This window comes from Engystomops pustulosus, chromosome 3, assembly GCF_040894005.1.
Source record: "Engystomops pustulosus chromosome 3, aEngPut4.maternal, whole genome shotgun sequence".
Lineage (NCBI taxonomy): Eukaryota > Metazoa > Chordata > Amphibia > Anura > Leptodactylidae > Engystomops > Engystomops pustulosus.
Genome location: NC_092413.1, coordinates 30,544,678 through 30,833,035, shown reverse-complemented (window position 1 = coordinate 30,833,035; position 288,358 = coordinate 30,544,678). Strand labels below are relative to the sequence as shown.

At 39.9% G+C, this 288,358-nt stretch overlaps 1 protein-coding gene across 1 annotated transcript; it reads right to left on the bottom strand.

Moving 5' to 3' along the window:
* Positions 1-71,565: 71,565 nt before the first annotated feature.
* On the bottom strand, positions 71,566-195,655 carry MEIS1 (Meis homeobox 1). The gene is made up of 12 exons (XM_072140408.1): positions 195,054-195,655; positions 192,238-192,464; positions 190,254-190,395; positions 189,734-189,784; positions 189,245-189,295; positions 188,252-188,398; positions 164,341-164,452; positions 124,641-124,786; positions 92,128-92,204; positions 76,229-76,287; positions 75,392-75,481; positions 71,566-72,917 (listed from the first exon to the last, which is right to left on the bottom strand). The coding sequence occupies exons 1-12, from the start codon at positions 195,063-195,065 to the stop codon at positions 72,634-72,636; spliced, it is 1,398 nt and encodes a 465-aa protein (XP_071996509.1). The 5' UTR covers positions 195,066-195,655; the 3' UTR covers positions 71,566-72,633.
* Between the last annotated feature and the right edge of the window lie 92,703 nt (positions 195,656-288,358).

Below are 288,358 nucleotides of genomic sequence, written 5' to 3'. Positions count from 1 at the left end.
TTGTTTGGAGCTGTAAATTGCAAAACCATATGTATGACATGAAGGTCATGTCAAGACCATCTGTTTTTTTTACTCTTAGTATGTGCCGGAGATTTCTTCCACACAGCTTCATACTATGTAAATAGAAAGTGAAGATGTTTTTATGTTTAAGGAAGTGATATACTCAAGAATTAGATATGGAGTGAAGAAGTTTTTTTTTTAATACAGAACGCCAACGATGCGGTATAACCTAGAAATTATTAAAGATACAGGCAGTTACGCACCGTATGGTTTGCATACAAAATAAGTTCTATAGGTTTGTTTTTAAGTTGCATTTATATGTAAGTCGGAACTGGTAAATTTTGTAAGTATAACTCCAGTAAAAAAAAAATTGTCCCTGTTACAATTGAATTTTGGATTGTCTTGCTAACAAAGATTGATAACACCTTTGATAGCTCTTACAGTTGATCATTATCAGCATCCGGTGGTCCGTTTCTAACTAGGAGACAACAGCAAGTCGGGAACAAAAGTTATGAAAAAGTAACAAAACGAGATAGGACATTTCTTATAAATATAAAATCCTTGTGTTTTAGCGTAATAAAGGGGGTTATATACCAATTTCTAGAACAATTAAAGCAACATCAGTACAGACAGAATAGATTCCGACCCAAATAAAATCTTGGCAAATAACAAAAAATTTGGCAACGCGTCATCGAAGCGAATTTTGAATGATTCACTCATCTGACAATTTTAGTTGTTCTAATTTTTTTCTAATGGCAGATAAATGGTTTTAGAAAATAAGAACAGGACTAGTGAGTTTTTATAAGCCCCATTTATATGTTCTCAGGGAAGATAAGCCACAAGAAATGGAAGGGTCTTCTCCCCAATAATGGTTTGTAGAAGAGTCTCCACATCTCCAGTAACATACAGAGAAATTTATGTCATATTTTCATTTTGGAATTAAGCTGTATAAGACAAATCAGAATGAATCCATGTGGTAGTAATTAGTGTTGAGTGCACCCATCAAAATTCGGGTTTGGCCTTGTTCAGCCACGAACTCTGTTTGAACTGGAACCTACACCAGTGACACCTGCAATCGGTGCCTGCACCAATCACCAGTGTTAACTGTTTAAATGTCACTGACAAAGTCAGCATTCAAATTACTCCAACCACCTGTGCACCAGAACAGACATGCCGGCAGTGCTGCATGCCACCGTTTTGGGGGGGGTATCAGCGCTCCCAATTACATCATTGAGGAATGAGGATCCTCCCAAAATGTTGGTGCCTTGTGCTACCGGCAGCCTAGTGCTTTATTGCAGGGAATAGCCATTTAAATGGCACTGGTGACATGGCTATTGGCATTTAAAGAGCTAACAGCCACGATCACTGGCAGCCATGATAGCAGACGTTAACACAAGGCGATCGTAGTTGCACCCACCACTGGTCCATTATCCTTCTAATGAAGTTTGGGATAGTGTCTGGATGTCCGGAACCCATAAAGTTCAGTACAAAACTAAACTTCACTAGTAGTAATTTTACCTGAATTCCATGCATACATAGCGTAATAGCCAATATAAGTTATCACAATCATAAAATTTACATAAAATATAATATTTTAAAAAATCTGCCAATGGGATGTATCTTATACATTTAAAAGACACTGACATTCTTCAGGTAGTAATATTGCACACTTTATGTTACCGGGGACATTACATAGATAGGGTCAGTACATGACCAGGTATGTGGATGTTTGCTGTCAGCACTGTATATTCACCCCTTGCTCTCCAGGATCTCATTACAGATTTTCCTATTTTATGTCACTTCAGCAATTCACCAGTAGTTGTGAACCATTAAAGTCATTTGTTTATTGGTGATTGTGGTTTGATGATGAAAATCTGGACATTTATCAACCATCTTCTCTCCAAAACTGGTCCTTACTTGAGTTGATGTCACAGGGAACTAGGTAATTGGAGGTCATGTATATGGACAACCTACAGGCCGCCATGTATTTTTCCATCTCATCCTTGCACGACCATCTCAGCCAAGCATAAATGTAATTTGAATGTTGATAGGTGCTGTTGCTGTCAGACACCTATGAGGGTGGCTTTTCTCTACTGCAGGGAAAAAGAAAGGGATGTTAAAATTTAACTATTTCTCCCCCAAAACTGGCACTGGAAGAAACTCAGGACCCCACCACATGGGTTAGATGGTCACCCAGCATTGAGAATTAGTTGGTTTCTACAATAATAAACCACGGCCTTGCTCCACCATCTAGTAAAAGTCTTAAATAGTAAACTACCTTATGCTAAAATGGCATTAATGGTCATTTCCACCACTCAGGGCCATCATCAAGATCAAAACTTGGCTTCACATTGGCTTGAAGATGGCCCTGGCCAAACCAATAGTCACCATTATTTTCACACTGGTGCCGTCCATCTGCACTGCTGCCACATGGTGAACACAGTTTTCAAGGCTTAACTTTTTGATAACAGATCCATAAAATAGGTTCTCAGGGTCGAACAAGCAGCACCCATATATGAGGTTGAAAGATTAGGTTGGATTGCATTTATTTGGATAAAGCTCTTATCCTTAGCTGCAGTGTTGTAACTTTACCAACCTCGTATTAGGTCATCAGTAGTGATGAGCAGACCCAGGAGGGTTCAGCGAGTGCAAACACACACCGCTAACACACCGATTATGGTTCTAAACCCTTTAAATGCTGCCGACAACATTTAAAGGACATCTACCACCAATATGAGGTATTGTAAACCAAGCGCACTTACATCTGGCAGAATCCACTCTTCTTGTAGCTTCTTATGACCTTGCTTTTAAGAAATAAAGTTTTTATAAAAGTATGCAAATGGGCCTGAGTGGTTCCCGTTTCTATTGACAACTATGGAGCCGGAGCCCCTCAGGTTAATTTGCATAATGTTTAAAACTTTTTTTCTTAAAAACAAGCTCTTAAGAAGCTAAAAGAAGAGCACAGCACACACCAGTATGTCAGTGTGCTTGGTTTACAATCCTTCATCTTGGTGGTAGATGTCCTATAAATGAAGAAAAGACAGATTTGTCAGTGGCATTTGAAGGGTCAGAAGTTGAACTGATCGTTGGCATTAGCGGTGAGTGTAAAAAGCTGGTTGTTAAGCCCACCAACCCGCATTTCCAGGTGAGCACGAACACCGAGCCCCAACCCAATGTTCTGGCTGAAGTCCGGATTCAGGAAACCAAACCGGTAATGTTTGTCACAAGCCCAAACACTACGGATGGGTTCTGCTCATCACTAGTCATCAGTATGAAACTGAAGTAAGACAGCTCCATTTTCTAACCCCTTTAAGTGATCATCGAAAGGTAAATTTATATACCACGTCCTAGTAGTGTTTGGCAGTGTTCTGAAAGGACTATAACCATTAGGAACACTTAACATGCTCCATGTAATGCCTGTTGACCCAGCTGAGCAGACATACAATGGATTTTTTGTGTTACACACATCACAACTGTAATTTAAAAGAGACATCTGCATCAAAGGAACATATGTCATTAGGTTCGGTGATACGTCTTTTGAAACATCTGGTTCACTTATAATGCACCAGTATCAAACTCCTCTCTGAATGCATCTGAAAAATGCATTCTATGGGAGTCTTCAAGCAGTCATGTAAAATATTGACAAATGGGAAATTCTTTTACCATCTGTAATTGACAACAGCTGTGTTTGTGCATATCGCGAAAAACTCACAAACATGAACTTTTTTCCTTGTGCAGCGCGTTTCGTTCTGATTCATATTTTCTACAAACAAAACCCTTTGATATGCAACAATGCAATAAGTGTTCAGGTTCCTTGCTTATTTTAAGATCTTTTATTTACCCCATGATCTCTCGAGGTCGTTGACATCTAGTTTAACTCTTCTAATCCTGTTTATACAATTGTTGTACAAATTAAAAACGTGTTCTCGTGGATAACATTAGCATTCTTCAGAATAATTCATCAAAAAGACCTGAAACCGCTTACTTGAAGATGTTTGTTTTACTGCTGTTAAGTAGAAAGCAATGTACACAGAATGTGCCAATGTCTGACTGTACACAGTGAGAAAGTAACGTCGAATTCAAAGCAAAATCCCAGAAAGAAAAAGGAAAACAAAAGCTGGAACTATGTCATTGTGTGTTGATGGAAGTTGTGAATTACAGGGACCTGGAAAGTATCCCAACTAATGCTGTCAAGAGGATTCATGGGAACTGGACAATGTCTAGATTTGTAGCTGAAAATGGTGCTGAGAGGGTGAGGAACAGTCTACTCCACAGCTTCATCTTATAAATAGTCCAAATATACACTGATCAAAATACTCTCCAAAGTATGGGAGACTTAAAGGGGATAAAAATGTTGACAACGTATCCAAAGAAATGATCCTCAATACTTGATTGGTGGAAGTCCAACACCTTGCACCCCCCACAGACCATCTCTTCTCAGATATGAAAAGAATGGAATATGAAGCAGACAGATCCATTCTCTGTTTAGTTGTCAGATTAGGTTACTTCTAGATCCATTTCCATTTATTTGAATTAGAGATAAGCTGTGATGACTCAATTATTCCGTGGCTTGATATTTTGAGTGAATTCAGATGTATGATGTCCAAAACTCCTTTCCTACGCAATGGAGACTTAAAAGGGTCTTTACATAGTAATAATATTAATAACATGTACAATATTAAAGTATTGGTTAGCGCCTACCCTGTTCACAAACAGGTTAAGAAGATAGTCAATGGCCAACCTCTATTGCAATTGGGCGTAATAAGTCAACAAAGTTATGTGTTCACCTTTTTTACGCGATGTCATACAGTAGGCCTTGAATCTCCCAACCATGGAGCTTGCATTGTCAGCCTGGATACTACAACGGACATGGTGTCAAACATATAGGGGCAGATTTACTTACCCGGCCCATTTGCGATCCAGCGGCACATTCTCTGCACAGGATTCGGGTCCGGACAGGATTTATGAAGGTAGTTCCTCCACCGTCCACCAGGTGGCGCTGCTGTGCTGAAAATCATCTGAACGCGCCGGAATACACCAAGCTGAACCAGGTGAAGGTAAGCGATTCCCAAGCAACACATTTTCGGTTTTTTAATTGCTGCGGTTTTTCCGAATATGTCGGGTTTTCGTTCGGCCACGCCCCCCGATTTCCGTCGCGCGCATGCCGGCGCCGATGCGCCACAATCCGATCGCGTGCGCCAAAATCCCGGGGCAATTCAGGTACAATCAGCGCAAATCGGAAATATTCGGGTAACACGTCGGGAAAACGCGAATCGGGCCCTTAGTAAATGACCCCCAGTGTGCACCACACTGATGATAGGATAATAGATGAAATGTATTCCAATACAATCACAAGAGATTACAACAAAATACTCTTCATAAAACCATATATGGTTGACCTCATGTTCGCTGTGAAGTTTTACTGCTTACAATTTTAAGAAAAGAGTATTTTCCTTATCCAGGCTGACATTCCAAACCCCATGGTCAGAGATTTAGGAGTCTGTGGTTCATATGAGTGTGAACAAGGAAATTGAGTATTTTTGTGGCAAACATAAAGGGGCTTATTTACTAAGGCTCCGCAGAACACAATTTCGTCGGATTTTTGAAATTTTTCGGGATTTGTGCCGCTGTGACAGGTATCTAACTGGGGGTTGTGTCACACGGGATAGGATTTTGGCGCAACCGCGCCGGCTTTCATGCGACAGAAATCGGGGGTGGGCTGTCGGAAATCCGGTGGATTCAGACTGAGCGCGGGATTTAAATTGTGTCGCAAGACATGCACATACACTGGGAACAAGAAGGTGAACTCCGGCTGACCTGAGCGGTGAAGCAACAGATGCAGGAAATTGGGAGCACGATCTTTGTGAATTGCGGCAAAGTTCATTCTCGTTGGACAACACACAGCAGGGATCACGCAGGACCGGGTAAGTAAATGTGCCCCAAAGCCTTTGTTGACTTACTATCCCCGATGGCAATAGAAGGAGGACATTGCCTATCTTCATTACCTGCTTACAGACATTTTGAAGTACAGAAGGGTCTAACCAGAACTGGCTGTCACGAGTGCCCCTGCAAAACATGTTCAGTGTTGCAGGCGCACATGTGTGCCTCCCTGTGCCCCCGAAACTCGGCAGCTTCACTTACCTCGCCATGCTCCAACAACGGTCTCCTCCCTCCGGCATGCGCTTACCCGCCTCCTAGGGCGCACGCGTGCCAGCTGTCTAAGATTTAAAGGGTCAACGCACCAATAATTGCCGCCTTACCAGTAAAATTCCCAGCCCCTTTCTGTGTCCCCTGCCAGATATTTGCACCTAGTTCCCTAGAAAAAGCTTGTTCCTGATGATATACGCTGATATTGTAAATTCTCGTTGTGAACCCGGTTCCTTCCTGACTTTGCTACTCTGCTGCCTGCCTTGACCTTTTACCTTGCTCCTTACTCCAGTCCCATACTGCCTATCCTGACCTCCTGCCTGTCCCAACTACGAATCTGCTCTACAACTCTGTACTTCGCCTTGGCCGCCACCGCAGACAAAGTTGCACCTGTGGAGCAACCTGGTGGTACCATGCCGCAGCAAGTCCAAACCACTTTGCAGCGTGCTCTGGTAAAAACCTGGTACCACTTAGACTTTGCTCCCAGGTGTCGGCTTACGTCATCATCCGTGGTTGTACAGTGGGTCAACTTCCACTGAGTCCTGACTCTAGCACTAGTAGAAAGAAGCTCCTTTGATTGTTTTAGGCAATATTCACATCATGTTTTATGGATATGTCAAGTGTACATACCAGGAAGGCTTCCAGTGTTTATGCTAAATTTATCTACAGACATATACTGGCAGACAGAAGCATCTTTTTGCCTCTGTCTGTATAGTATATGTGGTAAACACAAGATAGAGAGCAAGCTGTATCTTACCATACTACTGAGCTACATATACACTCAGCGGAGTCCATAAAAGCCAATTGGGGGAAGTTGTATTGCATCTATTCACAGCCCCCACTAAGTGTATGCTCCAAGAGGTTCTCATTGATGTAAAGGCCATATAAGGACAGTTACATAACTGGGGTAACGCACTGAACATTGGAACCTCTACCTGCTTTCAGGGGGAGGGGATGGAACAGGAGGACATATCCCACTGTATCTCCATTCAGTGAGATACATCCTGGCACTTCATTGTAAGGATATTTTAGGAATCTGACATATCCTTACAATGAAGGCCTACATCAAGTTGTGAATGTAGCCTTATTAGTTGAGAGGCATATCTTTTATGTGTTTCTTTTTTTACTGATAACATATCATGGAAAAGGTCTTCAATGTAAGATTTGTGTATGAGAAACATAACCCCCACAAATCAGCTGTTCTGATAAACAGAGAATGGACACGGAGGCAGACAGCTGCTTTCTCCACTAATCAGCTTCTATCTCTTTCAATATGAGTAGTGATCCATCAGTATTTGGGTCAATAGGTATGTCCGACTCTGTTTGTGGAACCAGACCCAAATCCGAACACCTGCGATCAGTCCACCCACCCACCTGTAACACCCATGATTTGATCTGGCACCGATCACGGATGTCATGCCGTGGGCAAAGCGATCCCAGTTGAAAATGATGGCATGTGGGCTTTGTCCATGGCATGTAAAGAATAACAACCATGATCGGTGCCAGAACTGATAATGGGTTTTACCTTTGGGGGAACGAACCAAGAATTCTGACTAAAGTCCAGGTTAGTGTTCTGCAGACCCAAAGTTCAGCTACGCTCATCACTAAATATGAACACTTCTTAGAGAATAGAGCTATCTACTGCCTGTTTCAATCTCTATTTTATACCTGCAAAGGACAGCTAATCAGTAGGGGTTTTGTGTCCTTGTCTCCCACAAATCAGATATTGGCAACGTATCATTAGAATAGTTTTTCACCGTTGCCAGTCCAGAAAATACCCCTAAGCTGACCATACAAAGTCCTTCAGTCAACAGATATTTTTCTTAACGTCCATAAACAACTGGCTTAAGTGTACGTGCTAGGATGATGAAGTCCAACATTTATGGTCCTTCTTTCCCCCAACAGATAGGATTGTCCATAGATTATTAAACAAATTAAATCCATAGATGAGTTGGCAGGTTCGGGAGAACTTTTGTTATTCTATATGGATAGCTACAGGGAAACTTTAAAGCTTAAATGATTTATTCTGGATGTTGTGGTGAAACTTAGAGATGAGTTTAATGTTCATCAAAAGAATTGTTGTTGTGTTGGGCAAGGCTCCATGGTTACTCCTTCGAGGTTGATGATCTACAGCTGCACGAATGAGCTTTGTTAGCTGGAAATATGAATGTTTATGTTATTACTTTATCAGGATTATTCTTTTTTTGCATCAAACACTACAGACTCTATATAATACTACCATGTGCTATCTGCTTTGATTGTTATCTGCTTTGATTGTTACAGTTGCATAGAAAGGTTAGGCAAAGTTATTTTCTATGGACCAATGCTTTAAATTATCACATACACATCGGGAACATTGCACATTAGACACAAACAGCAAATTACTCCACAACTAGTTCAATGAATTTTTAGTAAACTTTGTAGAAGTAGAGAACATTTATATAAATGCTTTGATATATACCTTATCAGAGCAAATGCTTCAGTCTCTATCAAATTTTTCCAGTGCCCCCAACCAAGTCTTCACTTCTGAATCTATAATGTCCTCCTAAACTATTCACTTACTTATGTATGTGGACAAAGAAGGTATATGAGATAGAAGTATTCATAGAAAAGAAAGCAGAGACACAAATGGACATGTTGCAGTAGATGAGCAGGTTTCTATTGCATCCTAAGTACTGTTCAATACTAGTCTACAATGTCCTCTAAGCAGGGTCCGCTCCAGGTTTCGTAGGCCACTGGGTGACAGAGCCTCAGTGAGCTCATATGGTGGCATTAAAAATTCAGAAACTAAATAATTCTCCTGTTCCCTAAAATATTCCCTAGTTTATCATCCCAAACAACCCCCCATGCTTATTTTATACACAGCCCCCTCATGGTTATTTTATATACAGCCCCCTCATGGTTATTTTATATAAAACCCTCCCCCCCCATGGATTCGTTAGACACAGCCCACTCACCTCCATAGATTCCTTGTATACAGCCTTATGTGCCCCCCCCAGCACCTCTGGGCCCCGGTACTTGCCCAGGTATGCCCAGTGCTGGCGCCGGCCCTGCTCCAATTTAGAGAGAGCAATAGGGAATAAAGGCTTCTACTTATAACTTACACATATTCTGGCTCATCATTTCAAACTAATCATTAGATAATTTTGAGAAGAAATTCCTTTCATAAAATACACCCTATGGCTGCCCATTTTATATTTGCTTGTTCAAGATTTTTCTACAAACATCAGTTCCTTGCATCTATACAAGGTAAATAAATACATTTTATCCTTTTTTTTTAAATTTTAGAACCCAATCCATATTTCTAGATTGAGATCTTGATTTGTAAATATCTGCTCAGATCAGAGAAAGTTGTACGGCTACAGCTTGCAAGCACATTCTTGGGTCTCATGTACAGCCAAAAACCTGTCCCGCTGAAAATTTCCATCATGTGATATGATTAAGAATTCTGGATAATAGAATACAAATGAGAGACCTGATGCTCAGTTCTGTTCATTTTGTTTGATGTAATATGTGTTTTAGCATAGTTCTGCAACAAATCATACAGGACTTTAGAGGAAATCTACCATCAAAATACCATGATACACCAGGGCCACTTACCCATAAATCCGGGCACCATGACTGTGGTGATCTTCTTAAATGTGTTATCCATGGGCTCCTTTCTTCTAACATCAACTTTTAAAATGAGTGGTTACACTTGCACTTTGTTATTTGGCTTTACACACTTTTTTCTTTTTTGCACTTCATTTCTCCACTTGCAGTGTGCACCAAAGATTAGTATTAGGGATGAGTGAACTGGTTCAGGTTTCCTTACCGGAACGCTCACCATAATCAGTAACACCCATAATCCGTGTTGGTATTTATGATGTCTCGGGAAGTGACGATCCTAGAGAAAATGGAATCTTCTTCTGCCTGCTTTTCTGGAGACATTAAAAGGGTTAATACCCATGATCAGTACCAGCAGTGGGTTACCGACAGACTTGAGCCTTAATGGGGTATTCCCATCTGGGCATTTAAATTTAATTGAATTCATTTGCCATTTGTAAACATTTCTTCAATCAAATGTTATTAAAAAAAATGTTCCTGTGTGAAGATAATTTCTCATAAATGTAGTCATTCTGTCCCTTAGAAACGAGATGGCTTCCTTGGTTACGACCACCTCACACTCTGGCAGCGGTGGCCAGACATGCACTATTGAGCCCTGCCTGACCACATGGATTCAGCAATCATTACCACAGGACAGTTATAGTATATGCAGTAACTCCCGGACATTTCATATACAATAACCTTTTGTTTCTTTGTGCAATCCCTCCAGCAGAGGTGGCCGTATCTGAGGAAGCTATCTCGTTTCTAAGGGACCATATGACTACATTTATGAGATATTATCTTCACACAGGAACATTTTTTTTAATAACATTCAATTGAAGAAATGTTTACATAAGGCAAATGAATTCAATTAAATGTAAATGCCCAGATGGGAATAGCCCTTTAACATCGATCCCAAACCTTTGCTGAAGTCCGGGTTCACTCATCTGTAACTACTATGCCTGAAGCTATAAAGTTAGGTATAAAACGTGGCTAAAATTTAGAATGTTAAAGGGGTTTTCCACTTTCACTTTATTGGTTGTGTAATAAAAAGTTCTACATTCTTCCAATACACTTTCTGTATCAATTCCGCATGATTTTCTAGATCTCTGCTTGCTGTCCTTCTATAGAAAGCTACTATGTTTACTTCCTGTGGATAGAAATCTGTCCTTGCTCATGTGATGGAGACGTAGATGCAAGAACTGTATCACACGGCTCTGATTACTCTCTGTCATATAGCGCTTCGTGCACCTGTGTGATTTCTATCCACTGGTGGTAAACATAGAAGCTACCATTTGCAGGACAGCAAGCAGAGATCTAGAAAACGACAAAGAACTGATATAGAAAATAATTGGAAAATTGTACAACTTTGCTTTACACAAACCATATCAATTATTTGCTGAAAGTGGACAAGCCCTTTAATGGAATTCATAGAGGCAGATTTATCAAGCGTTCCAGAGAGAGACAGTGCGCAGTTATATAAGTCTTATGCTGGATGCTAAATCTGCTTAAGTAAACTGTTTATTCTAAAAAAAACAGTGCTCCAAAATGCTGGGGCATTTGCACAATTTTTGCTGCACACCCCTTTTCCATTGAAACCCTTACCCTTGAATCTCTGAAATCCAGTATTGGTATAGAGCCAGTGAAGGATATTCTGTTTTTTGGATAGGCCAGTCCAACACTGGTTGGGAACCTGTAGCTTTAACCTTACACAAAATATATGAAAGTATATGATCTAATAAAAATTAAGAAAATATATTGCTTAATGGAAACCTGTCATCAGAAATTGGCTTAATAAACCACTAGCAGTATGTTGTCACGCAGCTGAGCAGTTTCTAGGTCATGTTTGTTTCATGGTCCAGTGTGATGACATCATCCAGAAAATCAACTTTGAAGTGAGATGTAAACTGGTTTTATGAAGTCAAGAGGAGGAGAGTTTAATAATGAAGTCAAACTTTCCCTGCCTTAGAACGTCCCCTTCACTGTAATTATGGTCCTGCATCCAGTGACATTACTGATCAAAGTCCAACGTATGATGTCATGTGGGAGGAGGTGCTCAGAGGCAGGGGGCAAGACTTCAGTGTTAAACTCTCCGCCTCCCTGACTTTATATAACTAATTAATAGAGATGAGCAAGCACTAAAATGCTCGGGTACTACGAACTTTTCCCGATGCTCGAGTGCTCGTCTCGAATAACGACCCCCATTGAAGTCAATGGGAGACTCGAGCATTTTTCAAGGGGACCAAGGATCTGCACAGGGAAGCTTGGCCAAGCACCTGGGAACCTCAGAAAAGGATGGAAACACCACGGAAATGGACAGGAAACAGCAGGGGCAGCATGCATGGATGCCTCTGAGGCTGCTTAATCGCACCATTATGCCAAAAGTATGGGCAACAGCATGGCAATGACAGAGTGACCGAATGAGGCCAGATAGCATCTAAAACATCCAATAATTGACCCTGACACTATAGGGGACTATGCAGAGGCAGCGGCAGCAGCGGCAGGCTAGAGAGTGTCTTGGCAACATACCCCAAATGGACTCAGGCTTAAAACCAATGGGTGGCAGAGAGGAACCAAAGGAGGTGAGCAAGAAGCGCTCAAATAATATCGGTAAATGATAAAAGTTTGCCAGTATATTTTGTGGATTACACAGCTGGGTGGCGACAAAGTTAACAAGTTTGATGTGGAAGCCATGAAAACAACCCAAAATTCTGCCTGACGCAGCTCGTTTGATAAGGGGACCATGTATGGAGGCAGTGAACTAGTAGTAGATTAAAGGTGCTGCAGTTAAAACTATGTTAGTTGGATCTTGGGATGGAGCTGGCGCTCCGCTGCCAGGCGAGCTTTCGCCAATCCAAGCCCCTGTCTCTAGGCTACTCCCCAAACAGCACTTCTAAGAACCTTTTGTATAAGATCAAGTGTAGTAGCGTTCTTATAAGTTTGGGTTCTGGCGGGTGAGGGGAATGTAAACAGATGCGCAAGAAGCGCTGAAATAATATTGGTAAATGATAAAAGTTTGCCTGTATATTTTGTGGATTACACAGCAGGGTGGCGACAAAGTTAACAAGTTTGATGTGGAAGCCATGAAAACAACCCAAAATTCTGCCTGACACAGCTCGTTTGATAAGGGGACCATGTATGGAGGCAGTGAACTAGTAGTAGATTAAAGGTGCTGCAGTTAAAACTATGTTAGTTGGATCTTGGGATGGAGCTGGTGCTCCGCTGCCAGGCGAGCTTTCGCCAATCCAAGCCCCTGTCTCTAGGCTACTCCCCAAACAGCACTTCTAAGAACCTTTTGTATAAGATCAAGTGTAGTAGCGTTCTTATAAGTTTGGGTTCTGACGGGTGAGGGGAATGTAAACAGATGCGCAAGAAGCGCTGAAATAATATTGGTAAATGATAAAAGTTTGCCAGTATATTTTGTGGATTACACAGCAGGGTGGCGACAAAGTTAACATGGAAGCCATGAAAACAATCCAAAATTCTGCCTGACACAGCTCGTTTGATAAGGGGACCATGTATGGAGGCAGCTATATGGACTACTTTTGGAGGCAGCTATGGCGATGACGTGTGGAGGTAGCAATGGAGACAACGTGTGAAGGCAGCTAAAAAGACGACGTGTGGAGGCTGCTATGGAGACAATTTAATTTGGATAGTGCCTGTATGTGGCAGTCCAAAAAAGTTTTCAAACCAGAGGAGCGGGTAGCTGGTCCTCCAGAAAAATTACATAGATTGAGTGCCTGTATGTGGCAGTCCAAAAAAGTTTTCAAACCAGAGGAGCAGGTAGCTGGTCCTCCAGAAAAATTACATAGATTGAGTGCCTGTATGTGGCAGTCCAAAAAAGTTTTCAAACCAGAGGAGCAGGTAGCTGGTCCTCCAAAAAGATTAAATAAATTGAGTGCCTCTATGTGGCAGTCCAAAAAAGTTTTCAAAGCAGAGGAGCAGGTAGCTGGTCCTCCAGAAAAATTACATAGATTGAGTGCCTGTATGTGGCACTCCCAAAAATTGTTTAAAACAGAGGACAGGGTAGTTGGCCCTCCAGAAAAATTAAATACATAGAGTACTATAGCCAGAGCCAGTTGGCCCTGGCAAAAAAATAGCCAGTTTCCTCTGCTTTAGTGTACAAAGAGGAGGAGAAGGAGGACAATGAGGAGGAGGAGTGCATACATTATTCAGGTTCAGCTTCTTTCTCCTGGTGGAGAATGGAAATGCGGAGAAATCCAGGCTTTATTCATCTTGATAAGCGTCAGCCTGTCAGCGCTGTCAGTCGACAGGCGTGTACGCTTATCGGTGATGATGCCACCAGCTGCACTGAAAACCCGCTCGGACAACACGCTAGCGGCAGGGCAGGTAAGAACCTCCAAGGCGTACAGCACCAGTTCGTGCCACATGTCCAGCTTTGAAACCCAGTAGTTGTAGGGAGCTGTGTGATCATTTAGGACGAAGGTATGGTCAGCTACGTACTCCCTCACCATCTTTCTGTAAAGATCAGCCCTACTCTGCCGAGACTGGGGACAGGTGACAGTGTCTTGCTGGGGTGACATAAAACTGGCAAAGGCCTTGTAAAGCGTACCCCTGCCAGTGCTGGACAAGCTGCCTGGTCGCCTACTCTCCCTCGCTACTTGTCCCGCAGAAGTACGCCCTCTGCCGCTAGCGCTGTCAGAAGGGAAATACTGTTTCAGCTTGTGCACCAGGGCCTGCTGGTATTCATGCATTCTCACACTCCTTTCCTCTCCAGGGATGAGAGTGGAAAGATTTTGCTTGTACCGTGGGTCCAGGAGAGTGAATACCCAGTAATCGGTGCTGGAATAAATTCTTTGAACGCGAGGGTCACGGGATAGGCAGCCTAGCATGAAATCTGCCATATGCGCCAGAGTCCCAACGCGCAAGAATTCACTCCCTTCACTGGCCTGACTGTCCATTTCCTCCTCCTCCAACTCCTCCAACTCCTCTTCTTCTGCCCATAGACGCAGAACAGTGAAGGACTGAACAATGGTCCCCTCTTCTGTCTCGCCAACATTCTCCTCCTCTTCCTCCTCATCCTCCTCCACCTCCTCCGATATGCGCTGAGAAACAGACCTAAGGGTGCTTTGGCTATCAACAAGGGAATCTTCTTCCCCCGTCTCTTGTGACGAGTTTAAAGCTTCCGACTTCATGCTGACCAGAGAGTTTTTCAACAGGCCAAGCAGCGGGATGGTGAGGCTGATGATGGCAGCATCACCACTGACCATCTGTGTTGACTCCTCAAAGTTACTCAGCACCTGACAGATATCAGACATCCACGTCCACTCCTCATTGTAGACTTGAGGAAGCTGACTGACCTGACTACCAGTTCTGGTGGAAGTTGACATCTGGCAGTCTACAATCGCTCTGCGCTGCAGGTAAACTCTGGATAACATGGTTAGTGTTGAATTCCACCTCGTGGGCACGTCGCACAACAGTCGGTGAGCGGGCAGTTGGAGGCGGCGCTGCGCTGCCCTGAGAGTGGCAGCATCTGTGCTGGACTTCCTGAAATGCGCACAGATGCGGCGCACCTTCGTGAGCAAATCAGACAGATTGGGGTATGTCTTGAGGAAACGCTGAACTATGAGATTTAACACATGGGCCAGGCATGGCACATGTGTCAGTCTGCCGAGTTGCAGAGCCGCCACCAGGTTACGGCCGTTGTCACACACAACCATGCCTGGCTTCAGGTTCAGCGGTGCCAGCCACAGATCAGTCTGCGCCGTGATGCCCTGTAATAACTCTTGGGCGGTGTGCCTTTTATCGCCTAGGCTCAGCAGTTTGAGCACCGCCTGCTGTCGCTTAGCGATGGCACTGCTGCTGTGCCTAGAGCTACCAACTGATGGCGCCATGCCCACGGATGGTAATTCAGAGGAGGAGGTGGAGGAGGGGTGGAAGGAGGAGGAGGCATAGTAGGCCTTTGAGACCTGGACCGAGGTAGGCCCCGCAATCCTCGGCGTCGGCAGTATATGACCAGCCCCAGGGTCAGACTCGGTCCCAGCCTCCACCAAGTTAACCCAATGTGCCGTCAGCGATATATAGTGGCCCTGCCCGGCAGCACTCGTCCACGTGTCCGTGGTCAGGTGGACCTTGTCAGAAACGGCGTTGGTCAGGGCACGGAGGATGTTCTCTGACACGTGCTTGTGCAGGGCTGGGACGGCACAACGGGAAAAGTAGTGGCGGCTGGGGACCGAATACCGAGGGGCGGCCGCCGCCATGAGGTTTCGAAAGGCCTTGGTCTCTACCAGCCTATAGGGCAGCATCTCCAGGCTAAGCAACTTGGAGATGTGGACGTTGAGGGCTTGGGTGTGTGGGTGGGTTGCGCTATACCTCCTTTTGCGCTCCAGCGTCTGGGGTATGGAGAGCTGAACGCTGGTGGATGCTGTGGAGGATCGTGGAGGCGAAGATGGGGTTTTCGCACAGGAGGTGTTTGGGCCGGGGTCCTGGGCAGGGGGCTGACTAGCAGATGACACAGGGGAAGGAGCAGTGGTGTGCCCGGCCGGAGGTGAACGGGCTTGGTGCCATTGAGTGGGGTGTTTAGCATTCAGATGCCTGCGCATACTGGTGGTAGTTAAGCTAGTAGTGGTGGAACCCCTGCTGATCCTGGTTTGGCAAAGGTTGCACACCACAGTCCGTCGGTCATCCGGTGTTTCTTTAAAGAACCTCCAGACTTCTGAAAATCTAGCCCTCGCCACGGGAGCTTGACTACGGGCAACATTTGGCGCTGATGCACCAGCTCTGGCCCTGCCTCTCCGTCTGGCCCCACCACTGCCTCTTCCAACCTGTTCTGCTATAGGACTCGCCTCCGTCTCAGAAGCACTGTGTTCACCCGGCCTATCAACCCAGCTTGGGTCTGTCACCTCATCCTCCGATCCCTCAGTCTGCTCCCCCCTCGGACTTCCTGCCCTGACAACAACTTCACCACTGTCTGACAACCGTGTCTCCTCATCGTCCGACACCTCTTTACACACTTCTTCCACTACGTGAATAATGTCATCATCACCCACAGACTGCGACTGGTGGAAAACCTGGGCATCGGAAAATAGCTCAGCAGCAGCAGGACAAGTGGTTTGTGACTGTGGGAAGGGTCCAGAAAACAGTTCCTCAGAGTATGCCGGTTCAAATGCCAAATTTTGGTGGGAGGGGGCAGACTGGGGGGAAGGAGGCTGAGGTGGAGGAGCTGGAGGATTGCCGATTTCGGTGACATGGGTGGACTGCGTGGAAGACTGACTGGTGGACAAATGGCTAGAAGCATTGTCCACAATCCACGACATCACCTCTTCGCACTGTTCTGGCCTCAACAGTGCTCTACCACGAGTCCCAGTAACTTGAGACATGATGAACCTAGGGAGTGTACCTCTGCGGCGTTCCCCTGCTCCCCCATCAGCAGGTGGTGTCTCACCCCGCCCAGGACCACGGCCTATGACCCCTGCAGTAGTTGGACGCCCACGTCCACGCCCTCGTCCTCTACCCCTAGCCCTCGGGTTAAACATTTTCCAAATTAAAGTGTAAACTTGAAAAAAAAAAATTTTGTGTTTATTTTTTTTTAGTTTTTTATTTTTTTTAACAAAACGATGCTATCCTATTGCTATGGCTAGTTTCTAACCTACACTGACAGCACACAACTGGATTTTGTGCTTTGCAAGATGAGTTTGAGCTATAAAATGAAATAAAGGTAAAAAAAAAATCAGCAGACTGCCTAATTCTACTCAAACCCCTAATAAATTGTCCCACTTCGGTGTTTGAGGTGGATATGCGTGTCACTAAGAGCTAAACACAACGATCGCAGGTCTCCCAGCAAATTCCTCACAGTATGGTACTAGCTGCACTACTAGTGCCAGCAAGCCCAGCCACAAGCAAACAAAAAAAAGGAAAATATAACGCTATTGTAGGCCTAAGTAAGCCGTTGGGGTTCTCCTATGGCTATTTTGTAGCCCACAATGAGAGCACACTGCTTTGCAAGATGAGTTTGAGCTATAAAATGAAATACAGCTAAAAAAAAAATAAATCAGCAGACTCTGCCTAATTCTACTCAAACCCCTAATAAATTGTCCCACTTCGGTGTTTGAGGTGGATATGTGTGTCACTAAGAGCTAAACACAACGGTAGCAAGTCCCCCTGCAAATTCCTCACAATATGGTACTAGCTGCACTGCTAGTGCCAGCAAGCCCAGCCACAAGCAAATAAAAAAAAAAAAGTATAACGTTATTGTAGGCCTAAGAAGGGCTGTTGGGTTCTTGTAGAATCACTCCTGCCTAACACTATTCTAATATAACAGCATAACGCTATCCCTGACCAGCAGCAGCTCTCTCCCTAGCGGCATCCAGACACAGAATGATCCGAGCAGCGCATGCAGGGGCTAGTCTATTCCAGGGTCACCTGATCTGGCCAGCCAACCACTGCTATCGACGTGTAAGGGTACCACGTCATGCTGGGTGGAGTGCAGAGTCTCCTGGCTTGTGATTGGCTCTGTTTCTGGCCGCCAAAAAGCAAAACGGCGGGAGATGCCATTTTCTCGAGCGGACGAAGTATTCGTCCGAGCAACGAGCAGTTTCGAGTACGCTAATCCTCGAACGAGCATCAAGCTCGGACGAGTATGTTCGCTCATCTCTACTAATTAACATTTCATTCCAAAGTTTATTTTCTGGATGATGCCACCACCCTGGGCCATGAAAAAAACATGATCTGGAAGGTGTTCAGCTGCTTGACAACACACTAGTAGTGATTTATTAGACCAATTTCTGATGACAGGTTCCCTTTAAGAACATTTATCTATCTACCTTTCAATATAGCCTTTTTGATTTTGCATTTCCATTTTTCATTCCCCACCCGCAAAAATCTCTAATCTCGTTTTTATTTTTCCATGTAGAGAACTGTGTGAGGGCTTGTTTTCTGCGTAACAATTTGCACTACATAGTGACTGTATTTAATTGTTAAGTTTTATAGGTTTTATAATGATTTCATACTTATACAGAAATTAAAACTTCCTGAACAAAAGAAAATCCTTACTTTGCCATCTTCTGGTGCTTTTTTCATACTTCAGTGTAAGAAGCTATTATACTTTGTGTCATTTTTGCAAGATCTGATGACGTTTTCAATGCTACGATTTCAAGGACTGTACCACCTTTTGATCACTTTTTATCACAATTTTTGTTGTTGTTATGTGAAAAAGTGTAAGTTTATTTCTTTGGGGGGGGGGGGGGGCTATTTGCCCTTAAGTGGTTTAATGCCAGGAATAACCTTTATTATATTTTGATAGATTGGATATTTTGAGACACAGCAATACCTAACATGTTTGTGACATTTATTTTTTTACATTATTTTTTTACACCCTTTAGGGTACTTTAATCCTAGGTTGTCTGATTGATCCTAACATATACTACAATATGACAGTATATGGGCATTTTCCACAAAATGACACAATGGGGCACACTTACTTACCCGGTCTTGCGCGATCCCTGAGGTGCGTTGCCCAACAAGGATGAAGTCTGTCACGATTCAATAAGATCGTGCACCCGACATCCTGCATGTGTCGCTTCCCCACTGAGGTCCGCCGGAGTTCACCTTCTTCTTGTATGTGAGTGCATGTCTTGCGACACAATTTGAATTTGAAATCCCGCGCTTAGTCCGAATCAGTCAGGTTGTCCGACAGCCACGCCCCCCGATTTGTGTTTTGCATGAAAGTTGAATTCCGCTGAATTATAATTATTATTACTGCTCATAGCATACTACAGGGGGAACAGGAAAGGGTTATCAGTCACAGCTGTGTAACTAACAGGAGAAAGTGAACCATCTTTAATCTTGTAGACAGATTTGCCATAGCAACGTAGAAGTAACTTGTTTCTTTACAAACTAAGCAGAATGTCTTAATTAAGTATAAAGAAACTCACAAAAATCATCTGAAATGATGGTTACTCTTTAAGTACATTAATAAAAATCTAAAAGGGAAATGATACATTACACCCATTTATTGCCCCCATTAATAAAATGCCCAGCAGAGTGCCCCCATTAATGCAATGTCCAGGAGAATGCCCCATTAATGTAATGTCCAGCAGAGTGCCCCATTAATGTAATGTCCAGCCAAGTACCCCCATTAATAGACTGTCCAGCAGAGTGCCCCCTTAAAAAATAAAGTTAGTACTAACCCTCCGGCAATGTCGACCGGCGTCCTCTTCTCCCAACAGCCCCTTTTCGGGTTCCTGGCTAGGCAGATCTGCGGCGCACAAACTATGACTTTAGCAGACAGCAACACTGCCGCGTCATAGATTCTGTGACAGCAGATTACATAGACGCACATCTGCCTGCCTGGGTGGGAACCAGAAGACGTCCTGTACCGGGGGACAGCTCTGGAGGGTAAGTACTTACTTTATTTTTTTGAATTTGAAATCCCGTGCTAAGTCCGAATCAGTCAGGTTGTCCGACAGCCACGCCCCTCGATTTGTGTTTTGCATGAAAGTTGGCGCGATTGCGTCAAAATCTGATTGCGTGCTCCAAAAACTCCTGTTAAATGCGGCGCCAAACTGAAATAGTCGGGAAACCTGGCGGATATGTGGTCTGCGGACCCTGTGCCCCATTGTAATAGATAGAGTAAAAGGACACAGCCTTAGGTCTTTATATGACTCTGGGCTGTCATGGGAACAGACCGCCACTCCCCATTAAGGTCACAGGGAGTGACAATCTAAGCCAATATAGAGGCTCCATCAGCTTTACCGGTGGTGATCCAAAGGTCAACACCTGTGATCGGTGCTAGCGCCGTTCAAGGGTGTTTTTGGTGAGTGTTTAGGCAACCCGTTATCCCGTGAGCCCTCTCTATACACTAATACGCTATTTGGGGTTAATGTCTGTAGATTATACCTCGTATTTCAAATAAGGAAAATTTTACAATATTTAGTTATTGAACAATATGTTAGGACTGCATTATTCACTGTGAAAACTACAAGAAACACGATTTTATCATTCTGTAGTGATACACTGTCACAGCTCCCCCCAGTGTATGCTCAGGACACCCTCATGCCTCAATTACCCCATTAAATATATTTACATAATAAAGCTCTTCCTTCTTTCTTGCTCCTTCACTTTAGTCGTTCCATTCATTCTGCCAGGTATGCCCATAAGGAATAAATTATCAGTTTAGCAGTTGGTTAACTTACAAATATATTTATGTTTTAAGCCTAAGTGGCCCACGGTTCCCCTACTGTTTTAGTTAGCTAGGAAAACAGTTCTATCAAAGTAAGTATTATTTTAAAACCTAACTTCCTGTGCAAAATATTCCCATGTGTTCCATCAGTCTGGTGCTCTGATGAACTACATCGTTTCTTATAAACTGTCCATGGTCCATAAATTTCCAGGCATAAAGACGGTTACTATGCTGAGCCAGTCTGCTGTGCGTTTTATCGGCGCTCGCTCATTTTGCAGTGTTGCAGTAGAGATGTCAAATAATTAATTAATAGAACTAATATTGATATTACCGATGAGTTGGAGGAGAATTGAGACACATGTTTCACGGGAATCTCTTGGCACGGTTTGCTGATGCATAGTTTCTCCACAGATCTGATACAAAGAGAACTGATTTAAAAAGTGTAAGTAAAGATGTAAACAGTATCAAAATATTTAAAGGGTAACCATATTTTAGATCATTTTAATATACTTTAATAACACATTTGCTTAGTTTGTAAATCAAGCTACTCCCTGATATAGAGATGTGTATTCCAGCCTGTACAGTGTGTGTCTAAAGAGGCTGCATGAGCTCACATCTCCCTGTGTTTGGTTAAACAGCTATGAGAAGGGAGGACTAACCCCTTTACTTTCAGCTGGATCTTTGTTCTCTGTGTTTGCGTGGGTTTTTCTACGGGTACTCCGGTTTCTTCCCACACTCCAAAGCATACTGTTAGGTTGTTTAGATTGTGAGCCCCATGGGGACAGGGACCAATTTGACATGCTTTGTGCAGCGCTGCGTAATCTGTGTGCCCTATATAAATAAAGAATTCTTATTATTATTACTGCTCATAGCATACTACAGGGAAAGCAGGAAAGGGTTATCAGTCACAGCTGTGTAACTAACAGGAGAACCTGTGCTAGTTGCTGAAAAAAAGTACCAGCACCAATCATAAATTGTACATTGTGTGCAGGTAGCCTTAGATGTTGGAAAATAAGGACAGTAGCATTTACATATATTCAAATATAAAAAGGATTTCCAGGAAATATTGTTTGTAAAACTTTCAATCCAAAGTTTCAGTTACCAATAATGTAAAGCAATCAAACTTCAAGAAAATACTAAATTCCAGATAGCTTTTGTATGTTTTTTTCTAAAATTCCAATTCTAATTTTTTTTTTACTGTTATCATTTATATAATTTTTTTTCCAAAGGAAAAAGGTAGAATAAGCGAATAATGTTCACATAAAACAGTTACATGAAAAACAGATGGTCAAGGAACAAAAATGTATTGAATCATATGACAATCAAAATGTTTTAAAGCAAACAGACAACTTTAAAGCCAAAGTAGATCATAGAGATAAAGATATAGAGCAAGTAAAAACAGATTTTCTCTTAAGATTATGAAGTCAGTTACAGTATGTGATAAAGGTACAACTTCACTTTGTCGAATAAGGCTTTGATTGGCCTTAGTTTCTCTGTGAAACTTCCTGTTTCCATGTAGAAATGTTTTGTATTATGTTTTAGTTTGTATTCAGTGTCTACAAAAAATAGTCTTCATGTGCCTAATATGCTTCTGCTTCACTACTGGCTTGGGTAGTAAATGTTACAGAGGTCTAACGTGAAGCTCCTATGCGTATAGGTATAATCTGCACATTCAACTATAGTTATGTTGACGATATGGATGAAGATATGAAAGAAGATGGTTCCAGCAACAGAAAAAGTAAAAATAATAATTTCCTTTATGTTACATCTTAAAATAACAGACAAAGGGTACTGCCACCCCAAGATGCTGACACGTTTTGGGCCCCGGATGCCCTTAATCCTATGATAATGATCATAATGCTATGATTAAGGGCAACCCATAAGTTTCCTCCTTGAAATGCGTCAGCCGTTTGGGGTGGCAGTACCCATTGTCTGTTATTTTAAGGTGTAACTAATAAAGATCTGGTGCTGAAACCGTTTTTTTTCCCTATCTTCGTGCAGGTCTTCACGGCTGAAATCCAGGCAGCATTGGCTCCAAGAATTGGAAGTCCATTAATTAGAATCCAGCTGACATGTATAAGTAGTTCATTTGTCAAGTAGTTATTAAGTAGTCATTTGGACATACACAGAATTAGTGGAGTGCTTGAACATGGCCCTCCAATAAAGTGGTTGTACCAAGTTTGAATATTATCCTCTCTCCTCAATCATGGGTGGAGTGCTGACCATTAGGACCACCAGCGTTCACAAGAAAGGACCCCGAACGCAGCGGAAATTGCTGATCTCGGGTATCTTCAACATTCCCAATCACTACCTGTGTGAGTGATGTGCTCTGCAATTTCCAATGCTCCAGTAGTATTGAAATGAGAAGTCCTGACCGGCTGCTCCATTGATTAGTGAGAATGGGATTCCCATTATCATGATTGGTAGGGGTCTGTTCTTACGATCAGTGGGGATTCCAGAACTACATTCAATACAGTGCTCCATTTAATACTATGGGAGTGTTGGAAATGGTCCAACATAGCAATTGGCTACCTTAGGCCCTCTCATGATCAGATTGTTATCCCCAATCCTGTGAACAGGGAATCACAGTTAAATGTCGATCAATCCCGTTATTAAAGCTCCTTTTCCTCACTATATGCGCAGAGGTGAACTGACAACTTTTTATCAGTTAGTAATCTCTGCTTCATAATCATTCTGCCTTTGGTGAGCGCATAGAAGACTTAACTTACAGAACTGGCCAATATTAGAAGGGAAAAGGAACAGGAGGGAGGGAACAGTAGTTTCAGCCAATGATTATACAGGGGGGGTGTCTCAGACTGCAGCTCAAATTCAATGTAAAAACCATAGCTAAACTGACCACAGATCACTACTCTGACCTAATGGAGCTAAGCTGAAAAGCAGCCAAGGAGCTATTAACCTGTATATACAAGTAAAAACTTATATATTATGTTTAAAGCGGTAGTCCACTTTCAGTAAATAACCGATATTGTTTGTTTAGCAAAAAGTTATACATTCATCAGGAAGCTTCATTGTTAACTTCCTGTGGATAAAAACCAGCACCTAGTCATGTGATGTCACACAGGTGCACATCTCAATATATCCCTGGCCATGTGATGTCACACAGGTGCACATCTCAATATATCCTTGGCCATGTGATGTCGCACATGTGCAAGACTCGTTAAATCACAGTGATTACTTTAAGTCATATAACAAGCCATGCACCTGTGTGACTTCACATGACCAGGGATTGTTTTTTTATCCACACAAAGTAAACAATGAGGCTTCCTATAGAATGACAGCAAGTGTAAATCTAGAAAACTGTGAGGAATTGATACAGAAAATATGTAAAAAAAAATTGTAATACTTTCCATGGCAAAAACAATATCAATTATTTTCAGTAGTGTTTTTTCTAAGCCTACGTTTTTCTAAGCCAATATTAACCTGAGCAATTCACATTTTAATAGACAAAACCTTGTTCCTTAGATGGGTCCCCAATGTAAAGCTTTTAAGAGGGCCTCTAACATGTTTAATTTATATTACTGGAGTAATATAAAAAAAATATAAATAATAATTTTCAAAATGACCTGTATTGAGTTTATAATATCACTGAGATCCCGTTTGTGTGAAGGTGATTAAAAAAAAGAAACATTTTATTTGGTGACTCATAGAGCGAAAACATCAAAGAAAAATGAAACAAAGCCTTCATTTAATCCCACAAGCAGGCACGGGTTCTTTTTTTTATTGTTTCTCTTTTGGTTTTTATGTGCGTTTTACTAAATTAAAATTATAGAGAGAAATCTGTAGTTTATGAAGTCATAAAAAATGTCATATCTTAATCTTTCCATTACAGAAAATAAAGACAGCAGAAAAAAAAGAAAAAAAATTTGAAAAAAAAACATATGGTAAAAAAATGATAGTAAAAAGTATATTGCCTTAAAAGTACAGGCTGAACTCTTCATGGGAATAACAACAGAATGTCAACTAGCTATGTAAAGTATTACATCCCAACATCTGTATATGCAGATGTCTTGAGATCTTCTTCCATGGCGGGTAGGTCTGACAAATAAAAAAAATTGTGTTTCATATCGAAACGTTGAAGTTACAAAATACAAGATGTTTGGATTAGTGCGATGAAGAAATTCATATCGTGGTTCGTGTTGTATTTGGCCTCGACGGCTGCACCTTTATGTGAAGTACTTGTATTACAACAAACATTATGCTTACGGTGCATTTGTTCATTATAACATTTTACTACACCGACTTATTACATGGCTGCGATTCAAGTCCCATAAATATTCACATGACATATAATTTCATTGGATTAAACAGAAGATTCATTGCAGTAGCTGAAGACTGGGGTTTGGTGTTCTTCAGTTTTTTCGAGCTCTTGTAAAAGCTTGCACACACCACCTGCTGCTCCAGGAATTTACTATCCTTATTAAATCATGTTTTTGTACAAATGAAATTAGTTCAGTTGTGAAACTATTTGTATCTTGGCTTCCTGAATATCAGGCAAATCCAGGGTGAGCAATTTCTGGGAGAAGTATAAAAGCGCAAAGGATCTCCCGATTGTGATTTCCCATAACCGGTTGAGAGGAGGGATAATTAGAGGACGGTTTGACAGTATTTTGAAAATATCAACTCTTATGGAAATGTGTACAAAAAATTGCTGCTTGAGAAGAAATGTGTCTGTTCTTTATTATTATTAATATTTTTATAATAATAATTCATAATTATACATCCTAACTTTCTAACACGCATTGCATAAACCAATAGAACGAGTGAACGTAAGGAACTTTGTAATTATCTAATCAGAGAAAAGTGTTTCCTTCTCCACTTACTTTGGCTTTTTTATACTCCCTTCTAACCTGCTTTTTATCCCGCTGCTGAATTCCATTTTGCTGACAAGACAGACAGAAGCCTACTGAGATGTCAGATAACTTAGAAGCTCTATGTCCAGTCTCAGTAGCCAGATTATAACGTTCAGTATAGAGAGTTAACCAAATTATAGACACGGAGAGAAGGATAGAATGCTGGCTCGGTTCCCCCTTTGCTCTGGTGCATCATGCGCCTAATATATGATGATACATAGACCCCGTCATGAACTAGGAACGTGGCCTATATAATGAAAAGACAAGGGCTCTGGCTATTCCAATCCCTTAAATCACTAGAGTTGAGCAAGACCCATTGATGTTCGGATTTGGCCAAATTAAGCCAATCTTGAATCTGTTCAGGTTCAGGTACTGGTCTGGTCTGCTCATCATTTCTTGTCAAGTCATGTCTTGGGCGGCAAAGAAACTTTATTTGTGCAAAATGTTTTTGCGCAAATAGAGAAAAAAAAAAAGCCTTTTTTTACTCCAAAGAGCGTGATACGTGGCATAGACTGCGGTGAGAAAAACCGATAGAAAACTGAGATTTAGAATTTCATTTAAGCCACTTAATAACCTGAAATTTTGCTACTCTTCATATATACTTAGTCCTGCAAAGTATTGAAAAGATAGCTACTTTTTTTTTAATAAGAAATTTCTTGGGTAGAGCTCACTTGGTCTTGGGGGTATTTGGGGTTAATCAAATGCCATGGTTGAGGTTTCGCTACTTCCTCTGTACACCCAACTAAATACCAAAATCAAAGCAGTTTTCCGGGGATCGTTGCGGTTAAAAAACAATAAAATACTTGTAACCCCCCCCCCCCCCAAATAAGCCCTGCCTGCTTGCCACTGCATGTTCTAGGCAATATAGGCAACTAAAAGACAGTCCCCCCCCATGCCAAAGCGAAAACATGAAATAAAACAAAACAACAGATAAACAAGGTGGCCAAAAGCTGTGTCACAACAGAGAGGGATGGACAGTACACAATCACCAAACAAAAGAAAACAGCAGAAGTCAAGATACCAAATAGCAAAATGCACATAGCAAACCAAATAAGGAGCTAATAAGAATCTACTTTAATCAGCATTGAGTCAAAGATGGGCATAGCTGATATGTCATCTCAAAGCCCCAGGCTCCAAGATGAGTGGACCAGAGCTCAGAGATCCATACAGCACAAAGAAGTGTGGAACTGTCAATCATCAAGGGTTAACTACTGCTGGAGCAAAATAGGCTGCAGGACAGAAACAGGCGAGGTGCTGAATCAATCAAGTAAACCCATGTTCACAGCACAACAATACTTATACTCACCTCCTCCATCACTCTCGTTCTCCCGCCAAACACTGCTGTCTTCAATTTACAAAAGTTCTGACTATTACCATGCGCCTGCTACAACATGGTCAAAGCGGCAGTGCCGACCTCTGTAAACAAACTGGGGCTTGCAGTGATAGGTGGCACCATGGGAGAATTGGAGTGCAGAGAGAGGTGAGTATAAGTAGTTTAATGTTTCTCAAACATGCACCACCCCCCAACAGCATCACCGCCATATATTAAATTTCATTTTATCCCCGGGCAAGGCAACCCCTTTAATAAATACAAAACATCCAGTAGCTTTAACATGTAATTCATGTGTTTAGAATTTAACAAACAACACAAACAGTCCATTGCATTTACTGTAGCTAAGAAATTAATCAGTTAATGTAATGTAAAAATATTACAACCCCACCCAAAAAAAGATAAAATAAATTAAAAAAAATAATACTAAAAGCAGCAAAAAATTTGAAAAAAATAAATAAATAAATGCTTAAATTGTAAAATAAGTGATTATTTTCTGTATGCATTGTAAGGGTTATCCTCGAACCCTGAATCCCACCCATTCAATACTTTCATTTTTATACATCAGTTGTTAATTATGGGATATTAAATCTAATTCCTCAGTTTTTGGGATAAAAAAGAAAACAGCTTCGGAGTCAATTTATGGAGAAAGATTTTATTTTAAAAATTTTTTAATACAAGTAAAAAAAATCTTTCATTGATGCACATATTTATTTTTGGCCTTCTTTGTGCATAAACTAATAAAATAATACATTCCTTGAAAATATGGTGACCACTATGAAATTTAATAAGTAGCCGCATGGGTAAAAAGGGACAGTGGGTTATTAACTTGTGCACATTACATGATAATAATGATCTTCCCCATTAGCCATCTGCACACTTGCTCCAGGCACAAAGGCCAATTAGCATCTCGCAGACAACAAATTCTTTGAAATATAAAGAGATTCTTCAAATATATCTGCAACATACAAGTGATAAAGAATTAAAAGGGCTTATGAAATAGACACAAAACTTGATTACACGACTTTGAAAACCGGCCAAGTTTACATCTGCGGAGAGTATAATGTGATTCCACAATTATTACATTACATCCATCAGAAGATCTCACAACAATCCGAGTCACAGCGCAAAAGTATAAACTCATTACTTCCCTACAACAAATCTGTATGCAAATCTCAAAAGCTAGATTATTGCCAACATGGCCTCTTACCACAATATTTTGTTGCTGTGAACAAATATTAAAGGGAATCTGTCAGCAGTTTTGACCATATATTGACTACTGCCATTTTAATGGCCCTGAGGGCACTGCAGTGTCATAATGGGACTCATTTACTAAGGGTCCGAATCACGCACTTTCATCAGGTTTCCTGAAGATTTCTGATTTGCGCTGAATTGCCCTGGGATTTTGGTGCACACGACGATTTTGGCGCATCGGCACCAGCTTTCACATGACAGAAATCGGCGGGCGTGGCCGTCAGACAACCCAACGGATTTGGAAAAACCATAGAATTTAAAAAATAATTTTTGTTGCAAGATCAGCACTTACTGATCGGGAAGAAACCGGTGAACTCCGGCGGACCTCGGCGCAGCAGCGACACTTGCTGGATATCGGGCGCACGGACTTTAGGGAATCCTGGCAGAACCCGAAACGGCGTCGGAGAACGTGCCGCTGGATCGCGACTGGACCGGGTAAGTAAATGTGCACCAATGTATTCATGCCACTCAGGGTCGGCTCCAGCTTTCAGTAGGCCCCTGGGCGACAGAGCCTCAGTAGGTCGCTTTGCATTGAACTCTCGTGGCAGCATTCAAAATTCAGAAAACAGTCTCCTGTTCCTTATAATATTCCCTAGTTTATCATCCCAAACAGTCCCCTCATTGGTATTTTATATAAAGCCCCCTTCAAACCCTATGGATTAATTAGATACAGCCCCCTAACCCCTTATGGATTCATTAGATACACCCCTCCGCATCGCAAAGGATTCCTTATGCAGGCCCCCCAAGCAGCTCTGGGCCTCGGCACTTGCCCAGGTATGCCCGATGCTGGCACCGGCCCTGATGCCGCTCCACCAGATCCGTCCTTCTATGTCCCTTATCAGGGGGCCCTGTTGGGGGCTGTGCTCAGCAGCAGGCACATACATGAACGGGCCCGGGAGCATGACGGAGTCATAATGTATTCATGCTGTACGTCAGCTTGTCCCTGTATGTCCCTGATGAGCAGCTTCTGCTGCCTGACCCACCCACCTCGGTTCTCCTCTTATGAAGTCATGTGAAGGGTCATGTCAGGTCACATGATGGGTCCAGATGTGATGACATGGAGGTGCAGGAGGTAAGTAAAATCATACATGTTTGTCTATTTACATGTGTGTGTATATACATGCATACATGCATGTATCTTGTGTGTATGTATATATATATATATATATATATATATACTGTGTGTGTGTTTATGGTGTGTATGTGTGTGTATATGATGTATGATGTGTGTATGTACTGTGTGTATATGCTGTATGGTGGAGTTTTATTACTCCTTCACTGGCGTAGAAATAATTTCGCAGTGCAAGAATTTGCAATTACAATAGCGAGTATGCCCCCTCTATACCATCTGGGCGTGGAGGGGTGCAGCGGCCGGTGGTGTGGGCGGACACTGGGCGTTCCTGACCCTAGCCTGGGTTCTTTTGGAAAAGAAAGTGACCTTCCAGGTCGCAATTGGCATAAACTTGCCTGGCGGCTGTTCCAAGGCCTCTTGATATATGCGGTGTGACAATGGGGGGCTTGGCTGCAATCATACAATACATATGATAAATCTCCCCAACATGTGTATATATGCTGTATGTACCTTATGTTTGTGTGTATTTACTGTATGTGTGTATATGCAGTGTATATTGTATGTATGAGTGCATAATTGAGTATGTGTTTGTAAATGTGTATGTATGAGTGTAGAACTTTATTTGTGTGTGTGGAAGAATAGAAATTTGTATACAAATATGTCTATTATTTTTAAGGGGAATGAGGGGGGCCCTTCCTCTCTTAGTTAAGTCCCTGGCAAGGACTATGTTAAGTGAAGTAATAATCCAGCTCTGCAGCTATTGCAAGGGCTCTGGGCGGGTCTATCCACCTAAAGAGCTTTCTGCTCTCTGTACTGTGCTGCTCCTCAGCCCCTCCTCTCTGCTCAGAGTAAGAGTTGTATCAAGATTTTGGCTGCAATAGATACAGCAGGGGCTGTTGGACAATTCATTAAAAAGAGCAAAAAGCTCTTCAGCTCTTCACGCACTTGATAGAACTGCCAACTTCCATTAAAATTCACTTTTCATAGTTCTGCTGCTACTTACTACACCCACAATGTTATGGTTAGACAGCTTTCCAGGGCCTGTATCTAGCACTGACTGTAGTTTGTTATGGTCAAAACTGATAGTGGATTCCCTTTAAAGAAAATTTCTAGGGATTCAATTTTAAGGACTTCTTCGTCTTCATTGAAAAGAAGGCTTAAAAACTTGGTTTTAAAAACAGTCTAAAAAAGGGTTTGCTCAGCTGCCTCCCAGTCAACTCACTGGCCAGCTATAAAGACTCTTTTGGACATGGATTCTCTGACAGTTATTCGGTTTATGTTTGTTGATTATGTCTGATCCAGATTCTAGTTGCCTACCTTCGGCTTAGTTTTCTGACTACCTCTTGCCTCCTAATTTTGTACAGTGTTGCCCTCCTGGTATGATTTCAGTTCATTTTCTTCATTTGACTTTGATTGTACACTTCTCAATCTATGTGCCGTCATTTAGGCTAGACGTCTAGTAGGCTGGGATAGAGGCAGCCGGGGAATTAGGACTCCCTCTTCCCTTTCTGACCTGACAATGAGTATTTATTATATATATATTCCCAATGTTCTGAGAGAGAATCAGAGGATTGATTTAATAAATATAACACACACAGCATTAACAGGCTGAGAATGCCTGAAATAAAGATATATAGTCAATAAATAACTTTACGGTTTACATTATGCCTCCATTTCTGAATGTAAAGTAAGGTTTCTTAGAATTGCTCTTTGTACGTTAAATATTTTTTGTACAATTAAGTTATAAAACAAACAATTCCAAGGAACAAAGCAAAACATATATTAAAAACACTTAATCAGCAGGACCGTGTAAGTTTGCATTTTCTGCTATTTGCAAAATTATCTCAATATTAACCAATAAGCAAAATTTATAGCTCTGGGAGAATATTGTACAACTGGGAATAAAACTTTGGGCTGAATAATCCAAGCCTTGCTTATTATATAAACATCTTACAGTTTGGTTTTCATAAGTTTATGCCAACACGTTAGCAAGAAATATAGAATGTATTATATGTTTTGACTTGTAATTTATTATATATAACTACATTGAAAAAGCTTTTCATTCACATTTTTACAAATGATGCCATATCTTTTCCCCCAACCCAGGGGGCCAAAATCTTTTACCCACACAGACAACCAAAAAAGTTAAATAAACTTTGATTTTGACACTATGCCAAAATGTACCAGAGCCCAAATTTACACTTACAAGTGTACCATAGAGATACAAGATACAATCTTTCTTGTTTTTCTTGTAGAAATATCAAAATGTCTGTTATGTTTCAATTTAAGATAAGTAGCAAAGAGATTTTCTGGCATATATATGTATATATATTGCAAAAAAATATACCATATATACTTGAGTATAAGCCTAGTTTTTCAGCACAAAAAATGTGCTGAAGCCCCAAACTCGGCTTGTACTCGAGTAAAAAAATAAATATCAAAACTCACCTTTCTTGCTTCCCCCGCTGCTGGCTATATACTGGGGCAGGGGGCTGGCTATATACTGGAGCAGGGGGCTGGCTATATACTGGGGCAGGGGGCTGGCTACATACTGGGGGATATGGGCTGGCAGGCTATATACTGGGTGGCAGGTGCTGGCTATATACTATGGGGCAGGGTCCGGCAGGCTATATACTGGGGAGGCTCTGACCAATGCATTTCCCGCCCTCGGCTTATACTCGAGTCAATAGGTTTTCCCAGGTTTTTGTGGTAAAATTAGGGGGCTCGGCTTATGTATATTGGAAAAAAAATTTCATGCACTGCCCTTATACCATACTTAGCCCCAGCATATATTGAGCCTCCCTTCCTATAGAACACTATGCACAATCTGCTAGACTCCTCCTGCTCTATAACATGCTGCTTGCAGATAGGACTCTATGTACAATCTGCTCAGCTCCTCTTGCTCTATAACATGCTGCTTGCAGATAGGACTCTATGTACAATCTGCTCAGCTCCTCCTGCTCTATAACCTGCTGCCTGCAGATAGGACACTATGTACAATCTGCTCATCTCCTCCTGCTCTATAACATGCGAGCGGTGTACCTTCTATCAACCTCAAGATCATCTGTTATCGGCAGACTTCTGCCCTGTCACTATTAGGACATTGGAATAAATAGTCATGTATATAATGCAGGAATGTACAAGCTGTTATATACTCTCCTCCTGGTTGACCATCAGTCCTATGTAAAACCATACAACAATGTCATGTAATGATCTGTTCCAGCACAGTTTGTAAAAATAAACCTTTTCTATAAGGTTTCTGTTCTGGAATAGATGTGTTATATTACCAACTGGACGTTACGGTCATAATAATTTCCACTTTTGCTCAGCAGGAGGTACAATCCATGTTCTGTAATTCTCTATGAGCTGAATATGTGTCTTCCAAGTAGCTGCCGCCTAAACTTCAGAACGTGGTGTAAAAATCAATCTATTTTTAAGGAACACCCCACTCATTTCTGAAGAGCCTTCATAGAGATATCACACTATGCTTAGGAGACAAATACATGATTTACACCGGATAACTAGCGTTGCGATTTTCAGAATAATCTTTACATAAATGAGGCTTTTAAGGTAAAAAAATTCTAAAAAGTTCCCCAGATACTTCCAGATGGTTTCATCTCTGGAAACCGCTACGTGTTCATTTTCCTTTCAGCATTAATTATATATAATTGCTTTCATTTTAGCAAACTCCTACTTCCACTATATGTCCTCAGCGCTGCCCGGGTTTTTCATTGAAATGCTTTGGATTTTATGAAGAGCGTGAAGGATGAGTACGGAGCTCGTGGTGGTTCCTTTAATATTGTTTAATTACTCCGTTATACGCTGACAGTAATTAGGTTATCCTTTTGTTTTTAATGAGACAGACGCTGTCATGCTGAGAGATAAATGTGTCTTATTATATTGCTCCAAATGTACAAATGTAGGTTGGGAAGTTCTTCTTCATCACTATATGTGCGCCGGATAGATAGACTATAGATAGATAATTGATAGAATATAGATCATCATGTCCTCTCTCTTCTTGAAACTTAAAGAGAACCCGTCAGGCAAATTAACCCCCTAAACTAAATATATTTTCATAAACTGCCATTAGAAAGCATTGCCCCTATCCCTTCATTGTCCCTCTACATGCCTGTAAATCCAAGCAATGAGGTCCTAAAGCTGTATGCAAATGACCTGTGAGTCATTATCATTTTCAAGCTATTTAGCTTATTCATGAGTGGGAGGCACAGCCACACCCCCAGTGCTTGACTGACAGCCTGTATAATGATGTAATGTATAATGCTGTAATGGCTCCTCCATGTGCTTCCCGGTACTGGCGCCCCCTGCATCCTGTGTGTATGAGATACTCCTATACACATGACTGACAGCCTGTATAATGATGTAATGTATAATGGTGTAATGGCTCCTCCATGTGCTTCCCGGTACTGGCGCCCCCTGCATCCTGTGTGTATGAGATACTCCTGTACACATGACTGACAGCCTGTATAATGATGTAATGTATAATGGTGTAATGGCTCCTCCATGTGCTTCCCGGTACTGGCGCCCCCTGCAGCCTGTGTGTATGAGATACTCCTATACACATGACTGACAGCCTGTATAATGATGTGATGTATAATGGTGTAATGGCTCCTCCATGTGCTTCCTGGTGCTGGCGTCCCCTGCAGCCTGTGTGTGTATAGGAGAGATACAACAGCTCCAGGCAGCCATGTGATAGCAGTACATCTCAGGTACTTGTGTAGCTGATGTCTGTGTCTCTCACATGTGTATTAGGAGGGAGAGCATGTCAGAAGATAAAGCACAGACCCTATCAATGCTTTCCTATACATTACACACAGACAATGTATGAATTGACTAGATATAGGCTGTGATGAAATCCTTGTGAGCTGCTCTAACAGGTAGAGGTGGCAGAAATAGTGACAGGTGACAGGTGTCCTTTAAAGAACATCTACTACCAGTTTACTAGTGGTGCAGTGTCCTAATAAGACTACTATTTCAGTCTAGGGGATGGAGGGGGGGTTACTGTTTTTACCATGTTTTCCTGCATCTTTATTAATGAAATATGAACTTTTTAAAACAGCTGACTGGGCCTGAGCTCCTCTCGGTTTCCCCGGCTTTTAACATCCACATTACAAGCCGCCTCCTGCTCCCAGCCTGGGAATTATGATCCGGCCGGTAACATCAGAGCCCAGGTGTGGAGAGAGCGGGGCGTGTGCTCTCTGCTAGTTCCCCGACCCTGTAGCAGGAGGAGGCTTGCAGCGGGGGGTGCATAAATTAAAAGTTGGGGAAGCCGAGAGACACTTAGGAGCCGTCAGCCTGAGCACCTCCACTTTTTTGCAAAATTAATATTTTGTTAATAAAGATCCATCATTACATCACTACTGAGTAGAGATGATGTCACAGCTTATCTCCTCCCCCTCCCTGTATAATGACCTCTATATAGATAACACTGACCCATCATTACATCACTACTGACAATAGATGATGTCACAGCTTATCTCCTCCCCCTCATTGTACAATAACCCCTATATAGATAACACTGACCCATCATTACATCACTACTGACAATAGATGATGTCACAGCTTATCTCCTCCCCCTCCCTGTACAATGACCCCTATATAGATAACACTGACCCATTATTACATCACTACTGACAATAGATGATGTCACAGCTTATCTCCTCCCCCTCCCTGTACAATGTCCTCTATATAGATAACACTGACCTATCATTACATCACTACTGACAATACATGATGTCACAGCTTATCTCCTCCCCCTCCCTGTACAATGACATCTTTATAGATAACACTGACCTATCATTACATCACTACTGATAATAGATGATGTCACAGCTTATCTCCTCCCCCTCCCTGTACAATGACCTCTATATAGATAATACTGACCTATCATTACATCTCTACTGACAATAGATGATGTCACAGCTTATTTCCTCCCTCTCCCTGTACAATGACCTCTGTATAGATAACACTGACCCATCATTACATCACTACTGACAATAGATGATGTCACAGCTTATCTCCTCCCCCTCCCTGTACAATGACCTCTATATAGATAACACTGACCTATCATTACATCCCTACTGACAATAGATGATGTCACATCTTATCTCCTTCCCCTTCCTGTACGTTGTCCTCTGTATAGATAACACTGACCCGTCATTACATCACTACTGCCAATAGATGATGTCACAGCTTATCTCCTCCCCCTCCCTGTACAATGAGCTCTGTATAGATAACACTGACCCGTCATTACATCACTACTGACAATAGATGATGTCACAGCTTATCTCCTCCCCCTCCCTGTACAATGACCTCTGTATAGATAACACTGACCCATCATTACATCACAACTGACAATAGATGATGTCACAGCTTATCTCCTCCCCCTCCCTGTACAATGACCTCTATATAGATAATACTGACCTATCATTACATCTCTACTGACAATAGATGATGTCACAGCTTATTTCCTCCCTCTCCCTGTACAATGACCTCTGTATAGATAACACTGACCCATCATTACATCACTACTGACAATAGATGATGTCACAGCTTATCTCCTCCCCCTCCCTGTACAATGAGCTCTGTATAGATAACACTGACCCGTCATTACATCACTACTGACAATAGATGATGTCACAGCTTATCTCCTCCCCCTCCCTGTACAATGACCTCTGTATAGATAACACTGACCCATCATTACATCACAACTGACAATAGATGATGTCACAGCTTATCTCCTCCCCCTCCCTGTACAATGACCTCTATATAGATAATACTGACCTATCATTACATCTCTACTGACAATAGATGATGTCACAGCTTATTTCCTCCCTCTCCCTGTACAATGACCTCTGTATAGATAACACTGACCCATCATTACATCACTACTGACAATAGATGATGTCACAGCTTATCTCCTCCCCCTCCCTGTACAATGACCTCTATATAGATAACACTGACCTATCATTACATCCCTACTGACAATAGATGATGTCACATCTTATCTCCTTCCCCTTCCTGTACGTTGTCCTCTATATAGATAACACTGACCCGTCATTACATCACTACTGCCAATAGATGATGTCACAGCTTATCTCCTCCCCCTCCCTGTACAATGAGCTCTGTATAGATAACACTGACCCGTCATTACATCACTACTGACAATAGATGATGTCACAGCTTATCTCCTCCCCCTCCCTGTACAATGACCTCTGTATAGATAACACTGACCCATCATTACATCACAACTGACAATAGATGATGTCACAGCTTATCTCCTCCCCCTTTGCTATTCGTATTTTCCCAATAAAACTTTTTATGTATCCTCTGACATTGTATAAAATTATAATAATTTGATGCTTTGTGCTAATATCTCAACCTGACCGAAGCATGTGTTAGGATTAGAGTCAGGTTTATAGTCTTATTCTTGATGTGACAATGTACATTTTCTATTTCTAATCCTCCCTCTGAGTGCTATGGCAGATGGTGTGATTATTCTCCGCTACCTTTCTCCATTCCTATTCTGTCACAGTTGACTGTCAGGTGAGTGTATGGGGATCAAAGACAAGGCTGAGTATAAGTGTGTATTGTCGGGCTGAAACGCAACATTTCTGAACTTAGGGAGTGGGCGCCGGCTGTGTGTTGGCATTCGCCGGGTATGTTGGTATTATTGTGGAGAGCAGGTGGGGACAGAGAGACTCGCACACAGGGCTGCTCATTATAGGCTCACACACTGACTATTATTGGATCAGGTGAGGAAGAACTCAGTGCACTGGGCTTATATTGACACCTGAAGCAGCTTAGGCTGCTCTGACCTTGGCAATCACTTGCCAAGGTCATCCCTAATTCCTTTAGCAGTCTGCAGGAGATCTGTGCTGAGCAGGAGGGAGCTGTGGCAGGAGGGGACAAGTGCTATACACACATCTCATTTCCACATACATCAGGTGTTGACAGAAGTGGCTGAAAATAGATAAAGAGAAAAGTCTAAGACGCATGTTGTGCCTTATTTTTGTTTGTTTTTGTAAATAGGAATAAAAACTATTTGGGAAACTGAACCAAGCTATTAACCAGGAGTTCCCAAAAGTACAAAATTAATATATTTAATGGGAGTCATGTAGTATAGGCGGTCCCCGGGTTACATACAAGATAGGGTCCATAGGTTTGTTCTTAAGTTGAATTTGTGTACAAGTTGAAACTGTATATTTTATAATTGTAACTCCAGACAATTTTTTTTTTGCCCCAGTGACAATTGGAGTTTCAAATTATTTTGCTGTAATGGGACTAAGGATTATCAATTAGGCTTCATTACTCTTTACACTTTACAGCTGATCATTGCAATCTAGGACTATAGTAAAGCATCCGTAGAGCTTCACCAGAGGTCATATGGGGCAGAGCGGTCCGTCTTTAACTAGGGGCCGTCTGTAAGAATTAAGCCATAGCCTGCGCCTAAACGTGCGCTGGTTATAATATAGGCGATGCAAAGGATTCGCCGGGCGTGCCCCCTTTCATGCCACTTCACACCGACACCCTATTTCAGGGCTTGTACATCATATTTCAGGCATACAAACCCTAAAAAATGTAACTGTATATACCATATCTATTTCTTCTATCTCTTCTACCTACCTCTTCTAACTCTCCTATCTATCTATGTATCTATCTCACATTTATCTATAATCTATGGGGCAGAAATGTCTAAGGTAAAACTGTTCTAGTTGCCCATGGAAACCAATCAGAGCTCAGCTTTAGTTTTATAAACAGCTGTGGGAAAATGAAAGCCGAGCTCTGATTGGTCACTATGGATAACAGGTCTGCGCTGAGGCACTTCTGATAAATCTGCCCTATCTTATTATCATCTTTTTACATATAAATATGTATAGATTAACTATCTCTGTCTATCTGAAAAAATGATGTAATAACTTATACAAAAAATTAGACTTTTACTAACTCTCTGTTTACTATTGACTTGGTAATGTAAAAATGACAGCATCTATTATCCAGTTTGTTTGTTTTTTAAATGGAAAAAAAGTACTGCAGCCACTGGGTTTTTTGACTGATGCAACATGGGGAGAGAAAAAGAACTGGACCGCACATCCACACATCACACAATGATCTAATGCCGCTAGGCTACATTATATAACGAACTCGAGGTTCTTAGTTACATTTTGATCAAATTGTATAAGCCCACCAACCACTTCACGGTGACCTCTTTTTGGTGGGTCCCTACGCTATTTTGTGCAGCATCACATGGCGTCCACCCCCGCTGCAGCACAGCGCCGGCAGGGACCAAGACCCGGTTGCCCCCCAGTACCCATACTGGCGGGCATAGCCCCCATGGCTCCGGGCCCAGGCCCCCACCAGCACCGCACCACAGAAGCGGCGGACGCCATGCAACACCGCACCATGAGAACAGGAAAAAGGCTCACCATGTGTGAACAGGTGTTAACTACTCACCGTTCCATGTGGTCTCAGACACTGGCTGAGAGGAAGTAGGCGGCCCCTAAATGCAGTCTCCTGCTAATTTAAAAACACCTGGGTCGAATGGGGCGGAGTGCTGGTACCAGGAAAAACAAAATAAATGAAGGGATAGAGTGTACTAAACCAACATGGGGAGAGAAAAAGAACTGGACCGCACATCCACACATCACACAATGATCTAATGCCGCTAGGCTACATTATATAACGAACTCGAGGTTCTTAGTTACATTTTGATCAAATTGTATAAGCCCACCAACCACTTCACGGTGACCTCTTTTTGGTGGGTCCCTACGCTATTTTGTGCAGCATCACATGGCGTCCACCCCCGCTGCAGCACAACGCCGGCAGGGACCAAGACCCGGTTGCCCCCCAGTACCCATACTGGCGGGCATAGCCCCCATGGCTCCGGGCCCAGGCCCCCACCAGCACCGCACCACAGAAGCGGCGGACGCCATGCAACACCGCACCATGAGAACAGGAAAAAGGCTCACCATGTGTGAACAGGTGTTAACTACTCACCGTTCCATGTGGTCTCAGACACTGGCTGAGAGGAAGTAGGCGGCCCCTAAATGCAGTCTCCTGCTAATTTAAAAACACCTGGGTCGAATGGGGCGGAGTGCTGGTACCAGGAAAAACAAAATAAATGAAGGGATAGAGTGTACTAAACCAACATGGGGAGAGAAAAAGAACTGGACCGCACATCCACACATCACACAATGATCTAATGCCGCTAGGCTACATTATATAACGAACTCGAGGTTCTTAGTTACATTTTGATCAAATTGTATAAGCCCACCAACCACTTCACGGTGACCTCTTTTTTTTTGACTGATGCGTTTAACATTTTTAATGGAGGTAAAGAACAGAGGTTTAAACTGTAGTAAGAACTGGGCCTAATTGCAATTCCATGTGATATATATATATATACACTCACGGGCCACTTTATTAGGTACACCTGTCCAACTGCTCGTTAACACTTAATTTCTAATCAGCCAATCACATGGCGGCAACTCAGTGCATTTAGGCATGTAGACATGGTCAAGACAATCTCCTGCAGTTCAAACTGAGCATCAGTATGGGGAAGAAAGGTGATTTGAGTGCCTTTGAACGTGGCATGGTTGTTGGTGCCAGAAGGGCTGGTCTGCGTATTTCAGAAACTGCTGATCTACTGGGATTTTCACGCACAACCATCTCTAGGGTTTACAGAGAATGGTCCGAAAAAGAAAAAACATCCAGTGAGCGGCAGTTCTGTGGGCGGAAATGCCTTGTTGATGCCAGAGGTCAGAGGAGAATGGGCAGACTGGTTCGAGCTGATAGAAAGGCAACAGTGACTCAAATCACCACCCGTTACAACCAAGGTAGGCAGAAGAGCATCTCTGAACGCACAGTACGTCGAACTTTGAGGCAGATGGGCTACAGCAGCAGAAGACCACACCGGGTGCCACTCCTTTCAGCTAAGAACAGGAAACTGAGGCTACAATTTGCACAAGCTCATCGAAATTGGACAGTAGAAGATTGGAAAAACGTTGCCTGGTCTGATGAGTCTCGGTTTCTGCTGCGACATTCGGATGGTAGGGTCAGAATTTGGCGTCAACAACATGAAAGCATGGATCCATCCTGCCTTGTATCAACGGTTCAGGCTGATGGTGGTGGTGTCATGGTGTGGGGAATATTTTCTTGGCACTCTTTGGGCCCCTTGGTACAATGCCACAGCCTACCTGAGTATTGTTGCTGACCATGTCCATCCCTTAATGACCACAATGTACCCAACATCTGATGGCTACTTTCAGCAGGATAATGCGCCATGTCATAAAGCTGGAATCATATCAGACTGGTTTCTTGAACATGACAATGAGGTCACTGTACTCAAATGGCCTCCACAGTCACCAGATCTCAATCCAATAGAGCATAATTTGGGATGTGGTGGAACGGTAGATTCGCATCATGGATGTGCAGCCGACAAATCTGCGGCAACTGTGTGATGCCATCATGTCAATATGGACCAAAATCTCTGAGGAATGCTTCCAGCAGCTTGTTGTATCTATGCCACGAAGAATTGAGGCAGTTCTGAAGACAAAAGGGGGTCCAACCCGTTACTAGCATGGTGTACCTAATAAAGTGGCCGGTGAGTGTATATATATACACATTTATTTATTTATTTTTTTACTCCTGAAAACCCCTATAGAGCAAACCTGTATGTAAGATATATTGCATGCAAATGTATTGAATATACTATGGCTCCTACTGTAACATGCAATGTACTTACCACTTGCGATTATACATTGCGATCTTATGAAAACGCGTGCTTGACGTCAGTGATATAAAATCTCCAAACTTTGATACTAATTTCTGCCTAATTTGTAAACTAGATCATAGCTTATTAGATTGTCACAATTCATCCTCCGCTCCCCCCAATGTCTTGGTACAAGAGACTCCGGGCTCCGGGTAATTAACCCCTAACCCGCGCTGCAGCCTCATACCTCTTTATAAAGGAGGACTCTGAAATGCATTGGGGCTCATTTACTAAGGGTCCGCAGAGCGCATTTTCGGCGGTATTCCCGACAATTTCCGTTTTGTGCTGGATCGCGCTGGGGATTCTGTCGCACACGATCGGATTTTGGCACATCAGCGCCGGCTTGCACGTGACAGAAATCGGGGGGCGGGCCGTCGGACAACCCAACAGATTCGGACAACGCGCAAGATTTTACGCAAGACACGCACTTAAAAGCACCAGGAAGAAGAAGGTGAACTCCGGCGGACCTTGGCGGGGATGTGACGGATGCAGGAACATGGGTGCACGATCTTCATGAATCGCACCAGACTTCATCCTCGTCGGACCGGCCGAATCAGGGATAGCGACTGGACCAGGTATGTAAATTTGCCCCATTGTGTTTTAGAGATACTAAATCAAATATTCGTTTACCATCCACCTTCCGTGTTTGTGAATACCTGGTCTTCCCTTGTTCGCCTTCCTATTGGTACAAGAGACGTAACTACTTCATGGAGGATTATGATGGCTCTGGGGTGTAGAGGGTGACAAATTATGATGTCACCCATACCGGCTGTGAAGCACCTAATTTACTGTCACCCTCAGCGCTATAAAGTGATGGCCTAAACTACCCCTCGCAGATGCCGGGTGTCTGACTATCTGTACATCATAGAAACGAATGGCATGTGCAGGCATATGATGGCTTAATGATTTTCCAGACCTAATGAAGGAAGAGTTGGGAGGAAGACGACTTCTGGCAGCTGCTGGCTGTTTACTGTACCGGCAGCTTTATTTACTAACCCAAAATAGATCTTATAAACTTACATATGCCGCGCGGTAACAAACCATTTATTTGCACACACTATTTATGGCTTTGGGTAAACTGAGATATTTATTTGCTTATGCGATTTCTGCCTCGTAGCGGCGTTATTTAGATTCATTTGTGTGTACAGCAATAGAATGGCGCAAACTTATTGCGTCATTAAAAGATGCGAGTATTGGCCATATATGACAGAGCAGAAACTTGTTATCCACAAACTGTGGGGGAGATTTATCAGAAGTGTCTGACAGAAGCCAATCAGAGCTCAGCTTTCATTTTATAAACAGCTGTAGGGAAAATTAAAGCTGAGCTCTGATTGGTTGCCATGAGCAACTAGAACTATTTTTCTCTCAGACATTTCTGATGAATCTCCCGTGTTCGTTTATATAAGTCACTCATAGGTAGTGAGTTATAGACTCTCCTGTAGGCCCCAAAGAAAACTCTTATTTCATTTCTAAATCACTGGGTTTTTTTGTTCTTATCCAGGGAACACAATAAGTTTTCCTGTCTAGACATTCCCATTTTCCCTCTCATTTCCTAACTTATTCGTGTCCGACTGTCAGAAGTGAGGAGGGGGACAGGGAAAATAGATTTCTCCTACAGTAGTGAGACAGCCAACATATTTCTAAATGAACTAACCTCCCCATAGTCACTGACAGGTCAGCAAGTCTTCTTCTTGTGATAGGGCAGAGATCCATATAGGACGATTGAGATAGATAGATAGATAGATAGATAGATAGATAGATAGATAGGAGATAGATAGATAGATAGATAGATAGATAGATAGATAAGAGATAGATAGATGGATAGATAGATAGATAGATAGATAGATAGATGGATAGATAGATAAGAGATAGATAGATGGATAGATAGATAGATAGATAGATAGATAGATAGATAGATGGATGGATAGATAGATAAGAGATAGATAGATGGATAGATAGATAGGAATTCATAGCAGCACAGCGTCAAAAATAGAACCCCTAACAAGGGGGGGTGCAAAGACTCAGAAGTCCTGGTAGAAGACTAACAAGCATATAAATCCAAAAAATTGAGGCAGCACTCCAAATAGTGAATGGAAAAACGGAAGGGTTTATTCCAAAACCGGCAGACAGATAGACAGACAGATAGATAGACAAAATTCAAGTCCACACAATGTAGAGACTCCTCAGAAGGAGGGCCGCAGCGCCCCCGCAAGTCCTTGGCTGGGACCTTAGATAGATAGATAGATTGATGGATAGAAAAAGATTATGGAAGAGGTTGGATGACTGGATTTAGAAATAGATAGATATCAGATTAATATTATGATGGCAAGGGGGGATTGATAGATAGATAGATATATTTTTCTCTTTTCTAGATAGATAGATAGATAGATAGATAGATAGATAGATAGATAGATAGATGACAGATAGATATTTCAGGAAAATGCAGCAGACCAATAACAAACTGTTGATGCAATGATGTTTTTGGTGTGCTACCTTTACCTCAAATATTGAGGCGGTCCTGTTGCCCGGCCTATTGTGGCTTTGCACCCCTTGGCCATTCTTGACTGTAAGTTACATCGACTTTACTGCTTTGGATTTCTTTTACTTAGAAAACCAATATTTAAACGTTCCATTTATCCATCTACCTAGTTACACATAGATTAAAGATTGTGATGATAGTAAGAGGTTGAATGATTGTACTTAGGGGTAGATTATAGATAGATTATCGTTATTCAGTGCAATGTTTGGACCTTTAATATGCCTTTTTCTATGGGTAGATAGATAAATACAACTAGAAAATGTAAGCAGCACCAGAAATCCACTTCATAGAGGAAAAAAAAGGAAAAGGAAAAGACAAAATGGTGCACACTATGTAGGGCAGGGCATCAGGTCTTTCATGTAATAATAATAATAATTCCTTTATTTATATAGTGCACACAGATTACACAGCACTGCACAGAGCTTGGCACATTGGTCACGTACACAATCCAATGAATAAGCAGCACACCAATAGTTCAAAGTGCAAAAATACCTGGATGGACTTTATTCCATAGTGAGAGCAATGTTTCGACTTCAAACAGTGAGCATTTTTCAAGCTTGCTGCTTATTTATTGGATTTTTTTTAGATAGATCGAAGTTACCTTTAAAAATTTATGATTGGTAAGATTGATTGAGTGAGGTTGAATGGTTGGATTTAGGGATAGATAGATAGATAGATAGATAGATAGATAGATAGATAGATAGATAGATAGATAGATAGATATCAGATAGATAGATAGATAGATAGATAGATAGATAGATAGATAGATAGATACATAGATAGATAGATAGATAGATAGATACATAGATAGATAGATAGATAGATAGATAGATAGATAGATAGATAGATAGATAGATAGATAGATACATACATACATACATACATACATACATACATAGATAGATAGATAGATAGATATATACATAGATACATAGATAGATAGATAAATACTCCATTAAAAAACAGCACTCCAAGGGACCAAAATAGAAAAAATGTGACTTTAATTAATATTTAGTGCAATGTTTCGGCCTTTAATGATCCTTTTTCTATGGGTAGATAGATACACGTTACCCTAACAAATATATCAATGGACAGATTGTACGATGACGTGACTGAGACAGAGTGAAATATTACATAGATAGATGAGGAGATATGCAATAACTGTTACATAGAAGGATGGTTCGATGAAAGATAGATAGAATGAACATTACATATAGGTATGAGCTACCAAATAGAGAGACAGGTAGATGAATTACAATTATTCATTTATATATACAAACATTTTACACTGATAAATATAATAGATAAAATGATTGGAGTATATATTGATAGGACTGGATCAGATGGATATGAGATAGCTTCCTTAGAGTGAGAGAGGTAGAGAGATAGATAGAGAGAGAGAGAGAGATACCTTAACAAATGTATCATTGGATAGATAGTTGCATGAATGATGTGATAGAGACAGAGTAAAATATGCCATAGACAGATAGAAATAATTAGCTAGTTTCATACACAATGAATAGATACTTTATAACATAATTATGTAAATATTTACACTTTGTAAACAAACAATGGTTTTCCACAGAAGAAATAGCCATTTTCAGCCTAGAAAGGAGTTTTTCTTCTAATGTGTTTCCTCCATGTGCTGTCCTGTGTGTCCTCTCTCTCTGTATCTGTGCCCCAGCTTCCTATACACAGACATGTTTATGTGTCAGAGCAGATGGAAACTGGCTGCGAATTTCCTGTGCAATAATACGATTTGTCCCAGAGTGTGCAGAGCAGTGAGCACCTTCTCCAGTGCTGGGAGCTCCCTGCACTCCTGGATGGGTGACATCCCTGCACTCCTGGATGGGTGACATCCCTTGGAATCCTAAATATTGTGGATCCCTGGAATCTTGAACTCACCCATCCTGGAATCCTGGATGGGTAACTTCCCTATACTCCTAGATTGGAGAGATCCCTGGAATCCTGGATATGCACATTACCTCCCATGAAGCTGCTGGCACTGGAGTATAAGCTGAGGTTGGTGCAGGAATCCATGATGACAAGACTTTGTATTACTGAGAAGGAGGATGATTCTCATCATCATCATCATCCTTGTGTATGAGGACACCGCTGGGCATTGACAGCACACATGTATGGTATGGGGCACCCTGCACAACTTCTATCCACACTGCTGCAATATGCTCTGCTCACTGCTTGCTTTTCCCATCTGTGTGATACACTGAGCATAGTCACAGATCCCTCACCCCAGCTGCAAGTCACTAGGTATCCTACTTCTTCTTCAGCCTTTGATTTTTACCTAGTTCATGCTGTGATATAAGTAATACACATACTGTATACCTATATATGTATATATGAATACATCACATAGCACTCCTTTCTGACAGTGTAACATATAGATATATAGATAGACAGATAGATATGTGTATATTTTATATATATATATTATAGATTGGAATATAATATGTTTAGTAATAATGACAAGGTAAAACATACACACATTTATTTCATACATACATAAATGTGTATACAGTGTGTACATGGATATAAACAGATTTGGTAATATAAATAATAATTTAAGTTTTGATTTTAATCTGTTTTACTAGAACAAGAATACATTTTAATCTTTGTTTCTCCTATCTATTATCTATGTATTATCAAGCTATCATTCTACTGTGTCTATCTTTATCCATCCTCAAATACAATTGAGCATATTTAATGATATTATAGTTTTAATATCAACTGCTTTATAACAAAAATGTTTCTGTAATAATTATATAGAATGAAAATAAGAATTAAAAGGTTTCCACAAATAAATCTAGACTCTGCTTTCTTTTATAGTTCGGTGTATATAGTTCCTAAATACTAGATGCAGAAAAATAAAAAAAAATCTCTCATATACTGCACTTTAGATGTGTATATTATATACATTCACTACATTCAATTTTATTAGTTTTTTTGTTAATTTTATATCATTTGGTTATTTATATAATTTGGCAGATTTCCCAGCAGATTCGTGCAGCACATTTAGTTTTTTAACTATTATTCAAAGGTGACATTTTTTATTAAAAGTATAACTTACTGACCTTATTTTTTTCACATTTACAAATTTTGTCTTACAGGGTATGAGAGTGTACATAGCAGGAGGGGAGACATTGATGGTCGTATGTTCTTACAAAAACAACAATTTTGAAATGAAATGAAAGGAATAAATGTAAAAAAAAAAAAAAATAAGAACATTGAGACAAGTCAGTGACAACTAGATAATGGCACATGTGTACAATGACCCCCTGCACCTTTGATCACTTAGTGAATAGCCTGTGGATGACTTGATCTGGATCTGGCAGGATTACACATATAGAGACTTGTGATCCTGTCCCCTCTGCAAATCCTCCTCCTCACTGAGAATATTCCTCTCCTGCCCCCAGAACAGGCGCAAAATAGCAGCCAGCAATGATTAATGACCCCCATGATTGCTGCTGTCAGGACCCTAAAACACAAGGAAGGGGATGTGTGTCCCTAAATGTGATTTTCTCACCTGTGATAATTAAACGGGTGATTAGACCAAGAAAGTGACATTCACGTCCTATCACCCGCCATTTACATGATAAAAACGTGGAAAAACACAATATTACCCACCGAGATAGATAGAAGGATAGACAGATAGATAGAATAAATAGAAATGAAAAAAAAACAAATAGAAATAGAAAGATAGATGTATACAAAGACAGATGGATAAATAGATAGACAGAATTAAGAGAGATTAAAATAGTCCAAATAAATTAATAGAAATATATAGAAATATGGATGGATGAATAGATGGTTAAAGGGATAGACAGACAGACAAATAGACAAGATGACAGATATAGAATAAGGAGGGGAAAAGAAATAATTATAAAGCATATTAAAATAAATATTATTAAGTATATGTAGATAGATATAGAGAAAGATAAGTGGATAGACAGAAAAATGGATAGATAGATATACAATAAAAAAGAGAAAATGAGTGATTAATATAAAGTTTAATAGATGTAAAGAAAGAAAATTACATGAATAGGAGGATGCATTAATATATGAAAAAGAAAGAAAGAAAAATAATACAATAAACATTTCAATTTAATAATAATTTAGTTCGTAAATATATATATATTATTTCTATGTATTTATTAAATAATGTCTTTTCATTATGATTGTCTTAATATATATATATATTTCAATGAGTTATTTGAATAATTTATTTATCTTATATTATTTATTTGTACAATGTATTTTTCTAGGTATTTCTACATCAGTTTTGCTAAAAATTTATATATATATATATATATATATATATATATATATATATATATACATATTTATAACCATGTTTATTATTACAATATTGGCAAAAGTTTATATATATATATATATATATATATATATATATATATATATACACACACACACAAAATTATCTAATTATCATGAATATTTCTTCACAGATGAAAGCTTTGGCACTGCCATTAACCCTTTGTTTTGAAAGTCTTTAACCCTTTGTTTGGAGAGAAAATGAAAAACAGAATCCCATGGAAAACTTTCCAACCACCCAGTTTTGCATACACAAAAATAAGTGTAGGGAAATTTGGCAGGGTCATCCCCAGATCAGATGCAGCCCCATAGATAATGAGTGGCTGTTGTATTGTAGGGGGGACACACAGTCCTATGCCACCCCCTGACCCCACAATGCATGCCTTGGTTTCATTGATCATCCCCTTTATGAGATAATGCAATTACAAACATCAATAAGGAGCTGGAGTGAAATCATTATGTGCTGACAGTGATAAATGACTGGACAGAAATAGCAGCTTTTCTCTTACAATCCAGGAGCCCCTGAGCACTGTCACCAAGGAAACAGATGACATCCAAACTGGCACCAAAGGGGAAACATTAACAGCCCCTTCTTTAGTTTGGATTTTATTTCATCCCCCTTTTCCAGGCTCCAGCAAGACTTTCCTTTGTGTTTACATTTTTTTATTTGTTTTTTTTTTCCCCAAAAAAATTATTTTACAGGTAAAAAGAAAAATGCAGTTCATGTCCTGCGCAAGTCTTCATTTCATGTTTTTATTAAATCATTGCCTTGTAACAAGGTGGAGGGGGGTGTTTTTATGTTTGGTGTCCCATGATTTATTGGTTACTTACCATTTGCATTCACTGCCCACCACCACCCAGCACACAGCACAGGGGAGAGGGGGAGACAGGGCTCCATTTTCTGTCGGGTTTTCCAAGCATTTTTATTTTTACTGAGCTGAGAGGGACAAGAGGGGAGAAATGTGTTAGGGGCACATTGGGATTTGGGCCATTAATCCTATGATGGAAGCTTTAACCCTTTCTAAGACATGAAGTTATGCTTTTACCTAGTTCGGTGTTGTGTCCCAATTTCATCTACAAGGAGATTCCTCAAGTGAGATCAAATCTATTCATGTACACAGACTATCTATCTATCTATCTATCTATCTATCTATCTATCTATCTATCTATCTATATCGATCTATCTATCTATCTATCTATCTATCTATCTATCTATCTATCTATATCGATCTATCTATCTATCTATCTATCTATCTCATATCTATCTATCTATTATCTATCTCATATATATCTATTTATCTATCTATCTATCTATCTATCTATCTATCTATCTATCTGTCTGTCTGTCTGTCTATCTATCTATCTACAGATAAGTTCCATTCATACATACACAAATGTTTCACATAGATAATAGATAGATTTACACACACATATATGCATATATATATATATATATATATATATATATATATATATATATATATATATAACACGTGTCAGTAATCAAACATGACTTATACACAAGGCACGAAACAAAAATATACCAACAACAAAATAAATATACCACTTCTATTACTATATATATATATATATATATATATATATATATATATATTACACATAACCATTTGTGTACCATGTATGTACTGCGTGTTAAATATTAGACAATTAGACAAATGTATTCATACATACACACATGTTTAACATCTAACCAAACATATACCACATATTAGATCCAACAAGTATTCAGAAGAAGAGTGAAGAAATCAGGCGATACCTGCATATTCATGCATTCATACACATATTTTACCGATTTGACTCAATATTCACACACATTTACATCACATATTGGACATAACATTCATTTATACACACACATATACTAAATACCCGACAAGATATACCTGCATACATGCACCTATACACACTCTTAAGCCACGTTTTAGACACAGGTATAAATCATGTTTGTTTTGCATATTGGACACAACATGCACTTATACACATATACCCTATATTAGACACAACATACCTTCATATATATACATATGGTCGAAATATTAAACACAACATGTACTTATACACCCTCAGATCACATTTTAGGCACAACCTGTATCCATGGATACAAGCATGTGTTACGTATTAGACACAGCATGCCTTCATACATACACATATGTTTGACATATTAAACACAACATGTATTTATACACACACTCGTTTTACATGCATTTTAAATACTAGACACAACATACCTTTATACATACAAATATGTTTTACATATTAGATACAACATACCTTCATACATATACATATGTTTTACGTATTAGACACAATACATACACACGATACATACACATGTTTTACATGTTAAACACCTCATGTATTTATACACACACTTAGAACAAATTTTAGACACAACCTGTACTCACACATACACACATGTCTAACATGAGACACAACATGCCTTCATACATACACACATATCCAACATATGAGACACTACATGCCTTCATACATACACACATGTCTAACATATGAGACACAACATGCCTTCATACATACACACATATCCAACATATGAGACACTACATGCCTTCATACATACACACATGTCTAACATGAGACACAACATGCCTTCATACATACACACATATCCAACATATGAGACACCACATGCCTTCATACATACACACATGTCTAACATATGAGACACTACATGCCTTCATACATACACACATATCCAACATATGAGACACTACATGCCTTCATACATACACACATATCCAACATATGAGACACTACATGCACTCATACATACACACATCGCACTCATACATCCACATATCTACCACACCCGTGCTATATCTGGTAGGTGACCTCCATATTAAGAATCCTTATGTAACTCCTATAGAAAAGCTGTCAATAGCTGAAATCCTACGTAGTAATCGCTTTTAGCTTTCTCTGAACTCCCTGACTTTGGAGTCACTTCTCATCCCTGTTGAATAAACCAGAATCTACTGTTTGCAGGATCTCTGTGTGCAGAAGGAACATGAGTTGTTGATTAACACATACATTAATTTCTGCAGTCCTGTGAAAGCCAGCACATGGTGTTTGAGCTGCCCTAAAGTTCAGGGACAGATTCCCCTGCCCCTCTGGAATGTGCCCCTGGACCCTCCCTGGTGTGTGCCAGGGCACTGGGCACTCTATATGCTTACATGGGCAATGTCCTCAATCTAAAAATACCCTCCATGAAGGTGAGGGAGCAATGCACAGGATCCAGCCTGCCCTGTGCTATCATGTGTGCTGTGCTGTCTCATCCAGCAGGGGATTTAAAGGGATCAGCCCTGCTTTATCTATTGCTGTTTAATTGTGGTAAACCGGATTTAATATGGAGAATTGGATTAAATATTTACTTCTATGCTCAACTGGAAAACAATATTTATGCTTGTGTTTATGGGATTGTCTGCTCTTGTGTAGGAGATCATGATGAAAACAATTATATTGTAATGTTACATAATATTCCATGTCATACAGGGATGTAGGTGTGATGCTCTGCTCAGGGGCTGGGTGATGGATGATAGCTGTATATACTTGTATTCATTTATTATTATTATTTATAGAGCACTATTAATTCATTGCCAAAGCTTAGAAATGGGTGATGATAACTACACGTATTTGTATTCATTTATTATTATTATTATTATTATTATTATTATTATTATTATTATTATTATTATTTATAGAGCACCATTTACCCAATGTCAATGCTTAGGAACTAGGTGATGATAGCTACGTATATTTGTATTAATGTAGAGTCTACTAACCCTATAGTGATCAATCCTGCAGACAACTGAGAGAATAGTCATTGTATTCATAGATCGTAAGCTCTTGTGAGCAGGGGCCCCATTTCTATTGCTCTGTAAAGTCTTATTTTGTGTGTTTATGTCCCCCCGTGTTTTGTACAGCGCTGTGGAATATGTTGGTGCTGTAGAACTAAAAATGTAATATTGTTATTGTATCAATATATTACATTGTATTGTCATTATAGTATCCTTAAATTATGATCCCACAGCCTCACATAAGAGTTTACATTTTCAGTTTTTAATGCAGTTTTTTTTAATCATCTGCCCTTTTATACATTCGCCTCCATTATGATACACACCTGGTTTTGACCTCTAAAACTTTATCATGTGAACACACCTTTAGGGGTTTCCTACTTTTGCAGGCAGATCATAAGGAATTTATTCAGTTCTATCAATTAATGTCATCTATGGTGGCCTTATCTATCTTCATCAGTTGTATGACAATCAGTATACTAGGACATACCTGATACAGGATATGTATGTAATGCGTGTGTGAACACTGCCATAAGGAATAGTTGAATAGTTCAGGTGTATATATATATATATATATATATATATATATATATATATATATTGATATGTATTTATATATCTATACAGTGAAACCTCTCCAAAAGAACACCCCTCTGAGAAGATACCCTGTCTAAAAAAAACTAATTTTTTCCCCCCAAAATACTCAATATGCCCCTTTATGAGCAGACCACCCCTTTAAAAGATCTATATAGGTCTTCTCAAAGAGTTTTCACTAGACCAATACATTTCCATGAGCAGGTAAAACAAAAAGCTCTAATTTTTTCCAATAAGAAGTGTTTTTTTTTTCCCCCAATATGTTGATAACAGCACAATAGACATGGAAATTCAGGGTTATTGTCTGAGGCGTTTCAGACCTAACCAGTCATAGGTGACATAAAATAAATGTGTCTGGGCACCTTTAACATGGTGAATGAGTCTGAAGCTGGGTGTTGTGCCCTGCTATTCCACTCTCCTCCCATAGATGGCAGTGTGCACTGTGTATCCTAGTAGACTTCTATGGAGCATTCAGCTTATGGGTGAGAGAAGAAGAAGAAGAAGAAGCAGCAGCAGCAGCACAGCAGGGAATGGCTACTTCTTCTGTACCAGGTCCCTCTGCTCCACCAAAGGCACTTCCCAACCCTGGACCCTCACTGCTTTATTCACAGCCCTCAGTGGGCGTCTCGGAAACCTTGTCATGGAGATGACTCTTGATATTATACTGTGAACAAGCCAGACACACACTCCCTGCAAACCCAGCAGCTTCTATGAGCATCCGCACAGAGGGGGCTCAAAGGCGAGAGCACCGAGTCTTGTGTTTCCCTTCCATTGGGTTATATAGCAGGGGCAGAATTCAAGTCGCCTCTCGCTGTTCCTCTGCTTCTCCCGGGCAGATAGCAGCGGATAAATCGTAGACTGACTGCCAAAACTTTTCTGTGTCTCTGCTTTGAATGAAGGGGTAGCTAGGAGACAGCAAGCGACCAGGGAAGACGGAATTTCCAACGTGTAAAATGTCCTTAGCGGAGCCATTGAAAGAGTGCAATAAGGCGTGAGGGGGAACTAATCTCCCCATTTAAATGTTTGTGGCAATTTTATCTAAATGAATTTTAATGCTAAACGCGGGATAATTCCCTATTTGTAACCAGTTTACTTGCCCTGATGCCTTCTAACATCTCGCACTGAACAATAGCCCATACTCTCAATATCGAATTCATTTTAAAGGCATTAATAGTTGATTAACAATCACATCAGAGAGGTTGGATGAGGTGTAAGGGACACTGGGAGACTTCCTCAATAATTATATTGTCTTTTGTTTGATTGGAGGTAATATATTCTGTAGTGTTGTAGGGCGAAGCGAAACGGAGAATTATACAACGTTACAAATGTCAGGGAAGAAACAATCACAATATATAAAGAAAATATCGAGAATGGTGATAGATTTAAAAGAGAGGAATAATTCTAAACATAAATAGAGGGAGAGATCCTGAGGTCCCGCCCCTCACAAATACAGAATGGGGCTCATTTACAAAGGGTCCGCAGACCACGATTCCGTCGGGTCTCCCGAATATTTCCATTTTGCGCTGAATTGCCACGGGCTTTTGGCGCACGCGATCGGATTGTGGCGCACCAGCACCGGCTTGCATGTGACAGAAAACAGGGGGGCATGCCGTCGGACGACCAGACGGATTCGGACAAACCGCGGAATTTAAAAACGGAATTGTGTCGCAAGATCAAGCACTTATATGCAACAGGAAGAAGAAGGTGAGCTCCGGCGGATCTCAGCGCGGAAGCAACACATGTAGAAAATTGGATGCACGACCTTAGTGAATTGCGGACAACGCACCGCGGGATCGCGACAGGACCGGGTAAGTAAATATCCCCCAATATGTCCATGTCCACACTGTATAATGGTAGGAAGCTTCTTGTGAGATTGTCTTCTGCTTGACATTTGAGACCTTATATTGTGTGTAAACTGCTCAATTTCTGATGGCCTTGTTTTAGGATTGATGTTTGACCATATTTGGGTAAGAACCTGGGCTTACTTTAGGATCTTATAGGCCTAGATATCCCTGGATACTTGTATAGATGTGTATATACAACTTAGAAGTAATAGAGGAAAGAAACTGGGTTTAAAGTGAACCCTTCAGAACGATTTCCTCTGCCCTATCTGAGAACAAGCTACAATAAAGGGTGAGGAGCTGAGCTCTGTGATATATAGAAAAGGAGCAAATATTGATAGGACTTCTAGGAGAGACAGCAAGAACCCTGTTTATGCCACTCAAACTCATATTTACCCCGCCCACACACTGTGATTGACACTGAGAGTCCTGATTACCCCTCCCACTCATAGTGATTGGCAGTGAATCCTTATTACCCGCCCACCCACAATACTTGCCACTGAGAGTCCTGGTTACCCCTTTACCCGTTCCATACACAATGATTGCCAGTGAGAGTACTGATTACCCCCACCTCTGCCCCCCCCCCCCCGGACACAGTGATTGACAGTGAGACTCCTGATTATCCCTTCCATACACAGTGATTGACAATGAGAGTGCTGATTACCCCGCCCACACACAGTGATTGACAGTAAGAGTCCTAATTACCCCTTCCATACACAGTGATTGACAATGAGAGTCGTGGTTACCCCGTCCACACACAGTGATTTACAGTGAGTCCTTTTTACTCCACCTACCTACAATGATTGTCACTGAGAGGCCTGATTACCCCACCCACACACATTGATTGACAGTAAGAGTCCTGATTACCCCACCCACACACATTGATTGACAGTAAGAGTCCTGATTACCCCACCCACACACATTGATTGACAGTAAGAGTCCTGATTACTCCACCCATACACAGTGATTGACAGTGAGAGGTCTGATCACTTGGCCCACATATAGTGATTGACAATGAGAGTCTTGATTACCCCGCCCACACACAGTGATTGGCATTTATCAAGATTAGCGTTTTAAAATCTAGTCTTAAAATTCCCCTTGCGGCTCTCCTGCGCGCATATCATCTAATAGGCTCCAGCTTCTTAGTAAATACAGATGTAAACTCTGACAATTTGTACCTAAGACAAGGTATGAACTGGTGAGGTTTCTGCTATAGTCTCCGCCAAATTTGTCCTGCCCGCCTCTGCTTGGCCCTGTTTGTCCAACCCTGAGCCGGCTTTAGCTATCACTTAGAGCAGAGGGGAGGGACTGTGAAGCAGAAGACAGCAGAGAGCTCTGCAATTGTCAGCAGTTCTTCATGATAAAAATTGCTGACAGAATCCTTTTAAGGAATAAATATAAGAGGGTAGAAGGAATAAAGATGGCAGACAACCCATATATGGAACATTATGCCCTGCAAATAGCTTATTCTGCATCATGTGGAGTAACTGCTGAATACACTGCAGACAATTCCTGATACTGGAATTTACCCGAAGAATTAAAATAGGAAGTTTCATGAGAGGACTCACCCAATTTCCCTATTAGGACATATAGACACGTGACGGTGTATGAGCTACAATCCAGCGCCGGTCAACTCTTTTTATGGTTACACCTCAGATTCATAAGAAGGTCAGCCATGAGAAGAGGTAAATCTAGGCTGGCTTCTAAAAAATCTGGGATGTTGCAAAGTGGTGGCAGGTAGTATGGACAGTCTAAACGCCCTGCACTTTTGGTGCATCTATGGCTGACACACAGGGGCACATTTACTAAGGATTCGTGGATCACATTTCCATCGGGTTTCCCAACTATTTCCATTTAACAGGGGTTTTTGGTGCACGCAATCGGATTTTGGCACAATCACGCCGACTTTCATGCGACACAAATCGGGGGGCGTGACCGTCGGACAACTCCACTGATTCGGACTGGGCGCGGTATTTAAAATTCTAATTGTGTCGCAAGACATGCACTCACATACACCGGGAAGAAGAAGGTGAACTCCGGCGGACCTGAGCGGGGAAGCGGCACATGCAAGATCTCGGGCGCACGAATCGCGGCAGAGTTTATCCTCATCAGACAACATGCCTCGGGGATCGCGCAGAGACTGAGTAAGTAAATGTGCCCCACAGTGTAAGGCTAGTGGTCCATACCTGCTGCCATGTTATTCCTTCTGGCCAACTGTACATTTTGATCTTCCTCTTTGACCAACTTCTTTGGACTCCCCCAAATACCAGTGTTTACCTGTCTCATGATGTCCATTGTCCACTGACCTCCACCTGCCCTATTTTGCCCTATTTCGCTCTAGAGCGTTGCACTGGCCTTTCCTGACATTTCTAGGCCTCCTTCCACTAGTAACAGGACCAGTCAACTTACACGCAGGTCCTGTTCTCTATACAAAAGTGCAAACTGACTCATAGTGACAAGGAGGCAATTAGGTCCTCTCCCATCCGCTCTCGCCTTCATTTACCTCTGCCATTGATAGAAACAGTCTCTAATATAAATTTTGGCGCCCTTAAGAAGTTCAAATGGATACATCTATGAGGTCTTGGTTGTAATAGCAGTGGACAGCTGTACCAAGTGTCAGGACCTGGAAAAGGAACAGCTGTTGGCACCAACAGGGATGGGATTGTTGAGATTAAACAGAATTGTGTCCCTCTTTGTTCTTCCCTTTTGCAGGAGGGGTGGGGGGGGGGCGCAATGGCAGTTTCTTAAAATCTGCTAAAAACAATTATAAACTGTTAAATACCTTGTCTTGTGATATGACATCAACACTAATAGATGCTCATACTGGATTGCGTTCCACATTGATACCACTGCACAGTGAATTATACAGGGCCTGACTAAGTGCTTGACTTGTATCTGTACAATTGTAGGAACCTCGCCGTAAAATTATATGTAGGAGGAGTTTATTGTCACATATATTTTAATGGTCTATTTCAGGTCACTTTATTCTAGTGGATTAGAAAAATGTCAGGCCCGAGGTGATGGCCACGATGTGTAGAGTATCTGCTATGATATGCCAAGTATAATCATTAGTGAAGGGGAAACATCTGATGGCTCTTGTTTCATAGGAAATATCGGATGTGGCAAGGTGAAAATTATGTATAAATCATGTGCCATAATGTGTAAATAATGAAAGATCTGTGCTACTATTGGCATCTTTTGAACAATACGACAAGTGTACGGCTTTTATCTTTATTTCTGTTCCTGTTTTTTCTTTCTTTTTAGAAACACTTTTTGGTGCATTGCAATTTTTCTGCCTTTTTGGGGGTCATCTTATTTCCCCCTTCTCTACGCTCTTCTTGCACCTGATCTGAGTCCATTTTTTGCACCTCATTTGTCTTTCACTATTAGGCGCAATTTAAAAAAAAAAAAGCGCAACTCATACCATTGCCTTTTCTAAGCATGGTCAGGACTGGCGTCTTATTGCACAATAATTTTCGCCCAAATATGTGCAAGAGTATAATTGGAAACATCTGGTAAGAGGTGCAATGTAATGAGAAATAGGGATCAACAACACATGGCGAATTGAGGCGTAACATGCCAAAAAAAAGCAAAATAGGCGCAAAACAGCCATTACGCAGCAAAAAGGAGCAAAAACACCAACGGAAGGAAAAGATAAATGACCCCCTTTGAAATGCCTGCCGGACATTTGTTTTTTGTCAGTAAGACACATTTATCTTCTATTCCACATGTCCTAAATGTCGCAAATGACATTTATCATTTCAAATTGTCCAATATTTGCATTATTTTTTGGCGCAAAAAACTCCAGACAAAACCGTACTTAAGGAAAACGTAGAAAATGGAAAGAAATGACTTGAGACCTTTGTGCGACATTTGTAACAAATGTCTCAAAAAGAGATCTGAAAAAAAAACATTTAACACAAGGAAAAAGTGAGATTGATAAATTACCAAAGAAGCAGATGGAGAAACAAACAGAGATAAGACAAATGACCCCCAATGTCTTCATAATATTCCTAAATTCTTGGGGTACATTTACTAAGGGCGGTGCGCCAGTTTTCTGTCAGACTTTGCAGGTTCTTTCTAGTGCAAACTGCTTGTGCAGGAATTTAAGAAGTGTCCAAGGCACATATGTGTCCCACGCGACCCTTTTGTGGCGTGGCTGCACTATAACTGATGAGACACAAATTTCTGCACTGACGGGGGCGTTCCAGTGCTCAGTGGGACCCTGTGCCAGATGTTACATGCAAAGTCCGACAGAATTGTATAGCTCGAGCTATGTTATAGGTGCACCAAAAAAAAGTGGTGCACTCTGTTGGGGCAGTGCAGATGGCATCAGATTCATAAAGAACAGGCGGTAGAAATCCTGAATCTGGCGCCCCCTGCACACTACACAGGCAACTGCACATAGTACAGACTGCACTGTTCTTAGTAAATATGAACGTCTGACATTAAAAGTCTGAATTCCCACAAAAGTAGCAGACAGAGATGTCCAATGAATTCCAGGTATAGATGCACAATGGCTTTGGTGGTGGCTTTCGTGTAGTTCCAAAGCCAGAATCCGAGTGACCATGTTCAGTTTCTAAGGCTATGTTCTCCTCTCAATTGGAAGTTCCCATAAACTAGTAGTATATTGGAGCAGATTTATCAGGGTTTATATGCTAGTTTTCTGTCGAACAAGCCCTGAAATAGTCACTGTAGATCTACTCACTTGATGCATGCGCCTTCAAACCTAATGTAACCCAAGTCATCTTGGTGCCCAAGTCTAGGTCGATTCTACACCTAGTTCCAGAAATGATGATTTGATTTAGTCTTAGGACCCCATCATAAGGCACCACAGAATGCAACACTTAGATTTCTTAAAGGAAATCTACAATGGGAAATCTACGTTCTGAGTGATTCCCCATAGTAGATTCCCGGTCCAATTTGTCAATATGCAAATTCATTTCTTAGGCACGGGATGTGAAGACTTCTCCACGCCCCCATTAGCCACTACTGACCCGCCTCTACCCACCTGTATCCAGCAACATCTGAGAGCAGTAGCTCAATTTAAAGAAAAACATTTTTCCCCTAATATAAACATGGTGGGATGTGCAGGTCCTCTTGACAAAGGTAGGTTTTCATATGATATATTTTTTCTGCAGTGGGGTTTAACATGTAAATTTTGTACCTGTGCTTTGGTTTATTTGATCCTTTCTTAAAAAATTCTAGTTCAGAAAAACATCTTCAAAGCTGCATTAAAAACTCAACACAACATACATACATTTTCGAATGGATTTCCGGAGGCAGGATAAAAAATGAAAAAATATATGTGTATCTCCTCTAAAATACTGAATAGGGTGTAGTTGTTTTCACAGTTACCTTTTTAGTTATAAGGGGTTGTCAAACTTAAACCAAAAGCTGTTGGAAGGGGTTGTCCAGGATCTCAACTTTTAAAGGACACCTGTCATCAGGTCTGTGTCACTAGTCCTGTCACCTCTACCTGTTGGAGCAGCTCACAAGGATCCCATCCCAGCCTTTATCTAGTTATTTCATACATTATTCATTGTAAAATCATCTATTTTTTATCATGTAAATGAGGCGGGTCACATGGTCAGAGGCAGTGATGTCACCCCTGTTACCCCTCCCCTCTCCTCCCCCTGCTCATGTCTGTGTGTAATGTATAGTAATGTATAGCTAGTCTGTGTATGTCATCTGCTGACATGCTGCATCCTCCTAATATACAGGTGAGAGACACAGACATCAGCTACACATGAATCTGACATGTTCTGCTGTAACATGGCTGCATCCTGGAGCTGCTATATCTGTTCTATATACACACACACATGCACACACAGGCTGCAGGGGGTGTGGCCACCAGCACCAGGAAGCACATCATTATACAGCCTCACATCATTATACAGCCTCACATTATTATACAGGCTGTCAGTCAAGCACTGGGGGTGTGGCTGTGCCTCCCACTCATGAATAGAGTGGACAGCTTGAATATGCTAATGCTTCATTGGACATTTCACAGGTCATTTGCATACAGCTTTAGGACCTCATTGCTTAGGTTTACAGGCATGTAGAGGGACAATGAAGGGACAGAGGCAATGCTCTCTAATGGCAGTTTATGAAAATATATTTAGTTTAGGGGGTTATTTTGCATGACGGGTTCTCTCTATTGGCCATTGTTGGTGTCAAAATAATACAAAATAATGCTTTGGGCTTTACCTCGGGTTCAGGGTGGTGTTGATATACAGAGGCTCAATGGTGAAATCATGTGGACAGTACACACCATATACAGGGTGCAGCTGTGGGCTGTGGTGGGTGCGTTCTGTTGATTAGACGTCGCTGTTGACCAACAGAAGTTGGGTTATTATGGGAGGAGCTGCACTGGATGTAAGGACATAGGTCCTTTACTATTATTTCATTTCATTTTCACATCACCTAGAGGCAATCATAAACCAAATTTTCAATCCTGGACAACCCCAAATGTTGAAGGCCCCCCCCCCCCCATTGCAGATGATGCCTGATCCCGAGGTTTGCGACTGCAACCGATCACTGACCTCACGATAAAGCTTGAAAAGACTAAGTTTTTAAGAATTTTTATAAGCACTTCTTAAGTCATTTTTTTAAATCATGGTCTCCAGTTAAAAGCAGAAAAGACAAAACCGTTTGGAAGTCGCGCTCCTATCTTATCTCAGCCAAAACTGAAAAAAATGGAGATTTTAAGTTAAGCACAAGCACTCGTTCCCTACACATCATGATGTCAGCATTTTTAGAAATCCCCTTATCTCCCCATATTTATACCAATGTTTCTTTGAAAATAAGACAGGGTCTTATTATATTTTTTACTCCGAAAAATAGGTTAAGATTTATTTTCAGGTGAAGTCATTTTTTCAATGAAGAAAAATGCACATTTATTCTTGAGCACAAAAAAATCAACTTTTACTAATGTGTTCATATCTTAAACTTTTGAAACATCATCATAACTCTCCAAACCTTGAATTCCATTGTGAATTTATTGTGAATCTATTATTGCCTTTAGAATCATTGGACCGGACTTCTCATGTTTAGCAATGGCCCTTCCCTCTTGCCCATGTAGCTGCTTGTAGCAATTGCATTTTTCGGCTCCCTCTACTCGGCATCTCCCTCCTCTTCTCCATGCTGTCTTCAGCTGACCAGCAGGAGGGGGCATACTTCAGACAGCAATATCTTCTGCACTTAAAAAAAAACACAGTTCTGGTGTCATTTCAAAGAGAAGAGTCTCCCATTTAATATCACATAAGGATTTGGTTTCTAGTTTTCTATTGTTTTTTTAAAGCAACAGTCTGGACTGGGAGCTTTTTGTTAAAGTTACACAGCTGACTATAACTGTAACCGTGGATATCTCCAGTTATGCGGCATCTAATGTGATCTGAAAGTAGACATTCATCTGGTGTAAAATAACACCAGAACTGTGTTTCTAAGTGTCACTGTTCACAAGATATAGCCGTTTGTAACTAGGTCTTATTTTCAAAGTAGTGCTAATATTTCAGCCATACTCTGAAAAAACTGAAAAATTGTGCAAGGGCTAATTTTTTGTGATAGTTCTTATTTTTTTGCAGAGAAACACTGTATGGTTTTCTGAAGATATCTTCAATTTGAATTAGTTAACCTACATAAAAACCTCACAAAAATTTAAAGGGAACCTGTCACCAGGGACCTAATTTTCACTAATGACAGAATACAGAAGCCCATCACACAAGCTTTGCAAATATGTCTTTATATAATTGTGTGGTGTAACTAACCTGGCATCCTGACAGAATCCTCTATGTAGTCCCTGGGATTGGGCTTTGGTTTGGATGCATTTCAAAAAACAACATGTGACTTGTCTGTGCTGCAGACTGCTCAGCTCTTGGCCCCCACCTTTGCGCTTCTGTACAGCACCTCCCTCCTGCCCCTTCACAGAGGTCACATCCTGGTGAGCTGACATCAGTGCATCAGTGGGGGAGGGAGGAGCTGTACAGGAACACAAAAGTGGGGGCCAAAAGCTGAGCAGTCTGCAGCACAGACAAGTCACATGTTGTTTTTTGAAATGCATTCAAAACAAAGCCCAACCCCTGGGACTAGACAGAGGAGTCTGTCAGGGTGCAAGGTAAGTTACAACACACAACTATATTGTATTGCAAATGCTAAGAGAAAGCAGAAAGACATATTTGAAAAGCAGATGTAATGGGCTTTTGCAACCTGCCTTTAGTGTAAATGAGGTCCCTGGTGACTTGTTCCCTTTAAGCAAGGTCTTTTAATTGCAACCTAACAAAAAACTCAAGAAGTCTTAGCCCAAGGATAGGGCAAAGGGTAAATCTCCAATTTTCTTCCATGCTCCAAAAATATGTATTGCTACATTGGGGCACATTTACTTACCCGTCCTGTCGCAATCCCTGCCGTTGTCCGACGAGGATTCGGTTCTGCCGCGATTCACTAAGATCGCACGCCCGATATCTTGCATGTGCCACTTCCCCCGCTGAGGTCCACCGGAGTTCACCTTCTTCTTCCCGGTGCATGTGAGTGCTGATCTTGCAAATTGTGTCTGATTGCCCTGCCCCCCATTTGTGTCACATGCAAGCCGGTGGCGATGTGCCACAATCCCATTGCCTGCGTCAAAAACCCCGGGCAATTCAGCGCAAAACGGAAATAATCGCAAAACCTGGCGAAAATGCGGCGTTCGGACCCTTAGTAAATGTGCCCCATTCACTAGTTTTTGAACCTAGTCCTGATATGTAATTGAGAATGAAGGATGACACTGATTTAAGCAATCAAGTTAGGGAGTTAGTTGAGTCATTCTCCATCCTCTGGACTAAATTATGAACCTCATATAATTGTATCTACTGTGTATCTATAAAAATACTTTGAATAAATACTAAAAATAGCCAAAAATACAAAACTTAGACACTGTAGTCCATAATGTTGAACTTATTCTGTAAAAAAAAGGGTTTGACCACCAGGAACCGTTTTATTCATTTCCCAATCGGCAAGTATCGGTGGAATTACACAACTCTACATGGTTGGTCTGGTTTTAGCAAATAGAAAAGATGATACAAGATCAGTAGTAGAATCTGGACGAGCCGCACAGCGCTAATGAAAAGTACTCAAAGTTATAAGTCTGGTAACTCCTCCAACAGATAGTAGGTAACATTTATTGGAAGGAGAACAATATCCATCAATTACTGTCTAATTATATTAAGTGAGTTTATTGCCGACTAAAGAGATTAGAATCATAACAGGGAACTTATAAAACTGGACAATACCTGATGTTAGTAGATTACAGCACATCTCCGGGATGACCAGCAGACAATAATTTATCAAAGGTTTGTTAAAGGAAACCTAGCCCTTTTAAAGAGGACCTGTCACCCAAAATTTTGGCACTAGTCGCTGCTTACTAAAGTAAGCAGCTCCTAGTGCTTGAACAAACGCCGCAGTGTTAGAAGGATAGCGTTACCAGAAACCTCCGGCAACGCTATCTAACACTGTGGCGGGGTACAATGTAATTGTCGGACAGCTCAAAAAGCTGTCCGACGTATTCATGAGGGGGCGGGTTGGGGTGTGGTTAGGGGCGGTGACTGCCGCATGACGCACGGCAGTCACCGCCACCCTATGGAGCAAGCGGGGCGTTCCAGGGAAGAGGCAACACCTCGGACCGCCCCCTCATGAATACATTGGACCGCTTTGTGAGCGGTCCGATAATTACACTGTACCCCGCCGCAGTGTTAGATCTCGTTACCGGAGGTTAAAAGTAACACTATCACTCTAACACTGCAGCGTTTGTTCAAGCACTAGGAGCTGCTTATTAGCACTTACAAGCACTAGGAGCTGGTCTCATCCATGTGGCTAGGTCTCTGATAAATGTTTGGAGTGGATTGCTGTACAGTCTAATGGACTTTTGAATGACTACTAATGGACTTTACATTCATGCACCATATCAGTTTTTGGTATGAGTCATTTTGTATACAAATGCTTTGATAAAGAAAGATTTTTTGCTTTTGTGGATATCTGATTGTCTGCATGCGTGGTGGAGGTGTGGGAAGGACCTACTTATCCTATTCTGAATCCACTTCAGTGAAATTGGGTCTGCCCTATTCGCCTATAGCTTTATCTTCTATGATGGTTTCAGCATTTCCCGGTTCACACCATCCGGTCCTCTGCATGTATACACAGCTTCCTCTCTCTCACTGCTCCAGCCAATCCTCATTTTGTCACCCAAAGTGTCTCTCTTTTCACTGTCTATCGTCACAGACACAAAGGAGGGATAGCAGGACGAATCATAATCTCCTGCTACAGCTCCACCTATACAGCAGTGCTCCGACATGTAAACGAAGAATCACAGTGAGTCTGCACGCCGGACATTTTTAGTATCAGGATTGCCGAATTATTTGATGAATGTTCAGGGATTATTATAAAGACAGTAAAGGTACATGGGCAACTAATGTAAAAGAGTGGCCAACCCTTTTTAATACTGTGGATCATTCAATTTTTATTGTGAGATATAATATTCTAGGTATTTTTGGTATTTTGATAGGAACCAATGGTTCATATAAATGAAGAATTATATACAGTATTTTTTTCTGGTTAATTTCAAGCCTATATGTGTGTATATATTATACTAATAATATTCATAAAACATATATTGTATGTAAAAGCTCCTAGGCCAAACCAGAAGTGAAGATATCTGAGATAACATTGTCATCGTAGAGGGAGATATTTATCTGTACACAGCAGACATCCTGTCCAGTAACCAGACCCTGAGCATCTTATAATGGCTGATAATGTACATATTAGCATATTAGTATGATAGCATTGAGCTAAAGACGAAATCAAGCCAAATGTTATATATACATATATGTATAAATATATTTTATATATTCATAAATATTAATAATATTAAAATTCATAATATGCATAATATTAACCCGCCCAACTAGGTTTTTTTATGAGATACATTATAGGGGGCTCCTGTATGATGGTATATGCTGAGAGAAAACATAATATAGAAGGGCCCCTACTTTATTGACTGGAAGAAAAGTTGAGTGAACCTGAGTCATAGTGCCTACCAGGTGCAGTAAGTAGTAATATACCGTATATACTCGTGTATAAGTCGAGTTTTTCAGCACAAAAAATGTGCTGAAAAACTTCCCCTTGGCTTATACACGAGTCAATGCAAAGTAAATAATACTTAAAAAATAATAAACTTATATACTCACCTTCCGGTGGCCCCGATGTGCAGCGCTGCCCCCCCGATGTCTATGTGGCTTGTCTTAAGGCTTCCGCGCCCGTCTTTTTTCTTCTGCGCCGCCGCCATGTTTTTCCCCCGGGCGGCGCCTAGTATGACGTCAGCAGCGGCGCGTCATACTATGTGCCTGCCTGCCGTGGGAGAGCAATGGCGGCGCCCAGCAGAAGAAAGAAGATGGGCGTGGAAGCCAGAAGAAGAGCTGCGCAGACATCGGGGGAGCAGCGCTGCACATCGGGGCCACCGGAGGGTGAGTATATAAGTTTATTTATTTTTTTAATGCGGGGTTGTATACTACTGGGGGCAGGCTGTATACTACTGGGGACAGGCTGGGGTGTCTGTATACTACTGGGGGCAAGCTGTATACTACTTGGGGGCAAGCTGTATACTACTGGGGGCAGGCTGTATACTACTGGGGGCAGGCTGTATACTACTGGGGGCAGGCTGGGCTGGCTGTATACTACTGGGGGCAAGCTGGGCAGGCTGTATACTACTGGGGGCAGGCTGGGCTGGCTGTATACTACTGGGGGCAAGCTGGGCTGGCTGTATACTACTGGGGGCAAGCTGGGCTGGCTGTATACTACTGGGGGCAAGCTGGGCTGGCTGTATACTACTGGGGGCAAGCTGGGCAGGCTGTATACTACTGGGGGCAGGCTGTATACTACAGGGGGCAGGCTTTATACTACCGGGGGCTGGCTGGCTATATACTGGGGAGGTCTGTAACCAATGCATTTCCCACCCTTGGCTTATACTCGAGCCAATAGGTTTTCCCAGTTTTTGGTGGTAAAATTAGGGGTCTCAGCTTATACTCGCGTCGGCTTATACTTGAGTATATACGGTACTCCTAGTCATGTATGTAGGTTTTTTAAAGACCATGGAGAAGGAGTCAGATACACAGTGAATTGAAATATACATTGATTTTATGAGTTAGAAAATACAGAGGATGACATTGCTGCTTTGCTATTATCAACCCCCATAGGCTGCATTCACATTCGTTTTTTTTTTTAATATGTCCCGTGTCTATGCAGTGTATACATTGAGCAAATCCATAGACATATACCGGCAGGTGGCGTATCCTTTTTGCACATTATTCTGCCAGAAACACAGGATGGAAAGATGTAGGAAGATGCATCTTTTCCATCTTTTTTCATATGCACTCAGCGGAGGCCAAAAAAACCTATCAGGGACGGATGCAACTTTATTGCATCCACCCCCGGCCTCTTCTGAGCATACACTCAGGCAGGTGCCCAGAGATATAAGTGAACACATTAAGACTGGAGGAAACACCCTGAACATCGGAAGAAGCCAATCACTGCCTGTTGGCAATGTTCACTCCTTTTTCTACTTTCAGCTGGGAGGGGATAAAACAGGAGAAGTCTCCCACTGTACAGAGCAGTACGTTCTAGCCCTACGTTGTAAGGATACATTGGGAATCCCTTGCAATGAAGGGCAATAACAAGATGTGAATGTAGCTTAAGACTGGTCCAGATGAAATTATTCCCTCACTCTACAATGATTTAATTACTTTAATACTAAGTAACACCAAGTAATACAGTTTTGTATTACTGATCTTCATTATAAGATCACCAGAAGACCCCAAAATGTTTTTGTGATAACTTTAAATCTTTCAACTAGATTCACTAAAACTGATGCTTAATCCTTTTGATCCAGAGATGTACCATATCAGAACCATGTTTACAGAATTTGTTTGTGAGACGATTGTTCTCTTGGTTACTTTGATCCATGCGGCATAACTCTTTCTAGATCAGTAGGAGGACCAGTGCATGGTTTAAGGGGTAAGGACATTCCCAATGGAAATACAAAACATCTCCCTTTTCAGATCCACAACACAAAGTGGACAATGTACCCATTAGATCACCCTATGGGCACCCTTCACATTCTTTTAGCTTGTAGTCATCTGTTTGTTCTATGGCACCTGTTTGTGATCTTTCACTTTGTCAATGTTACCATTTTTCTTTTGTTAATCTAATTAGATTTTTTAAATATTTGACTTAAAATTGTATAAATTGTAATAAATGACCATCTAATGTGCATGGTACCTCCTGACACTCCCATTGGTACGTATCAAAGAATATCAATTGGCTCAGTTGAAAGTCTAATTTGTATGGTGTCTCTTGACACTCCCCCTACTATGTATCGGGGGATAGAAGAAATTATCCAATCAGGAGAGATGTTGACTATCGACTACACAAGCACTTGCCAATTGGGAAAAAAACATCCAACTGTCACCCAAAGGATCATTTAACCAAAAGCTATTTTATATATTTTGGGGTCTTTAAACTTTTTCTCTTTTTTATGTTCTTGGGTCCTTGATTTTAAACAATAAAATACAATATAAAATCAAGGGTTAAAGGAAATCTACCATTAAGCATGATAAATCTGGAAAACACTCATAGATCAGCACAAAGTGACCGTGGTAATCTTATATTTCATAACCATAACCTCCTTCCTTCTAAAAAGCAACTTTTAAATTTATGCTAATGAGCCAGAAGTGCTCTGGGATGACCAGAAACCCTCCTTGTGCTACAGCTAGATAGGCTGTTACACTGTCTCACCCTCCAACCTGCTCCTTCGGCTTTTCCCCTCCCTCTGCTTGATGTAATCTCATGTAGGGGGAGGTGCCTCTGCACAGTGTAATAGCTGGTAGTGCTACAGCATGGGAGGGGCTCATGTTAGTATAATTGTAAAAGGTGATTCTAGAAGGAAGGAGGCCATGGATGACAAATATAAGAAGATTACCACAGTGACGGTGCCTGGATCTATGAGTGAGTGTCCCTGGTTTATCACGATGGATCTTGATGATAGATTTCCTTTAAACTTTACTTGTAGTATAAACATTTCAAAAAAGCTTTTAATATCTACATAGGAAAAGTATATTTTAACTTTGCAGGTATTTTATTTTCCCATCATCCCAAGAAAGTAAAAGCCTATATTTTTGTTTAATTTCATATCAATCAGAATATTATTCATCATTCACCATTTTATAAATAGGTCTTTAGAGAGTATGAAAATACATTTTTCTTTCTTTCATGTGTAATAACGTCTGTACGAATCTCAATGGCTCTTAATTTTCAGTTATATCATTGGTTTGGAAGTGTTGTGCATTTTGCGATTATACCGTTTAGTTGGAAATTAAATCCTCCTTGTGTAATATTTTAATGGTAATGAATTCAGCAGTTGAATAGAATTAAATCATCAGTGCAATCAACTTGCTAATCACATTGTATGTGTACCTTACACCTATTTTAAGTATGGAAAAATACATTTATGAACGGTACAAATCTCGTAGGTGATTGTGTTTTACATAGATTTTTTATACAGATGAACATTTTTTTATTGCGGTTAATAATACTTTTTGCTTTCACAATGGATTTTAATATATTTTAAAAAATTTTAATTAGTTGTCTGATTAAAAAAAAAAAAAAAGGTTTCATATCCCTAACTATAATTTTAAGTTAATATTGGGAAATAGATTTAAACGGGTCATGTTATTATCTCTAAGTAGCTTTTTAGCATATTGGAGCTTATTTACTAAGGGTCCCGCGGCCACATTTTTGTCGGGTTTCCCGACTTTTCAGGGATCGCACCGGAATTGTGTCACAATCGCGCCAGCTTTCACGAGACACCAATCAGGGGTTGGGCCGATGGACGATCCAACGGATTCGGACTATGCACGGGATTTAACATTTAAAGTTGTGACGCATCCAATGCACTACATGCACCGGGAGGAAGATGGTGAACTCCAGTGGACCTGATCAGGGAAGCGACACATGCAGGTTATCAGGCACACGATCTTCATGAATCGTGGCAGAGTTCATCCTCTTCGGACAGTCTGGATTGGGGATTGCGCAGGGACCGGGTAAGTAAATGTGCCCCATTGTGTGGAGTCTTAGCTGTTGGACCCATCGAAATTATCGATTCCATTGAGATTTTGGGTCTCAAACACACTGTTTGCTGTTACAGAACTCCAATAGAAGTTAATGGAGTACACGATAGAGCTCCGTCATGTTCTCCATTGACTTCCATGGGATTTTGGTAGGTTAACAGGATAGACCAAACCTGGAAGTCCAAAGCAGACATAGGGCGTATGCACGTCCCCATCCTGCTGATTGTGGGGATCTAATGGCTGAGACCCCCCCCCTTTGATCTGATATTTATCCCCTGTCCTCTTTGGACACAACTCATTTAAGGACCCTCTTCAACAAACCAAAGAGCAACTATTTAGAGTAGTGCAACTACACGTACAACCCACTGATTTGGAGTATGGTGTTAAATATTTTTTCACCTGTGGTAGAGCTGCAGGTAAACTGAACTCATTATGAAGTTGATTGTTGAAATCCCAGTAGTGCAGTAGTAAAATATGATAAAACATATAGCTATAATATATAACTACTTTGATAAAAGAGAATGTATATTCTATGATATGGATGATGAGTTGCTGGAAGTGTTGCTCTTTTTCATTGACAAAATATTTGTTTACCAAATTGCTGGCCACACACACTAGGTTGACCATCATAAAAATGGTGAACATTCACTCATTGGGTGAAAATTTTAGTCTGTGTAGACAAGTACAAATCCATCAGGCCACATATAAAAAGGATGGAAAACAACGTCTTTGTGAACTTTCGTCTTAGGTATATTATTAAAAAATTTCATACATGGTTGACTTCCTTCCTGAAAATCACGAATAAAATGTCATTAAACCTTTGAAACCTCTGATGGTCAGTGTAACATTCAGCAGTGTGGGGAGGCATTAGCTAAGCAGAAACTTCACAAATCCTCTGTGCTATGAGATTTTGTATGCTGACAATGTGCTTACATTATCTGGGTACAGGTTTAGCTACATTGTTATTTAGCTTCTGGACATTCTTCTAGTATTTGACACATAGAAAAAGAGATGAGATAGATCAGGGTCATGAGAAGGATATTAGACACAATGACATTCTGAGCTCTGCTACCTTACCTAATTAATAAAACACACAGTCAGCACTGCTATGCTCCCCTCGGATCCAGAGCTTATCTTGTCTGTGGAGCGTCTGCTGCTGGACAGGGAGTGCCGGTGTCAGAAGCTATACATGCCAGAGGTATCTGCCGACTATAGTCAGGAGTTTATGGTCATATCTAGGGACAGCCAAAATGTAAACACCAGGACTGATAAAGACAGGATGCAATTATATCTGTGAAATTCTGAAATTTTTTATTTTGTTTTTTAAGTATATTTAAGAATTTTGTCTTCTTGGAAATACCCCTTCAAGGCTAAGTTCACACCTGCAGAAGTCCAATTTTTTTCCACTTCCATAACAGAAGAGTTAATGGGGAACAATAGCTCAACGGAAGACTAAAAAATAATGTGTGACATAAACCCCTAATGCAGACGAGAGCTGAGCCTTATTCATCACATACTTAGAGAATACTTCACTTGATAATTCAGCTCTGTAAGGAGTTAAGTCTATGTAGGGACTGTAAAGCGTTGAATCATTGATTACTTTATCAGCTTCTCCTTATTTATCAGCTGTCAGTGTGAGTATAGAAGAGAAACCTGATTCATACACACTGCTAAAAGTAGGAAGATAGGTAGTTGTGAGGGATCACGTTACTTTGATAAAGTTTATTATAAAGTTTACTATTATCACCCTTTGATTTATTAATTGTGGGTTACAAGTGTAGTTGAATGGGGTTGTCCAGTAATTGATAAACATGGCTGCTTTCTTCCAAAACAGTGCCACACCTAACCATGGTTTGTGCTGGTACTGCAACTTAGCTCCATTGATCACTATGCAGATAAATTGCAATACTGGCACAGACCATGGTCAAGGCACTGTTTTTGGAAGATAGCAGCCATGTTTTTCAATTTCTGGACAACCCCTTAAGCTTTAAGGCAACTTTAACCATGGGCAGTAAATCATGTTAGTTTTTTTTTTTTCGTCCCTACAGAAAGAAAAATCTTGACAAGCATTTAGTTTTAGCACAAAAAAAAGAAATATAATTAGCTTATTCCACCTAGTAAATTAATCTGCATTCCAACTCATACCAGTCTTCTGTTTATACAAAAAAAAATTGCAACAATACAATGATTTCTTTTCCAGTCCTTTTTGCACAAAATTTATTTACAATGTTTACATAAATGTTCCATGGTGGGACTATGGAAAAAAATGTATGCGTGACTGATGCCTTGCTGAGAAAGAAAGTCAATGTATTAAAAATAAATCTTCTACAGTTCTTGCTTTTGAGCAGTATGACACCGGAAGTTCTGCACATATTGGTTGTTGTCGCTGCTGAATGGGGACACTGATGCTCTGTTGTGACAATTATGCTCCATACACATTGCCTTTTGGTTTCCATGCCTCATCCTACCAGTCTCCTTAAGACATTGCCTGCAACAGCTGATTAATCATTGTTGATGACTGCAGTTTTTCCCATCCTTCCCGATTTACATCTGTTCAGGCCAATTCAAATATGGTGAGTAAATGAATTAGACATGCAAATTCAAGCCCCAGGCTAGAGAGAAAGAGACAGGGAGACAAAAAAAAAAAATCGAGAGACAAAGCTGCAGAGAAAGAGCGCATGGCTGAAATCCTTGCATTGAAGAAAAAAATCTTCTGCCTGACATACTTATTGTAATGCTTTAAAATGACCTGCAAATGAGGACTTTCGGTCATCTGCAGGGTAACTGTAAGGCTTTATTTTCTTTAAGTAAGGAGGCTTCTGGAGGAAGTGAAGAGCTATGGAAACAACACACATAGTGTGGAAAAATTTCACATTTTTTTAAAAAAATCTATAAGAAACAACATAATATGGTTAACAGTATATTATCATTTACAATATTTCACTCTTTGTTCTCTTAATGTCTTATATATGTATTTATTGTGTCCCCAAACTTGATTTCAGCATCCCGTTTCTGCCTTTTTCGCACGTCTCTTTGTCAAAAACGGTCATGGTCCTACATGGACTCCATGAGTGGAACACCACCGTTGTGGCAGAAACACGGTACGTGTCATTGCAGACAAGACATATTCCCTTAAATTACTGAGCATGGATGTCCATTACATGCCCACTCATCGTTGGATCGCCTGTATTAAGTACTGAGGGGCTAGGTGCTGACATCGGCATTCCAGGGTGATGTGGTCCCCCGTGCATCATCATCGCTGGGTGGTGATGGTGTCCAGGAATGTAGGTATGCACAGACGGCCCATGTCGCAGCTGAGCGTGGTGTAAGGGCATCTGCGATGGAGGATAACTTGGCTGTCCCATACTCATACCCATCGGACCAGTCGAAGATATGTAATTCCCTGGCATACCTTGCAGTCCTGCAAAAGATATCAACAGTTAATTATTTGTTCAAAACAATATGTAACAAATGGGCAGATTTGGCATTTCTGAGGAACCAATCAAATTTATGTCTGGAGTATTGGGGCAGATTTATCAGAGCTATTATGCAAGTTTTCTGGAGTACAAGTACTGGATTAGCCAGGAATTGTCACTATTTACCCTCTTATGCTAACTCCACGCCTAGTGGGCATGTAGAGAAATGAATGGGTCCGTGAAGTGGTCATACCAGGCAGCAGAGTTGGTCGGTGCAGGGTCTACGTGCCTTGTGCCTGTGCACTACCTATAGCATGCGCCAGGAATTGGCATAGACTTGCCCGGCAGTGAGGCCTGCTTGATCAGGAGGCCAAGGCCTCTAATAGATCCGGCGTGGCGGGAAGGGTGAAACTAGAATCTGAAAAGTTTCCTAAGGTAAAGGAAACCCTAATTGCAATTTTGGGCAAAAGTGGTAGTCTTGTAAAATATTGTCAACAAAATAGAATGCACTAAGAATGGCTGTTAAACGGGAGGCCTTTTTCCTTCGTACATACAAGAAATCAATAACTGTTAGCAATTAATTCCTTCCTTGTGATCATGAACGTTTAAAATAAATCAGACTACAAACTCAGTCAAGCTTTCACTAAATTTGAGAACAATGAGGAAACGGAACGTAAAACAATAGCCCCCCTGCTTTCCGTGGGCCTCTGTCTTCTGCATGGTTTGCTATAGTTGATGAAAACTGACAGGTGTATTGTCTCAGAGAGCTATAAGCTCCATAATCATCAAGGGTGAAAGGCATAACGCTATTTCTAAGTAGGTTCAATTGGCTTTAGTTCTAAGTAATGTTGCAGCGTGAACACCTTGGATTCAGGTCTCAGGGCTCCAGCAATGAAAGGCTGCTTAATCTAGCCTAAAGGAACGCTTTTTCTTTTTTTTTTCTCCTTCTTTTTATTTTCGAAAGAAAATTGCTTGGAAACTATAACATACTGGTTGGTCTTTAATCAAAAGTGATGATATTTTTCATAATATCCTATTAATTTAATTGGTTATGAAGCATAGCATACAGCATTGAAATTTAATTGACCCAGAAATTAAGAAACAATATTTAGATTAACTAAACTGGAAATGTTCATGATGTGTGAGAGAGAGGCTGGTGCCTTCGTAGCCTCGATGGTTGATTCTGGGTAACATCAGACTCACAAGTAGGGAGAAACCACAGCATCTTTTTCTACGCAGAACAATAACCGAAATTCAGTTTGGGTCTGAACCCGTCTACATTCCTCCGGAGAGAATAATATTTTTGAAAAAAACAAAGCAAGATTGTGGTCCGTTTTTTTTCCCCCCTCTCCAGACTTCACTAGGCCTGCCGCTGTAGATTGCATTAATGATCTCTATTTTTGTATACTGAATGAGTCAAATCCATTTGTCACACTGCAAGTGATGGCATACTTAATTTGGATATAGTCAATTAGCCCAGGCAAAGCTGAAGAACCTGCTGTGCACACCTCTATTTTGTATTCTTTTACTTTCCCTTTTCCACACGTAATCCTATTATACAGGATGGACAAAGAGAGGCAAAGTGGAAATTCAAAGTTTTCCTGTGTGGGATCTTAAATAGCGGCTGGAATTTTTTTTATTTCTTTCTTTTTTTCGTAGAAAGATGGTGCTTATTTTGCTTCAAGAAGCCCATGTTTGCGTATTGGTATCTTGCAGGTTAGTGAAGAAGTGTAACTCATGCATCAACTGTGGTTAGACAGATTTATGACACTTTGGGGACATGCTCTTTCCTCTCCTTGCACTGATGCAGACTGCTTACATTTTGCAAATCAGTCTGTTGCCATGGAAACCTCCCCCCCCCCCACCTACTGCCTATTTCTTGTTTAGTCATGTGGTCAGTACTGTACAACAACAACACAACGAGTCAATGTACAATATATGCAAGCAGAACGAAACAAAATCAGAAGGAAACAAAATAGGATACCCAGATTTTTTTTTTTTTGGAAAAGGAATGAACAAGCATGGAGCTATGGGCAGGGAGAACACAAATCAGGAAAATCCACAGTGCAAAAAATAATAAACAACTCCTCGAGCAACGTAGACAGAGCATCCGTCCCCTGTTGTACTTACTTCCCCCTTGCTTTGCCATTGGTTAACTAGTTGATGGTTACATGTAGTGCCATTGCCCCTCCATGCCCATATTCATGCCCATTCCACTCATAGGTCCTAAAAGGGAGATAAAAATCCAAGAAGATGCCAGAAAATCAGAGAAGTGAACAGAGAAACCAAAGATACCATGTCAAAAACCAACCCCAAAGAAATCAAGATAAAGAAAAGCACCCAGATTGTAGCCATATAATGATTTGCAGATAGGTAAAGATATAGCAAAAGACGTAAAAGCTCAAACTAAACATTTACCTATTTGTACAAATACATTTTTTAAAAAAATTGCTAAAAATTACAATTAGAAAAAAATTACCTGGCGCTCTGATTCCCATGTGTTGCTGACCATCCATTACAAAACCACCCATTGGTTGTCCGTCTGGGTTATAAGGTGTACCTTGACTTACTGTAATGCATAACATAATTGTTAGAATGTAATATTTACATGATATACTGACAAAAAGACCAACAAAAAAAAAAATAACGGATTATTAAAGTTTTCCTGGCTTTCAATGAATCTCCAACGTTAGTATGTTATTTGTAACATGTGAAATACTAAACAAGTAGTTAAGACAGAAGTCCACCACCGTATTTTTTGACCAGCATGCCAATATTTCAGTAATGTCGATACCCCTTGATGGGAATCAAGAGTATCCAACATGAGTAATACAGATTTAGAATCCCCGAAGAAACTTAAAACGAGACATAGACATTTCCTTGTATAGTAACACAACAGGCTGGCTTTTAAGTTAAATGTCTGAAGGTTGTTAAGGTCCCAAAAAAAATACCTCAATGAACGTCTTTGAACTTTACCGAGTCCCATAAGGGATACTGACCCTTTTACCCTTTTGACAGGTAATAAAGTTTACAGCCATTCCACACCAAGCCATGCACCAGGGAGTGGTCAAAGTAGCAGAAAGTATAGCTGAGGAGAAAAACTAATGCAAAAAGTAAAAATATGGAGCAATTTTCTTTGACGTCAAATAAAACCAATTGTTGTACTACTAAAGTTAGTACAAAAAGTTTTTTTTTTTTTTTACTTTTCTTTTCTCCCGGCACTTAATTTATTTACCAGGTACTGGACCTCCCGGTGAATGGCTTGAGGATGGTTTTCGCCTGCGTGACTTGAAAACAGTTACTATTGTGGACTTGCCTGCTCGATTGGACTGGTCTATCATAGGCTGGACTATTCTTCTTCTAGCATTTATAAACCTGGAAGAGACAACAAAACATATTAAGGTTATTGGGGTTTGTTAACAATCATGAAATATCATATTGGGGTTCTGACCATCACAAAGAGTCAGACTGAAGTAGTTTAGTCAGATGTTCTACATGCTGGGTTAAGCAGTCAGAGCCCACGTAACCCCTTCTGACCTCTTGGAGTACAAGCTGGGGCTTCTGAGTTGATTTATGTTTGTCAGCTTTTACCACAGTTGGACTTTTCCATTTAAGCTCTACATGAGGGAATTAGTCAGGTTTGCTGAAAAATAATATGTGTACCATTCCAGTTCCTATTCTATAGGGACAAAAATCACAAATGGCATGGAGGGGAGAAGCCTAATACAATAAGCCATGCAAGACTATCCATATCTTTTTCGACTAATTCACAACTTTTATTAAAATCCCCCTCTCCTTCTTTGGAGTTTAATTCTTTTTTAATGCCCACTATTAAGATAATGAACTGTGATGGCAATATACCATCAAATGAGAGAACGTCTGGAGTTTTATCACCATTTGCTCACACTGCTGGGGAGTTCAGAACAAGGCATTCGGCTTATAGAGACTACTTTTTTTTTCTTTGGTTTATTCAAAGAGTGGGGTCAGAAGAAGGTCAATGCCATAGACCATTTGCTGTTATAATCCGGTTTTCTTCAGAAATCACGAAAGGTCAACCAAAAAAAAAAATAAGGTCGCTCATTGACCAACTAAAATTATAGTAATTTATCACCAGCCAACGCTATCAACTTTAGTAGCATTAACAATCTTATTATCTAGATTATTTTTACTCATTATATAGAAATGTTAAAAACTATACTACTTAATTAAAAAAAAATGTTAATAAATATATAAATTGGTTTGGGACTACATTTTTTGTAATCTAATAAAATGTTTATGTTTTTTTTCTACTAATCAATTATTGTTAACTTTAAATATTATATTAGGGATGATGTTGCCGATTCCCGAAATGCAAAACTTTATTGCATCAAGGTAATACGCAGTGTAAACACAAAAATAAAATGAAATTATGAGCACGTAGGGAATACGCAGTTGTAGAATTCCTCTGTATTCTATTCCAATAAGCTTCATGAAGCAAAGATTTAACGAGGACTTGGGAAATAACCCCTCCCTCCTTCCTATTCAACTGTCTTCCTTGATTGTCCAATTAAACAGTATTTATTAAATTTTTGGTGGGTTACACGGGCAACAATCTTATTCAATACTCAATGTCATAAAAGTAATATTAGAAAAAAGAAATAAACAAATCTATTGTTACGGAAAGCCTCTTTGACCTTCACTTTAGAGAGCATGTATCCCACCCTTTGTGATATACACAAATTTCTGAATACCTTCCCTAGCAGGAGGGCTGAGCATAAACACTTTCCCGTGGCCTCCTCAGACTGGGGTCCACTTGCCATTGTTCCCTGGCTGCAGTTCCACAGAACTTTCCATTTGGTGCAACTGTCCTTTTCTGTTAACTCTCATTCATTAGACATGGCAAATTAAAATGTCTAACCATTAATACAGAAAACTTCTGAAAATATATTTTTTTTATTTTTTAATCAACTATAATTAGAAATTGTTATATTTTAGAAAGAGTTTTTTAGTTTTAGTTTCTTTTGCACGCATTCAAAAATGTGGATTTTTTTTTGTCTCACAATTTGGTGTGCAAAACATCCACTTCTTTGTTTGCCTTAAGGCTGCTTTCAAGACAGAAGAACTAAACTTTTCTTTCTCTGTGGTAATAAAATGGCATTCTTGCCCCTCCCAGGAGAAGTCAAACTGAGGTCAGCATCCCATCCTCATATCTGTTTAAATAAACTGGTCCAGCTGTTTGTTTCCAAAATGGCCTCTGACCTCTCCCCTCATCCTAATGCTTTTGTACCAGAAGGCTTCACTTTGCACACCAGTTGTTGTTCTAAACAATAGTCTAAATGTTATACAAATTTGGTGGAGTTGCTTAGTGCATTGAGGTCATTGTTGGTAGTAGGAACAAAAATATCTAACTGCAGTATCTAGCTATCCACAGGGGTTAAAAGAATGGCTCAAATTTCACAAACCAAAGCAAAGTCAAAAGATACCCATACACAGGGGCAGATTGAACCATAATACAATCCATGCACATGCTTGGGGGTCCCAGAGATCAGGAGAACTCCACTACTATGCAGTCAGTACTCCAAGAATGACAGTTAGTTTGGTGTTGGGGAAAAGCGTGATGCTGCCCATATTCACCATGTGTGCTGTAGACTGTATCAGCATCCGCATGATGCCAATACAGCTAAAAGCTCTGAAAAAGCAGAGAGAAATAGAGTCTATACAGTGTCCTTCAGGGAGGAGTTGTATATTAGACCCACAGGCAGAGCTTTGCTTGAGATCCCAAGAAAGCAATATTCAAAATATGCCATTCTAATGTTTTTTAAGAAAAAAAAGAGTGGTTTTAGGGGAACTATTGAAGAAGTAGATTCGAGACCGCCAGTATATATAGATTATCATTAAAAGGGCAAGTGACCAGGCTTAGGAGAGATAAGGACCTGACTACATGTTCAGGTTACATTACAAGCTTCAACCTGTTCACTATAACAGATGAATGTTCCTTCATGATGATCTAACCTCAGGCTAACAGTGTAGCTTTCAGATCTTTCACATATCCAGTAGCTCACAATATATATTTGAGGACATTTAGATACAGATAACTGTTTTGGTAGACATGAATGACCCCAGAAGGTCTAAAATCTACTTAGAACAGTAATATATAAAGAAAATGGCCCAAATATTGAAGATATATAAACAGTTCTTTCTACTCATAATGTAATATTGCAAGGAAGGGAATGTGTCTCTTCGAAGAAGCCCCCTGAGGCTCAGGTTGACCTCATCCAGCTCATAGTAACATGTACAGGATCACTTCTCATAACAGGCATAACAAAGTAAGAGTGGAAACCATGGTTGGTGCCTTATGAACCTTTTATGATATGAGGTATGGTATGGGTAAAGGACTAGACCCTCGTGAGCCAGGTTGAAGGAACAGTTGGGATACCAAGTAACATTTACGCTAGTTTTCTATGTAGCACAAATGGGGCTACTGGAGTGAAATATAGTGTCTCACTGTTCTGACCAATAGAGAGGACATATAAAAAGGGCAGCTCTATAGCTAATAGGCTTCAGTACAATTTTAAAACCACCCCCTTGCCCCCGCACATCAACCTACCACGTACCATATTGAATATTGATGTTTGTTATGTGATAGAGGGACCATCATCAGACATTTAGACCCAGATTCAAATATCAGCTCTGATCCCCCTTCAACCATGCCCCAGGGAAAAGCGTTGTCCTGATATGAAAACCGCTTAATGTCACCTGGAGTTCACAACTTGATGAAAAAAACTGACCCTAAAAGAGAACCTTCTCCAATTAAGAAAGTTTTAGGAGACTCAGAACATTTTTAATACTATTCTTCCTTTATTCCGGAGGAGTCCTAGTTTTCCGGTAGAATAGAACAGTGTAAATTACACTCCAATGTTAATTAGTTAATGTGCAGAACACTCTCAAACAAGTATCATTTGCCTTAAAAAATTCTTTAAAACTGCTACCACAGCTTTCCCTTAATTAAATGTCATTACATAAAAATGTTTTAGCTTTTATTGCAATGGAACAACTAATTATCTTTATGATCATCATACTTTATTCCCATGCAGCTCTTCAGTCATACGCAATTCTGAATATACAACGAGGATACAGACATCGAAAACATTGCAGATTTTAGGAGGCAGCATATAACAAGACACTGTAAAACTCGTAATATTGTAAAAGTATATGTGGTCCAAGTGTATGACTTGTATAATTTATATCTACTTCATATGCAGCTTACATATGTACAGAGAGATCTATCTATCATCTAACAAATATCAATCAATCAGCATATCTTTACCGATCTAATATTTATCTATATTGATATGTATCTAACCTAAATCGCTGAGGGGGGGGGGGGGGGGGGTATGCCATTTTTATCATAGAAACCGGTTCAAACAAATAGAGGATTTTCAATTACCTCACCAGACTGAGGTATGATCAAAGTTGGGAAATATGAGCGGCTATTGTTTTCCACAGGCAAGCTCGACTCTGATGGAGTCAATTGTTACATTGTTTGCCAAGGGTGTTTACCTGAACCATACACTGTGCCAAAGGCCGGTGTGAAATGACCACCTAATAAGTTTATTTTGTGCCTTGTACCGGTTCACCTTCGCTGCCATGTATCTTTCTGTAAATCCTCATTTTTCAAAATAAAATTACAATTCTAGGAATTTTTTCTAGAAACTTATGAATAAATTGAGTTACAATGCTACTGTCATAGGTGTATGTCCCTATGTAGTTCATTAGTTTCAGTTCAGATTGGATAGTCAGCAATCTTTGCACCAATCAGTAGTTTCAGTCAAGCAAAAACAGAGCATAGAGCTCCATGTTCTGTAGAGAGGCCAGAAGTTTATAATTGTTCACTTCAATGTTCTAAAAATAGTTCCTACACTTCTTTCAAGAAACAGTCATTAGGTTTCCTGAAAGTTATGCTTTTTGGTAAGAGGGGCTAAAGGAGCTAAAGAGGTCTGGTTTTCCTAGTCACATCCTGGAAAACTTATTTGCATATTTCCCAGAACCCCCTAGTGGAGCAGCAATGGCTATAAGTCTCCACACGACTGCAAGGTTGCCTTAGTTGTCAATGTCTCCATAAGGAGAACTTCCATTCCCTGACCCTTTGAGTGTCGATCATGTAGGCTAGTATGGTTCAGCCCCATTTACCTGAAGTAGGATGAGTTGCAGTACCAGTTATGGCCTACAAACAGCTGTTTTATAAAAAAAATTTCATAAATCTAAAGAACTTAGAGGCCACTTAAAATTTTCACACTCCCCTTCAATTAACTGAAATGTGACTGTCCAGAGCCCCTCATCTAATAAAGAAGGGGCTCATTTATATCCAATCATCATAAGTAACAAGCTCATATGTTTAACTTTCAATACTTGTTCAATTTACAGCCATTCCGGAAACTCAAAGAAACCACGAGCAACAACTTATGAAGTCATATTTTGGCAGCTTGAATCAGTCTTTGTCTGTCTGAATAAAAAGAGGACCCCAAACTGCATAACATTATTCACAGGGCAGGGGGAGGGGGGTCTTGGTTGTATGTATGCTTCACTAACCGCCTACTTCAGAAACATAATATTGGAATTTACTCAAATCACAGCAAGACCATCAATCATACGAATCAGAAGATTTTCCTTCAAGCCCAGTTTTACACCTCGGGCAGTAATGAAAAATTTGTACCATGTAGCAAAAAGCTAGCAGTATGTCAAAGCTTTTCCAGTGGAAGGATATGATAAAACACCCAGGGTAAAAATGATCAATTAGCTGACAAATGAAATGATGCGAGGACAATGACGAGGACACGTATAGCTTTATGTTTACAGTCTCACTCTTCTCTCTTCGAGCTCAGCATGGAAGTCTGAATTTTCGGTGATGGAGTGTTTGACGACGCAAAACTACACAAACACAGGAAATGTCACAATTTACATAATTTTTTTTACTGAAGTCATTCACAGTGGATTAAAAAGGCATTTTCATAGTATCTGCAGGCGTAGCGGTATGTGCAGCGGGATAGATTAGTTACTTAAAGGGTGGAACTACCTAGAATAGACTTTCATATATCTCAACGATATGACAAGTACTCAAACTACACAGTACTTCACTTGTTAGAGCAGCAGTTAGTCCTCCAGAGCTGCTCTTCATTTTGTAGCTAGGAGCTACAAAACCAGGGGGGAAAAGAAATTGAATTTTCAACTATTCTGTAATTTTCCATACATGCCAGTGGTTGACTACCACTTTACTACATTGACTACGATGACTACAATGTGCAGCATCGGTCATTCATGCACACTGGGGCTCCTTTTACAGCAGGTTTTTGGACTGTAGGGGTGCTGATTGTTAGACCTCCACCAAACTTATATTAAGGATTTATCCTTAAAGGGGTTGTCCCTAGTTGAATTGGTATCCCCTATGCACAGGTTGGGGCCCCTCACGGAACACGGGAAGGGACCCCCCATTTATCATGAGAATGGGGTTCCCTTTTTCATGAATTGGATTGAGCATGTATCCTGCTGCTATATATGAGAGTGTTATAAATCTCCAGCACTCTCATGGAAAGTGAATAGGAGTGCCACATGTAGCTGAGTGCGTTGTCATTTCCAGCAATCCTGTAGTAGTGAATGGGGACCCCCATTCCTAACCTCACAATCGGATCCTCCCCGACCAGATTGTTATCCACAATCCAGTGGATAACAACCTAACTTGGTACAACCTCCTTAAGGTAAGTCAACAATTTTTATCCTGGAAAATCTGAATTAGGATCTCATTAGACTTGTATATATTAGGCTTCTTCCCTACATATGTGCTAGTAAAACAGAACAAGAGCAATGTAACCTAAGAATACATCAAACAGAAACACTTTAGACTCTACATATAGATCGCTCCAGGTTAGTGGAAGTCGCTATTTACTATGTCGATTGCCTTGTAAGAACGGCCCGAGAAGCATAGGATCTATTTCCTCATCTTATAAACTATCCACAGAAAGAGACTAAACTGCTGGGAGCGATATTTCCGGCATTTGTTTATGTTGTCTATGTATCACAGTGGTTATTTAGTAAGTAGATGAGTATTAATAGGCACGGCCGAGCCTACGGTCTATCAGGTTGGCATCAACAAATACACAAGCCTTATAAAATATTAGTGGAACTGTTAAATGACCCAGATTTTATTTTAAGTGTGCTGCCGCCTCCTTTTCAGTGAAAAGAATCTCTAAAGCCTTTAATGCTGATACAGAAAGCCATGCATCATTTACACACACACAGCGCGCTCTGCCCAATATATGCCTTCAAATGCACTTCCTTCCCTCATGCCTCTGGCTCTCCTTCATTTTTTAAGAAGAGAAAATTGTTTTATCCAACAAGGAGGCAACATTTGCCCCATTTTCAATATTTCAGACCGGCTTTTTAACGTCTCGAAACGCAGTTTGTTTTATGGAGGCATGGCCCGGGGCTGCAGGATGATGTAAGGGAGAAGAGGTCTCTAAGGGCACACACTTCTGAGTTTGCTGGTGCTACGTTTTTGCTGTGCTTAATTGCTCTGCACCATTCTTGGCCACTGTTGACTCAAAATAGGTGTGGATCAGGTCTGAGCAAGCAACGAAATACCAGAAAGTCATACTTTGTGTAAACACACTTAGGGAGATTTAACAAGAACAGACCAAAACCTGACGTGTGGAGTTCTCAGAGGTTCCAAGGTTTTAGCTAAAAAGGTTTTGAAAATGCTTTTTTTTTTTAAAGTCATTTTGAAAGTTACAATTTAGATATCACAATGGAGTCATGTAATCATGAACGGAGGGAATAAACCAAAGTGATGCTCAGAAACGTGTGTTATACAGTAGAGCACATTGAGTAGTAATAGTGAGTAAGGGCGTTACTCTAAATATGAATCCTCCAAATGGAAGTTATATGGGAGCCTGAACTAAATAAAACAATGACCCAAACAGTCCTCCTAAAGAACATGATCCAATGTGAATTGCCAATGCGGTGCCCATTTGGGTTGCCATCCCCAACCTTGAATCTTGGTCAGGGTCCACCAAAACTTGGAGTTGAATTCCAAGCATTGTCAATGGTTCATTAATACAAAGGTTTTGAAAGCTTTTCTATTAGGATGAGTGCACAATCTTAGGATACCACAGCATAATCCATATAATTTCCAACAAATTTGGAATTTCATACATGTGAATTGAGTCTCTGCAATTCTGTGGAGATAAGTACCATTGTTTTCCATGTGGAAAAGCCAAGGTTTAGTCGAATGGATGTAACAAAATTTCCAGCTTAAAAAATAATTTCTTTAGGCTACATGTCTAAAAACATTGAATCAAGGTCAAATTCATATGATTTGTGAACTTCCTTTTACATTTCGTACACTTCTGCCCTTGTGGCCTCGCACTGAGCTTGGAAAGGAACGGGTCACATTTACATCCCTACATTACTATTTTATAAATGTTAACAATTGTTTTGGTTACCGGTACATAAAATGTACTATGTTTTTCCCAACAAATGTTTCTTGACTCTAAAAACATTGAATACAACACGTCTCTTAATCTTAATTCTGCTGTTGGATTTTGTAGTAAAATTTTGGTTAAATTTGTAGAATCCACAAAATTCTACAAACTTCAATTATACTTCATTTTAAAAATGGAACACATATAAAAAATCTACAAAAATGTTAAAAAAATAACAGATCAAAAAGTTTAACTATGATAACATTTGTTCATCCTAAAAAAATGCATCTGTAGGTGATACCTCTACTTAATGTGCCACCACATTTTAGACAGATAATGAGGATAAATCCTTATTGGGATAAACATGATCTAAACTGTGATGGTTTTCTAAAGGATAATGTAAGGTTAGTGTATGATGAGAAAGTTGTACCCCAAATTGTGTACTTGTACCTGCCTCCAGGGAAGATCGGGATGTAAAGAACATTTGTGTTTTGTACATGTAATTATATGACCCATAGAGTATTAAAACTTCGGAACTAAAAATATACAAGAGGGAAATGTGTGTGTGGGCAGTGGAGGAGGAGAGATGAAATTGCCTGGTACAGAAAAATGTATCCAGAGAGAGAACACAAACTGATAATGAAAACAATAACATACGGGTTGCCATTTAGACTAGATTTAACCACTTATGGGGAGAGAAAATGTAATAATTCATAATTTTTTGAGGCTAGTTTGAGGCCATGTGTAGAGGCTGTGAACTGGCCACACAAACTGCAGCCATCTCACGACCCCCATATGGGTCTATGGTGCACAGGCATACCATGTTGAGCATAGACTGTCCAACCACACAATGACGGAGCCGGGCGACCACCAAAGAGGAGAGAGGTGAGCAGTGCTCACCCATCTTCACTCAGCCATGTGCTTCATCAGGTTCCTGCCCGGGTGAAGCTTGTGGCCACCTGTATGAAGCCTTAATAGAGAAGGTCCTAGACCAGAATGTTAACCTATTAGCCATAGTGTTGATGAGTGGATCCTCTAAGTCTGTGTAATGTATTGATTTAATTAGGAAGCATCAAATACTCGATTTAACCTCTAGTGGTGCTGTTGAGTAATTGAACACTTCCTGTCACATTGCATTGCAGATTACAATTAGTGAATGAGGTTCCCAAGAATGATATCACTTTATTTGCAAGGTGTCCCCTTAAAGTTGTCAAAGATTTTCTATTTAATACAACCTTCCACAACTGATGTACAACTGATTTGCTTAATGGAGAGAGGTTGCACTACCAGGCACAACCCATGGACAGGTGTGCCATTATTTATGCAAAGAAAGTAGCCATGTTTTACTATTTCTGGACAACCCCTTTTATGATAACTGTTAGATCTACGGTTAAACCCTACATACTTTGTTAACAGAGTTGCAGTGAGTCTCTTTCTCCACACTCTGCCAAAGATTTAAACTGTATTGGCATCCCATAGAAGCTGATACAATGTAAAACATGCGGGATGACCCTATTCCCTCTAATTCCATAAAGTGGTTGGTTTTTTTTAAAGACCAGAATCAACAGAATCCTGTGACCTTTTGGAGTTAATCTGATCTCTGGGGCCTTAAAGAACATCTACCATTGTGACAATATAGAGTAATAACAATTATGCTAATTAGTTTGGGTCACACCATTAAAGTCACCGGAGCACCTCAGAGCATATTGTCCGATAATTTATTCACTCCGCTGTCCCACTAGCAGTCCCACCAGGTCCGAATTGCTCTGAGGCACTCCGGTGATGTAGCTGGTGCACCCCAGGCTAGTTAGCAACATTTTTATAACTCTATATTGCTGTAATCATGGTGAATGGTCATTATAAAAGAAGTCCTGAGGAACGATGTTACCTCTTATTAGGACACATCTACCATCGGTAAGACTTATGATCTCCATTAAGAAACTATTTTGGCAACAATATGGGTAAATATGTCTATAAGGAAATATATATATATATATATATATATATGTATATATATATATATATATATATATATACATTTGTACATTGTCATATATATATATATATATATATATATTTAGATGGTTTATTGAAAGAGCAAGATAAAGAAAGGAAATTCTTCTTGACAATATCAAGCTACGAGATGGAACAGCTCCTACGCCTGTAAGTTATTTGTTCAGCTTCCCTAATAATACATCGCCTGATTGGCAACCCTCCAAGTCTGTCTGGGGCAATATGCAAGCTAAACATTTTTGACTGATTACAATTAATACTTTTTTTCCTATGTGTAACTGTATAGCATTTTATATGGTGATCAGCGCTGATTGATGTAATTTGGGTACCTAAAAAAGAGCGCTCAGTGTAATACTATAATTAAAACAGTTACACAGTTCATCATGAATAATGGTTGGTTAAGAATAATTTGCAGACTATCGGAAAGACAAAATAAATAAATTCTAGTTAGTCGAGGGAACAATCTGGCTAAACTTACAGTGAGGGCAACACATTCCCATAGGAAGTTCATGGCTGAGCCTGGCACTTTTTGTTCATGTAAATTACATGCTGTGTAATTCAGGAATTTAACTGGGATATTAATTATTAAAATATATTTTAAATATGAAGGGCCTCCCCTAGTGAACAAAATTAGATCAAGGATTCTTGTATTCTATTAGACTTAAAGGGATTGTCCACTTTTAGCAAAAAAAATTATATTGTTTAATAAAAATGTATGGTTTTCTAATATACTTTCTGTTATCAATTTCTCACTGTTTTCTATCTCTCTCCTTTCTGTCATTCAACAGGAGGCTTCATTGTTTACTTCCTGTGAATAGAAACTACACCGTGGTCACTTGGTGTCACACAGGTGCACGGCTCGTTATATCCTGGTAATGTGATGTCACACAGGTGCACGGCTCTTTACATCCCTGGTCGTGTGATGGTACACAGGTGCACGGCTCGTTATATCCTGGTAATGTGATGTCACACAGGTGCACGGCTCGTTATATCCTGGTAATGTGATGTTACACAGGTGCACGGCTCATTATATCCTGGTAATGTGATGTCACACAGGTGCACGGCTCGTTATATCCTGGTAATGTGATGTTACACAGGTGCACGGCTCGTTATATCCTGGTAATGTGATGTCACACAGGTGCACGGCTCGTTATATCCCTGGTCATGTGATGTTACACAGGTGCACAGCTCATTATATTCCTGGTCATTTGATGTCACATAGGTGGATGACACAGCTCCGATTACTCTCCGTGATATAATGAGCAGTTCACCAGTATGACATCACAGGACTCGTTTTTCTCTACAGGAAGTAAACACTGAAGCTTCCTGTTGAATGACAGCAAGCGAAGATAGAGAAAACTGTGAATGGTAGTAGATGCAGAAAGTATATTAGAAAATTGTATAACTTCATTACACAAACAATATCAACTATTTACCAAAAATGGACCATCCTTTTAACCTTCGCTGTCTCCATAATTGACTGTGACTAGCCACCTGATAATTTAAGAGGAAATAAGTTGATTTCTGCTGAATATGTATATTGCCACTCCACTAACCAATGAGGTAAGAGGTAAGAAAAATTGAGTTTGAATTTCATAGCTCATTTTTGGGAGTATTCATGACAGATGTGGCCAACCACACAGTACCCTAGGAAATCGTAAAGATACTATTATTAGTTGCTATTTACTATGATCCCAACTTTTCTTCAACACAGAGCAAGAAGTTATGGCGGTGACAAGACATGGATCCAGGAAGTCATTTTGACCGCCAAATTTGTAGATGGGAAAGACTTTTTCCTCTACTATTTGACATTTGGTATCTGTCATATGTTGTCCTTCCCTGGATCAACATTGTAGGACTACAGGTTTAACTAGATGGATCTACACCTGTATTGCACCGCATCTATTGTACGTCTATGTACAAAACTGTCAAAAATCATGTTAAAAAATGTCATCAAAACGGTAGTGTATGTGTTGCAGCTACCCAAAAGCTAAGGATATGTGCACATGAATGAGGAGGTCTCTCCAGGAGAACACCGGCCATTGTAATCATATGGAGAACTCCATAGTCCTAAGTCATTGTTAAATACCATCTCGCTAGACATGAGTTTATGTTTTTATCCACATTTCATGTATTCCCACATGCTGTGTTGCTGCCAATAATTTATGACTGATCTGCACCCAGGCTGCCCTTCAGCATTTTATTTAATCTCTGCAACAGTGATTTACAGTAGCGTGTCATTAATAATACAGAAATGTACATGTGTGTTAACAAGTTAGGCTCAGTCTTTTGACTGAAAAGCAAAAATTTTGGAAAGTTCTATTGCTTGCAGAGACGAACAAAGGCACAATAAATCAAAAATCAGTTGTTTGCTGTTCCCTGGAGCAAATAACATTGTAGAGGGTTTGTATTGTGAGATCTTTTCTAATCTTAGTTCATCAAGTACATTCTAGAGACATTTTTGGAAAATCAGAGCTTCCAGTTATGCAAAGAATCTTATAATACTTTTATCTATCATAGGTAACCCCTTCAGATGAAAAACTGTTGCCGTCAGTTGGTTGGCTGCCGATCCGGGCCAACAGTACATTTTAGAGGCATACATTTTCACAGTAGTGGCCACCTGTGGCCAAATGGGGTATTACATGAAACCATTAATTTTTACTATATTGCACCTATACACTCCAATGGATCCAATATAATCCAATATTTTACTAAATAAAGATTTTTTTATGTCTATGGAATGGAATAAAAACTGTATTACTATAAGTTGACTTTCTATAAAAGGGGTGCAGAGGTTGAAGTCACTGATGGGCCCAGAGGAATTGGACAGTCCATAAAGTGTCTCCTTTATCCTATATACTATACCATACTCTGGTACAGATTTTGCATAGGGGTCATTTTTAAGCTGCATCTCTAGGTGATAAGACATATTAATATGTTAAATGGTATTCAAGGGCATCAAATGTGGATGTCCTAACACCACACACATCATCTAAGAGAATGTCTGTGTCCACTTGAGTAAGGGGCTCTCTGTTGCCTGTCCTTCTTCCCAGGGCTTAATATTAAAGGGGTTGTCTGGGATTGAAATGTTGTTACCTACTGGTCCCAGGTGGTGTAAACCACATTTTCTGTTGACATACAGAGACTCAGCAGTGATGTCAATCCAGCATTGGACATCCTCTACAGCCTTACACATTGGGTGTGCATTGTCAATGCAATGTCATTGCGGAGCCTCTGTATAACAACTTAGGCCCCATGCAAACCACCAAATGGGGCGCCATGGTACGTGAGATCTATGGCAACCGCTCATGGTGCTTGCTGTCAGCACACAGTGTCTCACCGCACCGTAACCCAGTCAGCTAAGCTTTAGCTTAGGGGTAAGGAGCACTCAACCCTCCTCCCACCTTCCTCCCAGCAATGTTCTCAACTTGGTTATGACCCAGGTAAAGCCTTAGGTTAACAGTGATAAGTGGAGTCAGGTGGGTCTAGAGGCACCCCAAGGTTTGGAGAAGTTCTTTAGTTTTGTTACACCACTTGATCCTATAGTTATCCCATAAAATGAAGGAAGCCGGACAACCCTTTTAAGGGTTTAATTTTAGTCCTTGAAAGTTACACCCCAAAATGACCTGGATTAGTAAATAATTCAGGCAAAACAATGAAATCCTCAGCACAAGTTCTGAAACAATTAACTGTGAATGATAACTTAGAAGGAAAACTGTTGTATAAAATATTGAAATGATCTTCCAGAATATTTAATTATTCATTTATGTTCTTTTTATGGGACTGCTATGAAGGAAAATCTTCCTTTAACTGCGAAATCAACAACGACATGACAGAAATATGACAGAGCATCATCTCTAACATATCTGCATTCACAAACCATCCTGCAATCGCTGCCCTGCATTTAATAGGGCAGCAGAAAATTGATCTCCCAAGGCAATTCAGGTCACAGGAATTGATAACCTTTCTAGTCTATGGCTGCGGGTTTGCCTGTCGCTCACAGATAATGCACTTTGGATATTAATCCTATAATGGCAAATCTAACATAAGACGCTGCTAGTTATCACGGAGGTGTTACATTGGAGATTACACAGAATTATATTGACACAACTGACATCTCATGTAATGAAGTGTGAACATCTGATAGTACTGCTTTCTATATATCTATATATATACTACGGAGATGAAAACATCCAACAAATCTGCTGCTAGTGATAGTCCGTGGAGCTCTAGATGCCCCGAAAGCGTTGATCATAACCAAACACCATTACATACATGATAAGCTACAAAGACATAAGGCTCAAAGATCAAACCAAGCCACATAAAAAAACACTATAGTGAACAATAGCAAGGAATACGAGAGAGCCTAAATAGGTCTCCCCTTCTCCACACAAAAGAGGGGCATATCCCAATTGTTTCCAAAAATATAAGCAGGATTAAGAAAATAGCCATAAGAAAAAATGGGAAATGGAGACTAACATCAAAAATTGTAAAATGGAGCCAAAATATGGTGTATTATTTTTGCTGTATCTTATAATCGACTGTCTCCAATAAAAAGTTAAAAAAAAAAGAAAGAAAGAATGGTAAATGTACATAGTTTACTTTTTGTTACATTAATGTCCACTTGTCAAAAATCAAAGATGTTGATGATCACTACCTAGGGTTCCTAAACAAGTAGGATATCACAAAATGTGATTACGATCAGTGATCACTGATGATCGGTGGGGTAAACTTGGCACTAAGTGGAATGTTTTCCTGCAGCCCCACCACAGGGGGAATAAAGCATGACACAATAAAGGAATAGGTTATGTGTCTAATGAAGGACAGGAAATTCCACCAAAGCAAGGGAAACTTTTCAAACCTTCTGCACAGTTTTGCTAACATGAGGATTCTAACCCAGAATTCCATAAGAGGGATTATAAATTCAAGTTTTTTGAATCTGGATATCCTTTTTAAAGCTCTTATAAATGGGCAGTAACTATAATGGATTAGATTCAAGCATTGGAGCTAGATTGAAAATGGAAGATAACCAGCACAAGTTCAAGTTCTATGGTGCTCTTGACACCATTGACGAACATTTAACGTGTCTATATTTCAACCACTATTTCCAATAAACGTCTTTTCATGGATGGACTTGTTACTGGATATCATCTGTTTTTCTTTGAATATTTGCCCCAGCAGTCTAAGTATTATTTGTGAGTACTGCTCGAGGTTACAATGAAGCTGTACCTTACTTAGATGTCTGTCCTACCTATCTGTCACATCCCATGACTTATGTGATGTGATTACACATCAGTAAGTAATATATATTATATTTGGGTTGAATCTTACTGGCCGCAAAGGGCAACAAACTAAGTCAACGAAGGAAGCTTTACCAACACAAAAACTTTCAAAAACTAATAAAAAAGACAAGGGTCTTGTAGATACAAGTTCAGGTTCTGCTCCATTCCCAAATATGTCTTATAATCCTTTCGAGCCATTCTCATGGGCATTGGCCAGTATTAATTTAATTTCAGCGCAATATCTGTGTATTTTTTTCAAGCAGCATCAGAACACATTCATATTGGTTGCGGACATATTAACATTCATATCACTGGAAACATTCTTTAGGCCATATTACGTGTGCATCAGTAGACTACGAGAGAAAATAGGCAATTACAGGGCGTGCCATAGTAACTCAAATGATTAGCTGCAGGTTGCCAGAGGCTGGAGCGCGCATTGTGTTTAAACACTAAGTCAAATTACTTACCAATTGTTCACTTGAAGTATGGTGAGACCTGTGTCTTGTGCCAACTGTTTTTTCTGTTCTTCTGAGGGGTAGGGGTGCTGCAAGATAAGTGAGAGCCCTTCGTTATTGTCATTCGATCTCATTTTTTGTAACAAATACAAAATACCAGCGTGCGGTCAATAATCAAAAGCGCAAAATGGTGAGGTGTGTCCTTCTTTTATTAGTTGTATTTTACATCATCTAATTATTAGGCAGCGTAGACGTAGCAATTATAAGAATTAGCGGAGTGAAGAAATAGCTATTAGAACCTCGGCAATTCATTTTATCTTCAGTTGGCACACAGTAGGAGCGAGAATCGAGCGGGTATCACACCAGCAAACAATCAGATAAGCTCTTGCCCGCACTACTTTGAAATTTAATTTAAAACATTAAGAAATAATGGGTGAGAATATTAAAGCAGAACTTCTTCTGGCACCGTGATCCAAGCCCTCCACATTATGTGGCTCATCAACCAAATGCTGGGATCTTGAACAGGCGCCAACTTAAGGTCACTCAACGCATATTTTGCCTGACATTAACATAACTGTCTTAGTCTAATCATCAGACGGAGAGGCCAAATGCTCCGATTCAAAAGGCTTTTTTTTAATTAATCTTATGGATAATAGAGGTATAAGATTTCCTATGAGAACTCAAATGTACTTAACTAAGGAAAATTACATCATTCTCAATGACTTATTAAAAGATGTTAATTAACTAGTTTAAGGAGCATATTCAATACTTTTAGAGATCAGGATTTTCGGAGTCTTGGGTCATGCAGAGAATTCCGACAATTAACCAGTTGCGAGGCATTAAAATTATAAAAAAATTTTAGACTAAAAGGGTTGTCATGGAACTACAACTTATCCACATACTAATTGACAAGCTACTGATTAATGGAACCAAATACTGAAAGAACTAGGGATACAGTGTATCTAGTTTTACTAGAGTAACAGTCACGTACCAAGGCATAAGTTTAAAGAACATCTACCACCAGGATGAAGGATTGTAAACCAAGCACACTTCCATGCTGGTTTGCGCCCCCTCTGGCAGGATCTGGTCTTCTTTATTCCAATGTATTTAAGAAAAAAAGGCTTTTAAATTATACAAATGAGCCTGAGGGGCTCCAGGCTCCATTAACACCTATGGATCCCAGAACCACTCAAGCTAATTTGCATACTTTTAAGAGCCTTTTCTTGAAAAAAACAGGGCACAAGAAGCTAAAAGAAAAACAGATCCTGCCAGGGACACACACACACCAGTATGTCAGCGTGCTTGGTTTAAAATCCTTGACCCTGGTGGTAGATGAACGTTCTACTGGGCTCCAATGAAAAAGATTCCTTAAGAACTTCTGGGCCACAACTCTACACATCTTAAAATTACATGCAAGTGCAACACCACTCAATGGGTGTTACAGAAGTAGACAAATACATCCAAGTGCAAAAATATTGCCCCATCCAAACAGATTACAAATTTCTCTAGTTTCAACAAAACTTGACAATGACCTTACTTAACCATCTATCATAACTTCAACTAGACATATTTTAGTTCCTACAAAGTGCATTTTATGCACAAATCCTGGATTCAACTTTACAGTTTCACAGCAGGCCAACGCATCGTCAATAGTTGTAATCCATATTCTCAACCTGCGAGCAGCCATCCTTCCTACCTGCGAACCACTGGTTACATGCATGTTTGACTCAACTAAGCATATATGTTTTCTGCTTGTAGAGCTCTCTGCTACTGCCTTATATTTTCGAGAAATTTCAAATGCCCAATCATTCTTGTTTCTGGCATCTGCTGTGGGGGAAGAGCCTGAAGTACCCAGTGGCGTAAACCAAAACTGATGGGCCCCATTGCAAAATCTGTTCCAGGCCCAAGCCAATAATGTATAGTTAATATTTATAGTACTAGTCTTCTCATACTGTAAAGTAGACACTTTGTGGACCCCCTAAGCCTCTTGGACCCAGTTGCGACCACACCCTCTGCACTTCCTCAAGTTACACCCCGGGAAGTACTCATGTATGCATCATTTTAAATATTAAGCTTCCAGATTATTAAATATAGAATCTCAGTACATAACATGCATTTTGGCCAATATGTAAATGTGCATAGTAAATATACAAACAGAACAGCAATAAAATTCAAAAATAAAATGAATGCAAATAAATTAAATTGTAAATTAAAATTGCTATTACACCTTTTATTCCAAACACTAGATACTTTCTCTTTAGGAGAAAAAACAAGGCCAGGCCACTTCTCCTATATCCAGTGTCAATATTTATTAAGTATGACGAAAGGACATTACCGTCCAGACCCTTCTGCCAACAATAATATATCTCCATTCACATTACATATATTTATTAGTGAATTAGCAGCAGTGCTGAGAGCAGGCACCTGTGAGGAGGCCATTTCTGTATTACACATGCTGGTTGGGCTAGCTTTTAATTCCATTAGCATTATTTGCTAAGACGGATTAGACATGCCCTAACATTTCTAGCATGCTTGCTTGCTACACTCTGATCCACGTATCACTCTATACAGTCCTGTTGTTTTTAAAAGCATTCCACCATTCTTCTGATTGATTGCTCATTGTGGCCTTTAAGAGGTGTAAAGAATATGTCAGGATTGGTAATTCCAGGCGGATTTGCTTTATTTTTACTATGGCAAGTTTGCAATCTATAAATAAACATTCCTTTCATTTACCCACGTACACGATTACTTATTAAGGCTTTTTTTGCAATTTTTCATAATATTATTTTTCACTTATTTGCTATAAATCTTTAGTGTCTACATTTCTACATATTATAAATTTATAGATAATACAAATTAACTTTAATACAGTTTTTTGTATTATTGGGGGGGGCCTGACAACCCGACTGATTCAGACTAAGCACGGGATTTTAAATTCCAATTGTTTCGCAAGACAATGCATTCACATACACTGGTAAGAAGAAGGTGTATTCCGGCGGACCTGAGCGGGGAAGCGACACATGCAGGATCTCAGTTGCGCGATCTTAGTGAATCACGGCAGACTTCATCCACATCGCACCTTGGGGATCGCGCAGGGACCGGGTATAAGTAAATGTGCCCCATAGAGTTTGATTGAGCATACATGTATTGTGATTGTAAAGAGGAGAGTGAGCCACCACCAAGCAACTCAGATGGTGATTTCTTCTCGCACAGAGAAGGGAATGTACAATAGAAAATACCAATATGTTCTTCCCTTGATGTTTGCTGTTAGATTAGAGAAGCTTACGTGTATATACCCTAATAAGGTAGTCCCACCCAAAATTGCTGGGTTCTGCATCAGATCAGGGACCCATGGCGGTTCCCAAAATTTAAAACCATTGTATGGGTTAAGTATGCATGTGATCATGTAAACCATAATCATATGACTACTAGTCCTGTCAATAAAATATTAGAATTGATATCACACTCTTTATAATGGCTGAACATTGTAACATTTGGTCTCGCTTTAATCATTAAACCATGGTCGGACCGGCTCTATTTTGAGTAAATCTAAACCCATACTGACACGCCAGAGAGTATTTGTAGCGAATCACTATGTAGTACATACTTTTTGCAAAGATTATGAGTGCCATGCGTGAGAATATCCCACATAGAGAGGCATAAAACCAGAAAAAAAACATGATTTAATATCCAGGCTCTTGACTTTGCATGTGGACTTCTCCCATGAAGAAAAACTCATGTGGTCTAATTTTAAGTAATTGGAGCAAACTGTGTAGAATGTCATAAAGAAAGCAATAATTGCTAGCTTGCCTCGAGCTATTGAAAATGAGGATTTAATGTCTGTTATGCTATATTAAATTGTTCTGCATTCTTTGCAACAGACAAGACCAGGCAAATTAAGCATCAAAACCATTTAGCCACCATATAAAATAAAATAAAACAACATAAACACCTTTCAACCGAATAAATAAAAAAAGAGAGACTCTATTATGTGAAATCATTTCCACCAAACTTTATTATCGTGCGTTCTAGTCATCTGATCTTTTCTCTGCATATTTATTGGCTTACTGTAGCAGAAACTTTCAATTTCGTGAAAATCTATAATTGCCATAATCACATGAAAGCCATGACTTCATGCAGCTAATCCTCCTCAGCCAACGGTCCATAATGACATAGACCTTTTAACTGAAATTCAATACGCTTAAAAATACTTAAATACTTTCCATCCTTCTTTTTTTTTCCCTTTAAATAGTGATTTTTTTTAGGGGGGTAGCATGTTCTTTTATTTTTAGGAGGTGGAGGTGGTCTGGAGAAAAGGGAAGAGGATTAAGATGTTATCTACAAACAGAGGTAAGAGGCATGACCAGACAAGGTACCATCATGCCACAGGCTACTCTGCCAAAAAGAAATTTCAAGTTCACATTCTAAAAGTCAATTACCGCCGCGGTCAGCACAAAAAGAGAGAAAAAAAAAAAGCTGGCAAATAAGATCATACGTCAAGATTACCATCATGTGACAGAACTGGTAATTAATCATGTTCCTAATTGTAGCTAATGACTCTTAGATCATTTGAAAGTTTTGAAAGGAAAAATGCCATCTATTTATTTATAGAGTTTACATTAACTTAAAGGCCAATTCAGGTAGATAGGACAAAGAGCCAGAAAACATTTTGTTGCGTGTCCCTAGGGTGGAACTGTAGACCCTTATGGATGAGCTTGGCTTAGGCTCAATGCATAAAGTTATCTCTTAAAATTTGCCTCTTGGAGCAAGATGTCCTAGTAAATTGTCAGCATGTCAACAATTTTGCCAAAAATTGCTATAACTATCCATAAATTCTGAGACTTGGGCTACAACTGTGTTTGTACTGCAGTTTTTTCTTTCCATTGGAAACAGGAAATAATGGTTGTCACATGACAGATTCTAACAGTGCTCAATGACAATAAGTAGGTGCACCAGATTTCTGTCATGGTATCGCCCATTTTTACCCCCCAAAAAATTGCTACTTTGATTCATACATAGATTTGACCAATGGGAGTGACTAATGCTTTCCAATATAAATAGATATTCATTGGTTATATCCTTCTTATGTGATCAACTTAGACCACATCCAAACATTTTAGAGGTTTTTTTGTATTTTTGTTTGCTTACAAGTCCTGGGGCCCCTAAGTATGCAGATAAATCATGCTGAGAAAAACTAATGGTAGCTGAAAGGGTAAAAAAAAACTCAGCACAGAACTAGAGGCCTTTCTCGATACCATTGACAACAACCTATGTGGTTACCCTTTATGTTGACAGTAGGGTTAAGCAGACCCAAACCTCAATGTTGGGATCTGTGCTGAACATTGCAGGTATGATTCCCTGAACATGGACTTCAGCCAAAAGTTCGGGATCAGGTTCGGAGTTTGGACTCACTGCAGCGATAACACCCATGATCGCTGCTATTGGGTGCATGATCTGGACAGAATTTGAAGTGTTAACACCCAAATGCTAGCACCATTAACAGTGTGTTCACCGATTGCTGGGGATACCGGTGGTTTAGAAGCCCCAATCAAACTTTTGACCAAACCAAACCCTAATAGGTCTGCTCATCCCTAGCTGACAGACTTCCATCATAAGTTGTCTTAAGTTAAATTGGTACTTTAAAGGTAATTTAAAAAAATACAACATTTGACAAATTATAAGTTATAACCACATTTTCTACAATTACAAAATTTTAGGTCCATTACAAAGTTTCCTTTCTCCTTACTATGGTCATATTTTTCTCACACGGCAACTGGATATAGCAGCAGTATCAATGCTCCACGTATCAAATAACAAAAATAAAAACATCCTACCTAAGAAACCAATTTAAAGCGTCTGTAGAACGTTGTCTATCCTTCTCAAACATAGAGTTCAGACTTGTGCCTGGTTGTCTCCATTAGTCTTGTACCATTATCTCTTAAAAGCTTAATTATTTGCAAACAATTGATCAAGATTGGAATATGAGAAAGGATATTCTGGGACCAAGGGAGAACTACAATGCATTAGGAGAGCAAACAAAATTACCTTTAGTTCTCACAAAAGAAATTAATGATTGGGATCGTGTCTACGAGAAAGCAATAGTTGTAATGGTTCTCCTGGAGTGCTCTCTATTTCATCCGTGCTAACACCTAAAGAATCAGCGGGGGCCATAAAACGGAGATTATGTAGTAGAAAGCTGACCCTCTCTCTCCGAATCAATGCTGCACATATCTGCAGTTTAACGCTTGGTTTCCTGTAAAGTCTTTGTCGTCCCATTTTCCATCTTAATCTATTTGTATGTTGTGTAGGCATTTATGTATATACTCCCTAACCCTTATATAAATATATTCCATCTGGTTGGTAAAATAGCATTGCATTAACACTGGAAATAGCAAAGAATTTCTCCAGAGTTTAAAAATACCCTTCCTTTAAACAGAAGGTACACAGCACGAAAACATACATTTTTTCAGGCTCAGTGGACACCTGCCCTTAAACCTTACAATCTAATTTTAGTGCCAGAACAGCAGTGACTTGTCCAGGATCACAAGAGTTGTTACTGGGCCAGTGATTTTTGCTAGAGAAAAAAAAATCAGCCATACACAAAAAGCTCAAGGAATTTTAGAGGATTTAAAAATGTCAATAGTGATCAAATTTCAGAATAAATTTTATGTATTTATATATTTTAAGTGAGTTTTTAATATTCTGTACATGATTATAGAAGGGGGCCATCTTAATTTGAGATGTTGCATAAAAGCATTTGGAGAATTGATTTACAAGAACTATATGGTTCATAGGAACATGTAGGCCGAATATGGAGGGGACGATTTATCAAAGCTTGTACAAAAGCTTTCTGGCATACAAGCCTTGAATTAGTTGCAATTCCTGGCCGTGGGCATGGAGGGGCATGCAGCGGCCATCCATGGCCGTGGGGTGACTCGTGGTGGGGCATTCCTGTCCTGTTCCTGTACACTAGCTATAATCTGTGCCAGGAACTGGTGCAGGCTATAGCATAACATTATGCCAGGCAGGACCTGCCATAGAATTGCCTGCCCGTCAGATGTATTGAAAGGACTGAGCCTCTATATATCCAAGGCTCCTGAAGGGCAGAGTTTACAACAAGTGTTCCAACACAAGATAATATACATAAAATTTCATGGGAAAACTTATGCCTCATTATCTTTCAATACTTTATAGTGTTTTGGGCTTCCTCACTCAGTACACATATATAATATATATAAATGAAAATTATATTGGCAGGTAATATCAATCAATATGATATTATGCATTATTAATGTCATTATCATCAGGATCGGAAAATATACCATAATTTCTGAGTAGAACGAACAAAGTATATTGGCGTGCACTATTTTAACCAGGAGTAGATCAAATAATATGGAATGATATGAAAAATAAAAAAAGAATACATCTCTTCACATCTATATCCACGCCCACAGTTGGCTCAAAAAACTCAAAACTTCATGAAAAAATGTCCTCAAAAACTTGACTGAACGACTGGTACCAAATCCACCAACCAACTGTATCAAAATATTCCTCTATAAATATAAAAATTTTTCTTCTATTTTATTAATTATTTATTTTGAAGCATTTACATAATTGACTGCTGATGCCGACAAGCAAAAAAAACCTTAACACCCTAGATACAAAACATTTCCTTGATTTTTGCAGCTTATGTTACCCAAATATATGGCGTAGTTTTCATTCCAGTGATAAATAAATCCATTTAGTATTTCCTCTTTTATTCATAGGACACGGTCCAACTTTGAAAATACAGTCTTAAATTGTATAAAAAAACAAATGGCCACAGTAGGGGGGAAGATTTTTTAGGTCTCATGAGCCCCATCAAGTTATGACTCAATAAAACCTCTGGGTATGATTGAGCCATAATACAATACATTAGACTTCTATAGAACCATAAGGTTTTCAATTTGACCAAAGCTCCATAACTAAGTCTATTATGATAGGAAAGCTATTATCAACATATAACCCAATACTAGGTTATTTAGGAAGGGGTAAAGCTATATAAACTCGAACAATGCCTCCCATTCTATGGTATACCATACAAAACATCCCAATATAAAGTTAATGTTTGACTAACTGCTACCCACATCTGTGGTTGTGTAAGCAGAAGCAACACAGTGAATCTAGTAGCACTAAACTTTTTTGTGTTGGTTGCTCAGATGTTTCAAATGGAGTCTCTTAATCTTTGGAAAGGTGACTGCTTCCTAACCCCTATTAAAAGACTGCAAGGTAATGAGCAAGTCCTCAAAGAGGACTCCTCTGGGTGATTTGCGAGCATTTGTAACAGAAAGGATTGTGGTTATTATAAAATAAAGTCAAACCTTAGAATACATAGTTTTTATTTTTCGAAATATTAAAAATTCAACCAAAACATTTAATTCCATTGCGGAAAATGTAATTATTGATAAATAAATTGTTATTAAAAAAATTGGCTATAATTTAGAACTTCAATAAGCAGAATAAGTAGCAGAAATAATGACGATAGGAAATAAAGCAAGGCCAAAGCACGGGCAGATGGAAAATGTCCAACTTTTATATCTTAATGAACAGCCTTGTCCAAATGGTCTCCTTTCATCAGAGTTTCCACCACTGGCAGCTTATGCGGATGCCAGGACAGTGATACAGGAGTTATCTTATCTGCTCTGGTAACCACGTATCAGAAACATTCTCTCCCTCCTGGACATGCCCCCGTCACAGTGTTTCGTAATGCATGAAGGAAATTTTGAAAATAATCTTGCACAGAGCTCACTATGGAGATAAACCAAGTACAAACAAGTCCTGTCTCAGACCTCATCCTTATTAATTCCTCTGACATAAAAGTGTCTCTACTTTAAACTGGGCAAAGGTACAAAAGAAAGCCATATATTTGGGGAAAAGTTAAGATTAAGGCCAAGTAGACTCGAAATAAAGAGGTTAAAAATGTCTACCTCACTAGGGATAAAGACTGTGATGGAAGAATCCTTTAATATTACATGAGCAATGTGCTCTTTGCACACATGGCATTTCAAGTGTGAATAAGATAAATGATGTCACTCGTCCACAGAGGAACACAGGACATACGTATCCTAAAGGAGCTTTCAGTCATACTGTAAGATGAAGAAAGAAATTAACCCACCAAAAAATAATATAAAGTAAGATGACCATCTACAATTGATTCAAAATTGTCTTCTAGACAATTGGTCTGCTGAAATAAAATGGCCAGTATGTACATTAAAAGAAAATTCCAAAATGTATCCAAGACCTAAACCTGCTCTAGATAAACAGTGGTCTTCACAAAGTGGGGTTATATGGATTAACTGTAATTGAAATCATTATTAGAGTGGAACTGTTTAAAAAATGAATGATTCCTTCTTTTTGGTCAAGTCGTGGAGTGTTGGAAAGGGAGACACCTATTTTTATACTAATCATCAAGCTACAGTCAATCCTAAGAAACATAACTCATAAAAAAGCAATTGTTTCCTCTAAATTCTCCACTTACAAAATTATTCCTACAACTGATGTCTAACGTGCTCAAATTGATCCTAAAACTGATGAATCCCACGATTTTGTGCAACTCTTCAGTTGTCAAGTAGTTATTCTCGCATGACATTAGTATAATGTCACCATCCTCCCTCCTAAAACCACTAATTGGTCATAGGAGAAAAATGGCCACCAACACTACTGGCTCAACAGGCCTTGGGGCTTCCCTGTGAGTATGGGGATCCAATGCAAGAGAAGTACATTGTATTTTTTTACCTTCTCATGTTGTCATGAAATAAACATGGTTCTGAAATTCAGAGAACACTAAAGGGAGAAGGCAAGGGGCGGGCACATTCTCCAATGGCTCTTCCAAAATCTTTAAAGACTTTATTCAAAAATACTCAGTAGTGTAGACTTGTACCGTGTTAGCCGTAGAGAGCGGAAGAAGAGTGAAACTTTTTGAGTCTAACTGAATATATTTCATGGTAAGCTTTTGAAAATACTAGTTTTGTCAGAAATGATCATCAAGTCTGACATAGAGTAGTCTTGAAAGTTCACCATGAGATGTACTCAGCCTTGGAAAGATATCACCTGATTTCCTCACTCTTCTTCAAACAAATATTCAATTTACCTCATTATAGTGTTTTGTGATTGTTTAAGATGTAATCAGTTTATTACACCAATGGGGAGAGGGGCATAAAAAGTTCAGAGTATGAAATTTTTGAGTAAGGACTTAGTACTTTGCATTACTACTCAGCATGGGGGATGAGAACCAAAAAAAGCTCCTTCTAGAGTAAATATTAAAAAATGAACATGTGTGCTACATCCTGAGGCATAACAGAAGTGCTTATTTTAGACTTTAGCTAGGATCAGTTCTTACATTTCCTTTATACAAAGGGCAAAAAAATGAAAAGAAACAGCTATGTAAATGCCCCTTTGAACTAGAAATCCTCCCAAGTATAATTGTAAAGTCCTTAGAGACGTTTACTCCCCTACTTAATTTGGAGATACTAACAAATATTATGATGGTATAGATAATCCTCATACTCCTATGGCCTAAACAGCTAACACCTGTTCTTTTCTGAAACGTGTCCATTCGAGTTCCCTCTTTGTCAGTTGTTGGAAGTGGAGAATAAATGGAGATTGTTATGTCTTGAATGGGTGTGGAGCTGCTGGGAAGGAAGGGAAGTTGTGGGGAGTGAGCGAGGCATTGCAAGATAACAGGTCTGCAATAGTTGATGTAATGTGTCTGCTGGATGATAACTTTGTAATTGTAATTTAAAGAAAATGGAAATAAGGAAACGGGACTGGAAAAAATCTATCATTTATGGGTAAACATTGTGATATTTACTTCAAAAATATTCAGTTACCAAAAAAAAAAAATCTAAATTCACACTTTAGGAATTGAATATAAGCACATTTGCAAAGTATTATGGTGTAAAAGTTGCCCGTTGCCAGACGGGGGCACAAACTGTCCTGTTTAAGGAGCCCGATTCTTCAAAAGATATATATATTTTAAAAAATACATGGCTTTTATTTTTGTTATTAAATGAATCTAAATAAAACCCACACTTTATCAACTCTAAAAACCCAGCATTAGAAATAACTAAAAAAAAAAAACGGTGATTTTTAAAGCTCCTCCCCTAAACGTAATTTATAAAGTCGTGAAAGACTAAATCAGTTTATTGTGTTTCCCTCTTCTTTCCATTGACAAATATTTATCTTTTTACAAGTCGAACCATCAGACATTAATATAAATGATATTTCAGCACATTTGTCTGCACTAGACCTTGACCAGATTTTCTCTCTCTCCGACTCCTAAAGATAAAACCCAAGTTCTTATATGTTATTTTATTTCAATTTTCTGAATTAGGCTTGCTGTTTCAGTGAATGCTTTTTTGTCCCTGAGTGAACATTATCAAAGATGCACTTTGTGCTAGTCATTTGCATTACAAAAGCCGGGCATAACGTAGTCTTAGAACATTGCCTGAATTTCTAGTAGCTGAGCTCTGTATCTTTATAAATACTTGAATGTAAGCGAGGCCACTCTTAGCTGTGAAATCGCTCAGTAGAGCATTGTATTTCCAAATGCCTCCATCATTTGTGAGACCATGTTCTGGCTCTAGGAGCCATGATATGTATGTACAGATCGACGGTGGATATTAGTAATGATTAACTATACAATACTACAATAATGGGATTGTCTACTTTCATCTAAATTAGACATACAACGGGTGAGATAAAGAAAAGGATAAAGTCAATAAAAAAGAAAAACTTATTAAAATTCAATGCTAATGATAATAGTAACAGCTACAATAGTATTTATAGATTTATTTATTTATAGATTGATTGATTCATTTATTTATTATTTACCTTTAATTATTATTGTTTTAGCTATTGTTATATCACTTTAGCTTTCTCATTTACTTTTATTAATATTCCATCCATCCATTTTATTAATATTATATTATCTTTATTATTATTCTTTTGACTTATTAATTTTCTTGTAGTAGCATTAATATTAAATAATTATTTTTTTCATACAATTTTTAAATATTTTTTTTCTTTTTTTCTTTTAAAGTTGTTTTGTTATTGTTCTTATCACTATTATTATAATGAATATAAATAAAGTAATGCTATTATTCTTTAATGTGCAACATTTGTACAAACTTGTGGCTGTCCGACGGGCTACTATAATTTGCTACTGGAATAAAGAATACAGTTAGTTTAATTTCTGCCTGTAAATCACGTGTGAAATTTTTTATAAGGTGTTGCTTTAGAAACATTAAACCCTCTACCAGCTTGTAAAAGTGAAAGGTATAAAAAGATCTGCTAATGTCAATCAGACATATGTATGGGAAGGTTTCTGGATCTAGGTGAGCTTGAGGGGGGCAGAAAATCAGGGGGGCAGCAACTTTTCTGCATTAGAAGTCCACAATATTCTTCCTGTGAAAGTCTACAAAAAATCAACTCTTTACTTGTTGTGTTCCCATAAAAGGTATAATACCCCCTTTAAGAGTCTTGTATTTTTGACTATGGCTGGAACTGTTTTCCTATGTGTATGACTATACAGGGACATTGAGAAGACTGCAAAAAGTTGATGAGCTCTTTATTCAAACTAGTATAGCCTTGTTTTATTTTATATTGCCCTAAAGCTACTTGTAAAAACAGCAAACAGGATGGAATAAGTGAAATAATATCGAGAGCTGATGACTTCATAAACAGATCATGTCAAGGCTCTTTATTGCTGACTGCAGCAAAGAAAAGGAAAATTCTCCTAATGTCTGAGGAACAGCAGACTGCTGACTGTCATGACCTGGAGTGGTCACGGACATAAAGATATGGATTCCGTCCAGGGAATGTTACTGTATTACAATGTTTATCCAGAATTAGAAAAAACATGGCTGATTTCTTCATAAAACAGCACCATACCTATCCACAAATAGTACGTGGTATTGAGTAAAAGGAGTTGTCCGGGGGTTAAAAACATGGCTGCTTTCTTCTAAAAACAGTGCCACACCTGGTCATGGTTTGTACCAGTATTGCAGCTCAGCTGTATACAGATGAATAGAATTTAGTTTCATACTACTTTTGGGGTCAGGAGAGGAGCACTTTTGTAATAAAGCAGCAAATTTTTCATTCTCCGGACAACCCCTTTAAGGTCACTTCAATAGGGGTCAGCTACAATACCAGATATAAACTGTGGACAGGTGTGGCACTGTTTTTAGTAGAAAGCACTCATACTTTTCTCACGGACTACACTTATGAGGTCCCAGAGGAGAAGACAGAAGTGGTCTATGACCACGTATGTCCCATTTTGTGCACTGTATACACCTCTCAATAAGTACTATGGAGTGTATGAAGGAAGTTGCAGAGCTCCTATTACTATACATATATATAGCATAAGTTAAAGGTACTCCAGTTGTAGGTAAAAATAGGTCAAAGGCTGCGAATGGGCAAAAAAACAAAACAAAAGCCGGGTATTTACATGCTGAAAATCCTTCTACTGCAATGCCTGGTATAAAGACCTTCCTCTATCGCTGGTTGAGTTGGCCTTACTCTTGAGGCTAATGACTGGATGTCACTGTCATGCCATTGATGCTGATGCCAGGTAAACAGAGTAGGAAGTGAGACCAACTACAGGGGTGTAACTCGGAGAGGTAGGGCCCCATAATAGACATTTGAATGGGACCCCCTTCTCCCATAAAAAATAGACACCAAATGAACACAAATTGTATATTATTATACAGATCAGAAATAGTTTACGACGTTTCGGTCATCACGACCTTTGTCAAGTATGATCTGGCTATTTAGGGTAGTTTGTAGGGGAATGGCAATATTTGTATGCTCACACATGTGAGTTACAATCACACACAGTATATGCACACCATATATACATACATTCAGCATATACAGATCACATATGCACACAAATATAGAGCATATCCAAATAACATATGCACACATACAGCATATACACACATATATACAATACCATATAGAGACCTACAGCAAATACACACATATACAGTATATATGCACCCAATACCCCAGATGCTGGGCCCCCCGACACTGTGGGCCCCATAACAGCTGCTAAGGCTGCTACCCCTATAGTTACGCCCCTGACCAGCTAACTCAACATGTTCCTTCCTTTTTCCTGAGACCCCATAATAACCTTTCTGCAAAAATGCAATGCTCTACACACAGTCACGCAATCATATTTGTAATTTTTAGGTTAAATTCTTGTGTTGTTAGACACTCTTTACATTGGATTGTACACACTGAATGCACTTATGGAGGCAAATGGAGTCTTCCAAATATTTTTCCTCCATAACCACACAGGGCTATAGTTCACTGCGAGTAGAATCACCCATGTGCTACAGAGTCCAGCCATTCTTGTCTTCTGTATCACAGTTGCCAGGGTTGTATTCTCACACAACATGTTTTATTCGCCCAGACGTGGGGATATTTTACTTTCCAGTAATAATCGTCGCGTAAGCCATTCACTCCTAAGCCCCACACTTATCTTTACAGCAAATCATCTATTTTTTTTTCTCCCTTCCTACGGAGAGAGATGGGGGACCTACAATTACAACATTATTAAACAGCCCATCTTCTCAACAAAATAAGTGGTACATAATTTCCAGTGTTAATTTCGCCACTTAAAATACAGTTATAGTGTAGCTTCATCTCATTAAAGATCATTGTCCCCAGTAGACTGTTGAATTTAAGGAGGACTCTCACTGTTCCACACCTGCTGCTCAGGTTGCTACGTGATGATGGCTGAATACAAACAGCAGATTTGAGCTTGCTGGACTGCAACTGATGAGCCCGGGCTAATTCCGAGGTGATTATGTAGTTTACTGGACCACTAAACCTCTTTAAGCTTGTAATTACTGCCTATTTGAGTAAAGAACATTCAAAAGCAATTCGCTTGCATCGTGCCTGCCACAGCTGGAAGCTGCCTGCCAGCATTCAGAGGGGACATTGAAATCTACAGGGACAAGGGCTTCAAGCACAGCTAGCAGGTATTAACATCAGCCGCCAAGTGTTTTCACATTCCTTCTCACCTTTCACCATCAAGTACACTGTTAACCCCTCGGCAATTCCAAGTGGCGTTGGCAACGCCAAAACCTACACTTTCCACCTTAAACGCCTCCCCTGCCCCATAAAAACGTGTGAAAAAAAAAAAGATCGGGAGTGAAATCAAACACCCCTATAATTTCGCGGCTACTGAACTCACTCCATAAAGGGCCCCGAGACGACCTCTCCGAAGAAAATTCACAGAAACAATACGGCGCATAGAGATATTTGTATATTATGAGCGGTCCGTATGCACATTTTCCACAGCATTTCATTACATTACCATGAGACATGACATAATGTAAAATATTTATTTAGCTAGCCCCGCAGTGAGCGCGGAGCCTTAAATCTTATTTTGCTATAAACCAGCTCAAAATCAAAAGGATAAAGAGGACATTGACAAGCCCTTCGAGCATTTTATTTTCCAGTTTACTTTCAGGTATTTGTGTGAATTCCGAATACAATGACACTACAGTAAATGTTAGCGCAGGCTACGGATACTTTGTGACTGATGAAATGTTAATACGCCATACATCCACTTTTTTCGCGAGTCTGGGAAACGTTGATACTAATGAATATGTAACCATATATAATAACACTATCATCCGGTTCCCATGTGGGGTTAGGGCTTCAATCCAATCCTCACTACTTTGCTGTATTCCGTCTGAATTAAATCTTCAAATTATTTTCAATTAATAGCTCTAGCCATATGGCAACTAAGAACAAGTCTCTTAAGAGAGCCGCGCTAAATTGTTTTATTAAAATTGGAGAAAATGTTGCTCACGTCTTCTTGCCGATACCCTTACATTGCAATCTCTGAATCTGGTTATGATGTTAGTATCATATATGTAGATGACAACAATGCATTGATAATTTGCATCTATTATATTGACATTGTTGTGATTAAAACATTTTAAATTTCCACCAAAATTAAATTTCAAGTACGGTATATTATTTGATTTCAAGAATCACATCCGTATTAGAGAACCACCTCTGAAGAGCCTCCTATCAGAGCTGGAACTCACTATAATGTCGCATCAGAGGATCATGTATAATCCTGTCAGTCAACCTTTAATACTCATCGGCCAAATAAAAGTTTCTTAGCTATATGCTTGGCTTAACCAGATGTGCACATGGTCAAAGGGAGCCACCTTATTAGGTGGTAAAAAGAGGCATTGTTTTCCTTGTCCCATCCTGGATAAGATATTTGCTCCTAGTGGAGCATCAATGGCTATAAGTCTCCACATGCCTACAAGGCTGCCTCAATTGGGGGAGTTTTCCGGAAGGATAAATCTTTCTTCCTGACCATGGTCAAAATTGTTGAAGGAACGTGAACTACTATTGGGCACTTTGGTAATGGTGTCTCATTGCATCAAAGTATTTTGCATGCTAAAGGGAGTTGAATGGGGAAGAATGGGAGCTGATATGCAGTAACCTGATCTGATCACTACATAATGGATGGAGATGTTTCTTTCCTGTTTTAATCTTTAATCTGTATGGATTCTGGGTTTTAGACACAGAATCTGAACTCTCTACTACCTGAGGCGAGCTAAAGAATGGTGCCCTTTCTGCCCCATCCAGAGTAATATATCTGGGGTTATTTGTAAGTGGGTTCTCCATGCAGTGTCACATCTAAATATTCACATTAGGTGTGAACAGACACTATTATTAGGTGTAAAGTCCTGCTTTATAGCATGCGACTGCGCCCCTGATGCTGTATGGAAATGGTGATGCCTGAGGAAAGAGGCTCAACTCACCTCATGGATGAGTTGAGCCTCTTGCCTCAGGCAGCACCGTTTTCATATAGATATGTATCTGGACCTAAGTTTGAATAGTTCATCAACATTTGAGTTTGGACCTCTCCTTGAACTGAACCAGTCAATTTATTTGGTTTATTATTAATATTTTTTGCCATTTTACCAATCTTTTATTTGCATGAACACCTTAACAGGCTCTACAGGAGGGCGGCATGGTACATGGTATTTATGAAGAATTACTCCCTACTAACTCTATTTCCACTTTATCAACAGATTCTCTAAATAATGACTGGATACTAAAAAAAAACTGGAAAGAAAAGCTGTGACTGTGAATTCTTATCTTACACTCTTTTCTTTGGCTTTGGTTAGACACATAGTGCATTCCTTGTGCGAGGTGCTTTATATTGTCATTCTTCTGTAACTAAGCAGGAATAATTTCTCCTTCCCGCAGCAATCTCTGTCAGTATACGAAGCGCAAGCGACTCTCAGAGTCATAAAAATAATAGTCAGCGAAAGTACATTTTGATATTTTTTCACACATAAACCTTTCAGATATGACTCTTCCAATTAAATAAAAATGTAAATCTAATGATAGAATGTGATGAGCTTGACAAGCAAGGGGCATAAACCGGTACTTAATAGCTTCATTTGCTATAATAACAAAGAGAAACTGGATCTTTACAGATGAAAGCTTTTTCTTCATGGGTAAAGTGCAATTGGGAGTTTTCAAAAAACCAATGTTGAAAAATATATGAAAATGGATCATCTCCGGGGCCTCATTTTATAAACAAGTTGAGCTGGAGGAAACCGTGCTTGAATAATTACCAATATGGTTACTACCTACTGATTTCGCTCTTAAAAGCTGTTCCCTTTAGGCATGAATTCAGGAAAAAAAAAACCTAAGCAGGTAGATGGGCATGGACAACCTAGCACCCAGAGGGGTTAACAAGTAAACGTTCTGCATAATAGTAATACAACGATTCCAAATATAAGTCTCCAGGAGCTAATTATACCCCAGCATTTCATAGCCCCCCGGGGAATTATAGTAAGGTAAATGCCAATTAAGGTAGTGATGTTTTTGAATCTTTTTGGTTTCCTCGTTTTAGCAAACATGGGGCCAGAGGATAATCCTGACCAAGGTCGCTAAGCCTTATTGATGTCTCAAAATCAATAATTAATTATGATCTTTTAATTAAAACATAATTATGATCTTAATTCTGAGGTAGGTTTCTAATGGATACATTGTAACAACATTATCTACGCTAATATTAAAATTTAGATTTGTTCTCAATGGACATAACTGGCCGATATGTCAATAACTTACAAATTAACCATATAGGATCTTCGATAGCTATGTGATAATATAGAACTTAATTTGGCATCAAATCGGTTAAGGGTTTGTCTAGCAAAGATGGCAGCACATGATTAATGGCTGTATCATCCTTGGCTCGACGGTACCCAGGCCCCAGGACTGATCTGACAAACATCCCATTCGTCTACAGCCAATCAGCAGATGTAAGCACATAGGGCCTGTCAGGTTGACATATCATTTCTGCGACAGTGTCAGCGAGTATTAATGTTCAATTATGTGTCCTAGAAATAACCCTCGCCTTTACTCATTGTGTAACTGCGCGCGTGGCACAACGGTAATCCAAACGACAAGGGCAGAAATGCCCGCAATAACCAAGTAGCTGTGAGCTGACTTTCCAACATTGGGATGACATTGCCTTGCGGTCCTAAATGGAGGACTTTTATTTGTCTTTATTTTTTATAAACATATTTGGGTTCGCCCTGGAGACTTCCTTGGACATCCTCTGATCTCCCCTTTATATGTCAATAACTGTAATGAACTGATCTTCTTGCTATATCAGAACCTTATTAAAATGGATTGCCTCTAAGGTAGGGAAAAAATTGTGGTATGTTCATTTACATGCTCGCTCCCGAGCTTTCAACGGCACTAGACTTCAAGTTTAATATGTTTTTTTAATCATAGCAAAAGCTCAATAGTATTACTACCAGAAAAAATCCACAAAAGCTCAATAGTAGGCATAAAAAGCCATAAAAAGTAAAAATATTTATTGGATTTATTATAATGTACCTATATCGGACAGCTCATACATCATACCTGTACTAGAAGATTTCAAGTTGTAAAAATTGTTTTTTGTGTCTTAGGATTTTACCAATTTGAAACAGATTGAAAGAAAATGTAAACACTTTTGATAGGACTGTCTTCTTATCTAGATGGTTTGGGATACCTATGAGAATCACAAGCTGCTTAGAGATAACAGAATGAAATACCATCTTTGTTTGTTTTGGTAACCTCCTATTCACATTAGTCCCTTGGGTTGAAATAACCGAAAGGCCATTAATTTTGCTTCTTGTCTCCCACTGTTTATTTAAAGGTGAAGCTAAACATCATCAATCTACTTCCTGGTTAAACAAGTATACAAGTGTGAAGACCAGAAAGATATATGTCCGCATGTGTAGGAAAGTATCACTTAATCTTGTTGGCATCAAGTTACTGGTATAAGTTACACTGCATGGAGGAAAATTTTAAAACGTTCTTTTAGAAATATATATACACAAGTTCACAGAGAGTACACAATTAACTTTGAAAGTCCAAATTTGGAAACATTGGAAAAATTGTTCCACCTTCCATCATTTTAAGGAGGCCATATACATAAGGTAGAAGTAGCATAATGGTTGAACAACTTGTTGAGTGAACAATCTTTACAATTGACATGTCAAAAGATAAACAATGTTTTACTGGAAAAATATTTTCAAAAACCCACAAACCTACATTGGTGTGTAAATGATGCCTCAAGTTGGTCATGGGTGAAAACAAACCCATACTAGAACAAAAACATTGGGGGTATTTATCAATGCTTCTGCAGTATGCCAGTGGTGTAGAAGCCCTGAAATAAATGCAAATGTTAGCTTATTTCTAGCACTTGCAATCATTTTCCCCTTTCCGCCACCTACACAGTAGGAGGGCGGGAAGGGGGAGCGGGCCAGCTGGAGGTGGGCCGGCGCAGGGTGTTCCTGTCCCCATGCCTGTGAAATCGCTACAGAATTTTTAAACATGAAAATTTGCGGTTGTGTTTATTTCTATGTTAAATGCTCATTGAGCATGAGCCCCGGCGTATGATGAATAACCCCCATTAAAGGACATCTTCCACCAGGATCAATGATTGTAAACCAAGCACACTGACATACTGATGTGTGCCCCCTCTGACAGGACCTGCTCTTCTTCTAGCTGCTTATGCCCTGTTTTTTAAAGTATTTTAAAATTATGTAAATGAACCTGTGGGGCTCTGTTCTTCATATGTGTTAATGGGCCCCCTCAGACTAATTAGCATGATTTTTAAGGCTTTTTTTCCTTAAAAACAAGGGCATAGGAAGCTTAAAGAAGACCATATTCTGCCATAGGGGGCACATTCCGTTATGTAAATCTGGTTTATTGGTTTATAATCCTCGATCATTGTGGTAGATGTCTGATAATGCGCCCTCGAAACGATACATGCAAAGTATGAGCTGATGAATAGAGTTGAGCAAATCTATTCTTTGGGTCATAAATCTGGAATTTTTCAAAATAGTGTTATTCATCCCTAATATAAGAGAGAGGGATGTTCAACAGAAATGAAAAAATGTATTAAAATAATTTACGAAACAAGCATTTATGAAAACTCCTAGTGAGGGTTATATACCAATTTCCAGGACAATTGTAGCAACATTGGTTCAGAGTTTTGTGGTATGAGTAAGGACTAGGTGGCGTTAGTCCGAAACGCGTTACCGCAAGCTCTGTCTTTGTGTTATGTCTTGTGTGTATCCATGCCTGTTCTCTTGCACTTGCAAGTGTTTTTTAACCAAGACAAAATAAACATTTTTTGGATTTTTAAGAAATCAGAACTTTCTACATTCATATTTTTGTCTCTTGTTATTGGTTCAGAGTAATTCCTCTCTAATTATGACCGTTTCCAAATATTTATCTCATCAGGCTACAGCGAGTTGCCAGCGACTGAAAATTGAATATTTCAAAGTAGTTTTTTACCTACATTTTTCCAGCTTACAGCTCATTGATCAGCTATGATATAGCACAAAGTACTTATGTCAATGTATATTTCTCCAAAATACATATACCCCACAAAGAAATGTAATATACTTCAAAGTGTTCCATCAAGATCGCTACTTAAAATACATTTTTTTCATTTTCTAATACAAGTCAAAAATTTTTGCCATTTTTTCACAAGATTCCTTCTTTTTTTAAGTGAAGGAGCTTGACTTATAAAATGTGACCCTAGATGTCACTTAAGTACAACACGCCTGTTTTAGAGACATAGAACATCTCATGAATACTTCCTGTGCATGTCATTACATTCCAGAACTTTTTTCCCCAGCAACATGACTTCCAAACTTAAATGTCTTAGCATGATTCCCAGGAGCCTGTCATTCTTGTAATTGATGATGTTTTCAAGGCAAGGTGGAGGTTTGGGGGGACATTAGGTCTCAATAAAGACTAAGTGAGTGATCTCACTAGGTTCTGCCTTTTATCTGTTTCCCAGCATAATGGCTTTCTGTAGTCTAGAAGTGAAAGTGAAATAAAATCTGGCTATGGTCAATGCTAATCAATACAAGTATTTACCAACTTATGAGTTTGTATGGGAACTTGCCCTCATGATCTTTACGCTACGCTTATACGAAGAATTTTTTAAAATCGCTTCTCGAAAAAAAAAATTCCCTCCTACCGCCGTATTTCCAGTTCAGAGCTTAATTTTTCTTTCATCACATACTTATGTGATGGATGCGTTCATATTTATATTGTAATTCTGAGTGTAGCTGCTCAGTTGCTTATCAATTCAGAAGTAGAAGTAAAGAAAAAAATCGGCATCCTGCCAAGATAGCGACAGCACAGCGTGTTTTACCCAGGTTGCCATGGGTGACTAGTGAGCTGGCATCCTGGGGATCTAGCACAGAGCAGCCACTGACTAATGACTTCTGGATTCCAAATGACCTTTGATCCTTAATGTCCCAGACAAAACAGATGACCTAGTTAAAAAGGCACCACGGTCCTGCAAGATTAGAGTTAACATAACAAATAAAAAGTAGCAGGACTTATACAGAATACTAACTGTTTAATGTCTTTCAGAAGGGGAAGCATAATGGTTACCATAATCCAACAGATCCTCATTGTCATAAAAGCAAAAAGTTGGGGACTCACGGTTTAAAAACACAACAGTTTACATCTATAGCTCCATAGGCAAGTTATATCTCACATTAGTAAAGAAAATTTGAGTAACAGTGATATATCGAATTTTAAAACGACAAAAACTCAGACCATGGTCAGATCCATCCAAAACCAACATATTCTTGGAACAGATCGAAACTGTGAAACGGTGGCACGTGAAGTTTTTACACTATGTGATTGAAAACTTGAATGATATAAAAAGTAAAAAAAAAGTCCTTAAAAAGTACTTAAAAGTGTGAATTTAATAAAATTGACTTGGTCACACAAAATGTGAAATCTGCACCAATTTGCCGATATTATACCCCCTCCCGTGACTTCTGGAAGGTCATTTTATGTGGTTGTTCTCGCACAGTCTAAGAAGTTGAGTCACTATAAAGGACTATAATTCAAAGGTGGAGAAGGGGCTGGATAATAAACTCAGCAAGATAACTGAACCAGAGAGTGGTGGGGTCTCTGTGTCGAAAAAGCAGCAGAAGTTTAGCTTCCTGAATCATGAAAGTGGATGTGAGCTCGGGACTTAGTGTATATTTCGTACTCAAAACTCAATTAACTTTTCAAGAAACATTTCATAAATTAATTGACTGGAAGAAGTGACTAGAAAAATCTCTTTAATTACTTTGGCTCTTACAATTTACTGCCCCCTTCCTTTCTTTAAAAAAAAATGTACCAAGTCAAGCATGATAAACTTATCATAATCTAGTGACTGTGGTAATGGCCTCCTTTTTTCTAAAATCAACTTTTAAAATTATGGTTATCAGCCAGAAGGTCTCTGTGGGCATTACCAGAGTCCTTCCCTGCTGAAGAATTACAGGCAGTTACACTGTCTCCCTGAGCGCCCTCAGCGCTTCCTCCCTTGCTCTGCCTGATGCCAGTGGGACAGGAAAATACTCCCGCACAGTGTAAAAGTCTGTAAAGCTGCAGCAGGGAGGAGCCCCCAGGATGAATCAGGCTCATTAGCATGATTGTTAAGGTTGATTTTAGAGGGCAGGAGAACATGAATAATACATATAAGAAAATTACCACAGTCACCGTGCATAGATATATGAGTAAGTCCCTGGTTTATCATGATGGATTTTACTTAATTCTGTCTTGCTGACAAGCTGGACAGAAATGACGGAAGTGACTGTGGTAGCAGATTACACAAAGGGGAAAATAAGATGCAAATTAGAAACATGTTGTAGAAAATGAAGATTACACCAGAAACAGTGTTACATCTCATGTCTATCCTGGTTTACTGATTTAGTAAAGGATTCAATCTGCTTAAAGTTAGGTAAGTTTGATAAATTTTGACATTTTCAAAAAAATCTATGCAACTTTGTATATTGCTGGATAACCCCTCCAAGAGGTAGTAGTAGTAATAGTTGTTGTAGAAGTGGTACTTCAAGTATCCCAATTATTTTACACATTCATTTTCATCCATAAGTAGATAATTTGATCCCTACCAAAATATCCTCAAACACCTTATATATTTGTTTCACAGCCCTGAAGAGTTTCAACTGCATAGAAATGAATGATTGAGAAGCTACACCACACTTCTGGCCATGATGCCAAGATAGAACTTTGTTAGAAAAGTAATGATAAGCCCACCTGTCTAGTTTGGCAACCACATGGTGGGCAAAGGACCCAACTATTCCAAGACTGTGCACCATTTGTGGTATTCCATGTCCAGATCCATTTAAAAACATAAACTATGGACTATACCCCCTGGGAATAAAGGAAGCTGGCTCAGAGAACATCTCGGGTTGGTTGTCCAAATGTTATTAAAAACCTTCCTCACTAAATATTGTCACCAAAGCGATGAAGCTAGAGGTGGCCAAGTGACAAGGGTTTGTCATCACTCAACTCCGTACAGTACTACTTGGTCTTGACAGACCGTAGCAGCATATTCTCTTGCGCCCTAAACACTTGGCGATCAAGTTGTGATAAATCATAATCAGTCCTGCCGTATCATTTTACAGACATTGCCAAAATTATCCTTCTATGTTCGTGACTAAACCTCTCTTGGATCACATGGGAACAGCTTTAGAAAATAATGAAATTCCAGCTGAAAAAAGGAAAAAAAATCACAGCATTACAATAAAAGCATGTGTTCGGCCCATTTGTCTATTAATTTTCAGGCCTGAGTATCATCTGAATCTAGTTTACATGAAGGAGAGAGTGTTGGATGTCCAACAAAGTAAGATAATGAAAAGCATTTTTATTGTTATTGCGGAATATCTGACGGAGCTCCATGGGAGAGCTATTTACACTGACATTACTCTGTGGTTTCTGAACTGCTTCTGCATGTCATGGTAACTAAACAAGGATCAACTCCGGCACTGTACACAAAAACATAAATATGTAACACCTAAACTATCAGATTTTTAAAAAAATGCATCTGAGATGAGCTACGACTACATAACATCAATGTCGTAGTCAAGAGAGCCGCAAAAGAGGTCTTGGCTGTGCACTGTTGACACTGTTAAAAAAATGAACCACAAGACTATATGGTGGCCTTTTTCATTGCTTCACTCAGACCTAGGACTAGCCTCCTGCTTTAGATTTTATGTTAGGTTAAGTTTAGGTTAGGTTCCAGCCACCAGCTCATTCCGCTGACAACACAATCCTTTTGACCGTATACACTTGGCTGCTGGACCGCTATAAGAAACCTCTTATGACTTCATATCAACTGTAAGAAAAGATTGCACATATTGAAATCTCACTGTCCTTCCTTTTTTCCCCAAAACTTGTCATTGGGGTGAAATAAGAACATCCTCGTGCTCATAAGATGGTTGTTTTGCCCCATCAAAGTGTTTATCAGTCAGGCCTAAGATTTGCTTTATTCTTTAGATTAGAGTTAGGTTTTGTTGGGTTTGGCCACCAGTTCATTCAGCCAAAAGCAGAATCCTTTCGACCCCATCACACACATATATACTTGGCTCCCTGACAGCTATAAGGTACCTCTGATGATAGCACATCTCAAGTGACAAAGGATCGGATTTATTGAAGTCTCACTACCTATCCCTTTCCCCCTAACAAATATCATTGGGATGAAGTCAGAAGATCCCCATGCTGATAGAATGGCTTCGGTAAGCCACCCTGGTCACTATGTATGGCACAAGTTCATCTAACATATATGGCCACCTTAATATTTATCTAGATAAGGTGGATAAACAAGTCTACAAGCTCTAAAAAACCTCAACATAGACATCAGACAGTAATTACTAGAAGCTATGATTAGCTAAAGGCTTAAAGGGTTGTCCACTTTAGATAATCCCTTTTTCTTAAAATTGGATAAGCAGGTTGTCTGGCTAATGGAGCCCCCAGGGACCAGCTGTTATCTGTGAAGGACCAAGCAGTTTGTGTTTAATTGTGCTGTAGTGCCCCCGCAGGAGATATTAAACATTACATGTTACCCAATGAAGTCAGTAGGTTGCCTATGTAGGCCAAGTCCTCCAAACCGAGAGAAAGGGAAGTGCAGCCACCTCTGAACTGCAGCATAGTTAGGTAAGGGAACAAAACATAAAAAGTCAATTATATTTTCAAGGTCATAATTATAGTTATATGACAATATATACTACACACATATAGAAAGCCCAATTCGTAACATTACCAAAAATGGTAAACTATGTTTTGTTATTGAATTTCCAGCTTTTAGAAACAAATTATACAATATTAAAATAGAAAAACTACACATGGAGCACCGTATGTTCAGACACTTGCAAAACAAAAGCTTTACTTTTGCGTAGACAAAATTTTATTTTAAGAGTGCCTTCTGTGTTTGTGTTACAGGCCCTTCCAACTGTTACCCTATAGGAATAATCAGCATCCAATCTTATGATCCATTTATAAGCAGTGATGGCCATTTTGAACTGAAAGCCAACGGTCATATAAATATTTCAATCAATTCTCAGTGGAAATTGGGAATAATGAGGCCCTTTATGCCTCCTACCTCAATGTTATCACTAATTTATTGACTATTACACCAGAAATACCTGCTCTTAAATCATTCAGATCAGCATAGTAAGCAAAAGAAAAACCCTTCTCTACACTGCATGGTTCACTTTTGCATAGACAAAATTTTATTTTAAGGCTGCCTACTGTGTTTGTGTCAAAGGCCCTTCCAACTGTTACCCTATAGGAATAATCAGCAACCAACCTTAGCATGCATTTATAAGCATTGACGGCCATTTTGAACTGTAAGCCTACGATCGTATAAATACTTCTATCAGTTATCAGTGAAAATTGTAAATATTTAGGCCCTTTATGCCTTGTGCATCAAGTGTTTCACTAAATTATTGACTATTACACCATAAATACCAGATCTTAAAGCGATCGGGTCAGTAAGATATGCAAAAAAAACTCTACACTGAAAGGAGCTTTAATCACAACCCGACTCGGAGATAATTTTTTGTAATATAATATTGCAGAATCTTTCTTGGCCTGCACAGTGAGGGAGTTTTCTTACATTAATACTTAAATGCTTCATATGCAGCACATCTGTCATTCTGTCCCAGAGTCTATGAGGCACAACCAAGACTCTGCAAGCCTATTGATTTCCCTAGCATTTGCTTTAATTTACTTAACCATTGACAAATACACGAGCACATAAAGGGTAACTGTCCATTACCACCTCGTACGCCGACATTGTTTTTCTTCCGATTCCTGTTAATATTTCCCAAGAAATACAATGTGTTTACCATGTAAAAATGAAATATAAAAGGCCTCACACCTGTTTTTGTGCGCTAAGTACTGCACTGAGGTATTCTATAACGTACTTAAAGACTGCATAAATATGAAGGCCCTATTACATCCGTGTGCGAAGGGTGGTAAATTAAACCCTAATTACATTAACAGGGAGGCTGGCTTCCCAGCTTAAATTTTACATGAGCGTTCAATATAAATCCAAAGGCACTGCTGTGGTTTCTTTACGAGCTCGTGATTATAGCAACTTCCTATGTGGTCACTAAATATTCTGTTTACAAATAAACGAAGAAGCTTAGCGCCAACTTGCCGGAGTAATAATCCCTTATTTTATCTCTTCATTTTTTTTTTTTTTAACAGACCCTCCTCACCACACAGGCACGGCAACAATCAGGAGGCCTGGTTTCAACTAATTACTCTATCACATAATTTCACAAATTGCCTTTTCACAGGGGAGCCAAGTGCAAAACAGGCTCACAGTGGGATTTCAGACAGCAGCTTTCATTTACTACTCATTTCTTGTTAAATTAAACAAGAAAGAAGTGAAAAAAAAAAAGAACGCTTGCAAATGAGGCGGGCAATTGCAGATCATAATCATAGCGTTCAGACAAAGGACTCTGTGACACTGTGTATGTTTTAAAGGTTGTCTGAAATAGTCTGAAAAACTCTTTCGGGCTTCTGTAAGTTTTGAGAAAAGAAGAGGAGACCTAACGGCTGTTCTAGAATAACTGTAAAAAATAACTCTCTAAGTACTTAAGTGGATCTTTTGTACGGAGAAGAAAAAAAGAAGAATAAAACTTTTTTCTTTAACGTTACTTTACATTGGTAGAGATGAGCCAATGGATTTGTTGGTTTATAAAGTCAGTATTGAATCGAAATCTTTTCGGCTTTGCTTTAGAAAATGGAAACAAGCTAATAGCGTCATTCATCCGAGAGTTTACAGAGGGGTGGAGGGAAAGGGGAAATTTTAGGAATCCGAAAAAAATAACAGAATGACATAGGACAGAATTGGGTTTTAGAGGACTAGAATTGTTTGTATACTAATTTTTAAGACAACGGAGAAACATCTGTTTCATTGCAGACCACAACCAAATTTTTTGAAAAAATTGTTGCAGTTTCTATGAACTAAATGTTGGATGATTTGCTCATCTCTAGTCAATACTACTAAGCAAGTGTAGCGTTACTTGTACAAATGAGAGTAAAGTTAGCCGGACCTTCTGACTTGTGTGCTGACTGCCTCAACTGATGATTGCCGAGAATACAGGGACAGGCTGAATTTTAACATATCATCATATGCTTCGTTTTCGGAGACATAAGTCACCGGCAGGGGTCTCTATTTTAATCTTATCCTCCCTTTCAGAGTTAAAGGGGTTGTTGCAGTATAGTGTTATTGATGGCCTATCCATGTCATGAATACCATGAATTTGAGATCAGTGGGGGTCCATACAACAATTTATAGCAGGCCCCTGGTTTCAGAAGGAGACAGAGATCAGGCTTCTAGTGGCCACTGCTAGTAATTGCAGCTAAGACCTTATTTAGTTTATAGAAGTTCAGATGCAGTTCCTAATGCTGGCCACTATACAGAGAATAGAGCTAAACTATTATTTTTTTCAACTCTGATTGTTGTAAGAAACAGCCGTTCATAGGGGTCTTTAGCGTTAAACTCCCACCGATCTGATATTGATGACCAATCCTATATATAGTAAGAAGTATAAGATCTGGAAGGATCTAAAGATACACATTTACTATCAATCAGCCGAATCTGTATGTAAGTAAATATGGAGTAAAACCCTACCCTTTTTTGCATTTTAGTTACAATTAGTGTAAAATCATTTTACATATTAGTTACATTGCTTGTGACTCGGATAAAAAAAATAGATATGGCAAATAAATTCAATGGATAATGTCATTGTATCACTCTCAATCATCAATTAATTTTTATATGTAATATAGAACCCTCGTACCTATTAAACAAAGAACCAATAATGAAATACAGGAATAGCAAATCTGGAGTAGAACCTGAGCAAGATAAATCTATGGACGTTGCAAAAAAGTTCCTGCAACAGTTTTGAGTTTACATGAAAGACTTGGTTACTATGGAAAGACGGAGCAGAATGCATCTGCACTGGCAACTCCTTCTCCTGAAATAATAATCTGCAGAAAATTTTCAAAGGGGTTGCCGTGTGGACTCGGAAAAAGGATCCTGAAACTAATAAAACATAATGTGGCATGACATGAAAGTGGCCAGATTTACATTTTGCATGGTCTTATCCTACTAGGTAGTGTCAATTAAGAGCCCTACATAATGTATAGTTATATGAAACTCTCCCCTGATCGACTAAGTAATAGTGACAAATGGGGAGAGAATTTCATGGCAGTTACTGCTTCTAAGAAGACCTGAATTTAACCTCTCAGGGTATTAACTAGCAGGAAATGAGCAACCTGAAGGTCATTGTCCTATTACTGTAGATTTCTTTTTTTCATTGGGAGTTGTTAAATCTTTTGTACAGTTTGGCTATATCAAAGACAATTAACATTATTTCATTCAGAAATTTGTCAGAGAAGGGTTTTATTCTGGTTAAATGTTTTCCTTAATAAACTATTTAAATGTTTAAATATAAATTAATCAAATAACAATAAAAATCTTACTTTAATTCTAAACCCTAAATGAACATCCTACTGTAGGAAGCATTCACCAGTTTTTGCCTTTTCATTTACCACTTATTTATTATGTTCTAATGGTTGCCTCACCAGAATTTTCATTACTGAGTAGTGAAGAGCTGACTCAAACCACAATGTTTGGACCATGAGGTACATTGCAGGCTCAGGTCCCCAAATAAAGACTTTAGCCAGGAGATGTAACAGCCAAGAAGGGTAAAATCCATGGTCAATGCCAGCACCAATCGTGGCACCATAGGTATCCAAACCCGAAAGGAACTTTCAGAGAACTTGGCCAAAACAGAAGTCGTATGCTGGCCATGGGCATCAGGTTCGGTATCCATACCCAAAGGGAACTTTCATGGAACTCGGCCAAACAAGACGTTGAACGGGTCTGCTCATCTCTACTACTTCACTTTTTTTTTACTTTATAAATGACCATTTTTGTTTTTTCTGGGGGTTTTTTTCAGAAGAACACAGAAGTGATTGAAAAACATAAAAGTTAAGTAGAGCAAAAGCATTTCCATTATTCAAATTTAACTGGGTTCTTTCTAAGGAAAGACAGATTGGGCTGTAAAGTTTCAATATGCCAGATCACATATGGACAGAGTTGGACTAGGGTTCCTTGGGGACCACCAGATACAGTTATTTATTATCCTTTAGGAAAAACACCCTACTAGATTCTAGACTAGGTTGTCTTCTGCTGTTTTTATCAAATCAGTAATGGTTTAGAACCTGGACCAACTGGAGCATCCTCTGGTGGGCCATTCCAACAATGGGTATAGAGTCGTCTTTCTTGATTGCCAAAACTTGGATCATTATAGGACATGACCCACGCTGAATATTCATCTGTATAGGCAATATATGTCCAACATTGATATGACCACTGATGATCTACTAATGTCTACTCATATTATTACACAAGACAGCCTATACTTGAGGTCTACTTCCATAAGCTATCCATAATAGTATATATTTTTTTCAGATATTTTCTAATACTCCATAACATTGCAACCGCCAGAGATATTACCATAAATAATTCACTGCATGGATAGGTTAAGGGTATTAAAAACTAGAAAGAGGTTAATAAAGATAGGCTTCATGCCACCTCAATCTAAGAATAAACACTTGTGTGGTTCACGACTTACAAGACTAATTGGTGGAGTGAGTCCATGAAATACATCTGAATCAGCAATACCTGGACATTCAATGAAGCACTCAGAACCAATTCAGACAATGCACTATGGCTTTACTAGCCTCCAGGGAGAGCACAGGAAAAAATTATTACACATTGTTGATTTCCTTTTCGGATGTCGGAAGCGAGCGGAGTAACTCTTGCTATGAACTTAAGTAAACATTCTCAGTATATATTGATACTAATGCAAATAAGTTTAGAGCTTGTGTTTTATGTGTTTATTTTAGATTTGTTACATTATCTTTAGCAACTTTTGACATGAATCTTTATGTGTTTAATGGTTACGTGACTATATAAACAGGACTGGGTTTGTCGATACTAAACCTCGGAGAATCTGTTATGTGCACGTGGAGATAACAAGATGAATTTCCTGTAGTTGGCCTGACATTGTATGCTTACAGTAACATTAATTGTATTATTTCATAGTCATGATATCATTGTCTTATTAGCTGTATGATATTTAAAGAGACAGTGGGACAATTTTTTTCACTTCTGACATCATCAAAGGGGAGTTGCCAGATACTAGAAATTCTGCTAATGACGGTTTCTAATTTTAGTATAAGCTATAAAACTGCCTCCTGCTCTTCTCCCATATATACATGTTGATATCCTGATGGATGTATTAATTTGGTGAAATACATAGAAAATGTCAGCCATATTTATGGGAAAGGACATGATTAGGGTTGGGTAGGTTCGTATCTCGTTTGAAGCACATGTTTAGGGTGTATGCCAGGAAAGCTCCTGACATACACACTAAGATGTTCATGGACTTATACTGGCTGATGGGGCGATCCTTTTTGCTTCCGCCTGCTCAGTAAACATCACATTCAACAAGAAACAATGGACTAAAAAAAATGCAATAGGTTGCATTTATCCATCGTGTGCAGTATACGTTCAGCAGTAGCCAATTGTATTGCATCCATCTCTGGCCTCCTTTGAGCGTACACTATTAGTGTTTTCCTAGTGATCCATATAAAGACACTTATGTCACTTGGGAAACACCCTGTGAGTGTATAAGCTTAGTTTGTACAGTATGGGAAATATACAGTTTTGGCAGTACAGTTTGGGAAATTTGGCTGCAAGAATGGAAGTACCCAATGGACAAGAGTCCATGTAGCAAAAATTAAGTTTGGTTTCTTATACAACTTTCTAAAATGGGTTGTCCAGGTTCAGACTTTTTTATCTCTTCCTGGTCCAATGTGGTGCCTCCCATAACCACCAGCCACTGTGTGTATATATAAGCTTAATGGTGATGCCTCATTAAAAGCAACTATCAGCTATAGCAAAATATAGGCCACACCTGCAGTATGTATGTAGCAGGAACCGTTGATGGTGTGTACAAACTTAGACTGATGGAAGGCACCACACTGGACCTTGAGCACCAGTGAGGGGCCCATAGAAAATAAATACTCAGATCATGGACAACCCTTTTTCCCTTCAACACATTTCTCTACCCAAGGCTATGATATTCAGTAGCAACACAACTGACTAATGAGTGGTCTAATACATGCCATGTCTTCGATATCTTGCCTAAGGTGGTGGCAGTGTCTCAATATATTGTGCTTTATGAACATTAGGATTGACTTTAAGGATCTAACCATCTGGTCTCTCTCTCTCTTTACACCAAAAAGATCAACTAACATTATTTTTTAAATTGTACATGACACGTCTCTAGTCCTTTCTGCTTATGTCATGAGAAAAAATAATTCACATTGACAATGTACACGAAGCCTCTAAGAGAGGTAGTATACAAAAAAGAGCCAAAACAACCAGAGGGCAGAGCTTGGCAGCAGTAATATAAAGAATATAATGTTGAGTGCCACATAATCTACTATACATAGAAGTAAAAAATAATTTTTTGGAGATATTTCTTTCTTTGTAATTGGTACGTTGCTGATGGACTTACCGTTAGATGTTGAAAGAGCCATGCCCTCATGATGTTTGTGGCTACTTTAGGAAAAATACCACGCTTTTTATGACGTTTTTTCTCTTTGTCTGGGTCATCGTCGTCCCCTGTGCTCGGTGAGGCTACACTGTTGTCCAAAACATCTCCTGTACAAATATAATTAATTCATAGCTTAGTTACTGGGTTTCTTTTTGACAGCTGTATCTATATGTACATCACACGCTCAGAAATGTAAAAAGCAAGAAATGTTTTTTTGTGTTTTTATATAAAATATATCTACAAAAAAAAGTCAATGTATAAACCTATGAAACATTTTTGCTGTGGAATTAAATTCAGTACTTTGTAAAGATAGGTGCAATATACCAATTTTATACGTCCTTTAGCGTTTGTACTAGCTTTTAGGGGGTACTGTCTTCCTTGAAGACATCTAGATGATGTAAGGAGTCTTACAAGCAAAGCTCACTGGGAAAGAGTAGTTTTTCTACTGAGAAAGCAAATATGACTTTCTGAGAACACCAAGAGGTAACCATCATCTAATCAAAGTTCAAGTTGAAAAATAACTTGGGATTATAGAAAAGAAAAACGTTGCGACATTTGATCTACTTTAAAAACTTGATCTACATAGAGCAGGGTACCACGTGGCTTGGTAAGAGGTCTTTGACACAGTTCTCCTTTGTAGATTGGTCACTTACAAGGAAACAACGTATTGGAAAAATCTTCTTTATGAAAGAGATTTAATTTTAAAGGAAACCCTGAACGGAGGGTAGGGTGAAGCTGTCATGACACAGAATGGAGGGCGGAGTCAGTTAGCTAGGGAAGGAGAAGTGAGGAGAAGGGTCACTAGGGGAGGAAATAAGAGGGAGGCTAGCAGGAGTCGCCCACCCACACTTTTGATGATGTACAAGGGGTTAGCTGTTATGTGTTTTGGGGGAAATTGAGGTAATAGGGTCCAAGGAAGTTAGGGGGTTTTTGGCTGGAGTCACAGCGGCGATGGCGGATTGGGAGTCCTTGGAGTTGGTGATCATATGGAAAAGGGGACGAACAGGGTGGCCAGTTAAACCCATATCCTTTAAAGGATCCTAATTGGTGGTCTGGATATTTGGTCTCCTGGATGGTGTCCAAGGGAGTGGGTAAAATTACATATATTCAGCCATCTGTGAGGTGAGACGGTGCCTCTGAACCTGTGGTATGGTTGGGTGTAATGGGGGAATATTGGCTGCAGATTGGCAATGAGGACCTTCTACCAGGGAGAATGTTGATATAAATTTATATATATATATATATATATATATATATATATATATATATGTATATTTTTATGATATATATAAGTGTTATTTAATTTACTTGTTATGTTCATTAGTAAAACGGCTGCTGTGGCCAAACTTATCCAATGAGAAATCAGTGTTGGTGTAGTTTCTATTCAAAGGTTGGAGTAAAGGGGAGTGGAGAGGCCGCAGAAGCTGTTTGGGGTGAGAGAGTATAAGACAGAGCAGCTCAACATTGCCGTAGTCATGAATTCCTTCTAGAACGCCATCTTTTATTCCCTGTTCTCAGCCAATCCCTGCTGAAAATAAATCTCTGTTTATAAGAACACTTACATACAATGGTGTAAATGATCTCAGCAGTCTTTTTTAAAGCTTGACTTTGAGAAGTTGCCAATATTAGATTGATGAGGCTCCTTTAAATCACTCACAAAGTAGAAAGTCCTGAGTTAGCGAAGTGCGATCTTCCATGCAGCTAAGACTACCAATATTAGGAGGCTTTCACATACTCTATAAAGTATTTAGCTGACAATAGGACAAGCTCCATTAAGTTTAATAATGTGATGAGAGCGAAAAACACCTGAACAAGATTCTCTATACAGACCAAGCTGAGAAACAAGATGGTGCCCTCAAAGCTTTACATACTCAGAAGCAATAATGTTTATATCTTTTCATTTATTAAGTTAAATCTTTTTTGGTTAAAAAAACCCCACAAAATCATTACAATACATTAATACGGCTGCCATTACAGTGTTCACATGGGTTATAGCAAGACATCAATGGTTCTTGACTGGCACACGTTACTATATATGAAGGTGTTCTATCGAATAAGTTGTTCCTTCATGTCCCTGAATAGTTCTATCTCTAGGACAACCCAAGGACATGAAAAGGTATTTACATAAAGTCATCCCCTATCTACAGGACAGAGGGCAACCTGCTAATTGTAGGCATCTAATAACAAGAGGGACCCCTCTTAGGCCTCATGCACATCAGCGTATATGTGTGCTGCTAACTCATGGTACACATAGACTTCCATTGCGCGCGGCCACAGTGTGGTGATCATGGACTATGCCTCACAGTACTACAACCTGGCAAGCGGGCCACACTGTAAATTATAGAGTAGGTCCTATTCCTGCCCAAATATGTGGCAGGAACAAACCTCTGCCTATTGATAATGGGTGGGTACGCAGCTCTTATCAGCTAATGTCAGAAAGGCCGTAATACGGGTAAGAAGTTCCTGCTTGTGGCCCACCTCATGCATGAGGCCTTACTTTTATTTGAATGGAGCAGCTGCTTGAAGTTTCTCAATTCTATGGTATAGCATTGTCAAAAATTCAAAATTGGATAAGTGCTCAGCTATCTCCTAGTGTTATAGTATTATAGCAACATAAAATTATTTTAGGGTACAAGGGGCCACATTTATCACTTTTGTGCGCCTAAGTGTAGTAGTTGCGCCTAAACTCTGGCGCACTGTTTTGCCAGAATTATCACAAGCTACAACCATCTGTGATAAGTTAATTTCCGGCCTCTTATTAATCACTTTACTTTAAAACAGTTTAGGCGCAATTTTGGAGCAGTCTAGGCGCAATGTTAGATTCAGGCACTTACATGTGATCCCTGTGATTCCTGCTGCACCCCTGTAATTCTGCACAGTATCCCCCTCAGACACTGGTGATACTGTGCAGAAGTACATGGGGGACACTTGTATGTAGTATCTGCAACATTCTGCAAACTTCTGCAAACTTCTTTTGCTCTTGCTCTGAGCTCAGGGTTTTGCAGAATATTTTGTAAATAGAAGGTGATGAACTGTAAATAGAGTCTGCAGCTCCTGTCTGCAGTGTATGTAGTGTGTCTATTATATGTTCTAGTGTCTGGCTGAGCTCTGCTGCTAGAAATGAGCTGTTCTGCAAAGGGGCTCAGTGCTTTCTTCTCAGTTAATGCCACCTTTGGGCTGGAGTGTTTTTGCGCCCGTTTTTGCGCCTAAATGAAAACGTTGCAAGTGATGAATTTCATTAGGCGCTGCAAAACATCTGGATTGGTAAGGGCACATTCACATGGTCATGAATGTATGCATGTACGTCCCGCATGTACGTCCCCATAGACGGCAATAGCGGTGCGACGCAGATCCGGGCCGCACACCGCAAAAAGATAGAGCATGCGTGCGCCGTGCGCCACTATTCTCTATGGAGGGAGGAGGGGCCGCCTCCTCCTCCTCTCCAGCACACAGCGGTATGCCCGCACGGCGGGCATACCGCCGTGTGAATGTTCCCTTAGATAGATGAGGGAAAGCTGGTTATTTTAGCTGCGTGGCTAATTTGACGGTTAATCGCAAAAATAGCACAAAAACGGTGCGCCTGAATGAAAAGGCGCAAAAACAACAGAAAAAACGAGTGATACATGTGGCCCAAGGTTCCTGACTCTATACCTATCAGATAATGTAAAGGAAGGAACCACTGACTATGCTGAAATTCAACATGCCCAAGACATAAGTTGCGGGAGGTGACGACCAGTGGCTTCCTCCTCTCCCTACTGTTCGGCCAAACCAATCATGTTTTTTTATCAATCGGCCTCCATTTGTTCTTATTTGATACTAAGGTATGAATTTATCTTTATTTTCCTAATTATATAAATGCATAAGTTATTACATGAGATTATCTCCCTACTACTAATACACTTAGTCATGTGCTTCCATATTCTCACCATTTTGTCTTAACTTGATATATTAGTATTAGTAATATGCATTATATTGTTATTTTATTTAGTATCAAGAGGTAAATGCTCTATAAGATCAATATCCTGGTTAGCATTCCCATATCCCAAGTCAACGCACAATAATTATAACCACATTAATTATACATTATTATAAACAGAGGTATGCTTAGTGCCTGAAAATCTCAAGTGTGTTTGATAAAAAAAGGCAAAAAAACCTGTAAATTATATGTTAATGAACCTCGGGCTAGCGGACACATGTTTCTACCAAGTGAAGTTGTAGAAATCCATGTGAGAAAACCCTAAATCTACAGTCAATTTGCGCTGTGTCTGCGCTAACCCTGGTGAAACCATAAACAATGACTTTCATGAGGTGACTGCCTTCTTCAAACCTGATCTGTTTGTGCTGGGATTTTCCTATTCTTCCTTTGTAAAAGCATGAAAAATCTAAAACAGCATCAAAGAGGCGAAGATCCGTCGAAGCAAATCATCTGCATTTAACATTTCAATGAGCCAATCTACTTTATATGCTAAAGAGGAGCCGTCCCGAAAAAAAAAAAAAAGAAAAATATATTTGTTGATTAAACAGCACAACAAGGTTTTTGTATATTTTAGCCGGATTTACCCGCTAGATAGTCCGCCGCCAGGTTAATTTTGCAATTATTAGAAAGAAGGAACAGATAAACGCTCCAAAGTCTAAACGTTAGGGGTGATATACGGAGGAGGCAATTGATTATTTATGGAAATATCCAGTCCGATCCGAACATCCGAACGCCATGACTTTTTATTAAGCTTTGTGCATCAATAGATAATCAAGGCCTTAAAACAGCCTTAGCTTCCCATTACCTCAGGCTAAAGAATTCCTGAAAGCATGCCTTAAGGGCACCTGAATTATATACTCCATTAGGAGAGGAAAACCTTTCTGCATTCCGTGTATAACACTCACCAGAAGCTTTCCTGTTTATTTCTGCTTTATGAAAGCAGAAGCATTAAGCACAGAATTTTGTAAGTGAAGACTTATGTAAATACAATGAAGAAAACCTTTCAAGCGGCGGCCAGATCCCCTCCTTCCATCTCTGGCAATGACCTATCCCAAATAAAAGGTTTCTGTTACATCATTAGGTCAAGCCAAAAACAGCCCGGGCTTAATGCATAGTTTGTTCTTCCTACTGTTTTTAGGCAAATACAGCTACTCCGCTCCCATCTGGGAGGAAAATTACACTACTGAGCTGTAATCTAAGACAAGATTTTCATTGGAAGCAAATGCGTTGAATCCAGTGTAAATACTGATGCGTGTTCAGAAAAGCCTAAAACAATAAACCTCGCTCTTGTCCGACGCGACTTAGAGAAACAGAGAAAAGAAAAAAGCAAACAGCGAAGGAGGAATCGGCAGTAGAGGAAATGTTTGGATAATTGGAGATTCGGAGATAGCGGATTGGAGCGCTCATGTAGGCCCGTAACGCTAGACACATAGGGGCCACGGCACATCGGTGGAAAGTTGTAAGCTGTTATCCATAATATAACCCGGAGGTGAAGTGATATCACAGCCACATGGTTGCACCCGCACGAGAGAGAGAGAGGAGACTTGTCAGAGACTTCACTCCTGACTTTGACTTCCCCTGCTGCCAAATGAAGGCAAATTATGAAGGCAAGCTGAAAAGGTGGAAATAATCACAAAAATGATGCTAGTCCATAAACAGGCGTAGAGCCTCATTAGTATAACAGTAGGCTCCACTGGGGGATTTCTACTCGATTTGCTGATGCCATGAGGAAGTGCCACAGGGCAACTTTGGCCAGCTGCTAATGGCTTCTGACAGCTTCTTAGCAACTAGTGCTAGCCACGTTGTGGCGTTTGCTAGTGACAGAAACCGAAAATGTCATCTTATCTGCCCATGTGTCATGAAGTCCGCGTGGCAATTAACTAGTAGGCCAGTGACTGAGAGGCCAGAGGCTCTTAAAAATGGCCTGTGGCAATTCTGGACAGACTGGGCTCATCTTTTTGCATTTTCCGCTGCCCATATGCAACATTACAATGCACAGATCTGGCTGGCATTACCTTTGTCTGAATTCCCCGATGAGTCGGGTGTACTCGGAGCTCGGTAGAAATTCGCTATCATCATTATCAGTGGCGTTAAGAGTCATTTGCCTTGATATAGAACTTTAATTGGCGATACCTGATTTTCTAGATTTTTTTTTTAAAGTGAGGCCCTCCGAAAAAAAAAATTGTGCTAGCGATTTCTCAGCTCTCACAAATTAGTCTAAAAGGATTTAGGATCACTGAAGCAGACTCATTGCCTGTCAAATTGCTCGGAGCACAAGAACTCTGCACAGCAACTAGACACTATTTAAAAAACACTGAGCCCCTAACAAGCAGGAGAAGGGCCGGGGTTCCTCATTTCTGCTCCCAAGCTATCACAGCTATCCTCAGAGTGTCAAGCTGTCAAATCTTTCAGCAGCGCCATTTGCTCTTTCAAATAATGTTTAAGAATTGTTTAGGAAAAAAAAAATTATAAGCTGTGATATAGAGCAAGAGGGGCCAAGCCGACAAACAAAGGGATCCGGACTGTGAGTTCTTGATGGGCAATTTCTGAGTAGACCCCCGGCCTATCCCCATGGAGTAACGCAGGTGACCTATAGCTGCTCAGGGGGCTCAGATTTCAAACAGCCTCAAATCAAACGTCCCATAGTTGCCTATTTAAGCACACCCAGGCATTTAGGCCATGCTATCTTGTTCCTTTCAAGAAAGGATAAAGCAGCATTTATAGAATTCAGACCATTCAATGGGTCAAACTGGCCATGTCAGCGGGGGTCCTTCTCATGCAGGTCAAGACTCCCCTCCCCTCCTCCTGCAACCTTCCTTCCCACAGTCCATCGGTATTTAGAGGAGGGAGGCACAAAGTTCTATCTAAAATTTCCAGGTCATGACAATGTTTTCAGCCTTCCTTTCTTATCTGATCTAGGAATGTATCCTAACAAGATTATTCCAGACACAGTATCACAAAGTGATAAACAGAACTAGATAGATAGATGGATGGATTGATAGACAGATAGATAGATATTTCACAGATAGATAGATATAAGATAGATAAATAAATAGATAGATAGATTTATAGATAGATAGACAGATAGATGATAGATAGATAGATAGATAGATAGATAGATAGATAATAGATAGATAGATAGATAGATAATAGATAGATAGATAGATAGATGATATATAGAAGATAGATAGATAGATAGATAGATAGATAGATAGATAGATAGATAGATGATATATAGATAGATAGATAGATAGATAGATAGATAGATAGATATATGATAGATAGATAGATAATAGATAGATAGATAGTTAGATAAATAGATAGATATGAGATATATAGATGATAGATAGGAGATAGATAGATAGATAGATAGATATGAGATATATAGATGATAGATAGGAGATAGATAGATAGATAGATAGATAGATAGATAGATAGATATATAGATGATAGATAGGAGATAGATAGATAGATAGATAGATAGATAGATGATAGATAGATAGATAGATAGATAGATAGAGGATAGATAGATAGATAGATATATAGATGATAGATAGGAGATAGATAGATAGATAGATAGATAGATAGATAGATAGATATATAGATGATAGATAAGAGATAGATAGATAGATAGATAGATAGATAGATAGATAGATATTAGATAGATAGATAGATAGATAGATAGATAGATAGATAGATAGATAATAGATAGGAGATAGATAGATAGATAGATAGATAGATAGATAGATAGATAGATAGATAGATAGATAGATAGATGTATAAAACTTTACATAAATGAAATCATATGATCCGATATCAATGATCAGATCTGAAACAAGACGCAGCAGATAAAACCCAGGAGAGACAGTTTTAAGCTGTGAATTTCGGCAGAGAGGGTAAATTGGACGTTTAAGACTTTTAAGCCAAGTCCCAGCAGCGCGAATCCCTCGGAGGACCATTAACATACTGAGGGCATTTTTATAAGGCGTTGTAAAAGGAGCTTAAAACTTGTAAAGAGTAATGTGTTAAAGAGTTAAGTGCTGCAGAGTCATTTTCACCATGGAAAAAAGGGCCACTTTGTTGGGGGGCCCCTTACTTTGGGACGTGCACAGCTGCAGAGGCACAATAAAGCCCATATGACTACATAAACCGCTTAATTGTCCCAGGCCAGAAGAATGGACTGAGGTAACAGCACGTTATTAGATTTCGCTGAGAGTGAAGGGGGGACACATTACACTCTGTATATGTAATGCCTCCTCTCTGCCCACTTCATTCTTCCCTATATACATTGTCCATTATATACAACAATACATTGTATCACTATCACCCAACCTTCCAAATATTTCAGGAAATGCTTAACCAGCAATTCCCTAATATAATGTCATCTTGATAAAAACCTCCCAATTTATTTTAGATAAATTAGAAAAACACGTATGAAGTGATGCGGCGCAAATCCTTCAGCAGACACCAGACTTTTAAGATTGTCTGGAGTCCCAAAACTGACCAAAGGCTTAAAGGGGTTTTCTAAAAGTTGAGAAATATGGCTGTTTTGGATCCAAAAAAAGACATCTTGTCCAACAAACAAACATAGGTCATTATAGACAACAAGTTGACCAACAGATTTCTATGGCAACCCTATTATCAGAACACCTCTAGTAGCACTATTTTATGGAATGGCTCTTTTAGCACTTGTCTCCAATATTCTAAAATGTTTATACAAGTGTATTAATTGAGTTACTGCCATTAGCAGCTGGCGGCTTTCCAAGGCGATATCAGACATGATTATTATTGGAATATTCCAACAAGGGCTATTCATGTAATAGCCCAAATTTAGGGAATTGACAATTAGCAATTGTCTCTTATATCCTACTAGTAATTCAGTACCATAAACAGCAACCTGTAAGTCTCGATTCACATATTGTTTTTAACCATTGTAAGGATATATCAGGAGGATTCTCAATGCATCCTTACAATGGAGAAATAAGAGGTATCACACTGTAATCAGAATGTTCCTTCCCTCCCACCAAAAGTGGAAAGAGTAATGAACATCACCAGCAGCCAATCTATGTTCAGGGTGCTTCCCTCAGTGATGTCACTCTCCTTTCATGGACAGTGACATGTCTGGGGACCTCCCTGAGCATTCACTCAGCGGAGGTCAGGGATGGATGCAAACTTTGCATCTGTCCCCCAATGGCCTCTGCTGAGCGTCTATGTCATTCAGCAGGAGGGAGCAGGATGCCTATTTTTCTTCCTGTGTCTTTCACTGTATACGACGTATACTTTGCCGATGGTGGCACAAACGATGCCCCCAATTGCCAGAATAGACAACACAGCATATAAGCCAGGAGCTTTCCTGACATGAGTGTATCACAGATAAGGGATGTGAACCTAACCTAGACGTGATCTGGTACCTTCCTTACTCACACCAAAATGACTATCCTACGCAATTGCTATTTAAGCAATTCCCTAAAATTTAGTGAATTGTTTGAGACAGGAGGTGGACAAAAACTACCATGGGGCAAGGGTTAAATTTGAATTCGGCAGACATGTCAGCCCGGTGTATAAAAGGTTATGAACTTATTCTATGTGTTAGTGTAACTGCTATTTGAACACAAACAATGAAATCAGCTTCAAAACCCTTGCAACGTATTGTTTGTTTATCTGGAACCTGGACAGTGTCCCGGGCTCCCTCTCCATTTGTATAGTTTACTCACTGTTCTAATTTTCCTTAATAATTACCAAAATGAGCATTTTAATTTGTAAAAGCTGCAATTTCAATCAACGGCAAGAAAAATATAAATATTTTTCATTTGCAGTCATTAGGAAATGTCAGGGAAGAAATTTGTATTCTATACATTTTTTGTACATTGATTTCAATTAGGGGGTTAGAGTCACAGTTTATGGAATTGTAGTTCTTTTTAGCCACATGGCCCTTTTGTTGATTCCAGGGTCATTAAACAGAAAAATATTCAAAATAGTGTGCCTACAAACTACATCTATAGCGCCACCTATAGGAGACTACATTGTAGGATTTTTGCCACTATGAGCACATTTCGAAATACTTTCTACTAGCTGGATCTCAGGAAGGAGACTAACTATCAATCACATAGAAGGAATGTCATTATTGGGTTCAAAAATGGGTCATTTGGGAAATACTAAAATATGAGGTTGACAGAATTCATCTTTAAAATGATAAATGTAAATATTTTGTTTTGCCCTTATTCAATTTCAACAGTTTTATGTTGCTGATTTTTATAGCATAAATATATGCAGGGGTGTAACCAAGGCAGAAATGCTCCACCCCTGAGCATTTTCTTAGCCAATACTAAAACCAACATACTAAACTTGTATAAGCTTTGTTTGGAAATTGTATATTGTTACAAGTTCTCCAATATCCCCAATCAGAACAGGACATCCAAACAATTCAGCCACTAAAGAGCTTATTATATTGCCTCTGATCTTTTTCTAGGATGGACTTGGATGGAGTCATCAACTTTCAGCAAATAATGTATTGTTTGTGTAATGAGAAGTTACAGATATTTCCAAAATTCTTTCTGTATCAATTCCTCGCTGTTTCCTAGATCTCCTAGGTCATTCAACAGGAGGCCTCATTGTTTACTTCCTGTGAATAAAAACCAGCCCATGATCATGGGAAGTCACACGGGTGCACAGCTCGTTATATCCCTGGTCATGTGATGTCACACAGGTGAATGGCTTGTTATATCCCAAGTCATATGATGGCACAGAGGTGCACGGCTCGTTATAACACACAGCTCTGATTACTTTCTGTGTTATAAAGACTCGTGTACCTGTGTGATATCACATGACCAGGAACCAGCTTATATTCACAGGAAGTAAACAATGAAGCTTCCTGTTGAATGAAAGCAAGTAGAGATCTAGAAAATGGTAAGGAACTAATTCAGGAAATTGTAGAACTTTTGATTGCAGAAACAATATTGATTTATAAAAGTGGACAACCATTTTAATCATTCAACTATTGGGTCAAGTAGAAGTAGAAGATAATTTTATTTTGGAAATCGAGTAAACGTCCACTGTCAGTTGATCTCAACAAACTTGTCCAGACAAAGGCGTGACGACTACCTTACTACTCTGTGGAAATTCCATTGTGTAACTTGCTTGCTCTCAACAAACAAAAACCACAACGACATTGCTAGGTAACATGAAGAAGGCATTCTTCAATACTAGAGATGACATGGTTGGAGTTGAGATTTCCGTCCTGGTTGACATAGATGAGCATCGTTGAATCTTCCCATCTCAAGCATTAAATTAAAATTTATTTAAAGGGTTGTTAACATTTTCAAAAATTTACAATTTACTGAATACTTTTAACCCTCAGGGGCTATTGATGCTGTTAATATCTTGTGATTAAAGTGAGAACAACTAGAGATAATAATATATCTAAAACTAGAAACAAAAAATTTCGGGATTTCTTTTCATGATTAGTAGAAAATTACTTTAAACCTTGAAATCTACAATTCTCCCACCACACATCAGCTGCTCAGTATTAATGACAATTCACCTAATTAAAATAGTTCAAATATATTAGAATCGTTCAAAAAAAAAACAAATTACATCCAAGCTTTCGGGACCCAAAAATGTTGACTTCCGAAGAAGTCATCAATTAACATCAGCGGTCTTCACGTTCTTCTATCTACACTGATGGCCATGGTGCATGCCCTACTTGTAAATGTAAACATTGCAGGGGAAGCACATCACAAAATGTGTTTTTTTGTGTCTTTTCCACATTTAACATTTAATCAGTGACTGATAAGGAACAATAGCTAAGAAAACAGCCGACATATTTGTGGTGATTGGCTTCATTCTAACAGTATCTCCTAGTAAATTCCCTTCCTCTCAGATGTTGACTCTAGATCGAGTAAACTTAACACAATAGGTCACATAGGTCTCTACCTGTTTACAAAAATGTTTTCCTTATAAAGAGAGCTTTTAGCATGACAGAGGCCAAGTTATTTTAATTAAAGGAAACAGACACACAGACTCCTAGAAGCAAGAAAATGATCCGTCTGAAATATATCTTTAAGACCAACACCTCCATAAGAGGTCTGGGCACAGATGACCTGGAATATAGTTAAGATTAATTAAGATTAAATTAATGTCAACGGAATCTAATGATTTTGGTGGGACCAGATGGGACACTATTCTATTCTACTATTTGTTGGTTCTTTCCATTTCTTGCAAAATTTGTTCAGTAACCAATAAGGCAATTATATGATGACCAATATAAGGACAATATGGACTACAGCTGAGTTGAGTTGTCCAAAAATGTTCATGCCATGATAAATTCCCCACATCACGTCTCCATAAGTAGTAGCATTTGTCACACAAAATAACAAAGACTTTTTAATTAACAATTCTATGAAAGTTTAGGGGGTCATGTACTTTATAATATAATATCTTAGAGGCCAAACTGGGAGGGGATAATTACTATATGCCGGCACATGTGAAAAGTCTCCGGCAGCAGCGAGTGTGCGAGTGCGGGAACAGTAACGCCCCGCGATGGCCCCCTCCTGGCTGACCGTGCTCTCTGCTCGGCAAAGAGGTCCTGATAAATATTCACCTGTATGTCTATTACTCCATACAGACAATATTCCAGGGGGAGATTTAACAAAAGAGTCTGAGGTCAAAATTGTTCTAGTTGCTTTTGTCAACCAATCACAGCCCAGAATTAATTTTCTCACAACAGTTTTTAAAATAAAAGCTGAGCTCTAATTGGTTTCCATAAGCAACTAGAACGGTTCTGCTCTAAGACACATCTGATAACTCTTCCCCATAGGTTCTATCTACAGAAACCAATCTGATCCATTCTTTTCATTTCAGATTTGTTTTGGACAACTACTTAAATCGGATCGGTTGTTTTAGGCCATACTGTCCGTATAGACTATTTGTTATAAATAAAGATCAATACTTTACGATTTTTACATCATTAAACATGTAATAAAGTAATAAAGATGAAAAAGAAAATTATATTTATGTTTGTTTTTTGGAATTTAAAAAATACAGGAATCTGTCATCAGGAGCCCCCATGTGCCCATAAAGAATAGTGTATACGTTGCTGCGTCCCTAAGCCCATGGGATTGGTCAGTGAGAAGCGGTTACCCCAACCTCCGGAAATTGGCGGTCATTCATCGATTTAAAATTTTAAAAAACCTCCCATGTCCCACATATCCCTCCCCATGTCGCTTCCCCCCTCACTGGGATAGGTACGGCTACATGAAGTGGAATATTTAACTCTTATGTTTAAGATAAAAAACATTATTTGGTTACATTAAAAAGATGAGATGGGCAGAACCCAGGCCAAATTTTGATCTGGGAACACATGTTCTGTAATAGTCTAGCTTTAAATAGAGTAGCCTATGGGGTGCACCATAACGTTACTGTGCAAGTGTCCATGTATACATTAAAAAAACACTTTTTTGGCCTCTTCTACATTGCAAACCACTTGCGATCGAAACGAGTAAAAGAACAACAGTAAAACTTGTGCTCAAAAGACCTAAATTTAAAAGCAACAGGCAACAGGAAGCTTTTAGTTGGGAAGTTGAGGTTTAAAGTACTCAGCAACAAACAATGAGCAGGAGAGATAAAGATGCAATGGAAATGGTACGGAACAGACCTTAGTAACTTCCTGCCAAAGCTGACTTGTGAGCATGTGTGCTGCCATGATATGGACCAGCAAAGCTATTTTGCTTGTATTTACTGGAGGTATTTGTTCCTGTGCAAACCCTACAAAAACAAAGAGCGGGGGATAAGCAAGCTTTGCCATCTCGTGTTGCCAGGTCTTTAAGCTTAGCATGTATCACATATTTCATCTTGGAAACGGTCTATTTGCTCATATTGTTAAGTTGTAGCTAGGATTAAGTTTCGCTGTACAATGAACATGCTGGTCTTTGTAAAAACACCTTTACCCGTCCCTATCTAGGAAATTAGTAAAACGAGATCCACCACTCTTGGCTGGTAGAAATAACATTTGGTCAACTTGCCTTTACACCATTGTGATGACAGTTTTAACCTCAGGTTTGTGGGTCACAACTGCCACCATTATCTCCCATCACTTTATGCATTCTGTGTTTTTCTTACCTCCTTCCCACACCACTAGGTATCTGTGTCCAAAGAGGACTCTTCAGCTGCAGGTTTGTTTGGCCAAGGTTACTCACAGGTCAAGCATTTCAGCAGTTGTTAACACAAAGCTTCCACCACCGGGCTCCTACAAAGTCTCCAACCCCTTGTGCTTCATCTGCAAATATACTTTCTATCCACACTAGTCTTCTTCTTTTTTTTTCCCGGTTTAGCAAAAACCAACAAATCCCCTCCCGAAGAAGTGATCTTGGTGACAAATAAATAGGTCAAAGACTCTTAGCTGAAACCAAAGGAGCTAAATTCTCCAAATATGGAAGCATAATAGATCTGACGTGCTTAAGTAGACTTCAAGGAATGGCATTTATCTCAGTTGGACGTTATGACTTTACTCCCTTACTACAAAGGTCCAGGGTAAAGCATCTCTCGAAACGTGGAAGGGAGAACTTTTGTGTTTTCTTGAAAAGCGATCAATCGTCATAAAGATTGATTTTTGTATATCTCCGCGATAAATGTATTTAATGCAATCAAAACAAATTACGTTAGATCTGGTAAGAGGCATCAGAGGTCAAAATATAGCTGGTTAATTGAATCTATTGCTAATTTAATGTTATCTGAAACTCGGGCCACTATATTATTTTCTATAATCTGACTGTGAAGAAATTTCCATCTCTTCCTTTAGCTTCTCAAACAATGTATCTCTGTTGAGTATTTTACACTTGAATATTATCACCGGGAGAGCATATGGTATAACCATAGAGGGAAGCTTATCTTCATCTCCTTGTAAGCTAAAATTAGTTCAAACGGCTTTGCAGCTCTCCACATGACTCCAGTTATAATGTTAATAAAAGACGCGCTTGGCCCGTACTCTCAGAGTTACAGTCCTAGTGGCAGACACTGGGGGTCTATTGGCCTACAATGATAACAAAATATTTGCATTGTCTACCTTCCATCTTCATAACACGTGTCTGAAAAATATTTATTTTTAAGAAGATTTAAAGATTTCTCAAAGCACCAAAAGAAGTCCAGACAGCAAGAAAACTTTGACCCGGTCGAGTTGGCCCTCACAAGCTTCGTTGGGTTAGACAAGTGAATTTTTGAAGTCCTGCAACGTACAACACGAAGACTCAATATGAAGACATTCAGTGTTGCTCAACAAACATCCAAGTATCGTGAGACCCTCATTTGACCTTGTGGAATGGTATGAGTAAGAACATGTTCCAGCAGACATTTCGACATCCTTTTCTATTACGCTCCCTACCCCTTAGAAAATGGACTCAAAGTATTTCGCAGTTATAGTCACAAAAAGAAAAGTTTGAGAAATAAGCAAGAATTGAAAATAAAACAAAAAAAAAAAACACACAAGCAGTGCCACTCTTTTCCAGAGACTGTGACTGGTATTACCACTTAGCCTCATTCATAAGCTGTAAAATCACACAAAGCCATATACTACAGTGCTGTGGTTTTGAAAAAAAATATCAGATTTTTTTTTTTGTGAGACGATATACACTTTCCGCATAGGTCAATAGTATCTGATTCCTGATCACAATGAGAAGAAAAGAGGTGCCAGTTACCCCCTATGATCCATATGTACATAGAGCTGGTGACCTGGGGGACTAGTGCTTTATTCTACTTCTATGGAACTTTTAGGATACAATACACTCTCCTATAAAAAACTAGAAAACTTCATAAGGAGAACTTCATAACTTCATATTTAGTTGAAAGTGGATCCATTGACTTAAAGGGAACCTGTTACCAGCAGCCCCATGTACAAGCATTGTTTTAGAAATCATGATCTGAGCTTGTTGATACAATAACTGATTTGGACCAACCAGAGGACCCACTTCTACACCTTAGTAGTTGTTTTAATCAATAAATGTCTTGTTATAGTGAATTTCAGCTCCTCCTGCTCTATAATATGCTGCCTGCAAATAGAACACTGTGGGGCACATTTACTGAGGTGCTTGCGCCAGTTAGCACTGGCAATTGTCCGTACCACTGTTGGGGCAATGCACACTACACAGGTAAACTGCAAATAGTACAGACTGCACTGTTCTTAGTAAATGTGCCCCAATATCCTTAACTCATCCTGTTCTATAACATCCTGCTTGTATATAGGACACAGCATAGAATATGTTCAACCTCTCTTGCTATATAACATTCTGCCTATAGATAGGACCCCATATATCAGTGGTGGCGAACCTATGGCACTGGTGCCAGAGGTGGCACTCAGAGCCCTCTCTATGGGCACCCGTGCGATCACCCCACCGCAGACTCCGCCAGACAGGACTCAAGGCCTCTTGCAGTCCCAGGCAGCCCAGGACCCTAGAAGGAAGCTACAATGATAACCAAAGCTTTTTCTCCTTCTTTCTACTGTATTGGTGACCTCAGGTGCCTATACAATTTAAACGTGACAGAGCAAGTAATAAGTTACTGTTTAAATTGTCACATCAGCACTTTGCGAAAAATATGTGGGTTTTGGAAGTAGTTTGGGCACTCGGCGTCTAAAAGGTTTGCCATCACTGCCATATATCAATCTGCTCATCTCCTCCTGCTCTATAACATGCTGCCTGCAGATAGGACACTATGTACAATCTACTCAACTCCCCCTGCTCTATAACATGCTGCCTGCAGATAGGACACTATGTACAATCTGTTCATCTCCTCCTTCTCCTGCCTGCAGATCGAATTTTATAAAAAAATCTGCTCATCTCCTTCTGCTCTGTAATATGCTACCTGCAAATAAGATTTTATTAAAAAAAAATCTGCTTGTCTCCTCCTGCTCAATAACAGGCTACCTGTAGATAGGACCTTATATATCAATCTGCTTATCCCCCCCCTGCTCTATAACATGCTGCCTGCAGATAGGACACTATGTACATTCTGCTCAACTCCTCCTGCTCTATAACATGCTGCCTGCAGATCAAATACATAATATAAAAGCTTTTATTTAAAAAAATAAATAAAAATCTTTTCTTCTTAGGTCTTCATTCTTTTCAAGGACTTGACAGCAGTTCCCATGCCTGACCCTAGACTGTCGCTTAGGTAACTCTCCAATTCGCACTGGTTGTATATGACTGCAATCGGCACAATTAGAGGAGCAGACTAGAATGTATATTTTCTTTAGCTTGTTGCAGCCACCAGGTCTCAGGGTTAAACAGTAAAACCCCTGAGGTTAGTTTTCGACCTATCATGTTCCAATTTGTGCCAAGTAGAGGAAAAGTAAACAATATCTGCCTTGTATACCCTACAAATACTGATGCAATAGGAAAACGCTGACATCATGTTCAGCGCAAGAGGGGCCGACTCTTTTCCGTGGCATGTTGATAAATATACCTCTAACAAACCAGCACTCATAACATACTGCATGGCAGCTCCGCAGTCACATGCTTGTTTATTCAGTTGGTCTAATTGGTAAATTAGGGAAGCACTAAAAGGAGGCACAAACAATCCCACAACAGTTCACACCGACCCACAAATAGAGCTCATCACTCCACAGCTCCAGTCATTTACATACTGCCAATGTTTTTACTACGACTATAAAAGAGGACAACAGTCCCGCTGCCAGGGGGAAAGGCTATGGTTGGCCGAATGGTGGCGCAGAACATGTATAAAATGAGATGAGACAACTGGTGCTAGATGAGGAGGGTATAAGGACTCCCATATTCTCAAATTTGGCCAGCTGTTGCAACGATTCCCTAATGTCTACAGATATTGGGGGAGATTTATCTGAAGTTTCCGAGAGCAGAACTCAGAACTCAGCTTTCATTTTCCCACAGCTGTTTATAAAATTAAAGCTGAGCTCTGATTGGTTACCATAAGCAGCTAAAACAGTTTTACCTTAGACACTTCTGGTAAATCTCCCCCAAATCTATTGTTGGATTATGTGTAGTAAGGTTCAGCTCCAGGTTTCAATAGGCCCATGGGCGACAAGAGCCTCAGTGGGCCCCTTTGCAATGAACTTAGGTTGTGGCATTAAAAATTCAGAAACTAAAACAGTCTCCTGTTCCCTAATTTATCACACCAAACAGCCCACTTATGGTTATTTTATATAAGCACCCCTCACACCCTATGGATTGATGAGATACAGCCTCCCTCACACCCATGAATTCCTTATGTACAGCCTTATGTGGGCCCCACCTCCAGCAGCTCTGGGCCCCAGCACTTGCCCAGGTATGCCCAGTGCTGACGTCGGCCCTGTGTGTAGTTTTAACATATTCAGCAGTTTCGTTCAGGGATTGTCAATGCTCATAGAGGTCCCTATTCCCATTCCAGTATGATTTTGTAATTTGCAAAAACGTCAGAGAATATATAAACTCCATACTGAAATCAAACCCAAAGGTAGCAGTGAAAACAACAGAGCTGCCCCGGAGCTTGGGCTGGTAATATCACTCTGTACTATCTTGTCGCACAGGTTTAAGGAACAAATTAGATCCCTTTGGATGTGTGTCCAAAGCCAAAAACAAAACTTCCACCTTTCCTAGTTCTGTTGGTAGCTCTAAAGCGGCAACTGAATATTTGTTTAAGATGGCTGATAACAGAAAACAATAGTTCACAATCACATAGATAAGTTGGGCCACTTAGGTTAGACCCTTAATTACAGGGTCGGCGTCTAACTTGGAAACAGATCAACATTTCTATTCTCAGCCAGATCTGGGCCAAGCATCTGGCTTCCTTCCCAAGTCACCGGGAGCAGCTGGTAGAGATGTAAGAGGTCTGCGTATACAATTGGAGATTGGAGGGCTTGTCTTGTGGGGTTATTTTGTGATGGTGTAAATAAGTATATGATTATTAATCAGAAGATTGGAAAGACAATGATGTTCATAATGTCACCTGGTGGTAAGGGAAGGTTGTTGTGAGAGTGAAACATTATTGTTGCTATTGGGAATATGTGAAAAGTCATACTATACAGATATTATAACTATATTATAGATGAGCAAATCTATTTGTGAATTCATAGATTCAGTACAAATACAGGCAGTCCCCGGGTTACGTACAAGGTAGGTTCTGTAGGTTTGTTCTTAAGTCGAATTTGTATGTAAGTCGGAACTGCATATTTTATAATTGTAACTCCAGACAAATTTTTTTCAGTCTTTGTGACAATTGGATTTTAAAAATGTTGGATTGGCATTAGAACCAGGATTAACAACAAAGCTTCATTGCAGACACCTTTAATAAATCCTACAGCTGATCATTGTAGCCTAGGGCTAAAGTGCAGTACAGGAAACTGGAGGACCCGGAGGAAACCCATGCAAACATGGAGAAAACATACAAACTCTTTGCAGATGCAAGGCTGTAATTCTAACCACTAAGCCACCATGCTAAATAGATTAAGACCCCAATCAAATCTTATGTATAATTCATCTAAGGCCCCTTTCACATGGACGTTGTGGGGAGGTAGACCTGGCCGCAAATTTGCAGCTGAATATAGTTCCCAATAGATGCCAATGGTGCCCAGACACAGTACAGTAAACACATGCGCCTGCCACTGTACCATGCATGAGAAAAAGATAGAGCATGCTCTATCTTTTCCCGTGTTTGCGGCCGGGTGCCATGCCTTTCTATGGAGAGGGGAAGGGTGAGCGACACTATAACACGAAGCTTTATGCTCGCCCAGCTAAGGCCCTATGAAATACACCTAAGTAAGTTTTCTTTAACCTAAGGCAACATCCATGTGTAGTTCTCTTGTATCTGATTGAGATTCCTCCCACACTACAACACATAGAAGCAGATACATATCATAACTTTAGGTCAGGTCTTGTCATAAAATGTATATTAAAAGTTTTAAAATGTGGCGTATTGTTCTGAAAAGTGGGTGTGTCCAGTGAGTCATGAGTGTAAGAGGCGTGGTCTCTCATTGCCTTCCCGATTTACTATCATTCATGCCAGAAACTAGCGTTAATTATAGCTTAAATCTCTGCCAGCCACTACTTGGCATAGATTTTAGTTTCTGCTACATAGTGTACAGGAAATGTTCTAATATATTAATTTATTTAATAAATTAGGTGAATCTTACACTGGCCACAATTTAGTTTAAATTGGCACAGGAAGCACCAATCCAGATAAATCTGCATTGTTAATTAGATTATGATTTCCAATAGGGGCATTGACTTACCAGTATACTAGTGTTTTATTTATGTTGGCATTATAGAAAATCAATAATAAAAAAATAGTGTCTTTTAGATTATTTTTATAGGTAAATTTTATTATATTATTATTTTATTATTATTTTAGTTTATTATAGGTAAATTTTATAGAATTTTTATATTGATTGAATATATTGCCATATATATATATACATATATATATATATACACACACACACATATATATATATATATATATATATATATATATATATATATATATAAACAAAAAGTCCAGCAGCACAATCAAAGTAGAAAAGTAAAAAAGGAGGATAGGGTGCTATCCTAAACTCTCACCAACAGAGTCCTAGATGCATAAGAAATCGAAAATGGCAGCACTCCAATTCAGTGAAAAAACGGTGTTTTATTCCAACCTGTGCAACGTTTCAGCTGTATCCCAGCCTTTGTCAAGCAAAGGCTGGGATACAGCTGAAACGTTGCACAGGTTGGAATAAAACACCGTTTTTTCACTGAATTGGAGTGCTGCCATTTTCGATTTCTCATATATATATATATATATATGTCACAATATATTTTATATATATATATATATATATATATATATATATCCTTCAAAAATCCCTTATTGTTCATCATAACGTCAGTACTCCATCGTTGCACAAGCCGGGCAGTTCACAGTTCATAAGATCTCTCGGAATATTTCCATGATTATAATATCTAAGTCATAATGGAGACGTTCTTTAATTTTCCCACAGCTGAAATGAAGGTGAACTAAGTGAGTTTGGCAAAGGGCATTTGTCATTTGCCATTTCCCACAAGCTATATGGCATTTTCCTCTGGGAATAGAACATTTTCCTTAAACTACTGTTTATAACTCTTATCAGCTTAACAGCAATGGAACCATCAAGTACGATATCACGAAGGGAAAAAAAGAAGAAGAAGTCAAGGTCAATACGCACTCGCATTTTTGTTTATCTTTAGCCGCAATTGCTACTGACATTCAATTGGGTAATAAACATGAGGACTGTCAACTGTTCCCTGGGAACAGGTGACTTGTTATCACAGGAGGGGGAGGTAATCGCGGGGGTAATCTAACAGTCCGGTTGGAAATTTGAGTGTCTTCATTTTATGGAAGCAATCACCTGTCAATTTTGAATGAAGGCTTCAGAGCCATTCCCACTGTCATAGGAGTGAAGGTGAGAAAGTACACGCTATATCTGCTCCTCCGACACAGATGTCTGTCAAGTCAAGTGAGAAAAAAAACAGAGTGACCGTGCAACCGGCTTTTGTTTTTTAGGCTTTCACAGCTTAAAAGATGCTTAAAAAACAGACAACAAAGGACTACAAAAATATATACTCTATGTGCCCAAAACAGCCAAAATCCTGCCCTACAGTTACAATATTGACCCCAATCCTGATACAGGCAAATAACCGGCACCCCCATTTTTTAGCTTAGAACAAGAAAGCTTGATAGCTTCTACACCCAAACTCACATGCTATGGAGCAACCCTCTGTCTACTCCACCCACATCCCACTTTGTTCTATTGAACCTGACCTGCCTCTATGGTAGATATCATCCCTATAGATTTAATTTTATGATGCGTTGGTGAAATGTTTGTATTTTTCCGGCCTAGGAGTCAACGGCAAAAGTGAAACACTAAAATCTACTTAACTTACTTTGCTTCCTTGTTCCCATAGCATGACTCTAGGTTCATTGTTAACGCTACAGGCTGAGAGACCTGAGCATGTCACCACTGGGGTCAATCAGCAGTCCCTGTGAAAGCTGATTGGCCACATTGACTTCTAGGCTCAACTGGAGGTTTAAACACTGATCCCTGGAGCTGGAGGTAAAGGATTTCTTATTATTTTACTTCTGCCTCATCCCACTGGGTCATTCTTTTTGAAACTGGAAAAAAAACCCTTTAAAGAACATCTACCATCAGGATGAATTATTGTAGACCAAACACACTGGTGTGTGCCCCCTCTGGCAGGATCTGCTTTTCTTTTAGCTTCTTATTCCCTGGGTTTTACAAAAAAAGGCTTTTGAAATTATGTAAATGAGCCTGAGTTTTTTTTAAAAAAACAACAGCATAGGAAGCTCATGGAAGGGCAGATCCTGTCAGAGGGGGCACACACCAGTATGTCAGTGTGTTTGGTTTACAGTGGTATATGTCCTTTAAGTAATAAGACAAAAAAAATCTGTCTGTCCATTCTTTCCCCCAAAATGGGCAATTGAGGGACAGTCGGGACACCGGGATACACATTTAATGATGCCATACTTCTGTCAAAATCGAAAGTCAAAAGCAAGTTCGGCCATAACTCAGAATAACTATGCAGTCTATAAATATGAAAGGGCCAAGCTAATTTCCCTATGGATGTCTAAATTTCAAAACATTCTTTAAAGTTTGGATCTGACTTTAAAAATGAAATTAAAAATTTACTTGGGCAAGTAAATACTTGATATCACAATAAAGTAATGACGTTCCACATTGGACTTTCTGTTTGCAATTCCCAAACTTTTTTCTTTTTAATTGTCGCTTATCTTGTTCTGTATTTTACCTGGTTCCTGTTTTTGACAGCTTCGCCTTGCCATCATATAGCTAATGATCTTTAGTCCGACATGCCAAGTATCCCTGATATAAGGTTAACAACAGCTGTAAATCACAATGTGACGCATTACAGAATATAGACATCATTGCCGTATATTTACCTTGCAAAATGTGAAGCAGACATTTTGCACAGGGCCATCCAATGCCAGAACATATCTACTTAATCCAGACTTTTTGTGTACTACCATCATCATCTCATATAAAGAAACTTTGATAATGAATACACTTTAACTGAAGACCAAAAATATACCACATCCACCATTTATATCAAGGAAATTTGCCATAAAGACAGTAGGAGATAAGAAACCCTTAATATAATACTTAAGGTTTCTGCATTGGGTATATATGACAACCATAGGACAACCCACCAGGGTTGTCCTATGATCCTGACTTGATTTCTTAATTATATTTTACAGTCCAAACCATTAAAATTATTTGTTATTCCCCCTTTATATGGAAATTCACATAATTTGTATTCAACATAATAAGTTGCTATTACTATGACCTAAAATTTTTATAAATTGAAAATTGAGGTGACCATTTCAGACCCAATTTAATCAAATTACCCATCAATATGATTTGATCCAAAAATAGGTCAAACCATTTATAACCTTTAAATCCAAGACAACATGTCAAGGTGAAAGTAGGTCTAGGAAAAGTCAGACCTCCTAGCTGTAAAGAAGTTTCAGGACCAGAGAAGGTTGACTCGGACCACGGGTGAGAAGCTCAGCGTGATAGAGTCATCCGGCGGAATGTTCCAGAAAACAGAAACTATCAAATCTCCAGAGCAGTAATCCAGGACCACATCTACATGAAGTGAGACCTTCCACTACTAGTCAAAGCCAGGGGTTAGGTGGACGGTAGATGAAAGCTTTAAAACCAGGAAAGACTTACAGAAAGATGTCCACCTACCCCTCTAAGGTTCTGTAACTATCAAAGAACCACCTACCAATGTAAAGTTTTTTGCACCTCAAGTACCTTTGTCGAAACACCCAAACGCCTGATGATCTGTTTCAACTTGTCCCTGGAACACAGTTTTCGAGGTTTTATTCTGAATTCACTTGGTTTTGTCTTTTATCTATTGCACTGGGAATGATTTTCTAGACAAAAAAACAAATATTCCCTAACTGGAAACAAAACAGGTGTTTAGCCCTTTAATGTTCTAGAATCAGTTCCTATTATAGAAAAAGTTGCATATATGAAGCTTAAGGCCAAGCGCAATAAAAATACATTTGTCAACCCCCCCCCCCCTTTGAGTAGATTTTACCATCCACGTCTTGCTCCCACTCTGTGGCTCTCTTCTGTATCGTGCTACTTTTTGACCCAACATTGCACCTAGCTTAGCATCACAATATAACATTAGTTACATTGAATAATGTCCTGTCTCAGCAAGCGGGTCATATCGAGTCAAAACCCGCCACATGATAATGGCATGGAGTAAAATCAGTAAAGGTCAATCAAAGACAAGCCACAGTCTCTGCCGTCTGGATGACCTTCCGAGCTTGTGACAAATTGCTATCAGTCAATGTCAACTAATGACAGAAGCTCTTTAGTTAATCAATTGTTCTAAAAATGATCAAGAAAACTCCTCACAGGACGGCTCATTTTCACATCAATGCCTGTGAAGTATGAAAAGCACTTTTTTTTTTTAGCTTTTTAATAAGCTCATAAGTAAAGCTGTTACTGGGTAACGGGGGTCACCTTACAGAAAAGACAAAATCTCTCTTTGCCATTTTACATACTCTTTCATTTCTATATTGTAGGAAAGGGAAATGTGTCACACTGTTTAGTATGCTGCAGCGGGACGGTGCTGCGGAGGTGGGCCACACCATCACCAAAACACAATCTAGACCCAGTCCTTACATCTAGCAGTCTGTCTATCTATCCCAATCTGTCAATGATATATAAATCTCTCCTGTATGTTTTTTTCATTACTTTTAAATCATCTCATATCTATCTATCATCCATTTGTCATCTATAAAAGAATTTATTTTTGCAATTTTGAAATTTTATACAATTAAAATAAACAAAATCGAAGAACAAGATTGTCTGTCACATATTTCTTTCCCCCCATTACAGGATTATTAAGCAACAACCATGGTAACAATCAGGTTCTTACTGCGTTTCAAAACTAACCGAGGGATATTACAGTAAATGACAGCAGGATACTACAGCCAGACATCCTGATACAACACAAATAACTATTGACACATAGACAATCAGTCACACACACACACATACACACCAGCACGCTCAGTCTCCTTCATCATGGAGAGGAGTATATATCACACGTGATTATAAGGCAGTATGGGGAGTCGCGCACCATCTGGACCAGATGCGATCAAACTTCTGGGGACACTTCCTGTTGGTATACAGGGACCGGTAGTGGGGAATGACACTGTTAATAAGTAGTATCCATCTTTTTAACGGAGGGGGCTCCTGGTCCTTCCAGGTCATCACCACCACTTTTCGGGCGTAGTATAATACAAACCTAAAGAAAATTTTGTCATAGTGGCCATTGATAACTTCATTTATGATACCGAGGAGACACACAGAGGGAGACAGTAATCGTGGGAAATCAAAGTGTACATTTAGGAACTCCAGCACTTCGGACCAGAAGACATGGACCCTAGGGCAGGACCAGACACAATGCAGGAAGGATCCGACTTCAGCCTGACAGCGAAAGCAAAGATCATTGGGCATTGCTCCCATGCGGAATAGTCTAGCAGGGGTGAAATATACTCTATGGAGGAATTTAGATTGGATCAGGAAGTCCCTCGCACTCACTACAGATGTGAAGTAGGACAGTTCGACCTCCCTCCAGTCATCATCTGACAGGTCAGGGATATCCTGTCTCCAGCGTTCACAGGCTCTATCAAATGGTCTGGACTTTTGCTCTTGCAGGAGAGCATAGCACTGAGTGAGTGGCTTAGGGAGGTCCGGGGTACTCATCAGAGTCTCTAGTTTGGAGAATTTCACTGTCAGGCTGAAGGAGCCGAATTGGGCTTTGAATGCATGTCGCAGTTGCGTGTAATGGAAGCTGGCCGTAGTGGGTACAGTATGTCTCTCCCTTATTTCGTTAAAGCTGAGTAATTCTGCTTCCGGAGATAATAGCTGGCCTACAAATTTCACCCCCGCCGCCCCCCACATTGTCCAGCCCGGGAGGGAGAGGAAGTGAGAAAGCCACGGATTGAGCCACAATGGAGTCCTGGGCGAGAGAGGGGGAGAGCTGCTCGGTTCTACCAGGGATTGCGCCCTACGCCAGCACACCGCTACCGTACGTAGGGGAAGTGGGGTATCAGATGGGGACTTGTATCTGTACAGCAAGTTTGTAAGGGCCTCGTAGGAACCTACCAGGGCACCAGCCAGTGCAGTAGCTGCATTACCCATGTCTATATCTATCCACCACTGGGCATATACTAGCTGGGAAGCCAGGTAATAAAGATACAGATCCGGGGCAGCCAGTCCACCCCTAGCCTTGGGAGCCTGAAGCAGCGCTAAACTGAATCGTGGGGCACTACACTGCCAGTAAAAGGACCTGAGAATGCCGTCTATGCGTTTAAACAGGCTCTTTGGAAGCAGTATAGGACAAGCGTGAAAAAGGTATAAGAATTTTGGAAGAAAAATCATTTTAAATATGTTAATACGCCCGTACAGAGACAAGGGGAGAGTGGACCAGGCTTTTAGACGCGATTCAGTTGCAGTTATCAGGGGTGTAATGTTTAACTCTGTAAATGCCTGGACCTTGCGTGACACCTGGACTCCCAGATATTTAAAGGTGGACACCACCTGGACTGGGACGGGGAGGGAGTGTACCCCTACATCAGATAAGGGAAAGAGGGCTGATTTGTCCCAGTTAACCCGAAGGCCTGAGAACCCCCCATAGCGTTCTATCAAGGACAGAAGGGATTCCAGAGAGGGGCCCACATCTCCAAGATATACAAGTGTATCATCAGCATAGAGAGATACCTTCTCAATAATAGTACCTCTAGTTATGCCCTTAATGCCCTCAGAGTGGCGGATCGCCACAGCAAGGGGTTCAATGGCGAGTGCGAAGAGGAGGGGAGATAGTGGGCAACCCTGTCTAGTGCCCCTGGCCATAGGGAGAGTAGGTGAGATGTTAAGATTAGTCCGTACCCTAGCCTTGGGATCATTATACAGTAGTTTAACTAATGCTGTAAATCGAGGGCCAAAACCCATTCTAGGCAGGAGGGTCCATAAATATGTCCACTCTACTGAGTCAAACGCCTTACAATTGTCTAAGGATAATATAAACCCAGGGTCTGGAGACCGCTCTGCTTCTGCAATGTTCAGGTGTAGTCTTTGTATATTTATGTCAGTTCCCCTCCCAGGCATAAAGCCTGTCTGGTCTGGGTGAACCAATGATAATATTACTTTGTTAAGCCTTGTCGCCAGAATTTTTGCTAGTATCTTAACATCTGAGTTTAGGAGGGAAATTGGACGGTATGAGTCGGGAAGCAGAGGGTCCTTACCAGGCTTGGGAAGAACTACAATAAGGGCCTCTCGCATGGAGTCGGGGAGGGAACCGCTGTCAAACGCATCGGAGTACAGGCTAAGGAGAAGGGGGACCAGAGTCTCACAGTTATCCCTATACCACTCACCTCCCAGCCCATCAAGTCCAGGAGTCTTACCGGGGGGCAACGATTGGATGGCCAGTTCCACCTCCTCCGCCGAGAGCGGGGCATCAAGCTCCGAAGACTGTGCCGGTGTGAGCCTCCATAGTGGAAGACTGTCAAGGAATCTGGAAATCTCGACGGAAGAGGCGGACAATCTGGAGCTGTAAAGAGAGGAATAGAATTCATAAAATACCATGTTAATGGCCCGGGGTTCTGTAATCAAGGCTCCGTTACCATCAATAATAGAGGGAACGGAAGCACAAGGACGTTCAGCCCGCGAGAGATACGCAAGCAGCTTCCCGTTTTTATCTCCGAATTCAAAGATGGACGCTTCCCTGGCTTGCAGGCGCTTGCTGGTGCGCTCCTTCGCTACAGCTAAATGGTTCCTCTGCGCCTGAGCCCAAGTCTTTTTATTCCCTGGAGTAGGTTTATCTAGATATTCCTTTTCTGCGGTCACCAGTGCAGCGGTCAACCTCTCCTCCTGCGCATTTAAGGACTTCCTATGGCCAGCTACCCCCGACATGAATGCTCCCCGCACCGAGGACTTGTACGAGTCCCAGACTAGAAGAGGATCAGGATGAGTTGAGTGTACGTCCCAGAACTCGCTGTGCGCTGCCCTAACAGTACTCTGGACCGCTGGGGATAGGAGCCAAGCCGGGTGCAGGCGCCATAAGCGGGAGTCGCTGGGGGGGCCTATAAGGAGACTGATGAACAAGGCGGAGTGGTCTGATGCACTGCGCGGGCAATAGGATACCTGATCAACGTGCGGCAACATATCTGGGGAAACAAAGGCCAGATCAATCCGAGAGAAGCTCTTATGAACAGAGGAATAAAATGAATATTCTCTCTCTTGAGGGTGTTTACTACGCCAAACATCGGCGAGGTCTAGAGAAGTGAGCCACTCATTCAGACGGACCGAGCCTGTGTCCAGACCACTTGTACGATCTAAGGAGGGATTAGGGACAGCATTGAAGTCACCAATGCAGAGTATCGGACTTGGAGGCATAGCAGCAAGTTTACTGGATATTAGGTGCAATACAGCTGGATCAAAGGGAGGTGGGACATAAATAGACGCTATAGTAAAGGTAAAGCCCCACAGGGCACAATGTACGATCACAAAACGGCCAAAGTGATCCGGTGCTACCTGTATGACTTCTATGGGAAGCGCTTTGGATATGAGTATGGATACACCCCTGGCGTAGACAGAGTAAGAGGAATGATAACCTCTAGCCACCCATGCCCGCTTCAGGGAGAGGACCTTCTGACCCGTAAGGTGTGTCTCTTGGATACATACAATATGGGGGGCCTGACGCTTAATGACATCTAACATCAGAGCCCTCTTGAATTTGGAGTTAAGTCCCCTCACATTCCAGCTCATTACCTTAAGTGAAGACATCTTAGCGGAAGGGAAAGGGGTGTGGGGAAGGAGACGTGAGCAACCAAGCATTCATCCTTTCATACCACAGAGACATAGACAGACAGACAACAGTGAGCATAACAAATATAACCAGAACTGTACTAACAATCCCAAGAATATAAACCCCCTGTCTAACACCCTAACAGCAGTAGTGTAGACCTAGACCCACTAACAGTCAAATAGCAGAACAGTGGTCCCTAACTTAAGACAAACCTACACCATTTGTCCCGGGACCTTCAACCCTTAATGTATATGTGGTCAGGAGGTTATTAGGCAGCCATATTTTGCGAGAACCAAAGAGGAGATAGGGGAGGGGGGAGAGAAAGGAGGGAGACGTAGGGAGGTAGTGGTAACAGGAAAGGGGGGGAGGAGGGAGAGGGAGGAGGGCGGAGGGAGAGGAGGAGGGAGAGGGAAAAGTGCCATGTGTGGCGCACTGGTCGATATGACCAAAAAATAGAACGCAATCAGTCACAGGGTACATTTTGTGAGGCACGTAGTATGTAAACAGATAGTAAAAACCTATAATAGTGATCTGGGACCCCTAAATATCTAATCAGGACTAAGTCCAGCATTGTCATTGCATATCAGATAAAAGGATATGTGAGTCCAGTCACTCAGGAGGTGCGGGCCTTCCAGCTGGGGCCCGTGGAGCTGCATCAGCCCAGTGAAGTGCTTCGGTTGGGCAGGTGAAGAAACGAGTCTTCGGTCCGTCCACAATTCGGAGCTTGGAAGGATACATCATGGAGTATTTATACCCCTTGTCACGGAGACGGGCACGGACCTCAGTAAATTGTGCTCGCTGTTTCCTGACGGATGCAGAGAAATCAGGGTAGAAGGACACTCTGCTGTTGGCATAGAGGATTTCTCCCTTGGTACGGACAGCCCTGAGGATAGAGTCCCTGTCCCTAAAGTGCAGCAGCCGGGCCAGGAAGGGTCTTGGATTGCCCCCTGGAGGGCCAGGGCGGGATGGCACACGATGGGCCCTCTCCACTGTGAAGAACGGGGAAAAGGTATCTGCAGGCAGCATATTTTTGAGCCAATTTTCAAAAAAGGATACCGGGTCAGACCCCTCCACTTTTTCGGGGAGGCCAACCACTCTGACGTTGTTCCGTCGCAGGCGGTTTTCGAGGTCGTCAGCTCTGTCGATGGATGCAGACATTTGGCGCTGAAGCTCTCTGATCTGTGTCGGCATAGGCCTCTGGACATCCTCCACCTCAGATATTCTGCGTTCAGTTTCGGTGATTCGCTCTTTGGCTTTGTGGACATCATGTCTTAAAAGAACAAAATCCTGTCGCAGCTCATCCACCTTGGTAACCAGTTTGGATTGGCATCCGTTAATGGCCGCCAGCACCTCTGCAAATTTTCGATCCAGCTCCGTGGCCGCGTCAGGCGGATCATCGCCCTCTTCATAACTTACAAGCTGCGGCGGGCTCTGGGAGCCTTCAAAGAGGGAGGGAGAGGAGTTTGGGGACCCCTGAGGAGAGCAGGGCTGTGTGCGGGAGAATCTCCCCAACTTTTTAGCAGCATTCGACTGTATCTGCGCAAGAACTGCTTGGGATGTGGAGCAATCCTGCGCGTCCAGGGGTTCCAGGGACTGGAATGGAGGATCTTCATGGACGGATTCATCATCCGATGGAGGCGCAGACGCTGCTTTGAGCATTTTAGCCGTTCTCCTCCGGTTACCCATGGCGTCTGGGCAGGGGGGGGCCAGTGATAAACAATCGCGGAGCCTAGCGTCCAGTAATTAGCAGAGATACAGTACAAACCCACGTGGAGTATTGCAGCGGCACTGCGAGGGTTAATATAAAGCAGAACCCAGGAGCAGGGGATCACTGGGAGTATGGAGGACTCAGTGCTGGGCTGCACAACTAGGGGTCCCCAGGGCAGAGGTGGGCAGCAACAGGGGAATTACTTCCCTACCTGGTCCCGGCTCAGTCTGGCAGTGTCAGGGTTAACCCTGCGCGCCTAGGCCTCAGGCAGCGCAGGGGAGTCCCACAAGATGGCGCCTCCAGCAGGATGCAGTGCTGGCTGGAGCTGTCACGGTGCCTCCGGTGGTGGGAGCGTTGTTCCGGGCTGCAGGGGAGGAGGATGATATCCCCGGTGATCAGCAGCGCTGTGTACCTGCCGCGGGACCGGGCGGCTAGGATCGGGCCGCCGCGCTGGTCACGTGGCCGGCTGCAGGGGAATGCCGGGGAGCGGTGCGGAGTCCACAGCCGCCTCAAGATCGGTGCCGGTGGACAGCGGCAGGTGCGCGGGGCACAGCGGAGCAGGAGAGAGGTGGCACAGGTGAGGGATGGCTGCCTGGGAAGGGAGATAGGGTGTCGGGTCCCGGGAGCTCCGCGGCGCACGTCCGCTCAGTCCGGCATCAGGCCACGCCCCATCCATTTGTCATCTATCTATCTATCTATAGATCTATCTATCTATCCATCTATCTATCATCTATCATCCATTTGTCAACTATCTATCACGACTAGATCTATAGAATAATCTATATTTTTTGTCTCTCATAACCATTAGGGGGAGATTTATCACAGCTTGTATGTCTCAAAACAGGCATAAAAGCTGTAGATTTGTGCAATTGCGATGTTTTACTCCTTGTATGCCATATGGGCGTGTAGGGGGAGGTGCCACACTGTGCAGGCACACTGCCTGTACACCTGGCATAGAAGAGTATAGAAAACCTTGTGTAGCAGCGCATCACTGCAATGCATTGCCAACCACCAGGATTTATCAGAAGAACCAAGCCTCCAGATTGTTTCAGCGACCACGGAGGACTTTGGCACAATTAGCGCATGCATATGATAAATGTGCCCCTTAGTTTATTTATTTGTCAATTTCATTTCTCTGTCAGTCTCTTGAATCTGTGTTATCTATAAATCTAAGTTATATATCTACAGATTTCCAGATTTCCAAAAAATTCAAAGAAGTGAAGTTTATTGAAGAAGTGGCGACGTTTCGGTGGGAATCACCTTCACCCTATGTTGAAAAGGGTGTTATTTTCATTGAAACGTCGCAATGGAATCAACAATTAAACGATTTGGAACAGACTTGGATTGGATTTATCTATCTCTCTATCTATGTGTAGGGCCCTGTCTGGACCCTCGGGCTCTGCACCCCTAGTTATCTGTCTATCATCCATCTATCCTTAAGTCAATCTATCTATCCTCATGTCTATCTATGTAGTAAAAAATTAAATTCAGTCAAGGTGAGCTTTATTCAAATGTTTCAGTGTTTGCTACGCCTTTGTCCAGGGAGGTGTAGCACACACCGAATTGTCACCACTATTTATGAGGATGTCTATCTATCTATATCTATCTCTATATCTCCCTAAGTCTAACTATAGTCTATCTATTTGTTAAATATATTATACCCAACAAAAATCTGTCTGTGCTTTCCTTAGGGTCAGCACCTACCAGCAGTTTCATATTACTACCTAAACCTGTATAGCTTGTTTCTCAAATTAAAATATCTTCCGCAGCCTCAGCCACTCTGAAGTCATCCAATAGAGAAGAAATAAAGAAGGCAGGGCGACACTTAAGCTAAGCCATAATTGGAAGTATGTGAAAAATGAAGTGTCAGTTTGGTCAATAAAGGGTAAAGGTCAAGGGGGACCGCGGCCCAAACTCCCTTCGAAATGTGCTCATTAAGATGTCCAATCAGCGGGCTCCTTCCACCCTATCACATTAGTCACCAGACAGAAAGCTGCTTCCAAATACCCGGCTCTCTGCACTTATTACTCCTCTTGTTCATGTAAAAAAGAGAGCTGGTATATAAATCGTTGCTCAGTCATCTGGAACATACCGTGGCCCTTCACCTCCCCCCCTCCCCTCCTTCTTCTTCTTCTCCGTCCAGCAGGCTTGAAACAGCTACCTTGAGATTCCCCTCACCACTATGAGAAATTATCTGAGCCTGGAAGAATGTCATGTAGAAACAGACAATTCTATATAGAATCCTTGATGTATCTACAACCAAAGCTGCTAAAATCGTTACAGCAAAAAGTTATTCCAATCTAGAGAATGCAAGGTTTGAAGCAGCGGTCTACGTCCTGCTGATCACACATAGAAGTATCTGCCGGTTGAGGCCTTTATTCATACAAGTGATGGAAAGTCTAGTTTTTTGGCTTTTTATGCAGAAACAAGTATATTAGGGTCTGGTTTCATGATACGACATAAGCACAGGCCAACCGTTCCGAGTCTAAACAAAGTGTGCATTTGACCCAGCTCAGTGATTTCGGCTCAGGCCCCTGGAGAGTAGGACTTAATCTGGATCAAACTTTTAACTACTCTTCAAATGGAGGACTAACTCTCCCCCAAAAACCTTTCAGGTCTCTGCACATTATCACTAAGCAACTCCACTTCATTGACTGGGAACTAAACAATCCAAGACTTCAGTCACAACATTGCTCCAGCCAGAAGAACATTAGTCTGGGGGTAACTAGTTTTTGGAGGAAACTTTTGGAGGTTTGGAGATCAGATATCATTTGTTTTTGTTGCTATGTTGCAGACTAGGAGATACGGTTGTGAAAAAGCCACATGGCAACTAAAAATGGAACAAAACTGGAGAGACGAGTTCAGCCTGCTGCGGGTCACCACCTCTTATTATATGGAAAAGTGGTGATCTGATGGGCTGTTATATATAGGTATATTGGGGGTATAATCATCTAAGATAGATAGATAGATAAATAAATAGATAGATAGATAGATAGATAGATAGATAGATAGATAGATAGATAGATAGATGAGAATAGATGTACAAGAAGAAGAGGGAAGGAAATAAAGAAGATAGACATAAACATAAACAAAATAGATAGACATAAAATAGATAGATGGATAACATAAAAAAGATGTTAGATAACATGGGTATAAGAAAGATAGATAGATAGATAGATAGATAGATAGATAGATAGATAGATAGATAGATAGATAGATAGATATGAGATAAATAAATAGATAGATAGATAGATAGATAGATAGATGATTAGATTATTGATTGATAGATAGATAGATAGATACCTTGATAGATAGATAGATAGATACATTGCTAGGTAGATAGATAGGAAACAATAGATATATAGATATGAGATGATAGATTTTCCTATAATTAGACCCTTGTTAAGCTCAGAGTTGAGGGTATAACACACTGTGTCCCATAGACTCGCTCCTTGGTATGAGAGAACATTACTTATATTTCCAGAGACCTCTCATTTCCTCCTCATATTAAAAGTAAATTACAGATCGCTGCCAGGGATCTCCATTAGGAAGCTGCACTGCCATGCTCCAATGGCCTTGTGGTTGTAAAGCTTGGATAACAGCCATATACATTTCCCAAATGAAAAATCCATACATAGAAAAATGTTTTAAAGAAATATATGGGTGATAGTGAAACAAGTAGAAGGTGAGGAGCTCTGTAAAAATGTATGGAAAGTGCTGGATAGAACAGGCCTATAACATGTACATCTGTAGTTTTATAAATTTTAATATTTAAAATGATATTTTCATCTTTTAGAGTTTTAATTGCTACTGATTTGGAGTCGATTTGACATTCATGTACTCACTGGTTCGGAAAGGTTTTCATTTAATGTATTTTTCAATTTGATTGTGATCATTTTGTGGTTTAATTTTTCTAGATATTTATCAATATTTTTTTCCTTGATATATATATAGATATACTACGACAAAATAATTTTAATCAACTCACATATAAAAAAAATATATATTTTATTTACTTCTCAAAACCTAGAAACAGACTAAAAAGTTGAGTTTATCTGCAAGGAATTGGATAATTGAGGGTAATAACTACATTGAAATGTACTAAGAATAATTCATCTTCATAAAATGTCAATAGTATTCTAATATCTCAACACTTCTCTGACTTATCTGTAAAATGCGCCATATTACAACTTTGTCACATTTATACATCTTTTATACATCTGCTTTAATGCATCTTCTATGATTACCATAATATAATATATTTGTATATATATATATATATCCTATTCAGAAGATTGTTTTATGTATTGTAATATCTCCTAACCTCATCTAATTTGAATATTGCGACATATAACAACTTTGTCACGTTCCTACATCCTTTATACATCTACTTTAATGAATCTTCTATGATTACCATAAGATATATACATCCTATTTAGAAGATGTTTTTTTATGTATTGTAATATCTCCTCACCTCATCTTATTTGAATATTGGTCACATTTATACATGCATTTTAATAATTATTCTTCTATTACCATAATATGTCCTATTTAAAAGATTTTCTTAAATGTCTTATTATTTGTATAACGCGTCATACAACAGTTTTTTCACATTTATACAACTTTTATACATTAATAAAAAAAATTCCAGGATTACCATAATGTGTATAAGTTCTATTTAAAAGATTTTCTTAAATGTATTGCAACATCTCAACACCTCAACTTATTTCTATAATGCGCCATACAGCAACTTTGTCACATTAATACATCTTCTATACCTTTTCTGTGATTAACAGTGGAAGTCCTATTCATAAAACATTGTTAATTATATGGTAACATCTTCACACTTTGATTATCCGCGTTGTGCGTCGTACAACAACTTTGTCACGTTTATGCATCTTTTATATCAATAATTCTTTCTACTGCTTTCAATAATACAGTTGTGGTCAGTGTCTGATAATATAATGAGACCTCCATGTATAATAAGGGTCAGGGAGCTCTATTTAACTCCACACTTCATTTTACTCCATTTGTAATGTAAGAACTCATTGATTCCAGACAAATTGCACGAGTATTTGTTAGCAATTACCACGGTGAATTTAGGGTTGTAATACAATAACACTAAAATAACATTTGCAAACCTAGCAGAGCATGCAAATATGTGTGAGAGGCATCTTAAAGCGCGTAGAAAGTCTCCCTGAGGCCACACCTGAGGCCCAAAAGGCTAGTACCATGAACAGCCTGCTCCCCATGTTGTGCAGACATAATGACTGCGAAGCCTTCAAGTGCCAAGTAGGTTGTGCTCATTGCTAAAATATTTAGCCAACTCCTGTTCATGCACTGGCTCCTGCTGACTTGAGAAAAATCTTACAGTAGAACCAGTCTCTCTCAAAATAAATTAACCCTAAGATCCTGAGCCTGTGCTAAGATATGCGCCGAGAGCAAGAGGGGCTGAGAGCGTTCCTCAAGAATCACGACTAAGGTGTCTAGAGTTTGGGCCAACATAAAGTGATACATATGCATCTATTTCTGAGCAGTATCTGACTTGTAATCTTTATTTTTAGGCAGATTTTGACTCTCTGTCTTTGAATTTGCAGTTCTATCAGAGCTATTGGGTACATGCCAAGCTGCTCTGTCTCCCTTTTCCCCCTTCCTTCTCCATTGACTACATAATCTGCCTCACTCTTTCACCTCCCTTCTCCAAAGACTACATAATCTGCTTCACTCTTTCCCCTCCCTTCTCCATAGACTACATCATCTCCCTCACTTGTCCCCCTCCCTTCTCCACAGACTATGCAATCTGTCAATTTAGTGGGTTTATGTCACTCTTGCTAGCAAGATGGAATACAGCAGAGAGTCATCCAAGCACATGTGAATGGAAGGAGGATGATTCAACAGAGAATCAATTCAGATGAGAATGGACAGAGGATGATATGTAAGTTGAGAAAGATAAGTCCTGCTAAGATATTTCAATATATTCTGGAGTTGAGTTTTGTTAAAAAAATGGGAGTGGATGTATTGGGGCTGGTATGCCTGAATACAGGAGTGCAAGCCATGATAAGCCACGTGCCAGGCACACGAGGGGCACAGAGAGCAACAGTTCTTTATAAATCTGCCTCAAAGTTTGTTCAAAAGTTAGTGACAATTTAAAGCATCATCGACCAATCATCCATAAATCTATATAATATAATATAAAAATTGTCATATGTTTGCCAGTTTAGGGTGGATTCTTGGTATCAGAGAGAGCATGCTTGAAAAAGGTGGGTGCCACCACCGAAACGTTGCAATGGAATAAACTTCACCCTTGATTTTTTCACCTTGAGACTTGAGTGCTGCCTATTTTTGGACTTAGATAGATAGATAGATAGATAGATGATAGATGGATAGGTAGATAGATAGATATGAGACAGATAGATAGATAGATAGATAGATAGATAGATAGATAGATAGATAATAGATAGATAGATAGATAGATAGATAGATAGATAGATAGATAGATAGATAGATACTGTAGATAGATACATACTAGATAGTTAGAGAAAGAGATAGATACAGTAGAGATGGATTATTGATATAGATACTGTAGAGAGAGATATATAGATAGACAGATAATAGATAGATAGATAGATAGATAGATAGATAGATAGATAAATAGATCGATAGATACATTGCTAAGTAGATAGATAGATAGATAGATATGAGATAGATAGATATGAGATAGATAGATAGATAGATAGATATGAGATAGATAGATAGATAGATAGATAGATAGATAGATATGAGATAGATATGAGATAGATAGATATGAGATAGATAGATAGATAGATAGATAGATAGATAGATAGATAGAAGATAGATAGATAGATAGATAGATAGATAGATAGATAGATACTGTAAATAGATAATAGATAGTGAGATAAAGCAATAGATATAGATACTGTAGAGAGCGAGATAGACAGATAATAAATAGATAGATGATAGATTTTTTTTCACTTTACTTTACTCTTTACTGCCTATTATGTGGACTAGGTAGATAGATAGATAGATAGATAGATAGATAGATAGATAGATAGATAGATACATAGATAAATAGATAGGAGATAGATAGATAGATAGATAGATAGATAGATAGATATCATAGATAGATAGATAGATAGATAGATAGATAGATAGATAGATAGATAGATAGATAGATAGATAGATAGACATATGATAGATATTTCACCTTGTCTACAAGAAACACACCCCAAACTTGGATTCTCACTTTCCATGGTTTATCCTAAAGTCAATGGGATAAAAACGTAGCACATAACACTCTCTACGCCGTTTATGGAAGGACATTAACTACTTCCATATGTCGACTGAAAACAAATGCATACTGATAAGCTCAAGTGAAAAATGTAAAAAAAAAAACTACAATTACGGTTATGTGATTGTCTCCTCCTCAGATGATAGCGGTGGTGCACATTTACACATGTAGCAGAGCTCTCTCCGTGCAACTCCAGGAACACTCAGTCCCCGCTAGGCACAGCTAAAGAGATAAGAAACCCATTCAGCTCTGCTACATCTGTAAGTCTTTTCCTAGTCACAGGGCTCAGAATCCTACACAAAGAACAATAGTGCACTTATCATGTAGCGCACGCAACGTGGGATTTCCCAATTGCAAACAGCCAAAAAAATCTAGTCCCATCAGGGAAATTTAAGAAGAAGAGATGATAACAAACACAGCAAAATATTCGCCATAACCATTATTATACATATAGGGCACATGTATCAAACTTTTGGTTTGCCTTTTTCTTAAATTTTTGAGACTTTTGCTAATTTGCAACTTTTTTGCGCCTAAAACAGTCTCCTTTCAGAGTTCGCCATTGTCTAGTTTCCCGCAGCGTTCCCTGAGTTATCACCTGAACCCGGATGTGAAAGTTGCTACTTTTTTTTTTTAAAGAAGCAAATTTTGGCGCAACTCTACGCCCGTCCCTGACCAAGCATAGAAATTAGCTTGGAACTGATTGCGACTTTTGGAGAATTTTTGCGACTTTTGTCATAAAAAGTTACAAATTCATTAAAGATGAAACGCCACATGTATCACTAAGGAAAAACCTCTGAGATACATCTGACCAACAGGAAAGCCAAGAAAAATCCTAAAAAACAGACGGACAAAGCCGGACTTATCATACATGTGCCCTGTAGTCATAGAAATGCAATACAGTCATCAATGTGTTTGTAATACAGCGTGTTTTTTCGGATCAGTACCTCGTATTAACACGATCTGTATACAGATGTAGCAGAGCTGAATTTGTCAATGTGTTCTTTTCTATATGACTGCAGTTAGTTTAGGGCTCATTGTGCATTTGCATCTTAGGAGGAGGTTTATTGACAGCCTTCCCCTTCTTTGATGTAGTGTTTCAACTAAAACCCCTCCTTTAAAATCCCTGTTGCTTTAAGAATTCACTTCAAGAATTTGCACCAAAACTGCACAGCTCCGCATTCAGAAATGCAGAGCAGATCCACATTTTAAGGGGATCCTCAAACTTTTATCAATGACTATTACTGCACCCAAAGTGCGTGAATGCAGCCTTAATAAGCACTGGCTTTACAAGTATAGATTTTTTAATGTAGTTTTTATACCAAAGTTGGAAGAGATTTATCAGAAGAAGTGTCTGAGAGCAAAACTGTTCTAGCAGCCAATCAGAGTTCAGCTTATATTATCACACAGCTGTTTATAAAATGAAAGTTGAGCTCTGATTGGTTGCCATGAGCAACTAGAACAGTTTTGTTCTCGGACAAGATTTGTGTCCAAATTAGGAGGGTTTTGGTGCCAAAGTTTGAGGGGAGATTCATCAGAAGTGTCTGAGAGGAAATCTGCCCTAGTAACTCATGACAAACAATCAGACCTCAGCTTTCATTTTCCCACAGCAGTTTATAAAATGAAAGCTGAGCTCTGATTGGTTATCATAAGCAGCTCAAACACTTTTGCTTTCAGGCACTTCTGATGAATTTCAAATCTAAAACTGCACATGTGAATGGGGCCCAAACTTCATAACACACTCAGCTCTGCTACACCCATCCACATATTATATCCCACGTTCCTACCTTGTTCGCTGCTGTTGTCTCCACTATGCGACGTATGCCCCCCACTGGAAGGTCCAGGCGTACCCCCAGAACGCGTCGACGCCGTGTCATCATGGTCTCTGCTCCAGGAAGGCTGTGGAAACACATTGAAACGCGATAAGCACCGACAGAAATGTAAAAAAAAAAAAAAAAGCATCTCCTAGTTGTTGTTTTTTTGCATATATTTAACAAGAACCAATTTAATGTGCAAATTTAAAGGAAAGCTGCCAAATGGATGTGCATTCGTTTCTTTCCGCCGAGCTAAACGGCGCCGATATCTTTCATAATTGCGCAGCGAATTACCATGGAAAACACAAACATTTCCGGAGAAAAAAAAAAGGCAAATAACGGCTTCTAGATTCTGATTATATATTTAGCCGCGTCAAAACCCTCTGGCGGAACAGGCTGTTACTCTGCGGATGCTAACATGAGAGTGGGCTTTGATTCCCCCGTTTATATAGTCTGATACGGCTTTAGAAAAAGGGATCTGACACAATCGGGGGGCCCCGGCTCCACAATAGCCGATATGTGTCAGCTGTTTGCCGGATGGTATGTGGAAAATGGACGAGGCAAGAGGACAAAAAAGAAGGGAACAACAATGGCTTCACATGGTCTCTGTACACTCAGCCCCATGCAGAGCCTCCTTGTACTATTCAACACAAAACAGATGTTAGTCCTTATCACAGGGTGAATTTGAAAGTAACATTCAGATAGGAAAAAATTGGCTGTAAATTAAATTCTTACATAAAAACACACACACACAGACGAATCCGGAGGAGAACCCTCCTCCCCGAAGCCTCCTTTTATCATTAGAGAAAAAAAAAAGTTTTAATTAGCCTTTAGTAATAGCTTCTAAATATAGCGATAGGCCTGACGTGGTTACCATGTAGCGGCTTGCATGCATAATATAATCTCTAAGTACCAGCTCCCCCCCTCCTCCAGTAGGTTACAAATTGAGCTATCAATCGCTAAATGTAGACATAATATAATATAATAAGGCTCCTACTGAAAAGGTATATATATATATATATATATGCAGTGGCGTAACTTGAAGCTGAAGGGCTGCAGTGCAAAGTCTATGCTACTTCCCCCACACACACCCCGGATATAATGTTTTATTGTATTAGTCTTCTCATATGGGAAAGTGACAGCTTATGGGCCCGGTTGTGACTGAACCCGCTTCACCCCCTTAAGTTTCTCCCCTGTATATGTCTGATACTTCAAGGCTTGGCTTAGTGGTTAGCATTACAGTCTTGCAGCGCTGGGGACCTGGGTTCAAGTCCAAGGGTCAACATCTGCAAAGAGTTTGTATGTTTTCTCTGTGTTTGTGTGGGTTTCCTCCAGTTTCCTCCCACACTCCAAAACATTGTGAACCCCATTGGGGACAGGGACCGATTTGGCAAGCTCTGTGCCGCGCTGCGTAATCTGTGTGCGCTATATAACTAAAGGAATTATTATTATTATTTAATTAAGGCTACGGAGGCAGCTGTCCAAGGGCTCGCACTAAAACTGGGTGTATTGTATAGTTCACACTTTAGGTTGGCTTCACAGGCAGAGGTAAGGCAAGGTAAGGTAGGGCCGAGGGGAACCATAACTTAGTGCACAGATATGTATTTCTATATTTAAAACATATATTTGACGTATTCCAGGAATCTTGAATGGAGACAGAATTTTAAACAGATACAAAGCAAAGTATAGATATAGAATCTAGCATTGAAGTTTTAGACCTGTTTCAGCACACGGCTATGGTGTTCCCACTAATCATTTAGGACCCCTTTTAATGAAATATTTATGTAAGTACATTTTCCTTTTAAATATTATAGAAATAAAAATGTATCATTTTTAATATATTTGGTAGTATGGCCCCTATGTTTATAAGGTGTATATGATTTAGAGAGGGATAACCCGAGCAGGATAACAAACCGAGCAGGATTTATTTGGTTAAATGGAGATAGAGTCTGCCCTAAAATGGGGTGTATTATATATCTCATACGTTAAAGGGGTTGGCCACTTTTAATAATGTGTTTAAGTGTGGGTGGCAGGATTTTAGCTAATTTACTAACATACATCTTTTAAAAGTTCTGCACTGCATTCTTGATATGTAACGTGAAACCTCCTACACACACATTACAAAAAACATGAGATAAAGAGGCCAACCACTTGGCTCTATACCGGAAAAGGGGCGAGGGTGGCAGCTTCCTAAAGGTCTGTATTAGAAAGGGGTGAATTATCTGATACATCTGGCAATGGAGTCAACTTTTAGTAAGGCACTGGACGTAGGTGCCCAAGGGTCTGCAATAAAATTGGATGTAGTATATATTTCGCACTGTTAATTGGTTTCATAGGAAGAGGTAAGGCAGTGTAGGCAGCTGCCTAAGAACCTGCATTTAATGTGTAGTTGGATTATAATTATAATCATAATTTCTAAAGCACCCTCATATAACACATGTACAAAATAAGAGATTACAGAGTAAAAACGCAGTCATATGAAACAATATGGAATGAGACCTCTGTTCACAAGAGCTTACAATCTATGAGGAGGAAGGGGGGACATAGGAGGTATCAGAGCTTACTTTAGGTAAGTTTCACAGGCAGAATTAAGGCAGTAGTTGCAGCTGCCTAAGGGTCTACAGTAAAATGGAGTGTAGTATATATTTAATACTTTAGATTGGCATCAGATATAAAGGTAAGGCAATGTAGGCAACTGCTTAAGGGTGTGCACTACAGTGGGTGTAATGTGTTTCTGGTGTCTTTGGTTGGTTTCATAGGAAGAAGTAAGGCATAGGAAGCAGTTGCCCAAGTGTCCGCACTTTAAAGGGTGTTGTATACATCTGGTGCCTTAGGTTGCTTTCATAGGCAGTGAAGGCACTAAAATGATTCTTCTATCACCCAATTCCATTCAGAAGTAGTAATTAGTAGTAGTCCTTATACATAGGACATATAGAAGTGTGTTTATGGCCAAGCGAGTGGAGGATAAGCAGCTGCCAGACACTTCTGCTTATCTCTTGCATGAACAGGGAATTTGAGGGGTTTTCCGGGACGAAAATAGTGATGACCTTTACATTTAGGAAAACTTTAAATATGCAAGAAGTAAGAACACCCTTATACCTCTTCTTCCTAGCTAATCCAGAAGGACTGTGATGGCTGAGAGGCCCATAAGTCTGCTCTGCCCCATAAAATAATCCGAATATTATATGTAAGGGGCCCGGCATCTCTCCATACACACACACATATGGAAGCAAATGTTCCCAGAACTGGAGATAATTCCAAGCAATCCGCTACAGGTTCTCAGAACTGGCTGATACCAGAGAGCAACAGACAGCGGAGAACGATATAAAATTAAGTGCTAGCATCCCTTTAATTGTAAACATGCCCAGCCGGGAAGTTTTTTGGGTTTTTTTTGGTAATATTTCAATCCGCTCTGGACTTTTACTTGGATACCATGCCAGCACGAAGGAACAAAACCCCCGCGCTAAAGCGCAGGCAACTATCAAGGGTATTCTAAACACTGTCAATTGTATTAGTGATTCAGTGACTGGTAAAAAGATGTGTGAACTGTGAGAGAAAAAGGGAATTTTTTTTTTTTCCTTTAAAAGAAATATGCCGTCTCCAACATGCCAGAAGAATGCTGTAAGTGGGTAATGCGGAACACATGCGATGGATGCAAACGGTTAATGCATAAATTTTCGGTTTCTACGACTGCAGCTTCTTTTCGACTTGTTTATTCGGAGAGAGAATGGTACAGCGCCCAGGGGACAGACAATGCCAGGCACAAAGCCCTGGTGCCTCAACATGTAAAAGGATGTTTTTCTATGTGCTACAAATCCCACTTGAAAATATAATTAGAAGAAGAAAATGGCAAACTATTGCATTAACTGTAATTGAACAAAAGACCAGCAAGGCTTGCGGGAGGCGGCACGAACCCGTGGGAGTTCTGGGATGCATCAGATCTTCGGAGTGACATCTCCGGGGCATTCTCATTCTATTTGTGTTGTCCCTCACTCCTGGTGACTTGTAATTAATAGAAAATGTGCAGATAACAAGCTAAAATATAGAGGCGATGCCGATCCCCGGCGAAAAAAGTGTTGATTAATCTGATTACCGGTGCAATCCAGGCGAAGGTGGCGCGGGACGAGAGACCTGCACCGACGTCCACCACAAACATGATAGGTTTTAATGAGCTGGGATGATTTTAGTCGTTTTTGTTCCTATATCGCGCCCAACCCCTCACCCACGTGATGGAGATTAATCCAATGCTTAATTGTTGAGTAAATTCAATTTTCCACATTCTATTCCAATCCGGCATTCGCTAAGGTTCTTAAATCTTAAGCAGCGAGGCCTAAGTCGAGCGTTTGTGATCCGCTCCTACCTTCTTTTTCATCACCATTTTTCTTTCCTCCACCACTTAATTCACCATGAAAAGATTTTCCTTGCTGGAAATTCTGATGCTGCTATGATCTGTGAGCCATTCCGATTCATTGCATTTCCATTGTGTTTGGTCTTAGATGCCGAGTTCCTCTTTTTTTCTCACAGCTATCGCCACATTATACAGCCGTTCATGCAAGAAATGTTGAATTCCACCTCAGTTTATCAAAATTGTGTGAAACAGTCACTTAACCCATAGGCTTAATTTTGGTTCTGAGGATGTTACAGAGCAGCTGAAGAAGAATTCACCTGATTGCAGAATTTTTCCATATAGATACTATAATATTATACATAATATAACTGCTTTGTGTTATAGTCAGACCGAGAAGAGTTGCACACATGGGGGTCGGAGTAAGAAAAGTAGGAAAGAGTAAGACTGGTTTACATGAGCAAGTTTGTCCCAACAAATTAGTTCCGTGCACGTTCCAGATTTAGGGGCCGAACCTCAAAACAATGAACTGACCTCAGCATGTCTGTTCAGTTCAGCAGTTCTATGTTTGCACAGGGCATGTTTGTTATAACTTGACCTAACCCTAACTTCCGCCAGAATTCCATCAATAACCCCCAAAATAGAGATGAACGTTCATTCAGGGTTCGGGTTCGGAAGTGCGACCCAAACATATTGCTGGATTGGCGGCCAAACAGCCAACCTGACAAATCGATGCCAGCCATGGTTATGATTGTCCAGGGATTGGAGGAGACACCCCTGGCCAAACATAGCCATGTCTTGTTCCTAAAAGTGTCAATTTGCCGGATTGGCTGTTTGGCCACCAATCCGGGAATATGTTCAGGTCAAGCAGCTGAACCCTAACCTAAATGTGAACCTTGGGTCCTCTCATCTCTACTCAAAAGTTACAGCTATTACCCTCTCTAGTTCACTGATGTATCAACCTATGCAACAGCCACACACTAGTAATGTAAGAACATTAAAAAAAAATTGCCCCTGATGCCAACTGAAGACTCAAATAGCCAAATAAAAAAGTTTCTTAAAGGGGGAATACTAAATAATACACCTCATTGAGTACCCCATTTCCCTGATAAAGTTGCTATTTTTAGTTTGGAACTACCTCCCCCCCATTCATAAGTTACGTCCCCTAGAAGTGTATCTGTGAATTTGATTTAATTAGGGGGCGGTAACTTTTTATTTTTTTACATAACATTCCAGGGGCCATATCTTTTGAGCCGGTGAAGGATTTTAAAGATAAAAACAACATAGTTTAGAGGCGTAGCGGCAAGAGCCGGTGAAGGATTTTAAAGATAAAAACAACATAGTTTAGAGGCGTAGCGGCAATTAACTATTGACCCCGTGAGTTGATATTGAAGCCCCCCACCCCCTACCCTAGCATTTTATTAAATTGCGATTTCTTGTTTTCGTTTGGCCAATGAAAGAGTTAACTAAATGGAAGCATCTTTTTTTCACCTATGTAAAGTACATGTAAAATGCTATTTTTCCTGGAATTTCCATCTATTCGTCCAGTGCTCAATGATAATTTCAGCTCTGCTACATCAGTGTACTGAAACCAGCCTTAGACTTGATAACCACAAACTGGCAGGAAATAACAGTGAAAACCCAAGTGTTTCCCGGATGAGGGCTGCAGGACTTACAGGAAGTGTTTTCTTTTAGTGATATCAAATCCTGGTTGCTGGTGTGGCTGGTAAAATCCTGTTACTGATATCTACACTGTAAGATCTGTGACCAAGGCGCATAGTCTTACATTATAGAACAGGACACTATATTAGGGCATAAAAGGGGCAAAGAACATTGGAACTAAAAACATTTGGGAAAAGTTGTTGGGACAAAGTCATACTTAAAGAGATCTACTCGAAGGTGAAAGAGAACCCTTTTAATTTGGGGAACACACCGGTAGACTCAACACCCTCCAGAGTCCTTCATACTCATTAGAATAATTTTACAAGTTGAGAAAAGAGAAGGAAGAGGCCATGGATAACAATTGTAAGAAGAATCTCACAGTCACGGTGGATCTATGTGTAAGTGTCCCTGGTTTATTATGCTTGGTTTTGACATTGTCCACCAGACAATGTACCATTACTTGTTTTGATAGACAGACCCCTTCAATAGCAATAGGGCAAACACCTATTCCTTCTGACTCCTCTATACACATGCACACTCCAGCCAAGTCCAGCAAGTCCGGCCAAGTATCCATGTACTGTCAATAAAGAAGGGGGAAACATGTCTACTGGTGGTTCATCTTCCCCATGAAGAAAAGGATTAGTTGATAAAATTCAACATTCCAGATACTTCTTCCCCGAATATTGGTAGACTTGCCTTGAACATAAGATAAAAGGGGTCACCCCCACTTTATCTCTGCATCTAAAACTTAGATTTCATTCATTACATTAGGTAAAAAAATGTATGTTAAGATCAACCCAAATACCCTACAGATGTGTAGAATTCTGCACCTTTCTCCGGCCATGAACCTTGTAGGAACACTCCCAGAACCTCATGAAAACAAACTGTTAACATGGGAATCTCAGCGCCCCGGCTTTGATGTAGCTGTCATGTAGCCCAGTGACTCAATTTGAGCTCCTAGTTCTCCTTAGCAATTTGATTGAACTTCACTTGTTACAGGACTGACATACAGAGATCATAAAAATTAATTGCCTCTAATGGTTGCTGCACCACACTCCTCTGGGAACGGCGGAACGAAAAGCATCAATAAGAGGAGAGGATGGAGGAAAGACAGGATTCAGCGAAAATGGAAGTATATGAAGACTGGATGAGATATAACATTTCTATCATTTACAAATAAAATACAACTTTAAAAGTCTAAATAAATTAAATATGCATAATTTAAAAAAAAGCTAAAACATGAAAATGTTACCTATACCATGTTATAGAGCGGGAGGAGCTGAGCAGATTGTAAATAGTGTCCTATCTTGAGGCAGCTTGTTATAGAGCAGGAGGAGATGAGCAGATTGTACATAGTGTCCTATCTGCAGGCAGCATGTTATAGACAATGAAGAACTGGCTAGATCGGTATATAGTTTTGTGGGAAATGGTTTTTTATACTTTGTATTCACTGCTTATTCCATACTTAAACATCTAACAGATGGACTTATTTTTTACCAATTGTCAATCCCTGATTTGAACCACCCACTGGACTCCTAAGCATAGGGAAAGTAGGAATTTCTATTTACAATGTGCAAAATATGCTAAATCTCTTCACACAAAACTCTAGATCAATCTTCTCAGCTCCTCCTTCTCTATAACATGCTGCCTGCAGATAGGACACTATGTATAATCTGCTCAGCTCCTCCTGCTATATAACATGCTTCCTACAGATAGGACACTCTATATAATCTGCTCAGTTCTCCTTTTCTATAACATGCTGCCTGCAGATAGGACACTATGTACAATCTGCTCAGATCCTCCTGCTCTATAACATGCTGCCTGCAGATAGGACACTCTATATAATCTGCTCAGTTCTCCTTTTCTATAACATGCTGCCTGCAGATAGGACACTATGTACAATCTGCTCAGATCCTCCTGCTCTATAACATGCTGCCTGCAGATAGGACACTCTGTACAATCTGCTCAGTTCTCCTGCTCTATAACATGCTGCCTGCAGATAGCACACTATGTATAATATGCTCAGCTCTCCTGCTCTATAACATGTTGCTTGCAGATAGGACACTATGTAAAATCTGCTCAGCTCTGTCTCCTCTATACCATGCTGCTTGCAGATAGGACACTATCTACATCATGTCCACTCCTCCTGCTCTATAACATGCTACTGGTAGATCAGACACCCCCCAGACTCCCTTAGATTTGGATGTCAGCAGCAGTTTGTTATTTGGCGCATGGAACAATTACCTGCCATAGATGACAGGCAGAGGCATGGTAGCCCTGATTGATGTAGTTATGCACACACTGAGTATATATGATCCAGCAATGACTAGTGCCCGGTACATTCTTATAATGTTTCCATCACTAATAGAAGTATTTAGATGATCTATTAGCCCCCTGGAAGCCAGAGCATTAACCATGTGCATAGCACAATGAGTGTGGAGTGAAATGATTTTCATTGACATCATCTTGGACAGTGGCATATGACATCCATCTACACAAGTGAAAGACAAAGCTCCTCTTGATGAAGGGAATGATAAAATCCATAGCCGCAACATTTTGTCCATTGTTTATGTTGTAGAAGGGAGCTTAAGTAGGAAGTTTCCTGTTCCTCTATCCATTACTGCCATCGGCTAGAATGATCTATGGTGGGAGCCTTGGGAACCAAGATCCAGCAGAAGCTCTGTGTATTAATGGACATCAGTGTCACACCATAAGGTGCAAGCAAATGTATCCTTTATATTCACCGATTATAATGGGAATATGTCACGTATGCTCCATATTTGTACTCAACCTTATGGTAGAAAAACAAAATCTGTCATCCTATTCCTCAACCGATTGCAAACTCCCCGATGGCACAGAATGTTGGAAGAAATTGGAAGGCGACAGATTTTATGTATTTAATTGCAGCGCGCCGACGCCGTAAAGATGGATCCGTTCTCACAGTCCAATGAGGGAAACGGCTTATCCTCGGAGCTCCTTCACATCGCACAGAGCACCCTCTTAGAACTGATCCTAACAAAGGAAGTATTTAATGCAATTTCTTGGTAAACAAAACAAATAATAGAGATTGAAAAGATGAAAGTGTATGTTAAATAAAGACGTGCGCTCCGGCTCTGCTTTCATCAAATCTACTTAACAATGATACTCTCTCTCCTAGGAGCTAAACCAATAAACTCAGATGCAAGAGGCCAGGTTCTTCCTCGGAGAGTTTTAGAGCCAAATGCATAGAGGAGACCTACGATTATTTCTGTAGTAGGTATAACATTACAATTACACTGCAGACAAGGACAACCTGTGCTAATAGTAGAGCTACAAAAGCTGCTGCATGTAAATTTAGCACTCTAGGAGAAGATAGTTCAGCTATTTCTATATTTCTGGAAAGTTTCCTTGACTTACACAACCGGGTAAATAGAAACCATAGAAACATGCAAAGTATGATCATTTTACTACATGACAGTTAAAGGGTTTGTCCAGTGACAACAAGTTTGCTGTTCAGTGACAAGATCACGAGAACAGGGTCTTTTGTACCTACGTTGCACCACAACACAATTTGCACATGTCTGCCTATGGCGCTGAAAGACACATAGACATGTGTGCATGCATGCCTGGCTGCTCTATTCATGTGGGGTACAACAAAACCCCATTCATGTGATCTGTGGGGTTCGATCAATGAGACCACCACCGATCAGCAAGTTACCCCTGATCCTTAGGATAGGGGCTAACTTGTTGTCACTGCCCTTTAAGAGGTTGCACAATGTTGGATTGTTATCCATATCTAATTGGTGGTGGTCCCAACTGATCATGAGAACAAATCCCAACCAATCATGAGAATACTCATTGAAATTGTTGTGTGGTACATTAGGGATTGTTCATGTTCTATGAAGAGATTGGAAATCCACTGATCATGGGAACAAAGGACAGAGGATGCACATATGTTCAATCTATTCTGCATCAGTAAGAATGGGACCTCCGTTCTCGTGAACGGTGGCGGTCCGTATTCGTGATTTGTGGTGGTCCATACTCGTGATCAGTGGGGGTTTCTGCAGTCAGATATTCTCTGACATGTATCAACAAGTTGATAAAAGTCAGCATGTTGAGGAAATTGCCTCATTATCTAATCAGTATAAAGGTAACTCCCCCCATGATGGGAAGAGACTGATCTGACCAGCCAAATGTTGCCCAGCCCGATCCTTACTTCTCGTGAGGATGAGCTGACACTAGAAGGATCTGTAAGTAACTTGTCACGCCTCACTGTATACTCATCCTAACTCTGTACTGCACAGTTGTTTACCCTGTTGGCTTAAAAACCACATTAAAGTTGTTGAGTGCTGTCTAAACTTTCAAAAAAAAAAAATTGCCAAACTAAAGTCAACCTTGTATAAATTGTTAGATGGTCAGATGGAAGAATCAATAAAATCATGATCAATATTGTCTCTCGTCTAAACACGTAACTGAACTGCAACACCAAACCCCTGTACAATCCCTGATGTTGTGCTTTATTAGTTTTAAACAGCTAATCTGTAGAGTTGTCAGGTGTCAGATGCTCACCAATATGATATTGGTGACCTTTCCCAAGGTTAGGACATATAGTTCATATGGTTGATAAAAGACACATGTCCATCAAGTTCAACCAAGGGGCATCACTATCCTAGCCCAGAAAAAAATATTTAAAATTATATTTTTAACTTTCTTGGTCTCTGTTCTCCATCTGAGACTGTTTGGATTTATAACTATGTGAATATTTGATAATCTGGCATCTATCCAGTGCTATTGCTACTGCCTCAAAGGAACTATATATTTCCTTATATCTATGAACACCAGACGTTGACTCTGAACCCCATCTGGGCTTATCTTTGTAGCAAAAGGTGCTAAGTTCCAGAAATCTGTTGCCTCACCTTCCTATGTGCTACTTTACCATTATAGATAAAAACAGAAACCAAAAGCTTTTCAACCTTCACTAAGTCACAGCAACATCAGTATGTGCAAATGCATTGTGTAATGGCCACGACGCAGAGACAAGGTTTTGTCACTACAGAAAGTCGATAAAACTCCAGCATCCTACAATGTTTTCTTCCTAGCTGCACTTCTCAAAAAATGTAAAGTAAAGAGCAGTGAGGCAATAAAAACACTGACTCATACTCAGGGATGGTCTACATGGCTTGTGGACAATGTGGAAGTATAATCTGACCACCGCTTAGGCATGGGTTAGGCTACAACCTCCTACCAGTCAGGTTGGGCTTCACAACTGAAATGATTAGAAGTGGTGGTAAAGAGTTGTACAACGCTCTTCGACCCTACACATTAGATGAATACGGGAGATGTTTGAAAAAGAAAGGTTCTTGTTGTTGATCCAACCATCTCCTCTAAGAAGAACCAAAAATGGCTGTGTATGGAGGGGCAGGAGTAATAGTAGTTGGAGGAACGAGCATCGGCAATTTGAAATGGTTAGACTTTGTGGACTTGCATCTTTTCCCAACCTTATATCATATGATGCTATGAAAAGTGAGTGCACCACTATATCCTTGAGTTAACAATTCAGCTAAGGTAGAGACTATCAATTCTATAGTTTCTAAAATATGGGTGCCCTATGCTTAGCGCCATAGTTTTTTATTGTAAGAGGAACATACAGTGTGCCAAATGCACTTGGCGCGCTGGACAGTCTGTTGGGCTCTACCTAAATTGGCAACATAGAGAAATACAGGCGGTCCCCTACTTAAGGACACCCGACTTACAGACAACCCATAGTTACAGACGAACCCCTCTGCCCCATGTGACCTCTGGTAAAGCTCTCTGGATGTTACTATAGTCCCAGACTGCAATGATCAGCTGTAAGGTGTCTGTAATGAAGCTTTATTGATAATTCTTGGTCCAATTACACCAAAAATTTTGAAACTCCAATTGTCACTGGGGCAAAAGAAAAAAAGTTGTCTAGAACTTCCATTATAAAATATACAGTTTCGACTTACATACAAATTCAACTTAAGAACAAACCTCCAGACCCTATCTTGTATGTAACCCGGGGACTGCCTGTATAGAGATGGAGGGCAGAGAAATGGGGGCATAAAAATCAGTGGGAGCAACATAGATGGATGGGGTATAGAGACAGATAAACCCAGGGGCTACATAGAGCTGGAGCATAAAATATAAGAAGATACAACATAGGGAAATTGGGACATAAAGGGAAAACCTAGAGACATAGACGTATACAGAGGAAAACCAAGATTTTAATTTTAGCCCAAATTGTCCAGCTCAAATAAAAGCAGCTCTGACTCTTCCCATCTTTCCTATATATTCAGCATCTGTGTTATTAGACCCCTCAGCCTGCTAGAAAAAATGGAATTCAGCAGAGATTTCGGAGTGAAAATCAGATTTCAAGAGAAAGAGGGATGATAATAAAAGCCAAGGTAAGAGGAGAAGGAAGCATTTTCCTTTGATAAGATGTATTAAAAATGTTACTATTGATTTATGCAAAGTTTGTGGAAAAGTTAGTGACCATGTAATGATGTGAACAGAGGGAATATTTTTGTTTTACCCTATTACTGCATTAAGCAATATACATACCCGAAATCTATAGGAATAAAAGCCTCTATAGTTGGCTTTATCGGCGCTGCACTATACTACTCGATTATCCCGCAGTTAGTCCAGGGTTTTGAAGAATATATTAATTTCACTCAAGAATTTCGGCAAAGATGAATGAGTCTAGCGGGAGTAGATATTTTGGCAGCCACCAATATGGACCTGCAATGTGCTGGAGCCTTCCTGCCCCCCTTTTTTTGACATATGCCTTTCACTACCTTTCATGCTTTAGCTGATCATTAAAATATGGCCGCGGGAGTAAGATATAATGCCATTATAGCCGGGCGTTCATATCTGAGCAAGTTGTGTAATAGAATAAGTATTTGTAAAGTAGTCTCCAGTTATAAGACACTTTGTGGATGAAAAGATCTTTACAGAAAAGTTTGAGGGGATTATTATAGACAAAACTGGTCGCCACATTCAGTCGGCCTGAGTCTATGGGGGTCATTTATATTATTTCCCCCTTCTCTGCGCTCTGTTTGTACCGGTTGTGAGTCTATTTTGTGGACCTCGTTTGTCATTGTCATTTTGGCTCTTGGACAAATGCAGGTTTTTTTGAGCCTTATTAATTTTATAAAAGGTGCAATTTTTTGCACAAATCATACTATTGCCTTTCCTAAGCATGCTCAGGACTGGCGTGCTATTGCACAATTATTTGCGCCTATATAGGCTCAATATTATAATAAACTGGGTGCAAACATCTGTAAAGTGGGCAATGTAATGACAAATAGGGTGCAAAAACACACGGCGAATTGAGGCTTAACATTCAAAAAAAAAGCTCAACATACACACAAAATAGCCATTACGCAGCAAAAAGGCGCAAAAACACCAATGGCATGGGAAAAAATTATAAATGACTCTCTATGTCTCTAAACTGAACTTGTTATTCATTTATTAATATGTATGTAGTAAGAGGTAGAAAAATGCTACTTATTCTACATATCCTACCTATATCTATCAATCTATCTTAAAAAGTAAAAGACAGCACATCCAAGGCTTTTCTCAAGGGCTCAGTAGCCCCCCTTTTTGGGGGTTTTAGTAAACACTGTGCTACTGTGGACTTTATTTGCTATCTATCTATCTCATATCTATCTATCTCATATCTATCTATCTTTCTATCTATCTATCTATCTATCATCTATCTATCTATCTATCTATCTATCTATCTATCTATCTATCTTTCTATCTATCTATCTATCTATCTCATATCTATATCATATCTATCTATCTATCTATCTATCTATCTATCTATCTCATATCTAATCTATCTATCAGCTATCTATCTATCTATCTCATATCTATCCATCTCATATCTTATTTATCTCATATCTATCTATATGGCTTGAAAAAGGCTTACTATGAGCTGAAACATCGCATTGAACATGGATTATAGCCATCGTTTTTTCACTGGATCTACTCCAGTGCTGTTTTTTGCCTATTTACTATTTTGGGAGGACCTCATCCTGGCCCTTGTGAGAGTGCACTCACTAACAAAGTGCAATGTTTTGTGCTGTGCTGCTAAAGAGCTTTCTTATTTTATCTATCTATCTGTCCGTCCGTCTATCCATCTATCTATCTGTCTATCTATCTATAGTTTAAAGAATGAACTAGCCACTTGTACATTTTCGTAGCTCTATTTAATATAATCTCCCTACGGTAAAATAAGCGATTTACAATATATTACAACTCGGTTCCAGCCATAAACAGAGTTCTGGGTTACGTGTAGCTCTGGTTATAGTTATACCAGTCAAATGAGTTACAGAGAGGATAGATATGAGATAGATCAATAGACAGATAGAGAGATTACAACCAGAATACTCTACTTAAGAGTAAATATAGATAGGGAAAACAGGAAGAGACAGATCATGGACAGATGATAGGTAGGTAAAAAGATAATTGATAGATTAATAGATAACTTTTGACTACTTATTATGGATAGAAAAACAGATAAACAGATGAGAGAAGATTATATATAGATGAATAGGTAGATGATATTTTAATATCATGGTATATAATAGACTCCCACTGTGAGGGAGATTCATCAGAAGTGTCTGAGGTAAAATTGTTCTAGTTGCTCATGGAAACCAATCAGAACTCAGCTTTCATTTTCTAAACAGCTGTTTATAAAATTAAAGGTGAGCTCTGATTGGTTTCCATGGGAAACTAGAACAATTTTACCTCAGACACTTCTGATGAATCTCCCTCAGACATTCAGACAGGGGGATCACATCCACAAAACGTTGATTATTTTCTGTCCCATGATCAGATGAATGATAGATAGATAGAAAGATAGATAGATAGGAGATGATAGATAGATTCATATAGAGATAGATAGATGATAGATAGATAGATAGATAGATAGATAGATAGATAGATAGATAGATAGATAGATACATAATAGATAGATAGATAGATAGATAGATAGATAGATAGATAGATAGATATGAGATAGATAGATAGGAGATGATAGATAGATAGATAGATAGATAGATAGATAGATAGATAGATAGATAGATAGATAGATACTTCAGGAATAGGCAGCACTCCACTTTATTCCATGTGCAACGTTTCAGCTCACAGGGAGCCTTTTTTTTAACTGGTGCAGCTGAATTGTTTTAATTTTTCTAGATGATAGATATATAGATAGATAAATATATAGGAGATGATATATAGATAGATAGATAGATAGATAGATAGATAGATAGATAGAGTTAAAGATGGACATGAGAGATTTAGATAGATATTGTAGATAGATAGATAGATAGATAGATAGATAGATAGATACATTGCTAAGTAGATAGATAGATAGATAGATAGATAGATAGATAGATAGATAGATAGATAGATAGATAGATAGATAGATAGATATTGTAGATAGATAGATAGATAGATAGATAGATAGATAGATAGATAGATAGATAGATACATTGCTAAGTAGATAGATAGATAGATAGATAGATAGATAGATAGATAGATAGATAGATATGAGATAGATAGATAGATAGATAGATAGATAGATATGAGATAGATAGATAGATAGATAGATAGATAGATAGATAGATAGATAGTCGCGTTTCTAATCTAAGAAAAATAAGGAAAAAGGCATAGAAAGAAAATTACAGAAGATGAATAGATCGTAGATCGATAGATACTTTAGATATATTTTCTAGTATTTTTAAGCGATGAGAACAGACACTGACATCCAGGGTTGAGGTCACACATGAGGAATTCCTTTTCCATACACACTATGGTGGGGAATGTGTCAGAGTTTGGCTCCGGATCACCATATGTTTATAAATCCGCCATAGAAGACATCCATAAATAGAGAATTTGGCGGATTTCTTTTACACTGGGTCCCCAATAGGTTTTATCTTTTTAATTTCTATCCAATGTTCTTGTCATATATAAGGTTCGCAGCTTTCCTGCTACTGAGTATTCAGAAGAGGGTAAACTAATGGGAGCAGCTCAGCAGTGCTAATGTCAGTGCCTCTGAGGGTGACCCTGGCCCATATCCTGGGGTCAGATGACTATGGACACCCTGTGTATTGTCAATACCCACCTAGCAACATAGTGTATACTCTGCCAGTACTGTATGGAGACGTCTGTTTAGGGGGAATGGCCCCCATGCTCAGCTCACTAGATAAGACCTAATGAAGTGATCCTCCCACCGTCTACATTCTGGGCATATTTGGGAGTGCGGTGATAGCTGTTTACGGCATATGTTTCCATTAAGGCCTTGGTTTCGGCTTCACAAATTGACTAATGGCTGTTTATTTTTTTAACCAATTAAATTAATTAAAATCTACATGTATCAAGTCCGAGCGTCGCATGAGAAGTTTCCCAGGAATGCTGAAGGCTGCGTACAATAACCCCCAGCATCCCCCAATCTATTAGGATACATAGTGCGTATCGGCCAGATCTCTTATCAGTCCCGTCTCCATACGCCGCCTTTGATGTTCCAGTCATATAACACAGATTTATAGTTATTTCGATGGAAAGTTTCATGACAACTTCACTTTTTGATCATCGCTCTTCTCGCCCCTATAAGAATTTGGCTTATTACCTCCGTTTCTTTTTTTTTTTTCTATAAATATTTCTATTTGGCCTTGATGCGGTTTCGATAATTATTACAGGATTTGCAAAAAAAAAGTAAATAAAAATCATACGGATTGAATGGAGGAGTTAACTATTTCGAGGGGGTTGAATTTATTTCTTTTATGTTGTGAAAAAGTTGTTCTCCTGTTCCGAGAAACTTTTTCGGATCACTTCTATGATGGTTTTTATGCCTGTTGTCATTCAAATCATAGATGGTAAGCTCTTGGGACCAGGCCCCTCATTCCTGTTATTGCTCTGTAATAATAATAATAATACAAGCAGTTCCCGGGTTACGTACAAGATAAGTTCTGGGGGTTTGTTCTTAAGTTGAATTTGTATGTAAGTCAGAACTGTATATTTTTTAATTCTAACCCCAGGCCAAAATTTTTTTGGTCCCTGTGACGATCGGATCTTAAAACTTTTCAATTGTCATAAGAACCAGGATTAACAATAAAGCTTCATTACAGACACCTGTGATAACTTTTATAGCTGATCATTGTAGCCTGGGACTAAAGTACAGTAAATTACCAAAATCCAGAGATCCATTTGTAACTAGGGGTCGTCTGTAAGTCAGGTGTTCTTAAGTCGGGGACCGCCTGTAATCTTTTTTGTCTGTATATGTCCCCCATGATTTGTAAAACGCTGCAGAATATAATGGCGCAATTTGAAGATTTATCATTATTTATTATGATTTTTTTTTATTACAAGTTTAGGACCTGCTTAAATTTAGACAGTCACCAGAGCTGTGATTTGTACCCTGCAGCGCACTAATAAGTCCATCATATGTGATTCCTATTGAATGACAGCAAGCAGAGATCTTTCCAAATATGATGAATTGATAGAGAAAGTATATTGGAAAGTCGCTTTACTCTTTGTTATACAATGAGTAAAAGTTTTTGTCATAGTTACCATTGACAGTTTGAGGAAGACAACAATAAATTCTAATATTACGCATCATTAAATACCGCAACGTCTTCAGTAACAAGCAACACTACCCATATACGGCGAAAGGCAAATATTATCTTATCATATTACGACTTATGACATCTTCATTCTATAGAACATTTACAATCCGGGAACAGTTGAAGTTGACAAAACTTTTTTAGAAGAAATAAATCCTATATTACAAATCATTGATTGGAATGGATTTATAGATATCGCACAGCAGAGCTGAGGTTGTCATTTGGCACCTTGGCAACTCATCATGATATCATAGAGGACGTTATGCGAAAAAAAAGTTTACAGATGATTTATCAAACTAATAAAACAAGAGTAATTAATGAATGTGCCATATGTTTTATATAGTTTTGGTTCAAGTAAACGTAACTGTTTTTGTTCTATTTTTTTGTAAATATTGTGATAAAATATTGTGAATATTTGTTGAAAATTTGAAGTCATGTCAAAACTCATATCAAGACTTGCGAATGCTCCGTCTGTGGGTGGAACTGGATCTCGAACTGTAAACGAATTAATTTTATTCTTTATTATCTCCTGATACATCTCCTGCCTTCAGTGTCAGCGTTGTACGTAATTAATTCTTGACATGTTGCTACTTTCTTAATGTAAAGCTTCATGATATCTTTGCCAAGGTATGACCCTATAGGCACGTATTTATAACAGCAGCAGTGACTTTTTGTAGACGCAGCAGAGCTGAGTTTGTCTTTTGGCACAAGTAATTGCATTGTCCAGTTTTTTTAATGACTACAGATAAATGTGATATATAATGTGATTCTAATAGATGTAGCACATTAAGTTCATATGTATTGGATTTTACAGGAAAGCAAAAGATTAAAAGTTACCAAAAAATTATATTTAACATATTATTAAATAATATGTTGCTTATTACAAGATGCTATTTAATACATTATCTGTGTCGTATTAAAGCAAAGTATCTTATTGTTTGACTTTTTTGACTTGAATGATGATCACTAAGTTTATTTCCAAAATAAATAAAAAATTCAATAGTTATGTAAAAAAAAAAATAATAGTAATAATCATAATAATAAAAAAAATCAGAGAAAAACTGCAACATTAACAACAATCCACAAGTTTCCATTAAAGGTGTCTAGGAAATCACGACAAAGTCAATTGCGTCTATTGTTACTATATTCTCATGTATCCGTTTAATTGCCAAAGTGCGCATTTCTCATCTGTAACTTATGAAATAGACAAATTAACTCCTGTGTAGCCGGAGGGTAACGGAAACTTGAGCCGTTTTGAACTTTGCAAGAAGAAATTTTGAACCAAAATTTTTTTTTTTTTAAGGGGCCTGAATATTAGAGAACTTCAGGTGGACCAGAACACACGGACATCACTTTTCTTTTAACATTGGATAGAATCAACAGAACTCAAGTTTTTGGACACTAGTAAATTACTTATTGTCTTACAGGCTTTACTTAGACTACAATACCTCCAATTTTTTTTTTCTATTTAGTTTCTAAAAAGTTTTCAAAACTCATAATGAAGGGATCAGCGTCAATAAGCTGCTGCGTAAGGCTTTTTCATATCATATCAAGCACTTAGATAACTCTACAAATTGTACACCCATAATTTTATGCAGACCACAACTCCTAGTCCTAACACAAGCGACAACTCTATTAGAGGGGTGGTCCCAGAAAGAGTTAATGAAACATGGCTGTGTTGTAAGGAGCTCCTCTAGGGGGTAAGCATAGGTGGAGCTGACTGGAGAGGTCACATAGTGGACAGGAAGCAGTATTGGGTTACATGACAAAATAATGGACAGGCTCTAGTGGTGGTTAAAAGCCCCACTCCTCATAACTATACTTTGCAAGGAAACAAGTTAAACAGGCAACTAGCCACTCCAGATCACATAACACCTGAAGGGGATCTTCATTTGTCAGCAAGGAGACAACATTTCAGTTCAAACTGGCCCGGCCACATTCATAAGAAAGTGCAAAGAACTTTAGGGCTACAGCGAAAAAAAAAACTTTTTCTGGGGTGGGGGGAGAGTCCTGGGCGTCTTGTAGAGCAATGAACTAAACCAAAAATTGCTTAAAGTTTTCTTACTGTATCCAATAGTGATAATATTTACAAATAATATTGTAAATATTGATCCATCATATAGATCTTGCATGTAGAGGGGGTTATAAGTTAAATATGTAAATATGTAATATATATATATATATATTTTTTTGTGTATGTATGTATATATATATATATATATATATATATATATATATATATATGTAGCAGGGTTGAGTTAGGTAACTTTTTTCTTAATTTTCACAACACATAATGTAGTAATTTGGCCTACAACTACAAAAGAAAAACACATAGATTTCACCAGATGACAAACTCAGCTCTGCTATATCACTCCAATATTAGGCACTTAAAACTATGGGAATTTAGGCCCAGCCAAGATCACAAGGAATAAATCCTGGACAATGCTGACATAGTAAAGGCAAGAGATGTATCACCAGATAATAAGAGGTAAAATAAATGATCCAGTTCCACAACAAATGGAGTCTTGGACATCCAAAAGGAATTCTAAATTTCTTTAATATATTTGTGGAGCAGTTGAATTTACTAATTGTTTAAGATCCTTTATCCTCTTGTGTTCTAGGTCACTTTCTCAAGAAAATAATGATTTCTTGGGAGAAAATGAGGTATAAATCTTCATTTTGGAGGCAATTAAAGTGTTGATTTCATTCGTGCCCCTGAGCTATTCTTCTAATTTGCTTAAATAGCTTTCTGTTACCCTGCACAGCAGAACTTCTTAGTGACCTAAGTCCTAGCAAGACTTGTTGGATGGCAATTTTTTTTTTTTTTTTGTATTGTTTAGCAGCCCTTAGCCTATGGTTCACTATGGCTTCTCTAGTGCTGGTATGTGAGGTGAATCAATGCAGTGCCATAGGGCATTGCAAGGGTTAATAAGGAGGTCATGAGAGGAGAAGGTAAAATAAAATAATTCATTAAAAAATAAAGAATAATTAATAAGAATTTTATATAGTATTATTAAAAATTATTGTTATTATTATTGTTGTTATTGTAATTATTATTATTATGCATTTACATCACTCATCCCATTACACATTAAAAAGGGAAAATGAAAACCACACAGATCAGCTAGTTAACCCTTAAGGGTCCTGAGAGTGGCCCAGCTATGGGGCTTAGCTTGCCTCTGGTGCTGCTAGGATTTGGCTGTGTCTGGATTAACTAGCAAGCGAATCCCCAAGAGATCCTCCTATTACATCCTAAACACTGTCTAGTAGATAATAACCATATTACTAAGCTCACATACATCAACATAAACAGCAAAGAAATGAACTAAACAAATTACCAAGAACACAAATACCTCATCCAGAGCTATAATTATAACATTGATAAAATATTTGTATAATATATATAAATTACATATACAAAAAAATTAGATGTAAATTCTCGTTAGAATTTAACTCTTTTGCATTTTTACAGTAACATCAACATAACAAAAATAAAAATCTAATCGACTAGAAACTACAGCAAACTCTTCCAAAACCTAAACTCCAACCTTCCTCTCTTCTGCTGTCTCTGCCTAATTAACCTTTCCACTGCCGAGCCTATTCTCCCCACTAGCAGCTTGGCCATTTCACACCATGCAGTCCCCACCATTGATTCCCCTTTAATGCACACACTCAATTAACCCTTGCCTCACGCCTTCCTTATCCTATAGAACTAACATTATCCCAAGCAGTTTAACCACACAAAGCATTAACCCCCTTACTAATGCAAAATGACCTCATAATGAAATGATTAGAAATAAGTCTGGAAAACCTTCTGAGCACTCGGATGAGGAATACAATTCATGCACTGCGCCACCTCCTGCGCCAAACCTTGCATTCGCCCCTGGGACTAGAGGGGGGTCAGTTATCCCCACAATAGGGGGGTCTCCTGCATAATGTGGCGCTATGGGATATTATATAGCAGGAGACTGTGTGGATACATAGAAAAAGAGTAAGATTGGGCTGATTTTCCAGCAGTTGATTCCTGGGAGGGAAGGCAAAGGGAGAAGAAGGGAGCAGCCTGTGCACAAAGCAATGTGCACTGAGGTCTGAATGCGCCCGGCCAAGGGAAACTGACAAGACAGCCTAATGAAGCATGCACACAGCAAGAACATAGCCCAGTCCTGCTCCATGCTATGTACCAGACCACCTAGACTACTATAGTATCTATACAGTGGCATCATGACACATTAACACCCACATACACTAGAAATCCCTATACATGTATTATAATATTATGCAATGTGATCACAACATTCACATATCAGCAAATACAATCTGAGCAAACAGTATAATAAAAGTATTGTGATAAAAGTATTACTATGCAATATAATCACATCACAAATCTATATACTGCACACAATCCTTGTAATATCTATATACTGTGCACACAGAATTCCTGTAATATTTATATGCTGCATAAAACCCTTAAAATACATATATACTGCACATAAACCATGTATAAAACCCTTGATATATATATATACATATACTGCATAAAACCCTTAAAATACCAATATATTGCACATAACCCAAGTAGTATCTATACACTGCATAAAACCCTTATAATACCTATATACTGCACATAACCCAGGTAGTATCTATATACGGCACATAACCCATGTAGTATATATACACTCAATAAAACCCTTATAATACCTATATACTGCACATAACCCAGGTAGTATCTATATACTGCACATAACCCTTTTAATACCTATACACTGCATAAAACCCTTATAATATCGATATACTCCACATAACCCATGTAGTATTTAAATCTATATATAAAACCCTTGTAATATATACTGACTATAGACTACACACACTGTACATTACCCTTCTAATATCTAATACTGCCTATATACTGCACACACTAGCCAGATCAGAGCAATCGATCATATAAGGAATATATACAAAGTGTAATATCATCACTGCACATCATCCTTTTATGTATAAAATAAAACACATTTACATAATAAACATTCAACCACTGCACAAATATCTGCTTTATGTCAAGTATAGATTGGATATACAGGCTAATTGCATCACTGCAGCTACTTTTAACCCTTACATCATAATATTTATATAATAATACTGTGTGAGCAACTGCACATATGTCTGCTACACATCATTTATAGGATTCATATACAGTATGAAATCATCAATGCACCCACTGCCCATATGTCCCACTCCATCCTCACCTATAGCATCAACATATATTGTCCTTTCGGCAATCACTGCAAATAATACCCTCATATCTTCACGAATACAATACAAATGCATTATGGATAGATCAATAGAAAGAGTGATAATTGCATTCACTAGATCATATATAACATCGATGTGCATAAAGAACGATCACCATATTCACCATAAGTTTATAGTATTAAGATACATTAACTTCACGGCATCCACTAAAGCACATATAGCACCAATATACAGCATAATCCCTGGAACTAGTATTTCACATATAGCATCAGTGTACAGTACGATCATTCATATGTAGGATCATCGGCAATACGATCATGATCATATATAAAACCAACTTGCAGCATGGCAACTATATCCAAAACATCTTTTATATTTGATAGAGTTATCCACTCTGATATTATACAGAATATAGTATGGTCCACTTTATTATTTATAGCTACATAATACATAAGATGATCTAGAATATACAGCCTCATTTTGATCAGCACATATAACATTTCCATTAATAGATAGATAATAGACAGGACATATAACCTATAGAATCTATATACAAGCATCATTATCTCAGCACATATACATCATATATAGCAGGCACAAAACTGATCACTGTAGCTACTACACATATCACCCATGTGATTCCTGCACCCACTGTACACATATCTTCCCAGATCATCACCATCATCAAAAAGCATAAATTCAGCTTTTTTTTTACACTGCACTTCCAAATATTTCAGAATTACACTCAATGTAATATTTACTATTAGTAAAAAACAAACAAACTGAATAAAAAGCCACCCAAAACGCAAAGAACATCATGCTGTCTAGAGAAGCCTCTGTACCAGCTCACCCTGCCAGGTCTGATCCAGGATCAGAGCTTAATGAAGCAATAATAGGCACATTATTCCAAAAACAATGTTCATTTCCCTTAATCCCATGCAAATAATAGAATGGCCCCAGCAAAATAGTGTGAATGTGATCTTGCTCTGCTTACCTGGTCTGTAAGGTTTGCTGATCTGGTCATGTCTTCACTGTCTGACTTGGATCCACCATCCCTATCCTCAATCACCAGGTCGATGGGCATTTTTCCTTTCAAACAACTAATATACCGATGGCAGAAATTGTCACACAGTTCATGTACCTAGATCCAAAAATAAAGAAATAAATACAAATAATAAACTATATTATCAGTCGATAAATAAAATTGACAAGAGCAATCAAGATCTCCTGGTAACACAAACAAGAGGAACTCATTGCAATTATCCTCCTGAGACCCTTCTTCCAAGACACATCAGGAATTAGGAGGAACTTTTCTCTTTTTTTTTCTGCTAAAATAGAGATATCTTAGAAAATTGACACTGACAAGATGATTCACAAGCTACAACAAATGCAACATCCCGTGCTAAATTCATCTGCTCCTGGGGCTGTGACCACAGCAGAGATAGTGACCTGCATGGGGGACATTTCAAGTAAACTATATCAGAGGAAGGGGGGGAAATGGGAAAATAAAATGCAAAAAAAAATAATCATATATATAATCATATAATATATAATATAATTTATATATATATTTATATATATATATATATATACATAGCACTGCAGACCTGGGTGGGTAGTCTAGTACCTGGTGCTTTCATAGAAATGGAATAAAGATAAAAATAATAAAAAAGAAGCATGCAAAACTTTTATAGCTGGCATCAAACTGCAATCCCCTTTACTGCTCAGATGCAAAACAGCCTGTAAAATGACATTATGATCCAGTCTCAGAGAGAAATTACCCTTCTTTCTTCTATATATAAATAATAATATAATGTATACACTGATATAGACTGGTTCTGGGTGGTGGTGATCCTGAAATAGCAATTAAATTAAAAAAATAAGAGGAATGGATTGTGTGATTTGCTTTGACACTAATGACACAGAAGCAGAAATAAAGACATCTATGTAAATTCCCTATTAAGACTCCCCATCACATGCTTTTTACCTTTTCTAATTCCAATAGATGAAACCTTAATACTTGTATGGCTTGGATCATCTGCAAAGCAAAAGGCAGAAACACTAAAATCACTCATACAGTACAAAAAACTTTTTCCCTGTAAGTTCCTAACTTTAACTAGTAGATAGTGTGGGAATTTTACTATTGCCTTTAAGTCTAATAGGAATCCTCTAAATAGAGGGGGGGGGGGGGGCTTTTGATGTCCTTTCAATCTGTTTGTCTACAACTCTGGGGGGGATGTGATAGCACATAGAAGACTAAAGGTTTTTGACAACCCTAAATAAACCAAGAAGCTGATTACTGCAGTCACTTACTGGGTGTCATAAAAAGGGCCATCTCATTTAGGAAAGAGGGGGCAGATATCTGGGATCTGATCTAAATGACCAAACTGTAGGAACTTGTAATTAAGAGCTAAGGGTCACACAAACAAGCAAAATTAGCCAAATACATGAAAACCATATAAAAATCAAATCTTACCAAGTTATCCAATTCTGGATTAGAGGAAAACAAGGGCTTTTCTGCTCGAATCTAATAGGGAAATACAATCACTTTAGTTGCCTTGAAGTTTTTTTTATAATATTCACTGAAGTTTGTGTATAGTTAAAGTTATGAATCAGGTCTATGTGATCTAGAAGGGAGTGTGTATGTATTATGCATGCATGAGTGTATGTGTTGTGTATGTATATGTGGACCATCTATGTACGTATGTGTGTTTATTGTGTATGTACTGTGCATGTATGCATTGTGTATGTATTGCGTGTATATTATGTAAGTATGCATAATACATGTGCATGTAATATGTATGTGTGTATGTATGTATTAATACATGTGTTTATGTATTAAGTATGTTTATGTAAGTTTGTAAATATTAAGTATGTGTTAAGCATGTATGCATGCATGTGTTTTGTGTATGTTATGTATCTATGTATTGTGTATGTATGTATATATTCTAAGAATACATGTAGAAAGATAATAGTCTGGGCTTTTGCAGGCTGACCTGTTTGGCGAATACTGCAATGTCTTCATTGAAAGACTCAGAGGAGCACACATCCCCGCCTGCCACCCCTGGTTCTCGAGGGGTACAAGTAGCTAATTCACATTTCTCAAAAATCAGTGCTAATAGAGGGAATAGGGGGTGTCTGCAAGAGAAACATAACAAAAAATCAATAAGTCATGTACCCACCAGTGCCACATGATCAGAGAGAGGGCATATGTCCCTATTCACAGGCCCAGGGCGAGACCAGTCAACAATCATATTCACAGCAAACATACACTATAAAGCATCAGGATATTATTCACATCTCTAAAATACAACAGGTATCAGATATATTGCCGCAGCGATATTCACAAGAACACACAAGTACAGCACCCGAAATAATGCGTTTTTCTGACTTTATAACATAATTACAATTGCACTATACACATATAGAAATACACATGCACATAGAAATATACAAACACAGATACAATATTCGCATGCACAAACACTGCAACACCCAAATACAATGAACTTTTGATTAGTTAATTCTACAAATAATTAACAATCATACACAATAGCAACAATACATGTTAAAAGCAAATAGACGCACATACACTCACCATCATGTGATCACACTCACCACTGCGATCATACACACACAGCAACATCACAGCGCTCAAATTCAATGCGACATGGCTTATTAATTTGCATTACATACAATAGTATGATTGTCACAACCTCACACACACACACAGCCGCACTACAGCAATATACAACGCTATAACACACGAGTATCTGTGTAGTCGGAGGATCAACACTCATATCTGGAGCGAATTTCCTCCTCAAAACCCCCATAGACATCCTAATTCTATAACATCCAGTCACTGGGATAATGATATCATCTGTGATCACATTATTAGGGACAATTATCACACAGAAGTGGGAGGCTGAAAGTGTTAACCGTGGTCGTTACAAGTTTTAGAACGTTCGGATTATAAATTGGAATTTCAAAAATACAAAGTAACGTACAGCTATAAAAAATGCATAATAAAAATTTAGAGGGGGTTATTTTTACATTGTATAAAAGCGATATTAAATAATACTAGAATTCTAGTAGTAGAAGGCATAATAATAACAATGCTGGGATTAACATAATAATAAATACACCTAATGATAAAATAACATCGGTATTCATTTTAATAGGATTTTTTAAATATTAAAAATACTAATTTCCTTCCACTGCTTTTACTCTAACCTCCCCTTTATATTATGATGTCCTAAGACCTCTTGCAGTATCTGAATGCGGTAAAAAAAAAAATAAAAGCTCAAGGGCAATTAGAGCTCCAGGAACTTTACAGCCTCACTTAAAGGGATTCATTTATTTAATTTCAATTCTCTTGCAACTTTCTCTTTCTTTTTTTTCTAAGTTTTGGAAGACTGAGAAGCTATTGGTGCAGGAGATTCTATGTTAGCAGTCTAAATAAACTTTGCTCAGATTAGTAGTAGAGTGCGACAAATGAGGGAGATTACACTAGTGTTCACATTAAGCAGAGCGTGGGGCTTTCATTTATTTAAGACATTCACAGGGGCTGAGAGTAAGACAACAATGTAACTGTGTCAAGAAAAAATAACAGAAGAAATATATACATATATATTCTGCTCTATTTGTAGGAGATATCTACAATTATTTCCTTCCCTATTATTTACTTTATAATATATCACATTTCTAGCATTTATCAGCTTCCCTTCCAAATCTTCGCCTGAGCTTATAACTTTCCCGACGACAAAGCGGCAAAAGTCGAACAGACTTGCAAAATGTTTGCGTGTCAAAACGAGCCTATAAGTGAAATGTCTTTACCTTCTCAAACATTATCATAACATATTACACAGCATAGACTGCAGATCGATTTTTTTGTAGTTTGTATTTCAACTTTAAGCGATGAGGAGCAGTACCCATAGTATTGGATTGGGATTATTGGGGTGAATTAGACAAAGTACCTACCCATAAATGGCATCTTTATCTCTCTTCAGGGCGTCATTGACTGAGGAGCCCATGCTGGGGGGCATAGCGTTGGTATGGGCAGTATGCGGGTACTGGTGGGAGTGCAGAGGTGGACCGTGATTCATGTGATGTACAGGCTGCATGGACCTAGCAGCATGGGGGTCCCCATACATGGTACTGGGGATCCCTACTCCATCCATCCCACCGTAATGGGGCAAGTCGTCGTACTGTATGATAGATAGAAAGAAACCATCAGACAAGGGAGAGCACAGGGCATCAGATGGGGCCTTCAGATCTCTGCACCACCACCACCATCATCCTCATCATCATCCTCTCCATGGAGAAGTAGCTTGTGACTCTCTAGATGGCTCTCTCTTTCTCACTTAGCCACGAACTTAGCTTTTATATTAAATTTACTTATTACATTGTTCCCATGGAAGACCCCAATGGAAATCACAAGGAGTGAATTTGTGTTATATGTGACAGTTGGGAAGTGAAGCTGAAAATGAAGCCGAGAAGGGGATAGCCTAATTCAATAACCATATGCCAACATGTGTCAATGAGGCCAATTAGGGGAGGCTAGCCTGTTGTGTCAGCTGGGGCTCACTCCATAAAATATATGTATATAATGTATAATATAATATGATGACCCCCAGTCTGTGTGAAGTAGTAGTCGTGTTTTCTCTACACTCATATGTGATCCAAAGTTCTGCTGCTGAATTTCATGTTTCCCCAGTCCTAGCCATGATGAGTGAGGGTGAATATTAGTAAATAACTTCTGTTCTGCCATGAAGATGACACTTGGTGAAGCTTAAGTGTCAGCAACAAAGCAGCTTTTCTATTCCAGATAGCAGCTCATTATGGCTCAGCACTCATATTGTGCGAAGTTTAATGGCTTTTAATTATTGCAAGGCTCCTGATTCTCTGCACATAGTCACCAGAAGTGGCAGCAATTATTATATGGGATACAACTTCAGTGAAGTGACAGATCTTTAGGAGAGATTACTTCTGACTTTTACATTCCTTAGGTGCTTGGGAGACTAGGATTGTTTTTACTAAACTGTAGACTATGATTATATATATATATATTGTGCCTCTAAATGCCTCTATGACTAAAATACTCTCCCAATCTTTATTTTATACAATCCATGTACAAGTGTAAAATTATTAGCTATATATAATGTGCCACTTTATATGTAACCTAAAATATTAAACTCCTTTGCATGTGTCCCTATAATGCACCATATTAATATATGTATATATATATATATATATATATATATATATATATAGTATCCCACTCGATAGAGTATTCATAGTCTACATGCATTAATCTTTCACTCTGTACTGAACAGTATATGAGAGTCCATGGAAATGTGTCTGCTATGTATTCGTCAATATATGAAGACATATACAGCAGTCTATGGACATGTATCTGCTATGTTTGTGACTATATGAAGACATACACAGTATTTAAGAGACTATGGAAATGTATATGCTATCTATGTGAATTTATGAAGACACATACAGTATGTGAGCGTCTATGGACATGTATATACTATGTATATGTGAATACATCATGACATACAGTGTATGTTAGTCTATGGACAAGCATATGTTATGTGTATGTGAATATATGGAGACATTTACAGTGTGTGTTAGTCTATGGACATGTATAAGTGAATATATGACGATATATACCAGTGTGGTTTCATATGTTTTATGCGTGCAATCTACATTGCTCTTATGTATATAATATATAGTTGTAAAAAGTATATAAGCCTCCTCATGTCCCTATCCACTTCACGGTACATGAGCCTCTTTATGTATAATATATATTAAGATTGTGTATAAGTCATGCATCATATGTCACAGGAGCCCCCTATCTATATGTTATAAATTAACATAGTATATAAGCCTGATTATGTGCACATGTACTCCATGGTACAGGAGACCTTATGTGTACTAATATATAAGCCATATACTACATGGGACACGAGACCCTATGTATATAGTGCATAAGCCATGCACTGTATGTTACAGGAGTCCTTATGTATATAGTATATGATCCATACACTTCATGGTATTATATATATATATATATATATATATATATATATATATATATATATATATATATTATGATAGTATATAATACATGCTCTATATATGACAAGAGCCCTTGTGTGTATTATATATATTATGATAGTATATAAAACATGTTTTACATGGGACAGGAGCACCTATGTGTATTATATATAAATATTATGATAGTATATAATACATGCTTTACATGGGGCAGGAGCCCTTATGTGTATTATATATATTATGATAGTATATAATACATGCTTTACATGGGGCAGGAGCCCTTATGTGTATTATATATATTATGATAGTATATAATACATGCTCTACATGAGACAGGAGCCCTTGTGTGTATTATATATATTATGATAGTACATGATCCATACACTTCATGGTACAGGAGCCCTTATGTGTATTAAATATATATTATTATAGTATATAAGCCATGCTCTACATGGGGCAGAAGCCCCTATGTATATAGTATATAAGGCATGCACTCTATGATACAGGATCCCCTATATAGTATATAATACATGCACTCTATGATACAGGAGCCCTTATGTATGTAGTATATAACACTTTATGGTACAGGAGCCCTTATGTATGTCTATACATGTATATAATGGAGCGTGAAAAGTGAAAACATCATCTCTTCTCACATGGAAAAAAAAAGTTTTCCCATCCTGAGCCTGAGCCACGTTTCCATGCCATGTAAATGTATGAGCACCTACCCTCTGAGCCATCGGCCTTCCTAACTCCTGGCTACTGGACTTTCAGATATATCCTATGTAAGGCCAGTGTGGATGACAATCAGTTATTCCACCAGGACAGATATATTGAGATTAAATCCTTCTGCCGACTTCCCAGAGTTTGCACAGAAGAGTCATTCAGCTTCTCAGACTTTTTTTTTCTAATTTTTTTTTCCAAGAGCAGAAACAAATTCTCCTTCAAATAAAATGAGTGAAAAAAAGTGTCAGGAAGAAGAGGAAAGTCTCATGGCTGGGCTCCACCTGAGCTGTCAATCATGGGTGCGCTGCTTGTCAAGGTGCTGAATGAATGATCTCCAGGGTCCGGTGGCTGAGGCTCCGCGGGCTCAGGGTGCGCAGTGTGCGGCAGTAGGAGTAGTAGTAGCAGGCAGCTCCTGCTCCCTGCCTCCCTCTTCTTCTTCTTCTTCTTCTCCTGGAGCACAGAGGTAGTAGAGGCGCAGTCCCGCCGATCACCTCCCCTGCTGCTGCTGCTGCCGCCTGCTCCCAGTGTGTGAGCTGCACAGGCGGAGAGCTGGGTCTGGACCAGAATGCTGGAACCCGGAAGTAGTGGTGGCCATAACAGGTCGTGTCTTACACAATGCAATGGGCTGCATCAACTAGCTCATGTGCAGAGGGGGGTGGAGGAGGAGGGGGAGACAGAGGAGAAGGAGGAGGAGGAGGACATCCCAGACAGCAGCAGCACATACACTCCAGTAATATAGCTGCAAAAAGAGCAACCAACTACCTACTACAAGCCCCACAGCCTGGCACAGGCATCTGCCCTCTCACACTGATACATTGTAGCCATTTATAAACAACTCAGGGATGAGATTGTTACTTTGTATCCACTCACTCAATAGAGGAGAGGAAGTTTGTGGCGGTGGGAAGCAAATGCCAAGGCAGAGCAATTCTACTAGGCAAATGCTGAAGGCAGACAACACATATGTATACACAGGGTATATATACTGTACATGCAGCACATATGTATACACAGGGTATATATACTGTACATGTAGGCAGCACATATGTATACATAGTGTATATATACTGTACATGCAGCACATATGTATAAACAGGGTATATATACTGTACATGTAGGCAGCACATAGGTATACATAGTGTATATATAATGTACATGCAGCACATATGTATACACAGGGTATATATACTGTACATGCAGCACATATGTATACACAGGGGATGTATACTGTACATACAGCACATATGTATACACAGGGTATATATTCTGTACATGCAGCACATATGTATACACAGGGTATATATACTGTACATGTAGGCAGCACATAGGTATACATAGTGTATATATAATGTACATGCAGCACATATGTATAAACAGGGTATATATACTGTACATGTAGGCAGCACATAGGTATACATAGTGTATATATAATGTACATGCAGCACATATGTATACACAGGGTATATATACTGTACATGCAGCACATATGTATACACAGGGGATGTATACTGTACATACAGCACATATGTATACACAGGGTATATATACTGTACATGCAGCACATATGTATACACAGGGTATATATACTGTACATGTAGGCAGCACATAGGTATACATAGTGTATATATAATGTACATGCAGCACATATGTATACACAGGGTATATATACTGTACATGCAGCACATATGTATACACAGTGGATGTATACTGTACATACAGCACATATGTATACACAGTGTATATATACTGTACATGTAGCACATATGTATACACAGGGTATATATACTGTACATGAAGCACATATGTATATACAGTGTATATATACTGTACATGCAGGCAGCACATATGTATGCACAGGGTACCTATACTGTACATGTAGGCAGCACATATTTATCCACAGGGTATATATACTGTACATGTAGCACATATGTATACACATGGTATATATACTGCACATGCAGGCAGCACACATGTATACACAGGGTATATATTCTGTACATGCAGGAAGCACATATGTATACACAGTGTACATATACTGTACATGCAGGCAGCATATATGTATACACAGGGTATATATACTGTACATGCAGGAAGCACATATGTATACACAGTGTATATATACTGTACATGTAGGTAGCACATATGTATACACAGTGTATATATACTGTACATGCCGGCAGCATGTATGTATACACAGGGTATGTATACTGTACATGCAGGCAGCACATATTTATACACAGTGTATATATACTGTACGTGCATCACATATGTATACACAGGGTATATATACTGTACATGCAGGCAGCATATATGTATACACAGTGTACATATACTGTACATGCAGACAGCACATATGTATACAGAGGGTATATATACTGTACATGCAGGCAGCACATATGTATACACAGGGTACATATACAGTACATGTAGGGAGCACATATGTATACACAGGGTACATATACTGTACATGCAGGCAGCACATATGTATACACAGTGTATATATACTTTACATGCAGGCAACACAGGGTACATATAGTGTACATACAGGGAGCACATATGTATACACAGGGTACATTGCAGGCAGTGTATACATATGTGTACACATATGTGCTCTCTGTATGTACGCTATATGTACCCTGTGTATATATATATATATATATATATATGCTGCCTATGTACAGTATATGTTCCCTGTGTATACACATGTGCTGTCTGCAGGCATATACAACAAATATATACAACAAGATGCAGGCAGCACATGTATATACACAGGGAACATATCCTGTACATAGGCAGAAGATACATATACACTGGGTATATATACTGTACATGCAAGCAGCATATATATAGAGTTTGTATGTTCTCTAAATGTTTGCGTGGGTTTCCTCTGGGTCCTCTGGTTTCCTCCCACACTCCAAAACATACTGGTAGATTGATTAGACAGGGACCAATTTGGCAAACTCTGTGGAGTGCTGCATAATCTGTGTGTGCTATATAAATAAAGACTTATTATTATACACAGGGTACATATAGTGTACATGCAGACACCACTTATCTATACACAGAGTACATGTACTGGATATGCAAGCAGCACATAAGTATACAAAAAGATGCAGGCAGCATATATGTATACATAGTATACATTCAGGAAGAAGATATGTATGCATAGCGTATATGTACTATAAATGCAGGCAGCACAGAGTACGTATACTGAACATGCAGATAGCATATATGTGTGTGCATAGAGTATATTGACTGTACATGCAGGCAGCACATTTGTGGGTTCACAGTATACAGGCTGTACATGTAGAAAACATATATGTGTGCACAGTGTGCAATACTTTTACATGTAGGAAGAACATATGTGTGTTCAAAGTACATATATTGTACATGCAGGCATCACTTATGCATACATCCTACATGCAGGCAGTACATAATACACATGCTGTACATACAGGCAGTATACACAGAGTATACACAGGGTGCATGTATCCTGTGTATGCTGTACATGCAGGAAGCATATGTGCATACACAGAGTACATGTACCCTGCATGCAGGCAGCACATAGTACATATGCTGCTTTAGCATGAACATATATTTATACACAGAGTCCATGTATACATGCAGGTAGTACATATGTATGCACAAAGTACATATACTGTACCTGTAGGCAGCACATATAAATGTACATACTATAAATACTGCACATGCAGGCAGCCCATAAAAGCCTGTCCATGCAGCACATGCTGAATGAAGGTAGGACTTATTCACACATGGATGTAATATAAGCATTAATATTAGATTAATCTTACATACAGGGAACATACATATACACATAAAACATATGTACATGCAGGTTTCTCTGGGCAAATATAAAGGGCCCATTTGGGACATATGGAATCTACATGCAGACTCCCCATATACAAATGTGAATACAAGGCAGAGAACACATGTACAACGTTACAACACAAAAATGCAGACAGTATGGGCAGATATTCATGTGAATGTATAAGTAATCACATATATACAGTAGGTACATGCATCCTGGGAACACCATACAACCAAACAGAAAGAACACAGACAGTAAGGTATGCATATGGCCTTTACCCCTGAATCTCACAATAATTCTTTACAAAATACTTTATACTACAATACATTTACATGAATGAAGTATATACATAGATACATTGGTGTGAATATATAGATACATAGATATAAATGAAGGCCATAGACATGAATTGGCTCCTACCATAGAGTAAGCACATACACCTATGGACATGGATAAACAGATGTATAATGTTATGCTAAGTGCATACACTAATAGCCAGCACATTCCACACATACACATTGTCACATTTAACAATGCAGGTAATAAATATTCCTACAGTATATAACTTATAGTTATAAAGGTAATTATTGGGAAATATACCCTGTAATATATTCTATGTATATTCTATGTAAGTATTTAGCATGTTTCCAATGTGATCTGCCTGTAAGTGCAAACTTTACATGTAATGTATGAAGTGCAATACTGTATAAGTCATGAATAAAGTGAAGTATATATGTACAAAGTATAGTCAAGATATACACTCACCGGCCACTTTATTAGGTACACCTGCCCAACTGCTCGTTAACACTTAATTTCTAATCAGCCAATCACATGGCGGCATTTAGGCATGTAGACATGGTCAAGACAATCTCCTGCAGTTCAAACCGAGCATCAGTATGGGGAAGAAAGGGGATTTGGTGCCTTTGAACGTGGCATGGTTGTTGGTGCCAGAAGGGCTGGTCTGAGTATTTCAGAAACTGCTGATCTACTGGGATTTTCACGCACAACCATCTCTAGGGTTTACAGAGAATGGTCCAAAAAAGAAAAAACATCCAGTGAGCGGCAGTTCTGTGGGCGGAAATGCCTTGTTGATGCCAGAGGTCAGAGGAGAATGGGCAGACTGGTTCGAGCTGATAGAAAGGCAACCGTGACTCAAATCGCCACCCGTTACAACCAAGGTAGGCAGAATAGCATCTCTGAATGCACAGTACGTCGAACTTTGAGGCAGATGGGCTACAGCAGCAGAAGACCACAGTAGACAGTAGAAGATTGGAAAAACGTTGCCTGGTCTGATGAGTCTCAATTTCTGCTGCGACATTCGGATGGTAGGGTCAGAATTTGGCGTCAACAACATGAAAGCATGGATCCATCCTGCCTTGTATCAACGGTTCAGGCTAGTGGTGGTGGTGTCATGGTGTGGGGAATATTTTCTTGGCACTCTTTGGGCCCCTTGGTACCAATTGAGCATCGTTGCAACGCCACAGCCTACCTGAGTATTGTTGCTGACCATGTCCATCCCTTTATGACCACAATGTACCCTGTAACATCTGATGGCTACTTTCAGCAGGATAATGCGCCATGTCATAAAGCTGGAATCATCTCAGACTGGTTTCTTGAACATGACAATGAGGTCACTGGACTCAAATGGCCTCCACAGTCACCAGATCTCAATCCAATAGAGCATCTTTGGGATGTGGTGGAACGGGAGATTCGCATCATGGATGTGCAGCCGACAAATCTGCGGCAACTGTGTGATGCCATCATGTCAATATGGATCAAAATCTCTGAGGAGCTTCCAGCACCTTGTTGTATCTATGCCACGAAGAATTGAGGCAGTTCTAAAGGCAAAAGGGGGTCCAACCCGTTACTAGCATGGTGTACCTAATAAAGTGGCCGACGAGTGTACATGTACTGTAGAACTGAAGTATCACTTACACCATACACCAATGTATAAGTGTATAAAGTTCACCCTATAAAATAGTATGTGAAAATATAATCACAGACCAATAGATAATACAATTTTTATTCTATAGAAGTAATTCCTATACTCTTATATGCATAAATTGTAGGGTATAGTATATAAATGATGACCAGTGTTGTATATAAAGCGATATATTAAAGTGTGATGTATTAAATAAATATGAGAGGAAATATGATTGCTATATATTGTGTGCATTGTAAGTGTGCTTTTTTAGTGTCTAGTTATTAAGGTCTAATTATATATGTCACATAAGAGTAATGCATAATGATATATACATATATGTGTATGTGCATATATAGTGAAAAGGTTATATATATAAGACCAATGTCTAGGATGAATGTATGATGAGCCATATGTATGTGTGTGTATGTATTTGTCATATAAGTGTAATGTAGAATGATATATACACACACACACACACACACACACACATATATATATATATATATATATATACATATATATATATATATAGTGTATAGGTGTTATATATATACATATATGTATATATAAAACTTATTATTAAATTCTGTGTAAAATTATAATAAACTTATGATTAAATTATGATTAAAATTAAAAAGTGAAATGTAAAACTATATGCTATGGTATCAGCTTAATATATCAGTGTAATATATCATGAAATATGTATGTATATAAGTGAATGGGTACTATATATAACAATAATGTAAAGGTGTAATGGATAATGAGAAGTATAAGTGTAATCTAAGCATAATATAAGGGTAATGTAACATTATAATATGAGCTGATATAAGAGCCCTGTATAAGTGTGATGTATAAGAGCCGCTGTGTCTATATTATGAATGCCCCCCATGTGTCCTGAGCCCCAGCACATGTAGACACAGAACTCTGCAGCAGATACAAACTTTACACATGATGACACTACAAGGAATGCTGAGACTTTAGAGAGAACAGAAACCCCCCTCCTTACATGGCAAAATGGACCATCCCAAATCTCAGTAGGCAGCAATAGAAACGCTCTCATCCAATCAGGAGGTGGCGGGGCAGGGACGGCCGTGGATTGGTCAGATATAAAATCAATTATCAAATAATCGATCAGCAGGGCGCTGCGATGTGCGGGAGGCGGGGGGAGCTCAGCGTGAGGAGAACGCACTACACACTGAGTGAAAAGCCATCATGTAGGTGTAGTGTGAGCTCAGCACAGACACTGCAGGAGACTCAGCTCCGGGAGCAGATGTAGCAGAGCTGAGCTCAACTCTCTGTGAGAACTCAGGATCCTATATAAACACTGTATACTGTGATAGAACCAATGTAAAATCTCAGCTCTGCTGCATCCTGTACACAGCATCACTACACCTGACACACTCAGCTCTGCTGCATCATGTACACAGCACAACTATACCTGACACACTCAGCTCTGCTGCATCCTGTACACAGTATCACTATACCTGACACACTCAGCTCTGCTGCATCATGTACACAGCACAACTATACCTGACACACTCATCTCTGCTATATCTTCTATACAGCACAAATATAACTGACACACTCAACTCTGCTGCATTATGTACACAGCACAACTATACCTGACACACTCAGCTCTGCTGCATCATGTACACAGTATCACTATACCTGACACACTCAGAACTGCTGGATCATGTACGCAGCACAACTATACCTGACACACTCATCTCTGCTGCATCATGTACACAGCATCACTATACCTGACACACTCATCTCTGCTATATCTTCTATACAGCACAAATATAACTGACACACTCAACTCTGCTGCATTATGTACACAGCACAACTATACCTGACACACTCAGCGCTGCTGCATCATGTACACAGCACAACTATACCTGACACACTCAGCTCTGCTGCATCATGTACACAGTATCACTATACCTGACACACTCATCTCTGCTGCATCATGTACACAGCATCACTATACCTGACACACTCATCTCTGCTATATCTTCTATACAGCACAACTATACCTGACACACTCAGCTCTACTGCATCGTATGCACAGCATCACTAAACCTGATTCACTCAGCTCTGCTGCATCATGTACACAGCACAACTATACCTGACACACTCAGCTCTGCTGCATCATATGCACAGCATCACTATACTGACGCACTCCTCTTTACTATACCTGATACTCTCCTCTCTGCAATATCTTCTACTCAGCACAACTATAACTGACACACTCAACATTGCTGCATCATGCACACAGCATCACTATACCTGACACACTCAGCTCTGCTGCATCCTGTACACAGTATCACTACACCTGACACACTCAACATTGCTGCATCATGCACACAGCATCACTATACCTGACACACTCAGCTCTGCTGCATCCTGTACACAGTATCACTACACCTGACACACTCAACATTGCTGCATCATGCACACAGCATCACTATACCTGACACACTCAACTCTGCTGCATCATGCACACAGCATCACTATATCTGACATACTCAGCTCTGCTGCATCATGCACACAGCATCACTATACCTGACACACTCCTCACTAATATACCTGATACTCTCCACTCTATCTTCGACTCAGCATCTCTATACCTGACATCCTCATCACTGCTACATCTGACTTTTATTTACATCACATTCACAAATCCTTGAACATATAACACTGAATTCAATTCCTTGCCCCTTAAATATTGATTATTATTTCTCCAGGAGTTAACCCTTTAGTGGACGGGCTGTGATAAGAAGAGCCTGCAGATTATCACACCTCATGTGCTCAGTATTCATTGTTCTGCTATCTGCAGGCTGCTCCTTATCTGCAGATATATATGGAGCAGCAGACAGGTCTTATCCGGGCTCTTATCCTGAGGATCCTGAAGTTTAAGGAAGGGGCTGTCATCCAGGTGTCAGATCCAATCCCTGCCTGGGAATACAAAGCAGGGCAGCAGGGAGAGGGTTAATGAGGAGGGATGACCAGGGAGAGAGGAATAAAGATGAGCCCTTTAAGAAGAACTGTCATGAGGGGGCATCACTGTTCATGACACACTCAACCCTGCTACATCTGGAAAACTGCAACCAGGTATAAACCTGTAGAACATTTCATAATTGTCCTTAGCAATGCAAAAATATCATCAAAATGGAAAGAAATAGTAACAATAGTAACATTGTAGTAATAATAGTAACATATAGGGTGTAGGGAAACAATCCTTTATTACAAATGTATGCAACTTTTATTAATATTGTTCATTATTTACTAATGTAAGAAAAACATTCAGATGATAACAATATTCCACAACCAATCATAATAATATAGTAAATGCAGTTATACATCATATGGAAATATTCGAAACTTTAGGAACCTTAGAAGCCCCTATACCTGGGCCTGATGGAGAATGTGGGGAGGAGGATGATGAGGGGATCTGGCAGTTCTTCTTCTTTTTATTTGTGGAGGCTTCGGGGGGATAAGACTTTTACACTTGGTAAACAGTTAAGTCAAACTTGTAGCCCTGACACATGGATGTGATATACAGACCACAACAACTGGGGACCCATCCTGCTAGGAGGAGGGAAGGAAGGGAGACATAGAGGAGGGTCCTGCAGAGGGGACAAATACATAGTCATACAAATAAATAAATATAATTCCAAAATGGAAGAGAATACTTCTACTACTACTACTACTACTACTACTATTACTAATAATAATGATAATACTACTATTAAGAATAATATATAAGAATAAAAATACAAATAATATTAATAAAGTACAATAAACATACAATGTGATAATGACAAATAATAATAATAAAAATAATAATACAACATGTAATCCTAAAAATATAATAAATGTAATAATAATAATAATAATAATAAATATTTATATAGAAAATATATTAGCAATTATTTATTATTGTAGAATATTATTATTATTAGTAGTATTAGTATGTTTTATTATTCTCTTCCATTTGAAGAGACCCACATTTCTTGTGACAGATTCCTAATCATTCATAATTGATACATACCATTTTCTAAGAAGATTTTAAGAAGACTAGTGTATAGTAAAAATAATAATAATAGTTCCTCTTTTTATGAGACTATGAGACGTAACCCCCCCCAAAACAACTTATTAATAATATTTCATAATAATAAGAAAATAATGAATCCTAATGAACCATGTTCATAAATAATTGTATATATGAGACCAACCCCTTCTTTAGAAAAGATTAACCTTCAATTTGAAATTTTCATCGTCATTATAATAATAATATTATAATAATTCACGTAATTGTAATTTTATAATCATTTAATATACACAATGACCTATGACTATTACTACTACCAATATTACAGGGGAGTGTTATAACCTATAGATGTAATAAGTCTGGTAATGAGTGTTATGATAGTATCATGACCAGTCAGGATACGTACATCACTATAAAGAGGCATATAGAAGTATATATAGAGGTGTATATATAGAAGTATTCATATAGAAGTATGTATATATGTATATAGATGTATATATAGAAGTATTCATATAGAAGTATATTATAGAGGTGTATATATAGAAGTATGTATATATGTATATAGATGTATATATAGAGGTATATATATAGAAGTATGTATATATGTATATAGATGTATATATAGAAGTATTCATATAGAAGTATATAGAGGTATATATAGAAGTATATATAGAGGTTTTGCCTGCACCGAGCAGTGGATCAGGTATCAGTCCTAGGTGTTTAATGACTTCAGCTTCCATTAGTAACTGGGAACAATTTATCTACATCTCCTTCCAGAAGAGAGGAAAATACAAGGAGGGGAGGTGAGAGGGAAGGGAGATAGAGAAAAATCCAGGAGAAGATATGGAAATGTCCTGTGGAGATAGTGCAGGAATGTTACTGCTGATAAGGAGGGGGTGCTGGAGGGACAGGAGGCAATGGGGGGCACAGATGGAGCAGAATGTGGTAATGTTATTCAGAGGCAATGGATGAAGAAGAAGGAGAAGTGAGCAGCGGCAGGAGAAGGAGGCTGAGGAGCTGAGTGCAGGATTAAGACAAGGGGCATTATGTGGAGTGCAGCTCAGGGGGAACAAAAGGCGCCTGGTCCGGTGCAGGAGTCACATAGAGGTCAGCACTGACTGCGGGCAACAAACAGTTAACAAGAAATTACATTTACCGCATAAATACGGGAAATAAATCTGCATCTATTTATTTTAGGATGTAGGATGATGTGTATATGATTATATTTTTAATACTATTATAACATGTAATTATTTTACTTTGTACACTTTCTATCATCTATAATGAACCAGTATGGAAATGTCATACTGAAATATAAAGTTGTATCCAAAAAGGAATTTACTTATGTACAATACACCGAAATGTCAGGGGTACGGTTCTGGATTCCAAACTTCAAAGAAGTGCTGACATTTTTTTACAAATACGTACAAAATATCTATGAAATATCTAGTTTGGTAAAAAACACATTGACTAAAATCGCATCTTTAATAAAAAGTTATATATTCATGTTTAAATGCATAGTAACACGAACAATGTGATACATGTCTAGTTATACACACATATATAACACCATCCTTCATACTAACACATTTATATACAAACAGATAAAATATACATTATATATACATACACACATGCAAGCACACAAGCCTACATCGATACATGCACACTAACTGCATACATTTATTCACACACACACATTACAATTATACTAAAACAATACAGACACACACCTACATTTATGTACATTCACTAACACAATCCAGCATACATACACTCATATAGACAGAACAATTATACTGCGATAATACAGACATATAAGAAGACGCATTCCTATATATATATATATATATATATATATATATATATATATATATATATATTTAGCCTCTCTAACACAAAGATGCATACATAGACACACACATAGTAACACAATCCATCATACATACACTCACACAGACATACCAGATTATGCTACAATAATACAGACATATAAGAACACACATGACTTCGTATATACACACTTACTAACACAATGCAGCATACATACACTCATACATATGGACACAATGCAGCATACATACACTCATACATATGGACACAATGCAGCATGCATACACTCATACATATGGACACAATGCAGCATACATACATCATACATATGGACACAATGCAGCATACATACACTCATAGATATGGACACAATGCAGCCTACATACATCATACATATGGACACAATGCAGCATACATACACTCATACATATGGAGACAATGCAGCATATATACACTCATACATATGGAGACAATGCAGCATATATACACTCATACATATGGAGACAATGCAGCATACATACACTCATACATATGGACACAATGTAGCATACATACACTCATACATATGGACACAATGCAGCATACATACATCAAAGATATGGACACAATGCAGCATACATACACTCATACATATGAACACAATGCATCCTACATACACTCATACATATGGACACAATGCAGCATACATACATCATACATTTGGACACAATGCAGCATACATACATCATACATATGGACACAATGCAGCATACATACACTCATACATATGGGCACAATGCAGCATATATACACTCATACATATGGAGACAATGCAGCATATATACACTCATACATATGGACACAATGCAGCATACATACATCATACATATGGACACAATGTAGCATACATACACTCACATAGACATCACAATTATACTAAGACAATAGTTGCCTATAAATCCAGTGAGCGCAGCCCCACACCTTCCCCATGCAGCTGCACAGCACAATCCATCAGGTATTTACGACCCTACAACATCTTGTATTATAATTAGATTTGCATACATTGACAGACCCATATAACAGGCGGATTTTTTTTTAATCTTTTTTTTTCCCCATTATTATTTTTTTTTTGCAGGCGCTCCTAGTTGAAGTGCACACAGAAGTAATGAAGCGCTATATCATGTATCGCAGCCCTGTGATACTGCTGAAATCACATGTATGGCAAAAGTTTTAATTAACAAAAGCCGCAAGATCTATATATTATTTGCTGTAAATTCAATTTACTCCAAGTGCAGTTTGAGATTTGCTTTATGCAAATTATTTACAGGCTCCATTGCTTTCTGAACATTAGTTTCCTATTAAATTTATACCACAATAACATAAAGGCAAAGGCATTAGGTCTGGAGGATAAAGGAAACCTCCAGGCTCAGGCTAGCAGTCGGTCCCATAGCTCTGTCATGCACTTTGAGTTGATCTCTTGCGCCGTCTAGTGGATATTTGGGAAAGCTGCATCTAGGCGAAGTGTCAACTAGCAGGACAATTGTTAATTTTGATGTTTTAGCACTGTTTATGCTAATATGAACATTATCAGATATTGACTCATAATTTATGTCAATGTCCAATGAAAAGATGCAAATTTCAAACATAAATAATATTTTAAAATCTATGGAATTTTAGCATTAGAAGTTACTGGAGAGAAGGAGAGGCATTTAGGAGAAGGATTTGTCATGGTGACTAGGAGGGAATCCTGTTCCTTTTCTCTGGATTAAGTATTTTCTATGATTACACTCATAAGTCTGCATAGTATTATCAAATGTAATATTCAATGTTTTCCAAAGGTTTATCATAGACCCGTCATAGAGAGGTTCTGGGTCTGTATATATACTGTATTAACAGCACTTTAGTGCAGGAAATATTAGTAATACTTTCAATATCTATATTAAGTTATGTCTTGGGTCAGAAGTTTCTGTTGCAGAAATGAAATAATAAAGAAGTTTAGTTTTATTTCTTTGTGCTAGTTCCTTATGTATAAAAGTTCAAGGAAGTTGAATTCAAAGATTAAGTTCAAGAAAGAACATGGTATTATAACTTTGAAGATATCTATCTATCTATCTATCTATCTATCTATCTATCTATCTATCTATCTATGTATCTATCTATCTATCTATCTATCTATCTATCTCATATCTATCATCTATCTATCTATCTATCTATCTATCTATCTATCTATCTATCTATCTATCTATCTATCTATCTATCTATCTATCTCATATCTATCTACCTATCTCATATCTGTCTCATATCTATCTATCTCATATCTATCTATCTATCTATCTATCTATCTATCTATCTATCTATCTTTCTATCAATCATCTGTCTATCTATCTATCTATCTATCTTCTATCTATCTATCTCCTATCTATCTATCTATCTATCTATCTACCTATCATCTGTCTATCTATCTGTCTGTCTATCTATCTATCTATCTATCTATCTACCTATCTATCTGTCTGTCTATCTATCTATCTATCTATCTATTTATCTATCTATCTATCTATCTATCTATCTATCTATCAATCATCTGTCTATCTATTTATCTATCTCTCTATCTATCTATCTATCCTATATCTATCTATCTATCCATCATCTATTTAATATTGAGAATACCCTTATATCCTTTTGAAACGTTGATTTTGAATAAAGAGTCAAATAGTCAGTCTAAATAAATTCTCATTTACCTAAACATAAAATTTACTTGAAATAAAATATCTCTAAAAATCAATAAGACAGCACAAATGATAACATTATTAATAATAATTACAATAACAACAACAGTAATAGTAATTATTATAAATAATGCTAACCAGTCCTTAATAATATGTACAGAAAAAATGATTAAATAACAACAAAAATAATAACTGTATTTTGCAATGCAATGTATGTGTGTTTAGAAATATATAATTATTGTTTTGATTATTATTAGTTTGTTACACTATATTATAATTTTTTTACACACTTTTTCGTGTCAATTCAAAATTGCATTCTACAAGGTTATTTAATACAACTACTACCACAACAACTAACTACAATTACCACTTATACTACTAATATTATCACTACTAGTACTACTACAACTTTACAACTACCACTACTATTACTTATTCTTGATTTACTACTACTACTATTACTCCAAGTTCTACTATTACTACTCCCACTAATATTTCTTCTTCTACAAATACTATTTGTACCATTACTATTGTTCTACTTCTACTACTCCTGCTACCACTTCTACAACTTATTATTATTGTAACTCATATCACTACACCTCACTCTTTGGCTCATTTCACATGACCATTCCTTAATAATAATATTTCTTTATTTTATATAGCGCACACAGATTACGCAGCGCTGCACAGAACTTGCCAAATCAGTCCCTGTCCAAATGGGGCTTGCAATCTAATCACCTACCAGTATGTTTTGGAGTGTGGGAGGAAACTGGAGGACCCGGAGGAAAACGACACAAACACGGAGAGAACATACAAACTCTTTGTTGATGTTGACCCTGGATGGGACTTGATCCTAGAACTCCAGCGCTGCAAGGCTGTAATGCTAACCACTAAGCCACTGTGTGCTTCCCTCCATTACTTTGCTCTGTTTAAAGTGAAGAATGAAGGTTTACCACATCAGTTAAACATCGCATAGTCATCAATGTAAATTTTATGACATCTGCTATGGTTAGTTTGGCATGGATGGGTTATCCATGTGTTTTTTCGGACCGAGGAAAAGTACTGAAGCCTCCGTCAATTGTTCCATCCAAAAAAAACTCATGGATAACGGATCCCTGCCTACACGGTACATAACGGATGACATCAAATTTACAATGATGTCAATGTGATTTTTAACTGATACGTTAAACCTGCGTTCAACGGTAGTGTGAAACTAGAGATGTTGATGCCGGTTCTGTGTGACACGGAGGAGTGACACCAGTGACTTTGTGGCCTCCAGTGCCTCCTGTCCTGTCACTTCCCTGTAGGTTATTGGCAGTAAATACAGGACACAAGTGCAGGAGATCATAAAGCTCGCAGTAAACTTTCCGTCAGTTTGGTGTGAAAGCTTCCTGAGGTTTAATGTGAGGCAATGTTTATATACTTGGTATTTACACAGGACTGCTTAGTGCACTGGATACAATTTGTTCTTTCTCTTTGGATGTCACAGGAGCTTTTCTCATCCTTATGACAATAATCAAGCAGCAGAGGCACTGTCATAGTAATAGTCACTTAGTACAGCCAGCAGCCAGTGTGGGGACAAGGAGACATTTGTCGCTGAGGCTATTATTGCAGGTGTGCTAATGGGATTAGGTGCTGGTGAGAATGGAGGGATTAGAGTGTGATTGCTTCTCTCAGGTAGCAGCTGCAGGGCCTGCACACCGCCAGGAGGTGGGAAGGGAAGGCCACTGTGGGGCAGCACCTACTCCCTAGGCAGGGTCAAGGGTAACCCGTCCTGTGAAGGGTGCAGCTCGCACCTCTCTGGGAGCTGTTAATTGATCATCACCTGGAATGGAGACACTTTACTGGGAGTCATTAGCTGGGGACATGTGTCCTGGTGTGAACACAGTGTAGATAGAAGGATTGTGATCTCTATTCTCCAAAGGTATCACCTTCTGTATTACTGGGAATTAAGACCAGGATAGTGTTGGGATAACCCTTTGTTACGATATGGCAGATGGACATATATATCATCACATGTGTCTCTCTCTCTATATATTATAATATTAGACTTATTTTGATATATAATAAGGTCTAGTGATGATAATCAAGTATTTACATCAATTGTTAAAAATAAATGGGAGCACAAACTTATGAGCCACGTGTATCAAATGCTGCACATAGTATAACAATTTGGCAAAGCCGGATACACACTTTTGACACTATACTTCTATTTCTGGCTTTCTGGATATTTATATATATTTTCTCCCATATTAAAATGATATCCATATTGAGAGTTGTTTATTGTGCGCCGGCGTACGATAGCACCGCCGAGCATCCAGCGCAGCCAGATACAACAAGAGGCTCCCGCCACCTGACATATCTACCGGGGCCGGTGCTGCGTCTATTTCTATGGCAGGTCCTGCCTGGCGCAGAAATAAATGCAGCCGGCCATGCCTCCCCTTCACATCCCTCTCCGTCCCCCTGGCATGGTGATGGCAGAAAGGGGAAAATATCGCATGTGCTTGCAATAAGCATTCACAACTATGTAACTGGCCTGGTGCTGAATCCCTGATAAATACCCCCCATTAACTGGACTTTACGGACCAACCACTGTGCAGAGGATAGGACTGTAGTGATATTTTATAAATCCACCCATAGAGAATTAATATCGGCTGATCAGTGAGGGTGCTGAGTGTCTTATGGATAGATAGGCAGTCAGTGGCGTAACTAGGAGTGGCTGGGCCCCATAGCAGATTTCTGCATGGGGCCCCCTTTCCCTTTAAAAGATATATGCAGATTTATACACACATATTTACACACATATAAAGTTCTACACTCATACATTCACTTTTCTATACTTGCACCCACATACATACATTTATACACTTATGCGCACACATTTATGTACTCATATATACATTTATACACTAATACATTGAGTATATACAAACTCATACAGGACACATACAGTTTAGACACATCAAATTTGCACACATACTGTATAGTACATACACATTATATACTTATAGTATGTATATGTATACTTATGCATACAGTATAAACACACCATGTACATACATACTGCATTTACATACAGTACATGCAGCATTTATACACATTCATTTAGTATATATAGCATGTACACACACATACAGCAAACGCATACATTCACATACATACAGTACATGCATCAGCATATACAAAAACACACAGCATTATATGTGTGTGTATATATATATATATATATATATACACACACACAGACAAGCATATATATATATATATATACACACACACACACACACAGACAAGCATATATATATACACACACACACACAGACAAGCATATATGTATATATATACACATAAGCATATATATACACACATAAGCATATATATATACACACATGTACAGCAGGCCGGTGTTGTTGGGGGCGTGCCATCAAGTGGGTGCTCCGGTGTTCGTGCGGGCGGGCGATTAGTTCGGCAGGCGGCGGTTGGCAAGTGCAGTGGGCGGGCGTAACAGGCGTCAAGTGCGATGGGCGCGTGGGCGGGCGTCAATTGCGATGGGCGGCAGGCAAGTGAGGTGGGCAGGTGGCAAGTGAGGGGTAGGCGGCAAGTGAGGTGGGCGGGCGGTCGGACAGCAAGTAAGGTGGGCAGGCGGATGGCATGTGAGGTGGGCGGACAGACAACAAGTAAGGTGGGCGGGTGAATGGCTGGCAAGTGCGGTGGGCGGGCGTAACGGGCGGCAAGTGCAATGGGCACGTGGGCAGCAGGCAAGTGAGGTGGGCGGGCGCTCGGACAGCAAGTAAGGTGGGCGGGCGGACGGCATGTGAGGTGGGCGGGCGGACAACAAGTAAGGTGGGCGGGCGGGCGGCTGCCAAGTGTGGTGGGCGGGCAGTTCAATGGGCGGTTCGTTGTGCGGGCGGCTGTGAAGAAAGTTCAGTGTTGCTGGCGTGTGGGAGGCTCAGCTGTTTGGGAGGCAGTAGGCGGGTTAGGCACATGCAGCTGTGCGTCTCCGGGCCCCCTAACCTCACGGGCCCTGTAGCAACTGCTACGGCTGCTACTGCGGTAGTTACGCCACTACCCTTAGTCACAGATCCAGGCACCAAGACTGTGGTAATATTCTTGTTATACATGGTCATTCTAATATAAACTTTAACAATTATGCTAACGAGCCATAAGTGCCCTGGGGGCATTACCAGAGACCCTCTGTACGCTGGCTTCAGTAGCTGTGCAGAAGCACTTCTCATCTTCCCCTCTGCTTCCACAGTACCTCCTCTGTCCATCTGGATCATTAGCATAATTTTAAACATTGGATTTTGAAGAAAGGAGACCATGGATATAAGAAGCTTACCACAGTCATGGTGCCTGGATCTATGAGTAAGTGTTCCTGGTTTATCATAATGGATTTTTATGGTAGATTTCCTTTAATCTTGTAGCAAATATAGGGATCATAAAATTGTAAAGATACAAGAAATAATAAAAAATGTTCATGTTATCATTACACAGGAATAAAAGAGGTTTGGAAATATATACTCAAGTATAAGCCTAGTTTTTCAGCACAAAAAATGTGCTGAAAACCCAAAATCGGCTTATACTCGAGTAAAAAAATATATTAAAAATTAACTTTCTGACTTCCCCCGCTTCTGGCTATATACTGGGTCTGGGGGCTGGCTATATACTGGGGCAGGCTATATACTGGGGGATATGGGCTGGCAGGATATATACTGGGGGGCAGGTGCTGGCTATATACTATGGGGCAGGGTCCGGCAGGCTATATACTGGGGAGGCTGTGACCTCGGCTTATACTTGGGTAAGCTTATACTCGAGTATATACGGTACATATTAAAGAGGATGTTTCATCATTTTCACCAACTCAAACTCTTTGCTTAGTTTAATATTGGAAAAAAAGTGGAATCTTTGCTGTACTCACCACTTTTCCTCACCAGGCAATCAGTGTCATCAGTTGGAGTCTCTACTGTAAGCTGAGCTTTCCTGAGCAGACACCCAGGTGGCCTCCCCAGACCTAGGGACAACAAAGAAAGGGACATCCTGTGGCTATCTGAAAGTGGCATCCCGTGGTCTAAGAAAGCTACTCATTGACCAAAGCAGGTCCATGACCCCGCAGAACTTCTGACCCGGTACAGTTACAAAAACTGGTAGTACCAAAGCCTTGTGGGAACCGAGAGCTGCAGCAGGGTAAACCTATAGGCAAATGACTACAAATTTTGGACGTGTTCTAGCTGTATTTTCTACAGCTACCCATTTTTTCATCTCTGCCCAAGCCCTATGATCTTTCCAGATTTCTTAGAAACCCCTTAAAGGCACAGGAATTGTGGTGAGTCATAAGGCCACAGAAATGTAATAAACAGTGATGCAACAAAAACAAAAGAAACTTTATTAGTTGTCATGGAAAAAAAATCATAGTGTCTCTCCTGTATTACATCTGCATTCTCTGCATTTTAATATTGTTTTTTAAATGTGCTGTGCCTTTAAAAATATGAAATGTAGTATAAGCAATAAAGACTTACAGATAGATCAGATAGACGTCAGTATGTGACTCAACAATGAATATGAATGGTGCCCAATGGACTAAAAGGGAAATAATAAGAGTTCTAGTGAATGGCCTCAAATCTTAATGGAAAGATATGAAAGGTAGGGTGGATGAAGCGTATATACCGTATTTTTCGGACTATAAGGCGCACAAAAAATCCTTTGATTTTCTCAGAAATCAAAGGTGCGCCTTATAGTCCAGTGCGCCTTATATATGACCCGTACTTACAGACAACAGCTGCCTTGAACTGTGCACAGGTCTGCCACCTGCTGGTCATTCATCCTTATAATCCGGTGCGCCTTATACATGAACCTAGACGTTTTAGCAGGCATTTATTGATGGTGTGCCTTATACTCCGGTGCGCCTTATAGTCCAAAAAATACACCAAGTGTGACCAACCCTGGATTACTGGGTGACCAAACCGAGTTCTCCTAAACCTCTAAAATATCTACAATTGATAAAAAAAAAATTCTAAAACAAAATTGTAAAAAAAAAAAGATTCGGAACACCCTAAACTTGAGAACATATTTATTCCAGCTAAAGATATAAATCAGAATTTTAATCAGGTTTCTGGTGATGCACAGCTCCGGCCAAAGTTGATACAGACCCTCAGTAAAGATATGTCCAATATATGTAATTAGATATTACTCAATTGAAGGCAAGATTTCAAGTGAAAGAGCTACAATTTCTCTTAAATATGTTGGAATATGCAACATAATCTGCCAAAAATGTAATATTGAAATATAAGACCCCGTAAGACTCTTACATTGTGTATATATCTGAAGGTTTACTTGACTAACAGAAAATCCACCACCAAGATGAAGGATTGTAAAACAAGCACACTTACATGCTGATGTGTGCCCTCTCTGGGCATCTGCTCTTCTTTAAGCTTCCTATGCCCTTGTTTTTAATAAAAAAAGTCTTTAATGATTTAAAGCATTTTTTTAGCATAAGGAGCAAAAAGAAGAGCGGATCCTGCCAGAGGGGACACACAGCAGCATGGAAGTATGCTTGGTTTACAATCCTTCATCAACCTTAGGGTCGCTTCTAAATGGTCAATTTATGTGATTACATTGCCCTCATCCCAAGCAGGGACCTACTGTATATACTCGAGTATAAGCTGACCCAAGTATAAGCCGAGGCCCTTAATTTTACCACAAAAACCTGGGGAAACCTATTGACTCATGTATAAGCCAAGGGTGGGAAATGCATTGGTCACAGCCTCCCCAGTATATAGCCTGCCGGACCCTGCCCCGTAGTATATAGCCAGCACCTGCCCCCCAGTATATAGCCTGCCAGCCCATATCCCCCAATATATAGCAAGCCCCCTGCACCAGTATATAGCCAGCAGCGGGGGAAGCCAGAAAGGTGAATTTTGATCTTTTTTTTTTTACTCGAGTATAAGCCGAGTTTGGGGTTTCAGCACATTTTTTGTGTGCTGAAAAACTAGGCCTATACTTGAGTATATATGGTACTTCTTATTACACCCCACTTCTTCGAGTGGGGACTTTCACCTTATGGCACACCTAGGTGTAGACATCCTCCTTATGTCAAGGAAAAGGACATTCTTCTTATTGCACCAACACCACTAACTGCCCAGAGATATTCTCCTCATTGTACTACCACCACTAACCCCCACAACAGAAGGTACATTCCCCATATAGCATAACTGGCCCAGCCAATATTTACCCCTCTACATGTACTTTCTATCAGGCAGGTACTTTCCCCATGTAATGCTCCCAATGTGGCACTGAGCTGAGCTGCCAGCTCCCACTGGCACTAGTACAGGTCATGCCTGCTCCCACCAGCATCAGCAACAGTTTGAAGAGTCATAAGACAAGACATTGGTCTTGAGTATAATTACTGGTATCAATTTAAACAGAAGAATTTATCTGCAAAAGACAAAGGTCAGTGCAGAAACTAAACTGAAGGTGAATTTGCCATTAAAGGTCACATATGAGGAGTGTGGAGACTCAATGGCCATGTGTGGTCCACTGGGAAATAATTTGGAAAACTTTTCCTCCAAGTGCAGCCCCCTTAACATCAAGCATGACTTTCAGGAAGCCTAATGACATAATGTGGGATGATAGCCAAGTATATATATTCCATAAGGAACATACTTCCATCTGTGGTCAAGACTCTTAGCATTCCCCTACACTGCTGATGACATTCAAAAACATTGAAACAGCATTGTCTACTGTTGGGAGTCTGTTCCTTGTAGATTAGATAAACTGCTTTGGCTATTATCCCACAACATGTCACTAGGCTATGATGCTTGATGTTAAGGGGGCTTCCTTACACGGTACATGGATCCAACATTTTCCTTATTCCGCCTTATAAAATGGATTTGGATATTTTCTTCCGCAAAAGAATGGGGCAGTGATAACCTACCTGATAGTATAAGGTTGTGAGAGTCTTATTGGTCATATCCATTGTGGTTTAGGGTAGTAAAAACATTTCAATCAACATCATTAGTGGTCCAGGGCAGTAAGGGGCTTGGTTAAAGAAACACTCCAGTCACAGCTGATTAATTGAATTTTACCTTGTGCAGGGCCTGAAGGGAGGAGCAGGACTCTAAGGGGCAGATTTACTTACCCGGTCCATTCACGATCCAGCGGCGCGTTCTCTGCCGGGTCTTCCGGCGTTTCACTAAGGTAGTTCCTCCGACGTCCACCAGGTGTCGCTGCTGCACTGAAGTCCGCCGAGGCCCACCGGAGTTCACGATGCTATATTTGGTGAAAGTAAGTGCGTGTCCCGCGACACTTTTTTTTTTTTAAATGCGGCGGTTTCTCCGAATCCTTCGAGTTTTCATTTGCCTACGCCCTCCGATTTCCGTCACGTGCATGCCGGCGCCAATGCACCACAATCCGATCCCGGGGCAATTCAGGAAAAATCGACGCAAATTGGAAATATTCAGGCAACACGTCGTGAAAACGCGAATCGGGCCCTTAGTAAATGACCCCCTAAGTTTTTGTTTCAATCATATCTATTGGGTTTTTCACGTTTAAACACATATATGAACAGTAATGCAATAAAATCGATATTACATGTTACAATAATGTCATTTTAGAACATTTCTAGGAATACAATGAAAATGAGTCCTGCTCCTCCCTTCAGACTCGGCACCATGTATTATCCAATGAATTAGCTTTGACTGGAGAGTTCCTTTAAGGCCAAAATCCTTTGATCATTGTTTACGTAAAGTGATCATTCACTAGTCTTTTTTTTGTCCCAAAATCCGAGAAATAGGGTCATTAATAAAATTAACTTTACTGTAGTTTACAAGAGACTTTTGATCTAATGGACTCAAACCCAATTAGCGTCCCTGTGCGTCTGAACAGACTGAACGGGTTACATGTCTGTCCCTGGCATGAGAGGATATGTTGGTGCTCAAAAAAATTATTATTACATGCCACAAATTCTGATTCTGGGAACTGTTTAATGTTTTTTAAGGTTAAATAACCTTAATAATAACACAATATATCAGTCCTGACCTTAGAAAGAAACCCGTGAGTATCGTATAAATTATGCTGAGATATGTTTACATTGAGATCATCCCAGCATATTTCTAAAAAGTTTTTTTCCCCCCTTTTTTGGACTATTTATTTTAATGGCACAAATTCGAAAACCCCAATCTCTAATATGCAGATTTTCATTATTGGAATTTATGGAAAGAAATGATCTTGTTTAGAAAAAAAGAATTGAAGCAAATGAAATGAAATTGAGCTAATCCAGGGGAACATTTGTAAGTTTCCCAACATTTTGGTGTAATTTGAGGAATAGAAGTAATGCGATGAAATATGAACAAATTGCCCTTTACTAAATGCATTCTTCTGTCGCTAGACCAGTTGCCCTTTCGCGAAACGTTGCGAGAGCGATGAAATGTGCATGTATATATTAAATATGTAAATGTTTATTGCAGGAGTAAAACAAGAACATTCTTTTCTAAGCATCGAAATTTCCACACAAAAGCAAAAGGAGTAATCTCTGTATTTATAGGAAGGAATGTGTATGTAGCATGAAATATCGCTTTATTCTTACACTTAAGTCCTTTGAGATTTTTCTAACTAAACAATTGCGCTGAACTTGATCTTGTGACTTTTTTTTCTTTTCTTTTTTCTTGTGTAGCCCAGATGAAGCATGATATGCTGACATTCAAAAAGTGAAAAAGCAATGGAAAGTTGCAGAGTGGGATGAAACTTTTCTTTTCTTTCCTTAGCGTTACCCTTTGTAAAATTAGCAAAATATCGCAATGAAAAGCTAGAATATATAAAAAAAACGATATATAACAATCAAAAGCTAATAAATAAATAAAAATAGACAGGAATTACATATGGAATTTTTTTTAATTAATTTTTTATGAAGTCTTTTTGAGTCAAAGAAAAATAAAGAAATAACAAAAAAAATGGCCTCTTCTTAATACTTCTATGAAAGTATAGTTAAGAAAGTTAACCTTACCTAAGAATAGTTAAGAAAACACACATTTTGCCTCTCAGAGGCAGGGGCTTAACTTGTGGGGTGCAGAGGGTGCGGTCACAACTGGGCGCAAGAGGCTTAAAGGGTGCATAAGGTGTCACTTTCCCTGCTGGGGGGCCACATGTGGCTGTACATAAGGAATCCATAGGGGTGAGGGGGGCTTTAGATAAAGTAACCATGAGGGGCTGTTTGCAATGATAAACTAGAGAACATTTTAGGGAACAGGAGGAGTTTTAGTTTCTAAATTTTTAATGCTGCCATGTGAGTTCACTGCAAAGGGGCCTACTGAGGCTCTGTCGCCCAGGGGCCTACTGAAACCTGGAGCCGACCCTGCACTTTCCCATATGAGAATACTAATACTATAAATTTGCACAAGGGCCCATCAGCTTCAAGTTTCGCCACTGCTCAGAGGAGATATTCATTAAGCACTGGCGCCAGCTATGATGGAGAACTGGCACAGGCAATAGATAATGGCAGGCATTCATCAATTGTGGCACAAGGTCCATTTTTTTGTTTTTTGCACAAATAGTGATACATTTTTTTATCAGGATGCAAGATTGTGGCACAAGGGATTAATGATTTGGGGCACGGCCGAAAGTGAGCTGCATAAACTCCCTATTAATGAAGGTGAAATAGGAATCAGTAGACCAGCTTTTTGTAGCTATAAGGCCTCTTTCACACTTGTGTTGCAGATTGAGTCAGTCTGATCAGAGAGCGATCAGGGTTTGGTCAGTGAAAAACTGCTATTTTTCAATCAGTTCAATCAGTTTTCAGTCAGAGTTTGTCCAGTGTCTCAGTTTTTCATGTGCGTTTTATTGGTGTTTTCAATGCATTTTCATGGCAATTGATAGGTGAAAAATGCATGGCACTTGCATGTGTCTCTGAGTGCAATGCGTTTTTGATGCATCTCCATAGACTTGTATGGTGCATTTTTCTCACGCTTAGAGCATGTTGAGAATCGTGTGTGTGCATGAAAAAAAAGTAAGTCTGAAAAAACCCATTGATTACAATGGACAAGAGTGGAATGCAAGCTCTGTGCATCAAAAGTACGCTCAGAACATGCGTGTGAAAACGTAAGTGTGAAAGGGGCCTTAGTGTGTGGCAAAAATTGATCCAAAAAATATGTCTGAAAAAGTAGATGCACAGGAAAAGTATTCCCAAATTGCGCCCAAATTGTGTGCCCAAAAAACATTGACACTTAATAAACAAGGCGCAACAGGCGGAGCAAGGAAAAATAAACCGCTAGATTTCCGCCTGAATTGCGCCAATAATTAATGCCCCCAATGTTTCAGAGCCACTTTATGGCTCAGCACAGCTCACTCCATGCCCCTTCCCATTCACCTGGCGTAGAGATGGCTTAAGGGGAGGAAGTATGGCAGTACAAACCTTGATAAATCCCCCCCAAATTATCTGGAAAACCTGATCTTAATTTCTAATTGTAAATCAAAAGGAGAGAAATTGGGCCAAAAGATTGTTCCTTGCTAGAAATGAGCAAAGTTTTGATTCATAGAAGCTTTGCCGAGTTGTTAGTAAGATTCAATTCAGATCCGCAATGAACCAGTATGAACCAATGTTGCATGATTTGTCCCTGAAAGTACTATATAATCCCCTCTATACCAAGGACACCAGCCTGCAAGGCTGTAGTGCTAACCACTGAACCACTGTGCCATGCATGTTCTTTCATGTGCAAACTGCTTGCACATGTATTTGAGAAACATAACCCTTTTGTGGCGCGGATGCACTATTCTTCATGCAAATTTCATCATTGAAATGGGTGTTCCAATGGCAGAAGTGTGTTGTACGTCCCATGTTAAAGGTGCACCAAAAAAAGTAACAAATACTGATAATAACAAAAATTGGAGATCTCTCAATTAGGAAGAAGATTCACTGATGCGTCGAGAGGGATCTGACTGTGGATATTCTAAAAAATAACCTTTATTCACAGCTGCATTAAAAGTGGACCACTACATGGTCAAACCCACCCAAAAAAAGGTTGGTGCACTCTGTTGGGGTAGTGCAGGGAGAGCCAGATTCATGAAGAAAGAGAGCCACAATCCATGAATCTGGCGCCCTCTGAACACTACACAGGCAAACTGCACATAGTGCGGAATGTACTGTTTTTAGTAAATGTGGACCATGTTCTGCATGTTACAAATTCAGAAATTCAGGTGCACAGCAATACAAGTAAATCATAGGGATGGCTTTGCCAATCTCCTCCCTGGCAGAAGAAGGGTTAATGCTGAGGAAAGGCCTGGGCTAGCTGTCCCTCTCATTACAGGCTAAGAGCTTAAGGTCTATGGCAGACTATTAGCTTCTTCTTTTGGTTGCTCAGGTAGACTGTCAGTCTTCTCCTCCAAGATCTGTTCTCTAACTGCAGACTGCAACTATTCTACTAAGGATTGGTTACATTTTGCACAAACACAATGGGGGTCATTTAATAAGGGCCCGAATCGCGTTTTCCCGACGTGTTACCCGAATATTTCCGATTTGCGCCGATTGTACCTGAATTGCCCCGGGATTGTGTCGCACGCGATCGGATTGTGGCGCATCGGCATTCGGCATGCACGCGACGGAAATCGGGGGGCGTGGCCGAACGAAAACCCGACGTATTGGGAAAAACCGCCGCATTTAAAAACCGAAAAAGTGTCGCTTGGGGAGCGCTTACCTTCACCTGGTCCGAGGTGGTGCATTCCGGCGCGTTGAGATGATTTTCAGCGCAGCAGCGCCACCTGGTGGACGGCGGAGGAACTACCTTCATGAATCTCGGCCGGACTCGAATCCAGAGCAGAGAACGCGCCGCTGGATCGCGAATGGGCCGGGTAAGTAAATCTGCCCCAATGACAAAGCGTTTTCCCATAGACTTACATTGAGTCCTCATAATATTCTAGGGTTCTAAAGTGTAAACAATTTTCCAGACCACAGCTGTCAATCTAAAGGTCAAGCTATCTGCTCGCCTGGTAAACAAGCCTGTTTTTCTTCTGCAAACCAACTTCTGCTATAGTTGAATAATTACTGAATTTTCAGACAGATAGAGATACAGAAATCAGAAGTCAGAAATATCTCTCAATGTTCATGAACCCTTTCTACTAGTATGTACAGATACAGGAATAATAAACAAAATGTATGTAACCAAACACTTTAGATTAATGCAAGTTGACCCTTGATGTAAAAGAAAATAGGGAGTTCTGAGATCGCATAGTGGAAATATTCAAATGTCCAAAGCATAATGCATAAAGGTCTCCCGTCAGTAGCTAAATTACCTATCACTGTCTGTTGTTATGGCAGCCAGAAGCCTTGGGAAGGCTGTTAGGCTTGAAATTGTTAAACCTTTATTAAAGCGAACCAATCACCAGAAATATCTTCTTTAGCAGGTGACAGGTTCCAATAACCTTTGTCACTTTATAAAACTTTATTTCACATTACCTCTATCCCTGCCGGCTTCAAGTGGTGAGTCCTGTGCAAAAGGTGGGGGCAGCTGCAGTTTGTGTGCTTGTGTCTCAGTCTCCCCACTCTCTAGTTCCCCCCTCCCCTCTTCCTGTGCATTGAACAAGTAGGGGAAGTAGGGAGATGGTGAGGAGGAAAGGAAGAATGCATTGAGGAGACTGAGACACAGGCACACATACATTCACCCACTGAGACTTACCACATGCTGATGGCTGGGAGCCAGGTAATGTGAAATTAAGTTTTATAAGGTAGTGGCAGTATGAATGCTGATGATTTTACAGACTGCTATAATATATTGGTGTCAAAAGATCATTGATCTTTCTCTCAGGAACAACATCCCCCCAAAAAACTAGTGCAACTATTCCAATAAAACACTTTGCCTGTGTAGAAAATTATTTGGAATTTTAAGCATTATGAGGCAGGAGTATGTACAATTACATTTTTTTTAAAAGTCATGTAGTAACACATATTAAATATTAAAAATATCGTAACCAGCATTCATAGTGCAAAATACCCAAGATAACAAGTAGGGATTGCCGTTACACTCAAACAAAAAGTCATCTTTATCGTGACCCAGGAAACCCTCTACAATGCCTACAACGACTATAGTCCTACAAAGGCCATTGCTTCTTTACACACAACTTCTCCTCACCGGCAATCTGTTGGAGACCCATTAATCATTAGAATGATGGCCTCAAGTCATCCATTCTCCATTACTCATGGCGGCAATTTTAATAGATCTGGAGTCAAACTTGTCCTGCTGCTTCATTCATGAGGGTGATGGAAACAGCGGAGCATTAGATGTGACTTTGGCCCAAATTTGAATGGAGCAGTCATTCATATGGTTGACCGCTTCAAATTTTCCCATAGGTTTAATGTACATGGGGGCCACTGAAAAATGGCTAGTACATGGCCCCATTACTTTCTATGGGCTCGTGCACATTGTCGGTGTATCCAGCGTGTCATGGCTGAGTAGATACTATTCCTATCCATCTACTTCCTTTGTCATCAGCATTGGGACATGGGCCGGGAACAAGGGATCACATGTCATTTTTGTAGCCCACAAAGTGCACATGTTTGTGTGCACAAAACCTTACTGGGGCTTATGGCAAAGAAGGAAGGACTTGGGACCCCCATAGATGACACATATCATGTAATGTCCTACTTTTCTATATAACCAGCGATCTACAACATTGCCATCAACGCCTTCAAATAAAATTGAGATCATCTGTATTTGGGTGACGGAAAAATCAAATCATTTTGGAATCTAACATTCAATTCCTTTAAGCGGAAAAGAGATCAATGATCTATACTGGCAAAACCTCCATGTGGCTGTGCCATTAAACTGGAATATATCGACTGACTGGACCCAGAGGAGTATTGTTTTTCGGATTCTGGAAAATTAGTCGGCTTTTAAGTAAAAACTTATATGGAAGAGTAAAGCAATTGCCCGATAAAACAAACTTGCAGAGGGCTTTGTTGTCCTAAGATAAATAACGTGTCTTCTACGGTTACAGATCTGAAACGGGGGAAGCTGAAAAGCTAAAGGCACTTAAGAATATCCATAATCACTTTAGAGTGAGGTCACTTAGCTTTGTATAGGAGATGAAAAGAGACATGTTGTTCATGGAAATTGAAGTTAGTTACCAAGTACCTTTAAGTCACTTGTAGCCGCTTTGCGGAAGCTTAGAAATTGTCGCACTTCATTAATTATCTGTACTAGATGTCATATTCCTTCTATTCTGCCTCCTGCTCTTTATAACTGTACTCCATGTAGGGATTGATAGATTTGACGGAATGGAGTTACAAAGTGCTGCTCTCGGATATCTAAAGCGGGCTGTTTATTACATTTAATGTTAGCAGGTTATTTTGAGACTTTTCCTAATTCCTTAGGGAACACATAAAACATAAAAAAATGACTCATCTGCTAAAGGATCAACTGTTCCATCATTGCTGTTTCCAAACCACAGGGCATCTAGTGCACATCAGATCAGAAGTGATGATGATATCTTATTCACTGGCCTCAACAGTTATGTGTCATAGACAGCACATCATTGATAAGTCCATGGTTTGGCTCATACTGCAGCGCTGGAACAGAACCTCTTGTACCTCCTGCTCCAGTTCTGCAGGGTCTGAAAATGATGGTTTCCTGACGCCATTTCATCATAAATTAGGATTCTATTGTTCAGGTGTCTGCTGAGTAAATCACAGGCCTCATCAGTTACATGTCATAGACATCACATTACTGATAAGTACATGGTTTGGCTTATGCTGCAGCACTGGAACAGGACCACTTGTACCTCCTGCTCCAGTTCTGCAGGGTCTGAAAATTATGGTTTCCTGACGCCATTTCACCAGAAATGATGATAATTCCATTGTTCAGGTGTCTGCTGAGTAAATCACAGGCCTCACCAGTTACATGTTATAGACAACATATAATTGATAAGTCCATGGTTTGGCTCATACTGCAGTGCTGGAACAGAACCACTTGTACCTCCTGCTCTGCCTCTGCATGGTCTGACAATTATGGTTTCCTGACGCCATTTCACCATAAATTAGGATTCTGTTGTTCAGGTGTCTGCTGAGTAGATCACTGGCCTCATCCGATGTTTGTCAAAAATGTAACATAAATGTTGAAGCCAAGGTTTTGATGCTCCTGCAATGCAGGAGGTGCCATAAGGGTAATTACTCAACCATCCTGGTGTCCCTGGTTATGCATAAAAACTTTTTTGTACATCTCTTTCCCAGTCTCTCCACTGGTTACCCATTGTATAACAAATTCAGGTTAAAATAATAACCAGGTCCTACAAAGCCATCCACAACCTGTCTGCTCCATATATCTCTGATCCAAACAGCCAATATTGTCCCACACGTAATCTCCGATCTTCCCAGGACCTTCTGCTCCACTCTATTACCATCCGCTCTTCTCACAACCATCTCCAGGACTTCTCCTGTGCTTCACCCATACTCTGGAATTCTCTACCAAAATGTGTCAGACTGTCCCCCTGCATCCAAACCTTCAAACATAAACTGAAAACCCATCAGTTTAGTATCACCTACAACACACAATAACTACACTGCTTCTCCCTCACTCCAATAGAGACAGTGAGCTCTTATGGATAGGGTCCTCTCTCCATTTATTTTAGTTCTGTCTACTTTTTTTGCCTTTTGCATTTGATATCATCTTTATATAATGATAGTGAAACCCTTTTTTAAAGTAAAGCAACATGGAGTTATGATAATGTTTCTCCTTAAATTATAATAAAAACAACAACTTATTAATCTATTAATTGAAATGAAAACATAAAGAATAATATTTATGAGACCACCGCTTCCACAGGTTCTGGAAATTGAATACTAATATTTTAGACGTTGATATAAATAAAAAGAGGCAGCTAAAATTTAAAACATAAGTAGTAGTTAACATTGTACTTAAAGGAAACCTACCACTTGAAGTGGCAGGTTTAAGAAGAAAACACCGAGCACCAGCTCAGGGTGAGCTGGTGCCGGAGCTTATTTTTGTTAGTGTTTTAAAACACTTTTTAAACTTTATAGCCGGCGCAGGGAGGTACGCGCTCGGTATGCGCTCTCCTTCACTATATATGTAGCCGCGCGCACGGTCGCGCGCATGGTAAGCGCCAAGCGTGTACCCCCCTGCCTCGGCTATAAAGTTTAAAAAGTGTTTTAAGCCGCGATACCGCGGTTTAAAACACTAACAAAAATAAGCTCCGGCACCAGCTCACCCTGAGCTGGGGCTCCGTATGTCCTTCTTACACCTGCCACTTCAAGTGGTAGGTTTCCTTTAATTAAAATCTAAAGATACATGGTCAACATTTGAAGAACAAAAAGTTCCCTTCCCATATCAGCAAGTTATCCCCTACGCACAGAAAAGGCGATCCCGATCACAAGTTTTTTAGAACAGGATATGCCATAACTACTCAATAGATGAGCAAGCCACACCTAACACATGAACAAGGCTGTGTTCACACACAATGTTTACACTGCGAAATGCAAAGCAGTTGAGGAGCAGAGATTTGCCTAATTACATTGCTATTAACATTCATGTTTATAAAACAAAATGTTAATGCAATGAGATAAAGATAAGTTAACATTTTGTTAACACAGCATCTACAAAACTCCACATCGCGCTCACATACCGTTAAGATTGTGTTTTGTAAATGTCAATGTTAACAGCAATTTAATAAGGCAATTCTTCTCTTCTCCGCTGTTGTATTGAGTGCAGTATAAACACCAAGTGTGAATACAGCACAAGGGTACGATGATCTCCTTTCCACAACTTTGCTGAATATCACAGATTGCTGACCTTTCTGCCCAGCTGTAGGAGGGGGTCAACGACTTCCTTTTCTCTAAATAGGTTTGAATCGCACCTCTGGAACCTGTATCAAGCAGATATCTATGAAATATCCTTCAAGGAAACCCCTTTAAGAAAATATGAGACACTATTGGGGACATTTATTGCTTGTAGGCCTGAAAACAGGTGCACAAGCAGAGGACTAACTGGTGTACAGGGGGAGGTGCCCCATTCCTGTGGTATTGCTGCCCCCATGCCTGTGCACTGCCTATTGCCTGCATCCATTAGACGCAGGTTATGGCGCAATTATATACCATGTCAGGTCAAAGAGCCCCATTGGTGCAGCTCATGGGTGCACTGCACTGCCGGCCATCCGGGGCAGCATCATACGCTGGCGCACTTAGAGCTACCATACGGTCAATGTGCCCCTATATGCAATCTGCTCAGCTACTCTTGCTCTATAACATGCTAATATAGATAGTAGATGGTAGATAAATTACTACCTACAATATGCTCACCTACTCTTGCTCTATAACATGTTTCCTGCAGTTAGAAAACAATCTGCTCAGCTCCTCATCTCCTCCTGCTTTATAACATGCTGCCTGCAGATAGGACACTATGTACAATTGGCTCAGATCTTTCTGCTCTATAACATGCAGCCTGCAGACAGGACATTATACAGAATCATCTCCGCTCTTATTAATCTATAACATGCGGCCAGCAGATAGGGCACTATATACAATCAGCTCCGCTCTTATTAATTTATAACATGCGGCCAGCAGATAGGGCAATATATACAATTTGCTCAGTTCCTCCTGCTCTATAACATGCTGCCAGCAGGTAGGACACTATGTACAATTTGCTCTGTTCCTCCTGCTCTATAACATGCTGCCTGCAGATAGGACACTATTAGAGATGAGCGAACATGCTCGTCCGAGCTTGATGCTCGGTCGAGCATTAGGGTACTCGAAACTGCTCGTTGCTCGGACGAATACTTCGCCCGCTCGAGAAAATGGCAGCTCCCGCCGTTTTGCTTTTTGGCGGCCAGAAACAGAGCCAATCACAAGCCAGGAGACTCTGCACTCCACCCAGCATGACGTGGTACCCTTACACGTCGATAGCAGTGGTTGGCTGGCCAGATCAGGTGACCCTGGGATAGACTAGCCGCTGCCCGCGCTGCTCGGATCATTCTGTGTCTGGATGCCGCTAGGGAGAGAGCTGCTGCTGGTCAGGGAAAGCGTTAGGGTGTTCTATTAGCTTACTGTTAGGCAGGAGTGATTCTCAAAGAACCCAACAGCCCTTCTTAGGGCTACAATAACGTTCTACTTTTTTTATTTTAATTTGCATCTAGTACCATTTTGTGAGGAATTAGCAGGGGGACTTGCTACCGTTGTGTTTAGCTCTTAGTGGCACACATATCCATAGCAAAGACCGAAGTGGGAAAATTTAGTAGGGGTTGCATTTCAATTAGGCACTAACTCAGTGTCATCTCATCTGGCATAGTAGTGTGCTTTGATACTTGGCTAGAAAATAGCCATAGGAGAATACAAAGAGCTTACTTACGCCTACAGTAGCGTTCTATATATTTGATTTCTGGTTGATCTGCTGGTGGCTGTACTTTCTGCAGTGCATGTACTAGCCAATTCTGAGCAATTTGTAGTGAGACTTGCGACCGCTGTGTTCTGCGCTTAGTGACGCACATATCCATAGCAAAGACCGAAGTGGGAAAATTTAGTAGGGGTTGGATTTCAATTAGGCACTAACTCAGTGTCATCTCATCTGGCATAGTAGTGTGCTTTGATACTTGGCTAGAAAATAGCCATAGCAATAGGATAGCATTGTTTGGTTTTAAAAACTAAAAAAAAAACAAAAAACACAAAAAAAAAACAAAAAACACAAAAAAAAAACAAAAAAAAGTTAAAAAAAAAATAAAGTTATAACTCTCATTTTAAAAATGTTTAACCCGAGGGCTAGGGGTAGAGGACGAGGGCGGGGACGTGGGCGTCCAACTACTGCAGGGGTCAGAGGCCGTGGTCCTGGGCGGGGTGAGACACCACCTGCTGATGAGGGAGCAGGGGAACGCCGCAGAGCTACACTCCCTAGGTTCATGTCTGAAGTTACTGGGACTCGTGGTAGAGCACTGTTGAGGCCAGAACAGTGCGAACAGGTGATGTCGTGGATTGCTGACAATGCTTCGAGCAATTTGTCCACCACCAGTCAGTCTTCCACGCAGTCCACCCATGTCACCGAAATCGCCACTCCTCCAGCTCCTGCACCTCAGCCTCCTCCCCCCCAGTCTGCCCCCTCCCAGGAAAATTTGGCATTTGAACCGGCATACTCTGAGGAACTGTTTTCTGGACCCTTCCCACAGTCACAAACCACTTGTCCGGTTGCTGCTGAGCAATTTTCCGATGCCCAGGTTTTCCACCAGTCACAGTCTGTGGGTGATGATGACCTTCTTGACGTAGTGGAAGTGTGTAAAGAGGTGTCCGACGATGAGGAGACACGGTTGTCAGACAGTGGGGAAGTTGTTGTCAGGGCAGGAAGTCCGAGGGGGGAGCAGACTGAGGGATCGGAGGATGATGAGGTGACAGACCCAAGCTGGGTTGAGAGGCCGGGTGAACACAGTGCTTCTGAGACGGAGGAGAGTCCTCGACCAGAACAGGTTGGAAGAGGCAGTGGTGGGGCCAGACGGAGAGGCAGGGCCAGAGCTGGTGCATCAGCGCCAAATGTGTCAACTAGTGAAGCTCCCGTGGCGAGGGCTCTTGCGGCGAGGGCTAGATCTTCAGAAGTCTGGAGGTTCTTTAAGGAAACACCGGATGACCGACGGACTGTGGTGTGCAACATTTGCCAAACCAGGCTCAGCAGGGGTTCCACCACTACTAGCTTAACTACCTCCAGTATGCGCAGGCATATGAATGCTAAACACCCCACTCAGTGGCAACAAGCCCGTTCACCTCCGGCCGTGCACACCACTGCTCCTTCCCCTGTGTCAGCTGCTAGTGAGCCCCCTGCCCAGGACCCTGCCACAAAAACCCCATCGTCGCCTCCACGATCCTCCACAGCATCCACCAGCGTTCAGCTCTCCATACCCCAGACGCTGGAGCGGAAACGCAAATATAGTGCAACCCACCCGCACGCCCAAGCCCTTAATGTGCACATCTCCAGATTGCTTAGCCTGGAGATGCTGCCCTATAGGCTAGTAGAGACCGAGGCCTTTCGCAACCTCATGGCGGCGGCCGCCCCTCGGTATTCGGTCCCCAGCCGCCACTACTTGTCCCGATGTGCCGTCCCAGCCCTGCACCAGCACGTGTCAGACAACATCATCCGTGCCCTGACCAACGCCGTTTCTGACAAGGTCCACCTGACCACGGACACGTGGACGAGTGCTGCCGGGCAGGGCCACTATATATCGCTGACGGCACATTGGGTTAACTTGGTGGAGGCTGGGACCGAGTCTGACCCTGGGGCTGCTCATATACTGCCGACGCCGAGGATTGCGGGGCCTACCTCGGTCCAGGTGTTTCAGGCCTACTATGCCTCCTCCTCCTCCCACCCCTCCTCCACCTCCTCCTCCGAACTACCATCCGTGGGCACGGCGCCATCAGTCGGTAGCTCTAGGCACAGCAGCAGTGCCGTCGCTAAGCGACAGCAGGCGGTGCTGAAACTGCTGAGCCTAGGCGATAAAAGGCACACCGCCCAAGAGCTATTACAGGGCATTCCACATCAAAGTTGTTAACTTTGTCGCCACCCTGCTGTGTAATCCACAAAATATACTTGCAAACTTTTACCATTTAGGGATATTATTTCAGCGCTTCTTGCGCATCTGTTTACATTCCCCTCACCCGCCATATCCTAAACTTATAAGAACGCTACTACACTTGATCTTATACAAAAGGTTCTTAGAAGTGCTGTTTGGGGAGTAGCCTAGAGACAGGGGTTTGGATTGGCGAAAGCTCGCCTGGCTGCAGAGCGCCAGCTCCATCCCAAGATCCAACTAACATAGTTGCAGCACCTTTAATCTACTACTAGTTCACTGCCTCCATAATAATAATAATAATAATCTTTATTTATATAGCGTCATCATATTCTGTAGCGCTTTACAAATCATAGGAAACAAATACAAATGTAATGTAACAGAGCACAACATTTGTATGGAACAACAGGAGTGAGGTCCCTGCTCACCAGAGCTTACGGTTTATGAAGATGATGGGGTAACACGAGGTAAAAGAATATTTAATGGTCAAGCCATTCTTCTTAGGGAATAGAAAAAAATATAATAAATGGAATTGCTGTCGCTTGAACCACTCAGCCGTCATCTTATATACCAGGTCCAGGGTGAATGGGACTGCAGAGAAGTCTGGTGCCTGTTGGTTGCTGGATAACAGATGGGAGGACGACACAGGACGGGTTAGTAGAAGAGTTAAAACTTCATGCAGTTAATGAGTGTTATAGGCTTGCCTAAAGAAATGGGTTTTAAGAGCACGTTTGAAACTTTGGAGGTTAGGTATTAGTCTGATAGTCCGGGGCAGAGCATTCCATAGAATTGGTGCAGCTCTAGAGAAGTCTTGGAGACGCGAGTGGGAGGTCCGCACTAGGGTAGAGGTTAATCTAAGATCACTGGCGGATCTAAGAGCACGGGTTGGGCGATAGACTGAGATAAGAGAGGAGAGGTAGGGGGGTGCAGCATTATACAGAGCTTTATGGATGAGGGTTATTATTATTTTAAACTGTATTCGAAAGGAGACTGGTAGCCAGTGCAGCGACTGGCATGAACTGTAAGCATACATGGTCCCCTTATCAAACGAGCTGTGTCAGGCAGAATTTTGGGTTGTTTTCATGGCTTCCATGTTAACTTTGTCGCCACCCTGCTGTGTAATCCACAAAATATACTGGCAAACTTTTATCATGTACCGATATTATTTGAGCGCTTCTTGCTCACCTCCTTTGGTTCCTCTCTGACACCCATTGGTTTGAAGCCTGAGTCCAATTAGGGTATGTCGCCATGCCACTCTCTAGCCTGCTGCCGCTGCCTCTGCATGCCGTCCCCTATAGTGTCAGGGTCAATTATTGGATGTTTTAGATGCTATCTAGCTTCATTCTGTCACTCTGTCATGGCCATGCTGTTGCCCATAATTTTGGCATAATGGTGCGATTAAGCAGCCTCAGAGGCATCCATGCATGCTGCCCCTGCTGTTTCCTGTCCATTTCCGTGGTGTTTCCATCCTTTTCTGAGGTTCCCAGGTGTTTGGCCAAGCTTCCCTGTGCAGAGCCTTGGTCCCCTTGAAAAATGCTCGAGTCTCCCATTGACTTCAATGGGGTTCGTTATTCGAGACGAGCACTCGAGCATCGGGAAAAGTTCGTCTCGAATAACGAGTACCCGAGCATTTTAGTGTTCGCTCATCTCTAGACACTATATACAATCTGCTCAGTTCCTCCTGCTCTATAACATGCTGCCAGCAGGTAGGACACTATGTACAATCTGCTCAGCTCTTCCTTCTCTATAACATGCTGCCTGCAGATAGGACACTATGTACAATTTGCTCAGTTCCTCCTGCTCTATAACATGCTGCCTGCAGATAGGACACTATATAAAAGCCACTCAGGTCTCGTTAACACTTTGTATACTTGCATTCCCAGTGTCCAATAATCACCTCACTGTTTTCTCTGTTAATAAAAAGAGTTTTTTTCTTTTCACAGTATGCGACAGGTTCATTAAAACATTCACTTGGCCCATAAAGTTGATTCTCTTCAGTAAGCAATATGTGTAAGTCATTCTTAAACTGCAGTAGAAATGCCAGGCGGGTGACACTATCCTATAGTCTAACATTGCAGGGGCTGCGTATTCTTATAAATGTATAAATGAGACGACCTGAAGACGTTCCTATCAGTAAACCATTAGCCAGGAAGGAACCTTCTCCATAAAATTACCAGCAGGACATTGAATCATTCGTTCTGTTGGTGAAAGTCACAGAGAAAAGTCTTCTACAATGATACAATCATAAACATAAATCAATTGCCGGTGTCATTTCTGCTTTTCTACATTAATAAATTCCGCATGTAACATTGTTCAAAATTATGTCACTTACGCATATAATAATCTTTTAAATTAATGAAGTGATGGAGCAGTTTGATGACGCCGGTGATTTACCGCTCCTGCTTTTAGCTGATGCTTAAAAGCTTTTCATTTAATAAATTGCCCCCTTGAGAAATTACCAAAAATGAATATTTTCTGTGCTAAATGTTCCAAGGTTTACACTTTTTTCAATATATTAATAAATGGCCAGGGATATGCATTTCTCAAAATATATCTTCTTTTACATAGATTTAATTGAAATTAATTAGCGTAATACTTTGGAAGGAGATGGTCAAACCGAGAGGTTCAGGACCGTTTATAACAATTTCGCAGAGCGATAAAGTCCAATTTAAACAATAGAATTTATCGCAGCCTTAAAAGTTTTATTGGAGCTCAGAAAAGATTCCAAGCTTTATATATATATGTATATATATATATATATATATATATATATATATATATATACGTATATATATGAAATAAAGCAATGCTTAGCTTACATATGGAGACAACTTGGCCTTGGATATTACAATTTTTTTTAGATTAGTCCATTAACATTTTGAGGAGACAGATATTAACATTTCCTGCATATTAAAATATAATTCCATTTGAAAGAAATGAAAGGAAATCTACCATTTGTTTTTATGCATTGTGAACCAAACATACATTGAGAATGCTGTAGCGACACTGATACAGATCAGTGCCTGATCCGAGTGGTTTTGCTAAAAAAAACAATTATAAAATTATGATAATGAGATTCTTACCTTTATTATGCCCTCCTGCAGCATGCATAAGACTGCTTTATCCCGCCCCCCCCCCCCCCATAAGCCTTCCCAGGAGCCTGTGACATCATCCAACTTTCCAAGTATACTGCCGATAATTAAACTGCAATGTCATTCAGGAACTTGGGAAAGCTGGGTGTACTAGCTGCCATACATAAACACATTACTTTCACATACACAGGAGCTGTTTGTCCAAGCAAGACTTGATGACTCATACACAGAAGCTGGGGGATGGTGCAGTGATTGATTACTTCTGCCCGTCAAGGACAACACAGTGATTACAGTGTTCTCAGCTTATTCTGGGCAGGATAAGGCTGTATCAATGACCTCTATATAGATAACACTGATGTCCTGCACAATGACCTGTATATAGATAACACTGACCCATCATTACATCACTACTGACCATAGATGATGTCACAGCTTATCTCCTCCTCCTCCCTGTACAATGACCTCTATATAGATAACACTGACCCATCATTACATCACTACTGACAATAGATGATGTCACAGCTTATCTCCTCCCCTCCCTGTACAATGACCTCTATATAGATAACATAGCTCATCATTACATCACTACTGACCAGGGCTTGCTAAAAGGAGGGGCTCCTGGGGCTCGAGCCCCTGGGCCCCCACCACTTTCACTTTTTAAGGGTCGCTGAGTCGCTGACTGTCTCTGTGTGCAATGCGCAGTGGCCTGTGGCCGCTCCCGCAACACACATTGGGGTCTAGAATGTCAGCTGTGTCAGTGAGACACTTTTCTACAGGGGACTGGTGGCTAAATTCTACAGGGGGCTGGTGGCTGTATACTACAGGGGACTGGTGGCTGTATACTACAGGGGGCTGGTGGCTGTATACTACAGGGGGCTGCAGGCTATATACTAAAGGGTCTGGCAGGCTATATACTACAGGGGTCTGGCAGGCTACATACTACAGGGGGCTGGAAAGCTACATACTACAGGGGGCTGGCAGGCTATTTACCTCCAAAAACATTGTTGGAAGGGCCCCACCAGTTTGCGACCAAGGGGCCCCCACCACCCTTAATCCGGCCCTGCTTCTGACAAAAGATGATGTCACTGCTTATCTCGTCCTCCCTGTACAATGACCTCTATATAGATAACACTGACCCATCATTGCATCACTACAGACAATAGATGATGTCACTGCTTATCTCTTCCTGCCTGTACAATGACCTCTATATAGATAACAAAGACCCATCATTACATCACTACTGACAATAGATGATGTCACAGCTTATCCCCCCCTGTACAATGACCTCTATATAGATAACACTGACCTATCATTACATCACTACTGACAATAGATTATGTCACAGCTTATCTCCTCCCCTCCCTGTACAATGAGCTCTATATAGATAACACTGACCCATCATTGCATCACTACTGACAATAGATGATGTCACAGCTTATCTCCTCCTCCTCCCTGTACAATGACCTCTATATAGATATCACTGACCCATCACTACATCACTACTGACAATAGATGATGTCACAGCTTATCTCCTCCCCCTCCCTGTACAATGACCTCTATATAGATAACACTGACCCATCACTACATCACTACTGACAATAGATGATGTCACAGCTTATCTCCTCCCCCTCCCCGTACAATGACCTCTATATAGATAACACTGACCCATCACTACATCACTACTGACAATAGATGATGTCACAGCTTATCTCCTCCTTCTCCCTGTACAATGACCTCTATATAGATATCACTGACCCATCACTACATCACTACTGACAATAGATGATGTCACAGCTTATCTCCCCCCTCCCTGTACAATGACCTCTATATAGATATCACTGACCCATCACTACATCACTACTGACAATAGATGATGTCACATCACCTCTTCCTTGTATAATTAATAATCAATAAATTTAAAAAATAGTCTACAAAAAGATAAGAAAACTCTGTTCCCTTTCTGGATTTTTAATAAGTAAAAAAAGAATATTTTACCTTTAGGGAAGACCTCTGTGCTAATATTTTGGAGATTTAAGACCATATATTGTTTTGAACAAGGGCCGTCTTAGACCGCTGATGCATGTGGATAAATCCTGTAGACATGGATGTGAAATATGTTAAAAATAAACATAGACTATTTTTTTTTGATAAACAAATCTGATGCTTTTACTTTCAGGCTTATGTTACAGATTGATTGATCTGAGATAAGAACTTTGCATTGTTAAGCCAGGCATTTAGGCTGCTGGAAACATTGAAGGCTTGACATTAGAAAGCTGGATGCAGTTCTTCTTCTCTTCTTACTTAATCTCTTTGTTTATGATCATATGCAAAGCTGAGAAAATCTGAGGAAAAACTGTCATAAAAAATGAGATTTTCATCCGGCCACTCGCTTTCACTTACGTAAATGAAACCCAGTCTATGGCTATGGTGCTGTGAATACCTCAGCAATAACAAGAGCTATATGCAACATAAATGAGAAACATACGGAGGAATTTGTGCAGCTCCAAAGTTTGTAAGTTCATGGTAACGCATAAAATGCCAAAAATATGTGCATTCCTTTTTTTTTTTTCGTGAACCTCGAATCGCTCTAAAAACACTTTAAATGATCCCAGGAGATTATTTCAAAGTCTCGTTTTTTTTTTGTTCTCGCAGTAAATTATCCAGATGGGCAACTTTGTCTATAGATTGTAGACGCTGAGTTACAAAACACAAACAATACCACACAAAAAGTTGTTTTCCTTACAAACATTAATTATAGCGCTATTACATGCTCGCGATTGCGGTGCAATTGCTGAGAAAATAGAACATACGCCGTAATGTAAATACTAAGACTTGTGTTTGGCTTCGCATTCGGTTACAGTGCGTCCTTTAATATTTTTGAAAAGTATTTTGTAAGAATTAGAATTTATTTGTTTGTAGAATTTGTTTGTTTTTATTTTTGAAACAAACTTTTAGTAGTTATATAAAAACTAAAGAATAACTTTTGGGGTTTGTATTTTTGAAACATTGAGTGAAATATAAAAATGTTTCAAAAGATTTTGGAATTTTTAGTTTTTAATAACTTTTGGGGTTTGTATTTTTGAAACACTGAATGAAATATAAAAATGTTTCAAAAGATTTTGGAATTTTTAGTTTTTAATAACTTTTGGGGTTTGTATTTTTGAAACATTGAGTAAAATATAAAAATGTTTCACTAGTTTTTGGAATTTTTAGCTTTGAGCCATTTTTAGTAATTATATAAAAGCTGAACAATAACTGTATTGTTGAAACATTGAGTAAAATACAACGACTGATCGATACTTTTTGGAATTTGAAACATGCTTCATAAATATATAAAAACTGAACAATAACTTTTGAGGTTTTTTTATTTTTGAAACATTGAATAAAACAATGTGATCAATACTTTTTAGAATTTTTAATTTTGAAAAATATTTTGTAAATATATAAAAACTGAACAATAACTTTTTTTATTTTTGAAACATGTTGGGGGTTAATTATTTTAGTTTTTTTCCCCCCATTTTTTTCTTTTGTATTTGTGCATTTGCATAGTTGCCTATAAGCACATCTGCATTTTTTTTTTTACCTTTTCACTTGCCTAGCAAAGTTTGCAGTGCCAGAATTTTTAAGTGTTTGTCTAATATATACTAAAATTCAGATGTGGGCAGATGTCACAATATTAGGTGCAAATCACACTTAAAAGGTTGCAACCTTGGCGTAAAAAAAAGTTTAGAAGGGGTTGCAGGAGAGTTTGTGACTTTTGTGTGACTTTTTTTTTTAAAGTTGCATAAAGCACACAGTCATAGCTGCCTAATATATCACCCTCTAAGATAAGTCAAAAATGTCCAAAACCAGGCCAAAACAAAAGAAGATCTCCTGACTCAAAACAAATGACCCCCATTTTACTTTTAAGAGGTTTTTAGTAATTATATAAAAACTGAACAATAAATGTTGAGGTTTTTATTTTTGAAACATATTGAGTAAAATCTGAAAATGGTTTAGTACTTTTTGGAGTTTTTATTTTTAAAGTAGTGAGTGAGTAGTGGTGCTGGGGTGCTGGGGTCCTGGGATTGAATCCCACCCAGGTCAACATCTGCAAACAGTTTGTATGTTCTCTCCGTGTTTGCGTGGGTTTCCCCCGGTTTCCTCCCACACTCCAAAACATACTGTTAGGTTGTTTAGATTGTGAGCCCCATGGGGACAGGGATCAATTTGGCAAGCTTTGTGCAGGGCTGCGTAATCTGTGTGCGCTATATAAATAAAGAATTATTATTATTTGATACACAACTGAATTTGCAGGTTTTCCCACCTACAAAGAATGGAGAGGTCTGTAATTTTTATTGTAGGTACAATCTCAACTGTGAGAGACAGAATCCAAAAAAAAAAAAGAAAAAAAATTCCATTGGATAATTTTTAAACAATTAATTAGAATTTTGTTGCATTACTATGATGACTATGTTGTGCTAAAGGGAGACAAATTACTTCAGAAATGGGTCGTGGCTGGGTCTTCCAGCATGAAAATGTCCTGAAACAAACACCCAGGGCAACTAAGGAACAGCTCAGTGAAAAGCATTTCAAGGTCCTGAAATGGTCTAGCCAGTCTCCTCTCTTGAACCCAATCTCAGTGACAGCCCAAAAACCTTAAAGATCTGAAGGAGATCTCTATGGAGGAGAGGGCCCCAATCCCTGTTGCAGTGTGTGCCAACTTGGTCAAGAACTGCAGGAAACATCTGATAAAATTTTAAGTTCTGTTTTCCTATAGTATCAAATATGTATGTAATGCAACAAAAGTCAAATTACATTTTTTAAATCTTTAAGAAGTAAAACCTGTACTGCCCTTATATAAAATGGCTGGTAGTCCTCAGTAAAGAAAAAAAAGGCAGAAGAAAGATGAAAGAAGGTGCAACAGAAATAGGACACGGCCCCCTCATTTACATAATAATAATTCCTTTATTTAAATAGCGCACACAGATTCTGCAGCGCTATACAGAGCTTGTCAAATAAATATAGTAGCAGAATTGTATTTCTTAGACTGCTGGGTATCACCAAGAGGTATGTTTAGAAAATAAATAAATCATGTTTTTACTTGTTTTATAACTTGGTAACTGATAGCTTTACTTTAGTTCTATTGATTTCTCTCTATATATAATTTTCAATTAATTTTCAATTACTTGACACACTAGAGTTTATGGGGAACCTGCTGTTTAGAGAAAAGCTTTGAGAAGACTTGATTCTTCCGTTCAGAAGTTGACTCACGTGTACTCATTTGCATATAAGAAAAATGGTTGTGATTATGATACAGTGCCTCAGCCCCTATGGTTCTACCAGATATACCATGAGGTTCTGGATTTTTGATTTCAGCAAGCACACATCTTCACTCCCTTTACCTTCCAACTTGGCTTGGAGGTTGCATAAGGAGGGAAATAATCACAATTACTGGCTTTATCAAGGCTTGTTTGCCTTGATAAATGCCCCCCCTGTTTTTGGTGGTGGAATGGAACTGCAGCTTTTCTCCTATTAAAGTAAAACGACTGTATCTCCAACTGAGATACATTAGAATTTTTAACCATGTTGTCTGTTTTATTGTACTGCTGTTTGATACTTTTTGAACTGTAAAACGAAAATTCTCAACTGACCAAAAAGTCCATAAAACAGTGCAAGAAAGCAGGCAAGGTGGTATTAGTTTTCCCCCACATTCTTCTAATGAGATTTTTTTGGAACATTCACGATAATGTGTGCCAATATAGTTCTGCCCATTACATTTTCCAAATGGAAAGACATTTTCTTCTCTCCTTAGAAAAAGTGAGGCAAACTGCATTTAGTGCATGGGCAAGATGAGGCAGATTATTGATTACTGGTGCACGATCTTCAATTACCTGGCGTACCCTGCACTGCTCATATATTTTTAGGTGCACCTTTACTATATAGCATGCGCCACAATTCTCTCGAGATGCAGTATTAAATATTTCATGGATTCCAACATAGCCCTAACAGGACCTTTTAGGTGCACATTTTTTCCTGTTTTATCGGCAGAGTAAAGCTGCAACACAAAACTGGCGCAGACACTACTTAAATACATGTGCAAGACGTTTTTTTCAGTGCAAAGTAGGACAAAATTGTGGATCTGAGCCATAGTTTCCATGTAGAATTTACTACGACTCTATCCTACACATAAACTATCCACATAACAATGCGTCATATAGACTCCAATAATTTGCTTAAATTGTTCAATTGTACATTAGATATGAAAAAGATATTCATGTGTGATTCATATTCTCGAGAAAAAAAAACTGTAATTGAAAGAGGATGGGAGACAGTAGAGGGAATCATAAGAGTGTGCACTGTATCATCTGCGGGACTCTAGTATACATAACCATTGCCAGCAGTCAAGACTCGGTAAATTTACTCTGACATAAACAAGATCCAGCTAAATTTTAGCAAATTATTCCAGTCTGACTAGAGGTAGGCAATGTCTTATCATGGGAAGAAAGACGTTGCCAAAAATGGATTCCACAGAAAATCCATGAAGACAAACGGGATTCTAATGTGATGACTCTGCCGTCTGGACTGAAGCTTCTTGGTGCTACTCCTTTGGGTTACGACGTCATGGATTGGACTCAGTTACTGTAGCAGTTATTCTTGGATACCAAAAAAACCGAGGTATATGATTTCTGATATGATATTCTGTTTAATTCCAAACATGAGCGCACATGTTAATTTATTACCCCGCTGTCCAAACATAATTTACTATTACCAGTAAATCAGAAATGGATGAGGTCTAACAGTCCGGATGCCAAAACATCTAACAAGGGCTATTGGCACCTGGCTATGGGTATTGTTCCTATCTAATCTAATATACATGGGGGTCCTCAAGGGTTTTTGTCACACTCTGTAAGCATCAGTTCAATGGGAAATAGAATGTATCAATAAATTGTAGAAAAATCAAAAGGCAGAGCACATGCTCATCTTCAGTCTAGAAAACACAGTCTGGTGTTGGATATATTTCCCGTAGTGAAGATAGCGTGAGAAACCAAACTTGCATTATAATGTTCTATGATTCTATGAACTACTGCTTCACCATGTGAAGATATCTTATAGAAAATAAAGAAAAGGGTTTTTTACTTATACTGGAAACCCCCTGAGCAGTCGGAGTAGTGTATCAACTCCCGTTTCCGCTGCACAGCCCTCTAGTTCCTAGTAATACTACTGGCACTGATCTTTATCCTGTGACCACTGAGGCCACTGATTGGCTCCAGTGGATCTCTGACCAGGGTCAGCTCCAGGTTTCAGTAGGCCTCTGAGTGACAGAGCCTCAGTGGTCCTCTTTGCAGTGAACTCACTTGACGGCACTAAAAATTCAGAAACTAAATCAGCCCCCTGTTCCCTAAAAGAATCCCTAGTTTACACTAACAAACACCCTCCTCATGGTTATTTTATATAAGTCCTCCTCACACCGTATGGATTTATTAGATACCGCCCCTCTCAGCCACATGGATTCCTTATGCACAGGTTTACGTGGGCCCCCCCAGAAGCTCTGGGCACCGGCACTTGCCCAGGTATGCCCAGTGCTGGGGCCGGCCCCTTGTCTGACCACCACTCTACCAAGAGTGTCATCCAAGAACCAGATGGTTGTGCAGAGGAGCAGCAAAAGGTAGGTTTTGATTTTGTTTGCTCTCCCCCGCTTCTCAGGGGTTTTCCAAATCCCATGGTGAGCTGGAATGGTTTTACTGAGCTGGATGCAATAGTTAAAGGGGTTGTGTCATAAATATTATCCATCCCCTATCCACTGAACAGTAGATAAATGTATGATCAAGATGATTTTGGCTGTTGGACTCCCAGATCTGCTCTGTACTTCCATTCTGGAAATCTTAAAGAAGTCCGTAGATCTCCGTCCTGTGCTCCGTTTAGTTCTATTTAGTTACCGTCCAGCTGAAACCTGGAAGCCCTGTGCTATGGAGAAGATCAGAATGACTAATGATCCCCCTGTTCTGCTGATCTCTTGGAATCCAACTGGAGAGACCCCAACAAGATCTGCATTTTTCCCTGTCTAGTCCATAGTAGATAAATATTTTTGCTGACACAGCCCTTTTAATTTTGTGGGAATTTTTTTAAATTTGTTAAACATTATAATATTCTGGGCTTGGCAGTCAATTTTACATACAGAAATGTCTATTTGCCACTTAGTGGGAGCTTCCACTGGACTGCAAGATCAGATTTAGAGCTCACACTCAGATCAATGATCATCAACTAATGTCTCACATGAATAGTAAGTATTATTTAGTGTACTGTATCCTAAAGCCTCCAGAAACGGAAAATGTTAGAATACATTTGTCATGATCCTACCGGTTTGACCCCGGTAGCAGGCTTACGTACTACACCCGGGTGCCTTTATGTATCGCTGAAAAGCTGCTTGGGACGTGATTAGGCTTGGGACTGTTTCAGCTGTGATGGGCGTTGTCCAGGGGCTGTATTTAACACTGTTGCACTTGTGTTTCAGGGTGGATTATACTGGCTGTGAACCCTGCTATCCTGTCAGTGCTGGAACCCTGCTATCCGGCCATCCTGCCAGCCTGCCTTGGTTCTCTGCATCCTACCAGTCTACTTCATAGTCTTGTTTTGGAAGTCTGTTCCCAGATGTCTGTTCTGTTTTCTGGACCAAAAATTGGGGGTAGAGCTAAACTTGGCTCTGAAGTTTAGGGTCAGGTCCGAGGGACCCAAACCGAACTTTGCGGTTCGAGTCCACTCAACCCTACGAGATAGCTCTTGGTTCACATCCTAAAAAAATCTATTAAACTTTCTATAACTTACTAGAGAAGAATATATACACAATATAAGGAAGTCATCTTAGTACAAAGCTATTTAAGCCATACTTCTCATTTTATGAAATATTTTTCTATCATTTTATTAACATTTGATATTGCCACCAAGCTGCCAAAATCCTTTCTCTGCCACTTATATAAAATTAAATTTCTCTCATATGTAAGATGACTGATAGTGAAATGTCAGTCTGGGTTAGCCAAGCAACTATATATTAAATGGATTAAGAAACAGAAATTGGAGTAAATTTGTATCTCTAAAAGTTAAGCTAATATCTAAAGTGGATTCTGGGTAGTCGTGCCCTGAGAACAGCTTCAATTCTCTGTGGCATAAAAAAATGTCAGTTCATTTTGACATGAGAGCATCACATGGAGAGATTTCTCAGTAACTGTAAAGATGAAGGGGGGGCTGGAAGCAGTCAATAGAACAGAAGATTGGCACACCTGGAGGTCAGACATGTACATCCGGTTCGCTGGTGCCTACAGAATATTCCGTAGTATCCTGCAATGCTATTTCCCGTTGTACAAATGTTGAAAGTTATTGGAGGAGATTTAACTTTTCTCTCTACAGTTTTCTAGTTGTCTAGTTCCTTTTTAGTATTTGTTTCTTAGTCTAGTTTTTCTTGGGTGGATTTTCGTTATGTTAAATTGCACCTGTGCCTATTATCCTAACATTGTTGTCTGGGGTGGAGGATGTTCTTTTTTAAAGAAAAAGTTGCAAAGTTTTGCGCAAAAAAGTTGCAAAGTTGGTTGTTCTTTCTGCCAAAATCACCACCAGAGAACTGGTGAGATTGTGCATTTTGCATGTGGCCAGTACAACCAACTTTAGTCTAAACAGCTGGATTGGCTAGATAAATACAGCAAATCCATTAAAAAACAGTGCACAATGAGTTTTGGTGCAAATGTGGAAAAGTTGCTGAAAAATACATCACTGTGCAAATATTTGTGAGTTTTACCAATTAAGTCATGCTGGAATCCAAAATTTGGAAATGATAGTCAAAGGGGATATGTTCTCATGATATAAATCCTACTGTCAATAAATAGTGATGTGCAGACCCGTTCAAGTTCCGCTTCACCGAATTTTGAACAAAAGGGTACTCAAACCCAGGGGTCTGTTATACTATAGTATTTAAAGCCTTAACAACTGAGTTTGTTGCCAGCACTGATCGCAAGGTGTTATAGATGGGGGTTGAGCCCAAAGCCGATTCTGCAACAAAACTTTGGAAGTTTTGGATTTGGGGACCTAAACATTGCATTTTGGGTTCACTCAACCCTATCTATGAATGAATGGAAGGCAGACAAGTAGATATTGAGTAGCGCTCATAGGGTAGTATTGTTAAAGTATAAAAGGAAGGTGTGATGTACGCAGTTGCAAGAATGATCTGGATCGAGATCTAGTGGAGTGCATGGGGGACTGTCAGGGAGGCGCACCCAGTGAATCGGAAGCTTCGCGTCATAAGGTTTGGTGAAACATTTATTTAATATCTCGAGTCACAACGCGTTTCGGAGTCATATAAACCCCTTTATCAAGTGAAATGAGACTGCAGCGTGGGAGATGTGGTCATGTCCCAGAGCTCTGATCCTTGATCGCTGATTAATCCTTGACCCTTGTGGAGCCTTTTCCTTGGAGAGTTAGGGCAAATTTACAGGGGAAGCCATCTTTTTTTGGGTTTGACTTGCAATAGACCCCATGTTTGTGCACATTTTATATGACACGCTACATTTGTAATGCAATTAGATTCAAGAAAATGACCGAATTCTTTCATAAAAGACAGTATATGGTTCTGTACATTTTGGTTTCGATCAGGTGGGATATCTACTAATATAATCAACTAATACAGACATTTTCTATTTTGCTTTGTACGTTAAATTTATTAGTTGCCCCTTTTAAATAGAAATTTTATAAATAGTTTCATTATGTGACACTTTTCCTAAAGAGACATAGTAATTCTTTGCATCTTGAATGCCGTTATTTTCCCAGGATAGGCAACAATTCGGTATCGCTTTAGTGAACATCATTTTCATATATTTTAGCGCTGTCTTTAGAAGTGAGGAAGGAAAATAAACAAATGAGAAGTTTAACAGCATAAATGAAGTTGGTTTATGTTACGCTCTGACAATCCCATGAAATAGTGCAGGTTCATCCTGGGTTTCACAAATAAATGGCTTAAGAGTTTAAAGTAAGAAACTTAAATGTAAGAGGAACTGAATATGTATAACCACCCAAGGAAGAACCTAACAAAAGGAGGACTGCAAGCACTGTCTATAATAAAACACACATGCCGGCAATTAAACCACAACTTTACTTCTCGGATAAATTACTCGCTTTTACCTTTTGATTCTGAACATCAAACATCTGTTGCAAAAATCTTTGCTGTACAGATGTCACTTATCCATTGATCTTACACACCTTCATTGTAATCCCCATTCTTTACTTTTTACATCTATCTATCTACTTCAGGAACAAGGCAGCACTTCAAAATTCAAGTGTAAAAGCAGGGCGGTCTTTATTCCATGTGGTGATGTTTCTGTGGCACATCTCCTTTTTCAAGCATACCAGATGAATGGTGTGTATGAAATACTGTAGATTCATTCAGGACACAGAGGTGAATTAAGATTTTTGTTTGGGCATAAGCAAAGTTCCAATATCACACATTATGCACCTCAATACAGTCCTGGGTGGACATCTTGTACTACTTCATGACCAATCATGTCCTGGCAAGCCAAAAAGGATCCTTGACTTGGCTTCCGGCACAGATTGACAAAACACCATGGATCCTAGACTAAAGTCCAAGGAATTTTCCAAGGCATTCCAAAGGGTTTGTGCAAAATGGTGCTACCAAAAGATAAGTAATGATGTTTCGTTAGGGTTTGGGCACCTCAGCCAGGAACCTTTGTTGCATAGTGGAGAATCTGTAGATGTTTCCAGCAGTATACAGTTTGTTATCTTGGGCACAGCTAGTTATACTTTGGACAAAAAGTCATTACTACCACTACAGCTTCTTCGAGTTCTGAGAAATTGGGAGGTTTGTATTCAAGAATAGTCTGCACATTGATTAGTGAAGAATGCATTACTGTAGGAGCACTTCCTCCATAGTCTTCTTTCAGCATAAACATCTTTTATGATGGTCAAGATGATAAGTTTTAGGTCCCTTTTATGCATTATAGTGCTTGTGGACATCATCAATATTGAAGTAAAAGCATATGAATTACCACTTGTTATCGGCTGCATTTGTACTTTCTATAGTTTGAATAGTGGGGACAACCTGGGAACAAGTGAGATTTATTGGGGCTCATTTACTTACCCGTATGAGGAGTTCACTGAAAGTGCATTGTCTGATGATAATGCACCTTGCCGCAATTCACTAAAATTGTGCGTCTGATATCCTGCATGTATCGCTTCCCCGCTCAGGTCTGATAGAGTTCACCTTTTTCTTCTTGAAGCATGTAAGTGAAATTTAAATCCCGCGCTCAGTCTGAATCAGTCAGATTGTCCAACGGCATGCCCCCCAATTTGTGTCTCTTGATAGCCAGCACAACTGCGCCAAAAACCAAAATGTGTGACACCATGCCAGCACAGACACCTGTTACATACCTGTCCAAGCCGTACAATCCCCCAAAAATGCGAACAATCCGAGGAAAGTGGGATCCGCAACCCTTAATAAATAAGTCCCATTGTGTTTACCACTTCAAGGACCCACTGTGACCTTTAGACAGCAGATATGCAACCATGAACATTAAAACCATTGATAGAGGGGACCCAACCAAAATTTAGCTAAAGGGTTTAAACATCAAGGCTGAGTCCTTATCCTATCAGCAGTATTCTGACATCACATGAAAGGTCCTATGATCCTTTCCTCAGTGCTTGCTATAGTTCTCACTTGACTAAGCTTGTGACCTGGCTCTGGCAGCTATTCTTATCTGTTTATATTGTCTTGTCTCGTCTCTGTGTTTGTACTTTGGTGCACAGATGGATTGTCTTCTAGTTGTCTCACCCATTGCCTAGGGTGGGTTGGAAAATAGGAAGGGATAACTGGATAGGCGATTAGTCATACGTCCCACTGTCTCTTTCTGTGTCTTAAGTAAGTTCTAGACCCTGTATAACAGGGGTCCAGCCTTTCCTGGGACACCATTCAATAGAGATATAATGTAGATTCTCCATGGGAACACAAGTCTACAAATTAAAAACATACTAGCTACACCAGAGGCCCCTATATTTAGACAGCTGTTATTGGGTTCTTTACCCCACTTCAATAAAGAGCAGTCATCCAATTCAGGATGGATGCCGCTTCTAAATTGAAGAGATTCTACAGTGTATATTTACTTATTTCTCAGGAAATGCTCCACATGATAACTAGTATGCAAATTCACTCAAAGTAGCTACATCTCAGATACCATCTGTAGATGCACCAATACATAGCATGGGTACTGGATGCATAGGCAGAGTGATGTATATAGACTTATTTTTTAGGAAACTAGGAAACTCAAGTATGCTCCATTGAAACCGACTCAAATTATCTACACCAGATGCTGGGAGGAAGGGGGGGTGGAACCATGTGCTATGGAGGATTTATGGGGATAAAAAGACAGTGGCCCACATTTATCAAAAAGAGTGAAAACTGTACTATGTGCAGTTTTCCTGTGTAGTGTGCAAAGGATGCCAGATTCATGAAATGTGTCACACTGTCTTCATGAATCTGGTGCTCCTTGCACTGCTCTGACAGAGTGCACCAAAACACAGAGTGTGCGACGGTCCAACTGTACACGCAATGCCCCTTTCAGTGCATAATTTTGTGTTGCTTCGGGTATAGTGCAGTTGCGGACACTTTATTAATACATGTAGAAGCAGTTTGCACTAAAAAGAATGTGTTGACAAAAAATTGGCGCAGGGGCTTTAATAAATGTGGGCCACGGGGTCTGAGAAATCCGGTGCCTCTGGTTGCCGTTGACTGCTCATGATCTAAGGAAAAGGTAAGTCCACCCTATAAACTAGCAATCCTTATATGTTAAATAAATGCTATGAATCAAGTACCTGCCTAGACATGAATCTATTTTGGGCTCCTTCTGGTCTGTTTTTCATTCCTTTTCTGCCTATAGAGGGCATATTTTAAAATGGCAAAAGGTAAATATTTCCCCATATGACATCACCCTAGTAATGAAGTATTTACAGATATTCCCCCTGGGCGGGGTATAAGTTTGGAAAATACTTATCCAAACAGTCACTTACAATTTGCACAATTTTGAAATGTAATTTTTAATTGAACGTCTCTTTCCTACTACAGCAAAACATTTCCAATGAACTTTTTTCCAAGTTTGAATAAGACAAGGGTGTCCGTCATCCCTAAGCATAATTGCTGTCATTAATATGGAATTAAGCCAAATGAAACACACAATTTTATTATACGAATTGCTTTGTTCTTAATGGCTACATAAGTCATTAAATTGTGTCAGAAAAGAAAGGTAGACAAGGGATAGTTCCTATGGAGGAGTAGCCTCATCACATCGAAATATTAGGAAAAAGAAGAACCTGGAAAGCAGCCAGTGTAATCAATTGCATTTTTCTCCCATGGGTCTAAATGAGATTTAACTATCCTCCATTTAATTTGACAGTCAAGTGAAGATTTGTGATGATATTATTCCCTTTTATCTATCCTTTTTTTTAATAACTGCTAAGTAACCCAAAAATATTCAACACATAAGCGCTAGAAATGGCGTAAAACTGGACAAAATCATCCATCTTCATTAATATTTCAATAAAATTAAAAAATATTACAGTTATAATTTTGGAGATATTTCAATTAACTTTTATGTATTTTTTTAAATGTTAAATCTTAACGAACTATCAATGTAAAGAAAGAACAAATAGCATTATATATAAACCTCATAGAGATTTACAAAATTATGAGAGGCACAGTTAGTTATACTTTTTTAAAATATATATTTAGTAATGTTCCTTAAAGGGAATCTACCATGGGGAATCCACTTTCTGAAAGATTCTCCATGGTAGATTCTCCCTCCCTGTAGCAGCTGCATCCTGTTTTCCCCTAATTCGGCTGCAGAAATAAACTTTAATCCGTGTATATGCAAATTCTATTTCACTGCTGGCGTGGAGTATCCACAGGCAGCTCCTGGTGCAAAGGCTACTCCACGCTCCCTCAGTTGCCCCCGCTTACCCACCTAGCCACTCGTTGAAATCTCATCACCGGCACCAGCTCTGAGCAAGCACAGTAGCACTTGCCGGAGACGCACCTGCTGCCGGTGCATCACCGACAGACGAATTGGAGCTATTGCGTTTGCACAGAGATCACGTAGTGCCAGAGACCTAGCGTCTAGGCAGGTATGCAGAGCAAACTGAGGGTATGAAGTAGGCTTCGCACCCGGAACTGTCTGAGGCTATACCACGCCCCCATTAGCCTTTGAAATAAATTTTCATATACATGGATCAAAGTTTATCTCTGCAGAAGCTGCATCCTAGGAATAGGGGAAAACGGGATGCAGCTGCTGCAAGGAGGGAGAATCTACCATGGGGAATCTTTCAGGAACTGGATTCCCCATGGTAGATTTCCTTTAAGGAACATATATATATATATATATAAAAAAATTTCTTTCTGACTCACAAAGGAAAACGAGAACTAACCGAGGGGTTTAACAAGTTAATCAACCAGAGATGACTCTGAAAGAGGAATCCCTTAAAGTGAACCTGTCATCAGTAATTGGCCTAATAAACCACTAGTGGTATGTTGTCAAGCAGCTGAGAAGCTTCTAGATGATGTTTCTTTTATGGTCCAGTGTGATGGCATCATCCAGAAAATCAACATTGAAGTGGGATGTAAATTGGTTTTATGAATCCAAGGAGGCGGAGAGTTCAACAATGAAGTGAAGCTTTCCCAATGTTAAACTCTCCGCCTCCATGACTCTATACCGCTAACTTCAAAGTTGATTTTCTGGATGATGCCACCAAGCTAGGTCATGAACGAAACATAATCTAGAAGCTGTTCAACTCCTTGACAACAAACAGGTAGTGCTTTATTAGGCAAATTTCTGATGACAGGTTTCCCTTAAGGGCTCCTGCTCCAGTGATTTTTAGGCCCAAACCTGACACAACTCTTAAGGTCTCCCAGTTCAAAGATCTGTAGGCCCAAATCCGACACAGTTCGATGCTCAAATGTGTTGAGAGATCCTGGGGCCAACACTAACTCACTAAGACTCACCAAAGAAATTACCAAATGAGATTGGATTAGAAAGATGTTTGTTTTTCCCCAGAACCAGTGTCATACCACAGCATCCATTGCTTTTGTCTGGTTTTGCAATCTGACTCAACTAAATTGAATTAGACGCAGCTGCACACCAGTCATAGCCAATAGACATAAGGGGGCAGATTTACTTACCCGGCCTGCGGTGGATTCGGGTCCGGCCGGGATTCACTAAGGCAGTTCCTCCGCCGTCCACCAGGTGGCACTGCTGCTGCTGGAGTTCACCGAGGCCGGCTGAGTGAAGGTAAGTGCAAGCTCCGCGACACATTTTCCGTTTTTAAATGCGGCGGTTTTTCCAAATACATCGGGTTTTCGTTCGGCCACGCCCCCCCCGATTTCCGTCGCGCGCATGCCGGCGCCACAATCCGATCGCGTGCGCCAAAATCCCAGGGCAATAGAGGGAAAATTGGCGCAAATCGGAAATATTCGGGTACCACATCGGGAAAACACGAATCGGGCCCTTAGTAAATTCACTGCCATTGCACCAACTGGGGCCTACAGAGTAAAAATGAATGAACCCAGAAAACCCATTTAAAATTAAAATGTAACATTTTATAATGTAACTTTACAATAAAATAAAAACAAGACCTCCATTCCCGTAGCCCAAATTTTGGTTGGTTTTGTATGTTGTGGCTTTGAGAGAGAACATAAAACAGAAACATACTATTGTTGGCCTTACTACTGTAATCCTACTACTGCCCCCTGATAGACTGCCCCCTGACCTTTTTGAAGATGTGGTCTGTTTTGGAAGTTTTAAAAAGTGGGTGCGGACGTGGGTGTGGTAAGTCTTTAAACCGGATTTAAAAAAGAAACTTAAAGGTGCTGTCCACTTTAAACATTGCAGTGAATAAATAATATTGTTTGTGTAAGAATAAGTTATTGAATTTTCCATCATACTTTCTGCATCAATTCCTCATGGTTTTCTAGATCTTTGCTTGCTGTCATTCTATAGGAAACTTCTCTGTTTACTTCCTGTAGATAAATATCGGTCCTAGGTCATGTAATGTCACACAGGTGCACAGCTCATTAACATTGCACAGTTTTTATGACACTGTTTATTATAAAGAGGGGGACAGCATGGTGGCTTAGTGGTTAGCACTATAGCCTTGCAGCACTAGGGACCTGGGTTCAAGTCCCATGGTCAACATCTGCAAAGAGTTTGTATGTTCTCTCCATGTTCGTGTTGTTTCCCTCCGGGTCCTCCGGTTTCCTCCCACACTCCAAAACATACTGGTAGGTTAATTAGATTGTGAGCCCCATGGGGACAGGGACTGATTTGGCAAACTCTGTGCAGCGCTGCGTAATCTGTGTGCGCTATATAAATAAAGGAATTATTAATTATTAATTAAAGAGCCGTGCAACTGGTGTTTATCTACAGGAAGTATAGCTTCCTGTTGCATGACAACAAGCGAGATCTAGAAAACAAAATTGAAACAGAAAGTATGTTGGAAAATTTTAGCAATTTTCATTACACAGAAAATATAAATTATTTGCTGGAATGTGCTTAAAGGACATCTACCATCAGGATGAATGATTATAAACAAAGCACACTGACATGCTGGTGTGTGCCCCTTCTGGCAGGATCTGTTCTTCTTTTAGCTTCTGATGCCATAGTTTTTACTAAAAAAAGGCTTTTAAAATTATGTAAAGAAGCCTAAGGGGCTCATAATTTTTTCACATTTTTTGCACAATCCCTTCAAAGAGAAGCCACATTTTTTCATGCCGTTCATAAATTTGCCACGTCTGTCATTCTACGCAGTCATCAGCAGATCTGACTTCAAAACGGTCACATAAAATTAGTTAGTGTCCGATTTAACCCACCTAAAATAGTAAAAACACACAACGTATTAAAAATCTTTATCATAAAATGAAAGCAGAAAATAAAATCACCCCCCAGAGCAGCCGATGCTGGATTTCTGCTGATAGTAGCTTAGGAACGGCCCCGGATTCTTTATAAACTACACACATGCGATAGAGATTAATGATAGGAGGAAAAGCTACCTATTCAGGAATTTCGACTTTCAGTTCATATAAGAGTTGTTTAAATCCCCAAAGGAGCAACTTTGGCAAGTCGATTACTGGAGGTGAAAGCACTGGAGCACACGGACACATTTTAACAATGTGCAAATGTAACTCGAATTGCCAACAGTAGAAATGTTTCAAAAAGTGGAAATTTGCTGGAGAAACTAATCTGTTTGTTCTTATCGAGAAATCACAGCATGGTGATACTTAGAAATGTGTGTCACCTTGTTCTGAGGGGCTGCGCAGGCGAGTAAATCTAATTTATTTTCATTAAGGGTCCGAGTGCCTTGTCAATGGAACATTGTTTGGTTAAAATAACACCAGAAGTTACATCTGTTTAAAACAGTAGCGACACGCTGAGCAGCGTCTCTTCTAAGATAGATATAGACCATGGAAATGCAGCGCTGGTAATATTGAAAAAGACACAAATGGGTAAATTGAGATAACTTCATGAAAAAATAAAACAAAAACAACATCCTATAAAAAAAAAATTGGAAGGAAATGGTAAACCAGAGGCACCTACTCGTGGATCCAGACCCTGTGATTGTGGTGATCTTCTTATATTTGTTATGCATGGCCTCTTTTTTTAACCCCTAGGCGCACCAGGACGTTATAGTACGTCCCCGGGGCTAGATGCTTAGCGCACGGGGACGTTCTATAACGTCCTGCTTCTGGCACCGGCTCACGAACGGAGCCGGTACCAGAAGCAGCGGCTGTCAGCTGTCTAGTACAGCTGACAGCCTGCGCTAACACCCGCGATTGGAGCCGGCTCCGATCGCGGGTGTTAACCCCTTACACGCCGCGGTCAAACATGACCGCGGCGTGTAAGGGTGTAAGCGCTGTGGATCGGATCCCCCGTGCCGCTTACCGGGGGATCCGATCCTCTGCCGGGCAGCTCCGAGGACTGGCATGTGCCCCGGAGCTGCCCGGTCTCCATGGCAGCCAGACCCCTTCCGGGTCTGGCTGTAAACTGTCTGAGCATGCGCAAGCTTGCTCAGACAGTTTACACTGCTCTACAATAAAATAGTATTGTAGAGCAGTGTATTGAACTTAAACCAGTGATCAGAGCATCACTGGTTTAAGTTCAAGTATGTATAAGTAAAAATATGCAAAAACAGTTAACACTACACATTATAATAAATAAAAAATTAATACATAAAAATATAAGCCCCTAAAATGTCACTTTCCCATAAAAAAACTTAATAAAGTATAAAAAACATAAAAACACAAAAAAAACCCGCATATTTGGTATTGCCGCGTCCGTAACAATCTGCATAATAAAACAGAATTGTTACTGGACCCGCACGGTAAACGCCGGAGGAAAAAAACGCAAAAAACGTTCCGAAAAAAGATAATTTTTAATTAATACCCTATAAAAAATGCTCTAAAAAGTGATTTAAAAAATGTTATGCACTCCAAAATAAGCCCACTAAAAAGAACAACTGTTCTCGCAAAAAATAAGCCCCTAACAAGATTCATCTGCCAAAAAATAAAAAAGTTATGCATATAAAAAGATGGTGATGCTAAAATGAATAAGATTTTCTCCAAATTAGTTTTTATTCAGTACAATTGAATAAAATACACAAAACCCCCACATATTTGGTATCCCTGCGTCCGTAACAATCTGTATAATAAAACAGAATCGTTATTAGATCCGCAAAGTGAACCCCGTAAAAAACAACCTAAAAAAACTCTCTCTGATAAAGATGATTTTTTATTAATGCCCTTTAAAAATGCTCTAAAAAAGTGATTTTAAAAAGTTACGCAATCTAAAATAAGACCACTAAAAAGAGCTATCATTCTTGCAAAAAATAAGCCCTTAAACAGATTTTTGAGGTGAAAAATAAAAAAGTTATGCATATGTAAGTCGGTGATGCTAAAATTAACAACAATTTTGCCAAATTACTTTTTATTCAGTAAAAATGGGAAAAAATAAAAAAATATATATAAATGAAGTATTTTCATAAACGTGGCGACCCAAAGAATAAAAATAATATACTATTTTCATGGTATGGTTAACGGCCAAAAAAAAAAACACATAAAAATTTTCCTAAAAATTGATGATTTTCATTTCCTCCACCAACAAAGAGTTAATTAAATCTCACCAATTAGCTATAGATGCCCCAAAATTATGTATTAGAAAAGTGCATCTCATGTGGCAAAAGAAATAAGCCCCTATAGGTCCTCATTAAAAAAAAGAAAAAAATTATAGCCTGTACAATGTGACAGCAAATCTGCTCCGGATGGCGCCTCCTTCCCTTCTATGCCCGGCCGTGCGCCCACACAGCAGGTTACCACCACATGTAGGGTATCGGTGTACTCGGGAGAAATTGCGTATCAAACTTTGTGGAGCCTTTTTTCATTTTATCCATTACAAATGTTTAATTTTCCACCCAAAATGAGTGTATTGTGAAAAAATATTACAATTTGCAGACTCCACCTCCATTTTGTTTTAACCCCTATAAAACACGTAAAGGGTTAACAAACTTCTTAAAAGTGGTTTTTCATACGTTGAGGGGTGTAGTTTCCACAATGGGGTAATTTACGAGTCTCGCTATTATTTAGGCCTCTCAGTGTCAATTAGAAACTGTGCAGGTCCATCTAAATACAGGTTTTGGCGATTTTACAAAAAATGTGAAAAATGGCTCCCAAATTCTGAGCTTCATAACATTCTAGTAAAATATGTGGAATCTGAAAAAACCATGCCAACATAAAGCAGACATTTGGGAAATGTAAGTTATGAATTTATTTGGGTGCTATGACTTTCTGAATCAAAAGTAGAGAATTTAGAACGTTGAAAATAAAGAATTTTTCAACATTTTTGCCAAATTTTGTTTTTTTTCATAACTAAACGCAAAAGATTTCATCCAAATTTTTAAACTAATTTGAAGTACAATGTGTCACGAGAAAACAATCTCAAAATCCCCTGGATATCTCACAGCGTTCCAAAGCTATAACCACTTATAGTGACACAGGCCAGATTTGAAAAATGGGGCCGCGTCCTTTAGGCCAAAAGATGCTGTGTCCCGTAGGGGTTAAGAGGGGCTACGGGTGGCATTACCAGAGCCTCTCCATGCTGTGGCTTCAGAGGTGTTTAGGCTGTTTAGGAGCACCTCCCCCATCCCACTGCATGAGATTACAATAGGTAGATGGAAGGGGGATCGTGCCGATGGAGCAGAGGGGGATCACATCTTCATCTTGACAAGTTTTTAATTTTTAATCAGGGCTTTGAGTAAAGTGCTTGGCTAACACCTGCATTCCCATTTTAAAATGCATCCACAGTTGTGTCTAGAATAAACTCAGATGTAGACAAAAAAACCTATAAAAAGCTTCCAAAGACATGACCTAATCATACGGGCCAGAGCTGGTTCCAGGTTTTAGTAGGCCCCTGGGTGACAGAGCCTCAGTAGGCCCCTTTGCAGTGAACACACGTGGGAGCATTAAAAATTCTGAAACTAAAACTCTTGTTCCCTAAAATATTCCTCAGTTTATCATCCCAAACAGCCCCCTCATGGTTTATATAACGCCCCCCTCATTTTATATACAGACCCCTGATGGTTATTTTTTATAAAGCCCCCTTCACCCTCTATGGATTCATTAGATAAAGCCCCCCTCATCCCGATGGATTTCTTATATACAGCCTTATGTGGGCCCCCCAGCAGCTCTGGGCCCCTGCACTTGCATAAGTATGCCCAATGCTGGTGCCAGCCCTGATATGGACTGCCCCAAATTGTCCCAAGACTTGGAAGGGGGGGTAGTACAGCGCCACTTTCTGGGGATGACCGAGCGGGCTGGCATACCATGAGAGAGACTCTAAGTAGACTACATTTTTGCTTCCCAATCTCACCAGGCATGATGAATAGCAATGCCATTTCTGGGCTTCCAGTGATTGATGAGTGCAAGAAGGTCTTTGAGACCTCAAATACCTGGTTCCAAAAAGGGCGGAGTTTGCTACACGATCACCATATGTGGAGCATGTCCCCTTTGTCTACACCACATCTCCAACACATGTCAGGGAGTGAAGGAAAGATGGAGGGAAGGAGTGCCGGGATCCTATACCTTCTAAAGAGTATTTTGTAGTTGCTTTCTTTCATAGCGCAAGCAATCGAGAGTTTGTGGGTAAACAGAAAGGTTTTATTCTAGTCTTTTAGAGACAAAGCTGTGCCCAACTCTTTTTACCAGCTGGGATATATACGCTAAAGAGATCTGACTCACTTAGAGGCTATAGACTTGCGAGATACAGTGCTCCGGATGGGAAAGGCATTGGGGCACTTAAGGAAGGAACCCACCTGGTATAGTTCTAGCCATGAGAGGTGAGCAGTCTCAGGATTTGTGGCGAAGTCACTAAATAATGAGCTCCCCCAAAAGATTGTGCATGCGAAGATCTTCATGAGCTGAGCGGCCCAGAGAGACCTGGAGAAGTCTGGCGGTAAGTCTGGATTACGGAATAGGGGAGTGAGTGGGCTGAATGGTCGAGAAAGTAGGCAAAGAAAAGAAAAAATGTTCCATAGCACATCCAGATAAAAAAGTTAAGTTCCTTTATTAGTCATCTTTAAAAATGTACCGGGTGTACATGTAGGTCGAAAAGAACATCTACAAGTTTCATTTATTACTGAAGCCTTACTCATGGTATGGGTGATAACCCTTGAAATACCTACACACGCCTGGCTAATCAAATACATCATATCCGGTCAGTATACATAACAGCTTGCGGGGAAGGAACATAGCATTCAGTGCACAATAATGAAAGCAGAAAATGCATAATAGTATACAAAACATCTTTTTACGGACATATTCATTGGTGTTACATACAAACTCAAATATAGGATAAATCGTTTTTTGTATACTATTATGCATTTTCTGCTTGCACTATCGTGCACTGATTGCTATGTTCTTTCCCCGCATGCTGTGTTATGTATACTGACCGGATATGATGTATTTGATTAGCCAGGTGTGTGTAGGTATTTCAAGGGTTATCACCCTCATTTTAACATACCATGAGTAAGGCTTAAGCAATAGCCGAAACGCATAGGGGTTCTTTTCGACCTACATGTACACCCGGTACATTTTTAAAGATTACTAATTCCAATTCCACCTGTTGATAAGAGAACCAAGGGAGCAGCCGTAACGGGATTTTGGAACTGTATTGCTCTAACCGCACCCACTATTTAGACGCTAGATGGTAATGCCAGTCTGGGAGCCTCACCAGTGGACGCCTGGTGATAGGGCCTAAAATCCCATCCCCCCCTGCTATTTTCGGACTGACAAGAAATCGCCAGCCGATCCTAGAGCGATGGTGTCATGGCGTGGTGGGAGTAGTCCACCATATACAGTTTGAACAATCCCTTTCGGGAGAGCCTGGAGTAGTATGACAGATACATCAACGACTTCCTGATTATCTGGGGTGGGGGATGAGATGTCTGCCATACCACTCTTTGTTCAATATCTCAACGACAATGATTTCGTTTCACCCACGGCACTGATTGGGAAAGCAATGGTATTTTTGGACCTACATTTAGAGGGTATCCCAGATCATATTGTTAATTAAACTACATATTGGAAACCCAAGGCTTGCAATACTTTCTTGTTTGCCAGCAGACAGTACCCCAGTGATGCGATCAGATTGATCCGAGTGGGGGAAATTACAAGTATAACGGGCAGGCTGAAAAACAGGGGTTACTTGGATGCTCAAAAGAGAAAAAAATATTACATATAGTAAATCCAGATCCAGAATGTTGCTACCTCTTAAAAATAGTACAGACATTAAACCCAGGGATGACAATAGGTTAATAAAGGGGTTAAAACAAAAAAGACCAATTTTGGTACTTAGTTATAGTCTACAATTCCATACAATTAAGAATATTATTTTGTAACATCTACCACTTCTCAATGAAAATCCCATACTGGAGAAAAGCACTACTTTTCTACTCCGCAGCTACTCCGTGTCCCAGCAGCCTTTTTGATCCTCCTACCCAGATATCTTCATCGAGCAGCTACGAGGAGCTGCACACACTCGTCCGTAAAACCGAAGTTCTGTACATGCACAGTAGCTCTGACTTTGGAGCCGCGCAGCCGCAGTTCTGTGCATTTGATGTAAAAAGAGAAGCATGGAGGGTCTGCACACAGTACAGAAGTAATCAGCAGAAATGCTAAATCACTTGATGAACATTCAGGGATTATCTACAAGGCAGTAAAGGCACATGGGCAACTTATGTAAAAGAGTGGCCAACCCCTTTAACTAGCCATTTGACATGGATTGGCAGGGGAGATATACCCTCTTTCCAAGCACCATGGCCAACATTTGGTGGGAATGTTTTTAACTTCAACCCTTCTGGCAGGAGTGGATCATGTTAATTTCTGTCCTCAATTGTCCTGCTGGACAATTCTTTTTCTACGCTGTTACTCTCACTCTTGCCACTACCCCTACATAAAGCAAAATGCTCTTTAATCAGTTTCATGCTAATAGCTGCAAGCACAGTTAACCCAAGATTGTGGAAGTCCCCCGACACACCCTCCACGACCGCCTGGTTTTAAGAACTCATGCATCTCCAACGAAAGGAAGAACTGCTCTTGTCCTCTGATAAGTGCCCAGAGAAGCTCTGTGACACCTGTATGCTCTGGATTGTCCATATACTGGTGCACGCCCTGTCACCCTACTGTCCTTTCCTTCCATTACTCCCCCCCATATTACTCCCCCCCATCCCTGACCTCTCTGGACTCTCAGTCTATTACCTTCAACGCAAGTTCCTACCATCGCACAACAGATAATGTTATCCTCCCCCCTTTTTTTTCTTTCTTTTCTTTTTTTGTGATAGCATTGATGTAACATACACACGACCTATCACAATTAGTATTTTTCCCCCCACATTACACATTGCCAGTCAATGACATATCACTGTGTTGTCTTGGTATTCTAAATATGTGTTCACTAAGCTATGTTCCAATCTTTTATTCAATAAAACTTTGAATGATAAATAAAGATGATGTTGCTTGAAGCATCACCCACTATCTTATATACAAAGTCCAAGGTCAATGGGACTACAGAGAAGCCTGGAGCTTGCCTTGTGGTGTTTGCTGGATAACAGCGTAAAGAGAGAGTTGAAATTTAATGCAGTTAGTGAGTGTGATAGGCTACCTAAAGAGATGGGTTTTAGGAGCATAGTTGAAACTTTGGATTTTATGTATTAGTCCTATTGCCCAAGGAAGGGCATTCCAGAGAATTGGTGCAGCTCGGGAGAAGTCCTGGAGATGTGCCTGAGAGGTTCAAATTAAGGGAGAGAATAATATATAATTGCTGGCAGATCGAAGAGTGGCTTGGCTGATAGACTGGGATGAGAGAGGAGAGGTAGGGAGACAGTCAGAGACAATCAGAGACAGTCAGAGTCAGGGACAGACAAAGACAAAGACAGACAGAGACAGACAGAGATAGTCAGAGAAAGACAGACAGAGACAGTCAGAGAAAACCAGAGTCAAAGACAGTCAGAGAAATGCAGAGATAGTCAAAGACCGACAGAGGCAGAGACAGAGACAGTTGGAAACAGAGACAGTCAGAGACAGACAGGCACAGAGAGAGACAGTCAGAGATGGTCAAAGACAGAGAGAGACAGAGACGGTCAGAGACAGTTACTGACAGAGAAGGTCAGAGACATAGACGGTCAGAAACAGAGACAGTCAGAGACAGAGATGGTCAGTGACAGAGACGATCAGTAACAGACAGTGGGAGACAGAGACAAATAGACACAGACAGAGACAGTCAGAGACACTCAGAGACAGAAATGGTCACAGAGAAAGTCAGAGACAGTCAAACACAGAGAGACACAGAGACAGTCAGAGAGAGAAAGTCAGTGAGAGAGATATATACATATAAAATATTTTTGTTAACCCTTTCTATTTTGTTATAGCTAAGAGCAGTTATTTACTATCCCAGGCAACGCCAGCTACAGCTAATCCCAAATAATAGTGAAACTTCAGAGAAACATTGACATCGCAAGCGTCGCTTTAAGATCATTTTCATTCATTCCATTTGTGTGTCCTCAAACTCTTTTAACTCCCAGCTTAGAAGTCTGTGAGCGCACTGAAAATGCTTAGCCATGTAGATTTGGAAAGCAGTTCGTAAAAAAAAATATGGTTACCACCTATGTGAAGTTAATTTTTATGATATCCTATCGTTTCATGACTGCCAGAAATATCCTCGTGTTAAGAATAACACTTCATATACTTAAAACGCACTTCACAACAAGCTCGCAGCAATGAGATTCCGCTAGCGAGGGCTGTTCTAAATCGCACATTTTGCTTGGCAAGACGACCAGCGAATATCCATGAATGAGGCTTTTTAAGTGTAGGAACTCAACACCTATGTTGCCAGTTAATAAGATTCTTGCTGACTTTAATATATTTTATGTGAACAATATAAAATTAAACATCAAGGAGTTTGCAGCGTAAAGATCTCAATTCTTCAAATATGATGTAAGTTTAAAAAAAAAAGGAGGTTAAACCAGGTTTTGCTCGCGGCTTTCAAGCGTGGTTCCTCCTCAGATCCCAAACCTTTTCTTGCTATCTCTTTTTGTTTTGTTTGCCTTTTGTCAATCACAAAGGGAAGATTTTCTATTGTTAATCCTAAATAATTAAAACCTAGGACTTCTCAAGCGGTGACCTCAAAGTTCTTGTTTCCTAGGTTCTCCCTTTAACAGTCATATTACTCCACGTCTTAGCCTACTTAGCGCTAAACCAATTGATGCCCTACACAGTGGCCGAAAGCGAGGAAATATTCATTAATGGGACTTCATTAAAGGACTGCAATAGGAAAACCTAAATGGTTCTCCAGCTAGTAAAATCCCGAGCAAGCTGTCTATTAGAATGGTAACAAAGACAGTTTAGGAAACTGGACTCCAGCTCAACTGCAGCGGATTAGAAAGGCTGATGGGATTAGTGTTTAATGACTTGGGGCAAGAGACAAAGGAAAAATTCTACAAAGAAGCTTAGATATGGAAGAATTAACACTCTCTATTCCAACCATGACTCTGATGACTTCCAGCATTCTTTCCACAGTCCTTAAATCTCACCGAGAAAAACAGCTTTCATACCCTGTAAGTCATATTTACAATTGTATAGGAAACAACATCTCATGAAAATGGAAAAGGGATCATAAACGGGGGGGGGGGGGGGGGGGGAAGTTCGACGTTCAATTTAAGTTTGTTGAAGAATATTTACTTTTTGCCAGGGACTTAGCGAGAGAAGAAGGTGGCGAAGAAAAGTCAGGAAAGAGTTAGATGCGGGAAACAAAGAGTAAGAAAATGTAATGAATGTTTTTTTTTAATGATAATTATGTGGACGTGAGAAAATATAATAATAAAAGTTATTATTCAAATACTAGAACACAGAAACAAAGCAGGATGTATGCGAAACAAATGAAAACTTTATTGAATCAAAAACGATACATAAAAGCGTATCGTTTTTGATTCAATAAAGTTTTCATTTGTTTCGCATACATCCTGCTTTGTTTCTGTGTTCTATAACTAAAATTTGGGATGTCTATATGCCAAGGCCCCTTTGGCCTAGCCATACTTTTCAGACCCTTCCCTCTCCTTTCTAAACAAAAAGGAAATCTACCATCAAAATCCATCATGATAAACCAGGGACACTTAGGCTATATTACCGTACCGTAGCCGGAAACGGCAGCGCAGCTCACCCCCGCCCCTCTCCATAGGAAGTTATGGTGCACGGCGCCGTACTACGGGTAAAGATAGGACAGGTCCTATCTTTTTCCCAGGTACGGAGCGGTACGGTGCCGCACGTGTGCTGCACCGTACCGCTCCCGTAGGGCGCCATGCCGTCTATGGGGGACGTATATCGGTCGTATATATGTCGGCCGTATATACGTCCCCCATACGTCAGCGTGAATATAGCCTAACTCATAGATCCAGGCACTGTGACTGCGGTAATCATCTTATATTTGTTATCCATGACCTCCTTTCTTCTCAAATCAGGTTTATTCTGAGCCAGAAGGGCTCTGAGTGGTGTTTCCACAGCCCCTTCGTGTTGTAGTTTCACAGGCTGTTACACTGTACAGGAGCACTTCCCCCTCCCACTGTGTGCTAAAACTTCTTCTGCTGTCATCAATTCAAGGCAGAGGGAGTAGGGAAGTACCAAGCAAGGGGAGGGAGAGACCTGCTTCTGTACAGTGTAACAGCCTATGAAGCTACAGGATGGAGGGGCTCTGGTAATGCCCCCCAGAGCCTCTGAAATTGATTTTAAAAGGAGGTAATGGATAGCAAATATAAGAAGATTACTACAGTCACTGTGCCTGGATCTATGAGTAAGTGCCCTAATGGCTTATCATGATGGATTATGATAGTAGATTTTCCTTGAATAGTTATGACATTATTAAAGGGGTATCACATTAACAACAAATTATCCAATAACCACAGGATGGGGGAATAATTTGCTGATCATGAAGGTTCCACTTCTGCATCACAGGAAAGGGGGGTCTGTTGTACCCCAAATCTTTTCATCTATGGTACTAATGGACGTAGCATAGTACTGTGTTTGACTATCTCTGTCAGTGCCATAGAGATGAACAGAGCAGAAGGGTGCACTTGTTAACATCTTCTCTATCAATTTGGGGTACAACAAACCCCTTTTCTAAAGGGACCCCCATTTGTCAGCTAGTTGATACTGAAATATTGTTACTGAAATAACCCTTTAAATCTAGAATTTTTTTGTCTAGTTTTCTATGTATCCCCGTGTTAACTGTTTTTTGAGGATATCCTGACTGTATATACTATCTACTGTTGGGAGGGGGCTGTGCAGGGGCGCACCTGCCATGAGGCGAGTTGAGCATCTCACCTCAGGCGGCACGCCTCCTGCTCGACGAAGGGGCGGCACCGTGCTTCCGCTCCCCGCCGGCTGGCATCGAGTTTCCCGCTGACGAAGGCACCATGCACCCGACCCCCGCCTGCATGGATCTCCCGCCCGCCGAACGGGCTGTTGCAGCCCTCCCTGTGGCACCATGCTCCCAGCCGGCACCATGCTTCCGGCCCAGAAGCACTCCAGAGCTCCGTCCAGCACCTAGTTCCGGCCGCCGGCCGACACTCCCGCCCTCCGTATACCTCAGCCCACCCCACACCGCCGCTTGCCGCTCTCCGCTCTCCGTCCCGAAAGTTGTCGGCGCCGATCCCTCCGGCCCCCGCGTTCCTGGCTCCGAACACTGAGACACGCCCCCCCCCCCCCCAGCTCCGACCACGGCGCTCGGCTCCGAAGCCCCTAACCCCCCCCCCCCCCTGGGTCTCGCTCCCGGCTCCGATCCCCTCCGATTATGGTAAGTATGTAGCTACTATATATTTAGATCCATCTCTGTATGCATGTATATACTCTACAGTGTGTGTGTGTGTGTGTGTATGTATACTGTATGACTGTATATAAGTGTGTGTATACTGTATGTGTGTGGTGAGTGTGTGGGTATATGCATGCTATATGAGTGTATATGCTGTGTATATATGTACCTGCTGTATGAGTGTGTATACTGTATATATATATGGAGGCATGCTGTATGTATTGTATACTTTATGGCGGCACGCTGTATTTAATATATAATACATACAGCGTGCCGCCATATACCATATAATACATACAGCGTGCCGCCATATACCATATAATACATACAGCATACGCCATATACCATATTATACATACAGCATACGCCGTATACCATATTATACATACAGCATACGCCGTATACCATATTATACATACAGCATACGCCGTATACCATATTATACATACAGCGTGCCTCCATATAGTATATAATACACACCGCGTGCCTCCATATAGTATATAATACACACGGCGTGCCTTCATATAGTATATTTTACATATATACGTATTATATGGTATATGGAGGCACGCTGTATGTATTATATGGTATATGGGGGCACGCTGTATGTATTATATGGTATATGGGGGCATGCTGTATGTATAATATGGTATATGGCGTATGCTGTATGTATTATATGGTATATGAGGGCACGCTGTATGTATTATATGGTATATGGTGGCACGCTGTATGTATTACATGGTATATGGTGGCACGCTGTATGTATTACATGGTATATGGTGGCACGCTGTATGTATTACATGGTATATGGTGGCACGCTGTATGTATTACATGGTATATGGTGGCACGCTGTATGTATTATATGGTATATGGGGGCACGCTGTATGTATTATATGGTATATGGTGGCACACTGTATGTATTATATGGTATATGGGGGCACGCTGTATGTATTATATGGTATATGGGGGCACGCTGTATGTATTATATGGTATATGGGGGCACGCTGTATGTATTATATGATATATGGGGGCACGCTGTATGTATTATATGGTATATGGTGGCACGCTGTATGTATTACATGGTATATGGTGGCACGCTGTATGTATTACATGGTATATGGTGGCACGCTGTATGTATTACATGGTATATGGTGGCACGCTGTATGTATTACATGGTATATGGTGGCACGCTGTATGTATTACATGGTATATGGGGGCACGCTGTATGTATTATATGGTATATGGAGGCACGCTGTATGTATTATATGGTATATGGAGGCACGCTGTATGTATTATATGGTATATGGGGGCACGCTGTATGTATTATATGGTATATGGGGGCACGCTGTATGTATTATATGGTATATGGGGGCACGCTGTATGTATTATATGGTATATGGAGACACGCTGTATGTATTATATGGTATATGGGGGCACGCTGTATGTATTATATGGTATATGGAGACACGCTGTATGTATTATATGGTATATGGGGCACGCTGTATGTATTATATGGTATATGGGGCACGCTGTATGTATTATATGGTATATGGGGCACGCTGTATGTATTATATGGTATATGGAGGCACGCTGTATGTATTATATGGTATATGGGGCACGCTGTATGTATTATATGGTATATGGGGCACGCTGTATGTATTATATGGTATATGGGGGCACGCTATATGTATTATATGGTATATGGCGGCACGCTGGACCTATTATATATTACATGGGGGGGCCGGATGTATTTTATAATATATGGTGGCATGATGGATTGATTTTATATTATATGGCGGATTGTTGTATGTATTTTCTGCTTTGTGGTAGCTCGCTGTGTTTTTATATAGTACATGGTGGCACACTCTGTATTTTGCATTGCTTTATTTTGCATTGCTTTATTTTCAAATCCTTGATATATAACATATATGGAGGGGGGGGGGGGCGTCATTCTATAGCTCGCCTCAGGCAGCAGAAAGGCTAGGTGCACCCCTGGGGCTGTGGCTGTATATACTATCTGCTGTGGGGAAGGGGAGTCTGTATCTACCAGGGAGAGGGCTGTGGCTGTACAATATGTATTATTTACTGTGTCTGTTTATACTATCTATTGGTGGGGGACTGTGGCTGTATATACTATCTACTGGGGAGTGTCACGGCTGTATATACTATCTATGGGAGATCTGTATATAGGGGCTGGATTTTAACTAAACTGAGAGTACTCTATATATTTAATTTGGGAGTATGTATGAGGGGTCTGTTAAATTAGAGGGGGCTATCTATAAATAAATCAGGTGAGCTGTATATAGATAAAACATGTATAAAAATGATCAGGGCTCTGTACATAAAGTACAAACGGGGTAGTTGAAATGCATTGCGAACACATCAGACGAAACACAGAAGTAGCAATATGTGCTGTAAGTAGTAATATGAGTTTTGCGTTGTTGATTAATACTAATTTTGAAGGGTAAAGCAAATGTAGTTATATAAATAACTTATATAAATGCATTTGATCATGAGTTTGTTTTATGTGTCCCCAGCCTTAGTGAGGCTGTATATTAATTTTGGGGCTCTGTATGTAATCAGTTCAGGGGGGTCTGTTATATATAATAAACTTTGTGAGCTGTATCTTCTATAATTTATTAGGGGGGGGGGGCTATATATAGGATGTTTTATGTGGGGCATATTGGGGGTCATTTACTAAGGGCCCGAATTGCGTTTTTACGTCATTTTACCCAAATTTTACCGATTTACGCTGTTTTGCGCTGCACCGGGATTTTGGCGCACACGATCGAATTGTGGCTCATCGGCGGAAAACCTGTCCGATTCGGAGAAACCGCCGTATTGAAAAAAAAAACACTTACCTGCACCCGGCCTGGCTTGGTGAACTTCAGTGCACTCCGACGGAATTCAGCACAGCAGCGACACCGGGTGCACTTCTGGAACGCGCCGCTGGATCGCGAATGGACCGGGTAAGTAAATCTGCCCTATTGTGTTCAGTGATGTTGGGAGGATAATACATTTTTAGGAACACAATCAATTATAGATTGAGTGACTCCTTTTTTTTTAGAGGCACAGTGTGGAGGTAATCTGTTTAAGTGAGAATTCTGTCCCAATTTGAATAAAAAAATCTAAAATACTTTATGCCACATTTATAATGAGTTTCAGACAGTTTGTTTGTAAATATTTAATTTTGAAATAAAACATACTTTACATTGTATTTTACAGTGATAACAAAACAATTAAATGTTTCAATTTACATATAAAGGGGAGGGGATTTTGGACAATTTTTAGACAGTTTTACATTAGTGACAGATGGATGTGTCCAAATAAAAGGGGATAGACCACAAAGTAGGATGGGGCATACATTTTGAAATTATGAGTTTGTATAAGCAGGAAGTGGTTAAAATTATCTAAAACAAGAGTTTTCAGATTGGAGAAATTATCTTTTTGTCTGTAATTACCAAAAAAAAAAAAATAGTTACAGTGCTGAGAGACAGATCACAAAATATACCTGAAGGTTAAAACGTGGTAAGGCGCATAGAGGGAGAGCTGCCCATGGCTTTTGCCATGCAAGTACCCAGATTTATGTGATGTTCTATTTTTAATGAATACCAATAAACTTTATATATTTTTTAGTAATGCAAGCTCACTTTATCTTCTTTTTTGGTAATTATTTGCTTCTTGAGCACAGCATTTTTTACATTTTTGGTGTCCTACTTTAGTACTTATAAAGTAGGTACTTATATTATGCTATATGGTTCATATTTTCTTATCTTTTTGTCTGGTCTGGAATTGTAGAAATTTTAATCCATCCACAAAACGTAGCACTGCATTGACCTTGGAAGTTATCTGAGCTGTTTTGTAATAATAATTTTGGAACATCATACAAAATATTTTGGAAAAAAAAGTAGCACTGTAACCCATGTACAATTAAAGGGGTTTTCCCGAGGTTGAAAAACATGGCTGTTTTCTTCTAGAAACAGCGCCACACATGACCATGGGTAGTGTGTGGTATTGCAACTAAGCTCCATTCATTTATATACAGCTGAGCTGCAATACCTGCACAAACCATGGTCAGGGAGAACACCTTTAAGTTAAAAATAGTGAATTACTTGGTAAAACTGTATTAGAAAACGACTTGACGGTATTGGTGGATGTTAAATGAAATTTTTGTGACCAGTGTCAGGCAGCTGATGCTAAAGCAATTAAAATAATAGAATGTATCAAGAGACTAATAGATTCTTATGATAAACACATAGTTTTCCCATATACAAATAACTGGTCAGACCACACATTAAGTATATTGTTTTTTATTTACTAGAGGTCCCGCAGCCGCATTTTCGCCCGGTTTCCCGACCTTCCTGGGATCGCGCCGGGGATTGTGTCGCACACGATCGATTTGTGTCGTAAACAAATCGGGGGGCGGGCAGCCGGATGATCCGACGATTTCGGACAACGCACAAAATTTAACATTTAAAATTGTGTCGCAAGCCAAGCACTTACATACAAAGGGAAGAAGAAGGTGAACTGCGGCGGACCTGATCGGGGAAGCGACACATTCAGGATATCAGGTGCGCACCTGAGGGCTTCATCCTCGTCCAATATATTCCAGATCGGAGATTGCGCAGGGACCGGGTAAGTAAATGTGCCTCATAGTGTACAGTTTTGGGAACCAGTGTCTAAAAAGGATATAAAACTAGAACAGGTGCAGAGGAGAGAAACCAAGATTATTAGGTGAATGGAGGAGCTAGAATACAATGATAGATTACTAAACTTGGGGTTATTCAGTTTATATACCTCATTACAATATACAAATACCTAAATGGCCAATACAGGGACATTTTTTTTCAAAGAACTTTTTATACCTAGGCCTGTGACCAGGACAAGGGGGCATCATCTACTCTTAGAGGAGAGGCAGTTCTACCATCACCATAGAGAGGGGGCATCATCTACTCCTAGAGGAGAGGCGGTTCTACCATCACCGTACACAGGGGACATCCTCTACACCTAGAGGAGAGGTGGTTCTACCATCACCATAGACAGGGGACATCCTCTACACCTAGAGAAGAGGCGGCTCTACCATCACCATAGACAGGGGGCATCCTCTACACCTAGAGGAGAGGCGGTTCTACCATCCCCATAGACAGGGGGCATCCTCTACACCTAGAGGAGAGGTGGTTCTACCATCACCATAGACAGGGGGCATCCTCTACACCTAGAGGAGAGGTGGTTCTACCATCACCATAGACAGGGGGCATCCTCTACACCTAGAGGAAAGGCGGTTCTACCATCCCCATAGACAGGACTTCCTCTACACCTAGAGGAGAGGTGGTTCTACCATCCCCATAGACGGGACTTCCTCTACACCTAGAGGAGAGGTAGTTCTACCATCACCATAGACAGGGGGCATCCTCTACACCTATAGGAGCGGCTATTCTACCATCACCATAGACAGGGGGCATCCTCTACACCTATAGGAGCGGCTATTCTACCATCACCATAGACAGGGGGCATCCTCTACACCTAGAGGAGAGGCAGTTCTACCATCACCATAGACAGGGGACATCCTCTACACCTAGAGGAGAGGAGGTTCTACCATCACCATAGACAGGGGACATCCTCTACACCTAGAGGAGAAGAGGATCTACCATCACCATAGGCAGGGGACATCCTCTACACCTAGAGGAGAGGAGGTTCTACCATCACCATAGACAGGGGGCATCCTCTACACCTAGAGGAGAGGCAGTTCTACCATCACCATAGACAGGGGGCATCCTCTACACCTAGAGGAGAGGTGGTTTTACCATCACCATAGACAGGGGGCATCCTCTACACCTAGAGGAGAGGACGTTCTACCATAACCATAGACAGGGGGCATCCTATATGCCTAGGGGAGAGGTGGTTCTACCATCACCATAGACAGGGGGCGTCCTCTACACCTAGAGGAGAGGCGGTTCTACCATCACCATAGACAGGGAGCATCCTCTACACCTAGAGGAGAGGAGGTTCTACCATCACCATAGACAGGGGGCATCCTCTACACCTAGAAGCAGGGTGGCTATTCCATCGCTATAGACAGGAATTTTCTCTGTAATGCCTTTCTGGGAAAGAAAAGTAAAACGTTTTTGGAACAAGGCAGTATATGATGAGTTGAAGTTGATCTAGGGTTCTAGAATTAAGTTTACCTTACATTGGGCCAATTGGCATCAGTCTTGTAGGCTTCCTCTGGATCAACACTATGAGTTATAGGTTGGACTTGATAGGTTCATGTCTTTTTTCAACCTTATCATCTATGATACTATGAAGAGCATAGATGTGTGAATTTGAGGCTGATGGGAAAGATCATTGTGAATGGGAGTTGCTAAATACTTTTAATTTGGGGGGAGGGGTTCAGGCATATTACTTTCACTAGTGTCTGGTGCTTGAATTCGAGTGGACTGAATTCCCTATTCCATAAAATCTATTCAAACTTATAAATCCCACCTGACAATTAAAGGTTTAAAAAAGTTCTTTTGGTAACTATAGGAAGTGCTAAGGGTCCAAATGCACTGAACCCGGGTCATCAAAGAGCTTGAAAGGTTAACCTTCCAAACAAAAATATAGGTACACACTTCTATAGGGAGTATTTATGTGGGGCCTGCCAGATTTCTTACGGGGCTGTGATGTATTAAATGTATATTATGTAAAAATATTAATTTTATATTGTTTAAAAAAAACAACAAAAACAAATAAAACTCCAAACCCTTCCATATAGCAGACGGTGTAAAATGTTCATATAACCTGAGCTGACTATTTTCTAGCAATGTAAATAGTTTTACAAATGTAGTTAAGTTCTCCTACAAGCTCAAATGTGCAAGAACCATTCTTTGTGCCAGGGTTTAAGTGCCAAGAATACTTGGCAATCCCGCGCAGCCCTATCAGATGTCACTCTGCATAATCCACCTTTAATATATTTTTTTTTTAGTTGAATAAGCAAAATGTATTTTTAACCAGACTTAGAGAGAATTGATATAGACTGGAATCCTAGTCCTGATCACTGCAGCTTTTGTGTTTTGGACTTGCATTTGTTCTTGTCTTAGTTATGTAAGTGAACCCCTTATTGATCGATTAGAATTAATGGTGCTCTATAAATAAATAATAATTTATATTCCTGCTCAGAAAGAGATTACTAAATTAATTCAATATTTTCAAGCTATTAATCCAAGCAATTTTTCATCATTCTATACCATAGGCAAGTGATGGCGAACCTTTAAGGGACAATGGGGTAGATTTACTTACCTGGTCCATTCGCGATCCAGCGGCGCGTTCTCTGTGGTGCATTCGGGTCCGGCCGGGATTCATTAAGGCAGTTCCTCCGACGTCCACCAGGTGGCGCTGCTGCGCTGAAGAGCATCGGAACGTACTCAAGTACACCGGCCTATTCCTAGTGAAGGTAAGTGCAAGCTCCGCGACACATTTTTTTAAAAAAATGCGGCGGTTTTTCCGAATCCGTCGGATTTTTGTTCGACCACGCCCCCCAATTTCCGTCGCGTGCATGCCAGCGCCGATGCTCCACAATCCAATCGCGTGCGCCAAAATCCCGGGGCAATTCAGGGAAAATCGGCGCAAATCGGAAATATTCGGGTAACACGTCGGGAAAATGCGAATCGGGCACTTAGTAAATGACCCCCAGAGTGCCCAAACTGCAAACCAAAGCCGACGTTTCTAGTGCAATGTGCCAACACAGCAATTTAGCCCAATAGCGCCACAATACCACTATACAAGAGACAAATAACACTTTGACATCATGACGCCACCATTACAACCACATAAATAGCATAATTCTGGTTATAAAGACCACTATAGAAAGGCCAACATTACAATAATAACACGTTACTAGAAGCTAATGTAGTGATGAATACTGTATTACCCACATACAGTGACAGTAGTCCTGAGTAGAGGAAGGGACTAGGGGACTATAAGTTAGCCTGCTTATGGACCAAATATTGCCATCTTAACCCCTTTTTTGTTTTTCCATTCTCATTTTTCACTCCCCACTTCTTTATTTTTCCATGTAAAGAGCTTTGTGAGGGTTTGTATTCTGCATAATGCAGTGAAATTGGTGAAAAAAAACGCTTTTGTGCCATTTTCTTGTGGGCTTGGATTTTACAGCTTTCACGGTGCACCACAAATGACATGTCTCATGTTATCTTTAGGTCAGTGCGATCGCGGGGATACTAAACTTATATATGTTTTATAATATTTTCATACATTTACAAAAATGAAACCACCTGTCCAAAAAAAATTTTTACATTTTTGGCGCTAACTTTTTTATACTTCAGTGTATGGAGCTGTGTGTAGTGTCATTGTTTCAGAGGTGACCTGATATTTTTAATGCTACCATTTTGAGGACCGTACAGACTTTTGACCACTTTTTTTATTACACGTTGCAAAATGGCTAAAAAGTGGTATATTGATCTTTTGGCGCTATTTTCAGTTGTGGGGTTAAGGTTTAGGGAATCCAATTTGGCAGGGGATCTGTAGAGCAAAGTGGTGGTTGTTGTGGTGTGGAAGGTGTGGGCACAGGTGGATTTGAGATCACACGTATGACAGCTGTCTGTGGCCACATACATACTTGCCTCATCACATGCACCGTGCGGCCAGTGATGCAGCATAGCACCCGGCCACATTGTGCATGCGCTGCCTGCTGTGAAGCTATGCTGGCTTCATTGGTCGCCTGATGCAAGTGATGAGCGCTTCAGACACAGACGAGTATATATGTGGCAACAGACAGCTGTCATACTGGGCCATTTGGGACACTAAATCACAGTTACCTATAGTTAGCCACCTGACAGAACCTCTGAAGGCATTTGCAGCTCTAACACTGAACTTCTGATGTGAAAAGCACACACAGCAGCCCCAGCAGCTCCTGACCTTTTATCATCTTCTGATGCTGCATGCTTCCAGGGCGTGTTTTTTGTGGGATGAGTTGTAGCGTTTTAAAGGAAATCCCACTCAAGCATGATAAACCAGGGACTCGTAACTGTGGTAGTCTTCTTATAGTAATAAATAATAATAATTCCGTTATATTGTGCCAACAGATTCCACAGCGCTACACTGAGCTTGCCAATTCAGTCCCTGTCCTCACAGGGCGCACAGTCTAATCAACCTACCAGTATGTTTTTGGACTGTGGGAGGAAACCCGGAGGACCCAGAGGTAGCCCACACAAACACGGAAAGAACATTCAAACGTTTTACTCACCCTAATTATGCACTGCTTCAGCCTTGTCCTGCCCAGCATAAGCCGAGAATATGTCATCGATGTGTTGTCCCTGGCAGACAGAAGTAATCAATCGCTGCACCATTCCCCAGCTGCTGTGTACAAGTCATCAAGATCAGGATGATTAGTCCTGTCTAGACAGTTCAGGAAGCTCTGTGTTATGTGTTTATGTACGGCACCCAGCTTTCCTACAGTCCTGAATTTTATAAATGTTTTTTGAGTAACACCATTCTTTATAATAATAATAATCTTATATTTACAGTAAATAGCGCCTTCATATTACCTAGTGCTTTACAAATCATAGGGGACACACAAATATAATAAAACATGACAGAGCACAAAATATTCATATGGAACAAAAGGAGTGAGGTCCCTGCTCGCAAGAGCTTACAGTCCATTCTTAAGGTATATTTGGTTCACAAGGCATAAAAACAAATGCTATATTTCCTTTAAATGCTGGCAGCAGGTCTGCTCATCACTAGATAACACCAGCGATTGGTTCTGTGTTAACCCCTGTGATGTCACCTGGAATCCGATCGTGGGTGTTAGCGGCGGGGGTGAGCCCGAACTCAAACTTCTGTCTGAAGTCCTGGTTCAGGGACCCAAACTCACAATGTTTGCCACAAAATAGACATTGTGGTTTGGGTCTGCTTATCCCTACTTTCCATGAGACCACCCTTTGAGAAGACCTCCCCTTTGAGAAGACCACCCTTTGAGAAGACCACCCCTTTGAGAAGACCTCCCCTTTGAGAAGACCTCCCCTTTGAGAAGACCACCCCTTTGAGAAGACCTCCCTTTGAGAAGACCTCCCCTTTGAGAAGACCTCCCCTTTGAGAAGACCACCCCTTTGCGAAGACCTCCCTTTGAGAAGACCTCCCCTTTGAGAAGACCACCCCCTTGAGAAGACCTCCCCTTTGAGAAGACCACCCCTTAAAAAGACCAATTAGCTGTGCAGTCTGCTTTGCGGTTTAGCTGTTTATATCTATACATGTATAATAGTTGTTGCTCTGTCCCCTCATATTCTCCCCAAAAAATTGAGAAAGAAAAATTGAAAGCTTAGCCTATAAAATAACTAAATGTGCATCATCCAAGTCACATATTATCAAGTAATATGGAATAAGTGACTGCAGGACTTGTGACTAAGTACCTAAAGATTGATGAAAGGTCCAAACCAGGGCACATGGAATAAATACACAGAACAATCATTCAGGTTTCCTGTCTCCATGAGTAATGAGCATAAACAAACCCCATGGCAAAAGTATCCGAGGAAAGTGAGAGGAGTCGTCTGCAGAACAATTCATTAGTAGAAAAAAAAGGAAAATATCAATGAGTAAATTTACAAAAAATATTGGTACTATTTTGCCTACCGTTCTAGTTAGCTTTATTTCGGGTGTGTGTGTTTTTTTACTCAAATCTTTAGATAAATTTTATTAAAGGGGCAGTTTTTTGTTGCACTTGATTTAAACAAAGCCATAAGTTGCTAGAAAAAAGAGTCCAAATCTGAGACGGGACCCACGCAAAGGTAATTCTACCACTATTTGAACAGTAATTTCTTGTGTTTTCGTTTTTTGTGCCAGATGTAAAATTCTATAGAGAAATATAAACAATGTCTATAACAAAAATCTTTTAAAAATGCTATTTTTTTAATTACTTGTGACTAATAATGGTTTGACACTATAGAATTATTAGTCGAATCATAAGTATTCAAAGTTGAAAAAAATATTCTACAATTGGCATTGAGGTTATCAGGAGGTTGTCTCCCATAGATTGCAGATAAATAATGATAATTCCTTTATTTATATAGCGCACACATTACGCAGCGCTGCACAGAACTTGCCAAATCAGTCCCTGTCCCCAATGGGGCTCACAATCTAATCAACCTACCGATATGTTTTGGAGTGTGAGAGGAAACCGGAGGACCCGGAGGAAACCCACGCAAACATGGAGAGAACATACAAACTCTTTGCAGATGTGGACTTGGATGGGACTTGAAACAAGGACCCCAGCGCTGCAAGGCTGTAGTGCAAGTGGTTACAGTATCAATAGATACTAACACATACCAAGATCATCTCATATAACAGAACCTGGAGATACATCATGGTGTTACAGTCCCATGGTCCCATGTTAAAACCAGTTTGGGGCAAGTGCTACATTGAGGTAAGTAAGTCCACTTACAGATGTCATAATGGTTTAAATTATATTATTTTTGAGTGTTTGTAATGTAATTGTTTTACCAGGGTTTTTTGAGTATACAGCACAGACACTGGTCCAGGTCTTCTGCAACACCAGATTTAAAGGGGTGAGCTATATTGAAGAGACAGCCGTGCATGCGTGGGAATTGCAGATAGCCGGGTGACGTCACCAGCTCTCTGACTGTGCCAGAGGAGGGCAATGGGGGTGTAAATAATTGTGAGATGACAAAGAGGCTCTGAAGATGCCAAATCCCTCAGGCTCATTAACATATATGTAAAACGTATTTGTTAGGCAAATGGGGCTAAACAAGACAGAACGAGGGGGCCAATAGCCACATGTAAGTGACGCTGGTTTATGTTTCGTGATTCGCCGGTAGTTTTACTGTAAGTTGTTCCCTATCAACAGAAATGGGACCCCTTGACATTAGCAGAATGGGTCCAAGCTTGTCCTGCCACTCCATATCATTTTATGGTAGTCTTGGTAATTGTCTTGGCTGTCTCCGGCAAGCTCATAGACATAGAGTGCATGAGATAGCTGAAGTAGCTAGTACACATGCTCGATCTGCTGCTCTATCGGTTGCCCCTCACTGATCAGCTTGTTATCCCCTATCCTGTCAATAACTTAAATAGTCGATACACCCCATTTAAGGGGCTTTTTCAAATCCAGCACTCATGTACAAGATCACAGACTGTTGCAAATGAAAGTGCGGTGTGTTACCAACAATTAGTGGATACATCCACCTTCTTATCTCATCTCATGTTCCGTCCCTTCCTAAAAACGTTTATTTGTTATTAAAAAATATATTATTAAAGGTCTGCTGAATTCTTTTTTGCAAGTAGGGTGAAAAGAAACTCTCTGAAGACCTGCAGATTTCACCATGATTTGGTCTCCATGGATCGATTTTCGTAGCTCGGCCCAGTTTGGCCCTTGGATCATTGGGTGACCTGCCTTGTTCCTTGTTTACATTAGATCTTATTGGTGGGCTCCTATCTCTGGTATGTTCTTTCATTTCCTAATAACACTCCTTATCCCTTTCTTGGTTAATGTGTTGTCCATGAGTGTCCCATGCGTGTTGATGTTTTGGGTAATTGCCTCTCATTGTAGCTCTGTATCATTTTTATGCAAGAAATATGGAATCTGCTACTTTGTTTATTGCATTGGAGGCTGGTCTGGTGACCTCTTTTCTCATAGTTAAGAGCTCTGTTTGCACATATCAGCACCATATCAATAATGAGAGAATAGATATGGGCGGTAGATGAATAAAATGCTGGAAAAGGAAGAAAGGTATGGAGGTGGTTGTATCCAAAGATGGCTATTTCTTTTCTAAGGGACAACATGGCTACATTTATAAGAAATTATCATCACACAGGTACATTTTTCAATAACATGCAATTGAAGAAATGGTATATACCTCCCTAATCCTTATTTTTCACCTGCAGAGCTGCACACATTTTGGGGCAGATTTACTTACCCGGTCCATTCGCGATCCAGCGGCACATTCTCTGCGGAGGATTCGGATCTTCCAACAATTCACTAAGGTAGTTCCCCCGATGTCCACCAGGTGTCGCAGCTGCGCTGAATTCTGTGGGAGTACACTGAAGTTCACCAAGCCAGGCCGGGTGTAGGTAAGCGCGTGTCAAGCGACACATTTTTTTAAAGAAATACGGCGGTTTCTCCGAATCCGACGGGTTTTCCGGCGGCCACACCCCCCGATTTCCGTCTCATGAATGCCGGCTCCGATGCGCCACAATCCGATCGCGTGCACCAAAATCCCGATGCAATTCAGGGAAAATCGGCGCAAAACGGTAAAATTCATGTAACCCGACGTAAAAACGCGATTCGGGCCCTTAGTAAATGACCCCTATTGTCTTTTAATTTCACATAATCTGTATCTGCCTGCATGACCTGCATGACCTGCATTTCACTTTATTTAGTTAGAGTTCTGGGGATAAATTTGTGAAGTAGCAATAAGAATTATTATGCAATTTTGTTAAATCTTTTTTGTTGCATGTAAAGGCAGAGATCCATCAATTTTAATCAGACTAAGAAAAATCACGATTGATTCAGGGGAAAGAAAATCTCCTATAAGGAGTAGTCCTTCCTGACCCCTCCAAGCAATCAGCCTTCATATAGGTGTTTATATACATTTCATATACTGTTTATAGTACGTTCTTTCAAGGAAACATCCAAACTTACAATTCCTGCTAAAACTAATTTGGCTATGCAACAGATTTATAGCCCACAGATGAAGAATAAACACCCCCAGCCAAAAGAGAATGACCTTGTGTTTTTTTTGGGATGGAGTTACACTCCATGAGTGAGGTTTTATTCTGTTTTGGTTAATAACGTTGAACAAGTCCTTTCTTTTTGACTTTCATCCTTGGCTATAGTTCTGCATGCATGAACAAAGAAACTACATTCAAAATATTTAAGGTAAATCCAAAAAATATCTTTTACAATCTACAATGTTTAAGAGGTAAAGGGGTTGAGATACCGCCTAGGACATCCATTGTTGGCCCAAAGATTTGGACTACTATTATGGACTATGATCGGTTATTAATATCAGAAAGGTGGGGTTCCGATACTTGGGAACCCCATCAATCACCTCATTCTGCCAGCCTCTGGTGCTGGAGTAACAACAGTGCAGCTCCTGGCTGACCCTGGGAACTGCAACTGAACTTAAGAAGAGGGTTTAATCAGATGAGGCTGCCGTAATCAGATAATTGGTGGGAGTCCTAACTGTAAGAGAGGACACTTAGTGATAAGAAGAATTTCATTTTATCTATTCTCCGCTAAAAAATTACCTGTTGCTATTCCAGGAAATCTATGGTATGGGGGTGTGTCCTTGTACATTTTGTCCAATCAGTGCTGCTACTATATGTCACAAGGCAAATTCTACTCCTTGGCCAGCTGCTCTTGACAAATAACATAGTAGGGAGGGGGGATTTATGAAGACTGGAGTTTTGCACATTAGACTTACAATCTCCCCACTGCCGGTGCACGACTTCCCAGATCTCTTACAGGATCCAGCCTTTTTAGTAGATCCGGAAGGGATCTCCACCAGCGTGGACCTGTATAGACCAGGTTTGACCTAGTGGAGATCGTAGCTTTAGACTCCAACAGTTTTCTGGCCTCTGCTTGCCACTGCCCACATTGCCCACACCACTTTCCTCCCCTTCACATCCGAAGAGGTGTGTAGGGTGGAAAAACCTCAAAATTGGCAAAGAAGGGGTTTTGTGAATGCCTTGTCTGCCAGAAAACTAGTGTACAGGTCAGAAATCTTCATCAGTAACTGCAAAATATAGAATTATCAGAAAAGATGTTCAAGAATTTTTATTTCTTGAGGGATAGAAGAATTCATGAAAGAAGACATGTCAGTAGAGGGGACAGGACCTCATTAAATTTTGCATAAAGTACCATAGTAGATGGAACACATTGGATGGCCTAGAATCAACCGTGGTATTTGCATATGTTCAATTCTCCAATAAAAAAAATTCCCTATTCATGAAAATCCCTGAAATAACATCATGTGTTTGCGGCCAGTGTCTTTTTACATGATAAAAGTGACTCTAAATTGAATATAACTTCTGGGAAACAAATTAGACACAATTGTTCTATGGTTGCGCGGTGAAAATGGCAATTCCATCATCATGAACTAAGCCGACACTTACAATCCAGCAACTTTCCTCTTCACATTACCTCCACGTCGTCTGGCAGTGACCTCAGCGGTGTAATGCTAATGTGACATAAAATTCGGCAAGAAAAATGTATAGTGTTTATATCTAACAATTCGGCCTGGCTCTAGTTATTTCTAATCTCCGATGATTTCCCAGAGAAACTACTTAGAGTAGAATGTAATGCTGGCCTGTTCACATCATCTGGAAATATAAACTGAGGTCAAGAAAACCACAACATCTGGAACGTGAGAAAAAGGTTCTGCTGTGAAGTAGTTAATGAACTCTGAAAATAAAGTCCCAGACTTCTCTAATTTGTTTAGGCTTCAAAGCGGAGTTTAATGCAAAACCGAAATTGTTGCAGAGCGCCTCTCCTCTGAAGAAATAAAAAGAACACCTTGGTTGATTTAACTTTCTAGAAATTGGGTAATGATCTTTTTTTTAGGAGGCGATCCCACCGCTTAAAATAGATAGTGGATGGCACGGTACAGAGAGCTGCACAGAGGCCTCCACCACCCCTCAAAGAAAATAAATACACATTTACATGGAGGAACATCATTCATTTTAATGAAGCTGCCACGGAACATGTTTGAGGGGTTTCACTCTAATCGTCAAGAAATATACTCCATATGGAACAATGACATGGCATGGAATTCATAACATATGTTACAAAAATTAATGGTAAGATGGCCGTACTTACTTTTTGATTGGTCCATTAAAATTTAAATGCGGATAGATGTAAAACTTTTACACCTATTTATCATTAGAAGAAATTGAAACAAAGCAGAAAAAGGCATCTATAGGGTAAATCCGTAGACGTATGACCCAGTGGCCAGTAGGTACTAGACAGGCTCTGATTATGCTATTTTAGGCACATCTCTAGATCTTCTTGATGAGCAACCATAAAAGATTATTTTCACCCCACTGGTCAAGATAATGGTAAGAATCAGTGAAGTTTATGGAACGGAACAAACCACCAGAAGATTCCAAAAATCTACCATCAAGACCTTAAGCTTCTAAGTGCAACATATAGTTGCCATGGTCTAATTTCAAGTTGTTGACACTTCTACAGAGATGGGATCATTCAACCTCACTGGAAATAACTCTACTTCATAAAAACGAGGCACCTGGTACCTGGAAACTCATTGTAGGTTGATGTTTGCAATGCATTGCCGTACCCTACATGTTTAGAGAAAGAAAGTAGAGTCAGCTCACCTGCAAGTCATGTAGCAGTATCTGGCATGGTTGGAGCATGGACAACTTTTTTCCAAGTCAATACTTAGAGAGGATGCACACTTGAGTCCAGCTTACACAGTGATCCAGAGTAAAACGTGAAAAATTTATTTCAAAAGATTAAAAGTTCGTCTTGCAATCAAAAATGTTGGAGACACAGACATACATAGCGTTAATGCCTATGCGTTTCAGAAAAACCCTTAGTCATGGCATTATACCCTACATGTCAGAACTCACTGAATTGCTCTAAATGGGATCAGGTTTCAGGCTTTTGTGCTTGAAAATCCTTAGGGTAAACTGGATGTCAATCAGTCAGCTGCTGGGGTTGGCATCCATTACTCCCTTTATATTCTGCCTAGTTTCATCAGAGGGTATTGGTTATTGCAATATTTTTGAATATCTTGTGCTATTGCTATGACTTTGCTATTCTGTGTATCTGACCTCTTCAATGTTTATTCAGCAATTTTCTTGCAATACGATTCTATGCGTTGCCGCCATATTAAAATTGACCCACTTTGGTGTGACATTGCTTATCTGTTTATTATCTGTTGTTATTTCTCAGAGTTTTGTTTTTCCTTGTGTGAACACTGGCCTGTCTGACTTCCTGTCACCTGTCATCTACACCATCCAGACTCTCACCCCTCTCACCTTGCAGGATCTCTCAGGGTCCATTAACAGGTTCCTAATAGTGGGTTCACCCTTATCAGGTCGGTTTATCTGCTCTAGGCTGGGCCTCAGTCCACAGGGACATCCTAGGGTTAGTGCACTACCACTTGCCCAGTCTGACACTACAATTTACCTAGTCTGACACTTACCCAAGTTTGGTTGCGGTTGTGCTGTTTGCTGGACAAGTTCTTGACGCTACATTTCCATGATTCATAATATTATACCCGATATTCTGCTACAATAGCAATGTAATTTCTTAGATGGCATTACTTAAAAGGGTTGTCCAGGATTTTAAAAGATTGGCTACATGCAGGAAATAAGATTGGAGAATATCTAAGTCCACTAGTTTGTTGTTCCTAGACTTACACACATTTGTACACCTCATATTTTCTACCTGTAAGACTTTCAGTATTATCACCAAGTGAGGTTTAACTTATGTCTTAGAAAAGGTAAACAGAATTTTGCTGGCAACGTCATCAGTATTGACTTAACAATTTTATCCTATAGCAAGGCATGACCATATCCTTGAATTATTATGTATAGTAATTTTTCATTTTTTTTGCTCTACAAAGCTTCATCTGCATCCAGATTTAGGAACCAAAAAATTCTGTTTGCCATTGTAACCCATGTAACGATCCATTGGAATGCCTTTCCATTACCAAGTCACTCGGTGAGTTTTCTCCCAAGTTGACCATATCCAGTTTTCCTACTATCCACTAGAGCACAAGTAATGAGCTGACATTTTCTGTCTCCTAAAGCTCACATGCTGTGTAGGGTCAGCAGAGGGCAAGGAATATAATGTACTGCTGGAGGACTAGAAAAAGCAGAGTGGCAACACTATACACATAGAAAATACATCACATGAAGATATTTTGCTAATCCCTGTCTCTTGGGGGAGGATGGAAGTGTACTCCATCAGCTAATGGAGACTAAAATAAGTCCATTTAGCACAGCAGTATTGTGGTCAGTACACAGTAATACTGAGAAAAAGTATCATTAGAACATTTGGACTTTTTGCCAAACTGCTATTAACTTACAAATTTACATACCTCCCAAGTATCCTTCATTTGGACCAACAGTCACTATTTATTTTGTTGTAAATCTCTATTTTATTGAAATATCATGTAAAATAATTATTGGCTGCTGCCAACACAATTCTACTCAATTTTTTTGCAATATTATACATATGTTCTGTCAAAACTAAAAAACTAAAAAATATGTAAAATATAAAATTATGAGGCTATACTCTACATTATCCTAGTAGTTGCAATTTTAATGCAGTGCAAAAGTATCCCTGCATAGAAACACAGGGGGTTAAAAGAAGAGGATACTGATTGGGGGTTAAAAGAAGAGGATGCTGGGGTTTGAAAAGGGGAAGGGGAGGGGTATAAGTGGCCTTAGGCTATTTGCACACAATGGGGCACATTTACTTACCCGGTCCATTCGCGCTCCAGCGGCGGCTTCTCCGTCGAGCGTTTGGGTCTTCCGGCGATTCATGAAGGGCCTGCACCCGATGTCCACCAGGTGTCGCTGCTGCGCCGAAGTCCGCCGAGGTGCCCCGGAGTTCATCGTCTTCATCGTGGTGCATGTGAGTATGGCCCATGTGACGAATTTTTTTTTTTTAAATGCGGTGGTTTTTCTGAATCCGTCGGGTTTTTCGTTCGGCCACGCCCCCGATTTCCACCGCGTTCATGCCAGCGCCGATGCGCCACAATCCGATCGCGTGCGCCAAAATCCCGGGGCAATACAGGGAAAATCGGCGCAAATCGGAAATATTCGGGTAACACGTCGGGAAAACGCGAATTGGGCCCTTAGTAAATGACCCCCATTGTAGAATTTTTTCACTAGCTACTACATGTCCAAATTCACTGCTATGGGCTCATGCACACATCTAAGGATTCCACACAGAATGACACACAGAATCAGTGGAACGGTTGTTTGCGTCCCATATAACTGCATATGTCACATGCAGGTAGGTTAAATGGGCAGAGAGAGATAACAGTGATACTGTGGATGTGTCCTTCAGCTCGAAAATACTAGCTTCTTGATGATGGTGGTTACCGTTTCCCGTTGTAGTACATGGACCACATAACTTATAAATGTAGTGTGTGGTATTTTAGAGATTTTTTTCATCCCTGCGCTCTGTTAAGGAGCCGGCGCCAGAAGCATGACGTAATAGTACTGCAAAATATGGGAATGTACCTCCCGCCATGCAGTACTATTATGACAAATGTGGGTTAAAGGACATCTACCATCAGTTTTACTGATGGCAGACGTGTCCTAGTAAGAAGTTCCTGAGGAACGATTTTCCTCAGGACTTCTTTTATTCTGTCCTTTAATTTATTCACTCCCCCCGTTCCGATACAAGTTCCGCCCAAGTCCCACCTGTTCACAGTACATAGGCTGGGGTCCTGGGTTCAAGTCCCACCCAGGGCAACATCTACAAAGAGTTTGTATGCTCTCTCCCTGTTTGCGTGGGTTTCCTCCGGGTCCTCCAGTTTCCTCCCACACTCTAAAACATACTGGTAGGTTGATTAGATTGTGAACCCCATTGGGGACAGGGACTGATTTGGCAAGCTTTGTGCAGCGCTGCGTAATCTGTGTGCGCTATATAAATAAATAATAATAATTATTATTATGACATAGAGCACGTGATGGGAGGGACTGGGTGTAACTTATATTGGAATGGGGGGAGGGAATACATTTTGGAACAAGGAGCTCTGAGATACTCCGGTGTTATTGCTATAGCTCTCCTGAAATAATTAGCTTGATTTTTATAACTCTATATTTCCACAGTATAGAGTTATAACAAAAGAAGTTGATCCTTGGGAACTTCTTAGCAGGGCTCATCTACCATTGGTAAAACTAAACACCATAGCTGGTTCCTATGCAGTGGTATCAAATTTGCAGAAGATACCGAATTTGATGAACTCACCTACCTGCATTGGAACATAATCCATATTAGAATTTAAAGATAATCCATATGTGATTAATAGTGGTTAATGTGATGCATAACTAGGGCCAAAGACTTGTTATGAGTCAGACTTAAAATCCATTTGATCTATGTTTTTCGTACATTTCCTATGGAATGTCACTTTAGAAAAGTTATTAATGTCTGGAAATATGAGCCGTTTGCATATACAAAGGAAACTATTTCGACTAAAAAATTCATATGTAACGAAACACATGATTGCCAGAATACGATTTGGGAACCTAAAGAAACAATGGAACAGAATTCATATATTTTAAAGCATAGTTCAAATGAAGATTCACTATTCATATACCCAGATAAATTGATTCACCTATTAAGATAATATGGAGAACAATGTTTAATATAGTCTGCCATTTTTCAAATAATGAAAAAAATATATATTTCCTTTTATGAAAAAATATCTTAATACATAAAAAGATTTGCCAAGGTGAAACCTTAAAGGACATCTACCACCACATTTAGGGGTGGTAGACTGTCCCCAAACGTATGCTCGTTACTTTAGGGGTGACGGGGGACTGCTGCTGTCATGCTCTGGGCAGTCTTCTATACCGAAATATACACTTGTAAAGTTTATGCAAATGAGCCGGAGGAGCTCACCTTTCGGCTAGCTGAGCACCTCCTGGCTCTGTTAGAACATCCTTTATTCACACCCCATCTGGGGTATTGCCATATTTTTGGTGTATGCTGTGTATGTGTGTGGTGTGCATATATAATGTATGTGTTTGTATGTGCTGTATGTGTTTATATGGTATTGTATGTATGTGTATATTTGCTTTACGTGCGTGTATATGGGATATGTATATGCTACATGGGTGTATATGGTAATGTATGTATATGTGTGTATATTCTGTATATATGTATGTATTTGCAATGTGTGTATACTGTATGTGTGTTTATGCTTTATGTCTATATATTGTATATACAAGTATATTAAGTTTTATGTATTAAGTATTATGAGTGTATAAGACAGAAACCTGCTATGGGGCCCAACCTTGCTTAGTTATGCCCATGCATTCATCCCGGAGCTTAGGAAAGGATAGGTTAGGGAAAACTATCAATGAACAAAACGAGTTAGGAGCTTTTTATGAAAAAAGTGGTTAAGAGGACTAGAGGGACTTGCATACTTGTTTTCAGGACAATGGGGCAATATTAGCTTGGTCTGATACAATTTGGATGTGAAATGAATATTTTGCTAAAAATCAGATTAAACTTCAACAAATCAGATTCGCAGCTACCTATCGTCTATGAGTGATAAGTGAAAAACCGTTCTGACAAGTACATGTTGTCATTATTTTTTTCATAATATGGTTTATAGGAAGGCAAGAGATCACAGAACATCAAAACAGAAATGGTCTGCTGGACCCAAAATATAGAGAAGAAAATGTAATCAAATTACGGTACAAACTAAAAGATAGTTTGTTTACATCTGCTCTGCATTAGTAATAATGACAATAGACACACAAATAGAAGGACAATACACTAGTGGGTAAAGGGTAAGGAAGATCTAAGTGATATACAAAAGGAGAAATGAAGCGCTATAATGTAGTCTGCATACAGAGTCAATATGTACAAGAATATTAAGGGGGAAAGGGGATTTGTAAGCCAGCCACGGAGATCAAGTCTTGTGAACGGAATGATAACACTCGTGGTCTTCGGCAACCATTCTTTCCATGGACCTGATATTGTCTGATTCAGATGCCCATTCCGAGATGGAGAAACATCATATTTACAATTTCTAGTTATAACTAAATGGGTAGCTGCCAAGAAATGCCTAAGAAGACCCTTCGTGCCACTGCTACACGACCAGTCAGGAGAGAGAGGAGGGCAATTACAGGTGATCGCGAAAGAGACTTCCCCTACACCTCAGGGTAGATTTCAAACACTGAGTCCCACAGATGCTGCAGGGAAGGGCACTCCCGCCAAATTTGTTGCATGAATTCAGAAGATGCATTACAGTGCCATCAACTATGGAGCACAGAGGAATACATTTTGTACAAAACTTTATACCACCTAGAAAGTATTTTGAGATTCTTCTTGGGCATGGCATGCCATGGGTAATTTCTGCATGACCCTGGAAAGTTCTTCAGAGTCAGATTCCCAAGCAGTCACGAACCCTGGAGTAGTTTTAGTCATGCAGTCATGCAAAATACCATTAATGGCAGAGAGTCTGGTATGGAAAAGACCCTTCCTGCAGGAGTGACTCACAAACCATGGGATCTCTCTTTAAAGCCCTTGATATGTTAGAGCATCCTAGAAAAGAGTTTAGCTGCAAATACTACAACCATGATAGACTTATCTCTGGATTATCTGACCGGAGGACATTTAGAGTGGACATGCTGCAATTCTTAACGGATGGGCCACTTGGTTCATTAGAATAACTTTCTTGAGCATTGATTGGTTAAAATATGTTGCATTTAGTGCAGCCATGTGGCGTCCATTACAAAAATTGATGCCCGTTTTTGCCGTTTTTCGCTGTTGTATGCATCTAGCCTTAGGCAAATGTTACTATTGGTCTTATGCTTCCCCACCACTACAATTTTTTCCAGGTTGCTCTAACATGCCATCAAAATGTCATGTGACAATTGTGGACAATTTTGAGCCTAATTACAAAAATTTTCAACTCAAAGAAATCCTCTAACACCCGAAAATTCTTTCCTAAAAGTCAAACAAATTCCATAAGTCAAAGCGATCCACATGATGACAAATTCTCCTTAGCAAATGTTGAAATTCATCAAAATTTTCCTTAAATACCTAATGATTGAAATAAAAAACGAGTTATTTTTTAATCCCGACATTAACGGCGTGTCAAAGTAAATAATACTACCGATTTTTTATTTCGATGAGATAGTGTGAGCTCATAAAGAGAGAAATCCATAGAACCAGATGGGGTAAAACGCAGGGAATGTAACGGTAAAATACTGCAGTCGATTTCACGGACACAAATCATTCACATGTACAGTAAAACCATTCACATACTTAAGCGTGCAATATTGCCAGTAATTAACTCTTAGTAATTACCTCACCCTCATTATTGTGCTCTTAGAATATTTTGCTAAGCTTCAGTTTCTTGGATTTCACATGCCAGCGGGGCATGCTGTCATGGCTTCCTCGCCAAATGAATCATAGACTTTTGTAAACACTACTGTGATCTTATTTCCAGTGGGACCGAAGCTGTAAAGGGCCAGGGATTTTCATTGGATTTACACATATACTGTTTCAGTTAAGTTACCAAGGATGACTTAACAGTCCTTGCCATCAGACTCGGAAACATCCTGCCACCCAGTCATTACCAAACGTAGGCGTGAAGAGATGGCAAGAGGTTCTTAAACTCTGTGAAAAGTCCAATTTAAATTCTTTTTAACAGTTTGAGGTATTTTATTTAATGGCCTTACAGTCTGCAGACAGATTCCTATTCATCAAATGTAGTTGGAAACCAATTCTCCTGAGAACATAAATGGAAGTTATATTTTTACACAGATTTTTCATAGATTGCTCAAATCCCAGAAGAGCAAATGTGTAAATGATTTTTTCTCACAGATTGGAAATTAGCAACTTACAAGGGTTAAGGTCCAAGTAAAAGAACTTCTCCCATTACAAGCTTCCAGGTTTATAATTGAACATCATCCACCCCATCATCCACCCCCTCCTCCTCACCCCTGAATGTTTTTGCTAGCTGGGCAAGGTTTTGTAGAACATGTACCCTGGACAATAGGCAAAGCAAGACATCTTGATTGCCATTGCTCACCCAACTCGATAATACAAGTGTGCACAAGAAAATATGGGGGGGGGGTGTAATTTATCATTGTTTTTTTTTTTTTTTAACCTTTTTTCTGTTGTATTTGTGACTGTTTTATGTTCATTGGGAGATTTGTGCTGCAAAGTTTGCCAGTGTTTCCCAGCCTGATTTATCTTTGGAATCCAAATGTTGACGTTTTGAAATGGCTGCAAAAGTTGCAAATCTTTGAGCAAAAACTTATTTTGAGATTACTTACTTTTAGTGCTGAGCTGACGCAATTAAATTTATTAATTGCATTTTGCAGCGAGTCCCAGGGTTTTATCTCTTTAAATTTTCCTGACAAAGCCGCAAGGGGCATTTAAAATAATGTGGCGCATGTGTGCCGGCACTAATATGCCTGTGGCGCAGGGCGCTACCATCTTGGGGAGAATTGTTACTCACATCATCGCCGCATTGATTTAAATGTGCCCGGTGTTTTTGCTGGGAACATTTAAAGAACTAACACCCACAATTGGGGTAAGCACCTACCGCAGTTGTTGTTGGGGGTATGTTTAGGCGAACCCGGACGTCAACTAACTGTCAACTAACTGAAGTTTGTGTTTGGGGCCTGCATCTGCAAGGTTTGGTATGGATATAAACTTTGTGGTTTGGGTCCGCTCACCGGCGCTTGCAGAAGTTATAAAAGATAGAAGTAGGTATCCTTATATGATTTGAAAAATAATCTGATAGTCCAGCCAGATTCCAAAACGTGTTCAAAGTTTATTCAATTCAATCTTTACATCCCAGTGTAATTCCTATCCACCAACGCGTTTCAAACGGTGTAACTGTCCTTAGTCATGGTCTGTCCAAACCAAGTCATGTCTGCATCTTTATGCACTAGTAAATTGATCCACCTGTGTGGAAATGGGTGTGGATCAATGTGCAGGAAGTCCACACACAAGACTGTGGTTGGACAGAAAAATTCAAAGTAATAAAATGTTTTCCATTGTACAAAAAACACACTTTCAATAGAAATTGAATGCATGATAAGAAGAGAAAGCCCGGTGCTTCCGGTTACCAGGGCAATATAGGCGCCACTTAGTTAGATCATGTGATAGAATCACGTGGGAGATCCAGACACGTGACCACAGACAAGAGACATCCCCCACCACGGCCGGCCCAGGGAGAAGAAA

Coding starts and splice junctions, on each gene's coding strand:
- MEIS1 (XM_072140408.1), bottom strand. Junction 164,453..188,251: donor CAGCAAACCTTACAGACCAG/GTAAGCAGAGCA, acceptor GTGTTTCCACAG/CCTTCCTGGAGCAGAGACCA. Junction 76,288..92,127: donor ATACTTCAAGTGAACAATTG/GTAAGTAATTTG, acceptor TGTCTCTTCCAG/GTTTATAAATGCTAGAAGAA.